We start from the raw sequence: 288,358 nt of genomic DNA, 5'->3' as shown, positions 1-288,358 counted from the left end.
ATTAAGAAAATATTAAGAACTTTCATCACCAATAAGGGTTTGTGAGCAAATACACCAAATATGGGTATGATAAAAAAAAAAAAAAAAACTTTCCTTGCATTCCCAAGTGGAGAATAACCTTAGTTCCAAGTTGAAAATGAAAATGTCCCCAACCTTCTAAATATATTGGGCTTTTTCATTTGAAAAACTGAAATCTTAAGATAGCTCAAGGCAAGAAAACATTCTAGAGAAAAGTGGAATTATATGCACTCTAAAAGTTAGTCTAGAAATCAAATGATTATTATAGATAGCAAACCCCTAATAAAAATGTTCCTTTAAAAAACTAGAAAATTAATCTGAACTATTGTTATATCTGAACCATCCAAAACAGTAGCCATCAGTCAAATGTAAGTATTCAAATAAAATTTGAAGTTGGTCTTCACTTGCACTGCCACATTCCAAGTACTTAGTAATTCCCATGTGGGCAGAACATTTCCACCAGAGTTCTACTGGACACACTGGCTTAGCTAACTCCAATACAGAAAATTGTAGCACTGCATCTTCTTCTTCCTTACTGCCCCCTCTGCAAACCCTTCCCTCCATCCACCAAAAATAACAAATCACAACATATTCTTAAACAGAGCAGGTAGCCCATATTTTGATGTTTGTGCTCCCAATAAAAATGAAGGAAATGTATCCATGGTTCCCTTCCCCCTTCAAAAGTTAATAGTTTTGCCCTGACCGGTTTGGCTCGCGGATAGAGCGTCGGCCTGCAGACTCAAGGGTCCCAGGTTCGATTCCGGTCAAGGGCATGTACCTTGGTTGTGGGCACATCCCCAGTGGGGAGTGTGCAGGAGGCAGCTGATCGATGTTTCTCTCTCATCCATGTTTTTAACTCTCTATCCCTCTCCCTTCCTCTCTGTAAAAAATCAATAAAATACATATTTTTTTAAAAAGTTAATAGTTTAGTAGCATTTGCCAACAAGAAGACAGACAGTATACATGACACAGCCTAATGAGGTGACAAAGTCTCTGGTCTCAGAGCAGAGTATCTTAGAGCTGCTGAGTTGGGGAAGAGTTCAATTTTGGATGCAAGCTGAAGCTGATGGTTTGACATCTTAGTGATATTTAAATGGCAATTAGATATATGAACAGACCATTAGTGAGCTCTTGACCGGAGTCAACAAACTGTGTACGGCTGGCACCCACATACGAAATTCTTTTATTGGGCCCTAGCTGGTTTGGCTCAGTGGATAGAGCATTGGCCTGCAGACTGAAGGGTCCCAGGTTCAATCCAGTCAAGGGCACATGCCTGGTTTGCGGGCTCAATCCGGTGTAGGGTGTGCAGGAGGCAGCCAAACAATGATTCCCTCGCATCATTTATGTTTCTATCTCTCTCTCCCTCTCCCTTCCTCTCTGAAATCAATAAAAATAAAAAAATATTCCAATTCTCTTAAAAAAAAAAAAAGAAATTGTATTGGGACACAACCTCATCATATGTTGTCCATGGTTGCTGTCAGCGACAAAAGCAGAGTTGAGACGTGACAAATCCTATGATTGCAAGCTTAAATTATCTACTAGCTAGCACTTTAAGAATTAAATGAGGAACATAAGGATAATGAGAAAAGGACTCAAACTTAACTTTTAAAGAAAGAGAACATCAACATTTAAGAAATGGGCAAAGGAAATATAAAAAGATTTGTAGGGTCATGGAAGCTAGGTAAGTGGACAGTCTTAAGGAGTGTGTAGAAAAAGCCAATTCTGTAGACTACACCACAGGAAAACTAAGAAAAAAAGACAATCTATTGCTGGGAGCAATGTCATTTAAAAAATCCCCAAATCCACTGGATTTAGTAACAAGGGTTACTGGTGAATTACTTCAATGGAAAGGCATGACAAAAGGTGAAGTAGCAGCAAAGGCAAGTGTACTTTATTTTTTTTTAATAAATTGTTGTTTTTCCCCTTTTATTTTTTTAAAATAATTTTCTTTTACTTATTTTTATTGGTTTCAGAAAGAAAGGGACAGGGAGAGAGAGATAGAAACATCAATGATGGGAGAATCATTGATCAGCTGCTTCCTGCATGCCCCACACTGGGGATCAAGCCAGCAACCTGGGCATGTGTCCTTGACCAGAATCAAACATGGGACTCTTTAGTCCACAGCCCGATACTCTATTCACTGAGCCAAACCGGCTAGGGCCAAGTGTACTTCTTCTTTTTTTTTAATTTTATTGATTTTTTTACAGAGAGGAAGGGAGAGGGATAGAGAGTTAGAAACATCAACGAGAGAGAAACAACGATCAGCTGCCTCCTACACCCCGCACTGGGGATGTGCCCGCAACCAAGGTACATGCCCTTGATTGGAATTGAACCTGGGACCCTTGAGTCCGCAGGCCAATGCTCTATCCACTGAGCCAAACTGGCTAGGGCCAAGTGTACTTCTTTAAACTCAACTGTGGAGGGGAGAGAAATAGTGTGCCCAAAAGAGGATGGCACCACCTGCCTTCGCCCTACCTCAGAGACCAGGACATGCTCACACTTTGATGGGAAAGAGGGAGGTGAGTGGGAGGGCTGACTTTAAAAAATGGGGTAGGAATTAATTTATGCTAGTCTCCAAGGAGGTAAGATGAGAGATCACAAGTGGAGACTAGTTTTAGGAAAAAATGTAGAATACCACCACCTTCATTATGGTAGAAGCAATAATATTTCATGATCTCATTTAATCCTCACAAAATTTCTCATAAGGGCACAGTAGAGGCTACTTTAAAGGTATGAACAGAGATGAAGTCCTGGATATAGGGCAGGATCTTGACTATGTCATTTCCTGGACTTCACTCTCCATTTTCCTTTGGCCACTCTAGACTTTCAGTTCCTCAAATAGGCTTGTCTCTGAAACTTTAAACATGCTGTGCATGCTGCCTGGAATATTTGAATTTATCGCTACTTCAGAAAGGCTTTCTGGTAAGGAAGGCGTCCCTTAGCTTCTTTTCTAGCACTTGCCACTCTGAAATGACTTCATGCTCTCCCCCACTTACTAGAATGAGCCATGTGAGAGCAGGGACCACACCTGTCTTATTCTCTGCAGTAGCCTTAAATCCTAGCAGGTAATAGGCATTCAAATGAGTATCTGTTGAGTGAATGGTGGGGTAGGAAGACTTGAAGGAAAAGGCAATTTGCCCAGGGAAAGCAGAATCCGTTGTAAAGTTTCACTTACTTATCAAGCATCCATGGGACTTGCATAAAACTGCTCTGATTACCTCATTCATACAAATATTTACCTGTCAAGTGTTAGTTCTGGGAACAGAGCAGTCAACAAAATGTTTGCTTTCATAAAGCTTACATCTCGGCAATCTTGCCCCTCTCTCAGCACATTAGCATCTCTTGGGACATCATTTTCTAGCTCTTTCTAGTTGAGAGATGTGATTACCTATACTTAATGAGAGAGGGCACTGGGGTATGATTATTAGTGATGCCTCCTAATGAGACTAGGAGGTGTCAATGTTAATAACAAAGGCAGGGAAAGGTAAATTGGGACGAATAAATTAGTAAAAGTACTGAAATGAAGTCCTCTAATTAGCCTTCATTAAAAGAACATCTGTGACCATGAAGACAGGAAATGTTACCCTTTGGGATAAAGAAAATTGGTCAAAATAAGATATATGCATTTTTTCCTATTTGGATATTTAGTGCTAAGAAAATTTAAAACTGAATTAAGGGGGAAAAAAGTGAGACCTCAGGCATATAACATGTGAGAAATAATTTCTCTATTCTAGAAACTTGCAGGACTGGGTAAGTCTACTTCACTGTGATGTAACCAAGTGATACTGGGCATAAGACCTGTCTCATATATACTAACAATAGTTATTGGCTTAAAATGATTTCAAATTCAATCATTTCTAATTATCCTCAAACAGGACTACAACCCAATTACTATCACAGATCTTAAATATTTTAATGGTCACCCAAGGAGTCTCCTCTCATCCAGTCCTGCCATCCTCCAGAAAACTTGAATCCTGTGAACACGCTCTTCCTCCATCCCTTTATCCATGATACTCCACAGACTGAGTCCAAGTCTTGCTTCCCTGAAAACCTGGACCAAGCCACTGCTCTGAGGCCTCATCTGCCTTTGCCCCTGAAGAGCTAACCCTTCCTACTTATGTCCTCTACATACAGTAGCCATCATAACTCTGTGTTAGGTCCTCAAACATTTCTTCAAGTGATGAGAACAATTCAATTTCCTCATTTTATAGGCAAGGAAATTATTGGCCCAGAATAAGCCATTTGCCTAGAGAGCCTGAACTGGAGAGTCAAGATCCTCATTAGGACTATCAATTATTATTATTAGGAATTAGTAACACTCACGTAATTGTCGTTCCCCGGCCTAGAGTGTTTCCTCTTGGGTCAGCAATTACAGAAAATTCATTGGAGTCAGATTCCCAGATGTGCTGGGTATCGTTGTTGTGTTTCGATGTGACAATAACCTTATCTGCTACAAGGAAGGCAGAATAGAAACCGACACCAAACTGGCCAATCAATTCAGAAGTTGATTGGCCATCTTCTTGTGCCTCAGTCATTTTGTTTAAAAACTCGCTTGTGCCAGATTTGGCAATGGTACCAAGGTTTTTAACCAACTCTTCCCTGGTCATTCCTACACCAGTGTCTGTGACATGTAGCAGGTTCTTCTCCTTGTCACACTAAAGGAAAGACAAAAACAAGATAATTATATTTGCTTAATACTCATGGTATGACAAGTAAATATTGAGCTATTATTGAAAAAACTCTCAGCTTTGGGCAACATCAATTCCAAAACAGAAAACTAAATTGAGATATTTTCCTTCATACTCCTTTATGGGCTTTTCAGAAAATGCACATGTTAAGTATAAGCATCTTTCTTTATAGAGAATAATTTTAAATTTAGTGTGTTTGCGAAAGTATCCATATAAAGAGGGCAGAGACTGATCTAATTGTCAAAGGGCAGAAACAGACTAAACAAAACAAATTATTTTTTAAGAAAATATTCAGTAATAAAATTTTATGTTTTGCCTATTTCTTTGGTAGAAAATAAAAATCCACAACTCGAATGACTTCTGGGTTTAGAATCTGTGGTGATCAATGTTTTTATTGAATATTCCCGACTCTCTGCCTTCTAGAAACATAATAGGAATATGCTCCCTCCATTTATGGCTGTGTGAGGCCATATGACTAATTCTGGCCAATAATTTGCAACCAAGAGTGTGGCTTTCAGTGTGGAGCCTCTAATTGATGGAAGACCCTCCAAGCTTTTACACCATGGCAACCAGCTACACTCCAGATGGCTGCTCTAACAGCCTATGTCAGGGAGTGATGATGATATAAAACAAAGGCCACAGGCAGCCTGTGACTGAATTAAGCCAGAGAGTAGCAAACTTTTTTTGTAAAAGGGCCAGAGAGTAAATATCTTAGGTGTTATGGGCCACATGTTCTCTGTCACAACTACTACTGAACTCGATCATGCAGCACAAAAGCAGTCACGGGTAATATACAAGCAGGCATGGAAATGTTCTGATAAAACTTTATTTATAAAAACAGGCAGCAGGTTGGACTTGGCCCATAGGCCATATTTTGCTGACCCCTGACTTAATTCCCTGAAATTTGGGGGAATATTTGTTACTGCAGCATAACCTAGTCTATCCTGACCGATTATGGGTTCTCTGTCACGAAGGTTTCTTTTTATTTTAAAAGAAAATTATTTTAAGCTTACCTTAATTTTTACTGTTAGTTCCTCATTTCCAGAAAGAGCATTTTCATCTGTCAGTGATATTAGCCTTATCTTATCTAAAGCATCAGAAGCATTTGAAATCAGTTCTCTCAGGAAAATCTAAATGGAGGCCAGATTTAATACAGTTAGGTTAGTCTCAAGATACACAAGACGTTAGATTTAATGTCAAACTCATTTTATTGCTCCTCTGTACTCTAAAAAAGCACTCTATGTAAAGAGGTGGCTTTACTCTCTTGGTAAAAGGAGGTACAGCTCTTTACACAAAAGACTGTAGCAACTAGAAGGGATATCTGAATTGGTTAAGAGCAGTAACACCACTCTACTTGTGATCTTCAGGTAAGAAATGCATGAAGCCTGGTTAGCAATGGTCTGTAAAGACTCACAACTGTCTAGCAGGCCATGAACATATTTGGAGGGGAAAGAAAAAAGAAGGGAAAATGCTTAACAACCTCCCATCCCCCATAATACCCCACCCCCACTCCACACACACTGTATCTAGTAGCAATTCTTGTATATACACTACAGGGAATTGAAATCTTACTACTTATTTAGAATCACTAAGTACATTTACTATGAAAGTGAACAAGTGTGCTACCATACAGAGAAAAATATTTATCCTAGCCACATGTTGCTTACCTCCTTATTTTTATACAATGAATTGATGATAAGTTTCATCATTCTGTTTACTTCAGCTTGGAAGGCAAACTTTTCTGATTTCTCTCTAAGTTCTCTTATTTGGGATGCATTTAATCCATCCAACTGAATAGCTTCTTCTTCCCTAAAAAGTAAATTTGACAAACAAATAAGCATTGCTTGGTTCCCTCCAAAACTGTATGATCTGTGCTGAGAGCACAGGAGTCTCTTAAGATTAAAAGGGTTAAAAGGATAAATTGGAGACCTTTATAAAATATTACTAATCTATCATCTCATTATTATTTTACCACAGCAGTAGGTTACCTTTAACACTGCATTGGAAATACTCAGTTCTTAAAAATGTCAGAAAAATAAACCCAACTCTCCTCTACTAAAAAGCAAAGTCACACTCATTTATGTTCCCTCACACGTGGAACCGCCCCTTTGCCCAGGGAAGCTTTGGCCTCTACAGGTCTACAAAACCAAGTCCTAGGAGGACATACTTTAAAGCACTGTTCAACTGACAGAAATCCTCTTTTTAAAATTACTAAGGACACCCCAAGTACAAAATCAACTAAAGGTCTTTTCTAAATTCCTAAGGTATATCGTGCTAAGTATTCTGCCATGTAGTTATCAAAATAATTTTCAAAGGCATTCATTCAAGTCGGACCATTCTTAGGGGCAGATTAGGAGATTCTTATGTGTGCACATGCTTGATACATTTTTCAGCTAATTAAATTCGGGGTGCTACACTTCATCTGGACTTTTGGAATACAAACAAAGCCACAGTTTTCCAGTGTTTAGAAGGGTTTATACATATAGTTATAAATGAACACAAACCTCTGTACTACTTCATCATCTGTCCTTGAGCCTTCTCTACTTTTACCCAGATCCTCTTCTACTGTGCCATCCACGTCGACTTCATCATCAGCTCGGACTGACCCTGAAGGAAGATTTAACACCAAAAACCTCTTAAAACATCGATGCTTCATGTAGTTCTCAGAGGGCAAATAAAAAAGGTAAGGACAGGGGATGCAAAATTCAGTTTTAAATACGGGAGATGGGTGTGGGAGAATGGATCCACTGGTTTAAATATCCAATGTAAACCCACGTCCGCATATTTCTTATTTAAGTTCAGATACTGAGGTTCCCCAGTAGAAGCTGAAATACGGAGGCTGCCATCACTTCTACGGAGCCAGCCTCGATCCTTTATAACTTAGCGGATTTGATACCAGGATCCCTCCACATTCACACGTGTTGCGCGCAGGCCAAGGCAGGGCCTCCAAACTGACCATGCCAAAAACTAGCCTTGAAATCACAGGTCAGAGTACAAACAGGATTTTGTGCAAACTCTGGCGAGGGGAACTGAAATCGGGCCCAGGGGCCTGAGAAGGGGAAGACATGTAAGGAGCTGGAGCACAAGGGAACCCAACATTGCCTCTGCGGTGATCCAGGACCTCCGCTCCCCAGACCGGACCTAAGAAAGGAAACGCGCGTTCGCGAGGAGTCGCAAAACATGGGGGGCGGGGGTCCCGGAGCTCAGGCCAAAGGTTGAGGCGTGGGCAGAAGTCCTTCCGACGGGGCCCCAGCAATGCTCTCGGGGGAGCGGGAGCTTGAGTGAGGCCCCCCTGCGAGGTGGCTGAGATCTGCCGGCACGGACATTAGGAGAGCTGCACGCGATTTAAATAACTCCGTTCTCTTTTTTTCTTTCCAGCGAAGCAAGAGTAAACGACAGTCCCTAAGCCTCTTTCGAGGAAAGGCGATGGTCCCCAAGGCGCAGCGCAGACCCGGTTATTTTGTCCCCCTCCCAGGCTCAACGCCCCTAGAATCTTCGAGAAGAGGCCGCGTTTGCGGAGGGGGGACGTCCCAGGGTGCCCGCTCCTCCGGGATCACTCACCGAAGGTCAGCAGGACGCAGCAGAGGCCCAGCACCCACAGGGCCCTCATGGTGCGCGGCCGGTGAGTCTCAAGTCTCCTTTAATCGCAGGAGCCGCCTCCGCCCCGCCACCCCAAGGCTCAGATCCTCACACCTCACGCCGCGCGGTCCGCCCACTACCCCCAAGCGGGTCCGACCGCTTTTCACCCCACTTCTCGAGGGCGGGGGACGGGAAACACGAACCCACCAATCGTGCCGCACCACGCACTCTCTATACCCAATGGGGACTTGTGGGGGGGACCGCAGTCCACCAATCGGAGCTGTCCAGGTGCGGTGCCCCATGCCCGAAGCGTGGCTCCTTCCGATTGGTCAGCCTTAGCCTCTTTTCTCCAATCAAATGGCTCCGCGGGTCCCTCTCACGCGGGACCGCCCCTTTGCCTGGGAAGCTTTGGCCTCTTTGGGAAACAGTCCGGTAAACGTCAGGTCAGAGCACATCCCTCTTTTTGCTGAGGTCGCAGAGGAACTACTTCCGGATCCTAGAGAGCGTTTATTTCGTGACCAGGGGAACGGTAGCCGTGGCGACGCGTTCTTCAGCTTTCCCCTATCTACGCGTGGGGTCACGCTGGGAGGATTCCAGTGTGACTTCCCTGTCAGCTTTCTATTTGGCAGAGCATCTCGGAAACGAGAAACACGGGAGAGGTTGAAAATCGCAAGGGTGCTTTTAGATGAAGCGTGTAGAGATGGGGGAGTTGTGAGCCTATATAGTTCCCGGCATGCAACATACTGGGGTACACTGCATTGAACACTGGGAATCGTAGTCTTTGACCAGCAGCCTAGTTTGGCCTTTTCGTCTGCATTTTTCCAGCTTGTCTTTACGTGAAGTCTGCGCTGCGTGATTTAGAATTTATATTTTGTTCTGATTGCGGTAGCTGACAGCTTTAAGAAGCGGGACTAAAAAGCCGCCATGCCTGGGCTAAGGCCACCTGGTGTTAGGCAAGTCGGCCTCTCTGGGTCTGGATTCCGCCTCTGACTCGGAGACGCACGTTTCCGAAAACTGGCTTCTCGTGAGTCACTGGGGCAGCCTGAGTCTTCACTTCCTCTGCCCGTTCCGCTGCCGGAATCCCGAAGCCTCCCTAATTTGGTTTACAGAAGAGGGTTTGTTTTGTTTGGTTTGGTTTAATGGAAATTGCGAGCAACTTTGATGCCCTCGGCTTGCTCCTAAAGTTGGCCCTAGTCTGCTGTAGGTCAGGAGAATGGTCGCGAGGTCCGGTCTAGCACAGGAAAAGAAAAAACAAAACAAAAAACTCTTAGTTTCACAGGGGCAGGAGGATACACCTGCAGGTATTTGAAAGCAAAACCTGTGGGGCTGCAAATGAGAGACGGAGTGTAACTTTGTAACTTGATAGAAATACCCAGTCAGCGTCCAGAAGGACAGACACCACCAGGTGTCTTTCCTGGGAGGGAAGTCCTCACACTCAGCTTGCGCCTTTGGACATATTTTCTGTCTCTTTAACCTAGTCTTTAGGTACCCCTCACCCACACCCTCTCTCTCCGGTTTCCGTTTCCAAGAAAAACACTCCCTTTCTTATTGCTAGGAAAATTGAACTTCGAATTTGTTTTCAGATAATCATCCAAATTCCTGAAGACAAGCTTTTCAGTGATCGTCTATCGTAATCTTTTATAACTTCCCTTATTTAGGTGTGCAGTCTTACTTCTGTGGTTGGTGTGTACACATTGTGGTGGTGCCTTATTTACATCTGCCCAAATTACCTACATTTATTATTAGTAAGCAAAAGGTAGTTTACAAAGCTTTTTAAAATGCCTCTGTGCTTGCATCTTTTTTTTTTTTATATAAAGAGGATACTACGGTGTGAATTACATTCAGAAATCTCAGAATTGCATTTTTGTATGTTTTAACTCTTGTTTATTTTTTAATGTTTTTTGAAGATTTAATTGGCTTTATTAAGCAATTCATGAATTGGGCAGCATCTCATCTTGCAATTCAAAGTGGCTCCCTCTTGTTTACTTTTTGTATTTTGAAAAAAAGATGAGTTCCTTCACTTTTCTACATTTCACAGCTCAACTTTTTTACATTTTTCTCTAGCTCTGAACAAGTAAGCAACCAGTTCTGAAACTGCAGATTCCATTGTAACCGTTCAGTGGTGGGTAGTTTGTGTTGCACCTGAAGGGAACTGAGAATGAGACGTGCCCAGATGCATTGTTTGAAGCTATACTTTTCTGCAGGTGGTGATGGGTATTTATGAGACAGACAAACACAAGACAGTAGGCTGGCAGAAGAAGATGGCCAGCTATTGTCTGGCTCAGCTCGGCCCCTTTAAGACAGGATCCCTAGCTGAACGTCCTGTAAAAGAAGTGGGAAGCTTACTCAGTTCCCAGCCTTCCTGTTTCTCACCTATTGGCTCCACCTCTTCTGACTCTTTATTTTATCGTCAGTTCCTATCTTTTTTAAAATATATTTTTATTGATTTTAGAGAGGAGAGGGGAGAGAGAGATAGAAACATCAACGATGAGAGAGAATCGTTGATCGGCTGCCTCCTGCACACCCCACACTGGGGATTGAGCCCACAACCTGGGCATACGCTCTGACTGGGAATTGAACCGTGACCTCCTGGTTCCTAGATTGATGCTCAACCACTGAGCCACGCTGGCTGGGCTCGTCAGTTCCCATCCTCGCATAGTTTCTTCAGAACTTATATTCCAGGTTGATTATTAAATTGAATACCTTTCGATCTGATTCCCTTCCTAATTTTATTTTGTCCCTTTTGACACTATATATCCATGGACATACTGGAGACAGCTCCCTTTGTTGTTTTGCTATTGTTGTTAAGCTTCTTGGAAGGAAAAACTAGCTAGGCAAAGGGGTGCCATTAGGGACGGTGGATGGTTCACCTGGTAATTACAGGTGAAATCGGCAGTGAGGAGTCAGGGAGAATGCAGGAGACCATGGCAGGAGAGAAGTTGGTATCGGAGCAAGAAGGAATGGGGCTGAGCACCAGGGTGAATTTGTTGGTTGGTTGATTGGTTCACTCATTCATTCATGCATTCATTCACTCAGTATGTGTTGGAGATCTGGTATGTGCCAGGTATTATGCAAGGTGCTGGCAGTGTAGAGGTAAGCAATATGGATATGGTCTCTATTCATACAGAGCTTGAACAAATATTAGCAGTGGAATTGCATCATAAGCACATGTATCTTATTTAAACTAAAGCAAAAGTATAAAAGAATGATTGCAAAAGAGCATGTGGGAACTATTTTGGGGTGATGGAAATGCTGTTGTTGATGTTGGTGGTTAAAACTCATCAACCTGTACATTTTAAAGAGTGAATTTTCTGATATGTAAATTATGCCTCAAGCAAGAACAACAACAACAAAACAAACAAACTAAAAGCAGCTATCATTCTAAACAACAAAACACTAAAGCCCATATTAGGAGGAATCAGGAACCAGAGATGCCTGCTGTTGCCAGTATTGTCCCATACTGCTTAAGAGCATCTAACAGTATGACAAGAAAATGAAGTGATTTTAGAAAAGTTGAAGTCTTTTATTTTGAAATTCCTTCTTACTGGTGAAATGATTGTATATCCCAGAAACCCAAGAGATTCTAGTTAGAAACACACACACACACACACACACACACACACACACACACACAGCATAAATACGAGAACCTGGTAAATTACTGATTATATGATAGATATATAAACATCAAGCCTTACTCTAATCTTGCAAAAACACATAAGTAGAAACTTTAAATAAGTTTCATTCATATTAGAGACAAAACCTATAAAATACTTATGAATAAACTTGACAAGAAAGACAGCTCCTATATGAAAAAAACAACGATAAAATCTTATTAAAGAATATAAAACAGCCCTGGCTGAGTGGATCAATTGGTTGGGGCATCATCCCATGCCCCAAAAAGTTGTGGGTTCAATTTCTGATCAGAGCACATACCTAGGTTGCGGGTTCGATCCTCAGTTGGGGTACATACAGGAGGCAACCAACTGATGTTTCTCTCTCACATCGATGTGTCTGTCTCTCTCCCTTCCTCCCTAAAAATCAATAAACATATCCTCAGATGAGGATTAAAAAATATTAAAAAGAACATAAAACAAATGGAGGACTTGGGTCAAGTACCATACCCTACATATTATCTATTGCTGTATAACAAATTACCCTAAAACTTGTAACAAATTACCCCAAAACTATGCAGGTTAAACAACATTCACTCATTACCTCACACAGTATGTGTCGGTCAGGAATCCAGGAGCACTTTGCTGACTGGTCTGGCTCAGGGGTCTCTCAGGGGCCACAGTCATCAGGGCTTGGCTGGGCTGGAGGGTGTCCTTCCATCACGGCTCACTCGGATAGCTATTGGCAGGAGGTCTCAGGTCCTTGTCACATGGCCCCCATAAGGCTGCTTGAGGGTGTGCTCATGGTATGGCAGTTGGCTTTCCCCCAAAGAGAGTGCTGATCCAAGTCAGAAACAAGGCAGGAGCTGTAGTAATCCATGACCAACCTTAGAAATCATAAAACCATCATTTCCCCCAATAACCCTACTCAGTGAGAGAAGGGATTACACAAGCATGTGAATACCAGCAGTCAGAGATCACTGGGGCCTTTTTAGAAGCTGACTGCTGCCCACACCCTCGCTTTATTTATTTTATTATTATCTTTAAATATATTTTTTATTGATTTTTATGGAGAGGGAGAGGGATAGAGTTAGAAACATCGATGAGAGAAACACGGTCTGCTGCCTTCTGCACGCCTCCTACTGGGAATCCAGCCTGCAACCAAGGTACATGCCCTTGACCGGAATAGAACCCGGCTCCCTTCAGTCCAGCGGCCAATGCTCTATCCACTGAACTAAACCAGTTAGGGTCTGACCTTCACTTTATTAAGAGAAAAGCTCTGTCATTTTCAGCTTCTTTCGTGAAGGATCGGCTCATAAGTTGGGGATAAGAAGCATAAGGTGGGAATTTCCCCAAATCCAGGAAGGGGATTCAGATGCTGCAGAGTCAAGAATAATAATAAATGTCCACTCTGTTCGAATATGCAAAGAGATCAGTGCAACCGAAGAGAGATTCAGAAATAGTTTCAATTTAATAGGCGACAAAAGTGACATTTCAATTTACAAGGGAAAGGATAGTTTGTTTCATAAATGATGCTGGCTTTGATTGGTTACCCATCTCTAGAAAAATAAAGTTGACTCCTGTCCTACTAGTACACCATATAGAAAATAAAACCAGCTTAGAAGAAAGTAAGAGAGCCTGTGAGTACACGCTAGGGGTTAGGGAGATCTTCTGAACCAAGATTCAGCATCCAGAAAACACAATGGACAGCCTTAGATTTACCAGGCCTCCTCCTTGATGGGCCTTGAACTCCAATTTTGTATTATGGGCACTAGCATTATGAGGCTGCTGAGCTTTGCTTAGCTTATCAGCCTGCCACCCTCTTCTAAGATCATTGGTTCTTTGTGGCACAAGAATCAGTAAGTACTTGTAGGCAAAAAGCAGCAGAGAATGTAGAGCTCACTTCTCTAATTTTCCTTTCTCTCTGGAATCTTGTTTGCTCAACACATGTTGCCTGGGTCTCCTCAAATCCTGGTGGCCTGGGTGGCTGTCTGATGCCTTTAAATACATTCTCAAGTATCGTATCCCGTTTCTCTAGTTATTTTGACAGGAGGGTTAGTCTGCTTCAAATTGTCCATCATAGTACAGTTGACCTTTGAACAGCATGGTGTTGGGGCACTGATCCCCTGCACAGTTAAAAATCTGTCCATACCTTTTGACTCCCCCAAAACTTAACTACTAAGAGCCTTTGCTCACCAGAAGTCTTACCAATAACATAGTCTATGAACAGATTTTGTATGTTATATGTAGTATATACTGTATTCTTACAATAAAGCAAGCTAGAGAAAATGTTAAGAAAATCTGATGCCAGAGAAATTAATGGGCCAGACTTCCCAGACACGAGTGGGAGTGAGGCTCTGGGGATATGGCTAAAAGAGGCATTTTCAAAGCCCCCATGGAGGATGGGACGTGGAAGAAGGCTTTATTGGCACAGAGTTACATGTCTCAGGTGGCCATGTCCCATTTCCCCCAAGCCAGCCCTGAAAGGGGCAGTTGGGAGTTCAGCAGAGCTAGAAAGAAGACCAGCGCCCAGAACTTCCATGCTATGCTGCAGCCAGTGTGGTCCAGCATTCAGGTGGTTACAGCTCATTAGTCCCATGTGAGGAGTCCAACAAGGCAGTGTGCTATGGGGACACAGAGGAGCATAGCGTGTGTGTGTGTGTGTGTGTGTGTGTGTGTGTGTGTGTGCGTGCGCTTATGAGAGAGAGAGAGAGAGAGAGAACACGCATTCACTTCTTTGTTTAGAAGTTTAGTTAGGTTTCACTCTCGCAGTGGCCACACCCATCCTGGCCAATTACCTGTTTCCAGGTGTGATTGACGGTCAAGTATTTTACTACGTCACTCAGACCTTACTGGTCATGCGTCCAAATTGCCTTTGTCAAGTCCCTGCCCCTGTCAATCAGCAGGAAATAAACTCGGAGAATGTAAAATGCAGCTTTTTGGCAAAGCTGTGTAAATGGTACGCCTATATCTAGTCTTTCCTTTCCTCCTTTTCTGTTAAGTAATAACCAGGTTATTACAATGGTATCATATCAAAGGAAGAGGAAATGTATCCACAGCGCTGTACCTATTTATTGAAAAAAATCTGCATATAAGTGGACCCATGCAGTTCAAACCTGTGTTGTTCAAGGGTCAACTGAAGAATGTAGATCTAGATAATAATAGGAGCCCTTGGTCCTATTTTAATGTTTCAAAAATATGAAGATTTCAGCTAAGGCATTAGACAACCACAATTATTTTCTCATGTTAACCTTTTGGTGACTTTTCATCAAGCAATTTATATGATGTTTAATGTTTCCAAACTATGGAACTTGTATTATTTTTGGCTATAAAATAACAAATGTGTTTCTTGCACCTGTACTTATAGTTTATATATATCTTCTTTTTGACTAGTTTTATCTGTAATTTTGGATTCTTTGTGATCTTTTCCTTATCCGTTGCACCAGCTCACCATATTATCCTGCCTGAGAATTGTCAAGGTAAGAAACACTCAAACCTGTAAAGAACTTTCCTGAGTTTATTTGAGTCAAACTGTTGACAATTTCCAGAAAACAAAATCTCAATGGATTGAGATAATGCTCCAGAGAATGGCAGTTTTGCACCTTATTTTATATATTACAATCAAAAGAGAAGCCCGTTACCTGAAATTCATTGGCGATGCATTAGGGAGGTGGCAGAAAGCAAACCTCTGGGATTGGATAAAAAGTAAAATGTTAGGCATGTACCTCTTTTACATTGGTGGGTACAGGATAGTTAATCGTCAACAATTAACACAATAAAAAATAACGAGAGGATTTGTAGTCTCTGTTCTGGTGCATTGGTTGTGCCCTGAGGGTTCCGGAAAAGGAAAATTACCCAGACATTCCAAAGGCACGTTATCTTAGATGCAAAAGACAATAGACAGGCTCAGTCAAGGTAAAACTTTGTCCGGGAAGGTTCTAGCTTAGGACATGAATACCTGCCCTACACTGCTTTGAGTTAAAAAGTTTTAATTTCAGACCTTCCTTTGTGGTTATTTTAGGTCTCTGAGTTTGTAATGCTGCCACACAGGCCTTCTCTGAGCTTGTCAGGTGAGCATGTGGCCCCTTCTTGTCCACAGAATTGACTTTGAATTTGTAAAATGGTTACCTGCTTTTGCTAATAAAATTCCTGGGTACTGTGATTCTCTTACACTTAGAAAAGTTTATTAAATTTTTTTCTTATTTACAGTATATTTTATTGATTTCTTACAGAGAGGAAGGGAGAGAGAGAGAGAGTCAGAAACATCGATGAGAGAGAAACATCGATCAGCTGCCTCCTGCACACCCCCCACTGGGGATGTGCCCGCAACCAAGGTACATGCCCTTGACCAGAATCAAACCTAGGACCCTTCAGTCCGCAGGCTGACGCTCTATCCACTGAGCCAAACCAGTCAGGGCGAGAAAAGTTTAAACCTGTTATAAATAAAATTCACTCCCCTAGTCTTATAGTTTACATTTTATTTTCTGTTAATTAAAAACAAACATCTCCCTAGAGTCTGCCTTAATTGAATCCTATATAATAAAAGCTTAAAATGCAAATCGACTGAACAGCAGAATGATGGGTGGAACGACTGCTATGATGCACACTGACCACCAGGAGGCAGATGCTCAATGCAGGAGCTGCCCTCAGCCCACAGATGCCAGGCCAGCCAAGGCAGGTGCCAGCGGGGCCCCCTCTATCGCCCCTCCAGTCGCCTCACTGAGGGAGGCAACTGGTGTAGTGTTGGGGAGCGGGGCAGCACTAGGCTGGCCAGGGCAGGTGCCAGTGGGCGAGGGGTGGCCCAAATCGCCCCGTGGGTTGCCCCACAGATTGGCCCTGATCACCGGCCAGGCCTAGGGACCCTACCTGTGCATGAATTTTGTGCACCAGGCCTCTAGTTTCAAATAAGGGATTTGTTAAATTTTAAATTGTGGAGATAAATTTGATATTTTGTATTTCAAATCGGCCATGTTAATGATAACTGAAAATAGGGAGTTAACAGTGTTTTAGAGCTGGAAGGGATCTTAGAAATCATGTAGTTCCACAATGCTCCCTTTTGGTTTTAAGTTAGAAAACTAATATATTTTCCCGGTTAAAAAACCAATTAGTACGGAAAACTATAAGTAAAAGTATCAGGTTCTCCTCAACCCATTCTTTAGAGGTTGCTCTTGGTAGAGGGTCCTTATGCTTCCTTCTAGAAATGTGTGTGTGTGTGTGTGTGTGTGCGCGCGCGCACGCGCGCGTGCGCGCGTGTGTATTAAAATAAAAAATGAAATGTTTAGTTTTTAAAAGATGAATGGCACAGTACTCTGCATATTGGCTCATTACATTTAATGCACCTTGGATGTCTCATTTCCTTTTATCTACTCCCCTATGTGATGGGCATTTGTCTTGTTCCCAGTTTGTTGCTATTACAGTCAGTGCTTCAGGGAATATTTTAATATGCACAAGTTGTCCTGTTTGTGTAAGTTTATGTGGAGGATAAATTTTCAGTTTTGGGATAATTAGGTCAAAGAGTATGTGTGAAAGGTTAAGGTGGGTGGTGTGTGGGCAGGCCAAATAGCCATCTCAGACGGTGGATTAAAGAAAAATTTGAATTTATTTAAGGAAAAGGGGTTGGGGGATGGAGATAGCCAAAGGGTATTGGGTCCCTGATGGCAGCAAAAATATACACTGGAGAAGGAGCACCAGGAGAGACTATGCGGGGCTGCTTTGGCTCACTGAGAAGTCAGAGAAAAGGGGCCCCCTCCATCAGGTTCAGGGGGTGAGCCCAGGACAAGCTGCAGCTGCCCATTGCTCCCCTGGTTGCAGTCTCTTGGGATCCCTTAGAGCACCGGTCACCAACCTTTCAGACCTCAGGGACCACCAGTTGGCTACTGCTGCCTTAGGGGTTGGGGAATAGGTGCCTGTGGGGGAATGGCACAGGCAGGCTCCTTGGAGGAGAGCTCGCACTGGCTTCTTTGTCCTGAGCTATTTAGCTTTCTTGCAGGTGGACATCTTAGGAGAGGTCTCCGGGAAGGGTCTTAATAGAATACTCCTCAGCTTTCCAGCTGTGCTCCTTCAGGACCGTGGTCTCCACTGGTTGGGGGGTGCCAGGGCAGGGGGTCATTAGTCAATGTAGCTGGTCCTGAGGCTACCAGGTGTCACTTGTCTGGTTCTGCTGCTTTTCTGGGCCTGGAGCTGAAATACCACCAGGCCTAGGTGTTATCTTTAGGGAGGAAAGGGTCAGGGCGTCTAGACTGCCTGACCAGCGACAGGAAAGATCCAGAGGGTAGGTTACCCTGGGGGTGCGGTTCTTTTTCCCAGTTTTGCCCCCAGTTTTGCTGGGCATCTGAGGCTTTTTGCCCTGGTGAGTTTCTGTACCTGGCCCATCGTCCTTGCTCTGGGGTCTAAGAATGTGCATTCAAAATTCCATGGATGTTTAACAATTCCTCCACAAAAAGGCTCTACCAATTTATACTCACATCATAAGCCTCCCCAGCCACACTTTCGAGAAAAGTTAAATGAAAAGCTTAGGGAAATAAATAAATAAATAAATAAATAAAAAGCTTAGGAAATTTGAGGTCCAGAGAAATTAAATGAGGTCCCAGCATTAGGTAATGGCAGAACAAAGTGGAACTCATATTTAAAAAATTTCTTATATTGTTCTAGCCACCACATGCCTCTTGACTACTTGAGTTTTAAGGCTTTTTTTTTTTTTTAAATAAAAAAGAGATGTTACCTTTTTATGATTTTAAAAGATACAAATATGTATTAGTAAAAATTAGAAATTAAAAAAGGTCAAGGGAGAAATGAAAATAACCCATATTCCTTTATTAAATATATCACTATTAGCATCTTGGTGCCTTTATTAATATTTAACATATATTTTTTTTCTATTTTTTTTTAATATATTTTTTATTGATTAAGATATTACATATGTGTCCTTGTCCCCACGTTACCCTCTACCCCCCACCCCCCCCACCCCCACTCATGCCCTCACCCCCCCGTTGTCCATGTCCATTGGTTAGGCCTATATGCTTGCATATAAGTCCTTTGGTTGATCTTTCCCCCTTACCCCCACCCTCCCCTACCTTCCCTCCAAGTCCCGACAGTCCAATCAATGCCTCTCCGTCTCTGGATCAGTCCTTGTTCATCAGCTTATGTTGTTCATTATATTCCACAAATGAGTGAGATCCTGTGGTATTTATCCGCTCTCAAGTTCCATCCATGCTGTGGCAAATGGTAAGAGTTCCTTTTTCTTCTTCCTCTTCTTAAAGAATACCTTTCAGCATTTCATATAATGCTGGTTTGGTGGTGATGAACTCCTTTAGCTTTTTCTTATCCGTGAAGCTCTTTATCTGACCTTCTATTCTGAATGATAGCTTTGCTGGATAAAGTAATCTTGGTTGCAGGTTCTTGCTATTCATCACTTTGAATATTTCTTGCCAGTCTCTTCTGGCCTGCATGGTTTCTGTTGAGAAATCAGCTGACAGTCGTATGGGTACTCCCTTGTAGGTAACTGACTTTCTTTCTCTTGCTGCTTTTAAGATTCTCTCTTTATCTTTTGCTCTTGGCATTTTAATTATGATGTGTCTTGGTGTGGTCCTCCTTGGATTCCTTTTGTTTGGGGTTCTCTGCGCTTCCTGGACTTGTAAGTCCATTTCTTTCACCAGGTAGGGGAAGTTTTCTGTCATTATTTCTTCAAAAAGGTTTTCAATATCTTGCCCTCTCTCTCCTTCTGGTACCCCTATAATTCTGATGTTGGTACGCTTGAAGTTGTCCCAGAGGTTCCTTACACTATCTTCATATTTTTGGAATCTCTTTTCTTTTTTCTTTTTCGGTTGGGTATTTTTTGTTTCTTTGTATTTCAAATCTTTGACTTGATTCTTGGGATCCTCTTTTCTGCTGCTGGATCTCTGTAAATTATTCTTTATTTCAGTCAGTGTATGCTTAATTTCTAGTTGGTCCTTTTTCATGTCCTCCATGGTCTCCCTATACTTATTGAGGGATTCATTAAATTTATCGGCGGTTTCCATCAAATTCTTGAAAAACCTTATAACCGTGGCCTTAAACTCTATATCCAATCGTTTGCTTTCCTCCATTTCTGCCATTTGTGACCTGTTTCTTTGTCTCCGCATTTTGGCAGCTTCCCTGTGTTGATAGAGTGGCCCTGTGCGCCAGGTGTCCTGTAGGGCCCAGTAGCTCAGCCTCCCCAGTTACCTGGGGTGGACACTCTTGGTGCACTCTTGGTGCCTTGGTTGTTGTAGAATCACTGGGAGGAATTGACCTCCAGGCCAATTGGCTGTGAGAATCAGCTGTGTCTAAAGTGGGAGAACTTCTGTGCTGAAGACACCCTTCTGGGGCAAGACTTGCTTCAGTGGGGCTTTGGTGCTCACTGAGTCTGCTCCCTGAGTGCGTCCCTTATGGATCTGAGGAGTTGCAGTCTGGATGGACCCCCTCTGACCACTGGGTACAGTGGCTCCTGGATCTAAGGAGGTGCTAATTCAGCCTCTGCCTGAGGCCACACAGCAGGAGCCAAGAAGAGGCTCAGCTGTGAAGCAATGCAAGCCGCTGCGGGGCCTTGGGCCTTCTCTTGGAAGTTCCAGGTCTGCCTGGTTCGGCTGCAGTTAGGTACATTCACATGCAAAAGCCTCTGCCGCAGCCTGGGTGGGGCGGGGTCTCAGGGAGTCAGAGGGCGGAGAAAGCGGCCATGGCTGATTCTCCGCCCTGAGTCGCGCGTCTCAGTGTTCCGGTAAAGGCTGCAAGCACCTCTGAGGGAAAGCCGCCCTCAAGTTCGCTCGCTGCCGGACAGACCAGCTTCTCCCCGTGTGAGACCTGGGTCCCCAGAGACTTCCCGGACCCGGAGTTCAAAGCCGTCGGGAGTTTGTGATTCAAAAAGACAGCCGCGTCCTCAGGCGCCACCCCCTTTCCTCGCGCGCACGCGCGCGCGCCGCCGTACCTCTGCACTTCACCTCCGCAGCGCCTCTGGCTCTCAGCGTGCTTTTCTTTCCTTCTAGTTGTGGAATTTACACTCAGCCAGCCTTCCTGTTGTTCTGGATGATGTTTGCTGAGTCCTTTGGGGTAATTTTCAATTGTTGTGTGAGGCAATAATTTCCCGGTGTTTACCTATGCCGCCATCTTAGTTGCTCTCCTTTAACATATATTTTTAAATTAAATTAGGATCACCCAATAATGTTGTTTATAATTATCTTTATTTGCCAATATGTGGTAAACATTATTAGAAATAAATATTTTTACAAGGTATCTTTTAATGAGTGTGCACTAATTCATCATGACAGTGTCATCATTATCCAGTTTAGTTTGTTACCTATTTTTAAGCCATTATAGATATTGCTGCAATGAAAATCCTCGGAGATAAATCCTTAGAGACAAATAGAATAAATTCTTAAAATTAGAATGCTTGGCAAAAATGTATGACTAGTTTGAAAAGGCTTTTTAAAAAATATTTTTGTTATTGATTTCAGAGAGGAAGAGAGAGAGATAGAAACATCAGTGATGAGAGAGAATCGTTGTTCGGCTGCCTCCTGAACCCCTGACCAGGAATTGAACAATGACCGCCTGGTTCATAGGTTGACACTCAACCATTGAACCACATGGTTGGGCGTTTGAAAAGGCTTTGGATATACCTTCACAAATTGCCCTCAAGGAAGGTTGTACCAATTTACATTCCCACTGACTTACATTTTAAGTATAAAAAGCGTTAAAAAGAAAAGAAAAGAAAAATAACAGTTTTGGGCTATCAGTAAAAATCACTCAAGTTAGATGCTGTGGTCATTGGGGTTGGGGGGTGGGAGGTGTGGCAGTTGAATATAGAAATTTCAAAGCCTTAAAATATTGAGAGATATTTCTGAAAAAGTTCAGAGGGACATTTGACCAGTTATTAGATATTCTCATAACTTTTAGTCATAAAGTTCTGTAATAAGTACAGTGATATCACTGAGGCTGCAAACATTTGCAGTTGATGTAATATTAACATTGACAATAACAATAGGGATTGCAAACATTTACTGAGGGCTTAGTATGTACCTTGCAGATTCTAAAATATAAATTAAACAGGGATAACTTGCTTAAGAAATCTGTTGGGAAGGATATTTCTTTTTTTTATATTTTGCCGGGGTCCAACCCCAGCGGGTCCAGGGGTCCCCAAAGGTGTGGACGGAGTCGGCGAAGAAGGAAGGACACGGAGACAGTGTTCAGTTGATCAGCAGCCTAGCCAGGATCTCTAGCCAGGATCGCCAGCCAAGTTCTGGTCTGGATCTCCAGAGAGGTTCTGCTGTTTATTGTCTTGTTACATCCGTATTTATCCCAGTTGATTTTAATCCTGTCAATTTCTATTACAAAGGTTAGGGCGTTTCTTATCTCCATTCCAGGGAGTAAAGATTATGTAGCTTAAGCATGATTGTTTGTAGTGATTAACTACCCGCCTGGCACTTAGTTAAGGAGTTTCATCCCCTCCCTGACTTCAGGGAAAAATTCCTACCTGGGGAAACAACCTTTCTAGGAGAGGCATCCCCTCCCTGACTTCAGGGAAAAATTCCTACCTGGGGAAACAACCTTTCTTGGAGAGGTGACCTTGGTTAAAACACACAGCGCTAAGGGGAGCAAACATATTAAGAACAGTATGCTATATATGCCAGGTCCCTTGAAACATATGCTGTGCAGATGTTTCTTTCCTGCAGCGACTGTGTCAAGCAGCAAGGATGGACCGGCTTCCGGCAAATTCCCCCTTTTTTATTTTTTAAATGATAGCGCATGCAAATCAGTGTCCACCTCTCAGATTGGGCCATTTAAGTCTCAGAAGAAGAGTGGCAAGCAATGATAGTGAGCATAGCTATAAACATAGTGGATGGAGCGCAGAAGGAGCCCCATTCCTGTAGAAGGTTGCCAGCCTCTTCAGTCAAGGGATTTCAGCTGTCCTCAAGTTGTTGGTTTGGTTGTCTTTGTTGGTCTGGCTAGCGGGCGGCGTCACTGGCGACAGGCTTCCCGAAGCGTCAGCAAGTTGAAGGGCTGCATCAAAGGGTCCATCAGGGCCGTGGTTGATGGTGGTGTCGATGTCCGAGGAGGAGTAAGCTGTGCCCTCTGGATCCAGCTGATATGGAAAATGGAGGGTAGTAGAAAAAGGAGAGAAAGCAAAAGAACTACAAGGCATGGAAGTGTTTAGAAAAAAGAGGGAGAAGAAAGGGAAGAATGCAGCATCCTGACACAGCCCTTTCCTTCAGCTGCCCCTTTCCCTGTGGTCCAAGGTAGAAATGGGAAACAAGTCCTGTTGCAGTGAGAGGGCAGCTGCTGTTAGCCAGTCTCTGTCTTTACCTGGGTCCCGATCTGAGCTGGGCATGGGAAGCAGGAAGCAGCCATGGGGACAGGAGACCTTCCTCAGAAGGGGCGAGTGTTCAAGCCCCTGCACCATTGGGGAGGGGGGTCTGTGCCCCACCTTTGTTGCACCCCAAGTTTTCTCCTACTGGCCCCCGACTGTGCCTGTCTTAGGTTGCCCCACCCTGTGGAGTCTTACCCGTCGTTGACTACCAGCCATCTCTGGGCCAAGTAGGGTGATGTGAGGTTCAGTTTTGTCTCCTTGATAGCCTATGTCCCTCTGGCCTCCATGCCCAGCAACTGCCTTGGGATCCCCTTGCCTGCTGGCGGGGCTCTGGCATTGATCATAGGGAACTCAGGTTTCTTCTCTAGAGAGGGCCCAGCTTACGCCATTGGGCCAGAGACAGATCCATGGTACCAGCCACCATGCGGCTTCAACCTCAGCATGAACAGAGAGCTCAGGCAACAGCTATGGGCAATTGGATTTAAAGAAGAGGGTCCCTCTTGGCACAAGGGTAAGAGGCACCAATACAGGACAAAGGAGAGTCCTGGAACAGGGCTTTCTCAGCCCAGGATGTCAGGCTCTTGGCACAAGACAACTCCATGTATGGGGCATATACCAAACACCCCTAGTCACGGCATAAAAGGGAGGTGCCCTTCCTGGAACAGTAGGGTAGGGAGATTCTAGAAAAGGCTGTGTTCAGGAAAGAAGGAGAAAGGCCAAAGAACCAGCAAACAAGTAGTTAGATTTAAAAAAAAAGGAAAAAGGAAAGGAGATGTGGGGCAAAGCTGGGACATGTGGAAAGACAAAACGGAGGCACATGTGATCCTCCCAATGGACAGATTGTTCCAGCTCAGGACTGCACATCTGCTGCAGATGGGCACTGGTCAGGTGTGCTATGATGAGGCAGAGATGGCGGGCGGTGAGACATAAGGTCGGACTAGACGGTCTGGAATCCACACAGGTGAGTCTGCGTCCTGTGGAAATATACAAGCATATCCTCTCCCCTGGGTTAAAAGTACATCAGGTCCCTTCCAGGCTCCTGTAAGCAAGTCTCTCCATTTGACGAGGGCTTTAGGTTTAGTTAAATCAGGGTTCCAATGCCTGTACATTGGGGAATTTCCCTCAGAATCTACATTTAGTATATTAATTACAAATAGAGTATGTTGTAGAACACGATGAGGAGAGGAATATTTAAACTCATTTTCTTGTAATATTTTGTAACAGGACTAAATCAAACACCGCTGGGGCTATATAATAGAACTCCCATTTGAGATAAGATATCTCTTCCCCATAATGTAAAGGGGATAGTTGTAATTACATAGGGACAGAATGTTCCTGAATGTTGATCTTCATCAGCCCAAGTTAAAATCTGAGAACTCTTTTTTACATTAGATGCCTTGCCTAGTCCTACTAGGGAAGTGGAGGTGGTGTGAGTGGGCCATGAAGAGGGCCAATCCTTCCCTGCTATGCAGGAAACATCTGCTCCTGTATCCAACAGACCTTCAATTGGTTTTCCCTGAATTTGTAAAATTTTTGTAGGTCTAGTAGCATGGATTTCTTGTATCCAAAATGCTGCATCACTAGATCCAAAGCCTCCGGCCCCTCTAGCTTCCTGGGTAACAGCTGTCCCTATTTTATGTATTGGTAACAGGATTAATTGGGCAATTCTCTGGTTGGGCTGAATCTGTATAGTTGTGGTGGGTGGGGAAAGTAAAATCTGTATTTCTCCTGTGTAGTCTGCATCAACAACTCCTGGGATGACTAAGATCCCCTGTAACGAGGTGGAGCACCGTCCTAATATTAAACCTACAGTTCCCTCAGGCAGTGGCCCAGACACTCCTGTAGGAATGGCTGCTACTGGCGAGTCTGGGGTTAGTACTGCATGGGTGGTTGAGTGGAGGTCCAATCCTGCACTGCCTGGGGTTGCCCTGAAGAGGTCACTGACTGATCGAAATTTGCAAAGGGGTTGAAGGTTGATGCCCCTATTATTGCAGGGGCCTGGGGCTGGCCCCTTCTCAAGTTTCCCGATTGAGGTGATGGGATATAACCTCCTTGGGAGCTATTTGTAGAGTTTAAAGGCCGACCATTTTTATGGTATTTTGATCTACATTCCTTTGCCCAATGGAATCCTTTCTGACATCGGGGACAAACGGTTTTTGGAGGATTAATATTATTCCGTAATGTATTTCCAGGCTGTCGAGGAGCTTGCCATCTGGCCTGAGTATTATTATTTTTATTTGGGCATTCTCTGCTAAAGTGCCCAGATAAGCCACAAGAGTAGCAGTTCATATTTCTTTTATTACCTGTAGTATTGCTGGCTTGTCCTATAGCCTGTACATATTGAGGGTATGTCTCCCCTTTGAGAGCTGCAGCTATAGCTACACCCTGTATAAATGCTGGACTTACATCAGCACACTGTTTTATAAAATCATTTATAGTTCCTGTTCTGCGAATCGGCCTTAATAAAGCCTGACAGGTATTATTAGCATTTTCAAAAGCCAGTTGTTTGATTAGGATATCGGCTGCCTCTTTGTTATTGATTACTCTCTTGACTGCCTGTATGAGGCGAGAAAGGAAATCCTGATATGGTTCCTCGACCTTCTGTTTAACCTCTGTAAGGGTGGTTGTTTCTCCTGCTGTATAAGGTAGGGATTTCCAGGCACTTACTGCACAACTGGTTACTTTGGTAAGTGCCTCTGTGGGCATATTCATTTGCTCCTCAGCCGTGTTAAAATCACCTTCTCCTAATATCATGTCTAGGGTTATTCCTTTTCTGGTTTTTTCGCGAGTGGCTACAGCTTTCTTAGCAAGATCTTCATATTCAGTTTTCCATAATAAGTAATCGCCTCCTGAGAGACAGGATTTACAAACCTGTGACCAATCATAAGGAGTCATCCATTTACTGGCTAGGGTTTCTACCAAGGTTTGTGTGTAAGGAGCTAGAGGTCCATATTCAGAGCAGGCCAATTTTAATTCTTTAAGTACTTTGTAAGGTATAGGCTCCAAGGTGGGGTTTCTATTCCCACCAGACTCATTCTCATATGTAACTGGGAAGCAGAGTGAGAATTCAAGATCTCTATTAGCTTCAGCTTCTCTTATCGCCCTTTGAAATTTAGACATGGAGCTCATAGGAGCCACAGGACCTGGTTTAGGCTTCCTTTCTAATTTGGGGAGCCTGTTTTGAATGGGAGGGCCATTCTCCTCTCTACTGACTGGAAAGGAACAATGGTCATGTTTATGATATTTATTCTCCTCCCGATCAGTAGGCATAGCTAAATTGCTTTTAGATTGAGCTGAAGACAATGATGATGTGTCCTCTCTGGGTGGAGCCGAGGGACTATTTAAATTTTGAGAAAGTTCAACCGTTTTTGCCTCTGGTGCCAAGGTGTCACAGATTGAATCCCAGAGGGAAAAGAAACATGGCAGGACCTTGTCAGATTCATGGTGTTTCTTTAATTGCTTTCCTACTTCAACCCAAGTTTTTAAATTAACAGTTCCATCCTCTGGAAGCCATTGACATACTTCTTCTATAAAACTTTCTGTCTCACTGGGAAAAACCTCAACTCCAATTCTGCTAGTAAGCATATGCGTTAAAAGATTAATACAGAGTCTTTTTTCTTTAGACTCAGTATGACCCATCTTGTCAATCTAAGTTCTGTACTAACTACCCGCTTACCCTACTTATTCTCTATGGGGGAGGGGGGTCTGCAGCACCCTACGGTGCAGTCCTATCCGTCCCAAGTACGGGGGGACTTACCTAAGGGAACACTGTTCGGGCGCCAGATGCCGGGGTCCAACCCCAGCGGGTCCAGGGGTCCCCAAAGGTGTGGACGGAGTCGGCGAAGAAGGAAGGACACGGAGACAGTGTTCAGTTGATCAGCAGCCTAGCCAGGATCTCTAGCCAGGATCGCCAGCCAAGTTCTGGTCTGGATCTCCAGAGAGGTTCTGCTGTTTATTGTCTTGTTACATCCGTATTTATCCCAGTTGATTTTAATCCTGTCAATTTCTATTACAAAGGTTAGGGCGTTTCTTATCTCCATTCCAGGGAGTAAAGATTATGTAGCTTAAGCATGATTGTTTGTAGTGATTAACTACCCGCCTGGCACTTAGTTAAGGAGTTTCATCCCCTCCCTGACTTCAGGGAAAAATTCCTACCTGGGGAAACAACCTTTCTAGGAGAGGCATCCCCTCCCTGACTTCAGGGAAAAATTCCTACCTGGGGAAACAACCTTTCTTGGAGAGGTGACCTTGGTTAAAACACACAGCGCTAAGGGGAGCAAACATATTAAGAACAGTATGCTATATATGCCAGGTCCCTTGAAACATATGCTGTGCAGATGTTTCTTTCCTGCAGCGACTGTGTCAAGCAGCAAGGATGGACCGGCTTCCGGCAATATTTTATTGATTTTTTACAGAGAGGAGGGGAGAGGGATAGAGAGTTAGAAACATCGATGAGAGAGAAACATCGATCAGCTGCCTCCTGCACACTCCCTACTGGGGATGTGCCCCCAACCAAGGTACATGCCCTTGACAGGAATCGAACCCAGGACCCTTCAGTCCGCAGGCCGATGCTCTATCCACTGAGCCAAACCGGTTAGGGCGGGAAGGATATTTCTTAATGAGAAGTTACCTTAGCAGTATTCAAAGAAAACAAATTTTTATTTAATAAGTTTATTAGGAGCCCATTATGCAAAGTCTCATTAAATCCTGCCACCACATGGGTGCAGTCATTATTTCTAGATTTCCAGCTGCAGGAAGTGTCAGACCTTGAGGCAGGGTTTATATGACTCCAAAGTCCAAGCTCAGCCGCTGGGAGTGTACCCGACAATGTGGGAGGTGCCTCTGTGATGCTACTTGCTGCAATCAGGTGGGCCAGGGATAGACTTTAATAACTTTGATTCCCTTGTGGGGAGGTTGGATCCTTTCAATTCTGTTTTAATTTTTCTAATTATGCCAAGAGTTAGTCAGTTTGGTACAAGTTTGTCTTAAATGTCTCTCTACTAAGTACATGTCAATCTGTTTTTAATAAGAGAACTGTATCTAACGAGAATTTATTCACACTGTTTGCTTTCTAATGCATTTATTTTTATATGACTGCTATCTATTTGTGGCATATAAGAAGGGTTTGCCACTTATGGTAATAATGAAAAGTTTCTAGTTAATTTTTTGACTAAAATTGTTTTAAAGAAAAATAAAAAGGCATGTCCTACTTTTCTGTATCTTCTTTCCACTCAAAAACAGCTCCTTCTTCCATTTAGGTCTGCTATGTTTTCTGTTTTTGTTTTTCCCACAGTTAATCCTCTCTTTCTTCAAAAGCTAGAAGGTTCTTTATCAGCTGTTGTGGAGCAAAGTATGACAATTATTACTTTTTAATTTAAAATTTTAATTATAAAGCAATGTAGCTATAGTTTACAGTCACTTTCAAAAACAGATGTGCCATAATCTCATCACTCTAACTCAGCTACTATATTATCATTTTTCCTTTCTGTTTTTTCCTCATGTGCATTTGTTCTAATCATGATAGTCAACATTCATTGAATGTTTAATAGGCACTGTTCTTAGGATTTTGCATCTAATAACTTATTTAACCTTGTTAAGCATTTTATGATATAGATACTGTTATCTCTGTTTTGCAGATGAGGAAACTGAGGCACTGTGAATTTAAGAAACTTACTGTAAGGACTTGAATCTTCTGACCTTGTACTTTTCACCTTTATACTCTGCTGTTTCCCATATTTAGCTGTGTTTTATTAACACTGTTGTTATTATGGCCTATATGTATTTTTTTCCTTTTCACTTAACCCTTACTTATGTTTTTCTCTTGCTATGTAGTTCTTCATTTTTTTAATAATTAACTTTATTTTGGTATAATTTTCATAAAATAAAATGCACCCATTTTAAGAGTCTCATGCTCTACCGACTAAGCTAGCCGGGCGCCCAAATGCACTCATTTAAAGTGTTCAGTTGATAAGTTTTGATGAATGCCTACGCTTCACCACCACTATAATTAAGACAGAACATCCCATCGCGCTAAAAAGTTCCCCTGTGATCCTTCCCAGTAATTTCTTCCCTCATCCTTCTGTCACTATTTTAATATTTCTTTTGACTTCCTCTTTAACCTATGAGTTACTTAGAAATGTAATGTTTAGTTTCCAAAATTTGTGAGTTTTTTGGGTATCTTTCTATAATCTGTTTCTAATTTAATTCCATTGTGGTGTATGGGACACCTTTTGGTGTATGGGACAATGCTCCAACCAACTGAGCCACACCAGCCAGGGCATTGAATATGCTTTTATATGTATTCTTGTATTGTTCTTTCTCTATTTGTATATTTTGCTTATTAGTGTACTAGGGTGTCAGTATTTTTCTTGGAATAAAGATAAAATTTATTTGTGGCAAATATTTTTTTTATGTTCGAGAACATAATTTATATGATTCCAATTTTTTTTTCAGATCTGTTGAGTTTTTGATTTATGGCCTAGAATGGAGGTTGGAAATTTATTGTTTTTTAAAGGGCTGGATGGAAACGATTTTAGGCTTTGTGGGCTATTTGATCTCTGTCAACTTTGCTGATGTAGAATGAAATTTATAATATGAATGGGAGTGGCTGTGTTCTAATAAAATATTCTGTATAAAAATAGCCGGCAGGTGGGCTTTGGCCATCAGGCTGTAGTTTGCTAACCCCTGGCCGAGACTATGGTCCTTGTTCGGTGGGCCCTTGAAAAGAATCTGTATTCTGTTGTTGTTGGGTAGAATGTTCCAGAAGTGTCAGTGAGGTAACGTTGTTTGATAGTGTTTCTCAGATCTTTTAAATACTTGATGACTATCTGTCTACTATCAATTACTGGGAGAGGAATGCTCAAATCTCTAACTATATTACTGGTGTGTTTCTCCTTTAATCTCTGCCAGTTTTTGTGTTGTATATTTTGAAGTGCTGTTGTTAGGTGCATACTCTTAGGATTGTTAAAACTTCTTGGTAGATTACTTTATGTGATGTCACTCTCTAATCTGAGTAGTACTCTTGTCCTGAAGTCCGTTTTTTTCTCATGATAATATAGCTCCTCTAGTTTACTTCTCTTGGAGATCGCTCCTGTATTGTCTAACATCTGAAAATAGCTACTTCATATACTTTGTCCAGTTTTCTAATTTTTTGAAGAGGGTAGGCAAGCGGATGGAAGCAGAAGTCCCTAACTGTCTTTGTAATAGATGCAAAACCTACCATCACAGGTGGTACTTTAATCTCTTAGTTATTCCCTTAGTGAAGACTGGTTTGCTTTCTTTCTTTTACTATTTTTTTTCTATTGTATAGAATGCCATGAATATCTTGGCTGTAGCTTTTCATTATTTTGACTGGAGTGATTCCCAGAAAGTAGGATTGTTGAGTCAAAAAGTATAAATACTCCAATATATTTTGAAGTATATTGTCATTTAATTTCCAAATATACCTTCCATAGCTTTCCAAAATTATCTGAGATATGTTCCACTAATATCTAGATGGCTGTGCTTGAAAAAATCTATAACATTGTTTATTTTTAAATTTCATTGAATTCTAGAAATGTTGAATATGCTTTAAAAATTTTTGACTTTAGAGAGAGAAACACTGATATGAGAGTGAAACATTGATTTGTTGCCTCCTGCTTTCGCTCATGACCAGGGAATGACCGGTAATTCCTTGTGTCCTGACCGGTAATCAAACACACGACCTTTTGGTGTATGGGACAATGCTCCAACCAACTGAGACACACCAGCCAGGGCATTGAATATGCTTTTATATGTATTCTTGTATTGTTCTTTCTCTATTTGTATATTTTGCTTATTAGTGTACTAGGGTGTCAGTATTTTTCTTGGAATAAAGATAAAATTTATTTGTGGCAAATATTTTTTTTATAGCCTGTTTGCCTTTTAAGTTTTTTAAAAATGCAACGATATCTGTCCATCTTTTCTTTTGTGATTTCTTCTACAGCATGTAAGTTTTGAAAGTCCTCTCCAGGTCTGATAAATATTTATTTATGCTTTTCTAATTTAAAAATTATGTTATAATTTTTCATTCAACAAATGAATGAGCCCTAACTGTTTTGGCTCAGTGGATGGAGCATCGGCCTGCGGACTGAAGGGTCCCAGGTTCGATTCCGGTTAAGGGCATGTACCTTGGTTGTGGGCACATCCCCAGTGGGGGATGTGTAGGAGGCAGCTGATCAATGTTTCTCTCTCATCAATGTTTCTGACTCTCTAGCCCTCTCCCTTCATCTCTGTAAAAAAAATCAACAAAATATATATTTTAAAAAATGAATGAGACTATTGATGTTTTTTATTATTTATTCTTCTTCCTCACTGAGCCAGAAAGAGAGGCAGGGAGAGGGAGCCTGCTTAGGGAAACAAGAAACTTCCTTTCATTAGCCAGACTAGGAGGGGAAGACGGCAAAGCAAGAAGAGAGTGTGTGCCCTGACTGGTTTGGCTCAGTGGATAGACCGTCGGCTTGCGGACTGAAGGGTCCCGGGTTCGATTCCGGTCAAGTGCATGTACCTTGGTTGCGGGCACATCCCCAGTGGGAGGTGTGCAGGAGGCAGCTGATGTTTCTCTCTCATCGATGTTTCTAACTCTCTATCCCTCTCCCCTCCTCTCTGTAAAAAAAATAATAATAATAAAATATATTTTAAAAAAAGAAGAAGAAGAAGAGAGCGTGTGTGTCACCTCAGGAGCCAGAGGAGGAAGCCACAGGGGACCTGGACAGGCTGGGCTCAGGGCCCCTGAGCACAGCTGCCTCTGCAGGGAAGCTGGCTCTCACCTGGGTGAGGTGGATGTGGGCAGCAGAGGAGGCGCTGCTCCTGAGAGCACACCTGGGCCTGAGAAGCCACGTCCTTGGAGGCAGTCAGCTTCGTTTTCTTGTGGCTGCCTCAGCTGTCTGCAGCTGCAACCCGTCTTCCCCCCAGCGGAAGCCAGGGCGCCCTGGTGGAGAGCTCACATTTTTGCTCCTTTGTCCTTACCCCTGCTTGCGTAAGGGGATCTTGCAGATGGGAGCTGCCTGTAGCCAGCATTCACCACTCCCATGCCCCTCACCTGCCTTGTGGACAGCTGGTGTCCCTTTTGCAACACACTTCACAGAAGGTCCGTAGAACAACTGACTTTTACATGCTTCCTCACCCTGTTACTCCCATACCCCGGTGGCAGCACTGAATAATGACTTCCACTTACTGAACTGGCTTTCTGGCGCCAGGTAACGTGCCAAGGGTTTTATCAGCATGTCATGTAACGCTCTCCACGCCCAGCACCACAGACCCAATGAGGGGATGGGTCACACACCTCTGCCCACACACATGAGCAGAGCAGCGAGTTTCAGCTCAGGTCTTTGCTGGGCCGGAAGCCCTGGTCCTCATTACTGCACTGACTTGCCTCCCCTGGCTCTTTTAGAGGGTTTTCACCAGGTCCTCTCCCACCATTGGCTCTCCGGAGGGCTTGCACTCAGTGATGGGGAATGGACAGAAATACTAGCGGGAATTCTTGGCAGGTTTGGGCAGGCTGACTTCTCCAGGGTCTCTCTCCCTTTGCTCCACGGCTCTGGTCTCCTCGGAGCAGCCAGTCACTTCCATTCCCCATGTCTGTCCACTAAATTCCCTTCAGGAATGCTCTTCCATTCCCTTAGATCCCTTAAGGCCCTAGTTAAAGGTCACACTCTCCATAAGAGGAGCTGATGGGTGCCTCTCTCCCTCACCCCCAACTTTGACCAGGGGCAAGGATAGGCCCAGTCACATTACATTCTAGCTTGTATGGGTGTCTCCCTCAAATACTGTGAGCTTGCCTCTGTGGTCCCTCAGGTGACTTATACATGGTCCTGTCATGCATTTTATTGTCTCCCTCTCTAGCCCTGTGAGTGCAAGGAACCATGTCTATATTATTGGCCATTGTCATACTCAGTGCCTAGCATAGAAGATTCGCAATAAATCTGTGTTGATCGGAGACAACGCTGCCAAAAAGCGAAAAAGTTGGTCAATCACTAAGTCATTTTGTTACAAAGTATCATGGAATGATATCAATGAACTGTTTTCCTCTCTCCATAAATTTACCTGTCCCAACTGGGTGTTTAAATACTTGAGAAGTTACCATGGTAATTAGGTAATAGGCCATTGTCATTCAGTAGAGACAGTTGGTCCTGCCAGAATAAAGAGAAATATTTGAGATCATTTTCCAATACTAATCATGCTGACCTTATCATCAACATAATTTTGAGGAAAAATGATTCTAATCACCCAACATATGATTTTAGAAATACTGAATGTATGTTTTCCAAGATAAAAATCCACCAGCATCATCCTTGAGTGTTTTTTTTTTTTTTGGCCCTGGATTATTTTTTGATGATGATTATGAGTGAGATTGTGCTTTAGGATTGTTAGGCTGTGTGTACTGTTTGAGATTCGTTCACATTCATTTTGCCACTTAACCTCTACACCAGCTGCGGGAAAGCTGAGCGATCCATGCCTCCCAGATGTGACTGCTGACGAACCATCAACACCAAGAAATGGTGACACACACAGCTCAAAATGCACTCTTTAAATGATTACTTGTCGTTTGAAGAAAAACCATTAGAAAAATAAGTGTCTTCAAGCTCCTGATCTGTGTGCTCAAGTCCCTTCTCTTCCCTAGGCCTCAGTTTCCTCATCTACAAAATGAGGGCTTTGGACTAGACTAGATGATGTCCAAGAACCCCTTCTGCTTTAGAATTCTGTCATTTAAGGCCTGAAATCTCAGCATTGCCCAATAAAATGCATGGCAGGACATGTGTAAGTCACCTGAGGGACCACAGAGGCAAGCTCACAGTCAGGGCACATGCCTGGGTTTTGGGCTTGATCCCCAGTGTGGCACGTGCAGGAGGCAGCTGATCAGAAATTCTCTCTCATCATTGATCTCTCTCTCTCTCTCCCTCTCTGAAATCAATATCTATATATATAAAAGCCTAAGTGACTATTACAACCAGTGGCTATAACACGCATTGACCACCAGGGGGCAGATGCTTAATGCAGGAGTTGTCCCCTGATGGTCAGTGCATTCCCACAAATAACCTCCCGCAGTCCCTCCACCTGGCCTGCTGGCCCCCATCAGCCCCTATTGAGACCAGGTGAGATGGCCCTAATCACCGGCCAGGCCAAGGGACCCCAACCATGCACGAATTCGTGCACCGGGCCTCTAGTATATATATAAAACCCGCAAAGGATGAAACATCAGGATTAAATTTTCTCTTCTTGAAACGTAGTTTTTATTGTGTGACTTTATATTTGAAGTAGTATCGGATCAATGGAACCTCTAATACTTTTTAGTACCGATCATTACTTTGTGAAGTATTTTCTCTAAAACTTTAAAATATACGTAGTTATCAATTATGTAAGTAATACACGTTTCTCATAGAAAGTATGTAAAGAAGAAGAAGACAGAAAATTAAATATATTCACAGTCTTATCACTGTTATTCTTGTACAGCGCTCTTTTTCCTATGGCTGCATACACATGCATATATATATATATATATATATATATATATATATATATATATATATATGCGCTTAGGTAAATGAAGTTACACACCACATTGTTTTGTAATTTGCTTATTTAAAAAAATCCTTACCTAAGGATATGCTTATTGATTTTAGAGAGAGGGGAAGTAAGTGGGTGAGTTAGTGAGAGAGAGAGAGAGAGAGAGAGAGAGAGAGAGAGAGAGAGAGAGAGAACATCAACGGGAATCAAACCCACAGCCGCCTTGTGCATGAGACGATGCTGTAACCACTGTGCAGCACCGGCCAGGGCTATAATTTGCTTTATAATTAAATACATGGCAACTACCATACATTCCACCAATAATTGCTGACCACTTACTATGGGAAAGGCACTCTAAGCAGAGAGGGACATGGTCCCAGCAAAGCAATGGAGCTTTTGTTCTGGAAGGGAATGGCAGATGTTAATATCTTCACACACATAAGCATACAATTACAACTGACACAAGTGCTGCCAAAGATCAGCATGCAGTGTCCTGAGAGCCTCTGATGAAGGGACTTGACCTTTGGGGACGGCTTCCTGAAGGAAGAGTGACCAGAGCTCTGCAGGAGGAGGGGCTGTCCAGGCAGTCACCTGGGCAGTGTGGTGCAGTGATTAGGAGCCTGCCTCTGGAGCCAGACCCTCAGCCTAAATACCAGCTCTGCTTATTGTCTGAAAGAATCAGGTAAGACATTTAGTACTTATTTTTATTTTTATTTTATTGAATGTATTGGGGTGACATTGGTTAATAAAATTATAGAGGTTTCCGGTGTACGATTCTCTGATACATCATCTGTATATTATGGTGAGTGTTTACCACCCCAAGTCAAGCCTCCTTCCGTCACCATTGATCCGCGCTGAGAGGACAGTTAGCCTCTCTGTGCTTCAGTTTCCTCCTCTGCTCTCAAGGGGTTGTTAGGAGGCCTGGATGAGTTAGTGTACTAAATGTGTACCCGGGATTTAATCTATAGAGGAGGGACCGAGTGGTGGTATGAAGAAGCCAAATGTCAAGGAAATGATTGATTTACTTTTCCTGTGAGAAGGAGACATGCTACTCCACACAGGGCCCCACGGGAAGCATCGGGGTGGTCAGGAGGCAGGAGACAGGAGCCAGAGAAAAGCCAAGGCCAAAGCCTTTACTGGGGTTTCCATCAGAAAAGCAGGCGGAGCAGAGTAAGCAGTTCAGGGTTGGACAGTTTGAATAATTCTGATGGGCTTTGTGGCATAGAGGCTGTCCCTCTGTGGCTGTCTGGTACCCGGCCCTGGGATGCTATCCCTCTGCGGCTGTCTGGTACCCGGCCCTGGGATGCTATCCCTCTGCGGCTGTCTGGTACCCGGCCCTGGGATGCTATCCCTCTGCGGCTGTCTGGTACCCGGCCCTGAGATGCTATCCCTCTGCGGCTGTCTGGTACCCGGCCCTGGGATGCTATCCCTCTGTGGCTGTCTGGTACCAGGCCCTGGGATGCTATCACTCTGTGGCTGTCTGGTACCCGGCCCTGGGATGCTATCCCTCTGTGGCTGTCTGGTACCCGGCCCTGGGATGCTATCCCTCTGTGGCTGTCTGGTACCCGGCCCTGGGATGCTATCCCTCTGTGGCTGTCTGGTACCCGGCCCTGAGATGCTATCCCTCTGTGGCTGTCTGGTACCCGGCCCTGGGATGCTATCCCTCTGTGGCTGTCTGGTACCCGGCCCTGGGATGCTATCCCTCTGTGGCTGTCTGGTACCCGGCCCTGGGATGCTATCTCTCTGTGGCTGTCTGGTACCTGGGATGCCCTCTCTCTGTGGCTGTCTGGTACCAGGCCCAGGGATGCCCTTTCTCTGTGGCTGTCTGGTACCCGGCCCTGGGATGCTATCCCTCTGTGGCTGTCTGGTACCAGGCCCAGGGATGCCCTCTCTCTGTGGCTGTCTGGTACCTGGGATGCTATCTCTCTGTGGCTGTCTGGTACCTGGCCCTGGGATGCCCTCTCTCTGTGGTTGTCTGGTACCTGGGATGCTATCCCTCTGTGGCTGTCTGGTACCTGGCCCTGGGATGCTATCCCTCTGTGGCTGTCTGGTACCTGGGATGCCCTCTCTCTGTGGCTGTCTGGTACCTGGGATGCTATCTCTCTGTGGTTGTCTGGTACCCGGCCCTGGGATGAAATTCTGGCCTGGTGAGTGAGAGTTAGATAAGAAGGTGGGTCAGGGTGTGGCCTTGGATTGGCTGGTCTGCACATGAAAGGCCTGATCCAGGCAAGCTGTCCACCAGCCCTAGGAATTAGCCAGCCTTGGGAGGAGCCATCTTTCTCTGGACTATTAGACCCCCAACAGATGTCAAAACATCATGAGATAGAGAAGATAAAAAACCATACCTAATACAGTTAGTACCTGTGGACATAGGCAACACAAAGCGTGGCTCAGAGCAAGCAGTTAGTATACGATAGTTGCTATTATTAGACCAAGAGGGGTGAGAAAGGATGCGAAAGGAATTTAGAAAGATCTCATTAGGTTTTTATTTTATTGCAAAGTAAAACCATTAACTTAAGGTAGCATCGCTGAACAAAGTGACAATTCCCTTTTCTGGGAATCAAACCTGAGACCCTTCGGTGCACTTGCCAATGCTCTAACCATTGGGAACACTGACCTGAGCTAAAATGTTTTGCACTCTTTCAGCATCATGTTTAACACTCCAAATCTTGGACTCAAGGTAATATTTGTCGCAGCTCTCTTTCTCTCTCTCATTCCCCACTTCACTTTCCCAATTTATGCCCCACAAAAATGCCTGAGCTACACACATTGGGGGAGGGGAGTTTTCTTTTCTGTCTGTGGGTTTCCTAAGCACTGCACCTGCCGCCTGGGCAGATTGCGCACCTCAGACCAGCTAGCACAGAGTCTTTCCAAATGGGTAGATAACATGGAAATCACGTCATCAGAAACGAATGATGGGTATTTGAACAATGGGCTCCCCTTTTGCTGTAGGTCTTTTTTTAAAAAGAATATTTTTATTGATTTCAGAGAGGAAGGGGAGGGGGAGAGAGAAACATCAATGATGAGAGAGAATCATTGCTTGGCTGCCTCCTGCACGCCCCCTACTGGGGATGGAACCCGCAACCTGGGCATATGCCCTTGACCGGAATAGAACCTAGGACCTTTTAGTCTGCAGGCTGATGCTCTAGCCACTGAGCTAGGGCTCACTGTACATCTTATAAAGAGCTGGGCTTGGTCTGCTATCCAGCTGTGTGACCCATTCATCTTCTAAGAAAAAGTGTCAAGCAGAAACTTAAAATGGATCTGTTGGAACCACTTCCTTTTGGAAATGAAGAGATAATCGTCTTGACTCCAACATTCAACTTGCTGTTAGTTTGCTCAGCACCCCTTGGCCTATATGAGATCCAGGCAGCGGATTAACTTCTCATAAATGCATGCCCTCAAATATGTGGAAGTGCTTATTTACACGGTAACTATGGTGTATATTTAAAATAGAAAAGTAGGTCACGAATATTTCCTTGGGGGGGGGGGGAGACAATATGAAAATCAGCATGCCCACACGCTTCTCAGATTCTAGCTCAGGGATCATAACGGTAACTAATTTTTTTGCAAATTCAGACTGATTTATAAGGAGATACATTTTAATATTTTAGTGTTTTTTTCAAACTACCTTGTTTTCTCTAATTATGGCGACAGAGCTGTTAATCTGTTGACTATGATGTTTTCATTTGCTAAAAAGTCAGATGCATCTCTAATAATAAAAGCATAATATGCAAATTGACAGAATGGGTGTCCGGATATCCTTCTGGATGAAGCCAGGGCTGCAGCCGCGAGATCAAGGCCTACTCTTGCATGAATTTCATGCATCGGCCTCTAGTTAGACTATAATTCATATTTCAAATAGGTGTAATCACCCCTGTCCGAGAAAGCAGTCCATATGCCTTTCAGAATCCAGCGAATCATAAGAAAACACATTTTCAGCGAATCTTGGTCAGAAGCTTCCAAGAGCAAATCGCTTACAGAGCTGGCCAGGCATTTAAAAATGAGTGGCTCCTGGGGGCATTTGTGCAGCTTTCTCCCAAGTCCTAGGTTAGTTGCATCATTTTTATACCGTGTTTGGCATATTTAGCATTTAGTGACTCATAGTTCCCATTCATGCATTCATTCATGCATTCGTTCATTCTGGAGGGACCATCATATGGCATCACATTAGTGGCTGATGGATCCCCAGGGTTGCTCCATTTGATCATCTGGCTCTGCAGAATGTCCTATTCCCTTCTTGACTACCCGTGGATTCCTCTCAAACATTAGAGTATACAGATGTTTTTAAATGTGAACCCAGTTGACTCTGATGTCCGAGCATGTGGTAATAAATGTCTTGTCAAAAAAAAAAAAAAAAAAAAAAAAAAGGCATTCTGGAGAGAGGAGGATTTGTAGTTGGGCAGGGATACAGGATTGGCCATGTTCTTCTGCTGGACCCTCCTCCCTTCCTACCTTCCCTTCCTTTTCTCCACCTCATCTCTGCCCCGTCCCCTCCTTCCCTTCCCTTCCCTTCCCTTCCCTTCCCTTCCCTTCCCTTCCCTTCCCTTCCCTTCCCTTCCCTTCCCTTCCCTTCCCTTCCCTTCCCTTCCCTTCCCTTCCCTTCCCTTCCCTTCCCTTCCCTTCCCTTCCCTTCCCTTCCCTTCCCTTCCCTTCCCTTCCCTTCCCTTCCCCTTCCTTCTTGTCCTCTTACGCATTCCTTCTGCAAACATCTATCATTACCCCCTGTCTCCCACGCTGTGGTAGGCTCTGGGGGATGCATGAGTGACTGGGATACAGCCCCAAGTCCTTATCTGCTTTCCACGCGCACAGTGGGGGAAGATGTGCAGCCAGAGAACTGCTCCACGCGTGGGAAGTGGATGTGCGGCCTCGCCAGGGCAACCACCAGAGCTGTGCAAGTTCAGAAGAGGGCGGGGCTGGCTCTGCCTGACAGTTCCAGGAGCCCTCTCAGAGGAGGGGTCCCCTGGGCAGATGGGTGGCATTGGTCTGACTGCTGAAGGTGACAGGCTCCTATTTACCTGTGGACCCACCCTAGTCATAACATTAGTTGAGACCTCGATGAATAGGCTTATGGAATGCAAATGGAAGACCAGCTCCCTTCAACGCGTGAAATACTCAAATGACTTAATACATTGTGTTACAAGGGTCAGACTTTCCAGCAGAGACCCGAGGCCCGAGCTTCTGGACAAGGCTGCCCCTCCTTCCCTCGGGGCATGTATCATGGGCAGCCGGGGAAGACCCTGCCAGGGCCCACTTATGCTCAGTGGCCAAGAGTGAGGAAGGCAAGTGCTGGGTGGAAACGCTCCTCTGATACCCCTACGTTTTTAGTAAAAGTCTGCTACAAATTGTTTGGGGGGCCCTAACCAGTTTGGCTCTGTGGATAGAGCATCGGCCTGCGGACTGAAGGGTCCCAGGTTCGATTCCGGTCAAGGGGCATGTACCTGCGTTGCGGGCACATCCCCAGTGGGAGGTGTGCAGGAGGCAGCTGATTGATGTTTCTCTCTCATCGGTGTTTCTAACTCTCTATCCCTCTCCCTTCCTCTCTGTAAAAAATCAATAAAATATATTTTAAAAAAACACACACAAAAAACAAAATAGTTTGGGGGCACGAGGAAGAACCCACAGTTGTTCCACATGTAAGGAGGTGTGGATCAGAGAGGGGCAGCAAGCAGCCCCAGGAAGGCAGCGCTGGAAACGCAAGCCCTGGTGGGTGGAGGGTTCCAGGCGGAATGAGGGCCCAGGTGGGGCGAGGGGCCCAGGTGTGAGCAGGAGTTAGGGTGGACAGGTGCCCGGCACAGGTGAGCCAGGCATCATCGGAAGCAGGACTGGCCTGCGGGAAGTGGATATAGGACAGATTCCTTCCCCAACTCCACCAGCGCGAAGAAGATTGAGGACGCGAGGGCCAGGCCTGTTCTAAGGACAGCAGAGCATCCTCTTTCCAACCATAGTGCCTCGCCTCCCTCCCCACACGGGAGATAGTCGGAATTCCCTTTTCCAGGCTCATTCTTCATTATCTCCATTTTGTTCCGAAAGGTAAATAGGCTACTTACACTCCTGACCCCCGCCTGCTTCTGGAAAGGCAGTGAGTTTCCAAGGGTGGCCAGTCTGTTCAGTTTGATGGTGGAGGGATGTGGCTCCAGGGGCAGGAGGCTGTAGGTACCGTACGCAGGGAGCGCGCGGCGCCCCCTCGTGGCTGCAAGGAGAACAAGCCGCTTAATTTAGACGCCAAGTTCAGAACCTAAAGCTGCTTCTTCCGGCTGCCTGTTGGCGCCTGAGCTTGCCCCTCCTGCCTGAGGCACCCGGGGAAGCTGCCGCTCTGATGGATGGCCAGTCGAGAGGGCTTAGAGCAGTGGTTCTCAACCTTCCTAATGCCGCGACCCTTTAATACAGTTCCTCATGTTGTGGTGACCCCCAATTTCATTGTTACAAATTGAACCTAATTAAAGCATAGTGATTAATCACAAAAACAATATGTAATGATATATGTGTTTTCCCATGGTCTTAGGCGACCCCTGTGAAAGGGATGTTCGACCCCCAAAGGGGTCGCGACCCACAGGTTGAGAACCGCTGTCTTAGAGCCTTGAGGACACCTCGTATGGTCGAATCAGCTTTTATAGATGATCTGAGACATGATACTCTTGTTTTGGGCTGGAGCTCAGAGCCACATAAAAGTGAAGAAAACCCATTTCGGGCTGCAGTCACATTTTTTGGACAATGTTAAAGATGAGAAGAGAGAGAATAAGAGTAGATGTGGCAGAGGATGGGTCCCCAGCGTGGTTCCATCTTGACAGATGGCTGGCAGGTGTGGTGGGATAGGGAAAACCATTTTGTCTTTGAGGGGAGGCTTTCTTATGGGGCAAAGGGTAAATGCATTACATTACAGGACCTGGCTGGAAGGATGTAGTAAATGGGACATGAGCAGCTTTTCATGATAATGTACTTTACAAATATTTTGTCTTAGTCTGCTTTCTTTCCATTCTAACATGACTTTCACAAAGCAGAAGTTTTTTAATTTTAATAAAGTCTAACTTAATATTTTCTTTCATGGATTATGCTTTTGATGTTTTATTTAACACGTCATTGCCCAGTCAAAGGTCACACAGATTTTCTTCTGTGTTTCTTCTAGAAGCTTTGTAGTATTTCATTTTATATTTGGGTTAGGTTTCATTTTGAGTAATTTTTGTGTGAAAGGTATAATATCTGTGTCTAGATTATTTTTTTGGCATATGGATGTCTAATTGTTACAGGACTATCTCCATTGAATTGTCTTTGCTACTTTCTCAAAGATCAACTGGACATCTACAGAAGATTTTTATTGAGATTGCAATGAATCTGTAGGCCAAGCATATTTTTTTTTAAATATATCTTTATTGATTTCAGAGAGGAAGGGAAAGGTAAAGAGAGATAGAAAGATCAATGATAAGAGAGAATCATCGATTGGCTGCCTCCTGCAAGACCCCCACTGGGGTCAAGACCACAACCCAGGCATGTGCCCTTGACTGGAATCGAACCTGGGACCCTTCAGTCCGTGGGCCAACGCTCTATCCACTGAGCCAAACCAGCCAGGATGAGGCCAAGCATTTTAACAATGTTGAGTTTTCCAATCCATCAAAATGGAACATTTCTCTATTTATTTAAATCTTCTTTGATATCTTTCACCACAGTTTTGTAGATTTTGCATATAGCCCATGCACATATTTTGTTAGATTCATACCTGAGTATTTTATTTTTGGGGTGCTACGATAAATGATGTTGTGTTTTAAATTTCTAATTCTAATGTGCATTGCTAGTACCTAGAGCAATTGGCTTTTGTATATTAACCTTGAATCCTTTAACCTTGTTGATTTTTTTTGGATTTTCTACATAGACAATCATATCACTTGTGAACAGACTGTTGTATTTTTTTCTTTCCCAGTATATCTTTTTAAAATATATTTTTACTGACTTCAGAGAGGAAGGGAGAGGAAGAGAGAGATAGAAACATCAATGATGAGAGACAATCATTGATCGGCTGCCTCCTTTACACCCCTTACTGGGGATTGATCCCATAACCCGGGCATGTGCCCTGACCAGAAATTGAATTATGACCTGCTGACTGATAGGTCGATGCTAAATCACTGAGCAACACCAACTGGGCCCAATATAACTTTATTTCCTTTTTCTGTCTTATTGCACCAGCTAGGACTCCTAGTAGGATGATGAATAAGAGTGACGAGAGGGGATATCCTGACTTCAGCTTTTCACTGGCATCTCTCTAGTGAGCCCAAGTGTCCAAACTGGTCTTGCTACTTTCATTTTCCCCCCTATCAATTCTATTGTTTGCTAAATAGCCAGGATAAGCTTTTAAGAATGTAACCCAGATCATGTCACTTCCCAGATTAAGACCACTCTAGTGGCTTTGCTATTGCACTTATTCTAAAATCGAAATTCCTCAGTTTCGCCTGCAGTGCCTTCCATGACATCCGCATGTCTGGGTAGCATCATTTCGTCAGATTCTTCCTCTTGACCTCAAGATGCCAGCTACCTTGGTCTACTTTCTGTCCTTCAAGTACATTCTTCCTGTGGGCCTTGACACCAGCTGCTCCCTCTGCCAGGAAGGCTCTTCCTACTCGTTTATCATTCCAGTTCTTCCTGGTTATGTATCTAGATCTCAGCTGACGTGTCACTTTCTCAGAGTGGCCTCTCAAGCTGTGTTATACGTAGTCATTCTATATCTTGTTAGCGCGCTTTAGCCCTTGGCATAGCTTTTGCTGCTACCTGACTTTGTCTTCCTTCCTTCCTTCCTTCCTTCCTTCCTTCCTTCCTTCCTTCCTTCCTCCCTCCTCCCTCCCTCCCTCCCTCCCTCCCTCCCTCCCTCCCTCCCTCCCTCCCTCCTCCTTCCTTCCTTCCTTCCTTCCTTCCTTCCTTCCTTTCTTTCTTTCTAATTATCTATCTTGCCCCTCTCACCCCTGCCCACTACCCTCCCAGCCACTGGAAGGTAAGCTGCTTGAGAGCAGGACTCTGCCCCTCATGTCCATACCGCCTCCCCAGTGCTGGGAGCAGCACCAGGCATGTGGGTGCCGAGTGGCCCCTTCCTGTGTCTCCGTCCTGACCTTGAACCAAACGCCTTGTTCTCTCTGCTCTTCGGTCTCCACCTTCCAGTTCTCTAAGTGCCACGCTTTTTCCTGTCCTACCACCTCCGGAGGGGCTCTTTACTCTGTCCAGACTGTCCCACACCCTCCCTCCCTCATTTTGCCTTCTACTCTCTCTCTCTCTCTCTCTCTCTTTTTAACTGTCAGATCAATTTCTAATACATGGAAAACTTTCTCCAGTTCACATCACCATCTCTTTCATGGTTCTTTCCATAGTTTGAATTCATACTCACTTTTATGATCATATGATGGTCAGCGACCCCCCCCCCCCCCCCCGCCACTTGCTTTTGACAGCCCAGCTGCAGGGCCAGGTCTGTTTGGGTTCATCCTTTACTGCATCCAGGACAGTGCCTGGCCCATAGCAGGTACTCACGGTGCTCAGTGAATGGTGTTGGAAGAATTAATTCACTAAAGAATAAATACCGGATTTCACTGGTTCTAAGAAGCAGGCTTTCTTAAAGCTTAACATTTCTGAAATAGGGATGCATGTGCATTTAATGGCATTTAGAGTCGAAGAAGAACATATAAATTGTTTTTTTAAATATGTTTTTATTGATTTCAGAGAGGAAGGGAGAAGGAGAGAGAGAAACATCAATGATGAGAGAGAATCATTGATTGGCTGCCTCCTTCATGCCACACACTGGGGATCAAGCCCGCAGCCCGGGTATGTGCCCTTAACTAGAATTGAACCCGGGACCCTTCAGTCTGCAAGCTGACACTCTATCCACTGAGCCAAACCTGCTAGGGTAAGCTGCTATTTTTTTTTAAAATAAATCATTAATAAAGACAATATTCTGTTTCACTAGTAATCAAAGAAATGTAAATTAAGACAAGTTGCTATTTTTCAGGTACCAAACTGACAATGATTTTTTTTTATAATGAATTTTAAAAACAATAATAATATTGGTAAAGGTGTGAGGAAATATGTAGTTTTCCATGCTACAGGGAGAGTTTATATTGGGACAGGCATTATGGACAGCAATTTGGCTACATATATACAAAGTCTTAAAAATATTAATATTTCTAACAGTTGCTCTAAGAAAGTACTTAGGGAGGTTTAAAACAACTTCTGTTGCCCAGCCAGCATGGCTCAGTGGTTGAATGTTGACCTGTGAACCAGGAGGTCATGGTTCAATCTCTTCCTTCCTCTCTGAAATCAATGAAAATATATTTTAAAAAAGATTTCTGACAATAATTCTCACTAGATGAATTTTATAATACTGAAACATTGACTAATGCTAATCTGTAAAATGGAATAAAATTCAGTCATAAATATGTGTGTTCCCAATTTTAAGGATATGGAAAAATATTTACAATATAATATGTTTTCCTAATAGCTTATAAGCTACATGAGGGCAAGAACCATGGATATTATGTTCAATATATATTCAACATCCAGCATAGTACTGACTTATCAATATTTGTTGAATATGGAAGTGAAAAGTTAGGCATTAAACATTATATATAGGACTAGAGGCCTGGTGCACAAAAATTTGTGCACTCGGAGGGGGGGTCCCTCAACCAGGCCTGTGTCCTCTCGCAGTCTGGGACCCCTTGGGGGATGACCACCTGCTGGCTTAGGCCCGCTCCCTGGGGGATCGGGTCCAAGCTGGCAGTCAGACATCCCGGGAGCCCTCGGGGGATGTCCACTTGCCAGCAGGGAGCAGGCCTAAGCTGCAGTCTGACATCCTTAGTGCTGCTGAGGAGGCGGGAGAGGCTCACACCACCACTGCTGTACTGGCAGCCGCCAGCCTGGCTTGTGGCTGAGCAGAGCTCCCCCTGTGGGAGAGCACTGACCACCAGGGGGCAGCTCCTGCATTGAGTGTCTGCCCCCTGGTGGTCAGTGTGTGTCATAGTGACCAGTCATTTCCAGTTGTTCTGCTGTTAGGGTCAGTTTGCACATTGCCCTTTTATTATATAGGATAGAGGCCTGGTGCATGGGTGGGGGCCGGCTGGTTTGCCCTGAAGGGTGTCCCAGATCAGGGTGGGTGTCCCGCTTGGGTGCCTGGCCAGCCTGGGTGAGGGGCTGATGGGTGTTTGCAGCTGGTCACACCCCCTTCAGGGTGGGGGTCCCCGCTGGGGTTCCTGGCCAGCCTGGGTGAGGGGCTGATGACTGTTTGCAGCTGGTCACACCCCCTTCAGGGTGGGGGTCCCCACTGGGGTGCCTGCCCAGCCTGGGTGAGGGGGGGCTGATGGCTGTTTGCAGGCTGGCCACACCCCCTTTAGGGTGAGGGTTCCCCTCTGGGGTGCCTGGCCAGTCTGGGTGAGGGGCTGAGGGCTGTTTTCAGGCTGGCCAAGCACCCCAGTGATGGAAGCTCCCAGCCTCTCCTTTTTTTCTTTTTTTAATTCTGGGATTTATTTACCTTCTATAATTGAAACTTTGTAGCCTTGAGAGGAGCTCAGAGCTGGCCAGGATGGTTGGGAGGGAAGCCTCCTGCTCGCTCCAGCTCCTTGGCCACAGCTGGCTGAAAGCAGGTATCTGGGGTTTATTTACCTTCTATAATTGAGACTTTGTTGCTTTGAGTGGAGCTCTGAGCCCGCTCTGGCAGGCGGGAAGCCTGGCTTCCTCCATCATTGGGGCAACCAAGCCTCCTGCTTGCTTCAGCTCCGTGACTGCTGGCAGCCATCTTGGTTGGGTTAATTTGCATATAGTCACTCTAATTGGCTGGTGGGCATGTCTTAAGGCATAGCAAAGGTATGGTCAATTTGCATGTTTATCTTTTATTAGTGTAGATGAGCCCAACTTTAATTTTAAAAAATGAGTGTGGGTACACACAAAAGATCAAAAATGCATATAGCAGTTATGTTGACAGAGATTATCTTTGAATGATGCAGTTATGAGGAGTTTTTCTTATACTTTTTTATATTTTTCAATTTTCTATAATGTACACATACTTAGCTCTTAAAAAATATATTTTTATTGTGTGTGTGTGTGTGTGTGTGTGTGTGTGTTTTAGAGAGAGAGGAAGAAAGAGGGACTAGAGAGATGGAAACATTGATGAGAAAGAGACATTAGTTGCTGCCTTCTGCACACCCCCGACTAGGGTTCAGGCCCTCAACCCGGGCATGTGCCCTAACTAGGAATCAAGCCGAGGACCTCTTAGTTCATGGGTCAACCACTGAGCCACACCAGGTGGGCCACGTATTATAATGAGTTTTATAATGAGGAAAATTACTTGCTTATCTGTTCCAACCACATTTTGGTGCTAAGTGACTGCACGTGAGGATGTGGTCAGTGGGAGGCAGGGTTCATGAAGGCATATTTCTTTGAGCACATAGATTGCTGAAGTGAGTATGAAACAGAGTGGCGGACATGGTCCATTCCAACCTGAGCCCTGACAGGAGTCTGGACCCAATACTCCTTCTGGAATGGGCAAAAGCCCCGCCCGGGCAGGCGCCCATTCCTCGGCTGTTTGTCTAGCCCACCCTTGTCTGCCTGCTCTGAGCAGCTGCTTATAGTTCTTAGGGTCCCTGTCACTTAGGGTCCCCGTCATACCCACCTCAGGCCCCTTTGCTCGGACAGCCATGGTGGACAAACGTCTCGGACCCTCAGCGCTCTCTCTCTCTCCGTTGGCTCGGATTTCATTTTTGCTCTCCAACTTGAGGCACCGTAGCTCTGGTTCAAAGCCTCCCAGCCTCCCTGCAGGCAGAGGGCTGCAGCCTCATCTGCTGTCCTGATGAGCCTGGAATGCTGTCTCACACATAGATGCTCAGTAAATATTTACTCCGTGGGGGAATGGTGATCCACAGCACAGTTGGCAGACAGAAAGCAGGAGGGCACTCAGGTCTGGGTAGCCTACAGCATGTGCAAAGGCACGGATGAGGAACAAGGAGCATATTTGTGTCAAACACATTCAGTGCAGTAATTTGAAATGCAACAGGTGGAAAATGTAGAGGTTTAGATACTGGAACATTTGGAAGGAGACATTCTGAAAATGATGACTTTGGGGTACCATGTATTAAATAGGGTCCTCAAGTTACAAATTCTATATGTTTTCATTTGTGTGGAGTAGAATATAACCATACGCACGTGCACATACACATACTCACACATGGTATGCTCCTTATTTTGTTTTGTAGCATCTGTTCTTTCTGTTAAAGTCTGTCATTCAAGAGAGTTGCAACAGAGGGCAGAATTGTGCAAGAAATTGAAACACTTTTTTTTTCTTCTTGCCTGAAAGTCCTCCCCCCCACCCCCCCAAATACAAATTACAGCAATATGCAGATTGGACTATAGAAATCCTCTTCTTTGACCCTCTGGTTTTCAAAATATATAGGTTATTTAAAGCCATGAGAGTTATTTTTTATGTCATTGTTTAAAATACTTGGTAATGTATAGAAATCTTTTTTTTTTTAAATATATTTTATTGATTTTTTACAGAGAGGAAGGGAGAGAGATAGAGAGTTAGAAACATCGATGAGAGAGAAACATCGATCAGCTGCCTCCTGCACATCTCCCACCGGGGATGTGCCCGCAACCCAGGTACATGCCCTTGACCGGAATCGAACCTGGGATCTTTCAGTCTGCAGGCCGACGCTCTATCCACTGAGCCAAACCGGTTTCGGCATGTATATAAATCTTAATAAAAGCAAAGTGCTGATCCCTCAAGAAGGAACACTAAAATATGGACAATGCACTTAACTCCGGTATCAAGTTCAGTGATGGGGATTCTTTGTGCCTTTTCTAAGTACGATTTAGATTATTTGCTCTTCTTTCCATTCCAGTGCTGGGATGCTGGCCCCTTGAGGTTACTGTCCCTGACAAATGCTGGTTCATGTTCTTCATCGAGAGATTTTTGAAGCTTCTGGGCAAGACCGAAGAAGCAGAAGTGTCATTCTTAAGTGCTGAGGACAGGTTAGTGCAGGTAACGTGGGACAGAATTGGAAATCCTTCAAGCATTATTCCTTTCATTATTTTGTTAGATGTCTTTGGATATTGTTCACCTTTGTTCCTTGACAATTTAGTCCAAAAATGGAGAAATCGATTAATTATGTTCATCAATGAGGAAGCAATGATTTTAATTCATGCCCCAAACTGTATATTAATGACAAGAAGCAGTAAATAGATGGGAGTCGATATGGAATGAATGAGTACTAATAGGTGTCATTTTTGGAGGGGGAAGGAAGGTTCATAAAGCAAAAAGGGAAGCTGAGTAATGGATTGAAGTGAACTAATAAAAGGCTGGTTACAGTCTTGGTCATACTTTCCATCAAGATGTCTGGGAAGGTTAGTTGATGATCTTGTCTGTACTGATTTACTTCTTCTGAAATACGAACTGTGGCTTTGTTGAACACAATGAAAGTTTCACTCATAACATATAACTGTTAGCCATGCTTAGGATGCCATTTAACTGCCCTTTAAGAAAATGATAAACTTTCACTGATTTCAGTATAAGTTGTCGACCAAAGATAGTCTAACCCAGCTGTGGGCAAACTACGGCCCGCGGGCCAGATCCAGCCCGTTTGAAATGAATAAAACTAAAAAAAAAAAAAAAAAAAAAAAAAAGATCGTACCCTTTTATGTAATGTTTACTTTGAATTTATATTAGTTCACACAAACACTCCATCCATGCTTTTGTTCCGGCCCTCCAGTCCAGTTTAAGAACCCATTGTGGCCCTCGAGTCAAAAAGTTTGCCCACCCCTGGACCAAGCTGACTTTATTTTAAAGCAAACATCTTCAGATTTTCATGAAAGACTGCCTCTAACCCATTGACACACATCTCTCTAGAAGGAATTCTATCTAAAGAGATTTTTAAGATTCAACATCCCAAGTCCCTTTATGGCAGAGACCATTGTCATCCACCAATATTTGTGTCCTCCATGGCGTAGTGCAATCTTTGGGTGCTTAGGAAACGTGATAAGTGAATCAGTGACTCAACGTGCATCTGCAAGGACTCTGTGCCCTTAGAAGGCAGCGTGGAGCAGTGAGCAGAGCAGGGCTGTTTGCAAGCTGACCCAATGGAAAGTTCTGTGGCACTCACTGCTGTGACCTCGGCAAGAATGCTCACCTCTGACTCATCGCATTTGAGGACTCTCTCTGCCTCTTGGAGCCATTTCCAGGCTTAACGGAGACAGCGCACAAAGCACTTCACCCACCGTGTGGCACACAGTGAGATCGTCAGAACTGGTAGCTGCTTTGTTATTACCGTCTATGGGCTATAAAGTGATTGAGGCCTCGGTTATAAATAATGAGAGAGCTTGATTTAAGCTATGTTGCCCACTCTTTCATCTTTCAGAGTAGACCCCGATGTTTCTCTGGTGTCTTTTCATGACTGTGGGATTTTATCCTGTACGAGGTGATTTTTTTTTTCTGCGAGGTGCAGATTTCCATCACTGACGTGCCTGTCTGGAAAGCACGTTGTTCGTTAGGTAATCATTGAGTGTCTGGTGTAGCTTCATTCATTCATTCATTCATTCATTCACTCACTCATTCACTCAGCCGATGTTCCCGGAGGACTTTGCCTGGCCAGCGCACTGTGCCAGGAGTTGGGGGAATAGCTACGAGCCCACAGGCTCAGCGTCTGCCCTGTGAGTCTCCCAGTCTCGCTGGGAGCCCCTGCCAACATCGAATCAGTGTTGGAGCACGACCTGTGAAACACATTGGTTGTGAAGGGATGAGGCCGGCTTCATGGGAGGCGTGCCAAAGCTTAGGCCTTCAAAAAGGACGTCCGCTTGAGTCCTTTGTAGTCAAGACTGAATTCATAGCACAGAGAGCTAAATCTGCCTTTTATTTTTTATTTTTTTTTACTATTAGCAATGCCCAGTAACAACACCTCTGAGAACATTATTATGGTTTTTCCCTCTTCTGAACAAAACATGGCTTCAAAAATACTTCATACTTTTTAGAAGTCTGTATTATTGTCAGAATATATAGCTCTCAATAAGGGAGCAAAATGTTGGGCCCTTGCAGAGGGACATTCTCAAGGTGGTGTGTATCCAGGCAGAGCCCGTTCCTGACAAATTGGATTGATGGGGCTTAGGCATGTGCCTGTTATTTCAAGGCTGTATCATTTATTGTTTCTTATTACATTGGCCTCCTCTTAGGACTCGGTTACCACAGTGACATCTCTACTCTCACTCCGTGTCTGACCCGTTCCTTTGTAAAACAGACCCAGAATTTGGTTTCAATCTATTTTCTTAGATCTGTGGCCCAATAATGGCTGTGCATATACAAATATGTTGTATGAAACCAAGCCTCATGCAGGGTGGGTCTGTCATTGATTTATTAAGAAAAAACAAAACAAAACACAGCTATTGGTTGTGATGAAGAAATGGTATTAAATACTCTGCCTATTGTCTCCTTACTTCTTTTGTGGAAAAGAAAACCTTAAATATCACTTCTTGGCCAACATTCCTTCCCTGCAGCCAGAGGCCTGAACAACCTGGCCACGTCAGCGTCCGAGGAGTACTTTAAAGGAAGCCACAGTTTGGAATGTGCTACGGGAACGTCCAGCTCACTGGCCAGCCACCCCTGTGGCCAAGCTGCCATGAAATACACCGAAGGTGTTCCGATGTAAACGTGTCGTTTCTTGACACATGTTGGTCTTCTGTACTAGCTTTTACTGTGAGGATTAATACGCTTAACCCACACTCGTGAATCCATCTCCCACCTCTGATTATTGGGGTAAGAAATGCTGAACCTAAGTATTCCCATCCTCTGGCCCAGTGGTTCTCGACCAGGGGCAATCTTGCCCCCCAGGGGACCTTTGCCCATGTCTGGAGACATTTTTGGCTGTCATGAGGTATGTGTGTGTGTGCGTGTGTGTGTGTGTGTGTGTGTGCGCGCGCGTGCTATTGGCATCTAGTGGGTAGAGGCCAAGGATGTCACTGAACATGCTACCGTGCACAGGACAGGCCCTACAACAAATTATCCAGCCCGAATGTCAGTAGTGCTGGGGGTGAGAACAGCGCCCTAGTTTCTTATAAAGATGCACAAACCTCTTATACACCACGTGGAAGGCCTTGAAGCTCTGCGATTATGAACCCTCTGCTGTCTTGTGTGTCCCTATACAAGATGCAGAGTGTTTAGGAGAATTATTTTTGGTAGCACAACGAATGCAGCCAACGTTGATCGTGCCCAGTAAACAACACACGCGTGTTTTATTTTCAGATTTGCTGCTGGAAACAATTCTCTTGCAAACACAAAATTTCGAGACTGCTTAACTCCCAGGAGAAGTGTTTGGGGGAGAAAAACATCCTTGTTGGAGAAATTATGGAATTTTTAGCAGATTTACTGATTATTCATTAAGAGATAGTGAAAGGTAAGTTTTAATGAAATGTTTCAAGTAGTGTATCTCCTTCTCCTCCGAAAACCCCCCACGATGGCAGGGAGGTCTGGGGCCTCCCATCGGGGGTGACTCACCTCTCTGGCTGCAGCCTCAGAGGGACTCACTATGTCTGAGAGTTAAGTTCCGACCATAACGTGTTTGCAAGGAGCTCTTAGCCCACAAACGTGCAGAGGTTTCGGCAGTAGGAAAAGTACAAAGGAGTCCGATGTTTCCCTGCCTCACTCACAGGCCTTGTGAGGACAATGTACCCACCCCAGGCCTCAGCCCGTGTTCTACGGGTACCCACAGCCCGCCGGTCTGTCTTCTGCAGGACCTAGGCCAGAGCCTGCAGGATCTCTGGCCATGCTTTCCTGCGACCTCTCCTGGCTGGGGAAGTCCTCTTGCTCCCTTGCGACATGTGGGGCTTTCCTACGCTCCCCACACAAACATCATTAAAGCTGCTAGAGACAAGATTATTCGTGACCCATGTTACAGAAAGGCAAGGCAGCCATTGTCCAAACCCTTCGTGACAGGTGTGGGGCCACTGTCACGGGGTTTTGCAGAGGGGAAGAGAAATTGGACTCAACTCTGAATACAAGGAAAAGTGGGGTGGGAAGAGGAAACATCAGGGTAAACAGGGGGACCCTGGCTAAACCGATGAACAGGATTCTTGCTGAAGGCAGGCCAGGCTGCCTGACACGCCCTGGGGCGAGGGGATGAGGAACAGGACTATGTGTGTGATGGGGATCAGGTAGCGAGGATGGCTTCACTGATCCAGCAGAATTCTTTATATATATTGATTTCAGAGAGGCAGGGAGAGGGAGAGAGAGATAGAAACATCAACGATGAGAGAGAATCATTGATCGGCTGCCTCCTGCACGCCCCACACTGGGAATGGAACCCACAACCCGGGCATGTGCCCTGACCAGGAATCGAAACTTGACCTCCTGGTTCATAGGTTGACGTTCAACCACTGACCCACATAGAGGAATTCTTACTCAAAGTGGACAATGCAGAGATGATCATGGAAGTCGAAAGTTGAGGCCTAGTTGAGAAAAAGCTCAGACAAGCCCGAGTAGAGTTTGGTCAGGGGGAGAAACTCCTCGTCAGCATCTGTGCTTATAAGAGGGTGTAGGTATTACCCTCCGGATCCAATCCCTGCTGGCATCTGCTGGGCCTGACCACTTCCCTTGACAGGTTGGCATGGGAGAAGGTTCTTTGTGAGTCCACAGAGAGACATACACCCACACCCTGCCTGTGGCCTGGCTTATACCTTTCATAGCTAATTCAGCTGAGCCAATGGCCAGGGATGCTCAAGGTTAAACTGTGAGGTCGTGAAGGCTGGCTATTGTAGCCTCTCCCCCCCTCTCCCCCCTCTCCCCTCTCCCCTCTCTCCCCCCTCTCGCTGCTCCCTAGCTTGCTTTTCAGTTGACCTTTCCACTTTTCTCGAGATAGTTCTCCTCTCACCAGAAAACTGACCTCTTCCAGCTTTTGCTCCCAGGAAGAATGGGATGTTGGTAATCTCTAACACTGACTACTCTTCCTAAGAGTATTGACCTTTAAACAAACGGCCCGAATAAGCATATCTAAGTGTAAAATTACGGGTGCTGTGTTGCAGTAGTGAGCAGTGGGGTCCGATTGCCTGGGTGCAAATGAGCATCACTGAGAGCTTGGGCACGCACTGCTTACCATGTGGGTATCTCATCCACTTCCTCGCTGGTGAAACGAGAGTGGTCACCGGATCTTCCTCACAGGCTGCTTGTGAGGACGCAGAGATCCTGCATGGAAAGAGCTCAGCAGAGCGCCTGGCACTCACCGGGAGAGCCCATGACTGAAGTCGGATTGCAGAGCCTCTGAGCCTAGCCACCGTGTCACTACCAGGCCTGCCGGACTTTAGTTCCCGCGCCTAGCCGTGTCATTCTACTGCACGTGTGGATACCCCAGGACCACAATATCCAATGTGACCCCAAGCCTTAGCAGGTCTCCTTTCACCTCTGTGGCCACTGCCTTAGCTCAGACCCTCATCATTCTTCCTCTAGAGCAGTGGTTCTCAACCTTCTGGCCCTTTAAATACAGTTCCTCATGTTGTGACCCAACCATAAAATTATTTTCGTTGCTACTTCATAACTGTAATGTTGCTACTGTTATGAATCGTAATGTAAATATCTGATATGCAGGCTGGTTTTAGGCGACCCCTGTGAAAGGGTCATTCGACCGCCAAAGGGGTCGCGACCCACAGGTTGAGAACCGCTGCTCTAGAGTCTAGAGCAGGGGTCCTCAAGCTTTTTAAACAGGGGGCCAGTTCACTGTCCCTCAGACCGTTGGAGGGCCGGACTATAGTTTAAAAAAAAACTATGAACAAATTCCTATGCACACTGCACATATCTTATTTTGAAGTAAAAAAATAAAATGGGAACAAATACAGTATTTGTATTTGCATGTGGCCCGCGGGCCGTAGTTTGAGGACCCCTGGTCTAGAGTCTAGACCAGGGGTGGGCAACCTTTTTGTGAGTGTGTGTCAAAACCAGCAAAATCTCTGACTCAAAATTCTTCGGCGTGCCAACCCTAATTTTTTGAGAACATGTTACACTTACTTGATATCTCTTAAGGTGTACATATGTGAAGAACCTTCCTTGAAGAAATAATAAAATTCATTCGAGCGACAAAAACACAGTATATGATGATGAAAAATACATTTATTTTTTAATGTATACATGTACACTGGTAGTCCGACAGAAAACTTTATGACTCCGTTTGATATGATCAGTGGGACTTTTGCTGCTGCATCACTGGTGACAGAGATTTTACATCAGGTTTATATTTCGTGACCTTCAGAGATATGCACGAGCTACTACTTTCATCCGTCAGGTTACTCCTATTGCGAGACTTAACAAAATTCATCACTGAGAACAAAGATTCACAAGCGTATGTGGATGAAACCAAAACACTGGTCGGATCTAGGAAGGCAGGGAGAGTTAAGGGAGAGGCATAGAAATTGCTCTTCCCCTCTCTCGTCAGTCCATGTCTGTGGTCTTTAAGATAATTTGTTATGTAAAATTGTTTATTTATCTAAGATGCACCTACACTGAATTTATCTGAAAAATAAAAAAGTCGATATTAAGGAAAAAATTGTAAATGGAAGATTATAAGAGAGGGTTTCACGTGCCAGCAAAAGTTATTGGTGTGCCCACCCCTGATCTAGACTAACTGGTCTCCCTGCCTATAGCCTCGCTTGCTGCAGTTTATCCTCCATACATCCACCCAAATGAGTTTTCTAAAATGCAAATCAGATCACGTCATTCTCTTAATGAAAACTCTTCAATATTAAAGTCCCAAAACCTTAGGTGTGTACCAGGGGTGGGCAAACTTTTTGACTTGAGGGCCACAATGGGTTCTTAAACTGGACCAGAGGGCCGGAACAAAAGCATGGATGGAGTGTTTGTGTGAACTAATATAAATTCAAAGTAAACATCATTACATAAAAGGGTACGGTCTTTTTTTTATTTTTTAATTTTTATTCATTTCAAACGTGCCGGATCCGGCCCGCGGGCCGTAGTTTGCCCATGGCTGGGTGTGTACTCAGTGCTCTTCCTGAGTGGCCAGCCCTCTGTTTCACTCTCCAGTCTCTCCTCCTACCTTGGGAAATTGCCTGAGGCAAGAATTAATTAGTCTTAGGTTTGCACTCCAGCCCCAGCGCCAGCATTCCTTGAATGTTTGTTTAGTGAATGAATGACTGCAATGCTCCTTTGATGCAAAACTTTAATTAAATTTATCTTTTCTAGACTCCAAAGGAAGAAAGCAATTGAATATTATAAACAAGTGATAAAAATAAAGGGACATGCAAGCCCTCTGGCCAACTCTTCACACGTCAGGAAGCAGCTGAGCATCAACCTAAGTGATGCCTATTGTAAGTTAGGTAATTGCTCTGATCCTACTCTGTCAGAAGCATAGTTTGCTTATTTAAAATACTAGAGGCCCGGTGCATGACAATCATGCACTTGTGAGGCGCGTCTCCCAGCCTGGCCTGTGCCCTCTCACAGTGTGGGAGTCCCGCAACCGATCTCTCCAAAGAGGTAGGCCCCGCCCACCCATGGGGGCTCCTTGATGGATTGTCCCAAAGAGGTAGGCTGGAGCCGGGTGTCCCGCCCCTGGAGTCCCTGTGTGGACCTGCCGCCTCCAGGGTCACCACTTGGAGCTGCTGGGACCCGCCTCCATGCCACAAGGAGTCTCGGGACCCCTGGTGTTGCCTCCCCGCTGCACAGGCAGCATCAAGTCCCCGCCCACCCACATGCGCCCTCTGCGCTCGCAGCCTCCTGGTGATGGATTGTTAAGGCGTGAGGGTGTGAGGGCGTGATGACCACATAGGCTTTTATTAGTATAGATGTCTTCAGCCTGGCCCGAGTGGCTCAGTGGTTGAACCTCGACCTATGAACCAGGAGGTCACGGTTGGAGCATATGCCTCAGCTGTGGGCTGGATCCCCAGTGTGGGCTGTGCAGGAGGCAGCCGATCAATGATTCCCTCTCATCATTGATGTTTCTATCTCTCTCTCCCTCTTCCTTCCTCTCTGGAAAAAAAAGTCTTCCTTTTTGAAGTAAGCAACTGTTTCACATACAGTGGGGCCTTGACTTACAAGTGTCCCGACTAACGAGTTTTTCAAGATACGAGCCGTCTCTTGGCCGATTTTTTGCTTTGAGTTGCGAGCTAAAATTCGGGTTACGAGCCAGCTTCAGATACCCCACAGCTAGTTGGCGCAGCGAACGTCACAGTGAACGCCACAACATCAGCCCAGCATCACGTGTCTCACTCATTCACTTTTTTATTTGACATACGAGTAATTTGAGTTACGAGCTCCGTCACGGAACGAATTAAACTCATAAGTCAAGGCCCCACTGTACTCTCAATTTTTTTTGCTACCTATTTACCTTCCCTCATTAGGAACGTGTCTTCATTTGCTCGGGCTGCTCCAACAGAACACCATAGACTGGGTGGCTTAAGCTACAAAAATTTATTTCTCATAGTTTTGTAGGCTGGGAAGTCCAAGATCAAGGCACCAGCAGATTCAGTACCAGGTGGAAGCCCAGTTCCTGGTTCATAGATTGTTATTTTCTCGCTGTGTTCTCGCATGGTGGAAGAAAAAGGCTGAGAGTAATTTGGGGGCCTCTTTTATAAGTGCACTAATCCCATTCAGGAAGGCCCCACCCTCCCAATCTAATCACCTCCCAAAGGCCACACCTCCTATCATCGCAGGTGTTAAGATTTCAACATAAGAATTTTAGGGGGGAAACAAACATTCAGTCCATCACAGAAAGGTACCTTTTACAAGTCTTTTCCACCCCATTTCTCATTCTTTTGTAGGCAGAGCACCATGCTCAACCACATTTCTCTCGTCAGTGTGTTCCATCTTTCTTCAAATTCTGTTTAAGACACTTTGTATAGGAATAGGCTTTTCACGAATAACCATGACACGAAGTAACACGTGATCTGAAGTGACAAATGGCTCTTCACATGGGCCCACCTTGGATTTTACTTATGGAATGTAGGACTTAGTGCCTCAGACCCGGCCCAGAGATCCGAAGGTACTTTCTGATTAAAGATAAAAACTTAAAAACTTAAAAATGAAATTAAAGTTAAACACTGAATTTAAAGATGTGGTCTCCAATCTCACTAGGAGGGGAAGCTGGGTCCGTCCACTCCTCTTGGTACTTGTTGGTTCTGTTATGACTGTTTTGCTCCCCTTCCTGGTAGGAGTTCCCATGGCTTCTCTGGAGTTTTTTTTCCACCGGAATGTTGATATTATCACCCGTGGTTTATAGTGAAGGTTCGGTTCCTTCTTCGCTGGTACTAGTTCAGTTCGGTGGATTTATTCACACTGTAAGGGTGGTTTTCCAAGGTCACTGTTAAAGAACTCCTCAGCGGCCTCACGGGAGACAGGGCTATGCTCCAGGCTCTGCTACTGCCAGGGCCAGAGTGGCTGGGCCTTATCATGTATGACCTCCGTTCTCATTTGGCCCAGCAGGCCATTAGCTTATTCTGCAGGTAGTGGCTACTCAGTGCCTGGAATGTTGCTGCCAAACTTGGGAACTGAGGAGAATGGAGAGTTGAATTGGAGGCTGCAAATAATGTTGGGACAGTAAGCTGGAGACAGGCCACAGCTGGAGAATGAGGTGGGGGTAGTCAGAGGTGTGGCAGTGCCTCCCAACCCTCTGAGGGTGGGTTACTGGTGTGCCAAACAGAGACCTCTGAGCCCTTGGGCGGCTTTGTTTATTTATTCTAGTGGGCTATACAAGAAATATTGTTTTCTGTAAGTACCTTGGGGCTTCAAAGGGGAAGAAGGTTATTGCAGGATGATAAGAAGAGCAGCTGGCCTGCCCTATAGAGAGCTCAAAAGGTTATCTCTGATAATCTCTTATTATGGGCAAGGCTCCTAATTTAAATTTTTCTAGGCAGTTAAGGGTGTGTGTGTGTGTGTGGGGGGGGGGGGGCACAGAACGCAGAAGCCTCTCTTGAGTCTGAAAGGTCTCAATTGCCTTGAGCTGTAAATAACCTACATACCTCAGAGGCGCATCTACAGTCGTCACAGAAGATTTCTAAAATACAGGGTGTCCTCCAAAAGTGTATAAACACTTTAACAGCTGATAGCTCAGTTTTGAAAATGAAATGTATTTTAATAGCCCTAGCTGGTTGGCTCAGTGGATAGAGCGTCGACCTGTGGACTGAAGGGTCCTGGGTTCGATTCTTGCCAAGGGCACATGCCCGAGTTTTGGGCTTGATCCCCAGTAGGGAGCGTGCAGGAGGCAGCAGATTGATGATTCTCTCTCATCATTGGTGTTTCTATCTCTCTCTCCCTCACCCTTCCTCTCTGAAATCAATAAAGAAATATATTTAAAAAAAGAAATGTATTTTAATAAATACTGCCTTTATAATTATTCAAAGTGTGTGTATACATATTTTTGGGACACACTCTGGATTAAGGATCCAGAGTCACGAAGAAGCTCGAAAGACCCTTTTATGACACTCATTTTCTATTTCCAATGTGGGCATCTTGATCTCTCAAACAAACTGAACAGGGGCCTTGTAATTCATTCTTCATTTCTTCAAAGCATCGGAAATGGTGTTCCATTAATGCAGGAAGCGGGAGGGAATGGATAAACAGGTTCTTTCTAGGTATTTACAGCATGTGCCTGGGTATTCAACAGAAGTGTTGGCTGTGCCCAGCCTAATAGCATTGAAAGAAATGGCCTAAGCTGTATTTTAGTAAGCACATGTTAAAATGATGGAATTGTGAGAGGGTGTTAAATCCTAAATTTTGTTTCTAGTATATATACACTAGAGGCCCAGTGCATGAAATTGTGCACTGGTAGGGTCCCTAGTGGCTCAATGATGAGAGATAACCGTAGATTGGCTGCCTCTTCCACGCCCCATACTGGGATGAAGTCTGCAACCTGGGCACATACCCTGATTGGGAATCAAACCATGACCTCTTGTTTCATAGGTCAACGCTCAATCACTGAGTTACACTGGCCGGGTTTGTTTCTTCTTCTGATCGCAGTTTTGTGATGCACTTATTCAGAAATGAAATCTTCCTGTTTAATAGATCCTTTATAGCTCATCTCATCTCCACTTCGATTTGGTTTCAAGAACAAATCTTAACTTAATAAAGCTCTTAATTCTAGAGATTTCAGTACTAATCCCAACTATGAAAGAGGCTATGTGCTTTATGTTCCAAGCTACCTCTGACACAGAGAGGTCCTATTATTCTCCTTCTCTGAAATTTGATTTAAATCTGCCTATTGAGAAACCATTTCAGTGGGAGAAAAAAACCAGAACTGCAGGTTTCATATTCTATTACATCAAGCCCGGGGTTCTGTATTGAATTGCTTATTTTGGGTGAAGTATGGTAGATGAACATTATGTGACTTCCCTCTCCCTGGGGTTCTTGTAAAAAAAAGAAATGCCAAGCACCTCAGTCCATGTAGAGGAAGACATTAAACAAAGGCTCTCTAGTGGGTGACTCAGAAACCTCTTCTCTATGGCAGGAGGTCCCTTAATCCAAAAAGTCAGGTAAGTGATATAGACAAAATTTGCATTTTAATTTTTTAACTGAAACACATAAGTGTAATTATTTCCCCCCAATTTTAAATTTAGAAGCAGTCTTTTTTTTTTTTTTTTTTTTTTTTAAATGGGTCCTCTGGTTGGTATTAGATGCCATCTGTCTCAAAATGCCTCACCCACAATTTCTAATTCTGGCTTCTGTAGATTAAGAATTTAGACACACGAGCGTTATTCCCTGACTTTACCCAGCCCTGCCCAACAGGGACCACAGTGATAGCTTGGGAAGTCCTCGCCGTTCAGTGGTTCTCGGTCAGTCTTTCCTACAGGAGCCAAGACTGACTCAGGCCCACAGAAATGTCGCGTGGGAGCAGTTCCTGTTTATTTGACTTGGGTGGAACCACAATGCACAGAACAGGTGCAGCCTGAAAGTTCTGAGAGAAGACAGGTGCACCGTGCAGGTGAATGTGGGCAGGAGCAGGATAAGGGGCAGTGTCCGGTGGGCCTCCCTAGGGAGGCAGACATCGCTTGTGGGGCAATGGCCTTCTGGGCTGTGCCGTGGGGAGCGTCCCTCCAGCACATCAGCCCAGGTGTGGGGGCTCGGCCCAGCTGCCCTCTCCCGGGCAGCACTGGGAGGATCCGGGGGCGTTCTAGGCTCACCCCCGCAATCCAGGGGAGATCCAGAACTCAGAGGCCATTCATGTGGAGAGAGGTCTCCTCCTGCAAGTGGGGACCAGAGGCACTGTCAGTGCAGCCAGAGTGCGGGATCAGGTCGGCGCCGGGGACACGGTTAGTAGGGCGGCCAGAAGTCATCCCTTTCCTCGTGATCCCGGTCTGAACCTGCTTGCGCCCATCTGAACCGCCACTTCGGGGCGGCGCCGGGTCAAGAAGTGACTGCGGTCTACCTGGCTCTTGGCCCCTGATGCCCAGGCCCCGCCCCTCCCCGCCCCGCCCCGCCCCCTGAGGATGGGCCAGGCCCCGCCCACCACACGCACAGGCCCGCCCCACAGGCTCCGCCCCCACCACGGCCGCGGGGCTGGGCCGCGCCGCCACGCGCTCAGACGCAGGGTGCTGCCCGCCCGCAGGGCTGAGCGCGGGCGGAGCTCTCGTCCCGCGGTGCGGGTCGTAGCCCAGCGGCTGCCGGCATGGCCACCGCGGCGGCGGCGGCGGCGGCGGCAGGGATGGCCCACGGGGCCCGGGCGAGGACGGCGGCAGCAGCCCTGCGGAGCGTTTGCGGGACGGCGGCCCGGGGGCGGCTGCGCGCGGGCCACGCACGGCCCTTGTGCACGGCCCCTGGAACCGCTCCCGACATGAAGCGCTACCTGTGGGAGCGCTACCGGGAGGCGAAGAGGAGCACGGAGGGTGAGTGCGACCGCCCTCCCACCCCGGGGGGCCCCTGTACCTGTGGGGGCCCTCTCCGCGGGGCTGGGGCGCCGGGTCTCCTCCCGCGCGGTCAGCCGGGAAGCGTGTATCCTCGGACCCGTGCAGGACCCGCTGCTGACCTACCGGATCCCCAATCGTGACCCTCAGCCGCCCCGGTCACCCCCGGCTGCAGGCAGCATCGCCTCCTCATTACTGTTCTGGGAAACGCGGAAAAATGCGCCTGCAGAAACTTTACAACTCTTGCCTTCCTCCCATTTGGAAAGCTGTTTTATAAATTCTTGGGATTTTTAGTCGGAAATCTGCATCGGGAGCCCTCTGGGCTCCCCCGGGGGTTTCACCGACCTCGCCTGGGAGACGGCCACCCCCGCGCACCGTTAGGTATTGTTAGGGACAAACACTAATAATAGTAACAGCCGGAATCCGACGGACTGCAGATCACTTTGGAGCGCGACTGCGGGGCAGGTGACAGTGTCCGGAGGCTAACCTGGCTTCCTTCTTTGTTTTAGGGGACAGGGTGGATTTGCGGTGTTTGAAAAAGGAGGGGATGCAGGTTGGGGATGTTCGGGGCTATCTAACCTCGGCGAGGAGGGGCTCCCAGGAAGCGACTGCGTTGTGGTCTCCTGACCTTAAAATTAGCCTGGTTCCGCTGTTACTAAGGGAAATGGGAGAGAGAGAAAGAGGAGGAGGAAATATTAGTGCCAGCCACATAGACTGTCTCCCTGAATTCTTCCCGCACCTACCCGGGGGAGATGCCACATCCCCATTCTATAGATGGGAAGGGTGAGACTCAAATTTAAGGAACCTGGCCGCCGTCACACCTTGCCTGGGATCCGCCTCAGCGCCTCACCCACTGTCTTATTTCCTGCGTTGCTCTGCCTTGCAGGAGTAGCTGACCATTTGGGAACCGGCGCCAAGGGCCAGTGATACTGGTGCTGCTTCTTTCAAGGGAGGTTTAGAGTGGAAAGTTTAACAGATTTTTTGAGGAGGGGGGTAGAAAGGGCACACGGAGATAAACATCCTGTAGAATCATGTTTTCCACTTTTTGGCTAGAAGTCACGGTAATGAAAGAAAGCAATTGGGATACTTTTCCGAGGGAACTCAAAGTGGCCAGCAATGCAGAATGCTGTGTAACGGGGCACATTTTCTTAGTGTTCCTTTGCTCAGAGTTAGTTTTGCGTTGGTTTTTGAAGTGGTTGTGTGCCATGGTGGAAAAAGGACTGGCTTTGGAGACATTGGAAATTGCAGCTTTTCAGCGAAGGAAATGTAGACCATGTAGCCCAGTTTTGGGGCAGGGAAGACTTTAAAATGGAAACTCTTAATTGAAGGAATTGTATATTTACAATATACAGATGTAAGAATTAATACAGTGAATTTGGCATATTCTTTGCCTTGTTTCTCCTAATAGTAACATTTTGCAAAGCAATAAATAGTACATTATCACAACCAGTATATGGGTATTGATACATTTCTCAGCTCTTGTTCAGAGTCCTCTAGTTTTACTTGTACTTATGTGTGTATTTAGTTCTATACAGTCTTAGCACTTGTAGGTTCTTATGTCTTGCACCACAGTCAAGATAAAGAACAGTTTACTACCAGCATCCCTCATATTATCTTTATAACTATAGCCACTCCTTCCTTATGCTCTCTCTAATTCCTGGGGCATTCTCCATTTCTAAGATTTTATAATTTCAAAAATGTTCTATAGATGGGATTATACAGTATGTAATCTTTTGGAATTGGCTTTTTTCCCACTAAGCATAATTCCGTGGAGTTTCATCCAAGTTGTGTGGAATAGCTGAGAAGCATTCCATGGTATGGATGTAACTCAGCTTAACCCTGTTTAACCACAGTCCACTCACTGAAGAACATCTGGGTTGCTCCCAGTTTTTTACTGTTACAGTAAAGCTGCTGTAAAATTTGGGTCCAAGTTTTTTTTGTGAAAGAACATATGTGTTCATTTCTCGAAATGCTATGTCATTGCTTGGTTGAATGGTAATTCTATATTTAGTTTTGTAAGAAACTGGGCAAACATTTTGTCTTCCTTATTTTGTGGGTGAGGTTTGCCACTTGCTTGTACGCAGTGAGACCCTGGGGATGCCACGAAGCCTCCATTTCCTCATCTGTAAAATGGGATGCTGGCAGTAGCACTAACGTCATAGGGTTGTGTCCAGGAATGAGTGAGTCCAACCATGAAAGGTGAGTGCTGGTCACATTGTAGAATGCCCCTCATTTGGAATTTCTTCTTTTTTTTTTAACTTGAGATTTTTAGAAGTGTAATATTTATGCACCCTGTATACAATTCAGCTCAAGAAAAGGTTCTTTGTATTTTTAGGAAAAGAAACTTTGGTTTATAACGTTTAGCAGAAATTTCCTGTAGCCCTATGGTTCTCAACTAGCGTTGAAGGTGGGGGGCATTTTGCCCTCCCAGGACATTTGGCAATGTTTGAAGACCTTTCCTGGGAGAACAGGGAGGCTGCCGGCCTCTAGTGGGTGGAGGCCAAGGGTGCCGCTATCCCAGCGGTTCTCAACCTGTGGGTCGCGACCCCTTTGGGGGCCGAACGACCCTTTCACAGGGGTCGCCAAAGACCATGGGAAAACACATATATAATTACATATTGTTTTTGTGATTAATCACTATGCTTTAATTATGTTCAATTTGTAACAATGAAATTGGGGGTCACCACAACATGAGGAACTGTATTAAAAGGTCGCAGCAATAGCAAGGTTGAGAACCACTGCGCTATCCTATAGCCACCCACAGCAAATATTGTACAGCCCCAAATGTCAGTTGTGCCAAGACTGAGAAAACTTATTCTAAAATGATGAATTCTGCGAAATCACGTGCAATCATCATTTAAAGGGATGGATGTATTTGCATGTGGCCTGTTATTTCCTGTCACGTCGCATGCTGTGTGCATCTTTCAACCTCCTCCCTGGCCTGCCCTGTGTGTGTTCACCTCATGGAATTTCTGGGACATTAACTGAGATAACGAGTGAGAAGTGTCCTGTGCGTGGCACGTGGGAGGCACTGATATCTCTTCTATGTCCTCTACACCTCAATGACAAATTCTTGATAGTTTGCCTACTGTTTGATCTTTTGGAAGGCAGCTATGCTCACCACTATACCACCAACGCCTTCTGTTTGATCTTTTGATAGGGCTATTTCTAAGTTTTCCTTTTGAGCAGTTAAGGTTTTTAATTTTAATTTTTTTTTATTAGATGGCTATTCTTAAGATTAAGTTATCATTAAACCATTACTATATATAATTTTATGTCAAATGTAGTTGCATGTAGTTTTATATTGCGAACTTTGGGAAGCATAATGAATTTCTACAGAGCAGTCAATTACAGGTATTACTTACAGAGTAGTAAGGGTTATAATTTTAACTTTTGGTGGGAGTAGTATAACTGTCATATGCATTATTCATTATTCAGATAAGTAATTCTTTTTGTCGTGGATTGATTTCCCCTGGAGATGATGCAAAAATATCTAAGCTAGTGAAAAAAAGGCAGGCCTCTTTTTAGATTAATAAATGCAATAAGTACAGCTTTTGAATTGCCACCTTCTCTGGGGGCACGCCCAGCCCTGTGTTAGTTCCACTTATTTCCACCTGTCAGAGTGCCATATCCTGGTCTCTCTCACTGCCTGTGATGTGATATTGCTCATTATAGTTTATGCTTTGCCATTATTTTTATTTATAATCTCTGCACTGTGCCCCATACAGTGTCTGGCACACAGTAGCTGTGCAGTAAGGCTTATTGCAAAAATTCCTGAGAGTTTAGTAAGTGGGAAAACCAATTTATCAAAATAGTACATGCTATATGGTTTCATTTATATAAAATCCTAGAAAATGCAAATCTGATAAAATGAACAGCAGTTGCCTGGGGATGGGCAGGGGTGCAGGAGAGACGGAGGGGTGGAATTCCAAGGGGTGCAAGGAAATGTTTGGGGCCATTAGATATGCTCATTATCTTCATTGGGATGATGGCTTCACCGGTGTATACATATGTCAAACCCCATCTAAGTTTATACTCTATTAGAAGCCCAGCACGTGAAATCACGCGAGACCCAGACCTGGCGCGGTGTGGGACCCAGAGTCAAGTCCCTCCTGGTGACCGGTCTTTGGTCGTTATGGCGTTACGACCACCGGGTTTTTATTATATAGATGTGTGATTTGTTATGCATCATTGGTACCTCCATAAAGTTATAAAGGAGAGACACAGAAATAATGGATGGACTCTGGTTTAGCCTGGATTAAGGCAGTACCCAGGAGGTAGGACCCTAGGAGTGGTCCAGCATGAGTCACGTGTTCTGTTCTGGACCAAGGACTAGGGATGGAGGGGCGGGGTAGGGTCCCAGAAGAGCTCAGAATTTGTGTTTTCAGAGGTGGCAAAGGGTCATTTCTTGTCTAAGGGTTGGGGTGTGTTGGGCAGATGACCACATATGTTCACCCTCATAGTGAAAAGGACACCTTGGACATCTGGAGATCTGTTATGGGACTGTTGCAGAAGTAAAAGTGATTTACAATGGAATGGCTATTGGAGATGCTGGAGAAAACAGTTTCTGGCTAAGAATATCAGTAGTTGTATTTAAATCTCTAAGGTCTGGGGGATAAATGGTGATGGAAGGAGACTTGACGTGGGGGGAGGTGCTGAACACATAATACAGTGTACAGATGCTGTGTTGTGGAATTGTGCACCTGAAAACTATATACTTTCGTTAACCAATGCTACTCCAATAAATACAACAAAAAGAGAAAAAAAAAACCCAAACCCCCAAATAAATCTCTAAGGTCTTATAGTAGCACACCTTATGAGTTGTCTGTATCTCAAGCCACACTTTCTGCTTGTCTTGATTTCCTTTCCTATAACTAATTAGCAGAAAGGATATTAAATGGACACAACCATACCAAACAACATTGGTTGGCAGGAAATGTAGCATTCTAAATATAAACGTGAAATTTGTGTTATGGTCAGACTGTTCCCTAACATATCAATTGCATCAGAACAAACCCACACTTTTCAGGCAAGTGGCAGTAGCAAAACTGTCTGGCCTTTGCCCAAGCCTTTCTCAACAGAAGGAAGTTGAATGTGTGATGTTTTCTAAGAGAAAATCACCTAAAGTGGGGTTGTCTTTTCCTTGGCAGGTACAGATGAGAAGTAGAAAGGTTTCAAATTTGGATATTGAACCTTGAGTTTACTTGTCACAGAGACAGTCGTTGAAATGTAGATACTGCTTCACCTTAGGAACCAAAGTTCCTATACTTTTTTTCCTCATATATTTTCAACCTATATACTTTTAAAACCTTATTTTCAATCTACATGAGGACTTTTTTTTTTTTTTTTTAAACATATTTTATTGATTTTTTACAGAGAGGAAGGGAGAGAGATAGAGAGTTAGAAACATCGAAGAGAGAGAAACATCGATCAGCTGCCTCCTGCACACTCCCCACTGGGTATGTGCCCGCAACCAAGGTACATGCCCTTGACCGGAATCGAACCTGGGACCCTTCAGTCCGCAGGCCGACGCTCTGTCCACTGAGCCAAACCGGTTCCGGCCTATACTTTTTTTCCTCATATATTTTCAACCTATATACTTTTAAAACCTTATTTTCAATCTACATGGGGACTTTTAAAAGAGAATTTGAAGCATCTTTAGTAAATATAAACTAATTCATAAACTTTTTTGAATACTTATGAATATTCATGAAATAGGTCTCTTGGGATTGTGGTTTGCCTTACCAAAAAAATTGAACTTCAGCCTGGCCTGCGTGGCTCAGTGGTTGAGTGTTGACCTATGAACCAGGAGGTCACAGTTTGATTTCCGGCTGGGGCACATGCCTGGGTTTCCGGCTTGATCTTCAGTAGGCTGTGTGCAGGAGGCAGCTGATGGATGGTTCTCTCTCATCATTGATGTTTCTGTCTCTCCCTCTCTCTCTGAAATCAATAAAAATGTATTTTAAAAAATTACTGTATGATCCAGCAATTCCACTTTGGGTATATACTCTGAAGAAGTGAAAGCAGGGGCTCAAAGAGATATGTGTGCACAGCAGCATCATTCACAGTAGCCAAGAGGTAGAAGTAACCCAAGTGCCCATCATTGATGGATGAATAGACAAACAAAATATGGCATATGCATACAATGGAATATTATTCAGCCTTCAAAAGGAAAGAATTCTGACACATGCTATGACATGGATTAACCTTGAGGACATTATGCTAAGTAAAATAGGCCAGAAAAAAAATATATGATGATTCCCTTGATGTACCTGGAGCAGTCACATTCATAGAGAGTAGAGTGGTGGTTACCAGGGGCTGAAGTTGTGGGGGGATGGGGAGTTGTAATTTAATGGGTGTGGAGTTTCAATTTTGCAGGATGAAAAGAGTTCCTGGAGACCAGTGTGCTGATGGTTGCACGGCAATAGGAATGAACTTAATTAAGGTCTGAACCGTATACTTAAAACTGGTTATTTTATTTATGCAATTTTACTACAATAAAAATGAGTAAACAAACCCCCCCAGACAGCTTATGTGTTTTGCTATAGTTTGGTCACCACATTGCCCAGCGTTCCGTGGGATGAGCAGATGAAAAACTGGAAGCTGACGGGCGTGTGCCAGTGGGTGTCCCACCTGCTACACTGCCCCCTGAAAGGCTCTCGGCTTCCAGCTCAGGGTGGCTGTGTGGGAGCCTGGCTCTGGCTAGAGTAACAGAGCTGTCTCTCCATTTCTTTGTACAGTTGTATAGTCTTGCTGTCATCACCCATTAGGTGCAAAAGGAACTCACATTCTAAATTCTTACCCAGTCCTGTTTCCTCTTTGGGAAAGTGCATAACTGACTAGTCAAGAGCCTTCCGTTTATATTTTAGAGTCTGTAGTTTAGTCTGCTCATTCTCTTTATGAGTGATTGGCCTTCTTTTCTCTTGCCTTGTAAGTATTGGTCTTATTCTTAGCACTTCTTTAAGGGGTTGCAGGGCGTGTTGCCATCCCTTTTAAGCCTCTGATGTTCCTCTGTTTATTTTGAGTGATGATAAATTAAACGTCCAAGTTTTCTGGTGATGATGTTCATGTGAGTAATACACTTTCAGTCCAGCAGGGGGGTGGCGGAGGGCGGGGGTGGGGGGTGGGTGGGTGGTGGCGGGGCGGGCGGGGGGAGGGAGGGGTGAGGAATTCCAGAGCAGCTTTCGGAGATGTGCTGGCTATTAGTGATTTTCCATCTTGGTCGTGTTTCCTTGAGAGCTTTACATATTCTTTTCTCAGGTAGTAGAAAGGGAGAGGGGCTTCATTGCCAAGGCCATTTCTAAATATAAACTTCTTATTTAAACAGGCTGTTAGAACTTCCCTTGGAAAGTTGATTTGCCAAGGTAGAGCTTTTAGGCACACTGTAAGTGATCCCTGCTTTACTAACTTCGTGCGGACAGTGTCACGTGGCCATATTCAGAAAATAGCATCATCTGATTATGTAAGGCCAGAAAGTCTTGGGTGTTAGATGCCCAAGAGTGTGGAACTGTTGGCTTCTCCCTTCCTCAGGACTAATTCATGTCAACGGGCTACCCTCAGGTTTCTAAAATGTTACTGTTTCCTGTCCTCACATTGGTTTTATTTGCAAAAGAAAAAAACCACACTAAGGTTATTGTCTCATTCATTTCTTTATCAAAATTAATGAAGAAATGGAATTAGTTAATCATGACTGTTTGGGTTTTCAGTAGAGTGAGCCACATCTAGATTGTCAATGGGCAATTCATTCACTTGTTCCTTCATTCGTTTGTTCATTCATTCATTCACTCACTCATTCATACACTTGCCTTCATTAGCCTGGAAATTCTGTGTGAGGATGTAAAGGCTTAGTTTGAAGTTAGTGTAATGTGACAGCTTAATTGGAGACCATGAATAGGCTTCAGGGGTCAATCTCCCTGAAAATTTCTGCAAAATCTGCGTGCATTTTTCTGGGGAGAGGATTCTATAGCTTCTGTTAGGTTTTCTAAGGGATCCAAGCCGCGAAGCTGCGAGGGACCTTCTGGGATGCTCGGAATTGCTGCTGGACTGTCCCGAGTGGAGTGGTCACCCTGCTAGATTAGTACCTTTGGAGTATTTCAGGTGACCCTTGGAACGCAAGTGAGTAAGGTGGGCTATTCCTAGTCAGAAAGAAGTGAGCAAAAGGGAAAAGGGAAGCACCATGGACTCTAAAGCATTGAAATTATGAAGACTTGAATTTATTTTATTTTTGGAAAAAAAAAAAAAAGCACTGTTCTCCATTGCAAAGATGGTATCTTCAGACTTCCTGAAGATGATGCAATACTTAGGGTCATGCCGAGGAAAATGAAGACTGATGTTGCAATGGGATTTATTTCACTATTGTACCATCTCAGACAACCACCTGTCATTCTCCTTTCTTAATGTAGTTATTTTAAAATCATAGGTGGGGATGATCGATGGGTAATGATGAATAACTTCTGCAGTGATAAAATAGCAACTGTTTTAAGATTTTGGTAAAATAAGATCACTAAACATCCCATAATGCATTTTTGCTTTTTAAAGGGGTCTAGTGGACTCGTGGAAATTGTAAGGTAAAATGACTTTTTTGGAAAAGCTCCAAGAAAGTGTACAAGTCATGAAATAACTACCCTTACTGAGATAGACCTGCTTAAAAAATGAACTCTAAACTATTGTTGGATGCAGGGGACTCTGGGGCTAACCACATTTCTAATTAGCCATATGAAGGAACTAATCTGAATGGTAAAGATTAATATATGAAGATTCTTACTCCAGTGTTATTTTCTTAAAATAGAAAAAACCTAATGTGTAACATAGAATAATAGGTTGATTTGGCACAGTATACTCAAATCTTTTGTAATGATTTAACGTTATATTCTCAGAAAGTCTGTAATATAGGAGAGTATAGTCATCACAGAACATTACATTTAGAGAGCAGAATACAGAGCTGTATACACAGTGTGAGGTCAACTATGTAAAGTATATACTTACAACCATATTGGCAGCAAATACAAAGGTTGGTAGTAGTTTTTTTTCTGGGTGATGACATGATTTGTGATATTTAAATTTAATTATCTGTCTGTTTATCTTTCAAAATCTGTATCTGACCTGTATTATTTTATAAACAAAACAAATCTTTTTATGACATTGAAGCTAATATTCTGTTTTAAGAGCAGTTTTGTTAAGATAGTATTTACATACCATACAATTCACCCACTTACTGTCTCCCATTCAGGTTTCTAGTATATTCACAACTACTCTTCAACCATCACCATAATCAATTTTAGAACATTTTCATCACTCCAGAAAGGAACTCTGTACACCCATTAGCACTCACTGTATTTCTCCCCATCCCACAGTCCTAGGCATCCACCAATCTCTCTATGGATTTGCCTGTGCCAGGCATTTCCTGTGAATGGAATCACACACACGTGGTCCTTTGTGACCAGCTTCTTTCACTCAGCGTCATGTCTTCGAGGTGAAGCCGGATCACTCTGTTCGCTCGTTTCATTTAGAAACTAACCCTTATTTATCACGTGGCGTAATGCATTTCTTTTTTCTTTACTTCCAGAATTGGTGCCTTCAATCATGAGCAATTTGCTGAATCCGGATGCCATTTTCTCAAACAATGAGATGAGCCTGTCGGACATTGAGATCTATGGCTTTGATTATGACTACACCTTGGTGTTTTATTCAAAGCACCTCCACACGCTGATATTCAACGCTGCTCGGGACCTTCTCATCAATGAACACCGGGTAAGAGCAAGGGACATGTCGCTCTTCCTCCCCAGCCCTCTTGTGTGAAGAACAGCCGTGGCTGACCTGACCTGGTGCCTGGCACACAGGTGCCACTTAAAAAATTGCGGCTGAATGAATGAACAGATTTTGTTCTGTTCCATTAACCACTTTATTGAGTTGTGATTGACATGTTAAACAACTGTACATATTCAATGTATACGTTTCCATGAGTTTGGGGATAAATATACAACTGTGAAACCCGTACCCCCATCAAGGCCATAAACTCCATCACCTCCCCGAGTCTCCTCCTGCCCCTTTTATTATTATTATTATTGTTGTTATTTGTGAGTGTGTGGTAGGGACACTTCACATAAGGTCTGCCCTCTTAGCAGTTCTTAAGTATATAGTACAATATTGTTTGCTATGGGTATCATGCTGCATAGTAGATTTTTGGAACTTATCTTGCATAATTGAAACTTTGTATACTCGAACTTTTACGTGTCTGCAATTGGAGACTCACCTGCAGGTGTTTGAGCTCTCACTTCTCGCAGAGCAGTGACATAGCTTCTCCTGAGGTCTGAGGATGTGGCAGCCTGCTGAGTTCTGATTAGAAGGAATTCTTCAAAGGAGAGGCATTGCGCTTTGTTCTGGTCCCAGCCTGTCCACAACCAGCGTTGTGACTGAACCAGCCTTATGGTTATCACGCTTGCAAGACACCCTTTAGCAATAGCCATTAGGAAACTTCTAAAAGATACAGCTTTATTATTTAAAGACCTGGAAATTATACCACACACCTGGGGTCCCACAGCGGGGTGGGAGGCAGAGAGAGGGCATGTGTGCATGGGCCTGGGTTCCGCTTTTATTTGGGTCGAGGGTAGGGGGGCCGAGAGTGTCCTGGGCTCACTTTTTAGTGGTGAATCTAAAATATAAGAGCCGGTTTTAAAGCACGGGAAGAGAACACAAGCAAGTAACCCAAATGGTCATTTATTGAAATTGGCCATGATCTCTAAAACAAAGGAACTGCTATAAGGGGAGGCAGCCTGGCTCTCGATCCTGTGGCTGGTGGTGTGTTTATTCCAGATTTGAAGAGGATGCCTCTTTGAAATGGGTGACTTGGAAGTCAAACCTTAAGTCAGGCACTTGCATTACAAAAAAGAAAGAAAACTGTCAGGGCTTATACAACACAATTTTTTACCCTCATCACTGACTGAATTGTGTTCTTTTATAAAGAATATTTGAATGTCTTCTGGTGCGTAGTATTGTTGAGACCTTAGAATAAGGAAGGAAAAAACCCCACACTCAAAACCTAGGATGTGTTTCTCTGGTCTGGGTTGAGTACACATTTCAGGAACCATGATGAGAAGACTCCTCAGAGGTCATCTGGGCTCGTGTCATTGGAGAACCCCCATGGCATCCCATGAAGTACCGCTTGTATCTCTGTTACTCAGGGAGACAGTTCTGATTTGGGGGAGATTCTTCCATGGGTTCTTTTTATCATCTTGGTCACCCTCCTTTGTGTGTGCTCTGTTTTATTTATCTCAGATGTGATGCCCTGAACTGGAGATGTTACTGCAGGTGGGGTCTGATAGTGTGGAATAGAGGGAGACCATCACCTCCCTGATTGTGGATACCATACCTTTATTAATACTGCCAAAGTTTCTATCAGCTTTGACTCCTCACCATTTGATGCAGTTTATTCCCTTCAGCTTTTGGTTATCAGTGGATTTAATAAGCAACTCATCTTGTCCTATTTTAAAATGCAGAAATGGTATTTGCCAAAAATAACTTGACCTCTGCCACTAAGCCACCGGCCATCTTTCTTTAGTTATGTCCCCCTTACCAGATGTCAGCCCATCCAGCCACTTGCCATTCAATAACATTTCTCTACCCCACTGGGAGATTGAGCTGAAGGGGTGTGGCTGGGTGCTGGCGTTCTACTCCCAGGCCATATGCTGTGACTGTGTTACCACTCACAAAACCTAAGTCGTTGCTAACAGCACCGTCTGCTGCTTGTCTGCTGGGTACCAAAAGCCCAGGTTCTAGAACAGATCCTGCCTTTATCACTTCTCATCTGCATGACAGCCCTGCATATAGATACTGTCTCTGTTTTACGGTTGAGGAAACTGAGGCTGATGGAGTTAAGCCAGTAGGTCAAGGCCACGAGACCAGTAGGGGGCAGAACCAGGATTTGGGCTTAGATCTGTCCATTTCCAAGGCGCAAATGTCTTCTCCTTTAGGTCATGTTGCCCCTTGTGGGATTAATAACCCCACATTTCTACCCCATGGGTTTATTGTTCACAGGAAAATAAAATATTCAGGAAAATTAAGAATTGAGGAAAATAAAAAATTTATGAAACTTGTGGGGAAAGAGAGTTGAAATGATAGATGGGAAAAAAAGTTGCAATGATTATGATTAGAAAAGCTTCTAGATTTAAGGTCATGAAATTTCACTTCTATTATGTATGTTTGTTGCTTGGATAAAAGAAATATAACACTAATTATACAGGCATATTAATAGAGTCAGTTATGCTTGTACAGCTTTTTCTTTTGCTTTGGATTTGAAAATGATTCTTCTAAGATGCTGTTAGAAGCACTGACTTTGGTGCTGTTGTTCCTGCCAAAAGACTATGTGTGCTTATAGAGTTGGAAAGACATCTGCGCTTGAGTGCACAGTAATAGAACAGGAAGTGGGCAATTTAGCATCTTCCCAAAAAGCAAATGTAAAAGTTTCAGCTCCTTAATTTCTTTCTTTCTTTCTTTCTTTCTTTCTTTCTTTCTTTCTTTCTTTCTTTCTTTCTTTCTTTCTTTCTTCCTTCCTTCCTTCCTTCCTTCCTTCCTTCCTTCCTTCCTTCCTTCCTTCCTTCCTTCCTTCCTTCCTTCCTCTCTCTCTCTCTCTCTCTCTCTCTCTCTCTCTCTCTCTCTCTCTCTCTCTCTCTCTTAAACACAAAGATAGAAGTAGAAAAGATTGGGTAATAATTGTACCCTCATTTCATATGTCCATGAGGGAGAGATAGGAGGGGAGTGTCAGAAGAGTTCTTGATTTCATCTCCTAAATTTGCACCCTCATCTGTGTTTTTCAATCAGTAATTGGCAGTGATGTTCACCTAGTTTTTCAGTCTAAAGCCTAACATTGGCCGTGACCCCTGGCATTCTGTATTTCACCTCTGATTTCTGCAGCAAATGTTGCGGGCCCTCGCTCTCTCCCTCTCTCTCTCTCTTTCTTGTTTTTTTAAATAATCTTTTAATTTTAGAAGAGTCTTAGGTTTACAGAAAAGTTGCAAAGGTAATACAGAGAGCTCCTGACTGTATACCCCATATCTGGTTTCCCTTAATATTAACGTGTTACATTTCCATGGTACATTTGTCACAAGCGAAGACCCAGTGTTAATAAATGATTATTTCTAGCTTCTCAAATCATTTATTTTAAATTTTTTCTCTCTTCTAATATTCGTAGGTAAAGCTCTAAACTTCCCTCTCAGCACTGCTTTAGCTTGTTGAGTTTAAGCCTTCATGTGATTTTTATTTTTTATTATTTATTTATTTATTTATTGTGTAAAGTATTACAAAGAGTATTACATATGTCTCCTCCACCCCCCCCCCCCCCGCCCTTGACAATCCCCTGGCCTCCCCTATCCCCCAGTGTCTTATGTCCATTGGTTATGCTTATATGCATGCATACAAGTCCTTCGGTTGATCTCTTTGAGAAGCTAGAAAAAGAAGAGGAAATTAAAGCCAAAATATATGGGAATAAAAATAATATTAATTAATAAAATAGAAAAGAAAATCATTGGTTCTTTGAGAAAGATTAATAAAATGAATATATTCTTTGGGTAGAATGATCAAATGATCAAATGATCAAATGATCAAAATTACAAATTAACAACACAAAGAACGAAAGAGGGGCATCACTACAGATCTTTCAGACGTTAAAAGGATAATAAAAGATTATTATGAACAACTTTATGCAATAAATTTAAAATTTTAGTTGAAATAGAATTTGTGTCCTAGATAGTTAGAAGAAGAAATTGAAAATCCAAATAACCCTATAATCTCTACCTATGTGGGAAGAATTAAAAAATCTTCCCCAAAGAAAACTCCAGGCTGAAATCGTTTCACTGGTGAATTCTACCCATTATTTTAAAAATGTAATAATACCAATCTTATATAAATTCTTTCAGAAAACAGAGGAAGAGGGACTATTTCCCAGTTAACTTTATGAAGCTAGCATAACCCTGATACTAGCCAAGGACATTATAAGAAAAGAAAATTATAATAACTCTCTTGAACATAGACAAAAACATTTAACAAAATATTAGCAAACTAAATCAACAATAAATAAAAAATATATTAGGACCAAATATAGCTTATTCCTGGAGTGTAATATTGGTCTTACATTTGAAAATCAATGTAATTCCTTACATTTACAAAATAAAGGAAAACAGCATGATCATTTCAATATATGCAGAAAAAGAACTTAACAAAATGCAATGATCATAAGAATAAAAAACAACAACCAGTTTTAGTAAACTAGGAATGAATGGACTTCCTTAACCTGATTAATAGCATTTATGAGTAACCTACAACTAATCTCCCACACTGCACTAAGTTTTAGGGCCAGGCAAGAATGTCTGTTTTCACCATTTCTCAACATTGTACTGAATGTCCTAGTCAGGGCAATAAAGAAAAAAAATAAAAGAATCAAAAGCCACAAAGTTTAAGGGGAAAAAAAGAAGCAAACTTTTTATTTATGGATGACATCCGTACAAGAAACAAGGTCCAGACCCAGTCATATTATTCACCATGTCGTCGGTCACCAAACCACATAACCATGTGGACAACTCTCAGGGAATCCCTCAAATATTGTGAGCCTGACGTTTCCAGATTTAGGCCAAAGCCAGGGCAAAGGACATTACTATTAAAGAATTGTTTTCGCAGTGGTAAGAACCCTGGGCTAGAAACACCCTATTGCTGGATTTCCAGTAAGAAACTCTGTGATGCCCTGGCCGGCTTGGCTCGGTGCGTAGAGCGTTGGCCTGCAGACTGAAGGGTCCCAGGTTCGATTCGGCCGAGGGCACATGCCTGGGTTTCGGGCTCGATCCCCAGTGGGGGGTGTGCAGGAGGCAGGCGATCAATGATTCTCTCTCATCATTGATGTTTCTATCTCTCTTTCCTTCTCCCTTCCTCTCTGAAATCAATAAATAAATATATTTTAAAAAAATGATTATTATTAACTGAAGTCCCTACTTGATTCAGATTTCCTTAGTTGCTCCCTAGTGTCCTTCTGCTCCAGGATCCCATCCAGGACCCACGTCACAGTTAGTTCTCATGGCTCCCTAGGCTCCTCTTGGCCTTGACGGTTAGCCTCTCCTTGTTTTTTGATGACTTGCACAGTTTTGAAGAGTACTAGTTGGGTAATTTTTAGGATGCCCTTCTCTTGGGATTTATCTGATGTTTTTCTTGGGATTTGTCTGATGTTTTTCTTATGGTTAGATGGGGTTAGGGGTTTGGGGCGGGTAGACCACAGAGGTAAAGTGCCATTATCATCACCACATCTTATCCAGGGTGCAGGCCAGCAACATGACTTACCTGTGATGTTGACCTTGACCGCCTGATGGAGGTTGTGCTTCCATGTCCCTGCCCTGTTTCCCTGTCCCATCCTTCCCATGCTGTGCTCTTTGGGAGGCTGTCACTCTGTGCAGCTGAGAGCTCTCTTTTCACTCGTTCAGAAGATACTCATTCATCGTGTGTCCTGACTGCATCCACTTCTCACCTCTCCCACGGCCACCACTCTCACCTCCACCCCACGGCGCAGTGGCCTTCTGGCTGGTCTCCCTGCTTCTCTGTTCTTGCTCCTGAGACTGCTCTCCATTTGGGAGCAAGAATGAGCCCTTAAATATTAATCACGTCTTTCCTGGGCTCAACCCCACCTTGGAATGACACAGAAGGCCTCCTCACCAGCCTCTCCTGCCATCTGCCCTCACTCTGCTCTAGTCACACCCGCTGCTTGCTGCTCCTCGAACTCTCAGACATGTTCCTGCCTTGAGGCCTTTGTCCTTGCCATTGCCTCTGCTTTGGAAGTCAGTCCTGGCCCAGGCAGCCTGAGCCTTTGCTTCTCATCTTTTTTTTTCCTTCTTCTTAGATTTCTGAACCCTTGAACTGCCTTTTCTTTGTAGTATTTATCACCACCAGGCCAGGAATTGTATGTGTTTGCTTATCTGGAAACTTCTTCATGGCAGAGACTGTGTTGGTTGGTTCATGGCTGTATTCCCAGGCCCTGGCACAAAGTACGTGCTCAGTAAATACTTGACGTCATTGTGGAATCCCTCAATGTGGAACTCGCTCGGTGTGGAACTGCCCTTCTGATGCCGGTCATTTGCCCTCACCTGGTTTGTGTGGATTTTGGAGAGCTTTGCTCTTATGCCCTTCTGCCCTGCCTCTAATTAGACTCAGAATTTAGGCTCCTTTAAACAGCAAACTGAGACCTCCGAAAGGTGGATGTACTTACAGGCACCTGGCCCTCAGGAACTCACAGGCGCGTTGTGGCGTCGCGGTCACTGGCTGCACCCAGAGCTCTGTGATTAGCCAGGAAGGGCACGCGGCCCAGCTGCAGATTCGTAGGAATGGCACATGCGGGCACTCCTGGGTCCTCCGCAGGGTTTTAGTCTTAACTCTCCTCAAAGCTGGAGGGGACATTTCTGTAGCATTTTCAGGGGGAAACCTTGACCTTTCTCTGTCTGCACACACCACCCTGCCCAGATTGCACCCGAAATCGGAACAAATCCAGGCACTGAAGGAAACCAGACTGGGCCTAAGAAAGATGTTTTAATGAAAAACCCAAGTGACAGTCTTCTATCTTTTATTTTTCTTCCTGCTTTTAGGGATACCAGTAGTCTTCGTGACAGGTTGGGGGAGTCATGTTTTTCAGGATGATGGAAAGTTTCTAACCTGAAGGGTCCAGAAAATCTAGCCATGGGCCATTGGAGAGAATGTGGCCTTCCAGCTCATGTGAGCGGCTTTGGCTTCCCTTGACCGGATATTGCTGTGACCGGCTATTCCTAGAGATGCTGCCTATGTGTGTGCGTGCGTGTGTGCATGTGTGTGAGACTGCGTGTGTGTGCGGTGTGTGCTTATGTGCATGTGGTGTGTCTGTATGTGTGCATGTGTGTGTTAGAAAGGAGCCCATCATGGGGACACTGGGGACTTGGCTGCTTGTGTGGGGAATTACAGTTTAGGGGCAGGAGTGGAATCATCCCGTCCCACCATTTCATTTTCCATCTGAAGGAAAAGGCCTGGAGAGGTTGTGACTCACCTAGAGTCCTCCAGGAGAGCTGCAGAGGCTAATGGAGTGGGTGGGCCTCAACGCCCAGGCCTCCTGGTTCCCCATCCTGTGAAACAAGTCCGTTTTCTTGAGCACTTACTATGTGTGGGAGGAGGCTGTCCTGACCCCCCACAGGCATCTTTTGACCTAGTCCTCTCTGCTTTCCTGTGGGTAAGACTCTTGTTATCCTTACCTTAGAAATGAGAAAAATCGAAGCTTAGAGACAGATGACCTTGCCCAAGGTCACACAGATAGCAGACCGTAGGACTAGAATTTGACACCTGGTCCCGCAGCCCAGGGGCCTCTATTCTTCATCGGATGTTGTCCTGTGGAGACTCCTTCAGCTGCTTCTGTCAGTTCTCCAGCCATTGACTGTGGTCTATCACAAGTGGCTCCAGAAACAGCGAAAGTGACAGATAGGCCCAGGTGAGTGAGCGACCGAGGGAGCCCAGCTCAGCCTTGTTTCAGAAAGGAGCCGCCAGACTTTTGAGCAGTCCATGTACAGACTTTACACTCTCTCATTCACGCACCTCTCAGCTAAAACAGACAGCACCACCTCGTCACCGCATGTCCTCTCAGCAAACTCACTGCGCCTCTGAGGTGGCAGGTCTGCTGTCACCAGCGTCTAGGGGTTGGCTCAGAACTGATGGTGAGGTAGTTGGGGTGGACCTGGCCTGACCTCTGTTGATCTGTGTGAGCCTGGGCAGGCTCATCAGATTATTCAACAGGAAAACGGACATGAGGTGCCCTTCTTCCGGGGGAGTAAATAAAATCAGGTCGCAGAAAGTGCCTAGAACAGTGTGGCACATGGCTCAGTAAAAGCCCTGTCTTAGTAACAAGTTAAATACCTCCCTCCTGTCCCTTATTTGTCCCTCCCGAGTTAAAGGAAGACTGCAGCGGCGTAGATTGCTGCTGCCTCTCTTGGGTTTAGCAGGACTATGATGTGTGTGCTGGGTGCTGGGTGCTGGGTGTGTGTGTGTATGAACTGTGCACAGTGTTCTGAATTCTTGGGAACGCCCATGAGTGGAACTATCACGTAGTGATTTCTTGGCATGCGAGGTAGGTGTTAGATAAATGAGCCTAAATGTGATATTTGAGTCAGCGCTTTTTGCAGCTTGAATTGAAAACTTGCTGAATGTGGTTCAGCCTGGTGGGACCGGGAAATGTTCTCACGCCAATGTGACTTTGGCCCTGAAAAGTTAGCAGTGCAGCCTTGCAAAGCGGTTTCTTGATCACTGCCTAGTTTTTTTGTGTGTTTTGTTTGAGAGGCAACAAGCATTTATTTGAGAAGAAAGAATTGATTCAGGCAGAAACCCAAATAGTGTTTCTATTGTGATGTGAAGGCAAGGGGATTTGTGAGAAAGGAAGGGAAATAATTACATGAATAGAGAAAAAAAGTTCTATTGGTGATAATAAGCTGTTATTCTTTGTTTTTTTCTTTAATTTTATTGTTGACTTTATTATGGATGTCCCCATCTTCCCCCCTTAGCCCACCTCCACCTATTCACCCTCCCCCCCTTCCTTCTGGTCATCACCATACTGCTATGTGTGTCTATGGGTTATGCATATATCTTGTTGATGGTTTCTTTTGCTGTGCAGAGCTTTTTGTTGTTATTGTGTTTTAAATACCTTTTTATTGATTTCAGCGAGGAAGGGAGTGGGAGAGAGAGATAGAAACATCAATGATGAGAGAGAATCATCTATCAGCTGCCTTCTGCACGCCCCCTACTGGGGATTGAGCCAGCAATCCACAGGCATGTGCACTTGACTGGAATCGAACCTGGGATCCTTTAGTCCGCAGGCCGATACTCTATCTACTTAGCCAAAACAGCCAGGGCTGGGATAGTTTTCTTAGTTTCTCTTTCTGATAGTTCATTATTGTATAGAAATGCCACTAATTTCTGAATATTAACTTTGTATCCTGCTACTTTGCGAAATTCATTTATTAGATCTAGTAGCTTTTTGGTGGAGTTTTTAGGGTTTTCTATATACAGTATGTCATCTGAGAATGACAGTTTTACTTCCTCCTCTCCAATTTGGGTGCCTTTTATTTCTTCTTCTTGTCTGATTGCTGTGGCTAGGACTTCCAGTACTATGTTGAATCAGAGTGGTGAAAGTGGGCATCCCTGTCTTCCTGATCTTAAGGGAAATGCTTTTAGTTTTTGCCCATTGAGTTTGATGTTGGCTGTGAGTCTGTCATATATGGCCTTTATTATATTGAGATATGTACTTTTTCTTCCCACTTTGCTGAGAGATTTTATCATAAATGGGTGCTGGATTTTATCAAATGCTTTTTCTCTGCACCTGTTTATAAGATGGTGTGTTTTTAAAAAAAATATATTTTATTGATTTTTTGCAGAGAGGAAGGGAGAGGGATAGAGAATTAGAAACATCAATCAGCTGCCTCCTGCACGCTCCCTACTGGGTATGTGCCCACAACCAAGGTAAATGCCCTTGACCGGAATCGAACCTGGGACCCTTCAGTCCGCAGGCCGACGCTCTTTCCACTGAGCCAAACCAGTTAGGGCAGATTGTGTGGTTTTTATTCTTCATTTTGTTTATGTGGTGTATCCCATTGATTGATTTGCAGATATTGTACCAACCTTGCATTCCTGGAATAAATTCCACTTGATCATGGTGTATGATCTTTTTAATGTATTGTTTGATCTGGTTTGCTAATGAACAGCATCCCTATGTTTATCAGGGAATATTGTCCTGTAATTTTCTTTCCTTGTAGTGTCTTGATCTGGTTTTGGAATTAGAATATTGTAAAATGAGCTTGGGTGTTTTTCCTCCTCTTGGTTTTTGGGGAATAGTTTGAGAAGGATAGGTGTTCGTTCCTCTTTGAATGCTTGGTAAAATTCACCTATGAAGCCCTCTGGTCGAGGACTTTTCTTGGTTGGGAGTTTATTGATTACTGCTTCAATTTCACTAGTTGTATTAAGCTGTTTTTCTTGAGCTATACACAGTACTGATTCTAAAGAATGTCTGTGACTCTGTTATTGTGTCAGGTTTGCTTTCCTGTCAGTTGTATAGAAGACAGTGTTGGTTTGGCCTGGTCCAAAGGTTATCTTGCCCAAGTCAAATATTCCAGATGTTTAAGGAGCAAGACATGCAAGGTAGTTCCTCTGGGATGGTGGCCCCAACTACATTAGAAATGGCTCTGTTTATGCCATTTTTCACAAGTTCCGTGTAGTTGAAGAAATGTTTGTGCCAGACAGGCGTGTCAGTGGCACTCAGTCCGCCAGAGCTCTGCTTTATTTTGAGACATTTTGGCTCCAGAATGACGTGTCTATGGATCATTTTTCTCCTCCAGGATTCTGGAAATTTTAATGCCTGTACTCGGTGTAATGAACCCACATTTTGCCCAGGGAGAGGGACTGTTTGTAGTCTTTGTTGCCCTAAGGCATTGTGGGAAGTGTAGTTTGGAGGTGTTCCCTGTGGCCACAAGCATTCTTAAAACTGCAGGAATTAGGCGCCTGGGTTTTTTTTTTTTTTTTTTTTTTTTTTTAATATATTTTATTGATTTTTTACAGAGAGGAAGGGAGAGAGAGAGTCAGAGACATCGATGAGAGAGAAACATCGATCAGCTGCCTCCTGCACATCTCCCACCGGGGATGTGCCCACAACCCAGGTATATGCCCTTGACCGGAATCGAACCCGGGACCTTTCAGTCCGCAAGCTGACACTCTATCCACTGAGCCAAACCGGCTTTGGCATAGGCGCCTGGGTTTTTACTTAAGCAGTTTACATAGGGATTGGAAGATCCTGGTGACACAGCCTCTCTAGACTCAAGAATACCTATTCTATCCTGCAGGTCTGTGCTCTGAGGGAGGAGAGTGTGGGGGGTCAGAGGCCGAGCCTGACTCCCCGCCCACCACTCCCCAGCTGTGTGGCCCAGGCCCGGTGGTTTCATCTGGTGTCTCTGATGCCCCATCTGTGAAATGGGAATGGCAGGGCCTGCGGTGCCCGGTACATTGGTGCTGTCAGTGGGGTAGCTGGTGTTCCAATGCTGAGACTGGGCAGGAGGGAAAGACTTGGATGAGGAGGGAGCTGGGAGGAACAGTTTAATAACCAGGAAATACCAGGGGGACCTGAGCTACCTCCAAAAGCCACATTTGTTCTGAGTCAGAGCATTGGAGTGGTAACTGGCTGAGAAGTGCCCCTCTGAGCCTGAGCGGGGAGGACGCTGCACTGACACTGCGGTCCCTCCAGCCCATGGAAGGTGAGCAAGCGAGTGACCTGCTGACCAGATGAGAGATGCAGTGGAAGCTACGTGGAGGGGCCCCTCTGAAAAGTTTTCAGCTGGGGTCTCTTCACAAAACCTGGTAATGGGCCATCCGAGGGCTGTGACATGGAGGTGCTCCAATCTGAGCAGAATGGATGGTTGACAGTGTGTTAAGGGAGGTAGAAGCAGGGGTCTCAGGGGTCTGGGAGTCTAGGGGCAGAGGGAAGGAGGGGAGGGGCAGTAAAGACGAGAGAAGTTGGAGGGATGAGACTCTGCCTGTGGAGGGCTCTGGGGCCGGAAGTGCTGCCTCCAGAAGCAGAGGGATGCGTGCGATTCGTCCCCTCTGATCCTACCTTTCCACCAGAGTGTGTCAGCCACCTCGGCCTTTGTACAAGGACCAAAATGGACACTACCTTGAACCCACTAGTGCCTTGTTAGCTAAAACTGGTTTCTTTCTTTTTTCTTAGTATCCCGCGGAAATCAGGAAGTATGAATATGACCCAAATTTTGCAATTCGTGGACTTCATTATGATGTGCAGCGGGTAGGTTTAATCCTCATGTTTTTCTCATTTAACGGTGTTTGGATACAATATACTCCTGGTGCTTTTCTTTGCTCAAACACATACATTGATTTTAAATTCATGTCCTTTGGTGCCACAGAATTGGATTCTTCAAAACGTCTTTGGATAAAGGCTTTTTCAAGAGACCATGTATTAGAAAAGCACGAATGCATTCAGCAATTTGGGACATACTGTTTATTTCCAGTAGTCCTTGTTGGTGCGAGGAGGAGCCAGTTGCCATACCTTTCTTTGCAGATTGGCCATGTCTTTCTTTCTTTTTTATAATACTTTTAAAATTTATTTCAGAGAGGAAGGGAGAGGGAGAGATAGAAGCATCAATGATGAGAGAGAATCATTGATTGGCTGCCTCCTGCACACCTCCTACTGGGGATCGAGCCCACAACCCAGGCATGTGCCCTGACCAGGAATCAAACCTTGATCTCCTGGTTCATAGGTTGACGTTCAACCACTGAGCCACACCAGCTGGGCTAGGCCATTTCTTTAGTGAGTTGCACACTGCTTTAACCAGTAAGCAACGCTTTCAGAAACATACAGCTGCTTCCTTGTTGTAACAACAACTGTCGATAGAATTTATAACGGCACCCGGAGTTCTCATTCAGTGTGCAAATTGTTGTGCATTATTTACCTGTGTTTATGTTTTTGAAGGCAGTCTTGATGAAGATTGATGCTTTTCATTACATCCAGCTGGGGACTGTCTACAGGTAAGAGTAAGCCCCCTGGCTCCGACACTCGTCATCCCTTCTCTCCTGGGCCCTGAGTTTTCTGCAGAGGAGTCCATCCTGGACTTTGTTGCTCAACTGATGTACGTACAGCACTTTCCTCAGCCACCCCTCCTCTCTTCTAAAATCCAGAGGCCTCCCACACCTCTTCGGTTTTCTATCACCTCTAAACGCTTAGCTTCCCCTTTTTGCACGCATAGCTTCTTAACTTACTGGCTTGGTTAAGACTCTGATTGCAAGTGACTGGAACCCAACTCAAACTGGCTTAGACGAAAACACAGCACTGGCTCACTGACTGAGAGGCCAGTTGCAGGTGTGGCTGGTTCTGGGGCCCAAATTGATGTTGTCAGAACTCTTTCCATTCCTTGGCTCTCTTGCCCTCTGGGTAAGTTCTCTCTGGGCAGGCCCTCCGTGTGGGGACCCCTGGAATTACCAGGCTTCCATGCCCCCAGCTTGAGAGAAGGGCAATTTCTCTTTCCTAGAGTTTCAATCAGTCTTAGAGGGAGCGGATGCTGGGCAGGGACAAACAACAGGGGTATTCCTCTCCTCTGAGTTCTCTTCTCTCCCTGCAACATCTATTCATGCTGGCGGCCATCCTACCAGGATAGTTTTCCTTCCTTTCTGCTCCTTAAAATTCCAGCCCTCCTCCAGGCCTCTCCTCACCCTTCAGCCTGAAATGGTCTTTGTCTTTGCTCTTGGCTTCTAATAGTCTTGTTTCTTCTGTAGATAAATAAGCCATTGTGTTAAGGTGTATGGGTGGGGCCAGGCAGGAGAAGCCAGCTGAGGGGCAGGAGTCCACCTTTAGATCCTGGGAAGGTCTCTGTGGCCTTAGTGCTGAGAGGGATATGGCTGAACCAGCAGGGGCCCATGTGTGGGCTCTGGAGTCACGCTTCCTGAGTGGAAACTCAGACCCCACCACTTAGGTGTGTGGCTTTGAGCAAGCTCTCGACTGTCTTAAAGCCTTGGTTTGCTCCTCTGTCAAATGGGCATGGCCCCAGTGCCCTCCTTAGGGGCAGCTTGTCATGCAGACTAAAGCATGCTTGAACGGTGCCCAAAGCACTATAGGCACAGATACCACTTCTCTTCCCTTTCCCCTCAGAAGGGGTCGTGAATGAGTGAGTGGCTGGGAGGAATGCTTCCGGTTTCTGCGGCCTGAGGCCAGACACCTGCCGAGGGGACCCAGTTGCTGCATCATGTTGAATTTTATTGCCGGAAGCCGGTCCATCCTTGCTGCTTGACACAGTCGCTGCAGGAAAGAAACATCTGCACAGCATATGTTTCAAGGGACCTGGCGTATATAGCATACTGTTCTTAATATGTTTGCTCCCCTTAGCGCTGTGTGTTTTAACCAAGGTCACCTCTCCAAGAAAGGTTGTTTCCCCAGGTAGGAATTTTTCCCTGAAGTCAGGGAGGGGATGCCTCTCCTAGAAAGGTTGTTTCCCCAGGTAGGAATTTTTCCCTGAAGTTAGGGAGGGGATGAAACTCCTTAACTAAGTGCCAGGCGGGTAGTTAATCACTTTAACTACAAACAATCATGCTTAAGCTACATAATCTTTACTCCCTGGAATGGAGATAAGAAACGCCCTAACCTTTGTAATAGAAATTGACAAGATTAAAATCAACTGGGATAAATATGGATGTAACAAGACAATAAACGGCAGAACTTCGCTGGAGATCCAGACCAGATCCTGGCTGGAGATCCTGGCTAGGCTGCTGATCAACTGAACGCTGCCTCCACGTCATTCCTTCTTCGCCGACTCCGTCCACACCTTTGGGGACCCCTGGACCCGCTGGGGCAGGACTCCGGCATATGGCGCCCGAACAGGGACCCCTAGGTAAGCGCCCCACACTCGGGACGGATCAGACTTCACCGTAGGAATAGGGTGGATAGTCTTCGCCGACTCCGTCCACACCTTTGGGAACCCCTGGAACAGGATTCCCTTAGGTAAGCCCCCCCATTGAGAACCCCCACACTCAGGACGGATAGGACTCCACCAGGGTACTGCAGACCCCCCTATAGAGGATAAGTAGGGTAAGAAGGTGGATAGTACAGAACTTAGATTGAGAAGATGTGCCATACTGAGTCCAAAGAAAGAAGACTCTGTATTGATCTTTACATTAAGAAGATGTGCCATACTGAGTCTAAAGAAAAAAGACTCCGTATTGATCTTTTAACACATATGCTTGCTAGCAGAGGAGTTAAGGTTACTCCCAGTCAGATGGAACATTTTATACAAGAAATATGTCCATGCTTTTCTGAGGAAGGAAAGGTGCCAGAAAGGTAAATGTAGAGGCATGGGAGAAGGTAGGCCCAAGGAGCCTTATCCTTAACCCCACTGCAGCCTTTCCACCCCAGGAAAGTGCAGGATTGGCAAGCTCTCCCTGGGGTGATAGATCAGGACTCAGGTAATAGCGGAAAGCGCCATTCCACTCTTAAAATGGATACAAGAGAGCATTTCGGGTTTTTCTTTTTAATGCCTGCTTTTAAAAAATAAAAAAGGGGGAATTTGCCGGGAGCGGGTCCATCCTTGCTGTTTCAAGGGACCTGGCATATATGGCATACTGTTCTTAATATGTTTGCTCACCTTCTTGGCACTATGTGTTTTAACCAAGGTCTCTGAGAAAGGTTGTTTCCCCAGGTAGGGATTTTCCCCTGAAGTTAGGGAGGGAATAAAACCTCTTAACTAAGTGCCAGGCGGGTAATTAATCACTTTAACTATGAACAATCATGCTTAAGCTACATAATCTTTACTCCCTGGAATGGAGATAAGAAACGCCCTAACCTTTGTAATAGAGATTGATAGGATTGAATCAACTGGTATAAATACAGATGTAACTAGACAGCAAGAGACAGAACTTAGAACACAGAACTTAGAACACAGAACTTAGAACACAGAACTTAGAATACAGAACCAAGAGAGACAGAACCTAGGCACAGAACCTACACAGAACGTTCTCTAGAGACAGAAGAACTTCGCTGGAGAGAACATGGCAAAAGATCCTGGACAGAAACTGGCCTCAGAACCTAGAGACAGAACCTAGCGAGAGAACATGGCAAAAGATCCTGGACTGAACCTGACTATAGAATATGGCAAGAGAACCTGACTAGAACCTGGTGACTGAACCTGGCTGGAGAACCTGGACAGAACCTGGCTGGAGATCTGAAGCAGAACCTCTCTGGAGATCCAGACCAGAACTTGGCTGGAGATCCTGGCTGGAGATCCTGGCTAGGCTGCTGATCAACTGAACGCTGCCTCCACGTCATTCCTTCTTCGCCGACTCCGTCCACACCTTTGGGGACCCCTGGACCCGCTGGGGCTGGACCCCGGCATTTTATGTCGTGGGCTGTGGGAGTGAGTGCCGCTGGGCAGGGGAGGCGGCACACTGCTCTCCACTGCAGTCCAATTTTGCACCCAACGTTTCACTTCTTAACTGGAACCTTTGTGAAAAGCTAGGGTTGTTCCCATCACAGGCCCTTATCATGTACCAATTACTGTTCATATACAGTAACTCGTTTAGTCTTCTCAGTAACACTAGGACAGTGATGGCGAACCTATGACACTCGAACTCATTTGTTTTGGTTGATTTTTCTTTGTTAAATGGCATTTAAATATCTAAAATAAATATCAAAAATATAAATCTTTGTTTTACTATGGTTGCAAATATCAAAAAATTTCTATATGTGACACGGCACCAGAGTAAAGTTAGGGTTTTTCAAAATGCTGACATGCCGAGCTCAAAAGGTTCGCCATCACTGCACTAGGAGGTAGGTACTATTATTGTTTCAGTTTTAAAATGACACTGAGACCCAAAGTGTTAAATTCCTTGTCTAGGTAGTAAATACCCCTAGTAATTAAGGGAGGTGGTATTTGAACCCCAGGCAGACTGGTTCGGATCTGTGCTCCTAACCCTTGTATTTCTCATAACCACATGGGTGTGTAAAGTAGTTTTCAGTGCTGGTTTACACACCCTGGAGCAGGCTGATTCCTTGGCTGCTTTTGAGCTGGCATTTAGTTACGTACGCCTTAAGGATGCAGCTGTGTGCCCAGGTTCCTGTGTCCGTGCTCAGAGGCAGCAGTGGCTTCGGAAGGACGCGGTCGGGCCCAGTGTGGAGGCTGAGAACCCACCCCGCAGAATTCTTTTACTTTTTGTACAGTGGGGCCTTGACTTACCAGTGTCCCGACTAACGGGTTTTTTGAGATACCAGCTGTCTCTTGGCCGATTTTTTGCATTGAGTTGATAGAGTAATTTGAGTTAACGAGCTCCTTAATGAGCTTAACGAGCTCGGTCTGGGAAAGTATTAAACTCCTAAGTCAAGGCCCCACTGTATTTTCTTTCCAATTGTTCAAGCCGTACAGGTGTGCACACTTGACTGCTGCTACCTTAGCAAGCGCTGTTTTCCAAGGTCACTGTCTGGAGTGATCTGGCTTCGTACCAGCGTCTTATCTGATTTCTGGAGCGGAGATAAACGGAAGTCCATGGCCCCTTTTGTTTTCAAAGCTAGTACTTGTAACAGGTTAATCAAGATCGGAGGCAAACTATTAATGAATCCACTCGGCTATTTTTAGAAGTCATTCGGGGGTGGGTAATGGAGGAAAGACGCTGAAATTAAACTTTCTTTAATAGTATATCAAACGTAAATTATTTTTGTATGTATTTTAATATTGGCCAAGTGACTCGGCATTTTAAGCAACCTGTGTGTATCCGTAACTAACATCCTTATTGAATCACATACTACCCCTGCTGCAGCGCCGTGTGGTGCTCCCACCACTCCTTCTCTGGTCCCTCCTCATGGTGTCTGCTTCTCGAGCACCTTCTCTTGGAAGAAGGGGGTAGAGGAGCTGACATTTCCCCCGGTTACTCTCTAGAGTGGGACATTCCAGGTGAGGAAACTTGAGACCACCGAGCCCTGGGTGCAGGCATCTGCTCCCAGCGGCGCTGGCAGAGGCAGGGCTGACACCCAGCCGCTCTGACTCCAGAACTTATTTTTTCCGGCGAGCGGAGGAGCCGGATTCATTTGCAGATTCCCCCGCAGCTCCGGAGGCAGGCGGGTGTTACCTTGGCATGTCCCGATGCGGAAACGCCTTCACTGTCACGTAGCGTTGGGTCACCCCTCCTGGAGGTGGTGCCCGGGCGCCTGCCTTGTGTCACGGGGTTTAGTCCCCTGAGCCTTGTGCATGCCTTTTTCCATCTCGGCACTGACCTTAGGGTGGAGTCTCAGAGGGCACAGGGATGATGGAGACGGAGCCAGCCTTTCTCTCCCGGATGCATTAAAAACATTTTTTAAAAAATGGAAAACTCACCTCAAAGGAAGGCATTAGAAAGCCTTGGACCTTGTTGAGGGAGGCAGTGTGGCGGAGAGGTTGAAGACCCACAAAGCCCTTGGACCCAGTCCTGACCCACCTCTTCCTACTTTACTGACCGGGGGGAAGGTATGTGAGCTCTCTGTGCCTCAGTTGCCTCTGGGGGCAAAAGGGAGGCATGACAGTGCCTTTCGCCTGGGATTGCAGAGAACTAAGTGAAGGACTATGTGGAACTCAGATCTGGCGTATAGTAGGTGCCATGTGATCTGAGCTCTTATCTTTCTGCTCTTCTTACCTGTAGTGTGGCAGCAGGAGTAACCGTAGTAGCACTTTGCCTGTCATTGGCAGCAGTTACTAGTGGCACATCGTGCCTCCTTGTGACGCCTCACACCTTGCTTGAAAATTCCCAGCACTTGCTAGGGGTGTGACAGTCCTTGCTCTCGCTGGCCAAGCTCTTGAACTGCGCTGCCTGTCTTTCCCCAGAGGCCTCAGTGTGGTCCCTGATGAAGAAGTCATTGAAATGTACGAGGGATCCCACGTGCCTCTGGAACAGATGAGCGACTTTTATGGCAAGGTAATGAGAAAGGCTGTATTTAGGTAAAGCAGCCTGTCTTTTTCCTCCTGAAGACATGGCCTGGGACATGGAGGAGCTTGGATCCCTAGGCTCTGGGACTGCTCATAGGGAACTGACGAGGAACGTTGGGATTGTTTTGAGAGACCCAAGGTTTGAGAGATTAGTATGGAACAGGCTCCGTAGGTTCTTTCGTGATTCTCCTTTCTCAGGCCTTTCCTCCTTACCTGATGAAGGCTCCTTACGCCTTCCTGGTACCTGCCCGTTTGCCACCACCCCCCGAGGTGTCCCACGTTCTGGATGAAGTCCTTGGGGGCTGTCAGTGCAGCGGCTGTCGCCTCCCCTGAGACTGAGGGCAGCAGGTCACCCTGTGCCTGAAGGGAAACCTGTTTTTCTAACTTTTGTGGTTCTCCTGGCCCCCCGCATTTTTGCTTCTTATTAGATGCGTTGCCTTGCTTGCATTGTCCAAGTGCAATGGCAGATGTCTCACTAGCTGGTAAACTTAAAAAAGTTGGCAGCCATTCAGAGAAAGGCTCTTTTTCAAGCTCACACACAGGCTTGGGAGGTGCTCAAACTCAGGAAAGTCAAGTGGCCTTTTCTGCCTTTCCAAGGGTTTAACTTCCCTGCTCTCCTCGGAGCTCGATGGGACTGTGAGCTGGGAGTTGGACACAGCACAGAGGAGAGTGAAAGGGGAGGGCGGTTAGACTTTGGGGAATTTCCTTGCATGTGCCCCTTATGCTCAAAGCGAGATGTCAGCTCCGCCTGGCTGAGAGGAACAAGGTGAGCCTTTTTAAGTCTGTATTGTTAGAGTTTTGCTTTTCTCGTGGAGAGGGATCAGGTTGACCAGCCCCCCACCCCCGCCCCCGCCCTCAGGAAAGACCGAGTCTGGCCCTGCTGGGTGTGGGCCTCGGATTCTCACTGCGCTCCCTGCCCGCAGAGCTCCCACGGGAACACCATGAAGCAGTTCATGGACATCTTCTCCCTGCCCGAGATGAGCCTGCTGTCCTGCGTGAACGAATACTTTCTGAAGAACAACATCGACTATGAGCCTGTCCACCTGTACAAAGACGTCAAGGTTGTGTGGGCGGGGGGAGGTCCCGGGTTCCCACCCCTGGCGCTTTTCCACGGAACTAGCAGAATCCTGAGGCTCCTGTGTAGGTTAGGTGCCTGACATAGCCTTTGCCTGGGAGCGCTTGTATTTGTGGTTTGTCCCTGAAAATTGTAAGATGTTTCGTTAGGAGAACTGGAAATCAGTCAAATTTGTTGTTAAAAGAAGAGGGCGCTCATATTGTTACCTGGATTTCTTAATTCTTTCTGAGGCCAGAGGGGTGAGTGGTGACTGTGGTCTAGCTGTACCCGGCTCATCCCTGAGCCTGGCCAGCGGCTGGGTGGCTCTACAAAAAGACCGGCATTTGAGTCTTAGGCTGTGACCCAGGGACGCAGCTGCCAACAGGAGGCGCCATTGTCTCTGGCACACGGAGGTGCCATGCAGGCTCCTGGAGGCCCTGCAGCAGCTGTGGAAATCTATTCGAAAGGGGAGAAAGATCAACATAAATATTTTATGCATATACACACCTCATTTATATAACTCTGTACTTATATGCTTTCATTCATAGTCACATGTTTAATATTCTTTAAACTGAACTTTTTCAGTACTTAAAAATGTTTATGTTATTTAATATGGTTTTCTTATATATTTCTAAGCATGTGATAGAAATATATTTATATGAAATACTAGAGGCCCGATGCACAAAATTCGTGAGTAGGCCTGCCTTCCCCTGGCTGCCGGCACTGGCTTCCCTCTGGCACCTGGGACCTGGGCTTCCCTTGCAGTCCCAGGTTTGTCTGGAAGGTCGTCCAGAAGGATGCCTGGTCTAATTAGCATATTATGCTTTTATTAATATAGATAATTTGTATATAATACATATTTATTGAAATATATGTATTTTAAAAGGTCCATATTCATTCCTACAGTATTTTTTATTATATGTTTATGACTAATTTAAAATTTTGACTGCCCTGAATCCTAGGTTTTAGGCAGATAAAAGATGAATTATAGTTTCTCAATATCAATTTGGTGTTCTGTGAACTGAAATAGTTTCTAATTTCCTTTTCGTGCACACAAATACTTCATTTGTAAGAATCTTTAAGAATCACTTATAGTTATATAACCCCTTGTACTTGTGAGGAGAGATGTTTATTTAAAAGTTCAGTTTTTACTATTAGTGTGACAACCACCAACAGTGAACACATATGCCGAGTTTTCTGTGTTCTGGGCACTGTTCTTCTTAGTGCTTTACGCACATTAACTAACTAAACCCTCAGAATAATGCCTTGAAGTAGAAACTGTTATTATCACCCTCATTTTATAGATAAATTGAGGCACAGAGAGGTTGAGTAACTTGCCCATGGTCACACAGCTAGTAAATAGTAGAGTCTAGATTTTAAGCCGGGAAGTTTGGTTCTGGCTTGCTCTTAGCCATTGCCTTCTGCCGATGTGATGTCGAAATAAGCCTGTACTGGAAGGGGATTGAGGTTGAATTTACAGTCCAGAGTGCTCACGCTTGACAGAAATCTGTGATTTTCTAAGGCTTATGGCCCAGTTTGTCCACAGTCAAGTCCCCTGTCACCGGCTCTGAAAGTTTCCAGGTGCCACCTGTGTAGAGGACCTTCTCGGTGCCACCGGAGAGTGGGGCTGTGCTCTGACACCTGCCAGGCATCAGGCTGCCACACTCCTGGGCCTGCCAAAGGGTTAGCTGCTTCCTCCTCCTCGTGTCCAAGGGCTGGACCACATCTCTGCCGGAGTCAGCATCCCCACTGGCAGTTCTCCCTCATTGGCAGCACTGAAGAGAGGCAGGTCCATTCTCTTGTTGTCTCTGCCTCTTTCCTAGATGACTGAACCTGCTGTTGGGGTCTAGGGGAGGGTGCAGAGATGAAAAGAACAATAATGCCCTTTGCCCGGATGGCCTGGAATCATTTGTTCACGATCCTGCATATAAATTATGTTTTATCATGTGAGGCTTTTTTTTTCAGAATTATCCACACAAATTACCTGCTCCCAGTGACCCTCTTGCAGATTGCATGGAGAACTGCCACTGTCACCATGGAAACTTACGTTTTCCCCACAGGGGCCACCTCTGACAAATGGGCCAAGATTTAGATTTCATTTAGTGCTTGGATTGCAGGCTCCTCATGACAGAGTGCCATTTCACTTGTATTGCTACTCAGGCCAGTGTGCTCACGGATTAAAAACGTATCTTTTGACAGGATGCAATTCGAGATGTGCACATCAAAGGAATCATGTACCGAGCCGTCGAAGCAGACATTGGTACGTGTTTGGCATTGCCACGAAGCCGGTCCAGGCTGCCCCTTCCCCATGGCCCGCTGCAGGCATCATACTTTCACTGCAGGTGCTGAGCAGACTGTAGCACCTTTCTGAGTGCCAGGCAAGGGCCCTGCATCCCCACCTCTCAGCCGTCTCCCTCCCCTTTGACATAATCCTGACTCAGAAGGAGAGGCGCTGGCAGCTGCAGTCCCTTCGTTTTTCCCCTTAGACCGAGGAGGCGGGGGTCTTGGCTACTGATGCACCGGACACTGATAGACCACCCTGACCCAGGCTCCCGTAAAACCGCTTTCTCTTCCCCCATGTGCCCTGGACAGCGCCGGGCCCGCAGGCCCCATTCAGCAAGCACTGGCAGACTGAGCGGGCATCGTGCTGAATCTGTGTGTGCATTTTTCTCTCGCTCTTAGATAAGTACATCTGCTATGCTGAGCAGACCCGCGCGGTGCTGGCCAAACTGGCTGATCACGGCAAGAAGATGTTCCTCATCACCAACAGCCCCAGCAGCTTTGTGTAAGTCCTGAGTTTCCTGGCTGGCTTCCGCCTCACTTCTTGGATTGCATGTCACAGTGGAAATTTGCAAGAAAAAGTTGCAAAAACAGTTAACCCCTTCAGTGCTAGACTAACCTGGCCGGCGTGTTGTTTAGGGACAAAGGGATGAGCTATATCGTTGGAAAGGACTGGCGGGACCTGTTTGACGTGGTCATCGTGCAGGCCGAGAAGCCGAGCTTCTTTAACGATAAGCGGAGGTGAGTGCCTGCCTCTCCAGGGGACTAGGTTTTCCTCATTTGCTGCTGTGAATGCTTACGATGGAGCGTGTCTTGGTGAAATCCGGTTGGAAATCACAAGCATCTGCCGTCAACACCTTTGATTTTAAAGTCGTCTAGCAAGTGCTTGTGAGGAGAGTGAGATTTGTGCAGAGCAGACATCTTACACAAATCAAAATGGATCTCAGTTCAACTCGGGCTGCTTCAGTCCTCTTGGTCAGGCTTTCAGAAATTGATTGATAACAATGAAAAATGCAAACTTACTCTGACAGAGTATGTTAGATCTCTTGATGCAGATGCATTGTGAAGTATAACAAAACAGCGGCAACAAACCACCTGGTGGGTAGCTCTTTTGAGCTGCAAACGGTACCTTTAAAATTGCAGTTGGAATTTGCAAAACTCTCTGCAACACAGGTTTTGCATCAGGTGGAGTAAATTTCTACCAAGACTTATAGAGTGTCTTTCTGCCCCAGTAGTCTTGGGAAACGGGAGCCATTGTATATCTGACCCTGGGGTTCTTTCTCTACTATAAGTCCTTGGACCCAGGGATGGGGTGTGGGCGGTGGGGGTGGAGCCACAGTTTGGGAGACCTTGCCCTGGGAGGGGGAATGCCGGAGTTGTTTTCAGGGATTTCTCAGGTTCAGGCAGCCCCCTTCTGTTCCCAGTGGGTAACCATGTGGTGTTTCACACAGCAGGCGGCCTGCACAACCACCACCCTCATAACGACTCCCGTTTCTGTTCTTAGACCTTTCCGAAAGGTGAATGAGAAAGGTGTCTTACTCTGGGATAAAATCTACAAGTTGCAGAAGGGCCAGATTTACAAGCAGGTACCTCACGACCAGTTTATCCCTTTGGCTGCTTGGCTGCGCGTGGTCAGTAATGATGACAGTTCACCGAGGCTCACTTGGGGCTGGCAGTGCCCAGTGCTCTGCCCTGTGGACTGTTTATGACTTAGTGGCAGAATTTAAGCTTAAGTCAGTATCTACATCAACTCAGAATTGAACAGTTTCTTAAAACAAAATGGAAAGCATTACTTTTCATAGTAAATAACAATTAAGATATAGGTAGCAAAGCTTGGAAATGTCTCCATAAAAGGATTTAATCACATGGCACATTATTTGCGAAAATTAGTAATTATTTCGTGACAAACTGTGTCTTAATCTACAGTTTTAATATATTTTGATATTACATAAGGCTTGCAAATATTTGAATAAACGATTGACTTGCTATTATTGTGTTGTTTTTTTTTAATGTATTGATACGTTCCTAGTGGGTACACGGGTGGGCAAACTTTTTGACTCGAGGGCCACAATGGGTTCTTAAACTGGACCGGAGGGCCGGAACAAAAGCATGGATGGAGTGTTTGTGTGAACTAATACATGTTAACACTGCTGCTGGTGAAGGAGCGGAGGGGAGAGTAAGAGAACCCTCCGCTCTTTCGGCTCTGCGGGCCGGATAGAACAGCCGAACGGGCCGGATCCGGCCCGCGGGCCGTAGTTTGCCCACGGCTGGTTTAGAACAACCTTGACATTAAGTATATGTAGTAGGCCTTGAAAACTTAGCTTTGAAAAGCCATTCCACTTCTAGGAAGTTAGCCCAAGAGAATGATTTAAGATGTAGCTAAAACCCTACTATAAGAATGAAATTACTTACAAAATAGATAACAAAGTAAATGATAACAGGGAATTTGTAAAATGGATTATGGTACTTCTCAGGAATGGAATTACATGGCAGGTTAATATTTTACCTGGGAATACAGCCATCGCCTGCTAAGTGTGAACAGATTGTCACAAAGAGGCATATACAATATGAACCCTTTTTGAAAAGTACATCTGACGTAGAAGAAAGGCCTGAAAGGTTTCAGACTAAGATGTTTTTGTCTTTATATTTTGTTATTTAAAATAAGTTATAAAAGCAAAATAATTTTTTTGAAGTTTAAAAAAGGTATTTTGGGCCATGGGTTATATAAGAGCTTCTACCTGTCACAGGAGATAATATCTGTATTTTCCTTATTGCAGGGCAATTTATATGAATTTTTGAAGCTTACTGGATGGAGAGGATCCAAAGTGTTATATTTTGGTGACCATATATACAGCGACCTGGCGGTGAGAGGAGCCTTTTTTTTTCTATTTCTTCATTGGGGGACAGACGTGTTAGTCCCACTTACTAAGGAATTTCTCTTTTGGTTAAGACCATTTTTATGCTTTCATAAAGCGAGGAGTAGGTCACATTTTTAATGCCTTATATTTTATAGAACAGGATGGATCAGTTATGAAAAAGACACATTTTTTGGGGAGAAATGATGGAAGTTAGCAGTTGACTCAGAGTTTAATCAGAAAAATCTTTCCATTTAAGTAATGGTAAGAAATAAATGCCAGTGCTCTTTTCTTTTCAATTTATCAATGTGTCAGAACCACACAACTGCCGCATAAAGACTTGAGGCATCAGTCAGGGCCCCGTTGCCAGCCTGTCGCTTTGGATGCGTTAAAAACTCACTTTTCCCAGAAACAGCCCTTAAGTGAAAACGAGGCTTTTCATGCCATTGGAATGACTAGAGGGGATTGCAGGCCTCGAATTATGCTTGAACCTGTAGTTGGAACAATATGTCATTGGAGCTAGACGGGTCAGTCCCAGCGCCTGTGTGTAGTGAAATCTCCCCAGGTGACTCCTGTGCACACCTTTGTCGTCCCGTCTGTCTATGGGTAGAGGTCTAGTGGAAGGAACCATGGGCTCAGATTAGAAGACCGTAGTTTTTACCGCAGTTCTACTGTTTACTAGCTGTGTGACCTTGAACATTTCCCTCAAGCTCTGATGTCCTCATTTGTAAGAAGTGTGAAATAAGATAATGTATATAACAGTGCTTCATAAACTAGAAATATAAAGTGTCACTGTCAGGATGTCGGCACTCCCAGAATGTCTAGCCACGGGACGTGGCATCACCGTGGGTGTTTGCCTCTTGCTAGGTGGGGTCTTCGGCCTGATGAGATGCTGTGCACTGCCCTTAGGTCATGTGGTACGTGGCCCTGTGAGGTGTCTCTCTCTCTCTCTCTCTCTCTCTCTCTCTATATATATATATATATATATATATATATCTCACACACACACACACACACACACACACACACACACACACACGTCTGGGTGTGGTCTTGTGGCATGAGCTCCACTGGGACCTTGTAAGAAATGCAGATTCTCAGCCTCGCCCCAGACCTACAGAGTTAGCAACTCTGGGGGGGCGCCTGGCCATCTGTGTTTTAACCAGCTTTCCACACTAGAATTTGCTATCGGTAGTGCTGACCTCAGAGTGAGTTAGGAAGGACCCCCTCCTCTTTGATTGTGGGAAGAGTTTGAGAGGGATTGATGCTAACTCCTCTTTCAGTGTTTGGTAGAATTCACCAGGGAAGCCATCTGGTTCTGGGCTTGGCTTGGTTGGAAGTGTTTGGATTACTAATCCAATCTCCTTACTAGTTAGAGGTCTGTCAGATTTCCCGTTGCCTAGTGATTCAGTCTTCGCAGGTGTGTGTCTCTAGGAATGTCCGTTCATCTAGGTCAGTGGTCCGCAAACTGCGGCTCGGCAAACCACGGCTAGCCAGCCACATGCGGCTCTTTGGCCCCTTGAGTGTGGCTCTTCTACAAAATACCGGCTCTTCCACAAAATACCGACTTCTGCGCATGGGCCACGAAGTTTCAATCGTATTTTGTGGAAGAGCCACACTCAAGGGGCCAAAGAGCCGCATGTGGCTCTCGAGCCGTGGTTTGCCGACCACGGATCTAGGTTATCCAGAAGGTGATGGCATACAGAAGCTCAGAGTACTCTTTTTAAACGTGTTTATTTCTGTAGAATCGGTAATAATGGCACCACTTAAATTTCTGATTTTACTAAGTTGAGTTCCTCTCTTTTTTCTTAGTTATGCTAAAGGTTTGTCAATTTTGTTGATCTTTTTGAAGAACCAACTCTTGGTTTTGTTGATTTTTTTTGTTTTGTCTTCTATTTCTGATCTAATCTTTATTTTTTCCTTCTGCTAACTTTTAGTTTACTTTTTCTAGTTCCCTAAGGTACAAAGTTAGGTGATTTGAGGCCTTCTTTAATGTCGGTGTTTATAGCTCTAGATCTCATCCTCAGCATGGCTTTTGCGGCACCCGTAGGTAGGTCTGGGTATGTTGTGTTTGCATTTTGATTTGCCTCGAGGTATTTTCTAATCTCCCTTGTGATCTCTTCTTTGACCCATTAAGAGTGTTGTTCAATTTCCACATAGTTGTGAATTTTCCAGTTCTTTCTTCTGCTGTTGAGTTCTAGTTTCATTCCTTCTAAGTAGAAAAGGTGCTTTTTTTTTTTTTACGATTTCAACCTTTTAAAATTTGTTAAGACCACTTGGCTTTGTGCATTTACTTACTTATTTGTCATTTGTATTTCCCATGAGGGCAGGGATGTGTCGGTTTTTGTTTATTGTTTTATCCTCAGTTTGTAGAAATGGGCCTGGCAAATAGGACTTGATAAATATTTGCCAAATGAGAAAATGAATGACCTTTTAGTACAGTGATTGCGTATCTTAGATTTTCTGGGACATAACTGACATCAGGTCGCTTGGCCTATTGTCAGCTCATAGGGTTATAATATTGGAATGAAAACTGTGATCATGTGTGTGTATGTTGTGTGATCATTCCAAGTCTGATATTCCACGGTTCCCCATGACCCGCGAGGCCTGGCGCCCAGTGGGTGTTCCCTGCCGTCTGTGGATGAATAGTATCGTGGTCCATCCTCTTTCTGCCCCTGACCTAATTGTTGTTTTACAGGCCGTGGATAATGATTCCAGACCTGAGTGTCTGCAAGGGCTGTGACTTACAGCAGTTATTTCCCGAACAAATTTACTTGGGGTGAAATGATCAAAGCCCTAGGCTAACTTGGGTTTAATGGCATGTAATTCATTGAATTCGTCTTGGTTAATAACTAACCATTACAATTAAAAAGTAATTCAATGAGTGCCTGTTGTGTCTGGGACAGGTCATGCAATGACTTAAAGTCCATTGAGATTAATGTTGACTCTCTGTGATCTTTGTGAGCAGGACTTGACCCTGAAGCATGGCTGGAGGACTGGTGCCATCATCCCAGAGTTACGGTCTGAGCTCAGAATCATGAACACAGAACAGTACATCCAGACCATGACCTGGCTGCAGACGCTGACCGGGTTACTGGAGCGAATGCAGGTTTGAGATTTTTTTCTCTCCTCCTTTTTCTGTAAGCCTCAAGTTAGTGCACTGGCCAGTGTTAGATATTCTCTATTTAATTGTGGTTACAAAGTATGAGGCATAAGTCATCCTGCAGAATAATTACGGGGGTTATTTTGCCCCTAAGAGTTTTGCCAATTTCCCTGAAGAGACCTTTCTCAACGCCCCCAAAGCCATTTGGAGAAAAAGGCTTTTGTTTACGTTTCTCTGTCTGGAATTCCAGTGGCCTCACTCCCACCGCAGCCCCTTAGGGAGATGTCCTGTGGGGGTGGGATTCGAGAGCCTCTGCCTTCGTTTGGGTCTAGTCCTGCTTCTGCCATTAGCCTGCAGTGGTCTTCTCCGTCTGGGCCTCAGTTTCCCCTTCTGTAAAATGAAGGGTCCTGTGGAATGAACACTTAGGCTAGGCACCACAGCTTCCTGGAAAGTCTCCAAGCAAGAGTCAGGGCCCCTGGGTGCAGTCTCCACTTGCTTTTGAAGATAATACCTACAATTGGCTGGCTCACTAGAGAGCAGTGGTGGGTTTTTCTTCCCATAAGTCACATATTCAATTTTGTTGTTTTTTTGTGGTGATTTCCTGGCCTGTGAGGATGTCCCTCTGTGGCAGCTGTGACCCCTTTTCCAAGCTCATGAGGCACCTTGCTTTCTCGCTTGGTTCCGCTGGCCAGGCCTTCAGCCCTCTCGGCGTGAGGGCCGACTCTTTCAGGATAAGGGGCACGGATGCGCTCTCTTGGCTAACGCACCCGCAGCCTCTGCCCACGGCCTGCCAGCCCGCTTTGGAAATGGCCAGGGAACTGCCTTGCCTGGCCCAGCTGGCAGCCTGTGTGAGCTCAGGCAGAGCTGCGCGGGGTGGCAGGCCAGGCCCACACTCCAGGGTGCCCACACTGCAGAGCACGGGGCCCGCACTGCCTGGTCTTTCTTCTTCGTGCTCCGGCTCCCTTGGTTCTCGACTCTTCTCTGACAAGGACTCGTTCTGTTTCCTGCCCGTGCTCGTCTGTGAGATGGTTTTCTAAAAACAAAAGGCATCGATTCTGGGTTAATGTAGCCTCAAGTCTGTGCTAGGGTCATACAGTAATATGCATGTGTATGTATACATATGGGTATATATGCACAAGAGTACATGTGTATGTATACATATATGTATATATATATATGCATGTGTATATACATATATATGTCTAAGTAAATTACTTGTGACACTCTACAGATTTTTGATCTAGTCACGTACATTGTAGAGTTTAAATTCTATAGTGAGTAATTTGTTAATTGAAATGTCAGAGCTATTTAAACTAGGCTCACAAAACCATCAACACCCCCAGAAGTGCCGGGCCAGCCATCCGGTCTCCAGTGACACGGCCATGGTCATTCAGTGTAGCTGCTGCCTGCTGGTGTAGTCAGTGGTGTTGGGCAAGAAACCCAAATTGCAAGCTCAGGGTTTTATCTGAGTGGCAGAGACCCTGAGCGCGTGCCTGTTGGCCAAGCTGGTGAGCTGGGCAGACGTGGTAAACAGAAGGGCCTTGGCTCTCACGTCAGAGGCAGATGGTTTGTTTGGTCTTTTCCTCCGGGCCCTGAGGCTGCCCCGTGACTGTGAAGGGCAGGGAGCCACCTGTCCCCTGCGGTCACACGCGCCTCTGATTCTGGCTGAGCCTCCTGTTCGGCCACGGGAGCCTCTCAGAGAGACTTGTGAGATTCCATTGTTAGGTTGTGGGCAGTTGCCATGTTCTTGGTGCCTTTGCTCTTATTTCAGCCCAACCAGAGAATTCTCTGCTTTTCCATCTGGTTGAGGTGCTACACCTTTTTGCCTTTTACAGAAACATTTTTTCCCCTTAAACGTTTTAAAAGATAATACAATATTAAGGAAGACAGTGTAAAACAAATTATAATTCTACTACCCTTGCATAAATTAAAGAAATTTTTTGTTGTTAATTTCTTAATATATGCACATATTTTCAGGTGCTTCCAATTAGTGGATGTACCTATTCTTTCCACTTACCTTCCATTTTTATGTTGATGTATATGCATAATATATACATCATGTGATAGATAGTATGTAGTAAGTATATATTCCTATAGGTAATACTATGTGTAATGGCCCTGGCTGGTTTTGGCTTAGTGTTTAGACCGTCAGCCTGCAGACTGAAGGGTCATGGGTTCAATTCCCAGTCAAGAGCGTGTACCTCGATTGCAGGCTGATCCCTGGCCCTGGTTGGGGTGCGTGTGGCAGGCAGCCAATTGATGTGTCTCACATTGATGTTACTCTCTCTCCCCCTTTTCCCCTCCACTTTCTCTAAAAAGTAAAACAAAACAAAACAAAACAAAAAACAATGGAAAAAATATCCTCGGGGAAGGATTAAAAAACAATATGTGTAATGGATACATTACACATATGTACAGTATACACATATGTACAGTATATACATAGACTTTATGTAGTTACATATGCACATGTTCATTAATAACCTTTAACAATACTTTATTATCTACTTTAATAGAGGCCGTGTTTAATATCTTCATAATATCCAGTTTCATTTGTTAAACCATGTTTCTGTTGTTGGACATTCAAAACTATTTTGGTAAAGAAGGGAGGGTTGCAACTGGGAAGTCTGAAAATGTATTATTTCATGCAAGTGCCCATCTCTCAGATTTGAATAAAATTTGTTCACGAGGAAAGCTGCTCATTAAAAATTCTTATTACCTACTGAGTTTATTTGTATCCAGAACATTCTCAGTAATTGGCTTGTGTCCTGCAGGTGCACAGAGATGCCGAGTCCCAGCTGGTTTTGCAGGAGTGGAAAAGGGAGAGGAAGGAGATGAGGTAAGAGCACCCCGTCCTGAACATAGGGCGTCTGCCACCCTGACATGCACACCCCTGGCCTAGGCATACTTCCAGATGCCCTTTTTAGCTCCCAGGCATGACTGACTGCCTGTGGCCAGAACCACCCACCCCTCTGCTGTCAGTGAGGGATGCGTGACGGCTCTCTGAGGCAGCAGTGACCTCCCGCACACCTCCTGCCCTTGCATTTGTTTGTTTCTTTTTTAAAAACCAAACAAACGTGCTCTTACGGCTCTCACCTAAACAGACATGCCTATCTTGATTCCACATTCCCTGCCAGGCCCCATCCAATGTGAAGGCCAGGGGAGGAGGAGCCTGCCTTCCCCCCGCCTGCTTGGCTTTCCCATTTGGGCAGCCGGGGGCCCACGTGTTAGTGATGCTGGCCGCACAGCGTGGCTCCCGGGACAGTGTTGGAGGCGGGCCCTGCACCACAGTGAATTCCTGGGGCCCGTCCAGCCCTGGTACTCATCCGTAACCACGGCTGTTTCAGGAATGTGCCCGCACTCAGTGTGGTGGTGTTGACCGGTGAATGCCCGCCTGCTCCCCAAAAAGTTGGGCGGGTGTGCGTCTTAAGGGGGTGGTTATTCAAGTGGCCCCTGGACAGCTCTGCTTCCCTGAGAGGATGTGCTGTGTGGATACTGGTTACAGGATCACTTCTGCTCTTGTGCGTAGCCGCCCCTGCCCTGGGCGCAGCTGTCTCTAAGGCTGGAAGGAGCACCCCCTGTCTGGGCACGGAAAGGGACAGAGCCCCTCCCTCGGGGCTACAGAGGCCTTACTGTACTGACTCATCCCTCTCAGGTCTTGGCGTATTCGAATTTAATTATCACTCTAACTTTGGTGGGAAAATGTTGGGCAAGAGGGTGATGGGCAAGTTCTGTGATTTGATTCTGGGCCCCTCGTCCCCTGCACTGCAGGGACCTGATTATTAGATAATGGAACCGCCAGGGATTTTTGCTTTGATTTAGAGTTTCTAACACCTTTACATCTCAGTAAGATTTTAAAAACAGATATATATTTTTATTGATTTCAGAGAGGCAGGGAAAGGGAGAGAGAGAGAAAGAAACATCAATGATGAGAGAGGATCATCGATCAGCTGCCCTCTGCACGCCCCCCTCCTGGAGCCTGCAACCAGGCATATGCCCTTGATGGGAATCGAGCCTGGGACCCTTCAGTCTGCAGGCCGACGCTCTTTCCACTGAGCCAAACTGGCTAGGGCACATTGAGATTATTTTAAGTAAACGTTTAAATATTTATGTCACTCCACCCATAGACCTAGTTGAGTTCTTTTAATTTTCTGCTTTTTGGTTATCAACCTCTGTCACCATTTGAGGACAGACCGCTATGACCAGCCAGTGGCCTTTATCACACCGTTGTGTAAATGATTATTATTATTTTTGCTGTTTCTGCAACTGATTAACAGTCGAATGGTATTTAGCCATTTTGCTGGAATATTCTGTGTCCAGGGGTCCCAGCCATCAGATAGTGTGCTTATTCTGCGGACGTGTGATGGGTGTTGACTTACACACACATGCACATGTGTCCACCTGCAGGGGCTTAGAGCCTGGGGTGGGGCGAACAACCTTGCAAAATGCTTATCACCTAGCCAGTGGTCAGCAAACTCATTAGTCAACAGAGCCAAATATCAACAGTACAACTATTGAAATTTCTTTTGAGAGCCAAATTTTTTTTTTAAAATATATTTTTATTGATTAAGATATTACATATGTGTCCTTGTCCCCACGTTACCCTCTACCCCCCCCCCCCCCCCCGTTGTCCGTGTCCATTGGTTAGGCCTATATGCCTGCATGTAAGTCCTTTGGTTGATCTTTCCCCCTTACCCCCACCCTCCCCTACCCTCCCTCCAAAGCCCCACAGTCCAATCAATGCCTCTCCGTCTCTGGATCAGTCCTTGTTCATCAGTTTATGTTGTTCATTATATTCCACAAATGAGTGAGATCATGTGGTATTTATCCGCTCTCCAGTTCCATCCATGCTGTGGCAAATGGTAAGAGTTCCTTTTTCTTCTTCCTCTTCTTAAAGAATACCTTTCAGCATTTCATATAATGCTGGTTTGGTGGTGATGAACTCCTTTAGCTTTTTCTTATCCGTGAAGCTCTTTCTCTGACCTTCTATTCTGAATGATAGCTTTGCTGGATAAAGTAATCTTGGTTGCAGGTTCATGCTATTCATCACTTTGAATATTTCTTGCCACTCCCTTCTGGCCTGCATGGTTTCTGTTGAGAAATCAGCTGACAGTTGTATGGGTACTCCCTTGTAGGTAACTGACTGTCTTTCTCTTGCTGCTTTTAAGATTCTCTCTTTGTCTTTTGCTCTTGGCATTTTAATTATGATGTGTCTTGGTGTGGTCCTCTTTGGATTCCTTTTGTTTGGGGTTCTCTGCGCTTCCTGGACTTGGAAGTCTATTTCTTTCACCAGGTGGGGGAAGTTTTCTGTCATTATTTCTTCAAAAAGGTTTTCAATATCTTGCCCTCTCTCTTCTTCTGGTACCCCTATAATTCTGATGTTGGTACGCTTGAAATTGTCCCAGAGGCTCCTTACACTATCTTCATATTTTTGGAATCTCTTTTCTTTTTTCTTTTTCAGTTGGGTATTTTTTGTTTCTTTGTATTTCAAATCTTTGACTTGATTTTTGGGATCCTCTTGTCTGCTGTTGGATCTCCGTAGATTATTCTTTATTTCAGTCAGTGTATGCTTAATTTCTAGTTGGTCCTTTTTCATGTCCTCCATGGTCTCACTATACTTATTGAGGGACTCATTAAATTTATCGGCAGTTTCCATAAAATTCTTGAAAAACCTTATAAACGTGGCCTTGAACTCTATATCCAGTCGTTTGCTTTCCTCCCTTTCTGCCATTTGTGACCTGTTTCTTTGTCTCCGCATTTTGGCTGCTTCCCTGTGTTGATAGAGTGGCTTTGTGTGCTAGGTGTCCTGTAGGGCCCAGTGGCTCAGCCTCCCCAGTTACCTGAGGTGGACACTCTTGGTGCACCCCCTCGTGGGCTTTGTGCACAGTCTTGTTGTAGCTATGCCTTGGTTGTTGTAGGATCACTGGGAGGAATTGACCTCCAGGGCAATTGGCAGCGAGAATCAGCTGTGTCTGCAGTGGGAGAACTTCTGTGCTGGAGACACCCTTCTGGGGCAAGACTTGCTTCAGTGGGGCTTTGGTGCTCACTGAGACTGCACCCAGAGTGTGTCCCTTATGGATCTGAGGAGTTGTGATCTGGAAGGTTCCCCTCTGACCACTGGGTACAGTGGCTCTTGGATCTAAGGAGGTGCTAATTTAGCCTCTGCCTGAGGTTACACAGCAGGAACTACGAAGAGAACTGCAGATTCCCCTTCCTTTTTTTTGGAGTTTGAAAGTGCCCTGATGATGCTCAGCTGTGTAGCAATGCAAGCCGCTGTGGGGCCTTGGGCCTTCTCTTGGAAGCTCTGGGTCTATCTGGCCCGGCTGCGGTTAGGTAATTACAGGTTGCAAATGGCCGGGGCATTCATATGCAAAAGCCTCTGCTGAAGCCTGGGTGGGGCGGGGTCTCAAGAAATCAAAGGGCGGAGAAAGCAGCTATGGCGGAGCCTCAGCCCCGCCCTAAGGAGTCGCGAGTCCCAGTGTCCCGGCAATGGCTGCAAGCACCTCTGAGGGAAAGCCGCTCTCAAGCTCGTCCGCTGCCAGACAGTCCAGTTTCTCCCCGTGTGAGTCCTGGGTCCCCAGAGACTTCCCGGAACCGGATTTCAGAGCCGTCGGGAGCTTGTGTCTCCCTCCGGATTCAAAAAGACAGCCTTGTCCTCAGGTGCCAGGCCCTTTCCGCGCGCGCGAGCCCCCGTACGTCTGCACGCCACCTCCGCAGCTCCTCCCGCTCGCAGTGTGCTTTTCTTTCCTTCTAGTTGTAGAATTTACACTCAGCCAGCCCTCCTGTAGTTCTGGATGGTGTCCACCTTGTGTTCTTGATGCATTTATCGATTGTTGTGGGAAGCAGCAATTTCCCGGTGTTTATCTATGCCGCCATCTTAGTTTCTCCCGAGAGCCAAATTTTTTAAACTTAAACTATATAGGTAGGTACATTGTTATTAACTTAATTAGGGTCCTCCTAAGGCTTAGGAAGAGCCACACTCAAGGGGCCAAAGAGCCGCATGTGGCTCGCGAGCTGCAGTTTGCCGACCACGGGGCTAGGCTTCCAGGAGGCAGTGAGGTGTTTGGAGCTGAGCAAGGGATGGTGGAGACTGACTTGCATCACTACACAAAAATTCTTCATTTCCCAAGAATCAAAAGTACTTGAGTTTACAGTACGCTTTTCTTTTTCAATCCTCACCCGAGGACATTTTTCCATTGATTTTTTTTTTTTTAAGGGAGAGTGGAAGAGAGAGGGAAAGACAGAGAGAAACATCGATGTGAGAGAAACACATTGATTGGTTGCCTCCTGCACGAGCCCTGACCAGGGCCTGGGCTGGGAGAAGCCTGTAACCAAGGTATGTGTCCTTGACTGGGATCGAACCCGGGACCCTTCGGTCCACAGGCTGACGCTCTGTCCCAGGGGTGGGCAAACTTTTTGAGTCGAGGGCCACAATGGGTTCTTAAACTGGACCGGAGGGCCGGAACAAAAGCATGGATGGAGTGTTTGTGTGAAATAATATAAATTCAAAGTAAACATCATTGCATAAAAGGGTACGGTCTTTTTTTTTTTTAGTTTTATTTATTTCAAACGGGCCGAATCCGGCCCGCGGGCCGTAGTTTGCCCACGGCTGCACTATCCACTGAGCCAAACCAGATAGAGCTATTTTTCTTACCTTACTCAGTTTTTGCTGTAAACTTGTAAAAAGGGGGGGTCTTGATCCCATTCTGTAGATGAGGGAGTTTTGGAGACTGGAACATTCACATCTCTCTGTGTAGTTTTAGAAGCAGTTCCTGCTTTTCTCCTTCTGTCTGAGAGTGTGGTGTGTAGGTGTGGAGGGGCAGACACATGAACACTGGAGCCTCAAACAGTACTCCCGGGGGGGTCCCAGGGGGAGGTGTGATCATCATTTGGGTGGATGGGTGGACAGACGGTTTTCCTCCCAGATGAGCCCTATGAAACTGTTTTGGTTTCAATAACTTGAAACTTATCTGAATCATTGTCCGCCGCTCCCCTCTTTTCTTGCTCCTTCAGAGAAATGAACAAAAGTTTCTTCAACGCCCACTTTGGAAGCTTGTTCCGCACAGACCAGAACCCCACCTACTTCCTGAGGCGTCTGTCGCGGTTTGCCGACATCTACATGGCGTCCCTGAGCTGCCTGCTGAACTACGACGTCAGCCACACGTTCTACCCCAGGAGGACTCCGCTGCAGCACGAGCTTCCCGCCTGGGCGGACGGGCCCCCCACCTGCAGGCTGCCCCTCCTGCAGGCGGCCCAGGCCAAGTAGCCGTGCCCTCCTGTGGACAAGGCCAGAAACTGCCCCGGCCCCGACCCGGGGGACACCACGGGGCTGGCCTTGTGTGGATAGGAGTGTTGCTTTTGGAAAAGACACAGAATCGCCTCTTGATATTTATTTCGGACCTTCTGGAGGATACTCCCCAGGTGGTTGAGATGGAAGCCAGCGCGTACCGGTCCCGCCTTCCTGCTCTCCTCGGGCTGAGTGGCAGGCTTCATGGGGAACTGATCAGTCCTCTTGTTGACCGAGGTGCTGCTACTGGTGTCGGCTTTCCTGGGCCTGGGAAGACTTCCTGATGCCACTTCCTGATGCCACCTCCGTATTCCAGCAGCAGAAACTCCTGCCTCCTCCATGGAAAACAGGGAGCATTCACGGTGCATCGGGAACGAAGGGCGCCGTGGTGTGCAGCGACACTGCTCCCAGCAAGCGGACGGTGCAGTGAGCTCTGTAGCAGCATAACATGCAGTAAGCGGCGGAGATGACCCCCAAACAGCGGGACCCCCCAGCCGTTTGGTCCCAGGGCTTTGGCGTTCCAGTGCATCAGTGGGAAGAAAAGAGAAAGAGCAAGGGAAGGTCCAAGTCCTTCGCCCTGGATGGTCCTCAGTCTCGCTTCCTGTGCCCCACCCCATCCTGGGGAAGGACGGGCGCCACAGGTGATGGGGGGGCTCGCTCCTTTCCCCAGAGAAGGAGAGAGGGCGCCTGGTCACATGTCCAGCTGGCAGAACAGCCTGTGGGATAAGGCTGTGAGCAACAAGCGCTCAGAGCCAATGCTTGGGGGTGGGTCCCCTGAAAATGCCACCCGACTGTTGGTTTGATGTGCTCATTGGAGGACAGAAAAACAAAACAAAAAAAAACAAAGTCCTTGCAGTGAAATGCCGTTCCCCTCCCTGGGTTGTGTGGCTAAAATGTAGGCATTATCAGAAGCCATCCCTTCCTGGAGGCAACAGACAGGCTGCCTCCCCCCGGATTATCGGGGAAGTGGGAGCAGTAGCCTCACCGCCTGGCTGGCTCCACCCTCTGCTCCCTTTAGCTCTCTCCCTTTCCTGCTGCACGCGTGTGCGTGTGTGCGTGTGTGTGTGTGTGTGTGTGTGTGTATGTGTGTGTGTGGGACTTGGGGGGGGTTCTTTAGGTGCCTGTATTTAAGGTGGGAGAGCGTAAAGGGCATTGAAACTAAGAGAAAGGGGGTTGGAAATGACTTAGGTAACTGAGTATTTCTCACGTCTTTCTAAGGACAATGCACGTGACATACGTTTTAAACCTGATGCCTGGCAGGTGCAGGGAGGGGCTTGCGGAGAGTGTTGCTAACTGAGCATTTTTACGGCAGTGAGTGGCTTGGCATGCCACAGCTCCCTGCCAGAGTGCAGGGAGTGAAGGAGCTCGAGTATGCTTGGCAATGCTGCTTGTGACAGTGCGATTTTCCTGGGCATTTCCGTGTATTTTTGATAGTGATGGTGACCCTGTAGAACCAGGAGGCCCGTCAGTTACGGCCCCTTTTTTCTGGTTAAATTTTATCATAAACACAGTGGTCCGTTTCTTTTGGGGGTGGGGTAGGCCTTTTGTTTACTGTTTGTTAGCTCCCAGGTGCTGTTAGCATCAGAGGTGCTGGCATTTGGGGGTGCAGGTGGAGGCCCGGAGCTGCTCGTGTGGGGGCCTCGAAGGGCACGCTGGTGCTTTCGGCTTCACTTCGGGGAAGCCGCGTGAGGAAGTAGTTATTACTGTTTTTAAAAATCTCTTAGTGTTTATCCAATCAGGTGTTCATTGGATGTCTCCTAGTGCCAGTCACAGGGTGTTTGTTTACTCAAGAATGAAGTAGACTTGTTTTAAATCCTGCTTTCGTGGATGTGTAGGTTGGGTGAGCCAAGCCTCAGGGGAGACACACATTTTCTGGGTATGAATTATGAGTGTCACAATTTATTACCAATTAAGGTTTCGGTCTGTGGGGCATCAAACATGGCCGTGCTGAGATCTGCCACGTGGCGGAGGCCTGGCATTTGTCTCAGCAGGGCCCCCGAGCATGTGCCTGGCAGACCCGTGCGCTCCCAGGCCAGCAGCAGGGGTAGGGCAGCCGTCGCCACGTGAAGGACCGGGGCAGCCTCCTGGTCTGCGCTCAGCCGTTGTCATGACGCAGCTGGGCCTGGGCACACTGCACGGGGCATTCTGTCCTTTCCATTTTGTTCTCTGGGGCTCACACTGGTGAAAGCCTGTTGGTCCAAGGGAAGTGAGTCTGCTTTCCACCCTTCAAAAGTAGCAATTTGGAAAGCAAACAATAAAATTAGCTTGTACCTTTAAACAATATTCTCACGTGCAGCATGGGTTAGACTGATTTTCTAAGAATGATGTGCACAAAAGTCATAGTCCAGGGGCAGCCCATGCCAGCGGAACGCGGGCGCATGGAACCCGCAGCAGGTCGCCCTGGCGGGGACCTGCACAGTTGCTTTTCCAGAGTTGCTTCTATAAGGAAACCTAGCTTTTAAAGTATTTTAGGAGTTTGGCTCAGAGCTCCCACTTTCCTCCTAACATAGTCTCTCTCTCTCTCTCTCTCTCTCTCTCTCTCTCTCTCTCTCTCTCTCTCTCTCTCTCATGCTCTTCAGCTTCATCTCCTGCTGTGGCCATTAGTGCCGCGGAACATAAACCACCTGTTACTGACTTGGGCTGTCTCTGAGTAAATTACTAGTTGCTTTGACTGCATCGGCCCTCTTCGTTATTGCGGAGGAGAAATGGAAAGTAATCTTTCCTCCTACTAATTTAGCTTTGGATGAACTAAATGGCTTTTCCTCTCTCTTCCTCCCCAAAGGCCCTTGACAGTCGAGAGCTGTGCTCAGTATCGCATTGAGCTCCACTGTGCCCAGTGCTCATTTGCTGCCAAAGACCCACTGGGGGGCCCTCGTCTAGAATGCTCTGAGACTGTGGCCAGAGGCAGCGGCCCTTGATTGCCCTATTCACCTACTGGGGAGCCTGTGTTTTGCCCTCTTATCAGTTTCCCTGTGTACCGATTTCCTTCTTTTCTCTTTTATTTTCCTTAGCATTTGGGAGCCTAGCTCCAAGGCCAGCTAACCTCTAACACCCTAGTACAGTGGTTCTCAACCTTGGCTGCACATTAGAATCACCTGGGAATCTTTTTAAAATCCTGATTCCTGGGCCTCATCCTCCGGAAATTCCGTTTCTTTGTTATGGGGTGGGGCCACAACATTAGTAACAAAGAAACGGAATTTCCGGAGGATGAGGCCCAGGAATCAGGATTTTAAAAAGATTCGCAGGTGATTCTAATGTGCAGCCAAGGTTGAGAACCACTGCCCTAGTGGGTAAAGGGAAGGAAAGGGAGTGAAGATTCGTTAATGCGGGGTCAGCTTTGCGGGCCATTTTCTGTTGCCATTACTCCAGGAATGGACACAGCTCTGTCCTATTACAACGTGGTTTATAAAATCAGCTGCAGGCTGCCTTGGCCGTAGTTCCCAAGCCCTGCTCTAACTCAGAAAGCGTGCAGACGAACAGCCCGGCAGTGGAACAGGCAGCAGGGACGTGCGCCCCGTTCCCCTAGGAGCTGGCGAGGGCATATTTACTTCTGTGGCCAGTGGTGACATGCCGTGTTCCCAGCACTCGGCCTCGTGGTGTGTAACTGAGCTGCCGGTCGGGCACGAGCACTAGTTCAGTGTACCTCTTCTCGTAGTGCTTTGTGACTGTGCTCGTCTTGGGGGATGGCATGGCTTCACACGTAACCCTTCAGGACCGAGTCCCCCCACCCCTGGGTGTTCAGCAGCTGTCGGCCCTGCTGAGAAGCCCTGTCTCAGATGGGCGAGGTCACACCCCTCTGAGCAGCTCCCTTCCTTCACCTCCCTCCCCTCCCCAGGCGTGGACCCCAGAGCACACCCTGTAAACTCCCTGCACGTGAATCTCCGTCTGCTTCCGGGGAGCCCGCCCGCAGCAGCCCTCTGCACTTTCCCAGCTCTGTGGCTTGCACCTGACGTCGGAAACTGTTTTCTAATCATGTAGTAGAATGACTAATTGTGCCTGTACGATAGCAGGCACAGTAAATGCAAACTAGGTTCACCTACTATTTATTCTGAATGTGTATTTGCTATTTATTCTGAATGTTGATTTTATGTTACCAGATACTGAATTTATTGCCAAATAAAAAGAATTGTATCATCCAGTTTATTGCAAGTCGTCGGTTTTTGTGTGCTTAAGTTAGTGGCTGGTAGCATCAGCGGGTGCTACCAGCCCTGATTGCCCCTCAGGGCTTCACCTCCCCCTGATCCTGAGGGGCGATCGGGCCTACAGCTGCCTCTCGCACCCACTGCTGGCGACAGACCCACTCACACCCAGTGCCGGTGTCAAAGCTGCCACTCGCATCCACTGCTGGCGCCAGAGCTGCTGCTTGCACCTGCTGACAGCACCAGTCCTGCTCGCGCCCGCTACTGGCACCGGCCCTAATCGCTCTGCGCCATCAGTGGGTGTGAGTGGGGTCGGCACTGTCATTGCATGGGAGCTGCAGCAGCAGGGGGAGCGGGGCTGCAGGCAGAGAAGGGACCAGGGCCGTGGCGGGAGGGGCTGGGCTGGGGTGTGGAGGATGGGCCGAGACCTGCCCCTGTGCCCATCGCAGCCTCGTGGCCCACAGTTCCTTTCAAGGTGCATGCATTCGTGCACTGGGCTCCTAGTTCTAATATAACCAAATAAGAATATCCTTGTGAGAGGGGAGGGTGAGAGATTTAGGGTTCATTTCTCACCACCCACATCCCATCACGCCCAGCAAAGCACGCGTGCTTGTTTTCAGAGCAAAAATTGGTGTGAACTTAGCTGTAGGTGGGCAGCAGGCAAACCCACCTGGAATTCTTTTCTCCCACAGACAGTTCCCTCCCTGAGGCATCTTACACTCTGTGGCCCTTTGCGTCTGCCTTCTTTCACTCAGCATGTGTCTAGGGTCCATCCGTGCTGTTGCCTGCTTCAGTGCGTAGGCCCCTTGTAGGGTGGAATGACATGTCATTATATGGAGATACCACAGTTTGATGGGCATTTGGGTTGCTTCTATTTTTGGGCTATTATGAATAATGCTCTGTGAACATGCACACGTACGTTTTTGTGTGGACATGTTTTCATCTCTCTTGGTATAGTATATGCCTGGGGTGAAGTTTCTGGTTCTTATGGTAACTCGGTGTTGAACTTTTTAAGGATCTGCCAAACTTGTCCACCGTGGCTGCATGCTTTTGCAATCCCAGCAGCAATGTATGAGGGTTCCAATCTCTCCACATCCTCGCCAGCACTTGCTATTATCAGTCTCTTGGGGTATAGCCATCCTAGTGATTGGGAAGTGATATCTCATTGTGGTTATCATGTCTTCTTAACATATACACACACACAAAACAGAATTGAGAAATAATTCTAGGCAGATGTTGGCTACTGAAAAGGCCCTGGTTAGGTCTAATAAGTGGATTTTACCTTCAAAGCTTGACCCCTTCTGTGGCGAACAGTATTTTTGGTTCTCAGAACACTAGATTGTTCCACTGACTTTATTTCTGTTCCATAAACATTTATTGAGCCCCTTTCATGTTCCAGACACTGTGCTAAGTGCTCAGATACAAGACGAACGAGGCGAGTCTCTGCCTGTGGGAGCTTACAATCTAGTAGGAAAATAAGAGGAGGTCACAGTTACTGTCGAGTTGGGTAGGATGTAGTAAGTGCCATCTAAGGACTAAAGGTGACACACAGGAAGGACAGCCAAAGGTCAGAGGTGGGGGAAGTCCCCTGAGTTGATGGGTAGAGTTCACATCATTCCTCACCCACAGAAACAAAAGAACCCCCCAGATGAACCAAGGAGATGAGGTACGACTTGGGTGCTTCAGACATAATTCCACATGTTCAAGGACCTCTGGGGCCAAGGATTCACAGTTTGCAGCCTTCGTGAGGAGGCTGGGGGCCCAGGTGGCTGTGGGGCTCGCTGGCTGCAGTGGGTCTGGCCCTCACAGCGCCCCCAGGGGGTCACTGCCCTCCAGCAGCTGGTCCTCAGAGTCCTGGAAAAGAAGAGTTGGTCTGTGAGCGCGTGGAGAGAGCCCAGCACCTGCCGCTTATCGAACTTTCCAGCTTGAGTGTGTCTTTTGGCCGCTTGTCTGAGGTCTAGATGGGGTTCAGGACACACTACCCCAAAATGTGACATATTGGCATATTACATATCTTAAGCTGAAGGAATAAGAAATCCCACAGAAAAAACGGCAGAAGCAGGAAGGTCACTCTGACCTCCTCCCCCTTCCCACCTCCCCTGAAACAGGTCAGAACCCCCAGGTGAAGGTCCCTCCATGTAGCAGGAGGAAGGAAGACACTCACCAGCAGAGATGAGGAATTTGGGGCCACGAAACGTGTACAGACAAACCCAGTTAAACTGACCTTATCTCCCCACTTAACTTCTTCACCATTCACTACCCAGCCCAGACCTCTGTCTCGACAATTCTTCCCAAGTGTACTGTTTCTATGTCTACAGGAGTGGTTCTCAACCTTCTGGCCCTTTAAATACAGTTCCTCATGTTGTGACCTAACCATAAAATTATTTTCGTTGCTACTTCATAACTGTAATGTTGCTACTGTTATGAATGATAATGTAAATATCTGATATTCAGGATGGTCTTAGGCGACCCCTGTGAAAGGGTCGTTCCACCGCCAAAGGGGTCGTGACCCACAGGTTGAGAACCGCTGGTCTATAGGGTATAAGACAGGGGTGGGCAAACTTTTTGACTCGAGGGCCACAATGGGTTCTTAAACTGGACTGGAGGGCCGGAACAAAAGCATGGATGGAGTGTTTGTGTGAACTAATATAAATTCAAAGTAAACATCATTACATAAAAGGGTACGGTCTTTTTTTTCAATAGTTTTATTCATTTCAAACAGGCCGGATCCGGCCTGCGGGCCGGAGTTTGCCCACGGCTGGTATAAGAGCTTCCTGTGCTGGTCACTTCTTCGGTCTTCATTCTCCTGTGAAACCTCCCATGGACATATAAACATTCAATACCATGTATATGCTTTTCTCTCTTGTGAACTCGCCTTTGTGGTTTTGTCAGACCAGCTAGGAACCCGGAGAAGGTTGCTGAAAACTGTTCCCTCCCCTGCAGCCTGAAATGCGATTCTTCCCCAAGTTCCCTGTGGACACACGTGTTGGGAACATTCCTGCACATGGCTGTCTCCTGTCTCGTGTTGGGAGGCAGGATGTGTGGTGGTTAGGGCCCCATTCTGGGGATAGTTGCTGCTGTTTGATGCTTGTGTGCCCTGGACAAATCATTTAAGCTCTGTGGTAGTTTCCTCATCTATAAAGAGTCCTAACAGGTGTGAGGATTAAGTCAGCTGCCACGTGAAAGAAGGTATAAGCACCCCACAGATGGTGGCTATTCATATGGTGACCACAAAACTCCTTTTAGGTGGAAAGTGCATCGTCTGAGCCCTGGCCAGTTGCTCAGTGGTTAGAGCATCAGCCTGCAGACTGAAGGGCCGAAGGTTCAATTCTGATCAAGAGCACATACCTCGGTCGTAGGCTCGATTCAGAACCTGGTCAGGGCATATGAGGGAGGCAACCAATCGATGTGTCTCTCTCAATCTCTACCCTTTCCTTCCACTTTCTCTAAAAATCAATGGAAATAATATCCTCGGGTGAGGATTAATAACAACAACAAAAAGATATCATCTGAGAGAGTCAATCAGAAGCCATACTCAAGAAGCTTCTCACCGTCTCTAGCCCTGACTAGCACTCAAATTGTTAATTAGCATAATGGATATGGTCAAAATGTGTGGGTTGGCTACAGGTATTCAATAGGTTATCCTCTCCCCTCCCCTCCCAATATAAAAGGCATGAGATTCCAGCACGTCACATTTGGGATGGCACCCTCGGCTTAGGATTCCTGGTACTGGAACGTTTTTTGCTCCCCTGGCCTGATGAGACGGTTTAGCTCAGCGGTTCTCAACCTGTGGGTCACGACCCCTTTGGTGGTCAAACGACCCTTTCATAGGGGTCGCCTAAGACCATCCTGCATATCAGATATTTACATTACGATTCATAACAGTAGCAACATTACAGTTATGAAGTAGCAACGAAAATAATTTTATGGTTGGGTCACAACATGAGGAACTGTATTTAAAGGGTCAGAAGGTTGAGAACCACTGGTTTAGCTGAATCCTGTCTCTAGGATGCTCTCACCTGCCTCAGGTGCCTCTCAGGCACTGCTGAGGGAGCTCTCAGCTGAGAAGGCATGGAGTACATTGAACAGGATTGATTACTTTTTTGCTCTGCTTTTTAAATGAGGTTGATTTCAACATAATGTTGGCAGAAATAAAATATTAATAAATGCAATCTAGCTGTTACCCTTGCAGTTTGGACTAGAAACCCTTACATGGGTTTGATTAAAAAACAAAATAAGGCCTGGCCAGTGTGGTTCATTGGTTGAGTGTCCACCTGTGGACAGGAGGTCACAGTTCCATTCCTAGTCAGGGCACATGCCCTGGTTGCTGACACGATCCCCAGTAGGGGGTGTGCAGGAGGCAGCTGATTAATGATTCTCTCTCAGGATATTTTTCAATCTATCGCAACTACAGTACATCTGCTGCCACAGGCACTCAGAACCACATGGCATTTACATTGGGTTCACGGCAGAAGAATAACATCTGTTGCACTGTACACGCTTCGAATGGTGCAATAAAATATTTTTGTAATGTTTCAGTGCAATTTACAAAAATTCAACAATCATAACATATATAGTCTTGGGAGAAGGGACAGCATATGTCCATGCAAGAAACAAAGACAGCAGCTGGCTTTGGTTATGATTGCAGGAGGGTTCTAGACCCACACAAGCCAAGATTCAAGTATTTCCTTGGACCCGAGTAAGGCCATCAGCTCAGACTGCCGAGGTACAAAAGGTCTTTCATCCAGCAGACCGCTGGCAGTTTTTCTTATCTTTATACTAGAGGCCCGGTGCATGGATTTGTGCACCGGTGGGGTCCCTCGGCCTGGCCTGCATCCTCTCCCAATCTGGGACCCCCCAGGGGATGTTGGAGGCCCAGTGCATGGATTTGGCCCAATCCCTGCAGGCCAGGCTGAGGGACCCGACCAGTGTACAAATCCATGTACTAGGCCTCTAGTATGCATATAAGATCTATGGCTAATCTCTGCTGGGGTCCAACCCCAGCAGGTCCAGGGGTTCCCAAAGGCATAGACGGAGTCAGCGATGAAGGAAGGACACGGAGACAGCGTACAGTTGATCAGCAGCCTAGCCAGGATCTCCAGTCAAGATCTCCAGCCAAGTTCTGGTCTGGATCTCCAGAGAGGTTCTGCTTAGGATCTCCAGCCAGGTTCTGTCCAGTTCTCCAGCCAGGTTCTAGTCAGGTTCTCTTGCCATGTTCTATAGTCAGGTTCAGTCCAGGATCTTTTGCCATGTTCTCTCGCTAGGTTCTGTCTCTAGGTTCTGTTGCCAGTTTCTGTCCAGGATCTTTTGCCATGTTCTCTCCAGCGAAGTTCTTCTGTCTCTAGGTTCTGTGTAGGTTCTGTGTCTAGGTTCTGTCTTCCAAGTTCTGTGTGTAGGTTCTGTCTTCTAAGTTCTGTATTCTAAGTTCTGTCTCTTGCTGTCTAGTTACATCTGTATTTATACCAGTTGATTCAATCCTATCAATCTCTATTACAAAGGTTAGGGCGTTTCTTATCTCCATTCCAGGGAGTAAAGATTATGTAGCTTAAGCATGATTGTTCATAGTTAAAGTGATTAATTACCCACCTGGCACTTAGTTGAGGGGTTTTATTCCCTCCCTAACTTCAGGGGAAAATCCCTACCTGGGGAAACAACCTTTCTCAGAGAGGAGACCTTGGTTAAAACACATAGTGCCAAGAAGGTGAGCAAACATATTAAGAACAGTATGCCATATATGCCAGGTCCTTTGAAACAGCAAGGATGGACCAGCTCCCGGCAAATCTCTTCCCCTTCTCCCCCCTCCCCACTTCCTTCTGAGATTCATCGGTTTGTTCTGTGTTTCAATGCCTGTGCATTGAGCATCTGCTACCTGATGGTCAGTGTGTGTCATAGCCACCAGTTGAACAGTTGAATGGTTGAACAGTTGAATGGTTGCTTAGGCTTTTATATATATAGATAAAAGGAGGAATTAGGTGTTATCCCAGTTTCTCAATCCAGACCTGGTAACACAGGGAGGGTGTACCTTCCACCTTCAGTGTGTGTGTGGTCCCCTGCCACAGGGTCCCCCTGGTAGAGGTTAGTGGAGGCCCCAGTGAGATCAAGGATCACCAACTCCAGAAACAAATGGAAACCCAGAGCAGAGCAAACTCCCCTAAATACAAAAGACCCCATCGAAGGAAGGAAGCCCACAAGCCAGAAGCACCTGACAACTGGCAGAACAATCTCGGACAACAACATACACACATACCTTTTAAAGGCTTCAAGCAGCGGTCGCCAACTGGTGGTCTGTGGACCACTGGTGGTCCGTGAGGTCTGAAAGGTTGGCAACCGCTGCTTTAAAGGCTTTATGTCTTATTTTGCAGCAGCAACCTCAGAAATGTTTGTGGAAGAATTTAGCCCATTTCTTCCCCTTGTCACCTGATCATGAGGCTGGTGTGGGCCAACTCTGGCCCTTCCTACTTCTAACTGTCGGGGCTTCTGCAACTCACCCAGAGGCACCCTGGGACACTGAGCACCACATGGCTTCCCTCCGCCCGCAAGGCCGGCTTTTAGGCCAGCTGCCCCAGATGCGCTGCGGAGGCTAACTTTTCTCTGTGGGAAGCGTTCCCCTGAGACTTGCTGGAAGACATCATTCCCCCGCATCCTCGTGGAACCTGTTCCCCTAGAAATCATGCCAACTCACCATGAAGGGGTCGTAGGAAGGTTCTGGGGGAGCCGAGGTGGCGCTCTCGTACATGGGGTTCGAGATATTCTCAGGCAGCTGCTTGCCAAGAGCTGTGACATCGAAATCCTCTTCACACTACTCGGAAAGACCAGTCCCGGGGCTGAGGCAGATGTCCCAGGGCCGGAGCATCTCCTCCCAGCAGGCAGGTAAAGCAAGCCCTGTCCCTACCTCCACCTGCGGGCCTTTTCCTTTGTAACGGTGTTTCATAGATATCTGGTGCACACACGGTAACATGCACTGATCTTAAGTGTTCAGCTCAGACTTCTTAATATGTCCATCCAGGTGGGACCACCCCCAAATCAGCAGAAAGGGCATGTCCATCCCCCCAGAAAGTGCTCTCAGGCCTCTTGCCCCCCACACCCCCAGTATGAAATCCCCCCAGCATAACTTCTGTTCTGATCTCCATCACCCTGGAGTGGTATTGTCTGCCCTTGAACTGAGTTTAAAAGGATTCTCACAGCCTGTACACTTGTGGTAGAGATGATGTTTTTAAACTTTGCCCCTAGAGCTCCTACAGAGGCAGGTGATCTGCTAGAACAGTGGTTCTCAACCTTGGCTGCACATTAGAATCACCTGGGAATCTTTTTAAAATCCTGATCTGGGCCTCCTTCGGACGATTCTAATGTGCAGCCAAGGTTGAGAACCACTGTGCTAGAAGGAGGTGAACTGCTCGGGGACACTATAGGCTTCACCTGGCACCTCTGGAGGAGGCAGTAGGGGAGGGGAGGACAGGCCAGGAGGGGTAGGAAGCTCAGAAGGGAGGGTGCTCTGCTGCTGGGCTGCTGCCGAACCCAGGGTCAGCCCAAGGTCAGCCAAGATCCGCTGACAAGTTAAAATAGGGTGAAATGTGGCTCAGTGGTTGAGTGTTGACTCATGAATCAGGAGATCACAGTTTGATTCCTGGTCAGGGCACATGCCTGAGTTGTGGGCTCAATCCTTAGTGTGGGGTGTGTGTGTGTGTGTGTGTGTGTGTGTGTGTGTGTGTGTATATATATATATATATATATATATATATACATTTTTATTTATTTCAGAGAGGGAGAGGGAGGAAGAGAGAGATAGAAACATTAATGATGAGAGAGAATCATTGATCGGCTGCCTCCTGCATGCCCCACGCTGGGGGTGGAGCCTACAACCTGGGCATGTGCCCGGACCGGGAATCGACCCGTGACCTTCTGGTTAATGGGTTGATGCTCAACCACTGAGCTATGCCGGCCGGGCTAAAAAAAAAATTTAAAAAAAAAATAGGGTGAAATGTGTTTCACTGGCTGCAGTAAGAGGCCCCACCATGCGGGTCACCAGCCCTGTCTCCCACTTCAGACTCAGCCTTGAAGCCCAAGCCAAGCCTGGCGGGTGCCTATGTCGTCCTCCAAGGGGAGCGTGCCTCCTGGGCCCTGATGAATTTGCTTCCACGCCAGAGCCCTGGCTAGAAGCTCGAAGTGTCTGTGCTATTGGCGGCCCATCACCCTCTCACCAAACCCGGTCTCAGCCAGGAAGAGGGGCTGGGCGCTCCGGCTGCTGCTGCTCTTGGGGGCGGAGACCCTAGCCTGGCGGCAGGAAGTGTGTGCCAAGCACCCACCTGCTGGGAGCTCTGGGAAGCAGCCAGTCAGCTGAAGTAGCCCAGAGCCAGGGGCTGGGCTGCAGAGGGGACCCCATCCCCGTGTTCCCATTTTTCTCCTTCTTACCTCGAAATGCTGGAAGCCAATTGTTCTCCGGTTTAGTCGGAAGTAGGAATATGCAGCCAAAGCGATGGCGCCGAGGACCAGGGTGACGGCAAAGAATATCCCTGTTCCCAAGCCAGTGTGGGCTGCAGTCTGAACACAGAAAGGGGAGGGTTGGTATGAAATCTGGTGACTTCCCAAAAGAGGTGTGTTCTTGGAGCAAGTTGGAATAGAATTAGTGATAAAATGGTTAACACGGATCTGCCCTTGCTGCTGCCAGAGTCTAAGTCCCTTATGTGAGAAACCCATTTAAATGTATAGTAGCCCAGAGAAATAGAGATAATCATTCTTGTTTCCATTTTTTAAATAACATCTTTATTTATTTTTTTGTTACTCCTCACCCGAGGAGATTCTTTCCATTGATTTTTAGAGAGAGTGGAAGGGAGGGGGAGAGAGAGAGAGAAACATCCATGTGAGAGAGACACATCGATTGTCTGCCTCCCCTATGTGCCCTGGCCAGGGCTGGGATCAAGCCTGCAACTGAGGTACGTGCCCTTGTTCAGAATAAAACCTGGGACCCTTCAGTTCGAGGGCCGATGCTCTATTCTCTGAGCTAAGCCAGCTAGGGCCTTGTTTCCATTTTTACTAGGGGGAACTGAGGCACAGAGAGGTTAAGCACTTGCCCCTAATATCAGACAGTCAATGAGTGGTAGTGTTATCTTTGTAATTAGCTAGTTTATTAATAAAAGCAAGCAAGCAAAGGGGAGTCAGACATGGTAAGCATGATCACCTGGGACGCGTCCCCAGGAAGCTGTAGCTTCACACAGCATTGCTCCCCCAAGGGGACTAACCCTCTCCTTCCCCCATCCGGTACTGGATTGTTGCAGGGAGAAAGGGGAGATAGGCACATGCGCAGAAGTTGGGGGTGGGGCAGGGAGGTGCGTGCCTGTCAGTCTAGCCTGGGGAACAATGGATGGGCGAGGGGGTGGACCCCATCGGAAGTGCACAACATCACGGAAAGCTAATTGGTTAGTTGTATAAACTCCTGGTTAAAATCCCCAAAGAGTTCCCGCCTCTTGTTCTCTCTGGCTCTGTGACCCGAATTTGCCTATTCTCTCTCCATAGCTGCATGGCCGTAGCAGCCAGATGGCCCATGGCCATGCCGATGCCACAGCAGGATGTTGGACTGTACCTTATGTATGTATGCATGTATGTATGTATGTATGTATGTATGTATGTACTTTAATATGGAGCAGAAACTATGGGCAGTGGTCTTGATCCTGGCCCTGCTGAAGACAAGATTGAACTTCTTTCCATAGCGAGATGGACAGAGATGGGACCTTGGAGGGGAACCCCCTTAAGTTGACATTATCAATAAAGCTTTCCATGCAGCCCTATCCTCCCCTAGGGGCCTCAGGAATTCTTTTCGTCGAGGCCCCAAGAACTCTACTTCCACTGATAACAATAGAGCTGGGATTTGGAGCTCATGCCCTTAACTGCTGTGCTATGGAACTTCCTAGCATCCAGCTGTGCTCACCCTTCCTCACACTTTTGAACAAAGTTAGGATACGAACACCAGCCACCAGACTGTTCCATAATATGTACTATGTGACAGGGGCTAGCCTCATTATTTTACATCAACTCATAGTCCTCCCAGGAGCCCAGGGAGGAAGGCGTTATAACCCCATTTTGCAGGTAAGAAAAATGGGGTTCAGAGGTGTTCTGGAACATGTCCAAGGTCACACAACTAAGAAGTGGAAGGGCTTAGGATTTCTCACTCTCCTCCCAGTCGTTTCTCCATTGGCCCATCCTGTCCCTTTCATTCAACAGATATTAATGGTGACAGGTGTGTTTCTAATGCACCGGAGTGGGGGTGGGATAACCGAGGGCCAGGCATCCCTAAGGCCAGCTGCCATGATTGGGGGAGACTCCTCCAGTCTCCAGGGGAGGGGGATGTGTGGGCTTCCAGCAACACTTTGCCTCTTGGAGAGTGGACATTGGGCTCCTCCTGGCCCCTCTCTAGGAACCCTGGGTACTCACCACTGGGGCAGGAGGTGCTTTTAAAGGCCTGGAAATGACATGAATGATCCCATTGGAGGCAAAGATGTCCCACTGTAGAATGGCTCTTCCATCGACAAACCTGGTCTCCTAGGGAAATGAGAAGAGGGTTGATGGAGATCGGTGGTCACCTGACTGGTTCTCCTCACATGGTGGCCCTTCTAAGGAAGGAAGTTGTTCATTTTGCCTGAGATCTGGAAGCCTAGGTTTCAGGTGTATCTTCATCAATAGGCAGCACAGGACTCCGCTCACCACCTGGCCAGCCCAGAACAATTACTTGCCTTTGTGCAAACAACTTGATCCAAGAGCTGCAGAGAACCCGAGAAATCATCTGTCCAGCCCCCTTGTCTGATAGGTGAGGGTGCAGGAGGAAAATGGTATGCCCAAGATCACCCAGCTAGTCAGTGGCAAACCTCATGCCTCTGGTCTCCAGAGCCATTGCTCTGAGCATCACACCACACTGTGGAGAAGAAATGTTTAAGTGATCTTATCCCTTGCTGATCAAAGTGTGATCCATTGGCTTGTGGTGTGGGCAATCACCCTAGAGTTCACTGGAAATGCAGAAGCTGAGGCCCACACTCCACCTGTTGGATTCCACCCTGCATTTTAATAAACCCGCAAGTAGTTTACATGCCCATTAAAATGTGAGAAGCACTGGTCTGAACTACTGATCTTCAATAATAGAAATATTTTATTAGGTGACAATTAAAAATCATACTTATTTCACATTTGCTACATGTCAGGCACTATTCTCACACATCACAAGCCTTGAATCACTGAATCCCCACAAAAACCTATGATTTGACATCATGGGTATCCTGGTCATTATTACCACCAGCACCAGCACCAGCACTTTTAATATCAGGACCACCACTACCACCATCACCATCACCTCTACCACCACTACCATCATCACTATCATCAACATAACCATCTACATCACCATTAATATCATCACCACCACCATCACATTACCACCACCATCATCACCACCATCACCATCATCAACATAGCTATCACCATTACCATTAATATCATCACCACCACCATCATCATCAACAGCAATACCATCACCTCAGAACTATCACAATGATCACCATTGACAAAATAATATCACCATCACCAGCACATCCAATCACCCCTATTTTTCTTTCTTTTTTTAAATGTCTCCAGATGTTTTTCTTTTTAAAAAAAATATATTTTATTGAGTTTTTACAGAGAGGAAGGGAGAGGGATAGAGAGTTAGAAACATTGATGAGAGAGAAACATCGATCAGCTGCATACTGCACACCCCCTACTGGGGATGTACCCGCAACCAAGGTACATGCCCTTGACCAGAATCGAACCTGGGACCCTCCAGTCCGCAGGCTGATGCTCTATCCACTAAGCCAAACTGGTTAGGGCACCCCCATTTTTCATATGAGGAGATTAGGACACAGAGAAGTTGGATGACTTGTCTAAGTTCCTACAGCTAGCAAGTGGCAGAAGTAGTTTTCATAGTAGACTCTCATTTGACTTTAATGCCTGGGATAGGCTGACAATTGGACAGAAACAAAGGTGTTGCATCAGACAGCATTTAAAGTGGTTTCATTTATAGTTCCTCATTACCTGCTTCTGTGGCCAGTGGTCACCAATGGCTTGTTTCCCAGGGGGTAGGGGTGGCCGACCAGTCAGTGTGGTGTGCTATGGTGTGCAACTAATACCATCCCCTCACTGCAGATTTAGGGTATACTTTCACATTAGGATAGTTGCCATCTATTAAGCACATTATGTATGCTAGGAGCTTTGCATGTATTATCTCCAGTTCTTCTAATAAGCCCAGAAGACGTTTCATACCGGTTGGTGCTGGTCCTGGCTGGAGGTGATGAGCAGCTGGCTTCCCAGCCTTGTCCGCAGGATGGTACCGTTGACAAGGTCATTGTAAAACAGCATGCTGACATTGGCGAAGTGGTGCTCGATGTCCCGCCCAGACAGAGTCTGAGAGAAAGAAGAAATGCAAAAATGGTCTTTAAAGGCCAAGCAATATTTTTCCTTTTTAATGACAATGACACAGAAAAAAATATCACTTCTCATGGCCTTGGGTTTTCTGCCTCACGTGGTGATCAGGAAAAGTCGTTTTTCACAGGCTGGGCTCTGCCAGAGGTTGCCCTCTAGCAAGGATGTGGCATTGAGAGCCATCTTTATGATCTACTAAGTGGAGCTTCCCAATGGCATCCTGGGAATAGTGGGTCTTGAGTGGGTAACAAGTGGGTACAGGAGTTACCCCACTCAGCCCTGGGGGTGGGAAGGGCCTGGGGCTGTCAGAGCCTGCAGGACAGCCGACTGTGGGAGGGCTGAATGAACACTGCCAGTCCCTCTGTGTGTCATGGGGTGATGAGGTTTGGTGTGGTGGATTGGTTGCACAAGTGGTCCTGGTTCTTCACCCCTCCCTGTATCCTTGCACTTTGTCATGCATATAAATGTGAGGGCCTCCCACTCCGACTTTGGGCTCAGCTGTGTGATTTAATTGTGGCATGTTAGATAAGTGATCAGACGGGGGCTTGAAAAGTGCTAACAGGACCAGGCTTGCTCTCACCACATCCGGCTGTCCCCAGGAAAGCATGCCCGGCTAGCCAGCTGGAGGGTGAGAGCCCTGAGCAGCTGAGCCGCAGATAGCAAGCCTAGATCATCCACCAGCCAGCCCATCTCAGACACATGAGCAGGCCTGGCCAAGACCAGTTCTGCCAGCTGATCTGCAGATGTGAGAGCTGAATAAACGTGTAGCTACTGAGTTTTGGGGTCATCTGTGCCTAGCTGTATCGTGTGGATGAAGAACTGAAAGTGTCTAGAAGAATTAGTCTCCAGCACAGACACCAGGGACCCGACTCACCTCGTTTTCCCCCAGCCCGCTGTTCTGTGGCACGAAGAGGGTGCCACGGATCGCCAGGTCAGTCAGGTGGTGCAGGAATGCCCGGCCTCTGGCCGAGCTGTTGGAGTAGGCCAGCACTTCCTGGGGAGGGGAAGGGAGTGATCAGAAGGAGAGGATCACATCGCCATCTGGGAATATTCCCGATGTGAGCCCAACTCAGGCTGCCGCTTGGTCTGCCTGCACCTTGGCGGAGTTTCAGAAGCACTTGACTCTTCTTCAGTGAATGCTCTGGTCCTAAATCACAGCCACACCACAGACCATTCTCAACGGGGCGGACTGCACAGTCCTTGGAAACGTTAAGTCAAATCTTGAGTCTTCTGTTGTCAAAACCCTGCAACGGTCCCCACTTCACTCAGAGGAAACGTCAAAGTCCTTACAATGCCCCATGAAGGCCAAACCTGGACACTGGCTCCTCGGACCCCATACCCAGCCTCCTCTTGCTCACTCTGCTCCAGCCACACTGGCTTTCCTGCTGCTCCGACCTGTTGGCATACTCCTGCTTTTATCCTGTGCCTGGCTGTTCCTTCTTCATGGAACAGTCTCCCCCAAATCTGCATGTCTCAAATGTCACCTTCTCTCTAAGGCCTTCTCTCATCTCTCTCTATGCAAAATGGAAACCCTGTGGTTCCCCTCTCCACCCCACCTCCCTGCTCTACTCTCCCCCCCCATATCACCTTCTAGCATTCAATAGGATTTACTTGTTTACTCTGTTTATTATGTTTGTGTATTTTCTTCACTAATATAACTCAAGCACATAGTAAGTGCTCAATAAATACTCACTGAACAAATTATGAGCAATCACACTACCCAGTTCAACTTAGCCTCTGTGCAGACGGGACTACTACTACCCAGAGAAATTAGTTTGCTGTAGGGTACATAGCCAGTGGGTTTTATTTTGACACTGTCTTTTCTCTGAAATGCTGTCATGAGACAAGCTCCCAGATAGCAGAAATGTTGGATTGGGTGATTATCTTTAGAGTACTTACGGTAACCCTGATTTTTAGACCAGTTAGATAGGTACCGTTGGTCTGTGGACAAAGATTCACCATTTAGGGGTCCTTGGCTTAACTTCTGCCCTTATTCTGCAAGCCCCATATTTATGCCTAGTCTACTCTCCTTGGCTGTGTCCATGAACTTGCTCAGCCTCAGTTTCTTTGTCTACAAAGTGGGGATAATAGCAGAAGTGAGCTCATAAAGTTGTGTGAAGATTTATTGAGCACCTGCTCCACGCAAGCCATAAGGCAGAGGAAACCTTCCCCTTACGGAGCTTACACTCTGCACAATTGGTGAACGGGCTCAGTGCAGAGTAAATTCTCAGGAAATATTAGCTTTCCTGGGATTGTTGTTGTTATTATTAATTAGCTCAGATCTTTGATCAGTCAACCTCAAACCCTTCTCCAGTGGGGGCTTTCTCGTCATTGGACATAACTTGTAGGCCATTGAAATGACTTTAAGTGCAGTGCGAAAGACAAGTGGCACCATGTGGATAGTCTGGCTCACTGTGTGATCACCAGGCAGGCCTAGCTCACTATGCCCCACCCTTTCCCTGAAGATCAGACTCTCAAGACGGCTCTAGATGCACACAGAGATAGTAATACCAGCTCACACCAAGACAGCACTTCCCATGTGATGGCCTCAGGTCTAAGTGCTTTACAAACATGAACTCATTTAATTATCACAATGACCTTATGAAGTTGGTGCTATCATTATCTTCATTTTACAGATGAGAAAACTGAGGCCCAGAGAAGAAAGTAACTTGAAGGTGACGCTACAAGTGGCAAACCCAAGCTTCAAATTCAGGCAATGTGGTCCAGTGCCCATGCTCCTAACCTTTGCCTTCTGCTTTGAGGCAACCCCTCCTTCCCTGAGTGAAAACGAGCAGGCACTGTACTTACCGTCAGGAAGTTTGTGAGTGAAGGGAAGGACATCAGGACCTGCAGTAGATTTCCACTGCACGAGAAGCCATCTCCCACGAAGCCCACCTTGCAGGTGCAGTTCACATCTGGAAGGCAGGAGCACATGGCAGGGACCTCAGCTGCCAACCTCACCCTTGAAAATTGGTTGGCCAGGCTGAGGATGGCTCACCAGCTATGTGGCCTGAAATCGGAAGTGCAGCTGGGAGAATTACCTTTCATTCGGTAGCAGAAGACATCCCACATTTCACTCTTGTTGTTTCTCAGTCCATAGTCCACTATCCCAACAACACCAGAGCCACAGTTCTGGGAGGCGTAAGCTGTGGGGTAGGCAACCCGCCCACTCTCAAGCCAGCCTGCCGAACAGATGTGGTACTTGGCCTGTAGGGACACAGATGTGGCTATGGGTCAGCTGCAACTTCATATTTGTTGTGGAGTCCTTTGGTTAATGCCTGATCCCCCCCATCAGACTGTAAACTCTAGGGAGTCAGGGTTTATGGCTCATTTTGCCACTTGTACCCCTCTGCCTGTAATGCAGTAGATGCTCATTAAGTTTCTGTTGATGGACCCATTGTATAGATAAAAGTGGTGCCCTCTCTTATAGGCTTCTGAGTCCTTCAGACTCATTTTCCTTTTCTCTGCTCTTGAGAAAGGATTTTCTCTTAGCCATTTACTCCTGGTGAAAATTCTTCTGCTTACGGATTGGCAGAACTCTAACTGATCATCACCACTATCATTACTATCATCATCATCATCCTTACCATGTTCAACATCACCATTACCACCTTCATCATCACCATCATTAACACCATCATCATCATCACCATCACCATCTTCATCATCTTAACACAATGGGAGCTTATTCTGGGCCAGGTTCTGTTGCAAGGGCTTTTCATGCATCAACACCTTTAACCCTCACATCAACCGTTTGAGGTGAGAACTTTAAAAAATTCCCATATTTCCCAGCCAGTGTGGCTCAGTGCTTGAGCATTGGCCTATGAACCAGGAGGTCATGGCTTGATTTCTGGTCAGGGCACATGCCTGGGTTATGGACACAGTCCCCCATGTGGGGCAAGCAGCTGATCAGAAGGCAGCTGATCAATGATTCTCTCTCATCATTGATATTTCTATCTATCTCCCTCTATCTTCTTCTCTGAGATCAATAAAAAATATATTTTTTAAAAAGTTCCCTATCACATAACTGAGAAAATGGAGGCAAAAAGGAATTAAGTGACTTGCTCCAAGTCCTACAGCCAGCAAATAGCAGAGCTGAGCTGCACACCCAGGCAGCCTCCTCCAGAGCTCTTAATTCTAAAAGCTGAGTTCCTACTGTATGCCAGTCACTGTGCCATTTCACCTTGAATCCTTATACAAACATGCCAAGTAGGACAGAGGTTTCAATGGCTTGATCCAAGGCCACACAACCAGCAAGCAGGAGAGCAGAAATTCAGACCCTCCAAGATGCTGGGTCCTGGCATTAAAGGCTTTGTCAGGTCTGAGGAAAGGTAGAGAGACTGGGTAGTGATGGAGGTTGGAGGAAGAGTTCTAATATTATACCGTGTAGGCCGTCACCGCCTTTGCTCCCACTGAGCAATCACTAGGTAATTCTGAGGTGCTGGCCTTTCCAAATATACAGGCTTCTGGTTTTTAAGGCCAGGGCTCCACTTCCCACCTGGCTGTGGCAGAGAGCTAAGCCATCCTCATTTACCCGCTTCTCGGCCCCTTCAGACACAGGGAAATCCAGCTCATCTAGAGAAATTGGACTGCTTTGTGGATTCAGGGAGATGCCAGGCTTGTGGTCATTGATGTCTTCCTGGGCTCCAGCTGTGAGGTACACACTCCCAGGCTGTGCCGTTGCTGGGCAGTTGAATGTCATGGTCAAGAACAGACTTTTGGCCCTAACCGGTTTGACTCAGTGGATAGAGTGTCGGCCTGTGGACTGAGGGGTTCCAGGTTCGGTTCCGGTCAAGGGCATGTGCCTTGGTTGCAGGCACAACCCCAGTGGGGGTTGTGCAGGAGGCAGCTGATGGATGTTTCTCTTTCATCGATGTTTCCAACTCTCTATCCCTCTCCCTTCCTCTCTGTAAAAAATCAATAAAATATATTAAAAAAAAAAGAACAGACTTTTAGAGTCAAGTCTACATTTGACCACTGGATCTTCCACTTCCTGGCTAGGTGACACTGGACACCTTACTTAACCTTTCAGGAACTCACTTGCCCAATCTGTGCCTCCAGGCATGTTGTAAGGATGGACAGTAATGTCAATGAACCACCCCTCACAGTGCCTGACACATAGTAGACCCCCAGTGGCTGTGACACATTGTTATTGTAGCTCCAGGAGCTTCCTGCACTCCCCTCCAAGAAGGCAACAGCCAGTGTCCCCATGGCAAGAAGAGCCTGTAGCTCCTCCCCAGCAGACCCTGCTGGCATGGTACCCACCCACTGGGGACCCACCTTCTGAGCATAGGAGAGCTGGTTGTAGGTCGCCATGGTGGCAGCTTCATTGGCACAGGCCTCTTTGGCTTTGTCAAAGGTCAGCTTATACTGGCCCAGAGGGGAGCGGAGATGGAACACCCCAACGGTGGTATCTAGATAGGGAAGGAGAGGAACCGCCCAGGTCAGTATTTCCGGCAAAGAACTTTGAAGAACGTTCAAAGCAGAAGGCCAGCTCCCGAGTCTCTGTATGTGGAACCACCCATTTGTCCCTTTGTGTCTGGCTTATTTCATGTAGCATGTTTTTCAAGGTGTGATCATGTTGTAGCACGAGTCAGAGTTCCATTCCTTTTCAAAGCTGAATACTCTCCCAGTGTAGGGATAGACTGCATTTTGTTTACCCATTCATTTGGGGATGGGCATTTGGGTTTTTTCCACCTTTTGGCTATTGTGAATAATGCTACTGTGAACATGGGTGGACAGATATCTGTCTGAGTCTCTGGCTTCAGTTTTTCTCTATTCTTCTCTCTCATTTCAATTGGATCATGAGCATGAGATAAATTACTGTCGTCTATCTTATTAGTTTTTTTTTCCTGGTCTTATGAATTAAAAATTTTTTTCAAAAATTTTTAGAAATTTTTGAATTTCTCACTTAGAATGTTCTTCTAAGTAGACAATGTCATTATCCTATATGTTTTCCCTGCTTATATGCACCCTCTAGATCAGCCGTGGGCAAACTATGGTCCACAGACCGGATCCAGCCCATTTGAAATGAATAAAACTAAAAAAATAAAAGACCGTACCCTTTTATGTAATGATGTTTACTTTGAATTTATATTAGTTCACACAAACACTCTATCCATGCTTTTGTTCCGGCCCTCCGGTCCAGTTTAAGAACCCATTGTGGCCCTCGAGTCAAAAAGTTTGCCCACCCCTGCTCTAGATCATCCCCAAATGATGTCGTAGGATGGACAGTAATGTTAACAAACCACCTCTCACAGTGCCTGACGCATAGTAGACCCCCACTGGTGTCTTAGGGCTTAATTTATGTTATGGACTGAATGTTTGTGTCCTCCTCAAATTCCTATGTTGAAATCTTAACCTCAATGTGATGCTATTAGAAGGCGGGGCCTTTGGGAGGTAAGTAGGTCACGGGCGTGGAGCCCGCATGAATGGGCAGAGCCTTTAAGAAAAGGACCCCAGAGAGCTCCATTGTCCTTTCTGCCCTGTGAGGACACAACGAGCAGTTGGCCGTCTGCAGCCCGGAAGAGGGTCCTTACGAGAACCCACTGTGCTGGCTGGCACCCTGACCTTGGACTTCCTCCTCTAGAACTGGGAGGAATCAATTTCTGTTGTTAATGAGCCACCCAGTTCGGTACTTTGTTGTAGCAGCTCGAATGGACTAAGACAGCACATAACAGGCCTTACGTCGGTAGTTATTATTGAGATGCTAAGAACTGCCTCGCTAAAGCAAACCCAACCCCGTCAGAGGCGTCCGTTGGTCATAGGTGCAGTGGCCTGAATCACTTTCTGAGACCGAGCCCTCCTTGCCCTGGCTCAGAACTCGTTTGTGGGCTCTTCATGGCTTTCCTCCATCAGGTTTCAAGATGCCCTGTCAGCTGCGCCTCTGTACTTCGTTTTATGGTACCTGTGGGGTTATTATAAGCCATCCACATCGTCCTTGGAAGTAGGTGAGCCTATGCCACTCAATGTGCTACTATCCAAACGACTGCGAGGAAATTGATTCTGCTCCTGGCAGCCACTTCCTCTTTGTTATTTAAACCCTTAATTATGCTCTTTTCCAATAAGGGTTGCAGGGATTGCTAAGCAACTCGAGGAAAGCAAGTATCAGGAAAATTCATGGTAGAGGACCTTTGAGCTCCCAGCTCATTCTCAAGGCTCAGGGTACAATTCTGAGTTTACTTGCCCCTCCACTCAGGGGTCCCCAGCCCCCATTTTTTTTATATTTTAAAAGGTTCATTAACTTGCCAATTTTTAAAAATCCTTCCCAGAGGATATTTTCTCTATTGATTTCTAGAGAGAGTGGAAGGGAAGGAGGGAGGGAGGGCGAGAGAGGGATATCACCAGGAGAGAAACGCATCAACTGGCTGCCTCCTGCGCACATCTGGGGATGGAACCTGCAACCGGGGTATGCGCCCTTGATTGGGAATTGAACCCGTGACCCTTTGGTCTACGGGCTGACACTCAAACCACTGAGGCAAACCGGCCAGGGCAAGTTGTAAAATTTAATGCAGTTAAAATTTTTACTTTTTTTTTTAAAGGTTTTTTTAAAAAAATATATTTTATTGATTTTTTACAGAGAGGAGGGGAGAGGGATAGAGAGTTAGAAACATCAATTAGAAACATCGATCAGCTGCCTCTTGCACGCCCCCTATTGGGGATGTGCCAGCAACCAAGGTACATGCCCTTGACCAGAATCGAACCTGGGACCCTTGAGTCCGCAGGCTGATGCTCTATCCACTGAGCCAAACTGGTTAGGGCAAAATTTTTACTTTTTAAAAGTTAAATTGTTTTTCTTTTCCTCTTGCACAGACCCTCTTCCCACCCTTCATCCCCTCCCACTGCCTAAAGACCAGGTGCTTTGGGCCCGCAGCCCCTCGCCACACTGACCCTGGAAGTGGAGGTCGGCACAGTGGGCATCGGCATGGCACTGCCCGTTGTCCTGCAGGCAGCGGTCGATGGGCAGCTGCTCCGGCTCACAGTTCACCCCGTCTCCTACGTAATGACTTTTACACTCACACTTGTGCCTGCCCTGTGGGGAGAACGGAAAGGTGAAAAAGCCCCCTGGCTGGGACCCAGGACCCCGAGTGCTCGGCGGCCCACCATCCAGCATAGGAAATGTTCAGAAGGATCGAGAACATATGCCTCTCCTGTCCAGTGGGAAAGAAGTAACTGCCACGTCGTCTTTGTCCAGGATCATGATGAAATGCCGTCCTTTACATCTCAGCTCAGGGGAGCCTCCCTGACCCCTCAATAAGGCAACTCCCCATGCCTCTGCCGCACTGGCCGGGTCACATTCTTCCTGACCCTCGAGGCGCCCTGAGAGTGTCTTGTGCATGAGTTCTGCACTGAGCATCGCCCCTCCCTCTGCTCGAATGCAAGTGCTTTATTGCAACATCCCTGGCACCTGCAACAGCACACAGTAGGTGCTTGATGACCATTTGTTGAATCAGTGAATGATCTCATTTGATCCCACAACAATCCTATGGGATCTGCATTATTATGAGGCCCACCTTGCAAATGAGGAAACAAAGGCTCAGCGAGGTTACGTAGCCAGCCCCAGGCCGGACGGCGTGTAAGTCCGGGAGCTGAGACTCAAAGGCTGTCTGACTCTGAGTTCACGTTATAACCACTGTGGACATTATCCCCCACCATCTTCTCTTCCCACCAGATAAATAGGGCTCCAGGTGCTGGTTCCATTCTAAAAAGACTTGAGGGCCTACCCGGTTTGGCTCAGTGGATAGAGCATCGGCCTTTGGACCAAAGGGTCCCAGGTTTGATTCCGGTCAAGGGCACATGCCTGGATCGATCCCTGATAGGGGGTGTGTAGGAGGCAGCCAATCAGTGATTCTCTTTCATTATTGATATTTCTATCTCTCTCTCCCTCTCCCTTCCTCTCTGAAATCAATAAAAATATATTTAAAAAAAGAGAAAAAAAAACACAGAAGGTGGCCTGTTGTGCCTTTTTAAAAAAAATAAAATAAAAATAAAAATATAAATAAATTAATTAAAAGGCTCGAGGGAGTGCCCAAACCTACACTTTCCTGCCACCTCTTACCACCTCTTTCTGTTTTAATAAATGTTTGAGTTTGGATAATTTTAGATGTACAGGAAAGTTGCAAAGATAGCAGAGAGAGTTCGTCCGATCTGCCCTCCACCAGCCTCCCCTAATGTTAACATCTTATGTCACCATAGTACACGGGTCAAAGCTAAGAAATCAGTGCTGGTCCATTACTATTAACCAAACAATAGACTGTGGAGTTCACCAGTTTTTCCACGAAGGTCCTTTTCTGGCTTAGGAAGCCTCCTTGCCCTTGGCTCGCCGACTTCAGGAGAAGTAGACCCAGGTGGGAAGAAAGCATAGGAAGAGGCCGAACAGGAAGCAGAGGGGAGAAGAGGCCGAGTGAGGCCCCAGAAGCTGATCTCGGGGAGACAGACTCACCGGGCCGGTCATCCTGCAGGTGGCATGCTCATGACACCCCCCGTTGAGGCCATCCGCACAGGGGTCTACCTCCAAGCAGCTGCGACCATCCCCCTGGTAACCCTTCGGGCAGCTGCAGGAGACCTTGGTGCCCTTCTGGGAGCACTTGGCGACCTTCGCACAGCCCCCGTTGTTCTGTTTGCAGAAATCCACCACTGCAAGAGCAGGGAGAGAGGGCTCATGAGCCACTGTCTGTGCAACGGGCTTCAGATTGGGCTGTGGGTCACCTCAGGGCCAGTGGCCCCAACATGTTAGCGCCCTCTCTCCCGGGGCCCTGTGGCCTCTGTGTTAGCCTTTGCAAACCCTACTATCCTGCGGCTAGTCCTCTCATAGATCAGGCCTGACAACATCAGCCCACCTCTGCCCCTTGTCACATACTGCTAGCCTCCACTTGGGTAGCACTTTTCTGTGTGAGTTTGGGTGTTTAATGTTAGGACAGTTATGCGTGTATTTGTGTGTGTAGAGTTAGCCCACGACAGAGGACGTGTGAGATAGACCCCATTCTACAGATGAGCAAACTGAAACTCAGAGACCTTCACTGATCTGGTGAAGGCAAAAGAGCTAGAACGTGGCGGGGCTGGGATGTAAACCCAGGTTGGTTTGACTCCGAAGCCTGTGCTGTCCCCACTGTTGTGCTGCCTCTTAGCACCTTTGTTTTCACAATCCCCTCCAACACAGTCATAGATGTACTCTAGCCTCAGGAGTAGCTGGAAAGCCATCTGATTTCTCTCACCTGCTTTTTGGCCTAGAGTTGTTGCAGCCACTTGAGACCCCGAGAGAATGGACATTAGGACAAAAGGCCTCCCCCTAAGGATGGTGGGGTAGAAAGACAGACCTGGGACTCTGCTGCCATTGTTGAGTGCTGAGCCATTCTGGACTGCCTTGGGGCAGATTACAAAACAGCAGGCACAGTGAGATCTCATTTTTGTAAGGAAAGTCTATAGCTCTGTGAATAATTATTCATGAAAAAAGAAAGTATTTGTGGCCACGATTGTTTGCTTCCCCTAGTACCTATTGTCTCCTTTATCTATAGATTTTTAGCTGGGCTCATGGTTGCCCAATGAAAGACTGCATTTCCCAGGATTCCTTCCTGCTACATGTGATAGATATGAGGGTCCAACCAATGGGATAGGAGCAGACAGGATTTTAGCAACTACTAGGTGTGCCCTTAAATCTCCTTCCTCTCCCTCTCCCTCCTGCTGCCTGGGATGTGTTTATGGTGGTGGCTATCTCAGATCAGGCAACTGAGTGATGGCAGAGCAACAAGATAGAAGGAGTCTGGGTTCCCAGACGACCTTTCAGAGTGATACCTCATGTTAGCCCTGGATGCCTCCATCCAAACTGTTCTATGAGATAAAAATAAACACCTAAACATCAGCCATATTTAGGCCACTGTTCCTTTGGGTCTCTGTGTGGCTGAACCCATATCCTCACTACTAGATACAGACATTGCAATGTTCAGAGTGGTTCTTACTAAATAGTGAGAGTATGTGTAGTTTTAACTATTTTTTTTTTAATACTGTAGTGTATCTTCTGAATTTTTTGAAGACTGGAATACTCATAGAGTTAGAAAAGCACTATAAAATAAAGCACAACACAGTTTGCAAAGCAATTTCAAACCATGACCTGGGGGGTGGGCAGGTCAGGTGTAAGCAAACCGATTAAGGAAACTGAGTCAGAGAGGGGGTAGGTATTGCCAAGTGGCCCAGGTAGGAGGTAGAAGGGCCAGGATGGAGCCCGGACACTATGACTGCTTCCCACGTGCACAAAGGGGACCCACCTGTGCACGTTATTCCGTCGCCTTCATAATTCAGGTTACACTCACAGGTGTTGTTCTCCTTACAGGTAGCGTGAGCAGAACAAGGAGGTGTGCACACTGCGGGCAAAGCTGCAAAGAAGAAGGTCACCGTTCATCCTGTGTCATGGTGAGAAGAGGTGAGGCCCACTTAAGCTGTCTCCCCAAGACTCCCCTCTGGCTCGCCACTGTGTTTCACAAGTGTCCCCTCACAGCCGAGGAATGGGGTGATTTGCTAAGGTCCCTTCTAGCCTGGAGATCCCGAGATTCTGGAATTACTCCTTTATATGAAAACATTATCTCTGCAGTGTTAATCAGAGGGATGAAATGGCAGTGATTCACGTGAGATAATTTAACCTTTATATCTCAGACCTTCTGCCAGCAATAGGGCTCTGGGCACAAGGAGGCTCAGAAAACTGCTCAGTAAGGATCAAGATAATGATGACTTGATAATGATGACAATGATAATGGCAGCTACTGTTTTTAAGAGCCTGCGTATACCGGGTCCTTCAAAACCATGATCTCCAGCCCTCACAACAGCCCTCTCCCCTCCGCAAAATGTGTAACACACACTTCTTTTCAAAGGATGAGCGCATCAAGGCTCAGAGCGGGCCGCTGGTCTGGGAAGTAGCAGAATCTGGAATCATATCTGGGATTCCTGACTGTATTTCCTATGAAAGCACTCAGCCTCGGGGCCCGGGACCACGATCCCGGGGCCCGTCCCTGCCCGAGCCTGTGTTCTTTGCCTGAGGTGGGTCCTCTGTGACTGCACAGGACTGCATTCTAGTTTCATGGGTTTGCATGAAATATTTTCATCTACGTTTCTTTCAAGTCGCCACACCTCCTGAGGCCTGGGGCCACACATCCAAGTCAGCTTTTCATGTGGCGAAGGGAGCACCTGTTGTGCTGCTTTTTTTTTTTTTTTTTAGATGGTGCTCAGACCCAACCTGACTTGGACGCTCAGGGCAGGGTTCCTGGCCCCTGGTGCTGCCGGTGGCTGCTCACACCCATGACAGACCTGCCTGCGTGTCACAGAAGCGGCCGGTCCACCCAGCTTCACAGAGGCACTGTCCGGAGCCTGTGATCCCCTCATCACACTGTCCGTGGTCCGAGCAGCCACAGGCTGTGAAGCAAATTGTAATCAGTGATCAGTGATCAGGGATTGAAATCCAATCAACCAGCTCACTCACCACCTGTTGGCTGCATTGTTGGTGTGGGAGGCAGCCTGCTTGTGCCATAGTCACTCACTCATTCACTCATCCCCCCAGACATTCAAAAAACAACTGATTCAGTGGCTATCATGGGGCAGACATGGCTGGGCAATGAGGTTATACCAGAAAACAGAACAGAAGAGGGAGAGAACCTTATCTGGGGCCCCCTAACAGAGAAATCTATTTAACAGTAAAATCTTCAAGATATGTACCAATTCTTCCACTTCTTGCCACCCCCAGCACCACCACAGCCCCAGACAATACCAGCTCTCACCTAGGTTGCATTAGCTTCCCTAACGGTGAACCTGCTTCTGTGCTTCCCTCTGGCAGTGTCTGCTCCACAGGGCAGCTGAGCCATCCTTTCTAATCTGCTCCTGACGCTCCTCCCTTCATAACCTTCCACTGGCCACCATCACGCCCAGAGCAGATGCCATAGGTCTTTCTCAGGCTGAGATGCCTCCATGTGACCTGACCCCTGGCGACCTGCAGATTTCATGTTTTCCTTTCTTCTTCCTCTGTGCTCGCTCTGCTCAGCTGCTCGGGCCTCTTTGCCACTTGCTTCATGGCAAACCTGCTCCTGCTCGTCTCGCACTTGCTCACTCTCTTTTGCCATCCCCCTTCCCTGCGTCTTTATATTTATACCTTTATAACTATTGTTTCTGCAGTTTTTATCTGTTTTCTCCCTTTGAATACACACCCTCTGAGAGTTGGGGCTTTGCCCCCTCCTACACCACTGTGTCCTTACAACTTAGAACGATTCCTGGCTGTTAAGCCTCTGAGTGCCTCGGTTTCCTCTTCTGCTAAGTGGGAATAACAACAGTACCTGCCTCAAAGTGTTGCTGTGAGGTTTAAATGGTAAAACATATCTGCCTGGCACATAGTAGGCACTTCATAAGCTACTAGCTATCAGTATTCATAAGGACTGAATAATACATGTTGGTTGAATAACTGAATGAATGAATGTTGCTCAGCCACAGCTTGTCTTGGTGGCTGCAGGGGATGTGAGCTCACTTTCAGAGATGCAGCTCTTTCCGTGGATGGAAATGTGCACACATCCAAGGGGGAAGAGCATGTAAGGCAGTGGTTCACAACCTGTGGGTCGCGACCCCTTTGGGGGTCGAACGACCCTTTCACAGGGGTCGCCTAAATACATCCTGCATATCAGATATTTACATGACGATTCATAACAGTAGCAACATTACAGTTATGAAGTAGCAACGAAAATAATTTTATGGTTGGGGGTCACCACAACATGAGGAACTGTATTAAAGGGTCATGGCATGAGGAAGGTTGAGAACCACGGATGTAAGGGGAGGCAGCTGGGGGTGGGGGGTGGGAGAGGGGAAGACGCATGCTTCCAGGGCAGGAGACTGGTGTGGATCAGGGCAGGGAGCACTCAGCTGAACAAGAGGCTGAGCAGGGGCGGGGGTGCCACCTACGCTGACAGTCAGGCCCGAATCTCCCTGGCCAGCACAGCTCGCACGCCGTCCCGTTGAAGCCAGTGTTGCATTTACACTCTCCCGTGTACGAGTAGTGGTCATGGCAGACACCCCGGTTATTGCACGGGGTATCTGGTCCTCCGGGGCAGGCTGGAAGAGACAAAATTACAGGGACTCGACAGCCTCCCCAGCATTTGTAAATGCGCTGCTAACCCGTCCGCAGCTGTGGGGTCTGAGCTCTATTAGCCCAGAGGGACTGTGGCCCTGGGGACATACCCACACGATGTCTCAATGTGTAGGGCAAACCGCTGAACTTAAATGTATCTGATGGGGTTCTACCATGGCAGGGTAATACCCGGAACTGTGTACTGTATTTGGGCATGAATAGATCTGGGCTGAATAATGACCATGCTCTGAGGTTCAGATCTCTTAGCTCTAGATGATGATGAGATGATGATGATATGCCCTACCACATTGTGACATGAAGATCCAACGAGGCACTATAACTTAGAACATTTTAAAACTATAAAGCACTGAGCAAATGGAACGGTCCACACTTTAGTGATGGAGAGTGGAGGCTGGGTGAATGCGTGGACTCCCAGCCCAGAATTCTCTCAACTGAACTGGAATAAATGGACCTTGGACTTGCTTCTCATTCTCTCTGTGCCTCCATGTTCTCACCTGTAAAATTGGGATGGCAGTGTTATCTACTTCTTAGGGGTTTTGAGGTTTAAATATGAAGATGTACATGGGAAGTAGTACCCATGTGTGGCCGATAGGAAGTGCCTTGCGTTTGCTATGCTGCTGTATTATGGTATCTAGACCCAGGGGTTTCAGGATGGGCCCAAATGCCCTTTGACAAGGAGCCCTTTCCTGGTGAAGAAAGGGAGGACGATGCTGTATATCCAGTAACAGGGGGGTTTTCACTTAAAGAATGGCCTAAACATGTCATGTTAGTCTAGCACCCTGCCAGGGTAGAATTCTATTAGGTGCATTTAAACTCAGGCACTTGTCAGGATCACGGACTAGAGTAAAAAGTGAAACATGGTATGTCTAGCGCCATGGGAAATGCCTTATGCCACTCTAGTAAGCAAAAATGCACGATACACAATCACAATCCATGCACTAGACTCTCAGCTCTGTCAGAACCAAAATGTGACAAGAGAAGAAGTCGAAGGAAAGCTATACAGCTCTGCAGCACGATTGCGTTGGGATCTTTTCTTAGTAGAGTCATGAGGAGGATGGACTCCCTCCCCCAAGACACGCCCTTTATAATCTCAGTACTTTCAAATGCAGCACAGCAATTGTGCAATCCTTTTGGAACCTCACGGCCATCCGAGGTGCCCTCACCCCGGCAGTCTATCCCGACGTAGCCCTTGCAGCACGCGGGCAATGGGATCACCACGGTGCACTGTTGCCGGCAGCCCTCCAGGTTCTTCTTGAAGGACAGGTTGTACAGACACTTCTGCTTCACGCCCTGAAGGAAGAGAGTGAACAGCCCTCTGCTGTCTGCTGCCCGGCTTGGCCTTTAGGCTCTAGCCCGCTCCCATTTGGGGAGCCTGGTACCGCCCAAGTCGAAAATGGACATGGACAACAGGGGGATGGGAGCATGAGTTTGTGTGTGTGGGGGAGGTTGGGGGTTAATGGGGGGGATGAGGACACATTTGTAATACCTTAACTAATAATAATAAAAAAAAAGTTAAAGTCAAAAAAAGAAAAAAAAAGAAAGAAAATGGGACTCAATGGCCTTTACAGGGAATTCTTTTCTTGGGGGCGTAGATAGGCAAATGAATGGGGGAGAGCCCAGTGCTAGAAAGATCTCTCTCCAGCTTTGTTTGCAAAGGGTGCCCGGTGAAAGGTGGGGAAGAGGTAGCTTTCTATCAGGGCAAGGCCCCAAATCATCGGAAGGAAGGGTCTGAGTTACATTTCCATTTTGCAGGGATGTCTTTGTTAAGAGGGTTTCCTAGTAGAATAGAAAGAACTTGGCTTTGGAATAAGTAATAAAACTAATATTTAATGAACGCTTACTATGCGTAGGCTCTGTAACCTGCATTTTAAAACTTACACCCTAACAGCCACACACTGAATAGTTATTAGCTCCTTTTTACAGAGTCAAAAAATGCATAGACTATGTGATTTGCCAAGGATTGCCCACTGGAATTTGACCCCCTATCTAGGAACTCCAAATTTCATTGACTTAACCACTACTTTTACATGACTTTCTTTGTTCCTTACTAGTTGTGTGATCATGTTTGATTGCTTACCCTTTCTGCCACTCACATTTTTCACCAGCGGAGGTAATAATAGCTTCTTATGAGTGTTATAATGAGGAATAGGGATAATGTCTAAGAACCCAGTGTAGCTCCAGGGACATGAACAATAGCCAATAAAATCCAGCTATTATTTTTTATCATTATAATGATCTAGGTCTACACTCCCATGACTTTTCTAGACAGTTCCTAGAAGTTGGGCAGTGAGTTACAGATTGCCTTGGTTAAAAATGTTCATTTTTCACCCAATTGGCCTGGCTGTTGAAAGAATGGCTTAAACTACAGTTATATAACACACCCACTGATGCACAGACATGCACGCTTACTTACACTAACCAGCAGATTAGGGTCTGATAATGAAACAAACCTATTGCTCTCTGAATGTTATTGTTGCATTCATCCTTACCATTGGTTTCGCCCACCTCGGGCAGCTGGGAGTGAAGGTACAGCTCCCACAATCCCCCTAGTAGTCAAGAAAAGAAACACTTAAAAATCAAGAATATTAGGAAGCACAAGGAAACGCCCCTAGTGAATGTTTTGATGAGTTGACTAAGAACTGAATCTTGATTACAATTCTGACTATGATCAAGAATATAACAGCAAACACAGGTCAGCTTTGCCACAGAGAATTCTGAAGGTCTGTCTTGGACCTCAGCTCCTTGGTTGAGTTCTCAGCGACGAACAGTTCCCTGTTCCACAGAGGTGGACCAGCGTAGCATCACGCAGGCATATGGTATACTAGTGGGAAACGTGGATGCAGGTGTCAATAACATTACAAATCAGCTGGGATATTTCGGCCAGTCACCTTTTTTGGTGCTTAGTTTTCTGATCTATAAGGTAGGCATAATAATTCTTGTATTTCAGGGGGTTGGTGAGGAAAAAATGATTAGCTGAAAAAATGTGTGTGAATATACTTTGGAAATTAAGAAGGCCACCACCTCTGTAGCAGAAAGGATAACTGGATTTTCATCTCCTACTTTGGCTGATAGGTATTCTAATAATTTGGGATATTTATCAAATGCCTCCAGGTTGCCAGATCCCCAAATCAAATGGTGACAGACTTTTCCATGTAAGTCACTTCACCTCTTTAAGACTCAGTTTCCAAGTCTATATAATAGAATTGATGATAACTACTTCTATTATTGGATTATAGTAGGGATAAGATGAGTATCGAACCAAACTCAGTGAGTGGTAGTGGGTAGATGGTTAAGTGGGAAGTAGGAAAATGCCTCATACAGTGAAGGGCCTAGGATGGAAGCTTAACCCATGTTCTTAATAAAGAACAAATGAGTGGAGGTGCGGGTAGCATAAAATATTAGATTCAACCATGTGAAATTGCCATGCTTGTAGTCACAGCCTGTCAGGTATGGCAATTTCATATGGTTTAAAATAGCAGAAGCTCAAACATGCTTGTTGAATGAATGAGGGAACGACTGAATGGATGGGTGGGTTTGAAAATGACTGGCAGGGCACACGATTGGTCCCAACAACCATTTCCCTGATGGTGAGGGAATGAACAGACAGATGGGCAGGTGGATAACTGAACATGTGCAAGGCCTGTGCAGGTGTAGGTAGATGCTTGTTCTTTGCGAATCTGAAGAGAACAGCCCTCAGTAGTTTGACATCTGAGCCCATGCAGGGTCATGAGACCATTCTTTGGCTCAAGGTTCTCTTACCACAATAAGAGTAGTGTTTTTAGGACTGACCGAGACATTGAAGGCAGTAAAGATGTCACAGCGGCCCCCCAGGGTGGGGTCAATGAGTAGACAGTCAATGCCGTAGGCCACACCCAGATCAAATAAGAGCTCCCGTTGTATAATCCTGCACGTTGGGCTGTTCAGGAAGAGTTCACCCTGAGAGAGAGAGAGAGAGAGAGAGAGAGAGAGAGAGAGAGAGAGAGAGAAACAATCCTTCTTAGACTTCCTAGGCCATATAATGCAGCCAGCACTTGCAAGACTCAGAAAGAACTGAGATACATATAAACACTTAGCATGTATTAAGTGCCAAGTAATGTTCTACGTGCTTTACCTGTGCCAGTTTTTTTTTATTCCTCACAACTCTAGGGTGTAGCTATTATTGCTAGTGTTCCCATTTACAGCCGGGGAAACTGAGGCAGCGAGAGGTTAAACAGCTTGCCCAAGGTCACTCAGCCAGTCAGTGGTGGTGCCAGCATTCACACCAGGCAGCCAGCCAGCCTTGGAGCCCGCACTGCTGGCCACTCTGCAACACCATCTCTGCCAAAGCAGAACAGTGGCGGCAGGGGTAGCAGGATGGCGCAGGGCGGCCTGGCTGACGTTCAGGATAAACTTTGTTGACACGGCCACGTCATGTGCAGTAACCCAGATTCCTTACTTAGTGCCAGCACCCAGCAAAGTGCCTGACACAACTGTCTTCCTAGGACATACAAGGGATGGCTTTTCCTTTACAGTAATAATAACCACTTCTGTTTTCACATGTATTAGGCATTGGGTAATTTGTGCTCTAGATACGTTTTGTTTTATGCTACAACAATCCTAGCACTTTTCTTTTCTTTTCCTTTTTTTGTTAGTACTTACCCGAGGATATTTTTCCATTGATATTTTTAGGGAGAGTGGATGAGAGAGGGAAAGACAGAGAGAAACATCCATGTGAAAGAAACACATTGATTGGTTGCCTCCTGCATGAGCCCTGATCAGGGCCCGGGCCAGGGAGGAGCCTGCAGCCAAGGTATGTGACCTTGACTGGAATCGAACTCGGGACCCTTTGATCTGCAGGCTGATGCTCTATCCACTTAGCCAAACAGGCCAGGGCAATCCTAGCACTTTGCTTTGCTAAGGTCCACCCAGCAAAGTTGATAGATACATCCCATTCCCCGCCCCCCGCCCCCAGGAAGCAAAATATTTTTAGAAAATTCTGTGAAAAGAAAAAAAGAAATTTCAGTATTTATGATGAGATGGACACAATGTGATTCAGTGGGAAGAACACTGGAAAACTGTGATTAAATCCCTCCACTTCTACTTGTCAGCGGACTTCTTTGAGGTTTAATTTTCCTCACCAGGTAAGTAGGGTTAATGATTCCATTGCATAGGGTTGTTATAGAGATCAGACTAAACAATACATTACCAAATTCTCTGAAAGCTGTATCAGCACAGAGAATGAGCAGTGGGCATTCTTATTATATTTCTTTGATGGGTGTCCAGTTTGGTCTATGGAGATAGTACAGCTCATCTCGAGTGTAACTTTCTGGAAGTTGGATTGTAAAGGTGCTCACATTCCCCATATTCAGTTATAAAGTCAATGCAATTCCAATCCAAATACCAAAGGGATTCTGGTTGATCATCCCTTGTAAACAGAAAGTTGTATGGGACTTCTCAGAAGATTCCTAAATGGAATCTACTCATCTGGGAGTTGCACCCCTTTGCCATTTGTCCTTCCTATTGCCTGGAAAGTGGACGTGATGCTGGAGCTCCAGCAGCCATGTTGGACCTTGAGGTCACTTTAAGGCTGGACGCATGTGCTGAAGAGCAGAAAGACAGGAGGAGCTCCCTCACGGAGCCATTATACTAGCTCTGGAGGAGCCACCTTCCGATTTCCTTTATAAGAGTGAGAAACCTTTGTATATTTAAGTCACTGTCATTTTGGGTTTACCTTTATGTACAGGTGATATCATATCCATTCCTATCATATCCATTCATCATATGGAGTTACAGGAAGGTAAGTTTGTTCAGGAACTAGCCAGGGAAGGTGAAAATGGCAAACTTTCTCTCTGTTGGATCCAGAGCTGGTTCTGATCACTAAGAGAGGCCTAGAGATGAGGTCACCTAGGGGCTAGGAAGGAGGGAAAGGAATGACAGCATGCTTTCCTGCTCCAGGGTAGTGTCTCACACTGGAAAATAAATCCTCCACCACTAGCTAACTAACTAACTAACTAACTAACTAACTAACTTAAAAGCTGCTCCACACATGAAAGAGGAAGGGGGCTCCCTGACACCTGCTCCCCGGGCTTAGGTGACCCAGGATTGATCAGGTTCTTCATACCCGCTTATTTACTCTCGGGGAGATACCCCTCAAGGCGGCGAGGAAAAGAGCTTGCTGTCAGTGACAGGAAAGTATGAACGTCTCTTTGAAAGGGCGGTGGTTGGGGAATGCTGCTAATGTGCTGCCAACCCCCACCTGTGCAAGGGTACTCACAATGTCACTGTCATCGCCGCACTGCACACTCAGCTTGGAGCCTTGCAGGGTCTTCCAGGCAGCCAATCTGGGCAGATCCACCGACAGAACCTGTAGCAGCCAGGATGCCACATGAATGCCCCAAATTTGGGCTGAGGAAGGGGCCAAAGGAGCTTTGCCAACAAGCCAAATTCGGACGCAAGTTTTTTCAAGAGTTCTAGTAATTCCAGCTTTAAAGTGATAGTAGGTATAATCAAAAGGACGAATACATTACAGACCCTCTAGGAGCCTGGACGTTCTTTCTGTAGGGAAGGTCCCGCCAGTGGGACTGGGTTCAGTCACCCTCCCGTTTCCCGTCTATGTGTGGGAGTTTATGGAAGATGCGTGTGGGTGTATGAAGCCAATGGCAGGAGGAGTAGGTTGGGGAAATGGTGCTGTTATGGGTTGAATTTTGTCCCCTCCCCAAAGTCAGAGTCCTGACCCCCATTGCCTTAGAATGTGGCCTTACTTAGAAACAAGTTCCTTGCTAATGTAATTAGCTTAGATGAAGTCATACTGGAGTAGAGCGGGGCTCTAAGCCAATATGACTGGAGTCCTTATAAGAAGAAGAGAGGAGAGAATGCCGCGTGAAGACCTAGAAACACTCAGGGAGGAGACAGCTTTGTGACAACAGAGGCAGAGATGTGCAGGATGCGCCCACAAGCCAAGGAATGCCAAGATGTGCAAGGAATGCCAGCAACCACCAGAAGCCAGGAGAAAAGCATGGGCCAAGTTCTTCCTTAGAGCTTGGAAGAGGAACTTCCGGACTTGATTCTGGACTTCCAGCCTCCAGAACTCTGAGAAAATACGTTTCTGTCATTTCAAGCTCTCCCCCCACCCCCCATCAGTGGTAACTTGTTATGTCAGCCCCAGGAAACAAACAGATCCTATGAATTAACCATAGTTTGGACATTTGGTTTGTTTGGATTGGACAGGTTTACTCCTGGAGAGAAACATGGGTCCTGGTCGAGGGTTTTAGCAAGATCTCCATTCCCTGAGCACAGTGGACTGGTTCAGGAATGAGGAACTGATCACAGCTGAATGAACCAGTCCTTTGTCTAGAAACTTTAGAATCAGGAGAGAAAGAGTCATCTGGAGAGACTTGGGGACTGCCGTCCGCAGCCATCTTACCACGTGAATGATGGAGGCAAAAAAGCTGATCTGCTGTACAAGACAGGAAGGCTGCCTCTGGGTATCGGTGAAAGTTAGAAAATAGAAGGTAGGTTGGAGCAACAGGATGAGGTGTGCTAAACCGCAGGGCCAGTTAATGACCAGTCAGAGGACACAATGGGGCAGGGGCTGCTCACGATTCCTGGGTCGCATCCCTCCCAGGGCTGCCCTGCACTCATGTCTGCGTGAAAACAAAATACCTTGGCGTCTCGGATCACATGGAACTTCAGATACTCCTTCAGCTTGTCCTGGTTGCCTTGGTTGAACAGGAAGTTCTGCTGCTCCCGGGGTAGGGCTTGGAGGGCTTGGTCGGAGGGCCAGAAGAGAGTGACCGGGGTGTGGATGGGATCCATGATGAGGCTCAGCAAACCAGCATCCTGAAACACAGGGCCAGTCACATGCTCAGCCAAACCCAGCGGTGCGGCCTAAAGGCAGCTGGGGTCCCCTCCTGCCCACCCCGTGGCCCAGCCAGACACTAGAGGCCCACACTCCAGCCATTTGGACCTTCATTTTCTTTTCTTTCTTTCTTTTTTCTTCTTTTTCTTTTATTGGACCCTCATTTTCTTAGAAAGCAAAACAGGAAGTCAAACTCTGGGCTTGTGTTAATAGAAAATAAACTTTAGTGAGTATCTTTAAAAAATTTATTTTTGCTTCTCTTGCCCAAATATTTTATTTTCCGGAAAACCCATTTAGCACTTGTCTCATATCTCATTTAAAAAAAATGAACCCTATCCAATACTGATATACTTCTGTATATTTATAAGATTTCTAGATCACATAGATAAAAAAGAATAAATTTCCAGATGAATGGGGAGAGGTCGTTTTGAGAGCCTTCTAGAACCTCTGCAATATTTGTTTGAACAAGAAGTTTTTCTACTCAATTCATGGGAACAGTCTCTGAAGTCAGAAGGTTATAGTTTGAAATGCAATTTCTACCTGTCTCATGGGCATCGATGCCCCGACTCCACCTCAGCTTCTCCATCACTACACAGCAGGTGATCATTCCAGATGTGAAGCACCTGGGTCAGGGGCTGGTGCACCCTCATTCCCTTCCTTGCTCAGCCTCATACCCTCCAATTTCTAACACGGCCCATGTACACCGTGTAGATGAACAAACCATACAGCGTTTGGGGATGGAGTGGCAGAGAAAGACGTTGTTCTCTGGAAAATTATGACTTCCCTATACAGATCCCAGGACAGCTGGGTGTGGGCCAAACAAACAAAACAACAGAAAACCAAACCAACAGCAATCACCTCCCCACAACACACACACACACACACACACACACACACACACACACGCCCTCCAAAAACCAAACCTCTTCGGTCCGGTTACTCCCTGGGTAACTTTTGTCCTAGGTGTTTACCTGTATTAAGTTGCTAAATTTGCTGTAGCCGTGGTTCCTTGCCAGTGTCGTAAGATTTTGCTGCAAAGATGATTAGAACGGGAATGATACCTTTTCTCATGCAGTTCACAAAGCACTTTAACAAAAACTCAACAGGATGCAATGAGGGTAAGATAATACGGCAGGTTCCGTGGATTGGCTCATGGCATCCACCCCAGCTCCGGTCTGCCCTTGACTTCCTGCATTACAGAGGCTAGAAGGCTAAGCACTGCATTTCCCAGACTGCCTTGCAGCTAGAGCCCCATGTGACATAGGGTTCTCCGAGGAGAAGCGCTTGTACAAGACTTATTGGTGGAAAGAAACAACAGGAGGTGGCAGTGGCTGCTGGCAGGGAGACCAGCTGTTCTGACAAACACCCGGTGAAGGCCTCTGGTGCCAGACTCCTGTGCCCTAGGTGGTGAGGCTGGGACAGATGGCACTGGCAAGGCTGTTACAGGGCAAGTCAGGGGCCCTCCCTCTGCGGGTATCCTGGGCTGTGGTGTGCCCAGCTGTGCAGCATCTGCATTAGGCTCCCTGGCTTTCCAGAGATTTGGGGATGTCAATTTCGTAAGAAACTCCTTTTTGTTTAAGTTAGGCATAGTGGATCCTGTTGTCTGCAATGAAGAACGCTGGCCAAAATGAATAAATAACAATAAAAACTAAAATTATCTTTTCTGTCAATTGAGGGGTCTTACTCCAGGTCTAGTTTAGTGATATCTATCTATCTATCTATCTATCTATCAATCAAACATCCATCTATGTAATTTCTCCACCTTCAGTATCTATGCAAGACCACCTGCCCTTGTGGACACTAAAGAAAACTAATAAAATCCATTTATTTATTTAAAATAGACTCACTTATTTGCCTCTTACTAAGAATAATATTTACTAGGCTTTTAATACGTGCTTGAGATTGAAGCAGTAAAATTAAAATGTCTCAAAATGATGCCTCTCAATGAGAATGGAGAGAGTAAATTACTAGCACACCGAGCCTCTGTGCGGAGAGCATGACAGTGAGTTCACCCACCAGAACCCTTCCAGCGGCATCTCTGGGGGTGACAAGCAAGTTTTTGGGAGACAGCACTTTGTCTATGATGTGGATGACTCCATTGGTGCTGATGATATCACTGGATATGATCTTAGCTTTATTATTTATAGTCACCGTGTCCTGAAATCAACCAAAAGAGAGAAAAGAAATGAGCACAAATAGAAACAGACACAAACATTGCTTCTTTCTGAATGCTCACCGGGTTAAATTGTCATACAAGTGAATGTTCAAGGAGATCTGTGGGCAAAATCTGAAGATGCAAGTTTAGCACGTTTTTTATTATGATTATAAAGAGGAAACGGAGATAAGAATGTATTTTTCACCTGAAGGAGTGAATGGCAAATAATCAACCCAAACAGTCATTTCACTGTGATTCTCAAATATGAAGTAACAAGTGGATCAAAATTGACATCTGGTTCACATGGGCTCTCTATATCACCAACCCTTCCCTCTGCCCACTACACACTTTCCCCCCTTTTGCAATGAATTTGACAGCCACCATTTGTGTGTGGTGTGTGTGTGGGGTGTGTGTGTGTGTGTGTGTGTGTGTGTGTGTGTGTGTGTGGTGGGGGGAGTGGCCCAGCATGGTCAAGTGGCTTCCATCAAAAGCTTTCATCCCTCTCCAGCTTCTGGGTAATGCTCCCAAAAGCAGTTCTGTTGACCACCTGAATCTGCCTTGCCTCTGAGTTGGAATTCCAGCTCTCCTATTTACTTACTGTGTGACCTTGGACAAGTTACTTAACTTCTCTGAGTTCAGTTTCTTAATTTATAAATTGAGAAAAATAATATCTATATTATGGGATTATTTTGAGGATTCTATGGGTTCATACACACGGAACACTTAGTATCTGGCATATAGAAATCACGATATGAGTTCGTTGTTGTTATTATTTTTATTATTCCTGGTATTAACATAAGAAAGAGGAGAAGAAAGAAGGCTCAAGGAAAATGGGCACCTTGCTGAGGTGGCCTTTCTTACCTGAGAGACGGAGATGACAATGGACTCCCCTTGCAGAGAAGTAACATTTGGGGTCAATTTCAGGTTTTCTAGGAGCAGCTGGTAGCAGGCGACCACATGATACCGAAGAACCTGGGGCATGAGGCCCTGTATGGCCCAGTCTTCAATCTGTAATGGAAAGTCAGAGGGTTTTCCTGTCAGAGCCAGGAGCCTTCGCCCCCACTTTCCCTGTCGCTGTTCTGTACTCCAGGGGCTCCCCCACATCTTTCTCCCCACCCGGGCCCTGGGAAGTGGGAGTCAGGGTTGGCGTGTGCTCAGGTCAGAGACTGTGCAGGCAAGAGGGAGAACGTGGCCCTGATTCTTGTCCTGCTTCCATTTGGGATCTCAGGGTGGAAGGGAACTCGGGGTTCCTTTGGTCCAGCATTTTACAACACGTGGCAAGGACCCCAAGTTCTGTGAGATGCTACTTAAAGAAGAGTTTTCTTGAGGAAGGTACTGGGAAACACTGCATCCGTTCCCCGTCTCGGAGAGGTGCCCGGGCCAGATTTAAACCTTTAAGATGGGAGAGATCACAATGCTTCTCCATTCGTGAATCAAAATGCAAACAAAATGAGCCATAAAGTAGGTGTAATATAAGCCCACATGGTTCTCACTGTTTTATGATGATAACTCCTCTGGTGCTTTAAAAAAAATCTATCAGATGTCCATTTTTTTTGGAAGTTATTTTTTGTGTCCTTGCGTTGCTGGTGTCTAAAATATATGCACAGAGAGGCCATGTGTGTGGTGGTTAATAACACAGACTCTGGGACATGTTTGAGCCCTTGTACCACCATTGTCTAGTCAGGTGACCTTGGGAAAGTTACTCCTCTCAGTGCCCTGGACTGTAAAATGGGGATAATAATAGCACATCATCACAGGGTTGTCATGAGGACTAAATGAATTAATCTACATAAGGCACTGGAAACAGTGGTACACTCAATAAATGTTTGCTACATTATAATATATTAATGGGCAACCCAGTATGAAGAGTCTTAGTGAGTGTTAGAACATTCTGATAAGTCCTGCAAAAAAACCCAACCCTATTTAAATCCCTTTAATTCAACATTCCTTTTATTTATTTATTTTTTGGCTGATGGGAAGTTTGGATCATTTAAGAATTGTTGATCTTTTCCAACCTTCTAATGTATTCAGGAATGTCCTTTAGACAGTCTCTAGCCAGTGAATACTCCAAATCCCCTTGAATGCTTCCCCTGATAGGGGTCCTAATGCTGAGAGGCAGCCCCTTCCATTATTGGTCAACTCCAGCTGATCTTAAATCTCCCTCCCACAAATGTATCCATTGTTGGTTCTGGGGTGACACCCAAAGACTGTGTTCTAGTCCCAGGCCTCTTCCATCTGCCTAAGCTCCACGCTTACCCGAAGTTCCTCATCAAAGGCTGCCGACAAAGGTGCAAAAACGGTGAAGGGGCCTGGACCAGCCAGGTCTCGCACAGAGTGCTCCTGTGGGAAGCAAGGTGGGGGCGACATGCGTACAGAACGTAAATACAGGCAGGGCTCCAAGGGCAGAGGGAGCAGATGGGGGTGGCAGGCGGGGGTGGGGGTGGGGTGGTGGTGGTGGTGGTGGTGGTGGTGGTGGTGGTGTGTGTGGATACTGATGGGGAGATCTGTGCTTCATTCAGTCTCAGATTCAAGTTCATTCAGCTCCCTTGTCAATGAAATAATGCTTATTTTTATCTGGTTATCCAAATAACATATGCTTATTGTATTAAATATTTGAAAATACAGTATAAAGAAGAAAATAGCTACCCAGAATCCCCTGCTATTTTCAGGTATTCTTTTCCAGTGTCTCTTCCACATGTAAATGTTTTACATATTTGGGACATAATACAAATGTAGGTCATAGGATGAACGGTTCTAATGGTCTTGTTGCCAATACTAACATCCTATGGTTATATTTTCTTCTAGATTTTATGATTTTATTTCTCTGGATTTTTATCTTTTATTATTAATCCTACCAGACCTGAGGCCCTGAACCTAACTGTCCACTATACCTGGGCTCCTGAGCATTAAAGAGAAAAACCAACATGATATAGAAAAATGTTACTTACATGCAAACAAGTGGTTAGAATAAGATGGAACTTGGAGACATTGTAGAAAATAGGTCTACCTTTCATCTACCTTTCATCTAGCGCCAATATTCCACCTTTGTGTGGAAATTACTGAAAAATCGGTACAGCGGTCTGGTAGGGTTAACATATCTAGAACTTATTCAGATGTATAATGTGCAGAAAGATCTACCATAATATGTTCACCCAAAGAGTTAACCAGTTGCCCCAGCAATGCTTCTTTTCTCCACAGTATGATGGCAATTTTTTCATATACCTCATTTTTATGTGTAGAACGGGCCAGTGTGACAGTTTTTCACTCTTTCATGCTGCCCACCTGAGGCATGAAAAGTTCATAAATGACCAACACAGAGTCCCCTCCAGAAATCCAGGTTTCCAGACTTTCTTCTACCTGCACCCACTCCAGAGGCTATAGGCTTATCCTGTATCTGGCCTGAGACTCAGCTCTTACAGCCATACACACACACAAACACACACACACACACACACACACACACACACACACACACACACTCTTACCAGCAGCTGGAAGAAATACTGGGAAGTTTTGGGGTTCCTGGGAAGCTCCTGGAAACAGAAAGAGGGCAGTTCACTTAGTGTCTGTGAACTGTACACAAGAACAACACAGGGTTATTGCAGGGCGGTTTCTCTAAGATCGAGAACGTCTACCATCCTTTCAGCTGGGACTGTGCTACCATGGGCCCTTTTCCAGCTCCACCTACAGCTGATGTTCAGAATGACTATGTGGACACACTGTTGAGTTCCAAGACCTTTCTGGAGTCTCCACCTGATTCAGCCATTTCCAGAAACATCTGAGCTTTAGGAGTATTTTTTAAAAGTTCAAATATTTTTATTACTTTTTCAACAACAGACATTTATTTTTTCACAGTTCTGGAGGCTGGAAGTCCAAGATCAAGGTGTCAGTAGGTCTGGCTTCTTCTGAGGCCTCCCTCCTTGGCTTGCAGATCACTGTGGCCTTCTTACTGTGCCCTCACATGGCCTTTCTTCTGTGTGTATGTCCCTGGGGTCTCTTTTTGTGTGTTAAAGCTCAAGTATCTTTAAAAAATGAGTTCTAGATTTATGGCAGATTAAGTTTCTCAATTGACATGAATTTTGGATCAGATGGAATGCTCTAGCCCAGTGGTCGGCAAACCGCGGCTTGCGAGGCACATGCGGCTCTTTGGCCCCTTCAGCGTGGCTCTTCCACAAAATACCGGCTCTTCCACAAAATACCGACTTCTGTGCATGGGCCACGAAGTTTCAATCGTACTGTACGTGCTCGCCCGCACGTGGTATTTTGTGGAAGAGCCACACTCAAGGGGCCAAAGAGCCGCATGTGGCTCGCGATCCGCCGACCACGGCTCTAGCCTGTCTTTAAATCAAATAACAGATGTTCACATTATAACAGGTAGAAATCTACAAATGTCCTACGGCCTCATCTTCATACCCTGTGCAGCATGCTCCTGCCTCCGAGTCACTGTTCTCCGTGCCCGTTGCACACATCATCTCATTTAATACGACAACCTGATGCAGCCGGTACCATTATTTTCTTTTCCACATTAGAAAATGAATGCACGGAGAGGTGATGTAATCTGCCCAAAGTCACATTACCAACTGGCAGAGCTGAATCCAAACCCAGATGCTTCTGACTCTAGAACCATCCATCTGAATCACTACATTCCAGGTCAAATGAGTTCCCATGGGCAGATCGCCTTTGTTTTCACTGCCAATTAATGTCAAGACAGTCATTCCCGTGGTTCGAAAGCTTCCCACATTATACAACTCCTGCATGTCCCTTAGCAACCGGGACCTCGGCGCAGGGAGGGAAGCAGAGTTGACTTCATGGAACATGCCTTGCGTTACCTGATGGATGTTGCCGCGGCAGGTGAACCCGTCCCCAATGTAGTTTGGCTTGCAAGTACAGGTCCTCTCTTCTTCTCCCGTGTGGCTGCAGATGGCAAATTCACTACAGCCGCCATTTCTCTGGTAAAATTTCCAAGGGGTGAGGGATCAGAGTCAGACCAGGAAGTCTGTCAGCTGTGCCAGTGTTCACAGAGCACTTCTGTATTGAAGTTTATTTTTTGCCTCCTCCCTGACTGGTTTGCAATATCTGCCCCTTTCCTGACCTTGCCTTCCAATCCCCTACAGTTGTAGGGGCTGCCTTCCTCCCCAGCCTTGTATCCCAAAGCGCCAGGTCCATCTGAGCAGGCCTCCAGCTCTATATTGATAAGCCCCCAATTGCCCAGGGGGAATTTCTCGGCACCTGGGGCTTAACTAGAAAGGCCCCGATCTTGGTTGACTCCTCCCATCTTTAGGTTAAACTCCGATGCCCTCATAGCAAAGGTAGCAGACACCAGCCAGAAGGAAGTAGGTATAAAATGATGCCAAACATTGTCCTTGTTGGCAAAGAGCTTATAAACTGAGGAGAATGGGGCAGAGACCTAAGATATGGACAAAGCAAAGTGCAGTCCAAAGCTGACATCCATGGGAACACCAAGAAGGGCTCTGAGAGACTAAGCAGAGTTTCCAAGAGGGGGAAAAATGGAAAGCTCCAGAGAAACAAATCCAGAGACGGTCACCAGTCTTCAAGGCCAGCTGCAAAATCTTCCCTTCCAATCCACATTCCAAAAGTATTTGTGGACATGATATTTCTGCCCAGGAGTGACCTACCACCCAGATTCCTGCCTCACGGACACAGCTCAGTGAGCTGCTTAAGAAAACTGACTCCTGCCTGGACAGTGTGGCTCAGTGGTTGAGTGTGAACCTATGAACCAGGAGTCATGGTTCAAATCCCGGTCAGGGCACATGCCCAGGTTGCAGGCTCAATCCCCAGTATGGGGTGTGCAGGAGGCAGCCAGTCCATGATTCTCTTTCATCATTGATGTTTCTGTGTCTCCCTCTCCCTCTCCCTTCCTCTCTCTGAAATTCTGTGGTTCACCACCTGCCTGAGCCTGAACTCACAGTGACTTCCCAGTGCCTAACTGGTGCCTGGTGTCTAGGGAATGCTCATTGACCAAATGTCCATCGTGCTGAAACCAGAGTTTCCCCAACAAACCAGTGGAACATGAGGGAGAAAAGAGCCTCAAGCCCAAAGCAGCTCAGATGAGATCACCCCAACACCCATCTCCTAGAAGCAGGGTAGGAGGCACCCCCGCCTAACCTTGGAGGGCCTGGGCCCCAGAGCTAGACTCACAGTTAAGCAGGTGTTGATGAGCGTGCAGACCTTCCCATCCCCAGTGTATTTCGGCAAACAGTTGCAGACGGCCTGTACAGGAGGAGAAGGACATGGGCCATTTCTCAGAGGGACTCTGCTGGCTCTCACACTGGGACCCCATAGAGGTAATGGCAATGGGTAATGGTAATGTTAGAAGATTCTATCTTGGTGAGACTTGTTCTATAATGATAACTGTCATTGTCCATTTTAGCACCTTTGACACACTTCTCTCTAGCACTGGGATCGCCTACCCATCTTATCTTTGCTACCAAGAGACATTATTATTTTTTAAAAAAACTTTGTTATATTATTTGGTCCCTTGTTCTGGGCACTCAGCTCTTTTCTCTCTCTGGTGGGTAAAGGCTCAGTTGCAAGGAAGCTAAGCCCTCGCCCACTCCCATTCATACTCAGTACTTGCTCATCTCCCTCCGGGCTCGGCCATCCGGGCACCAGCACTAGGAGGTGCCAGGGGATGGCTCTGCAGTCAAATCAGTTGCACACGGGGAAATAATCAGTCACTCCTACTGTTTGACCAATGAAGTCAGTTGGGCACTTTAAGATAAGGGAGGGGACACTGTCTACGGGAAGTTGGGGACTGTCTAGTTCACCCCTATATCCCAAGTGCCTTGCTCAGGAGCTCCCGGGCACACGGGTGAGTGAGGCTGAAACCCAGCTCCATTCTATTTACCAACCTGTGTGTCCAGAAGAAGGGGTACCTGCCCCTGGTGGGTCTCCCCCCAAGGGATGGCTTTTCTAATTCACATGAAAGCCTCCTACACAGGAGAGGTGGCTCTGGTCTGGTGTTTACTTGTTAGAACTTGAACTCATTGGTCGGCCAGCCAGGACCAAAGGGCTGGTTTTCACTGCTCCTCCTCCTCAACTTCATTACAGGCCCTGACATGGGCTCCAACCTTTACCAAGACGCCTACCAGCCAGCCCTCCTGTTTCAGAGATCAACCCTGCATCTAGGTCAGAGGAGGGGCTTTAGAGGCCCAGAGCATCAAAAAGTTATAGGTTTCCCCATTCCATATATAGAAATAAGAGCTCTATCAAATCCAAAAAGATGTATAAGGTGGACCAATATTGACTGTTCTGGTTTTCCCAGTGACTATACATAGAAACACACACAGAGATGACTCTTTCAAAATAAATAGTATTTTTCTCATTTTGGGGTGCTTTAGGCACTTGCTTGATCTGCCCATGGGTAAACCTGGCACAGAGTTCTTCAAACGGCTCAACAAGGTCAGTAGATCATTCCCCGGGGAACCTGACCTCATCATCCAGCTTCTGATGTATGTAATCCCCTGCTGACCACTGGGCTGTTCCTAATGTGACAGAGACTGAGGGAGGTGGAGCTTGGGTTCCTGAGCACTGTGTTAGGGAACAGAAGGCTGACATATGGCCTAAAAATGTTAGCTTTTGCTGTGGTGCATACATTCCAGAGCCTCAAGCCAAAGAAAAACTGTGGGACTCTGGGAATCAGAAAGCTGAAAGAAAGGGAGACATTGTTGGAGACCTTCTAGATCAGCCGTGGGCAAACTACGGCCCGCGGGCCGGATCCGGCCCGTTTGAAATGAATAAAACTAAAAAAAAAAAAGAACGTACCCTTTTATGTAATGATGTTTACTTTGAATTTATATTAGTTCACACAAACACTCCATCCATGCTTTTGTTCCAGCCCTCCAGTCCAGTTAAAGAACCCATTGTGGCCCTTGAGTCAAAAAGTTTGCCCACCCCTGTTCTAGATGCTTCTGGAACCACACAGTATATGGAGAAGCTGACTTCCCCCACTCTAGGAAAGCCTCTCTCCTAAGTACCCTTTGTCTCCCCTCCCCTTACTCCTCCTTCCCCAAGAATGGCCTCTTTTGAATGCTTTCAGAATTTCTCCTAAAGTATTTGTTTTCTGCTGAGGTCTCTGCTCAGCCCCCTTCTCTCAGTCTTGGGTCTTAAAGACCCCTAGTCCCTCTGGTAGGCGGGAGCTCACCTGGTTGGGTCCCGTCTGCGTGCACTCTGCGTGCCTGTGACAGCCACCGTGGTTCTCCAAACATGGGTTGATCTCTTTAAAACAAAAAGCCGACACCTGACATGGGAACTGAACCTGATTCTCAAGGAAAGGCATCTTGGGCCAGCCAGGATGGCTAATTGACCGAATCAAAATGTGATTCAGTTTTCTGACAACTCTGAGGCAGCAGTGACTGGACAGGGAGCCTACCAAACACAGGTTCTCAAAGCGACTCTCTGGGGTGGGGCCGTGGGAGCACAGGCATAGTCTGTGGGCGGTGATCTCCCCTCTGCTGAATGAATCTAAGCATTTTCAGCCAAAGACTTGAAATAATAGGATCCTAGAGTCCAGTGCAACAGGCTATGAACGATTTAGGGATTAAAAAAATCACTGCAATCATCCTATATAATAAATAGGTAATATGCAAATTGACTGTCATGCCCTTGAACAAGATGGCTGCCCCCATGTGGTCACAAGATGGCCACCACAAGATGGCTGGCAGGGGAGGGCAGTTGTGGGCAACCAGGCCAGCAGGGGAAGGCAGTTGGGGGGGACCGGGCCGGCAGGGGAGGGCAGAGGGGGTGACCAGGCCTGCAGGGGAGGGCAGTTGGGGGCAACTGGGCCTGCAGGGGAAGGCAGTTGGGGGTGACTGGGCCAGCAGGGGAGGGCAGTTGGGGGTGACCAGGCCTGCAGGGGAGAGCAGTTAGGGGTGATCAGGCCTGCAGGGGAGGGCAGTTGTGGGGGCCAGGACTGCAGGGGAGGGCAGTTGGGGGCAACTGGGCCTGCAGGGGAGGGCAGTTGGGGGTGACCAGGCATGCAGGGGAGGGCAGTTGGGGGCAATTGGGCTGGCAGGGGAGCAGTTAGGTGTCGATCAGGCTGGCAGGGGAGTGGTTAGGGGGTGATCGGGCTCTCAGCAGAAGCGTTTAGGGGCAATCAGGAAGGCAGGCAGGTGAGCGGTTGGGAGCCAGCAGTCCCGGATTGTGAGAGGGATGTTTGACTCCCTGTGGGATTGGGCCTAAACCGGCAGTTGGACATCTCCTGAGGGGTCTCATATGGGAGAGGGTGCAGGCTGGGCTGAGGGACACCCCTCCCCCAGTGCATGAATTTCATGCACAGGGCCTCTAGTCATAATATAATTGCTTCAGGAGAGAGTCTTCAGTAGATGCTAATTTTAGGTTATATTTCCATGAGGAGCAGGGGATTTCCTTGGTGTTAAAGCATCTCCCCACTGATTGCTTATTAGCAGCAAAGGGGAAAAGGTAGCTGCACCAGTGGAGACGTCAGGCAGCACCTTGACCAGTGGCCAAAATTAACACCACAAACAAGAGGCAGTTGGAAATCACAAGCTTCCAGTGTGATACTCTGAGAAGGATGCAATGTCGCTAGTGTGACAGTGAGCCTGGATTGCAGAATCTGTATGTAATTATGAAAAATCAGCAGACAAACCCCAAAGGAAGGACATGCTAGGGAATAAAAAGGTTGAGTGGTGAACGATATTCCAAAATGTCAATGTCATCAAAGACAAATCAAGGCTGAGGAACCATTCCAGGTCAAAGGAGACTAGCAACATGATAACTACATGCAGTTCCCAACTTTAGTCTGGATCCTGCAGTAAGAGGAAAAAGTGTCAGAAAAGGACATTATTGGGTTAATTAATAAACTTAGAATACAAATGGTAATTAGACAAAAGTATATATATATATATATATATATATAAGCTGATAATTGCTGTAGTTATGTAAGAGTCGATCCTTATTCCCAAATACACTCAAGTATTTAAGGATAAAGGCAATAGAATATATATATCGCTTATTCTCAATGGTCACATTTCCTCATCTTCAGACCTTCCTGCCCAGAGAAACTGAAAGATGGTCCAACATCGTCCACACATCAGGATCCTATCACAGGGCTCTGACTCTTAAACCACTGCGCCTGGATGGATGAGGGATGTACGTACCTAGGCACACAATGCCATCGCCCACGTAGCCTGCCTTGCACACGCACAGTCGTCTTCCTGGGGTGGTTCTTTTACAGACAGCCTTGGCAGAGCAACCTCCATTGCTGATCTCACAGGCATTGATTGCTGTGGAAGCGAGAGATGACACAGAGCAGAGAATGGTGGGGAGAGGGGAAAAAAAACCATTGATGCACTTTTACTTGTCATTGAGAAATGGAAATACTTCAGAACGGCAGACATTGGATCAAATATGGATAATTCAAAAGGATGCAAAGCATCAAATATCTTCACTGGTGAAGTCTACCAAACAATAAAAGAAGAATAAATACCAAATTTTCACAAACTCTTCCAAAAACTAGAAGAGAAGGGAAGACTTCCCAATTCATTTTTTATGAGGCCAGATAAAGCCATCACAAGAAAACGAAAAAACAATATTCTTTATAAGTATAAACACAAAAAATCCTCAAGAACATACCCACAAGTCAAATCCAGCAATGCTTAAAAAGGATTATACAACAGTCCCCTTTACTCATGGGGATATGTTCGAAGACTCGCAGTGGATGGCTGAAACTGTGGGTAATATCAAACCCTATGAGTATTCTTTTTTCCTATACATACACACCTATGATACAGTTTAATTTAGTAAGAGATTAACAACAATAACTAATAAAATAGAGCAATTATAACAATGTACTGTAATAAAAGTTATGTGAATGTGATCTCTCTCTCTCCCCCCAAATACCTGGAATTTCCCATTTACTATTTTCAGACTGTGGCTGACCACAAGGAACTGAAACTGGGAAGTAAAACTGTGAATAAAGGGGGGAGGGCTACTCTACACCATAAGCAAGTGGGAGTTACATAGGAAACACAATGTGGCTTAACGTCCAAAAATCCATTAATGTAATGCAGCATTTCAGAAGAATTAAAGACAAAAACTACATGAGCATCTCAATAGGAGGAGCAAAAAGGATTTGACAAAATTCAACACCTTTCATGATAGAAATACTCAACAGACTAGGAATAGAGGGGACTTTCTAGAGTAGAGCTGCATCATTCTGTCATTGTACACAGACAGGTCATTTCATCCCCAAACCAACTCTGCAAGAGAGACAGTTTTGTTTCCTTTACAATGAGCTAAGGGGGCTCAGAGCAGGGAAGACACCCACCCAAGGCCACACAGGAGTAGGAGGAAGAACCAGGTGGGGCCCAGACCCTTTCTGCCCCACTCCTGAGTCCCGCCACCCGCCACACCCTAGGCCTGTGGTCGGCAAACTGCGGCTCGTGAGCCACATGCGGCTCTTTGGCCCCTTGAGTGTGGCTCTTCCTAAGCCTTAGGAGTACCCTAATTAAGTTAATAACAATGTACCTACCTATATAGTTTAAGTTTAAAAAATTTGGCTCTCAAAAGAAATTTCAATCGTTGTACTGTTGATATTTGGCTCTGTTGACTGATGAGTTTGCTGACCACTGCCCTAGGTCAATCAGATCAGTGGCTCTGAAAGCTCTCCAATTGCCATCTAGACTGTTAACCACAGTTTGGAGGAAATGGGTGGCAATCCCTCAACAGTGGTTTCCTGCTCCCAGGAAGTCAGCTGCCCTGTTCCACCCTGTTCACCAGCAATGGCTGGTGGCAGCTGCCCATTCAGCCTGCAGGAGCAGAGAGCTCTCCAAGGCTCTTGCTGGTCTTATCTCCCCGGAGCAAATTCTTCCTTCTTCACTTGCCTGTGCAGACTGTCCCATTTCCCTGGAATCCTGCCGCGCATTTGCATGAGGCTGTGCCATCTGGATTGGGAAGGCAGCTGCCAGGAGAAAGGGCAAAGGCTGTTTGTAGAAAAACACATAACACCCACCCCCTATGTGGCCAGCAAGCTCCCCCCGCCCCCCTCCCCCCCCCCACCCCCAGGAGGCCCTCAGAGGTCCTGCCTAAGGGCTCAAGGACAAAGTCCCTTCCTAGGCTTGGCCACAGGCAACTAAAATTGCTATTATTATTAGGCAAACCAGAATGTGTATGTGGGCATGGGCCCTGGGATGGGGGATGGGCTGCCCATCTTCAGAGAGTTTCCTGTGTGTGAGGGGCTGTGCTTCACCCATGACTTCATGTCACTTACACAATATCCAGTAGCCCCGACGAGTAGGTGTTATTATTCCATTTACAGATGAAGAAACTGAGGCTTAGAGGCATCAAATCATTGAGTCAAGGTCAGTGACAGAGGCTGATTTGAATTCATGCCTAACTCCAGCTACCAGGCTCAGGCTCGTCATTCATTAACCCATTAAGTCCCGGTGGGAGTTAGGAGCATGAAGTCTAAGCGGGAAGAAGCAGATCTTGGCTGTGGGTTGGGAATAAGCTTTGATGAAAGCGAGAGGCCCACTGGGCTACCCCCGGCCTCTGTGAAGGTGTCCCTGCGGCTTGAACTGGGGGCAACGATGGGCATTTTGCCAATGTGCCAGGTAACTCAGCTGGCAGCTTGTTTCAAAGGCTGGCTCTGGCAAGTGGATGGCGACCTCTTCAGAAATACTTGTAGCTTCATACTAAATGTGTCCTAAATTCTCAGAAACGGTCTCAGGAAAATCCTCCCCTGAGGATAGGGCCTGGGATGTAAACTCTTAAGAAAGAATCTCCTTGGCAACATCCCCAGGGGAGGCCCAGAGGGTACCTACTTGGCGCTGGTGTGGCAGGTCCCGTTGCAGTTGTCCTTTGTGATCTCTGAAAAACACACACACACAAACAAAAAACCAAACTCAGACAATTGCTTTGCCAGCCCTCTTTTATTAAACCTCCCTCAAGACCTTTCAGTTAGTGCTTGGCACTAGGAAAAGATTTACTCTCCTGTTGTCAATGATACACATCATGTTTCCTATGTAAAAACTGCGGGACCATGCAGACTGAGTGCTTGTGCCTCCCCCAGTCTCATGTTGAGACTGATCCCCAGGGTGATGGTACGTGGAGGTGGGGTCCCTGGGAGATGATTAGGTCATGAGGATTAGTCCCTCATGAAAGAGCCCCCAGAGAGCTCCCTTGCCTCTCTTGCCACAACACGAGAAATGGCGGTCTGCAACCCAGGAGAGGGCCTTCATCAGGACCCGGCCGTGAACTTGAACTTCCAGCATCCAGAGCTGGGCGATATCAATGTCTGTTTATAAGCTGCCCCATCTCTGAGACTTCGCTGTAGCAGCCTGAACAGCCTGAGACATCTATGTTTCAGATAGTTCTCTCTGGCAGCAATGTGGAGTGTGGAGTGGAGGGAAATATTACAGGAGGCGACAAGTCATATGACAAGACTACTGGTGAGAGGAGGAGCAGGAGGGAGGGAGAAGACAAATGCAAAAAGATGTACTGGTATGTAGGAGATGCTCATTGCAGCATTGTTTATGATAGCAGAAAATTGGTTTTGAAAAAGCTTGGTACAATCGTATAATAGTATATCATAAGAGTTAAGAAAATAATGATATTTACTACATTTATTCACATGGGAAGATATCTATTATACACTGGGAAGTGAAAATGTAGACCACAAAACAGTGTGTAGAGTACGGCGCTATACACACAATTTCCGTGCCTAAAAGAATGTTGGAAAGATAATACAAAATGTCAATGATAGCTTTTTCCTGCCTTGGGAGTATGAGTAAGTTTTATTTTCTTCTTTCTGTTTTTCTTTATTTTATAAACATTTTGCTACAAGGAGGAATTACTTTTATTGCTCAAGGAAGAAATAAAGATGTCCCTCCCGTTTTGGAAAGAAAAAACAAACACGTAGCTGCTGAGAAGGGAGGCGGAGAAGGGATGGTAAGTAGGGAGGGGCCGGCACTTACCAAAGTCACATTTCACTCCTCGCCAGCCAACGTCGCATTCGCAGGAGCCGTCGCCCGCGGGCCCTTGGCTGCATCTCCCATGCACACAAGCGCACACTAGGTGAGAAACGCCCGCACATGCACATCGTCAGACCGCCGAGCTGTGCTCAGTAACTCACTGGCCACTTACTGCAAAGGCTCACGACAGTGCACTGCGCCTGCACCCGGTTTTAGAGAACCGCCGTCTTTAACGGAGGCTGCACGCACAGGAAGGGCAGGTAGAACTGAGCGGGCGAACAGGTGCATCAGGTCAGGCCTCAGCACGAACCACAATTTGGGGACTGCGGAGCATGTGGGGCAGCCACCCAAGCAGGGGGAGTGTCCTCAGCTGAGGTTATCTGAGGATCCAAGGTTATGGGGGGGGGGCCCTGGGGGTCCCTGAGAGTGGGCTTTAAAAGAAGCCCATTTGATATGGAGTTTATATAAACCTGGTGAGGCACTGCCCTCTTCAACACCATGGAAAGGCCGATCCCTTTGTCACACGGCAGCATCATGAGTCTCTTTGAGAACTGGATGAAGGCTAGGGATGCCCTCCCCAGGAAAAAGCACTCAGCCCATGAGGGTCACTATGGGTCCCAGGTTGGGAACTCCTGCACAAACCCAAGCAGACAATCTTCCACATACCATAGAAAAAAGCAGCACTGTGATGCCAATTCTATATTATATGGTCCAGTCATAATGAGGCAGCCACATATTGGTTTTGCCTTGCTTGGACCAGCTGATGATAAAACAGTGTTAGGCCAAATTTGTGTTTTCTAGTACAAGGGGAAAGAAGTGCTTTGTGTTCTCATCATGATTAGGAAACCTCTCCTCCCAAGTCAATCAAGTGTGTGACGCTGGGCACAAGAATGTCAGGGTCAGAGAATGCAGATGACTTGGTTCAAAGGGGCACATTTGTGTGTGTGTGAAAACAAATGAAAGCAAGTGGCTTCCTGAGGGTGAATCAACAGCGTGATCTTCATATAAAGACAACATCATCCAAGAGCAGAGCCTTGGAGTCAAGTACTGTGCATTCAAGTCTCAGTTCTGCCTCTTTCAGGTGTGACCTTGAAGGAAGTCATTCAACCTCTTTGCCTTAATATCCTCATCTGTGAAATGGGCATGGCCATACCTAAGTATATAAGGTTCCTGTGTGGATTAAATGAGAATGTGCACAAATCTGCCTTTCAAACTATCAAGCACTGTCCAAAACTGAGTGTGTGACTATGAAGACTGTGAGGATGGGGAGTGCCAATGAACAGATAGGGGTGGGGTGGGTTGGTAGGTCTAGGTTAGTGACTGAAAATGTTGGGGAACACTGGCCTATGCAAACTACACAACACAAAGGACCTTATAATCACAGGATCTGAGAGGTAGGATCCAGCCTGCCTGGGAGACAGCTGAAGTCCCGTCCTCTGGCATTTGGACCTGGAGGAGAGGGGTGCGCACCTTGGTCACAGTGGATGCCGTACTTGCCCTCCGTGCAGGTCTCGCAGGCTGTGCCGTTGAAGCCCTCTCCACACTCGCACACGCCCGTGCCGTTCATCCCATCCAGGCAGATGCCGTTTCCAAAGCAGACGTTCTCGGCTTTACCGGGGCAGGGCTGGCACTGGGGGCCGAAGAAGCCCGCACAGCATTCTCTGGTCTGAAATGAGAGACCGAGGCTGGGTCTCCACGTCCATCTCCTGGTTTTGTCCAGCGACAGTGCAGAATCCCGTGGTCGGGCTGGCTGAGTGTCCTGAGCTTGGACCCCACCACGAGGGGTTGCAGGAGCCCCTGAGAACTAGGGAGCTTAAGACATTTCCAGGGGTGCCAGGAACAGACAGAGACCTCTGCCAAGAAGGGAGGAAAGAGGGAAAGGAAACGGGCATAAGAGAAGAGGAAGGAGCAAAGTGAGAGAGAAGGAGGGCAGCAGGGACTAAGTAAAGAATAATGTTGCCTGGCCGGTGTGGCTCAGTGGTTGAATGTCAACCTATGAACCAGGAGGTCATGGGTTGGGTTCGATTCCCGGTCAGGGCAGTTGACCCTCCAGTGTGGGGAGTGCAGGATTCAGCCGATCAAAGACTCTCTCTCATCATTGATGGTTATATCTCTCTCTCCCTCCCACTTCCTCTCTGAAATCAATAAAAATGTATTTAAAAAATAAAGAAAAATATAACATGATTAAATTTCCCAATGCTACCACTATAATTAGAAGAATGGTTAAACCGTGATACTCACAATGACAGTTTTCACACATTTTGGCTGGCACCCAATGAACACAGATCGCTTGCCCATGAAATAAATGGTATAGAGACATTTCCTTGTCTCGCTGCCCTATGAAATAGCAATGATTATATCAGCATGTTAGTTAGGAAAATGTTTTCCAGCCTTTGAAAGAAGAAGGTGGGTGACACGTGGCTGTCTCTGTGACTGAAATGCTCTGGGAAGGGACAGGATGGGTGCTCAGAGCTGCTTCACAAGAAAGAAGGCACTCAAACAATGTTGGCTGCCACAACACCAGGTGGCAAAACCCAAGGAGTTACACTGCTGGGTAGTACTCTGTGAAAAGAACTAACGCAAGCTAGCAAGAATCATAGAGTAAGCCAGACAAAAATGTCCTACCAGCACTACACATCGGTTGATCTGAGCCTTGATTTCTATCTACTTATTGATTTCTATGCTTCCTTGGTCTGAGAATGGATTCAGGCTTCTTACTAAGAGCTATCATACACAAAGATTACATTAAGACTCAAGTGAGAGAATCAGCATTGTGTCCGTTATAAATGATTATTATCGTGCCCTGGAAGGTGCATGGGTGTCCATTCTTTCTAATGGTTGGAGCATGATCAAAATTCGCTTTTACGCCCTAACTGGTTTGGCTCAGTGGATAGAGCGTCGGCCTGCGGACTGAAGGGTCCCAGGTTCGATTCTGGTCAAGGACATGTACCTTGGTTGCGGGCACATCCCCAGGAGGGGGTGTGCAAGAGGCAGCTGATCGATGTTTCTCTCTCATTGATGTTTCTAATTTTCTATCCCTCTCCCTTCCTCTCTGTAAAAATAAATAAATAAATAAATAAATAAATAATAAATAAATAAAATTCGTTTTACAATAAAGAGCTATGAGAAACACAGGTTGGTAGTTGATTCAAAGACAGGCCTATTTCCCCCAAGTTCGCCATCTGTTTCTTAGAGAAAATTAGTTGTATCTGCAACTGTAAAGGGAACTCTGGCAGGGGGAGCTCATCTGGGCTGGATTTGGTTTTGGATACGGAAGCTGCCTTCACGGATAAGCTGTCTTGCTCCTGGCCTCCTCTGGCTCCCGGAATACATACTAGTAGAAAGTGAGAAATCTCTCTCTCTGCGTTGTGCGTTGGTTGAGATGAACCACTGTCTCTATTTATTTATTAATTAAAATTTGGACTCAAGGCTTTAGAAAGATGCATACAGCAATGAAGGAATGAAGGAAGTGAACAATGGAGGATGCTTGGGAGTCATGTTCTAATTTGGATCTTGCTGGGATCAGAAACGACTTTATCAGAGCAGAAAAAGTACTCACTAGCGGTTTACTTCCAAGTGGGCAGATGGGTTGCTGGGGACACTTCCCACACTTTCCCTTGACAGAACACAGAGGCAAAGAGAACAGTTCATGGTTATTGCTTTTAGTGCAAAACGAGGCTGCAAATATTTCCCAGACCTAAGAGCTGAGGGTTTTAGGATATAGAATTGAAAATCTATAAAGATATGATATGAGGGAAACTCCTCTGGTCAACCTCTTTAATATTCTCAGAGACAAGCACTTGAACTACTTCAGGTCTTGGATATTTGATCATCACTTTTCCCCACCATATTCTTCTGATGCTAATAACCCTTTAAGGTGTGGAGATCTTATCTCATTTGGATCCGAATTTCTTTAACAACAACCCTCACTTATTGGTAACCCATGGTTTAGTGAATTGGGCCAGATTCCGTGCCCAGCCTTGGGAGTCCAGGTGAGGGGCCAGGGTGGAGACAATATAAAGGCGATTATGAAACAACGGGCAAAACTTAAGAATGACAGACTCCTAAGTGTGACATGTTCCTAAAACAAGAGGAGGTCAATGTGCCCAGCTCTCGCTCAGCCCCCACCGGAGAGTACAGTGTGCAGTCCGGGCTCTGGGGCCACACTGCCTGGATTTGAACATCTTCTCTGCCACCTGTTATTTCTGTGAACCTGGTGCATGACTTAGCCTCTCTGTGACTCATTTTCCCCATCAGTAAAACGGCGACAGCAATAGCACCTACTCTGTAGGGTGCTGTGCGAATTCTGTGGGTTAATACATGTAAAATGTTTAGAGCAGGGCCTGGCACATAAGTGCCCAATAAATGTCAGCAGCTGTTACTATTATTGAAAGATGCTACACCATCCAATGGACTGGAGTGAGAAGTCTCCAATACTGAAATAATCCACTTCCATATTTTCTCTCTTTGTAGACCAGGTCTGGCCAGTACCTGCCAAGTACCACAGTCTCTTCCCTGTGCCTATGGCAGGCATGACACATTTTCCCCTTGAGGAAGGCCATGGCTTCAAAATCCTGCTCAACACAACCCTCCAGGTAACCTCTCCCAGGCATCCAAGGTACAACTCACTGCACTAGATTGTGAGCCCATCGAGGGCAGAGGTCATGACTTACTAATCTTTGTAGAACCGCAGCTGAGTACGTTCCTATGTACATCAGAGAGGCTCACCCAGTGTGTTTTGAACTGAACTGAGATATCCTAATAGACGAATCTTATGCTTAAAAACCCCCCACAACACTCTTTAGCTGCATCGTTAGCCTTGCATATAACTTACTCGTAAAATAGTGGTGTCGTTATTATCACATCGATTCTTCTGAATTTCCAGAACTTTCCCCAAGCCATGGATCACTCCCTTGTCAGTGGCTACATTGGTGTAGTTTATTGGAGCATCATTTACATAGAGCTGTGAACAAGAGGGTCAAATGTAAATTTCTTATTGTAGTGACTTTAAGGGGAGTAAGGGAGATGGGGATTGGAGGATATTAATTTGACATCAGCTTAAAAGGTATTCCAATATTCACCCCAAAGGCAGCACGCTGGAGTGGGAAGAGCTGTGGCCTAGGAGTCTGAGAAGAGTCCTGCATCTGGTCACCGAGCCGTGTGACCTTGGGCCAGTTGCGTTTCCTCTCTGAATCTCAATGTTCTATTTTGTAAAAAGCATCATTTCCCAGTGTGTGGAGACTGCTCAGAGGTCAGCATTACCCAGTGTTTCCCTTGGGGTTTCTTTGGAGTTTATGGAATGTTTGCATACATCTTTGCCTAGTGTGTTCATAAGCATCCAAACATGGGTACTAAGTCAGTACCTATATGTTGCCAACTCAAATTCAACTTGAGCTTGAAATTTGTTTTCTTCTGATTTTTTTAAAGGAGAGGATCTCTTAATGATTGATTAACAAAAATAAGTGAATCTATTAATTCATTCATTAAAATAAGTAATATAATTGGAAACAAATGGTTCTTTGAAAAATTGGGGTGGTGTGTGTATGTGTCTGTGTGTGTGTAGATGTGGTAGATCTGAGGTTGGGAAAAGGGGGAATTCTTTATTGTATTAAGCAAATGTCAAGTTCATATCCAATAAGAGCTTACAAATGCTTAATAACATCGCCCAAACTCCTCGTAGCAGCAATATTAAAATGACTACGAAGTGCTTACATTTGAACTTCCACTGACTCATAATTTTCATTGTGAGATATCCAGGGAATTTTGTGTTACATTCAAATTTTGATTTGGACACAACTTTACTCATGTAGAGAACATTTTTCTGCATCTACATTGTCCTAAGAGAAAGTGAGTTACCAATAAAAGTAAAATCTTGATTATAAGATAGAACCAGTTGTTTATTGTGAGATAAAACCTCTGTTTTAAGATCTGAATAAATGGGAAATAAACATGACATAATTGAAATTGATTCAATTAATGGTGCTAGAAGTCATTCTACACAATGAAGTAAAAGATGAAATAAAAAAGTAGGTTCTTTAATTATAAAAATTGTTTTTCCTGAAAAAAATAAGAAAATGTATTTAAAAGGATCTCCTCAAAGTTATTACACAATAGGCGAGATGTTTGTAGGAGTCAGAGGAAAATATTTGAAGATCGATTATTCCCTAAGTAATAATGAGTCAGAAAAATTCTCTATACCCAAGCAGATTAAAAAATATGTACACAAAATTCACTTGTGATTCAATGATGATACCTCTGAGAAGATTGTTTGTAAGACTGCCCTTTTTAAAGAGAAGCAAATAATACTATTGATTGACCCCTTTCACCTCTGACTCCTCCAGGCTTCACCACACTGTTGTCTATGTCCATGGGCTATGCATATTATTCACTTTTCAATGTCAAATCAACAGTATCATAGCATCAGGAGTTCTGCCATTTTGATATTTTAAAATAGCTCGGCATCTTGGAGTTTTAGAAATGTGTTGTAATCACAATTTGACACCATCAGTAAGGTTTCCCATTGCTTTTTCCAGTTTACACAGGCCCTGGAATACCTCTGTGGAGCTTGGCCAATGATTAACCTTCATTTTAATTTAGTGCTTAATAAAATAAATTGTCATAACAATTTTGTTTTTTTATTTTTTTCTCATGAGAGTCTGTACTTGAGTAACATTGTGAGTTTCTTGTTGACTTTTCTTACTTTGGTACTTGATTGATCTTACTTGATGTTTGAAATATGTGAATGAGATTTTTATACTTGAAATATATTAGTTAGTCTCACTAATTCTTTTTTAAAATGAATTCTAAACACTTAAATATTTAGGAGTTGTGTGAGATAAATACTGAAATACCGGTGTGGAGGTCAATTAGTCCTAGGACCACAGTCTCTATAGTCAAACAATGATAATGTTAACTCATCTGGCTCCTGGATCCTGCTTATGTCATTAGGCTCCTTATGTCCAGGAGCCAGTGCCACCTGCTGGGAGTTAGGTTTTTCTGGCAGGTTCCCTTCTACCTGGGAGATTGCCTGGGGAGTGTCTGCTGGGTTTGATAGGAGTCAGTACTGCAGGGCACCTGTGACTGCTGGGATTCCAGGACCATGATTAGTCAGCCACACTGGTTATCTGAAGGCTGGGGGCAGGCACAGTGAGTGGGAGCCTGACAGTCTGGCATAGTCATTCCTTTATGGGGAAACACAGACCAATGCCTTTTGTTGATAAGGTTTAGGAAGCTCTGTGAGTGCCCTAGCCAGTTTGGCTGAATGGATAGAGCGTTGGCCTGTGGACTGGCCTAGGTTCAATTCTGGTCTAGGGCACCTGCCTGGCTTGCAGGCTTGATCCCCAGTGGGAGGTGTACAGAAGGAAGCTAATCATTTTTTCTCTCTCATCATTGATGTTTCTCTCCCTCTCTTTCCCTCTCCAGTCCTCTCTGAAATCAATCTTTTTAAAAAAGGAAGCCCTGGTGAGTCCAGTATGGAAGGGATGACAGGTGACAGGAGCTAAGACACCCACTCCAGGGTCTGGAGGGAAAGGCCCTCACCTGGTCGTTGCGGAGAAAGAAGCCGAGGAGGTAGGAGAAGCCCAGCATGGATTCCCGGTGCATGCCGTTGTGCAGGTCATTCTTCAGCAGTTTCTCCTCCAAGACCACGTGGTACCTGAGAATGTCTTCCGCCTGGTCAACAACAGAATTGCAATAGGCCAGACAGTCCCCAGTCACTTACCACGTCGTCTACGCCAATGTGTCGGGCACTGTGGGCATTGCAGGGGCAACAGCTTGTTGAACCGGAGGTTTTGACCCAGGCAACAGGGCACAATAGACATTAAATATTAAATCTGAGACAGATTGCCTTGGAGAAAGTGCAAGTTTTCCACCTGCGATGCTCAACAACTCATCAGGTGATTCTAAAACCCAGAATGAGGGTATGGAAGGTTGGGAGAGGATTTTAAAGATGATTTTTTTTTTTAAAGAACTGCTGGGAAGAGAGGGTCTCCACCCCCCAACCTACCTTTCACGTCAGGGGTCATGAGAGGAAGTCTGATGGGATGTTTTAAAGAGCTTTATCTGCTCAGCTGTCAGGGCTCAGTGGTTGAGTATTGACCTCTTAATCAGGAGGTCATGGTTTGATTCCCAGTCAGGGCACATGCCCTGGTTGCAGGCTCGATCCCCAGTGTGGGGTGTGCAGGAGGCAGCCGATCAATGATTCTGTCTCATCATTGATGTTTCTCTCTCTCTCTCTCTCTCTCTGAAATAAATCCTATCTAATAAAAGAGAATCATGGTAATTAGCGTACATCCGCTACCCTTCCCATTGGCTAATCAGCGAGATATGCAAATTAACTGCCAGCAAAGATGGTGGCCGGCAGACAGGCAGCTTGAAGCGAACATGAGGCTTGCTTGCTTCGGTGACGGAGAAAACCAACGTTCCCCGCCTGCCTTGCTGGCCTCTGAGCTTGCAGTTTGAAACATTGTTACAAATATAGAAGCTAAACAAAACCCCAAAAACCTGCTTTCAGCCAGTCGGGATCTCAGAGCTGGAGTTGCTACAGTGTTTCAATTATAGAACCCAAACAAACCAGATACCTGCTTTCAGCAGCAGAGGCCTCAGAGCTGGAGCCAGAGCTAAAGCTGGCCCAGAATAAAAAAAATGAAAAAAAGGAGCAGTTGGGAGCTTCAGTCACCCATCAGCCTGAAAACAGCCCTCAGCCCCTCATCCAGACTGGCCAGGCACCCCAGTGGGGACACCCGCCCTGATCCAGGACACCCTTCAGGGCAAACCAGCCGGCCCCCACCCATGCACCAGGCCTCTATCCTATATAGTAAAAGGGTAATATGCCTCCCAGCACCGGGATCAGCGGAGCTGAGAGGCCTCCCGGCACCGGGATCAGTGTGACAGGGGGCAGCGCCCAAACCCCCTGATCAGCCCTGCTCTGTGCCTGATAGGGGGGAGCTCTCCAACCCCTTGATCGCCCTGCGGCTCTGTGTGTGACAGGGTGTGGCGCCCCAACTGCCCCCTCCCCCCCAAGGGCCCTGCTCTGTGTGTGACCGGGTAGAGCCATAACCTCCCATTGGCCCTGCCCTGAGTGTGACAGTGGCGGCGCCCCAACCCCCTGATTGGCCCTGCTCTGTGGGTGATAGAGGGCGGCGCCCCAAGCCCCTGATCCACCCTGCTCTGTGCGTGACAGGGGGTGGCGCCGCAACCTCCCCATCGACCCTGCATTGAGTGTGACAGGGGGCAGTGCCCCAACCCCCCAATTGGCCCTACCCTGAGCGTGACTGAGGGTGGCATTGCAACCTCTCAATCCGCCCTGCTCTGTGCACGACAGGGGGCGGCGCCCCAACTCCCCAATCGGCCCTGCTCTGAGCCCGACCAGGGGCTGCACCTAGGGATTGGGCCTGCCCTCTGCCACCTGGGAGCAGGCCTAAGCCAGCAGGTCGTTATCTCCCGAGGGGTCCCAGACTGCGAGAGGGCACAGGCCGGGCTGAGGAAACCCCCTCCCCCCTGAGTGCACAAATTTTTGTGCACCGGGCCTCTAGTAGAAATATATTTAAAAAAATGAAAGAGCTTGATCTGTGTCCCCTGCAGAGAGAGTGGCCTGTCACTGGAGTCTCACTCAGGCCTGAGCAATTGCCTGTCAGGGACTGTTGGCAGCTGGCTGATCCCGTGGAGTGAGGAAGTGTCCCTGCACTGGGCCCCCTATATTCCCGGTACTGGCTTGGGACACGTGAACACTTGTGTCCTGTGGACATACATCCAGGTCCTGGGGCCCAAATGTGTGCTTCCAGGGGTGGAAACTAAGTACAGCAAGTGGGCAGCTCCGCATGCATATGGGGGAGGAGTGTATCAGCGTCTCCTCAGGACTTTCTATTAAGTATCTGGCTATGGAAAGGGAGTTTATCAAATGTCGAGCGTCTGAATTTCCAGAAACTGATTTCCCTGCTTCTCGTTCCCAATACCTACTAGAGTGGTGACCTTCTTTTGCCGGATGTAATTCTCAATGGCGTCGTTGTTTGGAGCAAACACTGTGTAAGCATCGGCAGCCTCGATTGCGTTCACCAGGTTATATTGCTGTGATGGAAAGAGACAGGCGTGCGTGAGGGATTTCTGTTCCCTGGTCACCTGAGCAAGGGAGTCATGTGGAGAATGTGGTACTTGCAATGAGGTAGCCCCGGAAGATGGAGTAGTCAGGCATCTGGTCCAGCCGGGTGAGCAGGTTTGGTAAGGAGCCAGTTAGACCTCTTTGGGGAACCAGAACCTGAGAAAGGAAGCCCCAGAATTCTGTTAGCAGGTGCTGGCATGATTTGCTACGCTGTGACACATGCGTTCATGCCACATACATTTGCCATTGTCAGGGCTACTACCAGTCCTGAGAGTGCCTCTGCAGATTAAAAAAAAAAGGCCAAGGTTCTGTGTGCCTTGTGAGATGTTCCCATAAGTAAGAAATATGCTCTATGTGGCCACACTTTGTATAGGGCCCACTGTAGAACAGGGGCTGAGTAGATAGTAACTGAGTCTGATTGAATGAGTAGAGCCTCTAAGTAGTTTTAAAAGAAAAGTAATGAAGCAAAATACAGGCTACTTTTATGTTAAGGCTAAGTATTTACCCCCTGCCCCCTCCCCCCCTCAAAAAATAAAAAAAAAAGAGAAATACTGTCCAGGACGGTAAATGAGAGAAGAGAAGCTGCCTGGGCGGGAGGAGGGACTTGTACCTTGTTGATGATGTGTATCACTCCGTTTGTGGCTGCATTGTCACCATCAACAATGGACGCCCCTTCAATTGTGATGTTCTGCAAATGCAAACCACAGTGGGAAGGTGAGTCTCCTTTGCGTACACCTAGGGATCGACGTTATTTCTGCTGTTTTCCACTTTCTGAGAATCAGTGACCTTCAACCTTTTGGATCATGACCCACAGTTAGAAACACCTTTAAATTGTGCTCCATTAGATGTCACACACACACACACACACACACACACACACACACACACACACACTCAATCAGAATGAAATAGTATTTTCCTCTACTATGTGGGAGGCAGCTGGGCATTGATTTTTACTCTACTCCATTCTATTTCATTAAAAAAGTGTTGGCTGCCCAGCCGGTGTGACTCAGGGTTGACCATCAACCTATGAAATAGGAGGTCAGGGTACGATTCCCAGTCAGGGCACATGCCTGGGTTGTGGGCTCCATCCCCAGCGTAGGGCATTCAGGAGGCAGCTGATCCATGATTCTCTCTCATTATTGATGTTTCTATCTCTTTCTCCTTCTCTGAAATCAAGAAAAAAATATTTTTTAAAAGTTCTGGCTGAGAACACTAAAGTGACCTTGCTATTTGAAAAACACTGTAGACCAGTGATGGCAAACCTATGACACGCATGTCACCTCTGAACTCATTTTTTTGGTTGATTTTTCTTTGTTAAATGGCATTCAAATATCTAAAATAAATATCAAAAATATAAATCTTTGTTTTACTATGATTGCAAATATCAAAAAATTTCTATATGTGACACGGCACCAGAGTTAAGTTAGGGTTTTTCAAAATGCTGACACACCGAGCTCAAAAGGTTTGCCATCACTGCTGTAGACAATGTTGTGGGTTGAATTGTCTTCCCTCCCTCCCCCAAAATTCATAAGTTGGAGTCGTAACCCCCAGTACGTCAGAATATGACCTTATTTGGAGCTAAGATCTTTACAGAGATAATTGGGTTAAAAAAAACAAGGTCATTAGAATGGACCCTAATCTAACATAGCTGGTGTCCTTATAAAAAGAGGGGATTTGAATGTAGCGATGCGGGGGATGCCATGTGAACACGAGGACAGTCATCTACCTGACAGCCTGGAGCAGCTCCTTCCCCAGCTCTCAGAAGGAGTCAGTTCTCCCCTCCCCTTGATCTTGGACTTCTAGCCTCCAGAAATGTGAGACAAAACATTTCCATTGCTTGAGCCACCCAGTCTGTTGTAGCAGCTCTAGCAAACTCATACAGACAGCAACTGACTTTCCTGGTCAGCATCCAGCTGTTTTTCAAGAAGAATAATTACAAGGGGAATGGGGTTAAGTAAAAACTAATCTAGCCACCCATGTGGCCACCAACCAACCATGACAACGGGGCCCCACCCTCTCTGGTTTCTCTGTGTCCTCTCCTCATCTCCACCATCACCCTTCATGTGAAATTCCTCCTGGGCACTTTGGGTACAGAGGGGACTGGTGTCACCCTGAGCACCCCCAAAGTCACATTGGCAGAGGCCCTGAAGAAAACATTCCTGGCCACCTCACATATCTCTTTTGGTTAAATCAGACATAGGAATAAACTCATTAAAAATGTGTCTTTGATGGTTGGATCCTCTCAATCAGAGCTCTTGGTTGACTTATCTTTGAATCTATAGAGCCCAGGACAAGCATGACCAGGCTGGGTGTCCCTTAATGCTTGCCAAGAGAATCAGTGATTTAAAACACTGATAGAAAAGGACCCACAAATTTGATATATGCATGTAATACATTAGAATTAGAATTATACTAGAGGCCCGGGGCATGAAATTCATGCATGGATGGGGTCCGTAGGCCTGGCCGGCGATCATGGCCTATTGGGGCCAGGTTGGCCAGGGCCTGTGGGCCTGCCAGCTGCCGGACAGGGTCAGGGACCTTGGGAGGTTTGCTGGCCAGGGGGAGAAACTAGGTGAGGTTGGCTGGCCATGGGAAGTTGGCTGTGGGAATGCACTGACCACCAGGGGGCAGCTCCTGCATTGAGCATCTTCCCCCTGGTGGTCAGTGTGCATTATAGCAACTGGTCAACTGGTTGTTCCAGTCGTTTGGTCATAACGGTCGCTTAGGCTTCTATATATATACACTAGAGGCCCGGTGCACAAAAATTTGTGCACTCGGGGGAGAGGGGGGTCCCTCAGCCTGGCCTGTGCCCTCTTGCAGTCTGGGGCACCTCAGGGGATGACCATCTGCTGGCTTAGGCCCACTCCTTGGGGGATTGGGCCTAAGATGGCAATAAGACATCCCTCTGGCAGCCTGGTAGCCCTTGGGGGATGTCCACTTGCCAGCGGGGAGCAGGCCTAAACTGCAGTCGGACATCCTTAGTGCTGCTGAGGAGGCAGGAGAGGCTCCCACCACCACCACTGCTGTACTGGCAGCCATCAGCCTGGCTTGTGGCTGAGCAGAGCTCCTCCCATGTGAGAGCGTCCTGACCACCAGCTGGCAGCTCCTGCATTGAGTGTCTGCCCCCTGGTGGTCAGTGTGTGTCATAGTGACCAGTCATTCCCAGTCGTTCTGCTGTTAGGGTCAGTTTGCATATTACCCTTTTATTATATAGGATAGAGGCCTGGTGCACTGGTGAGGGCCAGCTGGTTTGCCCTGAAGGGTATCCGGATCAGGGTGGGGGTCCCGCTTGGGTGCCTGGCCAGCCTGGGTGAGGGGCTGATGGGTGTTTGCAGCTGGTCACACCCCCTTCAGGGTGGGGGTCCCCACTGGGGTGCCTGGCCAGTCTGGGTGAGGGGCTGAGGGCCGTTTTCAGGCTGGCGGGTGACTGAAGCTCCCAACCTCTCCTTTTTTCTTTTCTTTTTTTTTTATTCTGGGATTTATTTACTTTCTATGGCTGTCACTGGAGCTGAGAGCCAGCTTTAGCTCTGAGGCTCGGCTCCAGCTCTGAGACCTCGGCTGCTGAAAGCAGGTCTCTGGGATTTATTTACCTTCTATAATTGAAACACTGTTGCAACTCCAGCTTGGCCAGCTGGCTGAAAGCATGGGGATTGTTTAGCTTCTATAATTGCAACATTGTTTCTTAGACTGCAGCTCAGAGGCCAGCAGCGGCAGGTGGGGAATGTTGGCTTCCTCCATCACTGGAGCAAGCAAGCCTCCTGTTCACTTCAGCTGCCTGGCTGCCGGCCGCCATCTTGGTTGGAAGTTAATTTGCATATCTCACTGATTAGTCAATGGGAAGGGTAGCAAAGTTACGGTTAATTACCATGTTTCTCTATTATTAGATAGGATGTAAAGGATCCATGGGATCATATGTAACTCTTTTCTGCTGCCTAAAAGGAATTATCTGATGAAGCCCATACAGCTAAGTAATACTAGTCATAGAGCCTTTTCACTGGGCTCATACTGATAAATAGAATGTAGAGTTGCCTTAGAGCACTTCTCACTCTCCAGTAGAACCTTCATTCTCATCTTGTGAGACTCATAGAAAGAGTTTTAAGGCTCCACCACATGCAGTAGGGCAGCCAGACATCTTCGGGGAAGACTAAATCCAAGTCCTTGACATATTGTGGCCAGAAGGTGGGCATCGATAGGGCTTGGTTCTTCCTTGGGCACTGCCCTAACTCCAGCACTTTGACCAGTTCCTGGAGAATAGCAGGTGCTCAATAAATATTTGTTGTCTGACTGACCCTCACTCAATATAAAATTTTAGTAACCTGTAATGACTGAATCAGCAGGTTACAGTAACAAGCTCTTGGTTAACCATACATATAACTCAAAGTGGTGAAACTGTACAACCTTCACCCAGAGGAATAGAAAGATCTGACTTCCTGGATGAGTCTTTTCATAGAGTTCACACAGAAAGGTAGAGAGGCGTTAGAGCAGTCATTCTGAAACATTTTGACCATGGCCCATGGTCCACGGATGTAGCAGCTCTCACTCTCCTGTACAATCTTCATTCTCATCTGTGGTCTGTCAGGAAGTTCCTTGTGGCTAACCAGTGGGCAGAGGGCCACATTTTATAGGATCACCGCCATAGAGTAACTGTGTGTGTGTGTGTGTGTGTGTGTGTGTGTGTGTGTGTGTATCAATATATGCTGATAATTGTTGAAGCTGTGATGCCAACATGGATGTCAGAAGTTCTATTCTTGCTCTACTTTTGCTCATGTTTGGAAATTTCCACAACACAAAAAAATTAAAAGTACAATATGAATGTAATGGATATGTTTCCACTACCCAGACAAATGACAGTACTCTCTTACCCCATCTGCCTTTGCCAGGTGAAGGAAGTTGCCCTTCAAAGACGTGGCCAGCATGTCAGAAGATGACAGAGCCTGCAGATCTGCCACCCCGTACGTGCCTAGGAGCGTATGGTATCTGAAACAACAGTCCATAGGACCATAATGAATACCAGTGCACCCAGCAGTTTCACTAAGTAATTAAAAAATGGTCCTGGAGCCAGACTTCCAGATTCAAATCTACCCCTGCAATTATCAGCCATAGCACCCTTGGGTTAGTTATTTAATCACCCCCTGCCTCAGTTTCCACATCTGTAAAAGGGGATAACTATAATTCCTATCTCATAGGGTTGTTGGGAAGACGAACTGGGTTACATATAAAGCAGTTAGCCCAGAGTGGGCTGTCAATAATGTTAACTATTCCCATCATGGGGGGAGGGGAGTCCTAGAACACATTTAGCACCATGAATCTATCTGAAGGACCATGTAGCTTCCCTCCATTGCCCTTGTTCACACTAATGCCAGTAAGATATCATGAAGAATAAAATGCATAATACCTACTTTATCAGGGCTGGAATATTGCTCTTGGACAACCAAAAGGCTTTCTCATCTTGGTCCATGTCCTCGATAGCTTGTTGGGAAGGCACGAGGACAGTGAGGTTGGAGGCAGCTGACAGCATGGGATGCAGAGAGGCGTTCTGAATTACAGAAGGAAAACAAAGGGCCTGGCTCATATTAGTGGACAGACCAGGGCGGAGATGACCAGTTCCCTTGGATATAATTCCAGGGACACTGGGGTGGTTCTAGGGACCGCTTTCCCAAATCCTTCCTTTTATTTAATTGTGTGAGCCTGGTCCAAAGGCAAGTTTTCCCGATCCAGTCACACTTGGAGTCATTATCAGTCATTTACCCATTCGTCTCAGTGGTTCTCAACCTGTGGGTCGCGACCCCTGAAAATACATCCTGCATATCAGATATTTACATTACGATTCATAACAGTAGCAACACCACAGTCATGAAGTAGCAACAAAAATAATTTTATGGTTGGGGGTCACCACAACATGAGGAACTGTATTAAAGGGTCGCGGCATTAGGAAGGTTGAGAACCACTGGAAGAGTCAGAGAATAGTCTTGGCAGGATTATGCATGTGTGTGCACGTGTGTACACGTGTGTGCATGTGTATGTGCAGAGAACCTTGAGAATTCTTGGAACCTTTGGAAAGGGGGGTGGTGGGAAGATTACAGGAACAGTTTCAGCCTGAGAGAGAGACCAGAGCCTGAAGTCAAACTTGACCTACTTTTCATTCTTACCCAGAGCTAGCGGATAAAAGCAGTGGTGAGCTGATGTTTAACAATCAGCTCTCCAGGATAAACAAGCAAACAAACAAAATGCCCTGGTTCTTAGTGTTCGCTGATTTCTGTGGGGGTAAATATTCCCACCGTGGCTCAATTCAAGCTACTAACAGGACAGTGGAGCTGGGAAGGGTGTGCTCCTGTGAGCTGGGATGAGCTGCGTCCAGAGCACCCCTGGGCAAGCTTCTGCATATGGGGCTGGTCTATATGGAAATCAACATGTACCACAGGCCTCTCAGTCCTGCTTCCCCATGCGATGGGCCCGAGTCCCCAGGAAGAAGCAATGGGCAGCTGTCCTGCAGTGGGTGCTGACCACGCACGGCCTGACATTGCACGTGTCTGTTCCGAGGGGAGAAACTACTTGTGTGCTGGCTGGCTGGCTGGCTGGGCCATTCACCTTGGACCCCTCAGGCACAGATGGCAGAGATTCTTGGTAATAGAACTTTCCAGGGGGAGGGAATGCTCCCGCAGGCATGCTGGGCCGAGAGCTAAGCACACAGGAAGTTTTCCAGATTGCAACTATAAATCCCAACTCTGGCCCAGGCTGGTAGCTCAGTCAGTTAGAGCATTGTCCCAATATGCCAAGGTTGTGGGTTTGATCCCCAGTCAGGGCACATAGAAGAAACAACCAATGAATGCGTAAGTAAGTGGAACAACAAACAGAGGTGTCTTTGTCTCCTTCTGTCTGTCTTTCTCCCTCCCTCTCTCTTTCTCTCTCTCTCAAATCAATAAAATAAAAATTTAAGCCCCAGCTCTAACTTGGTGAGTTACAGTGATGAATTACATTGACTTCTTAAAAAAAGACCTCTGGGATGAATGAAGCTACACGTATATATTTGAATTGGTTGAAAAGGTGACCACCCAAGCTGAGCCTAGACCAGAAGTTCTTAGATGGTTTCATGTTAGAATCACCTGGGAGGCTTTCAGAATTCACTTATGTCCAGGGCAAACCTCTGACCAATCAAATCAGAGTGTCTGGGATTGGGGTGGGGGGTGGGGGGGCGGGGCATGGCTATTTACAAAAGGGCAGCCAGGGTTTGGAACCTCTGCTCTAGACAATGGCCCCCCCTCCTCCTACCAGCTGCATTTTCAGTGTTCCATTGTATGCATCCCACATTTCTAAAATTATACACATTCCAACAAAGGTACTCACATTTATCCACTGGTTAAATTTAGCTGCCGCGGAGAGAAACGACAATTCCTTATTCATTTCGTGCGAGGGAGGAGGGAGGGAGAGACGAGGGAGAACATGAGAGAAGGAACAATGAGAAGCACAATCCCAGCACATTTCTGGGGAGCCAGCACCACGCCTTCCCGGGCTGGGTTCCCTTTCCCTGCCAGCCTCCTTGACCTGACAGGAAGGGGCCCCAGCTAGTGGCATCTCCGTGTTGCCAGAGCTGCTCATTTCTTTCGGGCTCAGTGGTTCTGTTGTCCTCTCTATCTGAGGCAGAGAAGTAATTCTAGAAACTCCAAATGGAACAACAGCCTGAAGGTCACAGAGCTCAGTAAAGACCTCCCCACCCCCCTTTCAGAGCCAATGATGAGTAGTGGCTTGGAACATGGAGCCAAAGTTCCTTAGGCAAGTGACTTCATTTCTCTGGGCCTCAATGTTCTCATCTGTAAAATGGGGATAAGGAAAGCTCCAAGTCATAGGGCCGATGTGTGAATTGGAGCAGTTACTGTTTTTAACGTGCTTAGAATGGAGGCTGGCATGCAGGACGTGCTCCTTTGTAATGTATCCCAGGGTACTTATTAATGAACATATATATTGAATCACCACGACTGGTACCAGGATGGAATGCACGGAGGGTATGGGATACAAAAGGGAAGAGATGGCTTCTGCGTTGGTCCTGGGGGTGTGAAGAGTTGGAAAGATAGCAACAGGGCCAGCAGGTCAGTACACTGGATCATGATAGAGTGAATAAAGCTCTGGACTTAGAGTTGAAAAAGATGGGGTTCTTCCCCTGAGCCGGCCGTTTCCTAGCTGTGTGATCTTGGGCAAGCCGCTGCACTGCTCTGAAAACTCGTGTCTAATCTGAACAATGGCTGTGGTGACGGCTTGCACCTGGGATCATAAATATTATATGCACTGATGTATGGGAGAGCATTTTAAAATATCAAATGCCAGGCAAACGACAGTAACCATGATAATATGCAAATTTCAAAAAGACTACATCTCAGGGCTGTCGCAATGTCTTTTAGAAAGTAGCTGAGGCTAATAAGTTAGTAGATACCTGTTAAAAAGTAAATTAGTAAACAGACAAGTACAAGAGCTGAGATGCTCATGTCCTTCCTCAAAGGGGCTGCTTTGAGGGAGAGAAGGGCACGAGTTGGACCTGAACTGATGGCAGGAAGACCAGAGGCTGGGTCTGTGGGAGAGGGGTCAGAGCGGCATGGAGCTGAGAAAGCCGTAGCTGAGCTCGGGCTAAGCCCGGCTACTGGCAGGAAAGGTGAGTTGAGCCCGTGTGAAGCTGCCCGGGGTCCCAGGCTGAGGACTGGGACTTCATCTTGTTTTCTGCGGAAGCAGGGGGCCAGGTTTTAGACAACGTGGCCCACGGACAGTGCAGAGAAGACGCTGGGTCTATGCTCCAGGGTCTGGGTGTCAGGAGACAGCCGCTGCGCCCCACTGGGTGAGCAGAAGGAACAGTGTGAAGTGAAGGGTGGAAAGGACATGAACAGGCCAATAGGCCCAGGGTCCGATGCCTCAGCCAGCCTTGGGAACCAGGACTTGGGCCTGAGGGAGACTCTTGGTTTGAGCCAAGTGCAGGTCCAATGGTTCCAGCTGAGCAGAGGGACAGAGACCAAACTGCAGTGAATTGAACAGAAAGTAAGTGATGAGAAAATTCATCCATTTACTCCATTTCTCATTTCAACAAACCTTTATGAACAGTGGGAGTGAAGTAGGAAACAAGGCAAAGACCTGCCCCCTGAGTTTGCGGTCCAATGGAGGGAAGACAGGTACATGTATGCAGTCACAATTCCGTGTGACATGAACTACACTGAGGGAGTCCTCTCCACTGGTGGTGAAGCACTGGACAGGCACGGCTGGATTCCTCACTTAGCAGGTGAGGGGCCCGCAGCTAGTTTTCTTAGCCTCTCAGTCTCCTCCACTATAAAATGGGCATAATAATGGCAGCAACTTCAGAGGTTGCTGTGAGTTTTAAATGAGGTGCCTGCATGTTACGGACTTAGTAAGACGCCTGGTATACAGAAGGCGTTCACACACACACACACACACACACACCCCAGATGTGGTCAGCGCAGGGTGCTCTGGGTACCAACAGGGGGCACTCAAACCAGACAGGAGCACACGGAGAGCTCAGCAGAGGCCGGTTAGTTGTCCATGTGGGAAGTTTGGGGATGGCAAGAGGTAGAATGAACAGGAAAAGAAGCCAGGACTGCTTGGTACACAGCAGGGGTCAAATAAAAGCTAGCAACTGTCAGCCTGTGGGAAACGTGTGACCCGCGAGGCACCTATACTATCTGGGAGAAGCAGTTTGCATCCTCTAAGATCTCCTGGGATTTCCTATGAAATCACTCGGTTTGCACAACGCTAGGAAGGCACCCCAGCTAAGAGCCTTTACAAAGATCTGTGTCTTGATCATGCTATACCAGGGTTCATCTCAGAGGACTTACCACGGCCGCGCTTCCATAGCACAGAAAGCCGTCGCCTTCATAGCCCTCTCCACAAACACAGCTCCAGACGCCAGAGGTGAGCTGACAGGCTGCCTGATGAAACGGAGATGGGAAAAAAGGGCTGACTTTCCTAACTGAAGTGTTAGAAATGAGCTACATCCGTGAGTCATAGGCTCCAGCTAAGGTAGAACTGCAAATTTGGGTTAGAAGGATGGTGGGAGTAACTGCAGACCCTTCCATGTTGCAATGAAAGGCCCCGGTGTGCATGTCCAGTGCAGCTCTCATTTAGTCTCTCTTGACATCTCTGCCGGATTTAGCAAGTACAGGCAAGGACACATAGCTCACTGGAATTTCAGATACACAAATGTGTTTTAGTAGAAGTATGTCCCATGCTGCATTTGGGGTCAAACTTGTGATGGAAAAGGATTCATTGAGTATCTGAAACTCAGAGTTCTGTATTGCATCTGGCAATCAGATGTTAGTTCTTCCAAGCTTTGGAGTAATGAAGTATAAGTTATAATAACTACTCGCATTCTGCTTAGGGATACCCTCTGGGAGTAAGAGAGTTGTTTTTTTTAATATTTTATTAATTTTTTTACAGAGAGGAAGGGAGAGGGATAGAGAGTTAGAAACATCGATGAGAGAGAAACATGGATCAGCTGCCTCCTGCACACCCCTCCACTGGGGATGTGCCCACAACCGAGGTACACGCCCCTGAACGGAATCAAACCTGGGACCCTTCAGTCTGCAGGCCGATGCTCTATCCACTGAGCCAAACCGGCCAGGGCGGGAGTAAGAGAGATTTTGCTCATTTCTCGGCTCAGGTAAGAAATAACCTAACTTTCTTTCTCATTTTTTTTTTTTGGTAAGGATAAAAGAAATCCAGAAACTCACCAGGGGATGACATTTCCCAGTTTGTTCCAAGCAGGAAGTTATTGGTTCACATTCGATGCCATTGCCTCGAAATCCAGTCTTGCACTCACATTCATTCTGTAATTCCAAGAACAGAGGCACAGGGGGTTATGGAAAGCAGCTGCCTTCCCTGTCATGCCCTCGTGTGGTGTTGAACAATGAACTATGGGAACCAGAGCCATTGAGCTAGGGAACAGCGTTAATGGCTTTCGGTATTTTTTATACTTCAGATTGCAGAGCTGTTGGTCATCCACATTCCACACGAAATGTCTCAATCTGATAGTTCCTTGGCACTTTCATTTTGAATGTATTACCGCAGAAGGGCCACTTGGAGAGTCTCAGAGAACTCAGACTCTCAAGAGCATCCCACTAGACAAATGGGCCCCTCCGTCTCAGAGGGAAAGGTGAAATAAGCCATGAGTTTCCACTTGGCGCAGATCCATGCGCAGGGCCATTGCCAGGTTAGGAGGGAGCTGGTGTAATTTAAGATAGGCATCCCTCTGAGTAGGCGGGTTTGAACCAGGCCCCACCTCTACATGGACAACCAGTACCTCAAAATACCTGTTATGGAAAACAGCTTATTTGGAGAGAGGATTGTAATTATGTAATTAGTTCAGTTAAGAAGAGGTCATACAGGAGCAGGGTCTGTTCCTAACCCAACATGGCTGGTGTCTTTACAGAAAAGGGGAGATTTGGACACAGACATGCACACAGGGAGAATGCCATGTGCACATGAAGACAGAGGTCATGGTGATGCCTAAGCCAAGGCACACTGATGATTGCCAGCAAACCCCCCAGAACCAGGAGAGAGGCCTGGAACAGGTTCTCTGCAGCCCTTAGAAGGAACCGCACCTGCCGACACCTTGATCTTGGACCTCTAGCCTCCAGACCTGTGACACAATACAGTTTCGCTATGCATTGCCACCCAGTTAGTGACACTTTGTTATGGCAACCTCAGCAAACTAATACAGACGCGGAGAAATGGTTTTTCTTTCTCAGCTGCAGTCTGGCAACTCAGGTGAGTCCGAAACGAATGCGATTGTTTGTTAAATGCTTGGAGAGACACAAGACTGCCGTGAGCTCGCCCATGATTCGTACTTCTCCGAGGCTACCATCCTAGCACAGTTGTCATCACCTCTCCTGGATTGGATTAATTCTGAAGCAGAAGCTTTTTCTGCCTCAGTCTCCCTTCAATGAGGGTAAGTGACAGTGGTCAACAAACTGTAGTGCTACAGAAATATAAAGCGTGGTCAAGGCGGTGACTAAGAGGGCAGCTCTGGAGTCAGGCTGTCTGGATGTGAATCTCACACCATGATTTATTTTCTGGGTGATGTGAGCCAAGTATTTAGCTTCTCTGTGCCTCTTTCCTAAGATGGACTAATCATAGGACCTATGTGGCACCAAAAGCAAAAATAAACAAGTGTGACAACATCAAACTAAAAAGCTTCGATGCAGCAAAGGAAATCATCAACAAAATGAAAAGGCGACCTACTGAATAGGAGAAAATATTTTGCAAATCATATCTGATAAGGGGTTAATATAAAAAATGTAAAGAACTCATACAGCTCAATAGCAAAAACCAAACAACCTGAATAAACATGGGTAGAAGATCTGAATACACATTTTTTTTCAAAGAAGACAGATGGCCAACAGGGACATCAAAGATACTCAACATCACTGATCAGCAGGAAAATGCAAATCAAAACCACAAGGAGATACCACCTCACACCTGTTAGAATGGCTGCCATCAAAAAAACAGGAAATATTAAGTGTTGGTGAGGATGCGGAGAAAGGGGAACCCTTGTGCTCTGCTGATGGGAATGGAAATTGGTGCAGCCAGTGCGAAAAGAAGTATGGATGTTACTAAAAAATTCCAATTCTAGGTATTATCTGAAGAAAACAAAACATTAACTTGAAAAGGTATGTGCACCCTTATGTTCATTGCAGCACTATTGACAATAGCCAAGATATGCAAACAACCTAAATGTCCATTGACAGATGAACAGATAAAGAAAATGTGATAGCCCGGCCAGTGTTGTTTAGGGGTTGAATGTTAACCTATGAACCAGGAGGTCACAGTTTGATTCCCAGTCAGGGCATATGCTTGGGTTTTGGCCTCGATCCCCAGTAGGAGGCCTGCAGGAGGCAGCCCATCAATGATACTTTCTCATCATTGATGTTTCTCTCTCTCTCTCTCTCTCTCTCTCCAGTAAAAAATTACTTTTTAAAAAGGAAAATGTGATATATATGTATATACACATATAAGAAAATATTCAACCATAAAAAGGAATGAAATCTTTTTTTTTTTTAATTTTTTTTAAATTTTTTTATTGCTTAAAGTATTACAAAGGGTATTACATATGTGTCCATTTTATCCCCCCGCCCTAGACAGTCCCCTAGCCTCCCCTATCCCCCAATGTCTTATGTCCACTGGTTATGCTTCTATGCATGCATACAAGTCCTTTAGTTGATCTCTTACCCCCCTACCTCCTGCCCCGCAACCCTCCCCGGCCTTCCTGCTGCAGTTTGACAATCTGTTTGAGGCAGCTCTGCCTCTGTATCTATTATTGTTCAAAAGTTTATAATGGTCTCTATTATCCATGAATGAGTGAGATCATGTGGTATTTTTCCTTCATTGACTGGCTTATTTCACTTAGCATAATGCTCTCCAGTTCCATCCATGACGTTGCAAATGGTAAGAGTTCCTTCAACCATAAAAAGGAATGAAATCTTGACATTTGCAACAACATCATGGATGGACCTTGAGTGCTAAGTAAAATAAGTTAGAGAAAGAAAGACAAATACTGTATGATCTTACTTATATGTGAAATCGAAAAAACAAACAGGCCATCTGTGGCTCAGTGGTTGAGTGTTGACCTATGAACCAGAAGGACACGGTTTGATTCTTGGTCAGGGTACATGCCTGGACTTTGGTACCATTTCCTGATCTTGCAGGAGGCAGCTGATCAATGATCTCTCTCATCATTGATGCTTCTATCTCTCCCTCTCCCTTCTCCTCTGAAATCAATAAAAAGAAACCCATAAACAAATAAAACCCCACCCTAAACCAAGATCATAGAAACAGTAAACAGATTGGTGGTTTCCAGAGGTACTTCTATGTCTACCGCAAGCATGTCAAACTCAAAGGCTAACACGGGCCAAATAAATAAGGTTTAAGTTTATGTGGGTCGCAAAAAAACCAAAAGCTTCAATTTTCATAGAAACATAGGTTTATTTCGATAGAGACATGCTGAATACAAAGGGCTGAGTAATTGTTAACATAAAACAATAGAACACTTTAATAAAAATTAATATTTTTTCTTGAACATTACCAGACACTGAATAACTGCACAAATTCATAAGCATAACGCAAATAAACATATTTTTCTTGTTCTTCAAAAGCAAAATATTTCCTATTGCGCACACCAAACAAGTCAATCCAAGACTAATGATGTGGCAGTCGGCTGCTAAAATATTTGCTGCTAGTATTAGTGGAGAGAAATGGTGCGCCTGTGCGTAAGGCGCATAAGGGAAGTGAATGCAACACGATTACAGTAATCAGTCATGAGCGAACGTTGTAGTTTGTTATTAATAATTACAATAGGATATTGTAAAAATTAAGTTATGAAATTTTTATTAAAATGTTCCTTACATACCGTTATATTGGCTGGGCTGCAAAAATACTTGTTGTGGGCCGCGTGCAACCCGTGGGCTGTGAGTTTGACATGCTTGGTCTAGACTCGCAGTGGTTCTCAACCTTCCTCATGCTGTGACCCTTTAATACAGTTCCTCATGTTGTGGTGACCCCCAACCATAAAACTATTTTCGTTGCTACTTCATGGTTGTAATTTTGCTACTGTTATGAATCGTAATGTAAATATCTGATATGCAGGATGTATTTTCATTGTTCGTGACCCACAGGTTGAGAACCGCTGGGAGGGAAAAAAGCCATCCCAGGAGTCCTGCTTCCCCTTTGCCCTCTACCATGTCACACCTACCTGGCCGGGACCCAGGTACAGACAGGTTGCGTTGTCATGGCAGCCACCACCGCTGGGCAGCAGGCAGTTGTTGATCTCTGAGCAGTCTCTTCCGTCCCCAGTCCAGCCCTGCTGGCACACGCAGGTATGGGTCCCCACGCCAGTTTTGATGCATTCTGCCTGCAGAAGGGGAAAGAGCAAAACTTCAGAAACCTCAGTCCAGCTACTTGATTCCAAAAGCCAAAGAGGATTTTCAGAGGTACAGTCTAGAAACACATTCGCGTGGAGTTCAATGGAAGCTGGGTTAAAAAGAAACATTGCTTGGAGTTGGCCTGCTAATGGCCACCACTAACATCCCTGTTATTTTATTGTGCCGGGGACTGTTCCTAATATTTTGTAGGTGTGAGCTGCTATCCTGAGGAAGGTATTGTTATTGCAGATAAACTGAGGCTCAGAGGAGTTAAGTAACTTGCCCAAGGTAACACAGCTACAAGGAGGCACAGACCCAGGTCTATATGATGCTGAAGCCCACATTCCTAATCACTGTACTTCTTCTTAGGATGACCACACCAGGAGGTCGAGGGACATGGGGAGAGGGAGAGAGGTGCAAGGTAAGCTGTTGAGATGAGGCTGCTGAGTGGGTGGGACACATCCAAGGGGAGTCTTATGGGCTGGGCAAGGCATTTGCATCTGAGTCCATCCTCAGAGCCAGGGGGAGTCACTGAGGGGCTTTCGGCATGGGAGAAGCATGATCTGATCCACTTTGAGCCTCTCTGGCTGCGGGTGGACAAGGACTGTACTGTGGGTGGTCAAGAGAGGCACAGGGGGCCGGTTACTAAACAGTGGGTAAGGGATGAAGGTGACTGGGGCCAGATAGTGGTGAAGATATTCAAAAGGCATCGGTGAGCTTGGCCGGGGTTGCTCAGTGGTTGAGCTTTGACCTATGAACCAGGTCAGGGCACATGTCCTGGTTGTGGGCTCCATCCCCAGTAGGGGGCATGCAAGAGACAGCCAATCAATAATTCTCTCTCATCATTGATGTTTCTCTCTCTTCCTCTCCCTTCCTCTTTCTGAAATCAATAAAAACATATTAAAAAAAACTCAAACCAAAACAAAAAACAAACAAACAAAAATTACCAGTAAAAGCATTGGTGATTTTGGCATGACCTGACAATAATAGAATTTAGGGCAAGTCGCTTAACGTCCAAGCCTCAGTTTCCTAATCAGGAAGATGGGGATAACAAAATCGCTTCCTTCGGTTGGTGGGAGAGCAAGTGAAATTGCGTACCGGAAAGTTGCTAGGAAGCTGTAGCCTCTGAATCAGGAGTTTAATACGAATGATCTCAGTACCTGATTCTCAGGCTGTGTTTTTTGAGCCAATGTCCCCCACACAGGTGGATTGAGGAAGGGGGAGCCTCCCGGAGGGTCCCCGGCACCATCTTTCAAATTCAAGGTTCACACAAATGTGCTTCATGCGATGAAGAGCCATCAGACCCTGCCTGTTGGAAGGCCTTCCCTCAGGATTTCCTACAAAATCAGGCAGTTTGGGAAGAAAAACCACCACTCACGTTGCGGCTGCAGCCCCCTGCGGTTAATCCCGCGCAAGGATCCATCTCTGAACAGAGGCTTCCGTCCCCTTCATATCCTGCGTTGCAAACACAGCTGCCAAGAAGAGGAGTTCACCGATCAGCCCCAGAAATATCAGCACCCACCACCCAGAAGACGGCGGGCCAGCCAGGGGTTCAGGGCTTGACCTGTGCACCAGGTGGTCACAGGTGCTTCTGGGGTCTGTAGTCAGACAGAACTAGGTGGGAAGCCAGGCCCCACCTCTCAGCAGTCGTGTGACCCTGCAGGAGTCCCTTAACCTTTGGGAGACCTTGTTTCCTCATCTGGAAAATGGGTATAATCATACTGCTCTCCTCCTAAGGCTGCAGTGAAGATCGAATGAGCTAATGCACGTGGAGCATTTCGCAGGGCACTGGCACCTCAAAAGGCTCAACAGCTGGTAGCTTTTCTGCTCATCCTGGGCTGGAATCTGCCTCTTTACAATCCTATGTACTACCTCTGGTTTCACGGAGATCAACTCTTCCCTCTGAGTCTATTCTAGGCTATGGCCCTTTAAAAAGTTATTTTAAAAACATGTTTTTATTGATTTCAGAGAGGAAAGGGGAGATTGAGAGAGAGATAGAAACATCAATGATGAGAGAGAATCATCTATCGGCTGCCTCCTGTACGCTCCCTACTGGGGATCAAGCCCACAACCCAGGCTTGTGTCCTGACCGGAAATCAAACATTGACCTCCTGGCGCATGCATATGCAATAGCTCTCAAGCTGCATGAACATGACCGTCGCATGAAACCTCCCCTCTCTCCCTTTTCTAGTCCCTCAGGTGTTGTTTCCCCCGCCCCCCCAAACATCACATTCTCAGGTGCCTCATTCCATGAGTTGAAATAGTTTCCTGACCCTCCACCCGCTCAGACACCCCTCCCAAAATGCTCCACCGTGACACTGTTACTAGTAAACGCAGGGCCATAGGTTCACCCAATATGTATGGAGTGCCCTGTGGCAGGTGCTGGGATACCATGCGGCTCCATCACACCCCATCACACCCCCATATTCCTACTGCAAATTGTGTGCTTCACAGAAAATAATGTTTTTCACATATCAAGGCCCCTAGAGGAACTAAATGCTTTATCTGGTGCCCAAAGACAGACATAGTCTAATGTATTCCAACGCTGATTAAGTTTCTATGGTCTAGACCAGTGGTTGGCAAACTCATTAGTCAACAGAGCCAAATATCAACAGTACGATTGAAATTTCTTTTGAGAGCCAAATTTTTTAAACTTAAACTATATAGGTAGGCACATTGTTATTAACTTAATTAGGGTACTCCTAAGGCTTAGGAAGAGCCACACTCAAGGGGCCAAAGAGCTGCATGTGGCTCACGAGCCGCAGTTTGACGACCACTGGTCTAGACAGACCCACTGTAGTCCTCTGTGGGTGATGGAAGAGGTTTTAAGGGTAGGGATCACTTGTGTTTTTTGCCTTATGCACCAATGTAGACCCTAACTCCTAGGAAGATGCATTTCTGTCGTAGACTGTGGAAGAGAGAGGACAGGCTCTGGGCCCATGCTGCTTGTAGTCCAGTGGGGGAGACAGACCGTAAACAGGTAAGCATATAACCATGCAATTACAAGTGAAGAAAAGCGCTGTAAAAATAAGGCCAAGAATCTAGACATTTGACATTCTCTGCATTTCCCAGGAGGTTGTGGGGGTGGTTACTGACTTCGAACCAAATCTGCCTGGAAAGGACATTTTCTCTCCAAGCCCATGGAATATGTTAACATTAAGGAAACAAATAATGAACCAAATGACCAAAGACCCAAGGACCTGTCAGATGCCTTTAACAGCGGAGTTGTTATCAATAGCCTTAGGAAGTAAAGGTGATTTTCAGGGGTTGGAAAGCTGGTGGACAAGTCTTCATTTCCTTCACATGAGTGATGATAAGAATTATAGTTCCCGTGACTAAACATCTATCATGTACTAGCCCTGGTGCTGGGTGCATTTACAATCTCCACAACTGCCCTGCGAGGTAGGTAGCGTCACCCTTACTGTACTGATGAGGAAAGTGAGGCTCAGAGAGGCTAAGTAACTTGCCCAAGGTCACACAGCTGGTCACTTTCAAAGGAGGGAGCACCGTTATTCGAACCCAGCTTAGCCTGAGGTTTTCTCCACAAAAGCCACACTGGCTGTTGGAGAGAACAGGCCTTAGTATATGGGTTGGGTCTGTCTGCAGGTCACACAATGGCAGAGGGCCTTTAAGGGTGGTACCCCTGTCCCCCAGACCTACCTTGCTGTCCCATTGCTGTATTCACAGGTGGCGTGGATGTGACAGAACTGCACGTAGGGCCCACAGGCTGAGGTCTGCTTGTGGCAGAACCTCCCCGCAGAGCCCTCTCTGCACGTGCTGGGGAGGCAGGCCCCGTCACTGTCCACCCGGTTATCGCACGTTCCGTCAAGGCACCGGCATTCTGAGAAAGAAGGCAGAGGGACACTCAGGGCTTGGAGGACAAGCTTAGCATGGCTGGATTAAAATAAAAAAGACTTTTCATAAAATTCTAAACAAGTCAGGGTAATCTCCTCACCCCAATTGCTCCTGTCAGAGCAGAACCTGGGCTGAGCAGGGGAGCCTCTGGGAGCTGATTCTTAGGGTCCCAGGTGTTTCTCAGTGTGCCTGGGACAGCGCTGGCTGAGGCTGACTGTCCCATCAAGATGAGAACATCTGGGACTCAGGGCTCTTTTATATGTACACTAGAGGCCCAATGCACGAAATTGTGCAAGGGGCTCGCCCCTCCCGGCCCCGCCCACTCGTCCTTCCGGAAGGTCATCCGGAAGGTTGTTCCACTGTCCGGTCTAATTAGCATATTCACTCTTTATTATATAGGATGTGTGGGGTGTGGTGGGGCCCAGGGACGGTTGTGCTTGTGTGAAAGCCCCCGAGGAACTCGATGTTCATCTCCTTCATGGTTGGAGAGTTTAGTCTGGAAATGTCTCAACTTTTTGTGGAGACATTTTGGAATGAATAGAAGTGATGTCTCATGCCGGCATGGCTCCTGCTGCTAGCTTACCTATTTCTTCTTCACTAGCCTTGTTCTAGGCATTGGGCCAGCATTTAACCTGTACCGTCTCATGAACAGTCACCAGCCTCAGGAAGTAGGTTCTTTTATCATCCCCATTTTCCAGATGAGACAACTGAGGCCCAGAGAGGTGAAGCCAATGTCCTAACTTGCTGCTCAATCCCAAGCATGGACTTGAACACAGGCCTTCAAAGTCCATTTCTATTAGTGAGCAGGTGTAAACACAGGCGATTGCTATATTCACTGGCATTTCCACATGCCTGTTGTCATTTTAAACTTTAGCTGCTCACTTTGCTTTGAGTTCTAGGTATTTAAACATTGCAACGTGAGCCAGCCCATCAGACTCAGGCTCCTATGCATGTGGGAATGAATGATTCTCAAAGGCAGATGGCAAGGATCTGGGGGCTTGAAACTGATCAGAAATGAAGGAACTTGCACTTTTGCCTCAGAAGGGATTGATTGGAAATTAGTTTGGGTACTTGGAGTCAACACCCAGGAAAGAGAAGAAAATCACAGTGAGGGGGCTGGAAAAGCATGGCTGGGTTAAAATAAAAAATACTTTTCATAAAATTCTAAGCAAGTCAGGGCATAATTCGCAAGGAACAAGAGCCCAGAGAGGAGGCCCCCTGCCTGAGGCAGCCCCAGACCTGGGACAAGAGGCATTTCAGCAGGAAGCCTGGTACCGGCTGCTGCCTCAGCCCCCGCAGCCGGCCCCGCGGGCCTCATAAAAATGTCAACGTTGGCAGGCTTTGGAATCAACCCTATTTTTCTTTTCTCAGAAATCTTATTGGGCAAAAAGAACCTGGGACTAGGGTCAGCAGCCCTGCCGGTGGAGCTCTGACTTCCTGCCCACTTTAAGAGGTAGTTGTGAGGATCAGAATAAGGCAAGAGAGGGGGAGGGTTGTGCATTTTGTAACAAATGAGTGAAGGTACTAACAGTAATAAAAATGGCTTCATTTACTGGTTATTTGTTAGGTGCAAGCTCTGTGCTGAAGCCCTACATTATGATCTAACTTAATCAACAACCTGTGAAGTGGGCACCAGTACTATCTTCATTTTAGAGATGGGAAAATTGAGGCTCAATGAGAGACATTTTTTAAGGCCATATGGCTAGTAAGTAGCACAGTGGGGATTTAATTTGAGTTGGGCTGGACTTCACAGCCAGCTCTGATGCGTTCCCTTTATTCTTGTTACATTCTAATCTTAGCTCAGAAGGATGTACCTAAATATATTTGCATACCTAAATATACACATCATGCCATTTTAAAGAACAGAATGCATTTTCTAAGATTGTATAACTGCATTTTTTCATTGCCTGTTGTTGTGGAACGTTCTCCATTTTTCTCTAAGCTTCTTGACATTTATGCCATTGAACTGAGAATAGCAACAGTAGCAACAATAACAGAGAATAATAATAGCTAGCATGTTTGTAGTGCATACCCTGCGCGAGGCATTGTTCTAGGACAAGTGTTTTCCATTCACAACTTGTACCAACTGTCCAAGGTAGTTAGTAGTATTAGCCCCATTTTACAGACAAGGATACTGTGTCCTTGAGAGGAGTAGTAAGTTGCCCAAGGTCGCACATTTGGCAAAGGGAGGAGCTGATGGAAGCGGACCACTTGAAAGACAGGTAGTGAGTCTGTTTCTTGATTTGGAACCCACCATCCATCACGTTCAGGTATGTGGAGAAACCTAGAGACTGGTTTTGAAAGTGTGGTCCTTGGACTAGCAGTTGTCACCCTTCCCAGGGAATTTTTTTTGCAAATACAAATTGTCAAATACCACCCCAGGCCCACCTTCTCAGTAACTTGGTGAGTGGGGCCCAGACATCTGGCATGGGCTACAGTGTCAGGAGCAAGCTGTTAAGAAATGCCCTGTGGTGAGGGCATCCCCAAGCAGAGGGACCCAGGACGCCAGGCCCACCCACACCACCGGCTTGCAGGGCAGCAGGGAGCCTGGCTGAGGAGCGGAGGGAAGCCCTGGAGGTGCCACTTACGTTGGTCACACCGAGGTCCGTACTTGTTGGGATCCGAGCAGAACTGGCACTGGGAGCCGTGGAAGCCATCCTGGCAAATGCACGTTCCGTTGCCGCCGAGGCCGTCTGTGCACTGGGGGCAGAGGCAGGCCCGGGACCGTCAGGACGACACTCGCCCGCACCCAAAGGGGTCCCCGACTGCTTCGCTGCATGACCTGACTTCTTGGTACCAGGCAGGATAAGCTTGGGGTCCCAAACCTGGATTTAGAACTTTAAGGGAAGTCTTTCAAGGGAGGGACAGTCACAAAGGTGAACTAGGAACCTCCAGACAATGCTTGCAGGCTGGCGAGGCGAGGCATCGACCTCCAGAATGAAGGCTGGCCTTTCTCTCCAGGTTCTCGCCTGCTCAGCCCTGTGGCTTCTCCCTGCAGCGTTTCTCCGTTCAGTGTTAATATGTTTGCCTCCCACCTCCCCGGCCAGCTTGAGGCTAGATTTTCAGCGATCAACGCTCATCAGAGCTGGGCTCGGTGCCTTCCCGAACACCCGGCTACGGAAATTAATTGGTGCCATGCCACCCTCCTTTCTTCACCTGTGTGTGTCCCCACACGTGGTGGCAGAGTTTTTCCTTCCCCTTGAAAGAGCATATTGTAAATGTGGATTTCTTAAAGGCACAGATCTATGCTTTTTCCATATAAACCACAGCTACTTTTTTTTTTTTTTTAACCTTTGTTTGTTTAGCTCTGGCCTCCAAGCAGGAGTTAAGTTTTGGCCTTTATGTTTCCTTAGGTTTGGGGGTAGGTTAAAAAACAACAACAATCACTGGGCAGTGCTGTTTTTTTAAAGTCTCACAAAATCTCAGTCCTGGAAGGAATCTTAAAGATTCAGCCAACCCCACTGCCTCCTCTGGGAGGAAAGTGGGATCCAGAGAGCCTTGTTGAGTTGCCCAAGGTCATGCAGCAGAAAAGCAGAGATCCAAGGCGACATCACTATACCCACCGTCCCCTTCTGGGGCAAGAGTCCTCCCAATGCCGACACCTGTTCTTTTAGTAACCGAGCTGTCTTATTTTTACTTCCTGGGAACAGTGGCTGGCATTGCATCATTTCTGGGTTCAGTGGTTTTAAAGATAATTTTTCGACTTCAGAAAGGTCACCCTCTGCATTTATGGAAAGCATGCACTGGGGGCTGTCCTGATCACCTGTCCGTTTCCCAAGCATGGGTTCGAGAAGCCTCCTGGACACTGGTTGCAGTTGGGCCCGTAGAAGCCTTTGCAGCACTTTGGTATCTGAGAGACAAAATGTGTGTTGCCCTTTAAAACCCAAGCAGAGTGCCAGTTCCTCAAAGAAGATCTATTTTAATTTCTATTATTATTTTAAACAGCATTAGCCCCCTCCCCCATTATGGGCTCACTTTTCTTTTGCAGATGATGTCATGGCTAGTGCTCAGCCACCTGCTCGCCACAAATCTCCTGAGGGCTGACCATGGGGGCAGCCTGGCACCGTACCAGGGACAAGGCAGATGAAGGCTGTCTCATGGTCTATTTCTATCTAACTAGGAAGAGACAATACATATAAGAGGAGAGGGAGGAGGAGGGGGAAGGGAAGGAGGAGGAGAAGAAGGAGGAGGAGGAGGAGGAGAAGGAGGAGGAAGAGGAGGAGTAGTAGGAGGAGAAGAAAAAGGAGGACAAGGAGGAGGATGAGGATGAGGAGGAGAAGAAGGAGGAGAAGGGGGAGGAGCAGAAGAAGGAGGACAAGGAAGAGGAGGAGAATGAGGAAGAGGAGGAGGAGGAGGACAAGGAGGAGAAAAACAAGGGAATTTCAGAGAGTGGTCAGTGCTGGGAAGACAGAAGACCTTACTAAAGTGGCGGCAGGTGGAGGCAGAGGTGATGGAGATTGGGGAGGTCACTGTAGATTGGGTGTTGATGGAGGAGGTGACAGTTAAAGGGAGACATGAAAGATAACTCAGCTCCAAGAAAACCTGGAAGAGCATTTTGAGGCTGGGAATGGCCAGTGCCCACACTGTGAGGGAGGCATGAGGCAGGTCAGAGGCAGAGCGTGGCCTGTGTGGGGGTATTGAGAGTGTGAGCTCTATACTGAGAGCCAGAGGCCACCATGGTAAGGGTGGATGCAGGGAAGGGGGTGACCTGGCTGCCATGTGGAGAATCCACCCTTCGATTCCCCTGCAGGGAGACATGGCCAAGGCTACAAGGCAACCTGTGACTCACGGAACCTGGGGCTCAAGAGTGTGGCCGTGGTGCTGCCCAGCCCTGCTGGTTTCCATGTGAGCCCTGGTGGCCTGGATGAAGGCCCTGGCCACACACCCTCCTCACCTTCACGGTGGCATTACAGTATCTGGCACAGCCACTCTTCAAGTTCCTGGTTCTGTCGGTGTAGACACATTTGTGTGTGAAGAGTTCCTGGAAGAAAGCCAATGAGAAAAAGCACTGCTATGTGCATTTGAAGGTCCTCTTGGCATCCCCTAGCTTTTACATACACTAGATAGTCTACTACCATTTTACCATCGATGTCAGGGATGCTCTAGACCACACTGGGCACAGGGGGATCCCCGTCAGGGTGTGGTCACCCTCTTTTTTAAAAAAATATATTTTTATTGATTTCAGAGAGGAAGGGAGAGGAAGAGAGAGACAGAAACATCAATGATTTGAAAGAATTGATCGGCTACCTTCTGCATGCTCCCCACTGGAGATGGGGCCTGTGACCTCCTGGTTCATAGGTTGACGTTCAACCACTGAGCCATGCCTACTGGGTGGTCACCCTCTTTAGATACTCTGTCTCCTAATACAGGCCAGGGTTAGCACAATGCAGGCCATGTATCTTTATGCCCCTTGTAGTGCCACAGCGGACATCGATAATCAATCAGGGAACACTTTCCTGCGCATCCTGGATACAGCTTAGCCTCCCCTTCCAACCACCTGCCACCCCTAAGCTCCTCTTACATAGAAACTTTGTTATCAGTAAAGAACCTATCTCTAATTTTAGAAAGACCCCTCCCGCCCAATAGTGATAGTGTGGTTTTTCTCTTGGAGGTGGAGGCAGATTTAAATGCACCTTTCATTTTCTAACCCCATGCCCACTCATGATGATCCAGAACTACAATTTATTGAGAACGTCCTAGGGCCGGACACATTACATACACAAGGTCATCAATCCTCAACCCCACGTGGATATTTTCATCCCGTTTCGTTAGATGAGGAAGCTGAAGCCCAGATAGGTTGTCATTTTCCTAAGGAACACCGCTACGAAGTGGCAGGTCCAGAGAATGGGACCTGCCTTTCCACGTGCTAACTTTAGGATATCACAGGCAAGTCATGTAGTCTCTGTGGGCCTCAGCTGCCTGATCCTTGACATGGGACAATAATGGTGATCTCAAGTTTTGTCAGATGCATTAGTCCTTGGCTCAGATTTTATGTTCTATAAATGCTGATGGTGAGCTTGCTCCTTCCTCGTAGGCTCTTGCTCAAGAAGAAAGCATTGAGAACACCACAGACTGTAAAATCTCAAATTCTGAGACACATTTACTGAGGAAGGAATATTTAGTCCTTCAGTTGGATCTAAGGATAATTAACTAGGTGCAGATCATGGGAGCCTGGGAGGGGCAATTTGGAGACTCTTTCGGCTCCAACCCAAGTGTCTCATCTCTCTTTCTTCTCTTCCTCCTCCTCCTTTGGGCTGTGGCAATGTGGGTTCATGGTGCTGCCATGTATCAGCCGAGTGACCTTGTGCGAGGTGTTTGCTATTTCGTTGCCTTAGCTTCCTGGTGACATGATGGTTATGATAATAATATGCCTACCTCCTAGGTTTGCTGCAGAAAGCTTTGAGAACAATGGCTGGCACCAGCAGTTGCTGTGATACTGGCCAACACGGTTTCCTCTTCCCCCTCTCTCTCCATATTCCCTGGTTGACAGCATGCTGAAGGACGCAGGGCTGATGGCTTCATTAAGCAAAATAAATATCTGAACACCTGTGCCTATATAATTTTAATGTTTTGCTGTATGGGATGCTTCACAATAAGATTGCACCGAGAGCTCATCACCTTCCTTAGTGGCTTATTCTCGTGTTGAGTGAAACTTCTGGTTGGGAAGTTCTTTTTTTTAAAAAAAATTTTTGTGTGACTTCAGAGATGAAGGGAGAGATAGAAACATCAATGATGAGAGAGAATCATTGATTGGCTGCCTCCTGCACTCCCCACACTGGGGATTGAGCCCATAACTTGAGCATGTGCCCTGACCAGGCATCCAACTGTGACCTCCTGTTTACAGGTTGACACTCAACCACTGAGCCACACGGGCTGGGCAGGGAAGTTCTTTCTTTGGAGATACTTAGAGGCAGAAATTTCCCTCATCAACTTGACCTTAGAACATTTGGCTTTTGCCACCAATAGAATACATGGCATATGGATTGTGAATTGTACAGCAGTCTTTTTTCCTTTTAGATCAGAGCTCTCAAGACAAAACCAAAATAAAACAATCTTTTTCATGTTTCTGCCCCCAAAATCAGCACTATAAACCTCAGTAGATGTGTATAGAATTCAACCAAACTCGAAAAGGTTTTGATGGTTCTAGTGTCATTTTCTTGATATTTTTCTCTAGACTGATGCTTGGGAAGAGCAAATATGAATAAAGAGTGGCAGAACACGTCATCCCAAAGTATGGCACTTTGGGGTAAGGATTATTCTGAGCTAAAGGTACCTGAAAGACAGCAAATATCTCTTTTCTTTCTGGAAACTGTGGGCCTCTGTTGCCTAATCTGTGAAATGGGACAATAATGGTGATCTCAAGTTTTGTCGGAAGATAAAACTATGTGAAAGTAGCTCTCTTCATACTGGAGAAAAGAAATATCTTGTCACCATTGACAAGGAGTTGAAGCCAAGAAAAATCTGTACATACAGACCTTGTAAAAAGAACTGTTCTTCATCCTGGCTGGTTTTGCTCAGTGGTTAAAGTGTTGGCTGTGAATTGAAGGGTCTCGGGTTTGATTCCCAGTCAAGGGCACATAGCTCGGTTGCAGGTTTCATTCCCGTCCCAGTTGGGGGAGGCAACCAATTGATGTGACTCTCTCACATTGATGTTTCTCTCTCTCCCCTCCTCTCCCTCCTCACCCTTCCACTCTCTCTCTCTAAAAAAAAAAAAAAAAAAATCAATGGAAAAAATATCCTTGGGTGAGGATTAAATACAACTGTTCTTCTTTTATCCTCCCCATACATTTTAGTTGCTTTCCCCAAATTGCCATTCTTCGTTCAACCTACTGTATAAGCATTTGGGTTTTGCCACTTGTCTGGGTCTTCATTCTTCTATGGAGGCTCCCATGTAAGCGTAGAAATCTGTGTGATTTTCTCCTGTTAATCTGTTTTATGTCAGTTTAATTCTGAGGCCCAGCTGGACTCTTGGAGGGTGAAGGTAAGGTTTTGCCTTCCCAATACAAACATTGCATTTTGTTTGAGAGGGAAAAGTAGAGAAGGAATGAACCTTTACTGAATGGCTACTTGATTTAGGCATTGTGCTTGGGCTTTTAATTCATGCTAATCCCATGGTGTTTATTATTATTATTAATCATTATTATTATTTACAGATGAAGAAAATGAGAGTTAAAAAGCCTAAGCAACTTACTTCGGGTTAATGAGCAAGGATTGAAACACAGGCAGTAGGCTAAGAGCTCATCTTATATCACCCCGGTTGGAGTTAGCATCTTTCAGAGGAAGGTGGAAAGGAGAGAAACCACATCAGTGGGGTTGCCTGGGTGATGTGCGTTCCCACGAAGCTGTCACACTCACCATGGGCTCAGAGTTGGCAGGACATTTGCTCCAATAGAAAAGGGAACAGCTCATACATGTGCCCTGCAAGGAAAGTCAGCAGATCAGCACAGGTGCCCCTGCAGGAGGGAGCAGGGGACTGTCCTGTCTGGTCTCATGCTTCCTCTCTGAGAAGGGGGTTCTACTAGAGTAAGCCTCCTGGCCTCTCTCCCCACCCCCTATTGACTCCTCCCCAGAGAAAAGGAGTAAAGGTGGTGCAGGAGGATTTGGGGAGAAGGAACTGAGCCTGCACAGCCTCTTCCTCTCCTGCTTTTAGGGTCAGACAGATCAACTTTCTGTGTGTAGAGAGGCACCTGACCCACAGCGGGCACTATAGTAGGCCATCTATGCCAAGGATGAAGGATTAAGATGAAGTCCTTGTTCTCCAATGAGTTTAGCAGTAATGAGGATGAACGTTGAAACTCTGCCTTTCATTCTCCTGGGCTCCTCACTTCAGTGATTTAGGAGCAAGGAAAGGGTGTGTTCCTCCAAATCTTTCCAGGCATTCTCTGAAGTTCTCTACTGGGCTCTGTGCTCCAGCAGGTAGAACTTGAGGATGGTCTCTTAGGCTTCCTTGGCCTTTTCTGATTGGTCTTGGCCAATGGGAGGCGCCAGCAGGAGACTGATGGGTTGGAAGAGAGCGAGGTCAAGGTAATTCTTCCCTGCTCTCTGTGCTTAGGCACCATTTCTACAGCTCCTGATGGCGTCACTTCCTCTGCTCTTCCCACTCTCACTGGGTTCAGGTAACCTATTCCCCTTCTTGATACCCCCCCCCCCCCCCCCCCAGGAATCCTTGGCCTTGGAGTGGGAATGATTTCCTGCCATTGTCCATCCCTGGATGCCCCAGCATAACTTATTTCCTTAGCCCTGCCCATCTTTCTGTAGTAGCTTCTTCATTAAACTCTCTCCATTTGAACCTTTGGGATACATTCTGTTTCCTTCAGGGACCTTAGACCCTATCAAGTACACAGTGCTATTGATTAAACCTTTAAAATCCAAAATACATGTCCCCAAATCCAAATGCACATGGCCAAAGGCAGCTATGGGTTCATCCTGGTGAAAACTGAGACTTCTAGAAGGTGCCAGCAGCTTCTATTCCCTGCTAGCAATACATACTTTCCAGAGAATGCATTTGTGCTTTTAATAGATAATCAAAACCACCCTAAATTACATGGAGCAGATAGATTTGACTTTACACCCAGAGAAAATAGAAGACTCCATTCTAAGGCAGCTAATGGGAAGCTCTTTTCCCCACCACAATGCTTTAGGCTGTGGTTCAAACCCACATGTTGATTCTGTTCTTTGGGGACATGAAGAACAAACTTTTGAACAACCTGGAATTAGGCAACCTTGACCTTATGGTTGCCCTTGTTTCCTCCACAGAATTCCTTCCCTGAACTTGAACGGCAGCTGCTTGGGGTAGAGGAGCTCCGAAGGAGTCTAATTATCGATTCTGCAGAGGCCCTATTTCCCTAATATTTTTACCTTTGGGCCAGGAGATGAGACTATTTCAATCTGTCCTTTTCTGCTCTTCATCCTGGCCTAAGCCAGGTGACACACCTGCCAATATTTATTTCAAGGATTGAACCAAACACCTAAATTGCTGCCAGGGACTGGCTGGGAAAGGGACCAAGTTTCTGCCTCTCTTAAAAAGTGGTGTTCAAAGTTGAACCAAATCCCGCAGATGGCATGTGATTGGCATGGGGAACCAGTACCATCACAGTAGCTAAAACATAGTAGAGTCATTATATTAATTAAGAAATCTGGAATCAAAGGAATCAGCCACAAGTCTGTGCCAGGCACTCAACTAACTACTTCCAGCCTTCATGACAAGAAGAGGGAACAATACAATAAAACCTATAAAAACAGGTCATTATTCCTTGTTCAATGCCCATGTTCCAAGGATATTGAGGACAATCATTGAAGCATTATTGAAGTGTCCTGAAAAGAAATACCCAAACCTCTTATTGCTGTGACTTTTGGGTTGTGGTTTCCTTGGGAACTGAAAGATCACATGTAACAGCATGATAACATTTGGGGAGCTCTGATTAAAACAGCTGAGCCAAAGAAAGTTGCTATGGAAACAGGAAAGGCCATTAGAAGGTACATAAACTCATAGGCAAATAGGAAGTTTGGTATTTGAAAAGAAGTGCAGAAAGATGGTTGATTGGCTAGGCCAGAGCATACACCTGAGAAGAGATTCTATTTTAAATCCTCTTAAAGTGCCTTGAAGTGTGGTGGGTTGAGTAGTGTTCCCCCCAAAAATTGATGTTTCCCTAAATCTCTGAAGGTGATCTTATTTGGAAACTGAGTCTTCACAAATGTAACTAGTTAGGATGAGGCCATATGGATTAGGGTGGGCTCTAGATCTAATGACTTGTGTCCTTACAAGAAGAGAAGGGGACACAGTGACACAAACAGGGAAGCAGGCCAGGCAAAGATGGAGGCAGAGATTGAAATGACACAGTTACAAGCAAGGAATGCCGAGGGTCCCCAGGAGGCACCGGAAGCTGGAAGAGGCAAGGAAGACCCCCTCCCCACCCCCACAACCCCAAACCTTCAGAGGCCCTGCTAATACTTTGATGTCAGACTTCTGGCCTCCAGAGCTGTGAGAGAACACATCTCTGTTGCTTTAAGCCACCTAGTTTGTGGTAATTTGTTATGGCAGCTCTAGAAAACTAATAAACTAATACAGGCATCTTCTATCACTGTGGAAATTCCCCCAAAGGAAACTTAGTTCACGCCTGCCTTTCTATGAAGACAGAAACACTCTGGGATGAAGCTTCTCAGAACAGTGAGAGCTGGGAATGTTGTCTGTTTTGTGGGGCAGGTTAGGGGCCCTTATTTACTGTCCTAGTTTTCTTACCACTTTCATCTCGCTCTTCACTTCATCGCATCGGTGGGGCAGAATTGGGACGATGGAGGGAGGAATCAGAACTCCAGTCAGTGCGTAGATTCGGCCATTCTTGGCTGCGACCTCAAGTTCTTCCATTGCCACATCATTTGCCAGAATCTGCCCCTGGAAAGAAGCAGTGATATCTTCCATTCTGTCCTGCAGGGACACCAGTGGTCCCCTGGTAAGTCTGAATGGTGGCGACCTCATGGGAGACCTTCAACTTCACCTGACTTTTCAGTGAGTGGAAGACTGCTATTAGAAGGGCTTGGCTGACAGGGAGAGATGAATCTGTTAAATGAATTCTTGACTAATGCCCGGCAAGGATGTCCTTGCAGAAATGGTCCTTAACTGGGGAAGAGGTATAACTATTCCAGCTCTACAATGTATTTGCTATGACATCTTGGGCAAATTAATTGATTTCTCTGTGGTGATCCATTCATTCAGATGCATTTACTGACCTTGTGATATATCAGGTGAACAAATCTAGACAAGTTCCTGCTTATGTTGTAGGGAAGGGAGCAGAAAATGAACAAATTAGTGAAGAATGCTGATCTCCACTTTCCCCTACATCTGCTCCACCTGCAGTGCTCATGGCAACTTATCTTTGTGGTTGCTCAAGTCAAACCTTGGGGGTCATCCTTGGCTTCTTCTCTTTTTACTCCCAGCCAATCCAACAGCACCTTTTGCTAAGTCTACCTTTAAAATGCCTGGAGAATTTAACCACTTCTTATCACATCCCTGCTTCCTCCCTGGTCTGAGTCACCATCATGCTTCTCTGGATTATTGCAGTTGTCTCCTAACCAGTCTCCCAAAATGTATGTCTGGCGATCACATCATTCCACTGCTCAGAATCCTCCAGTGGCTTCTTATCCTCTTTTAGAGTAAGAGCCTATGTCCTCACCTTGAGAGCTTAGGCCCTGCATGTCCTGACCCGGCCTCTCCTGCTCCCTCCTTCTGCTCTGATCTCCGCTCCAACCTCTCTCCCTTCTGCTCTCTCTGATGGAGCCACACGGACCCTGTCCTTCCTCCTCAAGCCGGTTGGGCACGCTCCTTGCTTTGTGCCTTTGCACTTACTGCTCCCTCTCTCTGCAATGCTCTTTCCCAAATAGTCACACTACTTCTCCCTTCACTTCCATCAGGTCTTATGTTTGCTCATATGTTTTCTTCTCCATGAGGATTTCTTGGGCACTTTATCTAAAATGTCAGACCCATTCCTGCATTCCATCCCCCTTCCTTGATTTGCTGGTTTTTGTCTTAGCACTTCCTAGTCTCTCATACATGACTTATTTTACTTATTTGTTTATTGCACTTACTACTTACTACTTATTGTACATCCTACTTACTAGAATGAAGGTCCCACAGAACCAGGGACTTTTGTCTGTTCATTGATCTACCTTCAGGACATAAAACAGTGTCTGGCACATAGTAGGCACTCAACAGTTATCTGTTGAAAGGTTGAGTGACCATCGTCATCACCACCAGCAATGAATCACTAGGAGACATAACTCGACCAGACTTTTGCTGATATTACTACCCCAGGGAGTTAGCTGAATAATGCTGTCTTCTTTGAGTTTCTTAAATCAATCATGTTGTTTTCCACCTCAGGGCCTTTGCACATGCTCTCTCTTCTGCCTGGAACTCTCTTCTACTCATCTCTGCCCAGGTCCATTCTACTCATATTTTGAATCTTGGCCAAAGCCTCACGTCCTCACTACGGACCTCTGGGCCCCCAGACTTGCTCCGACTCCTCCTGTTGCATGCTCTCACAGTCCTCTTAACTTCCACTTGGTGGCACTGATTGCAATTGTAATTAAAATAATTAACTGGTTGCTAATTCATTGTTTAAAGTTTCTTTTCCTAGTTTGGATGGAAGCCTGTCTCTTTCCAAACTGCTTTATCCTTGGCAACTAGGTCAGACTCTCACACCTGTAGCTGCACAGCAGGTATCTGCTGACAAAGGCAACACATGAATGAAATAATCGTAAAGGTTTTAAGCCTGTGACTTAGTACAAAGGTAGGATAACCCGAAGAATGAGTAGAAGAGCAAAAATGCATGAAAGTCACCAGTGGTAGAGTTTTCACCTACATTGCTGGTTGTGTTAAACTGTATGATCTGGTTGGCCAGGCTCCTAATGCGAAGGGTTGAAATGAGGGTGGCCACTTCGAGCTGCAATGAGAACAATAGACAGAGACATTGAGAGCAACACACAGAGCCTCGCTTTCATAACGTCCTCACTGGGAAACAGCCTGCAAGTTCATGAAATAAATAATGGGAGCTCAGAAGTCATGTGTTTTTGTGGCTTTGAAGATTTCTTTGATAGCAAGCTCCTTATCCACAGCTAAGGGTACGCTTGGAACTATAGAAAAAGGACAATTGTCACATATTTTCTAGCAGCCATACTGCAAATTTAAGGTCAGATATCTTGAAAGCAAGGGAAAAGAGCTGAAAAAGTGGGGCCCACCTGGGTAAAGGGGACAATGTGGTATCTGACCAGTTCCAGAAGCTTCCAAGATCCCTGTGAAGGAATTAAAACACTTCTTTAGTCAATGAGGAAAACACAACATTCCCCACCCACCCACCCTCTTGTAGGAACCTCCTCACATGACTTTGGACACTTAGTCAAGAAAAATAAGTGACCCATAATGCCTTTAGTGGGAAGTCCAGGGTGAGAAAATCCAACCCCCGATTGTTAACATTCACCAAATTCCTACTTTAGCAGAAGCTGTTCTGAAAACACTATATGTACATCTCATTCAATCCTCCCAACGGCCCTGTGAGGTGGGGACTACTATTGACTCCTTCTGTGTGTGATAACACTGAGTTTTAAAGACGTGTCCAAGGTCACAGAGCCAACTTAGGACATAAGACGAAGAATTAGCCCAAGCTCTCAGTCGCTCGGCTCCTGACCTCTCTCAACACCCAAGGCTACCTTCTAGATTTTCTAAGACAGCCTTAGTTTATGACTCTTTTTCACTCTTCCCATAATCACATACGAGATGGTTACTGAGGACTAAGCAGTCTTTGTTTGGATTATCTGGTCAGGACACTTGCCCTTCTGAGCTCCAATGGAACATGGGCATTTCTCCTGTGAAGTCCTTCCCAAAAGTTCCCATGCTTCAGAAAACGGAAGCAACAGTGGAGATAAAAGAGGGTCTTGGGCTATAAACAGGATGAGCAGCCCCGAAGGGTGTCCTGGAGAGAGCACAGAGGTGAGGGGCTTGGGGCCCACTCTCTTTGGGGGAAGGAGGTGGTGGCAATGGAGGTAGTCTGTTGCAGAATGTCGCAATCTCTCAGCTGAGCCAGAGTTAGGGGTTACAAGTTTCACAGTCCCTGTGCTTCATGGCACAGCCATAGTCACTAGGTGAATGGTCACAAAGCGAGATCATAGTAATGCCCCCAAAGAGGCTGACCAGTCTAGGGACATGTTCCAACAGCGTGAAGTCCTAGATCACAAGAGTTCTATTCTGTCTAGTTCGGTGACGAAGCTGTAAACTGGGGCTTATCATCAGTAGCTGTGGTCTCGGTGGGGATGGGATGATTTGGGGACTGAACATTATTTTCAGGAGAAATAGAAGGATACACTGGAAAGGAAACACGGCATCCCAAATGAGAATTGGAAACCACTCTTCTGAGGAGATCAGTGTGTTTTCCATTTTATTGGTGTAGCTGATGGGACTTTCACTGCGGTTCTTCTCTGAAGATAAAACTAAAGGATGCTATTAAGATGGACGGAGACAGAAGGAGCGTCCCAGAGGTGGGGACATTTTAACCCACACGGGTGCTGCAACTGAGAAAGAGGCAGAAAGGTTGTTCTATTCCCCACCAAGAAACTTAAGCGGAAAAACAGTGTATATGACTCAGGACAAAGAGACTTTGAAATTGTATATTCTTTGCAGGAAAAAAAAAATAGTGCCTTTGAGAGAAAAGAGACTGAGAGCCAGGAGCAGTGGTGTGTTAGTAAACTGTTTCCATGGAGAAAAAAAAAATAAGCCATGATTTATAGCGTTGGCCAATTTCTATGGTGTAAACTACCTTGGGCTGATTTCAAGCTACCAATGTGATCTCAGTGGGTGGAGCTGGGAAGAGATACACATCGTCTACCCTCAAGAGCTTGAGTGAGCCAGCTTCAGATACCACTGGAAGGAGGCTTTTCTAAATCCTCATCCAAGGATATGCTTTTTTTTTTTTTTTTTGAGATGGGAAGAGAGAGAGAAACATCGCTCCATACGTGCCCCGACCAGGGATGGAACCCGCAGCCGAGTTATGTGCCCTAACTGGGAATTGAACCTGCGGCCTTTCGTTGTATGGGAAGGTGCTCCAACCGAGTCACCTGGCCAGGGCACCCCTGGACGGAGGGGCGAGAAAGAGAAGAGCTTTCTGAGCAAAGGTGCTTGACAGAAAAGCAAGAAGGTTGTTTTTGTTTTTATTTTTCCTATTCTGGTTAAAAGGTTTTGTTTTAATTGTAAGTGTACCTGATTAGGTGTCTGAGAACTCCTTTATTATTATTTTAAAACCTGTATCAGAAGCTCATGCACTCAGAGAGGCCAAATAATCTCAGGATTTTAATAATCTCCCGGGGGAGTAACATTACTTTTTTAGCTGTAACATTAGGTATCAGTGTGAGTTCTAAAGAAAGGTATAACAGTTTTTGTTTTGTTTTGTTTTTTTGCAATAGCTAAGTTTCAGAAAATTTGAGTGTGAATCATAAGTGTAAAATAACATCCTATTTTTAAGACACTGGAAATATTGCATTTTAAATGCAAACCTATAGCAAATCCTTTAATATGTTGAACATCTGTTTGCAATGTAAGGGAGATCACCTTCTGATTTATCTCCTCTAGGCATATCTTTTTCATCCAAAGTTTTCTGAAATTAAGATACCCTTATTTGCCATCCCTTGCTTAGATAAAGCCTGTATGGACACTGACTGAGGAAAGTATTCTAGAAAGGGCTGTATCCAAATGGACCTCTAAACCATACACACACGTTTCTGGGTTCCAGAAACAGCGTGGCCTGGGCTGTCTGAGTTAAAGTTGGTGCTTCCCAAAATGTCTATTTCTGGCTTCATTCCAGTACCATTCAATCAGAATGTTGGGGAAACTTCTGGAAGATTCCTACTTAACAAGCTCCATAGGTGATTTCTAACCACATTAAAGTTTGGGAATCATTAACCTAAAATATCTGGACCCCCCATCCTGTATACTCGGCACTGAACTGCATGAGGTTGTAGGCAGTCTGGCTCCATTGCCAAGACAGCGGCATGATTTCAGGACCCTGGAAGAAAGCTGTGGCCCTTCCACCAGCTGATGTTCTAATGAACAAAATTCCATAACTAGCTATTGTTCTCCTCACCTTGAGGCTGTTATCTGTGGGGAAGGAAACACTTTAAATGCTTTTAGTTATTTACACCTTAGTGTGAAGGAGTAAAGAAATCTCCTTCCTAGAGGAGAATATGAGAGAATTAAAAGTTATGGTTTATAAAGAGAGGGTAATAGTCCTGGCCAGTGTGGCTCAGTGGTTGAGTATTGACCTATAAACCAGGAGATCATGGTTAGGTCAAGGCACATGCCTGGGTTGTGGGTTTGATCTTCAGTAAGGGGCATGCAGGAGACAGCCGATCAATGATTCTCATCATTGATGTTTCTAGCTCTCTCTCCCTTCTCCTCTCTGAAATCAATAAGAAACATTAAAAAAAAGAGAGAGGGCTATAATGGAGAGAGGTTAAAGCAGCCATGGGAAAACTACGGCCCGCGGGCCGGATCCGGCCCGTTTGAAATGAATAAAACTATTGAAAAAAAAAGACCATACCCTTTTATGTAATGATGTTTACTTTGAATTTATATTAGTTCACACAAACACTCCATCCATGCTTTTGTTCTGGCCCTCCGGTCCAGTTTAAAAACCCATTGTGGCCCTTGAGTCAAAAAGTTTGCCCACCCCTGGGTTAAAGCAATAAAAAGGAAAGGCTGGAGCATCTAAAAATAACATTTATGCCTTTTAAATTTAGCCTAGACCTGGTCCAAAGTGGCCTGGATTAGACTTCATTTTCTAGATGGTTTTAGAGTTGTAGAGAACTTAAAATATTGATTTTGCTACTGAGTAATATTAGATGAGCCAGGAAAATCAAACCAACCATTTAGATCTAGGGTTGTAAATACGTAGATCTTATTTCCTATGCCCAGTCTGATAGTCAGTCAGACTACTTGGAACTCCATTGAGGAAAATTAAGAATTAAGCCACAGCAACACCAGGCTTAGTTCCAGAGGACTGTGATTGATTAATGATGTCTGCCTTGGTTGTAGGAGGGTAGGTGGTGAGATGTATGCTACTTATTTGCCATCCCTAGTTTAGAAAAAGCCTGTATGGGCACAGACTGAGGCAATGGTGCTGCCATAATACCATGAGAGTGAGTAGGGTACAATACCTCTGGAGAGAGGAGATAATCGAGAGTGCCATCCTTCATGTTACTCAATGCTTCATTACTTGGAACAAAAACGGTGTATGGTCCACCAGCTCCATCCTCATCTAAGGCATGTCCCACATTGGTTTTCTGTAATTAAGAAATAAAATTTTATAAACTAATGAACAAAAATAGATCCAGAGACATAGAAACATGGAACAGATGGTGCAATCTCAGAGGGAAGGGGAGGATGAGTGGGTGGGTGGGAAGAGATCAACCAAAGAACTTGTATTCATAACCCATGGACGCAGACAATAGGGTGGTGAAGGCCTGGGGTGGGGGATGAGGGTGAGTTAGGAGAGGTCAATGGAGGAAAAAGGGGACATATGTAATACTCTCAACAATAAAGATTCAAAAAAAATTAGAATTTTATATATGCAATTATCTCTGACAAACATTTGAGTAATTCCTAAAAAAATATTTATCATTGACACATCGGCTAATTTTACAAAGGACTGGGTGTAAAACATTTCCAGAAATCCATGAAAAGTACATACCTCTAACAAGGATCTGAACTTGCTGTACCTTGGTTGTAGCATTGTCATTATGGTTTGCTAAAAAGAGACATTTAGTTTAAAAACTAGTGGAAAAAAAAGGTGGTTTAGGAAATAAGCTCCCTATCATTAAAAGGCTGATGACAGAGTTTATGTGTAAGTGTGGGTAGATAAAAATAAAGACCTGGTCAATATTATATAAATATTTCCTGTTATTATTGAAACAGTAGTTCAGACCTGCACATTCTGCAATAGCATTTAGCCATCATCAAACAGGTCGGAGGGAATAAATATTATTGAAGGGAGGCTGTCCTCCTCCATCAAGCATGAGGGATACATTTTCAATAGTCACTGGACTGAACTGTCAGCTGTGGCCATAAGAGAAGTCGCAAAATCAAGACCTTTCCTACACCTACTGCAGGTCTTTCTTTCTCTCTTCAGAGGTATCCAGAATTCTGTTGAAAACCAAGTATCCCATCTTTCCCATGGTTGGGGTCCTAGTACAAGTGAAGGACACGTCTATACTGCTGGCATGCATTTTCCTTTTGGATGTGACTCTCCATGGAGCAAAGGAAGATGGATTGGAATTGACGTCACTTTTAGCTGAAATATCTTACCTCTGAGTTGCTCTCAAATGTGGGCGTCATCTTGTCCATGGCTCTGTCAAGGATGTGCAGGAGCCCATTGGAAGCAACTATGTTCCCCTCTATAATTTTTACCTTCTTTTTTCCTCCATCGAGTTTAAGCTTTAGTTGATTGTCCTCAAACACCAAGGGAAAATAAAATAAAGTTAGTGTGGTAGCCTTGACGGAGTGAGCACTGGACTAGAAGTCAGAAGTCCCGAGTCCTTGGGTCCTGCCATTTATTGGCTGTCTGATGGTGGATAGGCCACTTCACCTAATAGGGAGGATGGCATCTGCTTGATTGACTTCCTGGCCTTTCCATGAAGATCAAATGAGATATCTTGTGAAATCACTAATGGCTATCACATGCTACATGTGAATCAGACATTGCAAGTCTCCCCCAATAGAGTGCAAGCTCCAAAAGGGCAAAACTATTCAATGTACTATAAACACATCGTCTATTTTAGTGTCTTGTACAGAGAAGGCACACAATAAAAATATTTGTTGAGTAAATAAGGGAAGCTAATTCCTTCTTCCTCCCATGTAGCTCCTATAAGTTACTTGTTGAATGAATAAATGAATGAAGGCATGCATGTCCTTAGGAGAAAGCTATCTATCTATCTATCTATCTATCTATCTATCTATCTATCTATCTATCTTTCTTTCTTTCTATCTATCTATCTATCTATCTATCTATCTATCTATCTATCTATCTATCATCTATTCATCCATCCATTTATCTATTATCTCTCCTTCCACCCTACCTTCTCCTTCCTTCCTTCCTTCCTTCCTTCCTTCCTTCCTTCCTTCCTTCCTTCCTTCCTTCCTTCCTTCCTTCCTTCCTTCCTTCCTTCCTCCCACCTATCCTAATACACACAGTACAACATATTGGTTAAGGAATCAGGTTTTGGAACCAGGCAGACCTGCACTTGAATCCTGGCTCTGGCAAAATGTCTTTCCCAGGGTTGCTGTATATCTTACCTAGCATAAGTGAACATTGACCCTAGTTCCTTCCATAGAGTAACAGCTATCAACTATTTGGTGAACCATAACTGTATAGTCCATAACGCACACATGCACATTCTGTTGATTAATCATGTGTACCTCAGCTCAGTAAAGTCACAAAAAGAGCTGTTTATGAAAGGGGAGTAGGATGGTTTTATTTAAAAAAACAGAATAGTCTATTGGCATTAGGAAAGGTGGAATGTTATGCTGGAGAGGATGGATAAACTCCAGTAATCTAAAACAAACACAGTCCATTTCCTTTTACAAGCAGAATGCTGATCTGGCATCATGCTGATACTTCCAGAGACAGGCTGACTACAAACTTCCTCCTTCCTGCTGGCAGCTGAATGATGGTTGCCTTGAAAACTAAATCAGACCAGAGCAAAATCAATCACTTTATAACCCCCTGTTTATAACAGTCCACCCCACTCCTACCTGACCCTTTCTGGTGTTGCTCACTACTTCTTCCTATGTAGGGAAGTTCTTTGACAAACACAAAGAGAGGGCCAGCTGTGGGCACTGACTCAGTGGACAGTTTCCTCCTGGGAGTGAACATCGGAGAAACCCTTACCTTGTCACCATTGAAGATTTCCCCTGACCTCCCCGTCAAGGTGTAGAATGTGTCTGTGCTATTCATACGCTCAGTGTTCATCTGCCCAGCAATTATGTGGAGTTTCACAAAGTACTGAGTAGCCTTATTATCCATCAAAAGCTCTTTAACCTAAGAAAAGAGAGCCATTCCTTCAGTTTCCATTGTTGAAAGGAGAAAATGAGGCTTGTGATTCATTCATGGACTTGTTCAGCAAAGTCAGTGCACCCTCACTTGGGTTTGGGCTCTTTCCCTGAGTGCAGCTGCCCTGGGCCAGGCCCTAAAAAGAGTGGGAAGCTGGAGAGTGGGAGGCGATGCAGAGTATACTCTCCCACCAGGCAAGTATTCCAGCCTGGAAACCGACACAGTGGGGAGAGCGCAGCCCTGGGGCCAGGAGGAGCAAGGAGGGTGGCAGGCACCAGGAATGACTTGGAGCCCAGGAAGCAGATGGAAATGAAGTATGAAGTAGGTGAAAAGAGCAGGTAGAGTGGGCCAATGGAGCTCTTGAACAGTAAAATTAAGATGTTTAAAATCCACCAGACCTAATCTATATTTTCAGTGTATCATCAATAATCCACCAACAGAGATTTTTGAATTAACTTTGTGCAAACTAAATCTGTATATTAAACAAGAAACCACATGAAAAGTGCCCAGCCCAGAGACATGCAATATCTACCAGTTCTCCCACCAACAGGAGAGAAGGGAGGGCGCCCCTGAAGATTAATGGTAGATTCATCTCTGATGGATTAATGGTGGTGGCATAGTAGGGTAGAAAAGTCTGGAACTTACTGGGTTTTTATTCAATGCAGCAAAAATCACCACAAAATATTTTAGAGTACGATAAACCGATTTTATACAAATCAATATGTCCATTATCTACATGAAACCAAATCTAACTGTTTGATAGCATCATGATGGGACACCTCCACCAGGCACTATGAGTTTCATTCCTACCAGATGAAATTATCTCAGACAACAGCTGCTCACATGGAAGACTACCATTTTCTAGTCTCCCCTATCACTGTGACCATTTATGAAACTAAAGAAATAAATACCTAGCTAGTGCATTAACTTAATTCTTCCTGTAGGAAGTGAGCAGTTTTGCATCATGCAAATCTTATGTATCACATCACTCTAGATAAGGACCCTCAGTGATTACTTTGAAAGGATAATGATTGGAAGGGGCATCAAGGGTCTTGAAAGGAGCTGGCAATGGTCTTGCTGGATACACAAGTGCCTTCACTTTGTGACAATTCATTGAGTTATGCGCTCATAATTTGTAAACTTCCTGTCAGGATGTTATATTTCACTAGAAGTTTACCAAAACATCACCATCCTTATCACAGTAGCTTTTATTTTAATGGGGTTTCCTATTTCAGTAAAAGAAGGTATTGCCTACTAAGAATTTTTTTTACATCAGCTTCTTGGTGTAGGCTTATTTTAAATACTTACATTGAATCCTTTCAGTCCCTTGTCTGTCGTCAACAGCACAGTGAATGGTCCCAGGTTACTGAGTGGCCAGGCGTAGGCTTTGTCTTAGCAGTCGAGACACACAGAGAAAACACAAATGGGTCAGTGGCACATGCAGAGTAAAATCGGGCAATGGGCCTTGTGATCCACTTACACCCTTGACTCCAGAGCTTCTCTGTGCTAAGTGGCATGCGCAGGCCCTTTGTAAACTGGGAAGCTGTCTAAGAATGTAAGGCACCATGGTGCCATGGCCTCCAAAGGTTCCCCATAATGGTGTGATTTTTCCTGCAGCCACGGTCTTGGCATCAAGGACACCCTGGGATGAGAGGTTCTGTGAGGGTCATGTGACCAAATCCTCAGACAACCCTACTCAGCAGGCCTCTGACCCTGTGCCTGACTCTCTTAGCTGTCACCATTTCAGTGAACAAAGCCCTTGTTCCATCCGGAGCCAGCTCAGAAGAGCCTCATGTGTGGTTTACTGCTCTGCACTTGCCATCTTCAAATGGTTAACCTTTTTTAAAAAAATCAAAGGACTCTGCCTTTTCTTTTTGCAGGGAACCCTGGAAGTTCTGTGGCTGGTCCTGTTTCCATGGCCCGGGGGAAGGTGAGACTGAAGATGTGCTCTGTGCTCTCACACAGGCAGTAATGTGTGTACCCGCACTTCATACATGGGGCAGCTGAGAGGTTGACCGGATTCTGTCCAGGGAAACGTTCGAGGGCCTGGTCTGCAAAGGACATGCTATCATTCTAGTCCACTCTCATTTGATATTGTGAGTCCTTTGAGAAGGCTGTGAGAAGCCTGGCAGGTTGCCTCTAATCCCTGTGGCATGCCAGTAATGCCTCAGAAAGAACAGGGCATTTATACAGGGTGTACATTAAGATTTATGCCAAGAACACAGCGTTGACCCATGGAGGACATTTCTCTGGCTGTGCTCTTTCTGGGAAAACATTTTTGGTGACTGGAAAATTCAAGATAGGGATATTTTAAGGCTTCTGTTGATTGGCCAAGTCTTGTGTTTTATTTTCTGTCTATTGGCCAAAGTTGTGTTTTATTGAAAGTCTTGCCTGAGGCTGCAATCAGCTATTGTATTTGATTCTAAAGGTGGTTGGGGTAATAACCTAGAGGGCATTTGGAAATGCAGGAGAGTGTTCTGGGCTGTCACCCTTCCTGGGGGACCAGTGGAGAATGTGTTACTAAGGACAATTAGTGGTTGGGGGAGCCAATGGGCTAAATATTCAGCAATGTGTGAGATGGTCACACACAATTAAGAATATTCCCCCAATTCAAACAGCACCTCCATTGAGTAGTAGTCCAAACAGTAGTCCAAACAGTAGTCCATTGAGGAACATAGACTTTGCCTCAGGGGCTTAGTCACTTTCTATGCCCAGTATTACCTGCCAACCTTGTTTCATACCCATAAAGTCAAGGGAAAGAGGATGGCCTCCATAGCCATATTAGCTGTTGCCCTGTCTTCAGTTCTCTGCATCTTAATTATTGCATTGCTGGGTCTCCTGCCACTAACTCCCATCTCCTTGGAAACAGCTGCCTGTCCTTTCCTTCCCACCTGCATGACCCCTCCCAGAAGGGCTGGTCCCAACAGACAAGCCTTGCCCAGCCTGCCCACCCCTTTTTGAATGACCGTGTCTTGCAGTCGCCGTTGCCTGAAAGGTGGCTGCCCTGTATGTGGAATCTGTACCTATAGCTGCTTACCCAGAAGCGAGATGAAAGAGGTCAGCCTTCCTTGCCATTTTCCTCTGGGCTCAGTGTTTAATTCTCTGAGTCGCTCCATGATGTTTCCATAACACCTTGAGCCATCACCCACGTAACCTTTCTGGCAAGTGCATCTACAGAGAGGGTGAAAATACAGTTGCAGGGTCTTAGAGCCAATGAGAGGTGAGATCCTACCATCCAACTCCCTCATCTGATCCTTGTCTGCAACGATGGGAAAAGCGATGCCCAGGGATAGGCCAAGAGAGGAGAGGCACAAATAGAAGTGAGCACTCCTAGTGCAGTGCCTGACATAGAGTAGGCCCACAAGAAATGGATAGTTAATACATTATGCATATCTATAAACACTAGATATATTTTTATACTCGCAGTATTTTTCAAAGTGTGATCAAGAGACCATGTACATCTGAAGCACATGGGGTGCTTACTGTAAATGCAGAGTCAAGGGCCCCTCCACAGAACCACCGAATCACAATAAGCTAGTAATGTAAGCCTCAGATAAAGATGCAGAGTCACTGATCTGCTTAGAAGACTCTTCCCCTCTCCTCCCATCCTAGCTGAGATCTCCAGTCAACTGTCCCTTCCTAAGGGAAATATTCCTAGGTTATCCACCCCCTTGCTAACCCCCACTGTAGACCAGGTTCCCCTCAGTGTGTACTCTCATGGTACCATATAGCTCCTCTCTTGGCCACCAAGTCCAGTAGCAATTCTATCCTAACTGTGTGGTTATTTGGTCCCATCTAATTTGAGAAGAGAGTGAGGGCAAGGGCTATGTGTGTATTTATTCCTTCACTGTTGTAAACCCAGGATCTAGCGCAGGATGTGGCCCATAGGAGGTACTTAATTAATAGTTGTACAATAATCAGTCACTGAATTAAAATAAATACATACACAATGAAAGTCACAGACACTTTACACAATGGTTTAGTTTCATAAAAGAGTTAAAGATGCAATTAATGATGCACTAGCCGTAGTGTGCTGGTCAAAGTTCAATGACCAGGTCTCTGGGTGGGGGTGGGGGGGAAGGAGGTGGGTGGGAAGAGCCCTGATTTGCAGCATTTGCCAATTTCCACGGTTCATACTCCCACATTGGCTAATCTCAAAATACCAAGGTGATGCCAACCAGCTTGCAAAATCCTGAAAATTTAACAATCCACTCTGCTGAATCAGTAAGCCCTGAGCCTAGCACACCACTCAGCAAAGGTTGGCTGACAGCTGACTGAAGTTGGCAAGGTGCTTGGGAAGGTGACATTCACCAGGCTCCTGGAGGTAAGTGAGGAACTAAACATGAGATAGGGAAGCACATGTCAGAGAAGAGAGTTTCAGGGATGCTGTAGTCATACCATTTCACAGGTCTAACTGATGTTCAGAAGAGGATTCCAAAGAACAGTTATACACCCATCAATCCAGTTGTGTTTTTAAATATGGTCCCATGGCAAATAGGTACATTTTCAACAAGTTTGCTGAACAAACATTTCAGAGTCTTATCACCCTTTGCTTGGATTGCTGCAATGACTTCCTTATTGGTCTTTCTGCCCTTCGTTTTCCTCCCCTCAAATCAGTCCTTCATCCCTCCGCCCTGTGTGGTCTGTCCAAAAGGGAAATCTGGCATCTCTGTGCTTAAAACTCTCATCACCTCTAGGATAAGATGTAAGTGCTTAGCATGGCTGGCCAGGCCCCCTTCCTGCCATTCACTGCAAATTCCAGCTCCACCAAATTGCTTTAAAAACAAACAAACTGGGATGCCCTTCTCAGGCCACCTGCCTTCCCAGGAATGCTCTCCCAGCCTCACCTTATAGCTCAGGTGTGGCCTGCTCTAGGCAGCCTTATCTGACCTCCTGGCTCTCCCCTGGCAGGAGCATCCCCATGGCTATTTTATAGCAGAGACTCAAACCCAGGTCTTTAAACTCCAAACACTACCTTCTTCCAACCCCACAAGCTGCCCCGGCCTCAGGAATTTCCACACAAATATTTTTACTTAGAGTAAACCCCTTCTTTCCACAGTAAACCTGGAGTCCAGGAAACACCCCTTGTGTTTATTCACTTTCCCTGGCCTTGTTTTGCACTGTTAACAAGCAATATTTCACGGGTGAGGAAACAGGCATATACATTAGAGGTCAATCTCTGGAACTGCAACATTTGTTTTCCCAGTGACTATGTTTTCCTTCTCCAGCACTCTGACTACCTCATGCCACGTTAGCAGGCCGGGTCTGTGTTTCAGATTGTTCTCATGGCCATTAGAAAGGAAAAAAAAACACCTTTTGAATGAGTCATCGATTAAACAAAGTTTTATTGAGTAACTACCGTGCTCTTTGCATTGTGCTATGGGGGTGATGTGGATATAGGCGGAATAAGACATATTTCCCATCCTTCCAGACACTTACAGCATTGACTAGCCACCACGTTCACCACTTGGAAAGAAGGTGGTGGAATTGCAAAGACTTACTTGGCCTGGCCTGGTGCGATGGTGGAGCAGTTGGCGTTCCTGTGACAGGGGTTGTTAGATTTGCAGATATCGGTCATACTGCACCCCACGCCGGGTACAAAGCCGTGGTAATGTTTCTTACACTCACAGTGAGACTTCAGGAGGTTGGGGGGAGATAAAGAAATAGGGTTCTAGTTAGTCACCAAAGCCAACATTCTTCTTAAATTTGTATCTTGTGCCATAAAAACCCACTCGGGGAAGTTCCAAAGTATGGGCTTAAACTACAACTATGTCAAAGTGTCTGGAATTGGAAGCCCTGAGTCTATATCATGTCTATTTGGAAGCTCATACACCTTGTGGGTTGTTTACCTTCAGTTTCCTTGCGTGCTAACCCTGGGCCTCGCTGGCCCCATAGTGCCTGATTTTAGATTGTCTGCAGCCGAGTAGGGAGTGAGGTTCAGCCAGGAAGTGTTGTTGCTCTAGAACACTGGTTTTCAGCCACTCAACTCAAGTGACATTGGGTGTATCTGGAGATTTCTGATTTTCACAACGGGACAGGGGGCAGTGTCACTAGAGGTCAGGGATGCTCCTAAACATCCTACAATGGTCTGGACAAGCTCCCTCCCCCCAACAAAGAATTATTCAGCCCAAAGCATTATTAATCCTGAGTTTGAGGAACCCGCTCTGGAATAATGGAAATACTGAACGCACTGCTGCCCTATAAGCCATGGAGTGTTTCTAAGACTGGAAAATCTGCCTTGAGACACATTTTTAGGAGACAAAGCATATATTAAACCTCACTGCCAAGGTCCTGGGACCTCGGTTCAGGCTGTAACAGGACCTTGCCCACAGAGGACTTCATTTAGGGGAGGGAGTTCAGCCCTTTGAATTTCTTGCCAACGCGCCTTAGAAATTGACAGTAGAAATATCATGTGATATATTCTTTTTCCTAGGAGATAAGGTTGGGCAGATTCTGTGCAGAGAACACCAGGAACATTCCTGTGGGGCGCTGACTAGACAACTGGGGACCCATCACTGTGTGGGTTCCCACTCAGGCAGCAATAGCCTGTGTATGGATGGATGAATTTCCTCCATGCACACTCAAAGTTCAGTTCCGGGGGCAAGAGGCACTGCTAAATATTTGATGGATGGCCCTGGCTGGTTTGGCTCAGTGGATAATAGCGTTGGCCTGCGGACTGAAGGGTCCCAGGTTCGATTCTGGCCAAGGGCACATGCCTATGTTGCGGGCTCGATCACCAGTGGGGGGCGTGCAGGAGGCAGCGGATCAATGATTTTCTCTCATCATTGATGTCTCTATTTCTCTCTCCCTCTCCCTTCCTCTCTAAAATCAATAAAAATATATTTAAAAAAAATATTCGATGGATGGATGAGATATCAGGAAAAGGGCTCTTTCATCTGGACTCCTCAGCAAGGACCTCCTGGCCAGGCTGAATTTTCCTAGTCAAAGCCATGATGTGATTTGGGGGTAAGGTTCTCACCCCAGAATCTCCTCCCTGTTCCCTGCAATCTGTCAGTGCTGTCCCTTTGGGACAGAGTATTTTTGGTTCTAAGAGTCCTCTCTTGCGAAGAAATTACAGGGACTGGAGGATTGTTGGTAAAAGTCAATCACATAGTCACCCAACACTTGGCTCACAGTTAATCTGTTGATCGAATTTGAGTTGTGTATATATTTGTCAATGACCGTATAGGATGAGGATAGAAGAGGATGTAGGACAGTGAAGTTTTGACTGGGGAGCTTGGAAAGTGTGAGTGTAGAGGTCGGACTGGAGAGGGGACATGCTGAGCTTATCCCTGAGCACATGCAGGTCTGTCTGGAGAGGAAGCCCAATTGGACATTGAAAGGGAGCATGGGAAGGGCACAGAAGACAAATTGTAGCCATGGCCCATTTTACCTTCGGGGGGCTGTCCTACTCTACCTGCATCAGCTCCACGCATCAGCAGCTTACCTGTCCTGGCCCATCATATTTGCACACCGTGGACTTCGTAGGGCAGTTTCCGAAGTTGATTTGGCAGGGGTCGACTGGTAAGCACACTTGGCCATCCCCGTGGTAGCCTTCTCGGCAGGTACAATTGTGCCGATTTGGTCCCAGGAACGTGCAATGAGCGTGAGGGTGGCAGACATTTTGTGAACAGGGATTGATGGCTTGAGAGGCAATGACAAAATAAGAGGCAGTCACCACACCCGGGATGGAGGACAATTGAACTGTGAAGGGACTGCCAATCACAGCTCATCAAAGCTGCACAGGCAATCCAGCAGTTTTAAGAGAAGGAGTAAGAAATACCTTGTCTTACCTTACCTGATCCCCCTCACCTATCAAACAGATTTACATGTGGCCATCGAAGATTATAACTGCAAATATTGTGTTGATATATTATTACGCCATGTGATGTGTGGATTTGAATATAAAAGAACATGAAGGAAAGTACTAAGGCTTATCAAATTTATAATATGTGCTGGGTTCTGTTCTAAGCATTTACCAAACATTAACTCGGTTAATCCTTACAACCCTCTAAAGTAAGTACCATTATTATCCTCATTTGATAGATAGGAAAATAGAGGCACAGGCAGGTTACAGAATTTGTCCAGCTAGTAATAGGCAGATCTGAGATATGAACCCAGATAGTCTGGCTCCAGTTTCATGAAGAAAAATAGAAGTGGTGGTTGCATTAAAATTAGGGTGGTTGTGAGTCGCCTCCCCTTTTTCCTGTTGGATAACCTAACCTAAACATCTCAACTAATAAACTTGCAGGATCTAAATTCTACTCACGCTCGCAGTATTTGCCATCGCTTTTGTAATTGGGAAGGCATTTGCATTCTAGCTTCGTTTCATCTTCACCGGATAGTGAGCATCTGGAGTTTTCTGGGCAGAGCAAGGCTGCGCATTCAGGGATGGCTGCAAGGGAAGGTTGTTGAGGTAACTGCATCAGCAGAAAAACCAGTTATAAAAAACTTAACAAAAGCAATATTCCCCATTATTAAAAAGGATACACAGATTTGCTGTACCAATTCAAAAGTACAGAATGCATGAAGTAAAAATTAACTGTCTTCTTATTCTCACTATCCCATCCCACTCCTAAAATAACCATCATCAACAAACAATAACATATATGTTTATTTATATGATTTTTAAAACCAAATGGAATCCCTTTAAAATCTTTAGAAACTTGTTTTTTTAACAATGTACTATGGAGGTCTCGAAGGATATACTTTAATGTCTAATATCTGCATAGTATTTTACAATATTGATGGGGCCTAGAGGGTTGTTAAAAACTATAATGAGCCTGACATATTAGCGAACGTGCAAAGCTAACAAGTTGGCCAATTCAGTTTCATGGATGATGGTAGAAGATATGAGACTCCTGGGTCAGAGATAAAAGATAGTTTATTACTCATAGGAAGACCAATAGCCAGAATGTCAGCATTTTTCCATCAGGTCTTCCAAGCCCCAGTTTCCATGGGGCAATGCAAAGAGTCCAGATGCAGACCTGAATGTGCAATGGATTTTATTATAGGAGAGGAGTTCTGATCTTAGGGAACCTAAGGTGTGTGTGTGTGTGTGTGTGTGTGTGTGTGTGTGTGTGTGTGTTTAATAGTAGGAAACGTACTAGTTAGGGTCCAGGCAGGAGACAGAAAACACACAATAATTTGAACAGGGGAAATTTTAGGGTAAAGCATTATGAACAGAGAATTAAAATAATGGGAATTCCTTGTGAGCGTTAAAAACTAGAATTCTAAAGCATAAAGGAATAGCAGAAATATAAAGAACAACCACTACCCTTGGATTGAGCTAAGTGCCCAACTTAAGCCCTCCTCCCTCCTGGGCTGATCCGCAGATGTCACTGGGAAAGGCCTGGCTGTGGCCACTGGATGGGGGAGAAGGTGCTGAGATGCCTTGATGGTGAGGTTTGCTGGAAATCTTCCCTCTAGGGAAGGTCATCCACAGGGAGGTGCCAAAAGTCAGGACTCACTTGGTGTTCTGGGACCAGAAGCTAAGAGACACACTCCCAGAAGTGTAGTGGACTTCTGTGTGTGGGTCAGGCCGGGTGGCTTCACGGGTCAGCTGTGCGGGATGAAGGGGAGGTGGCCAGCCTCTAACGGCCAGTCCTGTAGAGCCCTTGGTGTGCCCAGGGCTGAGGAAAGGGTGCACAGAACAGCATTCCCCTGGGCTGGGCGCTGGCCTGCACGGTCTGAAATGCATACACCTGTGCCTCTTTGACCTGGGGTGGCACTGAGGAAATTGGTGGTGCTTACGCTTGTCGCAGTGGGGGCCGGTGTATGCAGAGTAGCACTCGCAGGTTCCATTGCCGTTGAGTCCGCTGTTGCACACTCCATGCACACAGCTGCACACTGCAGACAGGAAATGGGGGTTTTTCAGTACCTGACACAGACATCGCCCAAAGATTCTGGGTGGATAACATCTTCAGATAGTGTTTATTGAGAATCTGCATGATGACGCAGGAAAAACCATAGGTGTGAGGTCCTAGAGACCCCGGCTTAATCTGGACTTCATTTCTTTTTAATAGCTTCTATTTATTTATATATAAGATGTAGATAATGATGTCTACATCATGGGATTTCTATAGACACACCTGCTTAAAAAAACCTAACCAAAAACCTGACCAAATATTGGAAAAGCAAAGATTAACATCTACTAAGCACTAAATCCTTTGTACTGTTGTTGTGTGTCTCACCTTGATCCCCTGCTCTTATCTCCACTGGAACTGCCCTCATTTAGGGCCTTACCATATTTTGCTTGGACTATTGCAGTAGCATTTTAACTGAATTCACAGTCCAATCTCTCATCTCTCCATTCCATCCATTGTATTTGATCAATAATGATATCATGATAACTTTCTCCAATGACTCCCAATTGCTAACCAAATGAAATATAAATTCCTCTACCAAACAAGACTTTCTCCAATCTGACTTCAAACTCTTTAATTTTTCATTTTCATCTCCCATCACTTTATTTTAGACGTATCAGCACATGAGATAACTCAGTAGTTAACCTTCCTTCCTAAAAACGTGTGTTGAGTACCTATTATGTTCAGGGTGCTGTGCACAGGATGAATGACCCAAAGTCCCTGCCCTCGAAGAACTCACCATGTAAGGGCAGAACAGCCCAGCACAGTGCGGGTGGGAGGTGCTCTGACATGATAGGTCAATGGCAATGGGAGTTGCCCGGGAAGAGATGGAGGGGCGGCCTACGGAAGGTGGTGCCTAGAAGAATCAGGATCTGCATCCTGTGCCGTCCCACCTCCATGCCCCTGTCTCCAACTGTGCTCCCTCCCACATGTCCACGGAAATCCTCCTCATCCTCCAAGGCCAACCAAGGCCCCCACCTCTGCGGTGCCATCTCAGAGCTCCCCCAGCAGAATCTGTGCTCTGGGGCCAGCGGCATGTTCTTTGTGTCCACGATCGTGTCCGACTACAACTGTTAATTTTGTTTACGCTGGCGAGCCAAAGGCCACCAGGAACACGCTAGTGGTCACACCAAGTCAGCTGCAAGGGCAGCGGCCACTGGAGAGAGAGAGTGGGAGCCTCTTGCGTTGCTGGGACAGGCAGCTGCTGGATGGTTCTCCTGGCTGCCTATTGACACGGTGTCTTCTCTGTTCAGACGTGGTTACTCAGGAGCCTGGTTTCTGTCTTGTTTCACATGGAGGCAGCGAATCTCTGATGGTGATATTCTGTGGAATTGCTCATGCTCAGCAGGCGACACCACAGCCGGGCTGGGACCCAGGAGGCTGCCGAAGCTGCTTTCCTCTGTCTCCATCTGCATATTTCTCTCCCCTATTAGATTGGAGCCCCGTGGAAGACCTTCCCCTGCCTGTGCTTCCCCATGACATCTTTCCCAGAGCTCATGGCCATGCCCACAACTGCACAGCTAAAATTTCCATTGAGATAGCATCCTGCAGGGCCAGGAATGGGGTGAGGAGAGTGAGGCAGGTACAGGGTGGGGAGGGTGAGGAGGGTGAAGAGGGTGAGGCAGGTGCAGGGTGAGGAGGGTGTGCTCTGAGTGTTGTCATGTGGCATGGAGGAGGGTGAGGGGGTGGAAGGGGCAGTTAAGTGGGACTCAGCGCCTGCTTCCAATATAGATGCTCCTTTCAAGGGCTGTCCTTGTCTCTTAGTCCTCCCCTCCACCCCCCAGGGCTGGCTGGTGTGAGCCCAGGAATCTGGCACCAGGCTCTCCCTGTGTCCTGGCTTCCAGCGCATCCTCTGTCCTGGGTTAACTGGCCTGGTACAGCTTGGGGAGCTCTTGACACGCACTGCAGGGCTGCCAACCTCTGCCAAGAAAGTGTCCCAGATGCCATTTAAAGAGCTCATGGCATTTGTTGCCAAACTCTAGAGACACTCGGAGCTTGGGGTGTGTGACTTTGAAGTGGTTAAAGCCACAGCCATTTGGGTCAGAGAGACAGTGCACAAAGCCCCCCGTGCTGGGCCCCTTGGCAGAGTGAGCTGCTCCCTCTCCCGTGTTTTTGCAGCACCCACTGGTGCTGTGCACACGGGACCATAATTGTCACCCGTGTTTCCAGCTCCTTGGGGGTGGGGACCTAATCGCTCCCCTTTTTGGATCCCCATCCCCTATCAGGGGCCTAATGTTGGGTGCTTGCCAGGGGCAGAATGGTGCAGGGCTGGGCACCCACACTCTGGAGTCAGCCACCTGGGTGTTGCCTCTGGCCCTGTAATCATTGCGTGACCTTGAGAAACCTCTCTGCTTCTTCATTCATAAAAGGAGGTACCTGGCTTGAAGAGTTGCTGTGAGCATCCAAAGAGATCACGTAGGTCAGGTCTCTTCCCACGCAGCCTGGCACACAGCAGGCGCTCAGCAAATGCCAGCTACTGCCATTAACAAGACGTGATTGTGGGACTGACTTGGGGGTCACATCAGAGAAAGTGGTCTTTGCCTTCTGCCCCGGCCAGGAGTGAGGCCCTGAGTGGGCAGGGCCTTGGCAACAGAGATGAACACCCTCGCTGATGCAGCTCTAAATCACGTCTGAGTGAATCAGCGGGCGGGTAGGAGGCTGTTCCTGCAGCAGGTTAAAGCCGGCGTTAAAAATAAACAGCAGCTAATAGAACTGTCCTACTTCCAGCAGCCAGCCTCCTCTGAGAGACCAACGCCCCCTTGGATGCAACAACACTGGCACCCAGTGGATGTCCGGCTGAAGAGGTTTGCAAGTTCCCCTAGTCCTTGCCAATGGGAAGTGACTAGCCATCCCTGAGCCATTCATTCATTCATTCATTCATTCATTCATTCATTCATTCACTCATTCATTCCTAGGTGAATAAGTGTACCCTTACTGTTGTATTGCTTTTGTCCTTGCTTAATACTTGCTTCTGTTGATTGAGTGCTTATGCTATGGTGCTATGAGCGTTGCTACGTTGCCAACCTTGTGGAGTAGGTATTCTTATTCCCACTTTATAGGTGAGGAAGGCCCAGAGAGGTTAAATGGCTTGTCCCAGGTCACACAGCAGCAGATTTCAAACTCAGGCCAGTGTGATTTCAAAGCCTGTTCTGGAGCTGAGCTCTCCAATGTGGTAGCCACCAGCCACGTGTGGCTATTTAAACTTAAACTAAGTGACATGAACTAAAATGTAGGGTTCAGCATCTCAGATGCACCAGCCTCATCTCAGGTCCCCAATGGCCACCTGTGACCAGGCACGCCATGGGACAGCCCAACAGAACAGTTTCATCGCCACCTGAAGTTCTCCTGGAACCCAGGGTTTGGAATTTCTCTCCTGACTCTCAGTTTAGGTTTCCAGTTTTCTTAACTGTGGGTCCGTGGTTGTGCCCTCTCATTAGTCCAAGGCTTGAACCTGTCCAAAACACTGTAGCTACGTCCCACACTTAACAACTTAGGTTTCTAAACCAACTCTCTCCCTTTCACGTGCCCTTTCTCCATGGCACCAATAAGTGTGAAGAAATGCCCCTTTATTTAGAAATGTTTGGGAGCTCCATGCATATCTGTGCTCATTGGTAGCCAAGATAATTTCTTGGAGGCAACATGGACTCTTCTTCTTTCTGAATTTTCATCCCAGAGCAATGAGTCGGCTTTCTTGGGAAGCAAGCAATGCTAGATGCTGCCTTTCTTCCTTCCCATCTCAATATTTATTTAAAATATGTGATTTAAATTCTATTATTATGGTAGGGGAGGGCCAATTTAGGAAGTAGGTTATTTCTAAACAGTTGATTGATTATATTTTAACGATCTTTAATATAATGTATAATCTTAAAAATATACAGATGAAGGAAGTCCTAAGATCGGGGGCCACTGGAGAATAATAGGTAATAATCGCTAACATTTATCATGCACTGATTACCTCATTAAATCCTCATAATAATCTGAAAGAAGGCAATATTATTTCTGTTTTTACAGATGAAGGCATAGAGAGAATGTTCTTATAAACTTAAAGTTCCCACAATTAGTAGCGTCAGGGCCGAAACCCAGTTTGAGTCTAAAGTTGGAGCTCTATATGCTGCATCTCAAAGCCACAGTTCTGAGTCAGGACAGCATGGCTGGAGTAAATCAGGCTATTTATTCATTCACTCACTCACTCACTCACTCACTCACTCTCTCATCTAACCAACAAAAGTGGGATGTATGTCTACCATGCAGATAGCACTGTGGAAGGTACTGAAGATAAAGAGGTATAACAGTGTCTTCTTTCAAAGAACCCAGGGATTATTAGAATGAGACAGTGTCTCCGTATTGCAATAAAACTTATTCCAGAGTGTGCACACTTATGAGGGTAGGATGTCTATGTGTGTGTGTGTGTGTGTGTGTGTGTGTGTGTGTGTGTGTGTAGATTTTCTTCAAGAAAATTTGAACCAATGCAGTATCTACTGAATTTGATTTTTCCATAAAAGTCAGAACCAAGGTGGTGTTGGAGAAAGGCCACAGGATATATCCTTTTTGGGTGACTATGGATCTGGGAGACACTGTCTCTGCCATGCCCACATTCTCTAGGCCTTACCAACTGTGTGCATTCCAGCTGACTTCCAGCATCCTGCACAGGCTTCCTGGGAAGGTTTTTCCACCTGAATGCTCATTGGGGGCTGGAAGTGCAGGGAATTAACAATTCCCCCAGCCCATGACTGCATGTAATAACTTACTATTGCTGCCGCAACAAATTACCCCAAACCTAGTGTCTTAAAACAACACAAATTTATTGCCTTGCATTTCTGGAGGTCAGACATCCAAAATTACTATACTAAAGTCAAGGTGGCAGGGTTTTGCTCCTTCCTGGAGGGGGAAAAATGTTTGCTTCACTTTTCTAGCTTCTAGAGGCTGTCCGCATTGCTTGGCTCCTGGCCCCCTTCCACCTTCAAAGCCAGAAGGAGCTGGTGGAGTCTTTCTCACATCTCATCACTGTGTCCCTCCTCCACGTTTAAGACCCTATCATTGCACTGGGCCCACTTGGACAATCCAGGACATCCTCCCCTCTCAAGGTCAGCCACTTAGCAACCTTAATTCCACCTGCTACTTTAATTCCCCCCTTGCCATATAAGGTAATATAGTCTCAGGTCCAGGGGATGAGGATATGGACATATATTTTTGGCGGGGTGGGGGTGGTCTTTATTCTGCCTAGCTCACTGTGACTCCCTTTCCCCTCAGGTGAGATAACTTGGAGGTGAGTATTCAACCATGACTCCAACAGTCCCCAGTCCAGGGCATGAAGCTCTGGTCATCACACTGCTCTCTGTCTTGACAGCACACCTTTAATGCCTCTGTGTCACTTTCTTAATGTTTCTGCCGTCACCTCCTAAATATGCTACTTGTATTGGAATCCTTGTTTCAGGCTCTACTTCTGGGGAAAAGAAGGAACCAAAAATAAGAGACTAGACCCGTGGTCGGCAAACTGCGGCTCGCGAGCCACATGTGGCTCTTTGGCCCCTTGAGTGTGGCTCTTCCACAAAATACCACGTGTGGGCGTGCATGTACAATGCGATTGAAACTTCGTGGCCCATGCACAGAAGTTGGTATTTTGTGGAAGAGCCACACTCAAGGGGCCAAAGAGCCACATGTGGCTCGCGAGCCGCAGTTTGCTGACCACTGGACTAGACCAATCAATTGTCAGGTTTGTTTGTTTGTTTGTTTACCCTGCAAAGTGGAGCCAACCATCTCTGCTCACCTCGGGCATTTCTTTGTGAACTCCCGAAAGGAAGGGACCGACCAGAATGTGGTGGGATCTCTGGTGGAAGTCAAGGCCCCCGAGGAGAAGGTCAACGCTGAAACCAGGATCGGGAAAGAGCTCAGGGAGAAGCTGGACGGGCAAAGAGCAGGGGATGTCTGATCCTGGAGTCTGGAGAGATGGAGTTGTGTGCCCCCAAGTTTGCCAGACAGCATTACTGGTGAGTAGCTGACTGCAAGTGCTAAAAACCACAAGAAACTCTTTTTTTCCCCAACACTGCATTCTGTCAGATTTGTTACTAACTCTTTGCTTTGCCTTTGCAGACTTGGTTATACATAACTGTTCAGTGTTTTCCCTCCAAGGATCAGTCTTTCTGAGGTCTGTAGCTGTTTGACATTCTATGTTTCCAAATGCATTAGACTACAGAAGAATCAGACATACCTCCTGTACAGTTGGGTCCAAATAAGTTGTCATCAGCACAGGTTTCACAGGCTGTTCCACCAAACCCTTCCTGCAAAATACCCCAGGGAGATGACGTTAGACCCAACGTGATCAGCATTGCCCAGGAAGCCCTGGGCTTCTCACTGGTGGTGTGGTCTGTGCTTATTTCTCAAATATATCCCCCCTGTGCCTATTCTGAAGCTCCTTCTTTGTGTTTTTCCTTTATTCTTTGCTGTTTTTGTGTTATAAGGGTACCTCAATCCCTGCATCATTGTTTTTACAGCGAGTCCAGAAGAAAGCTGCTTTGTCAATCCAAAGATATAAATAGAGAGCAAGTGATGACAGTGCCATCATAATTTCACTCAAGGGCGAAACGAAAACTCTTTCAGTTGCATTTCTGAAGACAGCCAAGCTCAGTCATTTTCAGGATTTCTCTGTGTTTCAACCAAAGGCCTGAAACTTGCAAAAAGTCATTTTCATGGGATACCAAAGAAATTCTTCAATGGCACACCCCGTGCTTGACAATTGGTGGTGTGGACAGCACCGAGAGCTAAGAGTGGTGGCAACAACAATTTCTATAGCCCTGTACAACTTCACAAAGTTTCACATCTATGACCTTATTTCACTTTTCTTCAAATGTAATCACACAGGATTACTATCAAACCCATTTCATAGATGGGCACACTCAAGGCTGAGCAGTTAATTGATTCACTCCAAGACCCCCAGCCTCTGATAAGTCATTTTGTTGCAGATTGTCTACTTTTTTTTACTAGTATCGCTTCTTAGAGACTCCATTGTGTGTGTGCGTGTGTGTGTGTGTTTGTTAAGGAGGGACAAAAGTTAAGGAGAAGGGGCAGAGTCAGGGAGACGAACACGTTTCGGAACTTACTTGGCATGAGCAGCTTCCGTTTCCTTCCATGCCTTCGTCACAGCTGCCCCTGCCGCTGCAGGGCGACCTGGCTCCTCCCGGGCACTCTAGGGAAGCAAAGGGCTCAGGTTCATTCATTTTGATGGCGCACAGACATTCTGCAAGGATGAGTTCAGCACCTACTGTGTGCCAGTTAGTGTGCCAGTTGCCAGGGACACAGAAAGAACGGAAGACTCTGCTGGCGTCACCTGGGGTTACACAGAGGAGGCCAGCAGATCACAGTGTCATCTGGGACTGTCATAAAAGACATTCTCAGCAGCCACACTCGACAGAGAGATTAGACTTTGCTATGAGGGCACATTTCTGATGCATTGTGAGGCTCAGGAGCTGATAAGGCTATTTTAGGTCATTATCACATTTCCCTTTGCTCCCTGCTACTCTGGTGGTCCCCCATGCAGGAGGCTTACCCGTTATAAGCTGTCAGCAAATCATCAGCTGTCTGTTTCTTTAGAGGAAGATAATGAACTTCCTGCCAGTAAGAGGCCAAGGATCTCCCTGTAACTTTATCTCCCAAGGTGCCTCCTCCATGTCACTATCTTTGTTTAAAAGCTTGGCTCACAGCCCAGCCAGCATGGCTCAGTGGTTGTGCGTTGGCCTATGAACTAGGAGGTCCCAGATCGATTCCTGGTCAGGGCACATGGCTAGGTTGCGGGTCGATCCCCAGTTGCAGGGCGTGCAGGAGGCAGCTGATCAATGATTCTCTCTCATCATTGATGTTTCTATCTCTCTCTTCCTCTCCCTTCCTCTCAGAAATCAATAAAAATATATTAGAAAAAATAAAAGCTTGGCTTACAGCTAGGCAGAGAATATGTGCTGGTATTGCATTGATAGCTCTGGTTGGAACTGTCTGTATGGGAAACTGATGTAAAATAGGTTCCTCATGTAAACTCAGCATTATTTGTCACTCAAAGCCAAAAAAGGGCATGCCTAAAAGAGTGGATTCAAATCCACACAGTCTGTTATTTGCAACCTGTGCAGTGAATGGCAAAGAACATACAAAGGAAAAAAAAATGGCAAAGAACATACAACAGAAAAAAATGCAAATAATGATACAAATGGCAAAGAACATACAACAGGAAAGAAATGCAAATAATGATACAAATGGCAAAGAACATACAACAGGAAAAAAATGCAAACGACGATACAAAAAACAAATATGCATAATTCAATGACATTGACCTCAGAAAGAAGAATCAAGGTCATTGCCCTTTGAAATAGATTGTTTTGCCACATTCTTTTCCCATTACTTTGAGTTGTAGCACAAATCTGTTAACGTTGATGGTGAAATAAAGAGAACTGGCATGTTCAGATAAAAAAAAAATCTATTTTATCTCAAATAGAAATTGGTTGTTTAAGTGAATTAAGTTTCAAGGTTAAAAACATGTTTTCTGGCTAATGAGAAAAGACTTTCATATGCAGATCTGATAAATCAGTACAAGTTTCAATGAGGGAGAAGCACATGAAATATGGGTAGAAACACCTTTGTTATGTCAGGACGACATATATTTTTTTCCTCAAGTGAGAATTCATGCCTTCTTTTTCTTTCTTCTCCTTGTGGAAATGTGAAATGACAGGCAAGATCTCTTGCCATCACCACAGAATGTGGGGGAGAGGTGAAAGCCACAGCCCAGCAGAGGACTTATCTCTTTTCCGAACCAAAGGAAGGAAGCCTTCGGAGACACTGAGTATGTTCGGAAGATGAAGATAAAGGGGAACACGCTTTTGCCCCAACGAGAGGCCAGCAGAAAGAATGTCCACGCCTTGGTTTCCACAGGTTTTGCTGCAATGGCCTCGAGACCTATCAGAGGAAAATGCCCGAATGTCCAAGGAACCCCTTAAGACTCCTTCGATCCTAGGTGTGAGCTCTGCCACGTGTGCACGTAGCACGGTGTGATGGCATGAGAGATTGGAGTCCCGTTTGCCTGCTCATGCTTTATGAGTTACCCAGTGTTTAGAAAGGCTTCAGATAAAGGGTGCCATTTCATTTGCCTTTCGTTATCAGAGGCCTATTTTGACCATGATTCACCCATTCATTGATTCATACAACTTTTTAAAAGTGTCTTCGTAGTGTCGTGCACTTTGCCTAGTGCTTCCACCTGTACCGATGTTTTAAAGCCTCAACTATATTTTTGTAAAGTAGGACTTTTTACCCTCATTGACAGCTAAAAGGACTGGAGCCTATGCAGGAAATAACTTGCCCAAAGCAGTAATGACGGAATTGGATTCAAACTTAATACCCAGAGTGCCTTTGCTCTCCTGGCTATGGTCTGCCATGCATTATGTTGAACATGCTGACGTCTGTTACTGTATCTTGGACAAAGCCTTTTCTTGTCTTCGGTGTGTCTGATGAATAGCTTAGCACCAGATTAGTCTTTGTGGGTTAGAGAGAGAAAAGCAAACCTAAGAGTTCTTTCTAGGATAACAGGATGTCTATAAGGACGGGATGTGATATGACCACATTTGATACCAAAAAAGTTCTTGAAATCTGGAAGTCTGGGCTAATCGCTTGATTCCGATGTAATAATCTCTTAGAAACACACTGTGCTGACACGCTGGGGTGACACTGAGAGCAGAGCAGTTAACAGAGAGAAGGTCCGGGAGATCCTAAACCCCATCTTTCTCTCTCCCTGGCAAGTTTGGTGCCAGCAGCTCTGAACTTGAACTTGCTTGATCACCTAAAAGCCCAAAGGAAACTGGCAAGAGATCATCTTCAATATCTGATTCCTCATATGCAAAATGGAGATTAAAATGTCTAACTCCAGGATTTGTTTTAAGAATGAAATCAGATAATATCGGCCACGGATTTCTCTAGCAACTAGTGTCAGCAATGCTGAGTAAATGGAAGCTATTTTTCATTAGTTAAAAAAAGAAACCAGAGACAACGTTATGTGTAGAATAGGGCGCAACTATTTAGAAGCCATATGGAATACAAAACCAGAGAAATAAGCCAAAATATTTAGGGTCTCCTATGTGTGACATAACACAAGTTGCTGTTTTTCTTTCTTTGTTCTTTTCCTTATAAACTGTATACAATTGGCTTATATCATTATTATTAGTTTTTTTGTTGTTAATCTTCACTGGAAGATACATTTTTCCCATTGATTTTTTAAAAGAGAGAGTGGAAGGGAGGGAGGGAGGCAGAGAGAGAGAGAGTAATATCGATATGAAAAAGACACATTGACCCGACTGAGACTGGACATCCAATTGCAAGCAACCCAGGTATGTGCCCTTGACCAGGCATCAAACCTCAACCCTTTCAAGAGTGAGTGGATGCTTTAACCACTGAGCAACACCAGCCAGGTCTGTTTACATTATTTTAACCAGGAAAAGAACAACAACGAAAGAATCTCTCCCCTTATGTGTATACTTGAGGAGATGTTTTCAGTACATTTTAGAAGATGTAAAGCAAATGGTAAAGTCATGAATTAAAATGTCTTATTTTTTACTACCCAAGAAAAAAAGGGATCTCATATAGTTTGCATGTCATAGCAAGGAGGCAGTCACTACTTGAGTGTAAACATCTATAATCAGAATAGAAGTTCCATTTCAGCTCATAAGTGCTGTGCTTGACCACAGGAGAGTCTAACTGTACTATTGACTCAGATTTGGCTGGTAGTGTTTCTTACCGTGGAACATGGTCATTACAGAGTTTGCTATTCCATCCTAAAACTTAAATTTTTAGAAGACTGAATGATTAGTTTGGTTGCCAACCAATAACTATAGTCTTTGAGATGTTGTCACTAAACTTCTTACAGTAAATTTGAGATCATAAGAATCCAGCATTCTTACTTCCTCACTATGTACAGTGACCTTTTTTGGTAAGAACAGGTAGCCTTTCCCCTGTCCTTTTTGCTGAATTGTAAAGGAATTCTCTTAAAGACAGATCTCTGACTGGAGGAAAGCAGATTTCTTTAGAAAAGCTGAGAGGGCAAGAACAATTTTCTACATCCTGACAGAAATGCGCCTTTTCAGAAAAAGGTGCTGACATTCTCCTTTTACTGACATTCTCATTTTCCTTCTTCTCAATTTTCCATCGAACAGGACATCGAGAAGCAAGTATCCAAATACAAGAAGGGTGTTTGCCACTTACCCATGCAGTCTGGGCCCCAGTGGCCTGGGCAGCACTGAGGCTGGAGGTAGTCCTTCCTACAGATGTGGCGGCATCCAGGGATAGACAGCGAGTATGATCTGATCACAAAGGCATACCTTCAAGGGTAAAGAGGGACATACCCATCATCAGAGCAACTTGGAGTTGGATTGCCCTAGAATATTTTTTAGGTCTTTGGGCTTGCCTAGATTTAAAAAAGAATATATATATATAATCTCAATCACATTTTACTGTCTAGATAGAAAAAATATAATCATGGTTTATCTTTAATTGTAAGTAATGAATGAAAAACATCAGGGCCCAATGAAAATAGGGGTGAAATATCTCGCATGATGTCGGAGTGAAGTTAGTAGATGGGAAAAATGATGTTAGGTTCTAGGCACACGCTGGTAGTGGACTTCAAACTTATCACTGGGTATCCCAGCAGCCAATGAAAGAAGAGAAAGAGCATGAGTGATGTGGTGCACAGGGTCTGTGGATTTAAATCAAACCAACTGCTCAGGACACCGTAGATGTAGAAATTCCTGTGAGAGGCGGTGTAATGTAATGAGCAGCATTTGCCACAGTTTCCTCGAGGGAGATATAATGAGTTTCCTGGAACAGTTTTTGTATCGTCTGAGGTACAGTTCTGGAATAGCAATTCTATGGAGGCTAATCACCAATTTGTAGGGATCTCTGCATGGATGGCTTATTACAGGATTTGACTTGACTCTGGTGTTTAGAGGTTATCTTCCATGAACATTGTTTCTTTCACCTGCGCTGTTACTATTGCTGTGCCCGTGAGTTCTAGGTTGTTCTCCTAAACCAGTGCCGGTGATGCAGCTAATTAACCACAGAGTTACAGGCTTTAGGGGCAGTTGGGCTGGAGATAGAGTTGACAATCTCTTTGAAAGGGTGGAATACTGGCAGGGACATCTCTTTATAAAGATGGCAAAAAAGGAGAGCCAAGTGCAGAGCCAAATGGCCCCTCAAGAACCAACGTTGGGTTTGTTCCAGTATAAATGAATGACAAATCAAAATCTTCAATTCTAGCCCAGCTGGTGTGGCTCAGTGGTTGAGCATTGACCAGTCTGATTCCTGGTCAGGGCACATGCCCGGGTTGCAAGTTTGATCCCTAGTAGGGGGCGTGCAGAAGACAGCTGATAGATGATTCTCTCTTATCATTGATGTTTCTATCTCTCTCCCTCTCCCTTCCTCTCTGAAGTCAATGAGAACATATTAAAAAATATTCACTTGTAAAACGAGAGCATGAGTCCACTAACCTTATTCTCTCTCCCTCAACCCCTTCCTCTATGTGTTTGTGTGTGTTTAGGGTAGTGGAGTGGGACATAATCAAGTGCCAATCATGGCCATGAAAAAAAAGTAACCAGTATAAAAATGTTCTCACTAAAGTTGCTTTATAATTTTAACCTTGAACCCTAAGTCTTTCAGACGTACTTTCTAAAAGGATCTAATTGGAAATGTGCACCCACTTCGGTAATTGAGTAGTCAACTGCCACATATGGTTGCTAACTCAATCCAGCTAATGTTGGGAAACTTCTGTTAAAAATTATGATTTGGGTTTAGAATATAGTGCAGTCACATTAAGCAAACACAAATTTAAAATTTAACAGTTGTAAGGTTTCATTTTACCAAAAGTAAGACAGAATACTAATTTTTCATCCCTGAATTAAAAATGAAACTCACTGAGGACTGTCTAAGCTTTAAATTAGTAGACGAAGCAAATAAAAAAAAAAAGTGTTTTCATTTGAGCTGCATGGCTGCAACTATTAGCTGGTGAGTAGAACAGTTGGTTGTCCTTTGCAAGGATTAACCTTGAACGATGAGAGTTTTGAATCATAAAAGGATTTCAGGCATACAGTGCTCACATAAACACAACAAAGCTGTAATTCATTGGCCTCCCTTATTGGGGTTCTAAATAGTACCGGGATCCATAGCTAGTTAGTGAGAGAGTCAGACCCAAGGCTTTTTAACATGCTCTGACTAGAACCCTTTCCAAGTGAAACAAAACCTAGATTTTCAAACTAAAGAAGGGCAAAAGAAAGAGAGAATATTTTGTGTGCAATATAATGTAGTCAATTTAGTATTAAAATGCAATCCATTTTTTAGACTCAAGGTCATAGTTGTGAGTTACCTAAGTTTGGGCTCAATGTGGCCTTAGAGAAAGAGACAACCAGGGCAATGCTTTGGAGTGTTTGAGATGGGAGGTTTCTATTTGGATTCACAATCCCTTGCATTTCAAGACTGGAGCACAACTACTTTCTCATAATGAGTACCTGCAATCTCGAACCCCTGTGGAGCCATTGGTAACCTTGGTGTAACCATCTGGGCAGTCAATTTCAAAGTTGAGCGGGCAGGATCGGCACTCAGTCCTCATGACAAGCCGAGACTTCTTATCGCATCTTTTTGTCTGTGAGAGCATAAAAACAAAACAAAACATCAACTTCCATTAGCCGAGCCTTGCTTGGCCAATCTTCTCCATTGACTTTACATCAGTGGAATCACAAGGAGGGTTATAAGGTTGATTAGTAGTGCCTGGCAGGCTGCTTTTAATCTTATCTAGAAAGAGTGCTGGGATTGACAAGCAATGTCTGCCTGGCTGTGCAAGGGCTGCTTGTACCACGCGTTTGCCATCCCTGCTCTAAACTATGGAGTCCAGCAAGGTAAGGTAACTTCATGACATACACTTCTCCAAATGGGAAACCGGAAATATATTGTAGACTACTCTTTTCTTTAAAAAAATCCAACATTTATCTTTATTGTTGAAAGTATTACAGATGTCTTCCTTTTCCTTACATTGACCCCTACTAGCCCTCAGCGCCCCCCTCCCCCGACCCCCGGCCTTCATCACACTATTGTCTGTATCCATGGGCTATGCATATACAGTGGGGCCTTGACTTACCTGGGTCCCGACTAACGAGTTTTTTGAGATACCAGCCGATTTTTTGCATTGAGTTGACAGAGTAATTTGAGTTAACGAGCTCCTTAACGAGCTCCTTAACGAGCTCGGTCTGGGAACGAATTAAACTCGTAAGTCAAGACCCCACTGTATGCATGTAAGTTCTTCAGTGAGATCGGCAAATCTCAAGGATATCCTTTCAGCGTTAATTCCACGGGAATAGGCTCGTCTGGGTGCCAAATGCCCTGGAGCATACAGTGTCTTTTCCAAAGATATTTGTATTCTTTGGATTACAACCCAGCTAGAATGTGGGCTCCGTGAGGGCGGCAATCTTTTTCTACTTTGTCCTCTTCTGCTATGTCTGAAGCACCTAGAACAGTGTCTGGCACATAGTAATGCTCAGTAAATATTTGCCGATTGGCTTAATGAGTTGTAGGAAACCAGACAGGCATACCCAACACAGTGAGCGACACCGGGCAGCAGAGAACTGTTCTGCTGAATGATGCAGATCGACTTTGACCCTGAGGATCCCTCACTGCCCAGTGCTGGTGCTGATCCTCCCAAATGGATTTCCTCACCTGTTTCAAATTTCCTTCATTTCCCCATCAAACTTAAATAGAAACAGCTTTACATAAGGAAAAGCGACAACTTGGGAGTCAAAGACCTAAACTTGGGAATCAGGCTCAACATCTTGCCAAGTGTTCAATCTAGAATGAATTTCTTCCTCTTTGCCATCCTCTATAAGAGGAATATCTTGATAGCCACCCTCTAAGACACACAGAACTTTACTAGTAAATGATGCACCACGTACAAATTGCCTGGCCCAGTACTGGAGATCATAGGCCGTAAAGTGCTAATTCCTGTACGGCTTCTCTATCTCCACCTCTGCGTTTTGCCTGTTGCCTTTCCTGATAGGAATGTTCTTTCCCCTCTTTTTGGCTCCCCAAACCTCATTTCTTCAAGGCCCTGCTTAACACCACCACAAAATGACACTCATCTCTCTTGCTCCTCTCTATGGTTGGCCAGTAGAACTTATTTGTTGTCTTGCTCTCCATTTAAAAACCACCACTCTTACTTTTTCTTGTCATTCCAAGGGGCCCAGCTCTAGGTTAGGGGTCTTGGGAACATCATAACTACTTCTAAGTTTATTGACATCTGTAAAGGCTGCCCCAGAAGAAACCTTACATTGACAGAGCAGTTCATGGTTATGCATACTCCCAAAGGCATCATTGTCTTTGAACACGACCACCCCGAAGGTAAGTAGGGCAGGTGTCACCTTCCTTATTTTAGAGAGGAGCAAACTGAGCTGAGGGGAGGTCCAGTGACCTGTCTCAGGCCACACTGGGAGTCAGTGGCTTTCTGATTCCTCGCTTGGCCATTTCTCTTCCCTGCACACTGTATAGTGGGTGGGTAACAAAACAAAATCTCTGTTTTTGTGTGTGTGTGTGTGTGTGTGTGTTTTTTCTGGCTGGAATGGTATTTATGGAATAACAAAAGCCACTCTTAGATATACTTTCAATTAATCTCTATTAATGGTCACGATACTATTTTTTAAAGCAGAATTTTCTTTTACATTAGGGTTTTCCTTGTGGGTAAGCACATGGGGTGACATTACTTTGTCTTTTCTTTCTTAGTAGGCTAGGGTTAATATTCTCTTCTAAAAATTTAAAAAAATTTATTGATCTGAGAAAGAGAGAGAGAGAGATCGATCCATTTATTGTTCCACTTATTTATGCATTTCTTGGTTGATTCTTGTATATACCCTGACTGGGAATCCAACCTGCAACCTTGGTGTATCAGGACGATGCTCTAAACAACTCAGCACCTGACCAGGGCTGAATATTTTCTTTTCAGAAAAATCCCTTGTCCTTTTCAAATAGAATGGCTCATTCTACTTCTCATATGATCTCTTCTTGAAGAGTAAACTCAGCTTTAAGCATCAGTCAACACCTGATTTCTCCACACATTCTGATGACAGTGATGGTGATGATGGTAATTTCTGCTGTGTGGACCGCTGGCAGGGAGAACCAAAGTATTCAGGGTTGAAGAGCTAGTAAGCAGTGGAGCAGACACTGATCCTCAGAGATATTTGTTAAACTCATGAAACCACAGTTCAAACTTGGAAAACTGGAGTGAGTAACCTTTATGCCTTTTTTAATGTTTCCGTGAAAATATTATTAGAGTACAGCCAACTGAAGTAAAATTGGTGTTGATAAGAATTTTCCCAGTACAGATGCAGAATCACATTTGTGTTTTATTATTCATAGAGCGGAAGTCATAGCTTGAGAAATGCATTTCAACTAAATCACTCGGGTTGACTCCCACATCCCCTCCTTCAGGTTGGCCTTGTTGCCAACCTGACATTGAACTTGTTCTAAGGCAGTGGTTGGCAAACTCCTTAGTCAACAGAGCCAAATATCAACAGTACAACGATTGAAATTTCTTTTGAGAGCCAAATTTTTTAAACTTAAACTATATAGGTAGGTACATTGTTATTAACTTATTTAGGATACCCCTAAGGCTTAGGAAGAGCCACACTCAAGGGGCCAAAGAGCCGCATGTGGCTTGCAAGCCGCAGTTTGCCGACCACTGTTCTAAGGTGACAATGCATGGGATCTTGCTTGAGAGGCTGGCATGCTGGTGTAAAAGTGCCCTGGGTACTTTTACTACAACTTGGGAAGGTAGAGGGTGAAAACCTGATGCATTTTGTAATACTGTATTTCTCAGCCAGATATCACTCAACCGGTAATTCCCCAGAACATCTCTCCACAGCCATTGTTATGTTCTACAGTCAGTATGATGCAATGGGAAGTGAGTGATGAGACAATTAAAACAAACAAAACACACCCAGGATACCAAAATCCGCAATGAAACCAGGAATGTGAACACTGAATTCTGAGAGTCCCAACAATGGCATTTTAGCACAGAAAGAACCAACTGGGTTGATGAAAGATGATGCATCTCCACTCATATCCTATTCTCCACAGCTTCCTCTGTATTTTAGGAAGCCCCCATAGTACTCACTACCCTTGACAACATACTAAAGCAAACAGCTTTTGAACACACCCTGAAAATGAACCAATTAAAGAAATAGAAGTCTCGTCTTACCTGCTCTATAGTTCCCGGTGGGGAGCAGAAATTTTGTACAACCAATCCAAGAAGGAAGGGGATTGATTTTCGTAGCATGGCGAGAAAATATTTGCTCCTTCTCCGTGCCAGGCCCCTGTCAGAGCTGTTTACCTATTTTAACTTTGTCTGAAGAGCTCCCAGTGAATTCTTTCTCATTTCAGTGTCTGTTTTTAAATCCTTCCCTCTCCTTTCCCTGGGTTGAACCAGATGATATGAGACCCGCCTCTAGACAGGAAAAATGGCAAATCCAGGGGTTGCCGTGACATTGGCCACTCTCAACTGTATATATGCCCTGGCTGAATGACAGGATATCCTGAAGGGGCTGGAGCAGAAACACGATCCGAATCTTTGTGCCTGTGAAACTACCGGGAACAAGCTCCCGCCTCCCACTGCTCTGCCCATCCTGCCTCTGGTCCTGTCTATTGCTGGACCCAGAGACCCACCACCATTTCCACAGCCACACCATGGAAAACTGCAGGCCTTTCTGTCTGAATCCAAGCTCGCTGTCTGGCAGTGTTTGTGGGAGTGCCCATAAATGGGTAGAATATCCTGGAGGGAATGTTGCAGGAGCCCAGGTCCTTGACTTTGAAGACTAGTGGTGGCCACACCCTGTGTGGTTGACAAACTACTGCAAAGAAATGTCTCTTTGCGGATGCCAACAGTGGGTTTTGACTCATCCTTTCTCATCTTCCATGTCACTTCAGTAGCAAATGACGGAGCCTGTAGGTCTCATCTTAGTCTGCAAGGCCCTTTTTCAAGGATCTAATGCCACCTCCTCTGGGCCTGACCCTCCAATAGCATCTTGGAGACTCTCCTAGCGTTGTGCACATAATGGCATGAAAACCTAGTCACATCCATCACAGTTCATCTGTCTGTATGTCTGCCTCCCATGCCCAGGTGTGAATTCCTTGAGGACATATACCTTTGACAGCCTAGAGCAGAGACTTGCATTTGACAATAATAAAAACAAATAATAGCCAATATTTGTTAAAACCTTCATATGTGTTAGTCGTTATTCTAGACCTTTCCATGGATTAATCTGTTTAATCCTCATAAAATATTATAATTATTTTCTGCAGTTTACAGATGAGGAAACTGAGGCAGAGAGGTTAGGCAACATTCCCCAGGCCACACAGCTAGTGGGTGGGGAACCAGTTTTCAAACTGTGTAACTGTAGAGCCAATACTTTTAACCACTATCCTCTACTGTCCAATAACTATTTACACATAAAGAAGTAGCAGGTGGTGCTCCAGTTCCACTGATGTGCTGGGAAAGGGTGAGAAAGGATAAAGTCTGGGCTTATCAACAAGATGGGTTTTTGAGGGCACATTTCATGCACTGAGTTAACTGAAGGGCTCAGTTATAGAGACTAGTTTTGGTAAAACAACTTCTTCCTCTGGCAAGTCTTTCTCTTTTTGAATTTTTAAAACAACATTACATTCTATTGATCAATAATCTAAGAAACTCCCAAAACGGACAGCCTGCAGAAGCTAACCCAGAGGTGTGAATGGGAAGATGCCAGATGAAGGAGCCCTTCCTTTGTTTCAGTGGGTTTCAGCCATGACTTAGAATCCTGGAGGAGCTTAGAAAAAATTCCTCCATGTCCAAACTACTCTAGAACCATCAAATCAGAACTTCGGGGTGTGGAGAACAGGATAATTTTTCCAATCTTACTGGACAATTCCACTTGCATGGGACTACTGCTTGAGAAAAAAAATTAACTATTATCCTGGGAAGCCAATGATGGTTGGAAGTTTGTCTGTTACACAGCTGTTTCACGCTAAGGGATACACCAGGGAAAATAGTTGGAAGCTTCTTCCTGATTCTTTTCTCTTTGAGGGACCTGGATAAATATCTGGGGCTTGGAATGGTCTAGAGTTCCAGGGAAATAATAAAATGAACCCATACTTGCATTTCCTAAATTATTCTGGGAGATGCTGCAGGGATTGCTGGGGAAGGAAGAATTCCCTCATCAGATAATTTGGAAAAGCCTGCCTCTGATTCCCTTTCTTATTGACTGACCATACCCATTTGCCTATTAAGGTTCTGAGAAGTCCTGCAGTAAAACATAATGTAACAAAACCAAAGAAAAACAGTTCCACTTTGCTGAAAGCAGTATTTTTCAAATTTTTAAGAACAAGAGATGCTTTTTCTCTTTGCAAACTAGCCTCCAGATTTAGTGCTCTATTGATCAATCTTAGGGCAATACTGTCTTAGGCTTTAGCAGGTTGAATATTCTATTTTTAAGTTGCTAGGAAGATGCTAGCCTGCCAATGGCCATGGGGACTCCATAGGACTTGTTCATACACTTTATCAATTAGTTGCATTAAAAAGTACATATGCCCTGGCTGGTTTGGCTCAGTGGATAGAGCATTGACCTGCGGATTGAAGGGTCCCAGGTTTGATTCTGGTTAGGGGCATGTACCTTGGTTGCAGACTCCTCCCTGGCCCAGGCCCTGGTTGGGGCTCGTGCAGGAGGCAACCAATCGATGTGTTTCTCTCACATTGATGTTTCTCTCTGTCTTTCCCTCCCTCTTCCACTCTCTGTAAGAATCAATGGAAGAATATCCTTGATTGAAGATTTAAAAAAATTACACTTAAAAAATACATATAACTCGTGTGACTTTGTTTAGAAATTGTCCAAGTAGTTTTATTAATTTTACTAGAGGTCCGGCGCATGAAATAGTGCACGGGTATAGTCCCTAGGCCTAGCCTGCGATCAGGGCCATCTTCTCTGGCTGCCAGCAGCTGGCCCTGCCGCCACTCCCTCCCCCTCCCCCACTCCCCCCCAGTTCCCCATTCGCCATTCAGTGATGGGAGACTGACAGCCGGGGGAGAGACCGAGAGGTCAGCTATTCTTGCCTGCTTGTTGGCCCCACCCCTGCCGCAGGTCACCCTCTGTGTGTGGGGCGACCGGTGGGATGGGGGCTTTGGCCTGGCACTGCCCACATCCCCTGCCACCCACCCTGGGTCCCTGTTGGCCATCGGCGATCAGAGCCTGTTGGCTGGAGAAAGGGACCGAGAGGTGGTTAGTGCACCTCATAGTGACTGTTCGAGAGGTCGTTCTGGTCGTTCTGCCATTATGGTCGCTGGGCTTTTATTATATAGGATTTCTGTTAGGATCATTTGAACACAGGTTCTTCAAATTATGTCAAATCTGTGCCAGTGTTTTCCCCAAATGTACCTGCAATCAACAAGTAAGGTGCTTGAAATGGTACCTCGCACAAAGTGAGCACTCAGTTACTCTTAACCATTATTATTACATGATTAAAATATGCCATGTTCATAGACAACAGCTACACAAATCTCTCCCCTAGCCCAGTGTAGCTGTGACGTGGGTCTGGATTTCCTCTGTCCTGGTCACTTGCTCCAGTTCTATTTATCTGTGTGCCTCTCTTGGGGTGGGGTGTCACTTTCTTTACTGTGATTCATATTCCTTTTTGCAGATTGTTTAACCTCTGTCTCCAACCATTCAAAGGTGTTTTGGGACAAGAGTTTGTAACCAACAGTATTTCTCAGGCAGTCTGCTTCCTCCACTATCTCCTAGAAGACCTGGGAATGGCTTTCCTCCACCCAGGCTGTCCTCTGCTTTCCCACTGCTTCCTCCTATGCCCTCCTCCACTCGCACTCACCTCCTCTGCCCTGTGATCTGCCTTCAGTGGTGGTAACGTGAGAAGTGATAGCTTGCTCTTAGGTGAGAGGATTAATTTCATGATTGGAATCGGCAGAGACTTTTCCCATATTCGAAAAAGAAGGAGAAGGGCTAGGACACTTCCTGGGTAGCACTGTTGAGCATCACTTGTGGTGACAGGATTCTGGGTTGTTAGTGTTTAACTGCTCCTTTCTCTACATCATGCCAGTTAGCAAGATTTTGAATAATAAAGCATTTCATGTGGGCTAAGAGTAGCATTCCAAAAGGAGGAATCATCATCTTCACTATCATCACCACCATCTCCTTCCTCCTCCTCCTCCTCCTCCTCCTCCTCCTCCTCCTTCTCTTTCATCTGTTGCACAAACTCAGGCCACTCTTAACCTTTAACTGATTTAATTAATTTTATATTCTTAATCTTTAGCTAATTTTACTTTATTAAGCCTTGTGAAAGAGACTGGGCAAAGCCATGTATATTAACTTGGTAAATGTGAAAATTGAGGCATAAAGGAATTGAGTGATTCATACAGGTCAATAAGTTAGTACGAACTAGCCATAGATGATCATGATCAAGTAATCTTACTCTATTCACATGCTCTCCCTGTAACGGTAGACCACCATTCTGATAGCTGACGCCTAAGCTACTAAATGGATTATCTGTGGTTCATCTAATTCAGTCATTAAAATGCTGAACTGCATTGGGTGCTGTCTATTTGTTTTCACACTGAGACAAGGCCATGGACACAGAAGCCCTGAAAAATGGATATGAAGAACATGGTTGAGATTCATATAACCTCAGGCATGCTTGGGCCAGAACTGAAAGTGTTGTGTCACTGATTCCCAATGGTCCACTGCAAGGTCTACTGGTCTTGTCATCACAGCACAGTATAACATGGGCACATGGGTTAGGTTGAGGCGTCCTATTCTATGTAAAAGGAAGAAAGGGGTACCATCCCAGCTCTTCAGAGCACATGATGAAGCATATACCTTCCAGTACCACCTCTACTTAGTGACTTGTTTAGGCCTGGAACAATCTTCCCCCAAAGAGCCACTTGACTAACGAATTTCCTTCAAGTCCTTGTTCAAAGCCACCCTCTCCACGAGGCGTGTGCAGACCACTCAGCTGAAAGCAGCTGCATGTATCCCTCTCATAGCCCCTGCTTCCTCTTATCCTGATCTTTTTGTTCCTTTTCCTTGGCATCTGTCACTTTCTAAGTCACCATACAATTCACTTGCTTATTATATTTATTGTTTGTGGTCTGGTTCCCCAATCACAATATATGCTCATTAAGGACAGGGTTTTTTTTTTTTTTGTTTGTTTGTTTTTTTTTTTGCTTAGGGAACTGATATTATCTTAAATATCTGGAAGAACGCTTGAAATATAGTAAGCATTCAATACAAATGATTGACAAAATAACTCATGGACATGAAAATTTCTCAGCTATATAGATGAGCAGGTTAAATAATGCAAGTAAAATACCACTATCCTCAGAAAAAACCCATTTATTGAAACATACTCCTCTTTTTTTCCTTTAAATTCCCTGAGTCACTTAAGAAATCAGTTCATTCTGCTCTTTATGCCACTCAGTTCTGCCATAATACCCTCCTCTAAATGATCATTCTAAAATCCTCTTGTTTCTTGGTGAGTTTTCCCATATCTTATTCTGTTGGATTATTATTTGATATCTGGGAAATCAAATTCTTGTAACCTGTGTTAAATATTTTTCTATTTCTTACAAGTGAAGTGGTTTTTATCCACAAAATCCCAGACTCTTTTCATATATAATGTGTATTGGTTCAGAAAAGAGAGTTGTTTCTATACACACAAGGGTCTGGCTCCAGCTCTGCTCCAACTGCTGACCCTAACCTTGAGCAAGTCCTTGAGCTCTGTGATAAAGTAAGGGCACTGGATATTCACTCTGCTTCTCCATATTTACAGGACTGTAAAATATTTCTCCCTCTCCAAATTTGTTTAAGTCTTGAGCCTTTCAGTGGTTGGCTTCAATTTTGGGTGCATTCTGGAGGAATATAGGTAAGTTATTTTCTCCCTCAAAGTAATCTGAAATTGCTTTAATCCCTTAATATTACTTTCTCAAAAGATATAGAACACTCTATGATTTTGAGGAAAGGGTTGGAGATATATTTAATTAAGCTAAGACTCATGGCCATGGTGGTATTTATCTTAAACTATTTCACCAGGCTGCAGAGGCAGATATCATGTTGAGCTACATGAAACAGTCACTCTTTTAGGTGAAAAATGGACTAATAATGGCAACTTCTTCTAGTGTATCCTACCACGGTCCTGCTTAGCATACACATGATTAAAAAAGATTCTAAGCTTTTAATCGTCATAGAGAGGTGCCCTTTAGTCCATTTCTCAGGGAATGAATTTTCTAGGAAGATTATTATTGTGGGTATAAGATACCAGACTCAGGAGACTATCAGTTTTGGTTGAAATGTGATGTCTCCAGGTAGCATGCCCATCAGAGTCACGGCGTTGCCTCTGTAAATGCTTCCCGTCCTACAGTAGGGGCAAGGTGAACAGATGGGGAAGTGTCCTTGCCTTCACCTGGCCCCGGACACCCCTCCTGGTTCCTCTCGCCTTGCTTTGAGAGGGTAAATACACGCACCCACTTGTTGTTAGGAACTGACAGGGCAAAAGGGTTTCCTGCACACTCATCAGGCCCTGGCCCTCTCTGGAGTCAGCTTTCCTAAGAGGGGGATGTGTCCAAACACGTGTGTCCCTGTCCTCCAGGCCCTTTCCTGTTCCTTTGTTAGTTCAAATCTTCCCGTGCAGCAAACTTTCATTTGGTATGTGTGTGTAATTTTGTTTTTCCTCTTTGAGGAGACTCGTCAGCAGGTCCTGCTTTAGGCAAAACTGTGAAGTTGGCAAAGTTTCTCTTTAGCTTCCCCTTCCTCTTCCCCCTTAGCATCCTCCCTCTCCTCTCCCTTCCCTCAAGCGACATTCACTCGGTGCTCAGCACCTTCCTGGTTCGGGTGTTATTCCATGAAAACATCCCAATTCTTCATTAGGATTCAATATTAATTAATTAAGTAACCCACACTTGTTATTAATCATTTGGTATTTACTTCATGATCTTTGGTATTTACATGATTGTCATGAATGTTTATCCACCCAACTGCTCAAGAATCATCTTTGATTATTTTCCTTTCCCCACCATTGGCATCAACAATGCCTATTGATTCTAAGTTCCATAGGTGGAGTCCTGTTATGAATCTGACCCCTTCTCGTCATCCCCACCACTATCGCCTTGGTTCAGGCCACCCTCACTTCTTGTTTACATGACTCAGATAACTTCCTACTCGACCTCTCTCTTTCCTTCCTTGCTCCTCCACCCAAATCCATTTTTCAAACAGCAGCCACAGTTAACTTTTAAACACGGAAGTTAAGACCAAGTGTTCCCAGCTTAAAAAACTCTTGGATGACTTGCCATCACACCTTTAACCAAGCACCACCCATTGCTGTGGCTTTGGTCCTTCTCGATCCGGGCTGCAGTCTTCTCTCTGGCTTTATCTGGAAGCGCTCTCTAATGCCCTCTGCCACACCCACCCTGCCTTAATTCCGGTTTCTGACACCTCAGTTAGTACCCATCTTTGGCACATTCACTACTCCCCCTCTGCCTGGAATGCTCTTGCCTCTGACTTTTGCATGGTTGATGTTTTCTTGTCGTCAGGTCTCATTTCAATGTCACCTCACAGAGAAACCACTCCAGATCACCCAAGTGACAGTGGTCGTCTAGCCACTCTGTCACATGACTGCATGTTAGTCCTCCACATAGAACTTATTCCATGTGAGAGTATCTTGTTTGTCACTATCTCTCTTCCCCCCACTGGACTGTAAGCTCCATGAGACCAATGTTTGATGGGCATTTCCCAGGATCAAGAACATGGTGTCTGATACAGAGTAGACAATACCTTCTTGTTAAATGCATTTATAAGTTTTATGTGTCTGATACATATATATTATTTAATCCTCTCAAAATTCCTGTGGGAAAGGTACCATTGTTACCTTTGTCTTACAAATCAGAAAACAAAGGAAAGTAGAGATCTCTTTGGCTGGCTAATAACTTGTGGGGCCCATTGCAAAATGAATATGCAGGGTCCGTTGTTAAAAAATATTAAAACTGTCAAGACAGATTCAGCAGGGCTGAATAAAGGGGCTTTGGAGAGTAAGGAAAGGCATAGTAAATAGGACAGCCAGAGTAATCCTCACTGAAAAGGTGAAATGTGAGAAAGACTTAAAGGAGATGAGGGAATTTTCTAAGAGTATCCCAGGTGGAGGGAACAGAAAGAGCAAAGGCCTTTCGTTGGAAGTGGTAATAGGAGATAGAAGATCAAGGATGAGAATTCTGGGACACAGTGGAGGGTTTTGAGTCAAGACATAATCTGGATTTTATTAGGAAACCATCATTCCAGCTGCTGTGTTGAGAATAGATCTTGATTTTATTAGGAAACCATCAACCCAGCTGCTGTCTTAAGAACAGACTTTGGAGGAGCAGGTGAGAAGACTTCCCAACGGCCTATTGCAACCAACCAGGTGAGAGGAGATGATGGCTTGAACTACGGTGGGAGCAGTGAGGTAGTGAGAAGGGGTCAGATTCTTGATATATTTCACAAGGAAGGCCAACAAAATTTGTGGATAGTTTGGATGAGGGGGGAGGTTCAGTAAGGAAGAGAAGAGTCAAGGATGACTCCAATGTTTTTGGCCCTGCTACACCTAGCGCCAGGGTGGACTTCCGTGGAAGACCAGGACTCCACCACCTGCTCAGAACTGGGGACAGCGGGCTCCAGGGCTATGAGGACCTGCAGCATCTGCCTTTAACAGTGACCCCGTGTGGCCGCAAGGGGCAATGACAGCCTGTGTGGGAACCACAAGGATGCCCCTTACCCCTTTTGGATTATACAATCCTCCGGGGGTTTGTGAATAATCAAGAAAGGAGATGGGACAGAATTCTAGAAAGAGAGGCTAGATTTCATGACAGATAAGATTCATGGGGCCTTGAGAGGTGATTTGAGAAAATAAACAGTTGCCTCTGGTGTGTGGAACAGTTCATGGGGCTTATATTTCAGCAGAGTGAAAGTGGCATTTCGGACTCTGTACTGGGGTCCCCACCTGCCGCCTTCCAGGAGAGGATTTTCAATCACCATAGATGGAAAATGCAGCTTTGGGCCTTTGATCTTCTCGGTGTGTGTGCGTGTATCTCTAGTTGCTAATATATGACACCTCTAGGGTCCAAAAAATCCATTTCATCCAGGGTGAGCTTGCGGATCTGTTTTGGGTAGTAAAATAACTTGTTTTGTTCCGGTGGTCCATGCCAATTAAGTTAGGAAGAGAGGTGGCTGTGGAGGGAAAGACAGAGAGAGAAGGGGCACCAGGTAGCATCAAGGTTTATGGCCTCCTTGAGGCGAGGGCAGAGAGAGCAACACGGTTTGGCACAACACTATGGCAATAATGACAGTGTTTTTATGTCTTATTCATGGTTAAGCACTACTGTCAGCATTTACATAAATTGCCTCCCAAATTTTCAACAATCCTATGAGGTAGGTACTATTATTATTCCTCATTTCTCTAAGGCAGCGGTTCTCAACCTGTGGGTCACGACCCCTTTGGCGGTCGAACGACCCTTTCACAGGGGTTGCCTAAGACCATCCTGCATATCAGATATTTACATTACGTTCATAACAGTAGCAACATTACAGTTATGAAGTAGCAACGAAAATAATTTTATGGTTGGGTCACAACATGAGGAACTGTATTTAAAGGGCCAGAAGGTTGAGAACCACTGCTCTAAGGGGAAATGGAGGCATAAAGAGATAATGGGCCCAAGGGCAAGTGGCAGAGTTTGGATTCAAATCCAGACAGTTTGGCCGCAGATTCTGAATTTCTCTTTTTTTCCTTTCTACTTCTTTGCCATCACCAGATTTGAGAGGGGAGGAGAGTAGAGTTCGTTGATAACCAATGATAATGGTGTACCTCAGACAATTTAAGTAGCAAGTAAAGGAAAACCCAAGTCAAACTGGCTTAAACCAAAAGGGGACGTGCAGAGCAATGTGCTAAGCATTGTGGGTGGACACAGAGGTCAGGGCTGAGCCTGGACCTGCTCAGAGCCCGCATTCTGATGGGGAAGACCAGGCATTTTCAGTTAAGCTAGGAATTTTGACAGATGTTTTAGCAGACAATTGTGTTCACATCACATAATCTAGTCAGCCCCAACTCTAGCTATGTATACACCCAAGCGTCTTTTTGTTGTTTTAAAATGACTATGCTCCTTGTTCTCTGTGAATATGGAGGTTTGCTTTTCTTACTGCATTCTGTAGAGTTCAGCAGGAATAGGAATCAGATGCATCCTTTTCCTTTGCTAAAACTGGAGACAAATGTGCCATTTCATAGTCTGCCCTTTGCTCTCTATTCTCTGTAGTATCTCAATGTAAAGTTCATGCATTTTCTGCTATCACCAGCTTCCCTCTCTGGCTGGGCTAGGGCAGAGGATGGGACCCTTGGAGCTGACTGGCAGGAACCCAGTACCGATGTGTCTGATTTGCAAAGTGATATTTATGTCCTATTCATTCCTGACAATGGCTCACACAGTTCCCCGGGACAATAATAGAGCTGACACATCACTATGAAGTGGTCCTGACTTCATGAAGCCCTTGGTAGGTCAGGACCAACAATAAATCAGCGGCTTCCTGCCCATTCAGTTATTCGTTTCTCTCATTTTTTTTTCTCAGCCCCTATTCACTGATGACCTACTATGTGACAAATGCTGTTCTAGGCCCATTCCCTTCTTTCTAGCTCAGGGGTCAGCACACTTTCTCTGGAAAGGGCAAGAGAGTAAATATTTTAGGCCTTGTAGGTCATATGGCCTCTTTGGCAACTACTCAACCTGCCACTGCAATGTAAAAGCAACTATAGACAACATATAAACGAATGAATGGGGTTGTGTTTCAATAAAACTTTATTTACAAAAATAAAAACGGCTGGATTTTCCCTGTGGGTCGTCATTTGTTGACCCTCTCACTCTAGCCTATTTCTAACCAGAGTCCCTCTCCATCCCTTATAATAGTTCATCTCCCTTTTTCATCTCTGCAGAGCAAACAAACCCATTAGTTAGTCATTTGGTCAAGTCAATTGAGTTCTGGTGCCAAAGGTTCTGTAATAATAATAATAACAGTAATGTGATCAACAACAACAATAATGATAGCTGACAATTATATAGCACTTATCATGTGCCAGTCACTGCTCGTACTCATTTTCCAAAAAGTAACTCACTTTCTCATATGTGTGCATATATGAACACAATTACTTTTGGATGTTGTTTTTCAATATCACATATATTTTGTTAAAATAAATAATACCTAATATTTGTTGAGCTCTTATAAGATACCAGATGTCAGGCTACACATCATTTGTGTATTATCTCACGCGGCAGTCCAAAAGCCCTTTAAAGAAAGTATGCTTTTTACATCCATTTTATAGCTGAGAAACTTGGGCTCCAAGTAGTTCAAGACTTTGTTGCAGCTAACCAGTGTGGACGTGGGACTCGTTCGTGCCTCCAAATTTTGTGCTCTAACCATTCTGCCACGATAAGGCGCTCAGGCTAGAGGAGAATGAATACATTAATACATTCCAGACAGTAATGCGGGTTTTAGTGTGATTGTATTTTCTTTTTAAATTAAAAACATTTTCTTTAATGATGCAAACTTCTCAGAAGGCTGTGTCTCCGGTGTTTGGCATTTTGATGACTGTCACTTACAAACACAGTGCCCAAGAGACCTCATTAAATCAGCAGGACAATGGGACGCGTTAAAACCTGAGCGCAGCTGCTCTGCGAAGGAATCTCGCCTGTAGGACAGAGCCAGGCCTTTATCTGGCCGAGCAGGGGTGGCGCTGAGCACAGGGCACAGGCTGCTGCTCCAGCCTCCAGTGGGGCCCTGCCGTGGACAGCTGACAGCCACCCTGCCTGCCTGGGAGGTGTGGTCTTACCCATAGATTAATCCTGAAAGCTGCCTCTTTTCGTGTCTTTTTGTTGCGTGGCTAAAAAGAGTCGTTCAGCTGGCGCTGTTGCGGTCAACAAAAGGAAGGTCTGTTTGAACAGGAGCAGGGCAGGCTGCCTGGGCAGGGGCAATATGGATGCTAAGTGTGAATTTGAGAGCTCAAATTCTCCTGGACTTCCCCAATTAGGGTTGTGCTGGGTCATGCACATGTTTTGAGGAAATCTCTGGCCTCCATGTAAACAAATTATTTTGTGGATGCGATGCATTTGGTGTTTCTGGTGGAGCTTACTTCCAGTGTTATGCGGAATGAGAGGGGTTTCTCTCTCTGCTCCATGACCAGGGCGGGATTTGAACAGGTGACATCTTGGTGCATGGGTTGATGCTCAAACACTGAGCCACACAGGCCTGGCTGGAATAATCTTTATTGCTTTCAGTATTGCTACAGAGAAATCATAATGAAAGAGAAAAGAAAGCACATCTTCCTGTACCTATTAAGATCTGGGATTGAAAATAACCGTAAGTTTTAGGATTGAAGTGGGATAGAAGATAGAAGTAAAACCTGTTGTTGTTTTTTCCTTTCTTTTCTATTTTTGGTATGTGACCCATTATGCATTCTCCTTCCTTTTAAAAAAAAATATTTTTATTGATTTCAGAGAGAAAGGGAGAGGGAGAGAGAGAGAGAGACAGATAGAAACATCAATGATGAGAGAGAATCATTGATCGGCTGTCTCCTGCACGCCCCTCTCTGGGGATTGAACCTGCAACCCAGACATGTGCCCTGACCAGGAATTGAACTGTGGCCCCTTGGTTCACAGGTTGACACTCAACCATTGAGTCATGCTGGCTGGGTCTCTTTCCTTTTATTAAGAGTATTATTATTTACCTCTGGATAGGGTAGCCAGATTTAGTAAATAAAAATGCAGGACACCCAGTTAAATTTATATTTAAACAACAAGTAAATGTTTAGTATGTCCCATGCAATATTTTGGACATGCTTACATTTAAAAAGCATTGTTTTGACCTGAAATTTAACTTGAACTGGGTGTCTTATATTTTACTAGAGGCCTGGTGCATGAATTTGTGCATGGGTGGGGTCCCTTGGCTTGGCCTGCGATCAGAGCTGATCAGGGCCGGCCGGCCAGAGGGAGGGACTGTGGGAGGTTGGCCGTCTCTGGGAGGTTGGCTGTGGGAGTGCACTGACCATGAGGGGGCAGTTCCTGTGTCGAGTGCCTGCTCTCTGGTGGTCAGTGCGCATCATACCTACCGGCCGGTTGTCTGGTCATCCAGTCGTAATGGTTGCTTAGGTTTTTATATATATAGATTTGGCAACCCTGCCTCTGGAGAGCAGGACTTTCCTGTTCTGAGTCTATGTGCTTTGGGTGGCAGGTTTTCCACTAGACTTGGAGCTGTGAGGGGTGACTAGGGGGTGAGTCCCAGAGGCCACCTTGAAGAGAACCCATTGCTAAGAGAAGCCAGTGTGGAGAGAGACAGAGGAGAGAATGGGCTGTAATCATACTGTACCTTAACAAGAAGGTCTTTAATGGCTCCGCCCTTACATTTTCAGTTCATTGAGCTCAGAATTAATTTTTTACTTAAGCTGCTTTGACTCATGTTCTCTATCTCTTGCAAACAAAACTCTTCTTTACAGATCCATTCCTCTTATTTTAGAATCTTCTTCCCAGCCCCTCCTTGTGGTGAGTAGAGGGAATGGGAAGAAAGGACCCAATGTTGATGGTACATGCTGGGCACTCGCTGCACATTATATCATTTAACGTTCACAGCAGTCCTCCAAATAGGCCATCTTCCGGCTCTGAGCACAAGGGAGCTGAGGCTCAGAGCTGTGATGTGACTTGTCCCCAAGTAGCGTAACTTCTCAGTGAATCAGCCAAGAAGCTAACCAAGGACTGTTGGACTCAAAACCTGTACTTTTCCTAGCACTCAGCATTGATAAAGCGAGAAAGAGGCTTGGGGGGGAGTCATAAAGAGGGGGTATCCAAGGTGATGTCTTAGAAGGGGAAATGGACATTGAATGCACCAACGAAGACTTCTTCGGCCCACATGGCTTCCCTCTGCACAGCCCATTTGTGTTTTCCTATCATGTAGTTCTTGCAGAAAGGACAGACAGAAGTGTCCAGGACAAAAACAATGAGAGAATGTGGCACCCATCTGACGGGAGTAAGAAATCTTGAAAAATGCAAAAGGGTCTGGTTTCTTGTGTTAAGCAAATTGTTTATAACATCAACACCCAGAGATTGACCCTCATGTGATGGGATATTTTTAATGTGGAGCTGTACAGAAGCAGGTGTTATGAGGTAGAAGTCTGGAGGAGGGCCATCGTCTGGTACATGTTATTCACTTCTCCTTACATTCATGCTATTTTTCATGTGACTTTCCATCACTGCTTCATGCTAACTCTGGCCTGACTTGCTTTGGCCAATGGGATGTTAGTAGATGCAATGCAAGCAGAGGCCTGAAATTGCCTTGAGCACTGGGACTTCATCTCCTGGTCCTCTGCCATTGCCATGGCTAGTCTGCGGGAGGATGAGAGACAAGTGGAGCAGAGCTGAGTCTTCCCAACAGCCTCAGTTGAAGCCAGTCTAGATCAGCTGACAAGCAGCTGACTCCCAGATAGGTGAGTGAACACTGTAGTTATATAAGACTAGAGGTCCAGTGCACAAAAGTTGTGCACTGGGGGGGTGGGACATCCCTCAGCCCGGCCTGCGCCCTCTTGCTGTGCAGGAGCTGTCACTCAGACATCCTTAGCACTGCCTCAGAGGTGGGAGAGGCTCCTGCCACTGCCACTGCGCTCGCCAGCCGTGAGCCCAGCTCAGTGCTTCTGGCTGAGTGGTGTTCCCCCTGTGGGAGCACACTGACCACCAGGGAGCAGTTCCTGCATTGAGCATCTGCCCCTGGTGATCAGTGTGCGTCATAGTGACTGGTCATTCTGCCATTCGGTCGATTTGCATATTAGCCTTTTATTATATAGGATGCTACCACTGGGGGAAGTGAGAAGTGTGCATGGGACCTCCTTGTACAGCCCCTCCCAACTTCCTGTGAATCTACAATTATTTCAAAATAAAAAGTAAAACAAAAATTAAGAATCAACTTAATAAGAATTGTAAGAGACAGACACAGGTTAAAAATGGTTAAAGAGGACAATTTAGGTGATACCAACAAACTTTATTTAACTTTGCATGAAGCAGCCAGTCTCTGCTCCTCAGAGTCCAGAGAACTGCTAAATGGGGCAGCAGGCAAGAAGCTTTTATAAGGAAAAAAAGAAAAAGAAAAAAAGAAAAAGAAAAGAAACCAGGAAGAGAAAAATAGAAAATGAATAAGGAACAAGGAAATAAAACAGGTAATCCAGAGTTGGCTTGGCTTTGGGGATCGTCTGACTGGTTATACAGTACTTCATATATATGGTCCAGCCAGCGCAACACTGATAGGCACCTGAAAGCTATGTATGTTTGGGTTTGCTGATGTGGTACCCTGGCAAGAGCATCTCCATCCTGGGCCTAGAAGTTTATTTCAACACACGTGCACACGATGTGGTAGAGGAGGGGCTACTCTGAGACGTTACACTTCCTATGGGAGTTTGGAAGCGAGTAAAATGCAGAGTGACACTGGATGAATATCATAGACATTTCAGAACTGGAAGTGCTTTTGAAGTTCACCAAGAGTTTGAAAAGCATCAACATTTTACAGGTAAGGAAAAGGAGTCTGAAGAAGTGAGGTAACTTGCTAAGGGTATAGGACCCTGATGTGCCACTTGTTTGAGTCACCAGATTTTCCAGGTGTTGTGGCAGTGACATGCAGATTCTTTTTCCTGGGCTCTAGGATCCCCAGAAGTTAGGAGGTTACTGGTCTAAACCAGTCCTCTCCACTGCTCACCCCGACAGGCGTGTTCTTAGCATGCTCGCCACGAGGTGGCAGCAGAACATAAGCCATCTAGTCAGAGTCACTGCTGAGGGGCCGTGGTTGGCGATTAAGGGAGTCATCTACATGGTTTTGATTGTGTACCCAGTTCACCTCTGCGGTATTGACATATGCACATTATAAAATACACCAACAAATAGAATTACAAGACGATATAAAGTAATTAAGTCACTTTGATGTCTTCCTTCTATTATTAGCTAATATCTGAAAGCAGTGTAGTGTATATATTTCCAGTGAGGTTCACAGTTAAGAATAGTGGGTATATGTCCATAGTGCAAATGAGATTGATAATTTCATCTTCTTTGGGCTCACTTCCTGTCAAGTCTCACTAGATGGTCATTTTTTTTTCTTTTTTTTTGCCTTTTAATGTGGCTGATTGGCTGCTCTGAGAAATCATGCCACTTCCTTGTTGTTTGGAAGCATTCGTTTGAACCATATTAACTTGCGAATTTTCTTATGTGAAAACAGGAAATATTGGCAATTTCATGTGGTTTGCCTCTAGGTGCATTCTTTGCATTATCTTCAGTCTGCTTTTGCTTTGACAGAATTTTCTTAACCGCTTGTCCATGTTGGAAGAATTGATTATCTAATTTATATAACACATACATCTACTAACAAGGCCTCCAACTGTCATCATGCGTTCAAGGCAGAAGGGCTGTGCTCCCTCCAGGCTGTGGAGCTCTTGCTCCTCCCTCAAGGTTCCTCATGCATCTTATGTGACCACAGACCTTCTGACACAGGTGGGGCCCTGGTGTCAATTCAGATTAGTAAAACCTACTTCTTTCTCATACTCTCAGATGAAAAAAAAAAAAAAAAGAAGTCGTTCGAACATGATCTTTTTGAGATGGCAAAGGATTACCTTGTAGTCCAACTTGCTCATTTTACAAATGAGGAAATAGCCAAGACAAGTCTATTTACATTCCTTCTTCGGAGGAATGTGAAAATATAGTTTCATACAACATTCAATCCCATTAACCATGTGATGCCAACCGAATCTGCTCCATTTTATGACGGAGCAGGAGAGAAAGATTTAAAAGAATCCCAGTCTTAGGCCTGACCAGTGTTCTAAGTGGTTAGAGCATCTCCCCACACTGAAGGGTCGCAGGTTTGCGGGTCTGATGCCTGGTCAAGGGCACATACCTGGGTTGCAGGTTGGGTCCCTGTCCCTGGCTGGTGCACATGTGGGAGGCTGCTGGACCTATGCAGCCATGGTGCTGGGCAGGTTGTTGTAGCATACATCCTGGCCCTCCAGCAGGCTGCGGTAGGTGCCGCAGCTGCGTCTTGATTTCCATGAGCTGCTGGGGTCTGCTACTCAGTGAACATCACTCAGCTGGGCATCCATACTGCTAATTGGTGCTTGGATCTGTGCCGATCCAAAGTGAGCCTCCATTTCCACCAAAGTGCCAAGAAACTAAATTTTTATTGTAATGACCTCTTCTACATGGGAAAAAGGAGGAAAACTAGATTCTCAGGGAGACCAGAATTTGGGATCCAGCAAATCCGTAGAGGCTGAGTATGTAATGGTAAAATAAAAATAAAGCTGCCAATCCCCATAAATAAGGAACCGCAATGAAAATGGTCTGCCTTGAACCTTGGTACTAGATAAAAAGAGGAAAACAATCAATGATTGTTTTAATAGTAAATTAGACATAGTAAAAGAGAGAATGAATTGAAAGTAGATTTGAAGAAAATATTCAGAATGAAATACGAAGAAACAAAAAGTTGAAAAATATTTAAGGAAGGTTAGGAGACACAAGGATAGAGTGAGATGGTCTAATATTTGGAATTTCAGAAGGAGAGAAGTGATATATATCAGGTAGAGGGAATATCTGAAGAATTAATGGCTAAGTATTTTTCAGGACCAATGGAAAGCACCAATCTTCATGTTTAGGAATCTAATCTACTTCAATCAAGTAAATAATTATTTAAAAACCACACAAAAAAACCACACACACCATATTTTGAAACTTCACAGTCAAAATTTAGAATCTTTGAAGAAAGATATTATTTCAAAAGGAGCTGGAGAAAAATAAAGTATTTACTAAAGAATGGCAATTGAATGGAATTGACTTCTGAACATCAACAATAAAATCCAGAATAAAGTAGATTTTGTGATTGTACAGAAAAAATAACTGTCAACCTAAAATTTCTCAGCAAAAAATCTAATAAAGTGAAATAAAGGCATTATAAGGAATACTAAAACCTCAGGCAGTTTGCTACCAAGCTGAAGAATGTACTTGAAGAATAATAAAAGTGTTTCCAGATGGAATGTTCTTAGATGCAAGAAGAAATGATTAGTGAAAAAGTCGTAAACATACAGATAAATCTAAAACAAGCATCAATTCTATAAAACACTTATGGTAATAAGCCAAGACAGAATTCAATACACAGAACAACAACAGCATGCAAATTGGCAAGTAGCTGATTGGATTAAAGTATTTAAAGGCCTTTGTATTGCATAGGAAGAGATAAATATATGATTAACGTTAGATTTTAATAACTTAAATATGCATGCTGTAATTTATATGGGAATTTAGAATAATAGAAATGTGATTATAAATTTCAAATCAATAGAAAATGCAAATTGCAGAGGGTGCAGGCCTGGCTGAGGGACCGCCCCTTCTCATGCACGAATTTTGTGCACTTGGCCTCTAGTTTTTAATAAAATATGAAGTGAAAATTAAGTATCAGAAGACAACAATTAGCATATAATCTTTTGTTAAAATAAAGGAAAATGAGCCCCACTGGTGTGGCTCAGTGTTTGAGCACCAGCCCATGAACCAAGAGGCCATTGGTTTGATTCCTAATCAGTACACATGCCCAGATTTCGGGCTCAATCCCCAGTATGGGCATGCAGGAGGCAGCTGATCAATGATGTTTCTCTTTCATTGATATTTCTATCTCTCTATCCCTATCCCTTCCTCTCTCTAAAATCAATAAAAACATATTTTTGAAAAATTAACTTTAATATACATGTACACAAATATACCATAAGATATGTATTTAAAAAAATAAAGGTATGATGAAGACAAGATTCAGTATAATGACTATTCAGTATAATGACCATTCCTTCATGAAAGTTAAGGAACAGAATTGGGGCAGCACATAGGTAGATGTAACTTGTCACTAGTCTTTATTGTAAAAAATGGTTTGGATGGTAGGTAGATAGCGGATTTTTCTTTTTAAAATAGAAAATAAACAAGAACCAAGGGTAATATTAGTCCAAATCTATGCAGCTGAGTATCTACACTACACCTATACCAATACCTATTCCTATCTTTATGCCTATACCGATACCTATGTGTCTGGAGATGGGATGCCCAAGTTAGATGAAGTGGCTCTGCACTTCATCTCTCTGTACCTTGGTCCCCTCCTTTGTCATATGGAGGTGATAATAATTTTGCTTATCTCATCGCATCATAGTGACCATTAAATGAGCTAATACATTTAAAGTCCTTAAATCATTGTTTGACTTGTGTTAGAGGTCAATAAATGTTATTATTATTGCCTCTAAGAGAGAAAAAGCTTTGGGATGCTCTGTCCTTCTGTTTCATTCTGATTTACCCATACCCATTCTTGATTTCTTCTCTTCTGACATAATTAAGGAAGGATTCCTTCACCTCTTACGGTCCATTTCTTCACGCAAACTCTGAATCCCATCCTCATCTCTGTTACCTCCATGTTCTCATTCCATAAACTGTCCTGCTCCTGTCTGGTTTCTCCCATTTCTTTGTATCAATAAGGTTTGGACCAGAAAAACAGAAACCACTTTAGGTATTGCAAGCACTGAGAGAGATATTACAGGGAATTGGAGGTTCACAAAACTATTGGAAGGACTGGGGGTGGGCCCTTAGTACATTTCTGTTGTTTGAATTAAAGAATTAAATTCATTGAGTACTCACTATGTGCCCATGCATTGGGCACAGCAGTTATGTACTTCATTTAATTTGTACAAAAACCCTGCAAAAATAGGTACTATCGTAGCCTCATTTTGTGGAGGTTTAGAGAAATACAGGCTTGTCTATGACCACACTGTTAGTAAGTGCTGGGCCAGCTCCCAGACCTAGGCAGTGGCTCCACACAAAACATCTCTCTGCCCACAAAGTACCAGAGTTGGAGGATGACCATTTACCGAGAAGGAGGGTGGTAGAACATTAACCTCCGTCCTGCATTTTGAGTGGGTCAGTGTCTGATCCTGTGACTTGGAAATTTGTAGCTTGACAAGTATTGTGTTCTTGAACAAAATCAAATGGCTGGTCTCTGAGCCTTTTGGCCCTACAAGATCTCAGTTTCACAGTTTCAACATCAACTCTGTGCCATAGACATCACCTCAGCAACGTTGATGTCAAAAGACAGCTTCAGAAGCATGAAGTATCTTGACTTAAGGGTGTGCATTGGTTCCCCACCCCATGCCTGGCACCACAGTTTTACTATTTACCTTGGCCCTGAGGTCATCCAGAGTATTTTTTTTTTTTCATGGAAAATGGGGACCAGGGAGGGAAGGTTTCCTAACTAAGATCCACGAGGACCAAAATTACAGTGCAAGTAAACAAGGATCGAGACTCCAGCAGCTGCAGATGACACTGAACTGCACAGGCCTTCTGGAGCGTTATGGATATTAAACTTCATACTGTCAGGGCGAATTCCTGACTAGAAATCTGAAGGGACAATTTAAGAAAATTCAAGTTCCCCAAAATGAATTTGCTGTTTTCAGCAATGACACATCACCCGAGTATTCAAGAAGTCCGGCAATTACTGAGTTAGAGGACATAACCCGCATTGTTGCTCGGAGTTAATCTTCGAGGCTAAATATGCATTTACATCATTATGTTCTGAAACGCAGCCAGAAAGCGCCCAGGAGCTCGCTGTGCTGACCCAGTCAGTCTGAAAGGAACCACATCTCTTGTCAAGGGCTGAACTGCAGGCTGAGCTTCTGTTTGATTGGCATCGGTTCCCGTCCTGCCAGCAGACACACAATTCCCTGTTGTGCCCGCGGTCCGCGCTTCACCTTGCCTGTGGGGCAGGAGTGGTTTGATATGACCTCTTTGAAGACTCAATGCTGCGTCCCGCCCGGTTGTTAGAGCGGCTGGCAAGCCTAGATGCTGCCGGGACGGTGACGGCGGGCCCTCCTCCGCCTTTTGCTGCATCCTGTCACAGTTAGTAGGTCACCCATCCTAATGACAGTTTAATAAGCATATCATTCCGACGGCGATGACAACGTTTGATTCTGGCGTGGAGGTCGGAGCTCTGAAAGTCCAGAAGATTCCATGTCACCGTGTCAGGAGTTCAGAGAGAAGTGAACACAGTAAAACAGAGCGATTTTCCTTTCTTATTAAATTGCCTTTCATTTAGAACATGATTTGTGATAAGTACTGCCAATCAAATAGTTTATTATTTTTTTGAGGGAATACTATTTTGTGAATCGATTGTATGAAATGTTTTAATATGTAAAGTGAGCATAGAAAGAGTAAAATTCTCAATGTTCCGTGACAATCACGATGTTTAGTTTTATAATTCTTTTTCTCTTAAGTTTATTTTTTTGTTGTTGTTGGCGTATTACAGATGTCCCATATTTCCCCCCACTTTCCCCTTCCACCCAATCCAGGTCTTCACCATACTATTGTCTCTGTCCGTGGGCTATGCATATATGGTATGTATAGTTTTATAAGTATTTTTTGACCTGGCACATAAATAAATCTATTTATAACACAAATTATTATCTTACTATACATACTTCTAGTATCTGGTATTTTCCCACTTCATATAGTGCAACCATTTTCTACCTTAATATTCTTCTCTTCCCTTTTGTGTGTGTGTGTGTGTGTGTGTGTGTGTGTGTGTGTGTGTATGTGTGTGGTTACATGGAATTCCGTGATGTGGATGGGTGTAAAAATTGATGAGGCTTTTCATTCACAGGTAGGAAGGTGCTGGGTATTAGGGCTGGGAGATGCAGCTTTAAATTTTAGCGCTCTCAGGGCCATGGATTTCCTCACCTCATGAAAGTTAACTCATGAAAGTTAAGTGAGTTTCTGTGATACAGAGAGCAGGGTATGCCAGAAAGGGATTCTTTAAAACATTAAAAAAATTATATATTACAAAAATGTTCAATTACAGCTGGCATACAATATTTAATTAGTTTTAGGTATACAACATAGTGATTCCTGGTTCTATAACTTACAAAGTGATCCCCACAATAAGACTCTTATGTAAGGTGTCTTTATGAGGGATGTGGTAACGCTTCACAGATAGGCCGTAACACTGGAGTTTGCCTTAAAATGGTTGGTCTGAAAAGTAGAAAAACAAACCAATCAAACATCGCAATCCAAGTTGTAGCAAAACTTGATTCCCACAATGCCTCATAAAACAGCTCTTAAAGTTGAGGTTACAACCAAACTTTCAAAGACCGAGCATGCTCTTTCGGCTTTGTTTGCTCTTCGATAAGGAAGTGAAGCTCCCATTTGTAGATGTGGCCAGGGCTCTGATCATCAAACAGTATCACTGATGGGCTTTGACACTGGGTAGGAATTCAGGGGAGTCTCTCAGGTCCCAGGAAGTAATTTTTGATGAATGTTCATTGTTAACAGTTCCTGGCTGGTATGGCTCAGTGGTCCACCTATGAGCCAGGAGGTCAAGGGTTTGATTCCCCGTCAGGGCACGTGCCTGGGTTGTGGGCTCGATTCCCAGCATGGGGCGTGCAGGAAGCAGCCAATCAATGATTTTCTCTCATCGTTGATGTTTCTATCTCTTTCTCCTTCTCTCTTCCTCTCTGAAATCAATAAAAAATATGTTAAAAATAAATAAAATATCATAAGAGGGACTTGCCACTCAAACCACTGAAATCATGAGCTGGGAGTTCCCACTATCTCCAGTTCCCAAACCCAACTCCTTGCTTTCCGATGACAACTGAAAGCCCAGGTTAGACACACTGCTCGCCAGAGCAGCAGCCCTTGACCATGTCCTATTGTTCCAGGGGGTTTGCCTAATGTTCTGACCACAGGGTAGGGCTGCCAGGAAATCATGCTCTCCTTCCTCCAGGGTGCAGAGTTTTAGGTCCCGTGCTGCTCATGACGCAGGCAGAGGCAGGGCTTATCAACAGCAAAGGAGAAGACTTTAAACTCTTTACATTGCCACTCAGACTACAGTCAGCCGGTGCACCATTTTTTAATGATAACAAGAAACTCTCTTGTAAGGAATAGACATATGTTGATTTTTGTTGCAGGGAAAGACGATTTTAGGAATACGTTACAAGCCTTCCAACTTGGAGGAGATGAACTTGAAGGATTCTGCCTCTTTATGGTGACAGTGATGTTTCCCCTTTTCTTTTAGAAAGAAGTCCCCCGGAATTGTCAGGCGATGTGGGAAAATATTGTGACAACATGCCTGTTTACGCTGGGGGTGGAGGTGGGGGGCCTGGTTTTGTTTGCATAGCTTGTTGCCTCTGCCTCCTTTTCATGGTTGGTGGTTCCCCGACAGCTCAGATTCCTCTGCTGACATCTGTTATAAAGAGAGGTCTGACGGGAATAGATTTGCAAAATGATGGACTCACAATGGGACCGGAGACGGTCCCCAAACTTTCCTGGAGATAAGCAGATGGGATCTGAAAACAGAGCATCTGAACTGATTAGGTCGAGGTGAACGCATTTATTCAGGGCATACTGAAGGGCTATTCTGCTCCTACCCCACCCCACCCCAACTTGTCTCCCTGCCTCTTCCCCCCTCGCCTCCCCCAGTGCAGAAGTAGGGTTTCCGATGCTTCCTTTTGGGGGCCCCTGAGCACTTGCCTGGAGACAGGCCTTTCCAGTTCCAAAAGCAGAAGCATGCTGGGTACTTACCTTGTGCCAACTGCCCGAACAACAGAGAGAAGCCACCCCTCATGCCTCATAAAGAGACGCTGGGGCAACACATGGGGCTTTCCCACTCGCCACAAATGATGGCTGTTTGTGCTAGTTAACCTTTTCCAAGCCTGGGTCAGCTCCTGCTGGGAGGCAGGGCGATCCGGAGGGAGTGAAAGCCTGGCAGAGCCCAGAGCCGCCAGCACGCCCTGGCCCCCAGCACACGCCACTGCCTTTGCAGAATACTAAGCGACGCCGCGTCCCACTCTTCAAACGTCAGCCAAGCTCCATGTGCTGGTGACAGTTCAGATTCCAGGAGAGAATGGCCTCGGCCTCCAGGAAACTCTGCAAACACTTCCTCACTTTTCTTTCCTGATGTGGCTCACTTTCCCTTTTCAGAGGAGTCTCCGAACAAGGATTTAGTTTAGAATTTTCCACTCCAGTCTTCATTATTTTCAGTATCTCCACCAGTTCCACTAGGATAAAGAGACGTCTTTGTATTTTTAAAGCCTAAAGCCGAGTCAGTAATACATTGTAATAAATTGTGCCCTAAGCATATTGATTTGCAGCAAAACGAAGACAGGGCGATTGTAAGAAATACATCCCCGAGACTCATTCTATGGCTCTCTGGGGGCAATTTTGACAGTGTCCGAGGGGGCATGCTATCTAATGAAGTATGATGAAGGCAGGTGACCATAAAGGGAAATTTTGAAAATTGCTTTTCAAAGGGGAAAACTGAGAAGTTTAAAATGGATAGGAATTCAACACCGAAGTGAAGGACTGGTTTTGCCTCATCATTGAAATAGACACACATCACAAAAGGAATCAGATTTTTGCTTATTGCGGGTTGAAGTGATCAGGGGAAATACATTTATTACAGCTCTCAGGATCTGAGAACAGAATTCATACTCTCTCATTCACGCCAGGAAAGCCCAACACTCTGTAGAGCTCAGATTCTCAAATCTCCCATCCCTGACTATCTCCTGCTGCCAGACAGGTTTTGCGCTAACTCAGCACAGTCTATTTATAAGGAGGTATTGTTCACAATGGGGTGTTTACCTGGCAACCAACACCTGAGACTGGAGAAGGAGCTGAGGCACAGTAGATATAGTTCATGAATCATGAGAGCAGCCAGCAGTGAGGTGCTGCAACCCTGAGCCACCATAGCATTTGATGAACGGATCAACAAAACCTAACAGCTCAGCTATCACATTCTGAAGAAATCTACTCTTGCTTATCAAAAGAAATTATAGGAAATCCACTGGAACTTAATGTTTGTGGCTATTAACAGTGGTAAAGAAAAGAATGAAATAGTGGATACAAGGGTTAGAATCTTGATCTACTTTTCATTGGGATTGCTAGAACGAGATATATGTAAGGGGTAGGAATCAGCTCTTTTAGGTTGTGTCCTTCATGTAAGCACTTAGGTGCTTGGAGAAGAGGCATTTATTAGTTTTTATAAGATCACTAGAGGCCCAATGCATGAAATTTGTGCAAGGGTAGGCCTTCCTTCCCCCGGCTGCCGACACCAGCTTCCCACTGGTACCCGGGACCCAGGCTTCCCTCACAGCCCCGGCTTAATCTGGAAGGACGGTTGGTCTAATTAGCATATTATGCTTTTATTATTATAGATAGGGCAAAATATTAACTTCAGTTTGCATTGGTGCTTTTTAAAAGGTACATAGTCTCATAATCTTTAGAAAGCATTAAATGGTAGAAAGAAGATTGAGTCCCCAAAATTTGAGCTTTGGCTTTACCACTCACTGGCTGTGTGGCTTTGAACACCTTTCTTAGCTTCTTTGAGTCTTGGTGCTGTGGACTGAATGCTGTGTCCCCCTAAAATTCATATGTTAAAGACTGAACCCTCAATGTGATTCCATTAGGAAATGGGGCCTTTGTATAATAACTAGGTCATGAGGGTGGAGCCTTTATAAATTAGATTAGTGCCCCTATAAGGAGAAACATGAGAGATATGATCCCTCCTTTCACCTTGTGAGGATGCAGCAAGATGGTGGCTGTTGCAAGCAAGGAAGCCAGAGGAACTTAAATATATATATATATATATATATATATATTTTAAAGCAAACTATGTTTTATTCTGCCGGAGAATTGTATTATTTCTTCTCAAAGGTAGCTTGGTAATTTTGTTGAGGACTAAAATATGTACAATTGAAAGTTCTGCATAGTTGAAAGATGAAGCACGCTAGGATGGCTGGTTTCTTGCAGCTAGCATAGTTGGTTGAGGGACAAGTCTCTGTGCCAGACTGCCAGGGCCACAACCCCACCTCTGCCTCTTACTGGCTGTATAATTTTGAGAAATTACTTAATTACTTGATGTTTGTTTCCTCATTTGTAAAGTGGCAACAAAAATAACACTTACCTGATAGATTTGCCATGAAGATAAACTGAGTTGGTATACACAAAGTCCATAGGCCAGTGCCAAGCTTGATCTGTCACCACCATCGTCTTCACACTGGGATGAACATCCTTGGTGCCAATCTCTGCATGCATTAAGATGAGTTCCTAGAGGAGTGGAATTGCTGGGTCAAAGAGCATTTGCTACACTGCTTCTTTATGACTTGAGAATTCCATCGAACGCATAGAATAGTTAATTTTGCATCTGGTTCAGGTGTAGTTTGTGATTAGCATCCCTTGGACTCAGGAGAAGGCAATCCTGATCAAAACCAGATCCAGGTACTGTGATGCTGAGCTTCCCTTGAGACTGTGGCATCCCAGGTGCCACTGAAAATATTTCCTGGAGATGTACCGTGACTGTCTTGGCACTATGTTCACCCACGTCCTGTCTGTTGATGGATCTGGAAACAATTTCTGTTCTTTCTTTCCCCCGAACAGCTGTTCATCACGAGACACCCTGTCAGGGAATAGCCTGGGCCGTTGTGACAGATAAAGGTATTTAGCAAAGCATACATTTCAAATAAATACAAATTGACCTGGTTCAGTCTTAGTGTGTTATTGGGCTGACAGTCATTCTGATAAGTGGCAGGGTTGATGGCTGCCTGGGTTTTCTGGGTTTGTTCACTGGTAGTGTTTTAAGGGAGGACTTGCCCAGGTTTAGCTGTCACTTAGTGTGAATGCATGAGGGAAGCATGCCTCCCTGGGTTTGGAACAAAAGGGACACACTTGGAAGATGCAACCATCCAATTCTCTCTTGCTTCTACTTTGTGCCTCAAACAAACATGATGGGGCCCTGGTTTTGATTCCACTCTGTAGACCTAAGCTCTTCTTCCAGGCAAAAGGAAGAAATTGGGGTGGCTGGAGAGATGCCAATCATGGGGCTTATTTCTGCTTTCATCTTTCTTTGTAGGTGAGCAAAAGGCCAGAGAACAAACAGATGATAAAAAAGCAACAAGAAATCCTTGAAAAAGGATAGTCAGGATGGTTCCTAGGGGCTGCAAAAAAAAAATAAATAAATAAACTAAGAGAGAAGGTCAGATTCTGTTACACTTTAAACCTACTTAAGCTGAACAGAAAGACAGAATAATGGAATTAAATTGGCAGAGGGAAAATGTTTTGAGGAGCAGGGGTTAGGTAACGACATTATTTACCTGAAGTATACGGCACAGGCCATGTCCCCAAACATGCCTATTCAGTGAGTGGACGAATGAATGAATGATGGTGGCAATGAGGTCTCATAGGCCTGGATTTTGATCTTAGCCTTGTCACTTATTACTTTGGGGGTTTAGGCAATTCCCTTACACAATCTGAATGAGGTACCCAGCTAGTGAGATAAAGCATAACAAAGAGGGAAATAGAACCAAGCACGGGACTGGTCCCTTCATCAGCGTCTGTTGAGTACAGTCTCTGTACCAGGTATTGTGTTTGCTGCTGAAGCTAGAAGGTTTAACCCTTTGCAGTCCAATTTTATTTTTGGAATTCAAACAGTCTGGTCCAAATTAATTGATGGTATTGAATGTTGAACCGGTTTGCGGTGTCGACCTCAGCCTCGACGTTGGACCTGCTCCTAGTGCCTGGTCTGTCGAGTCAGCCTCGACGTTGAACCTGCTCCTAGTGCCTGGTCTGTCGAGTCAGCCTCGACGTTGGACCTTCTCCTAGTGCCTGGTCTGTCGAGTCAGCCTCAACGTTGAACCTGCTCCTAGTGCCTGGTCTGTCGAGTCAGCCTCGATGTTGGACCGAAAAGGGTTAATGGAGCACTGTGTGTGCCATAGCCTACAACCTATAGCACATTGAAAAGCATGACATGACAAATAAAGTAGGAGTTTACTGCCTGGTAGGGAAGACAGGTGAGCACTGTACTAGTAGATGGAAGTATACAATCTTTTCTCTGGGAAGGGAGTGACTTATTCTGTCTTTAGTCCTGGGAGGAAGGCTTCACAGAAAAGGCGATCAATCATTAAACTGGGTCTTGAGAAAGAATAGGAGTCCACCAAGTAGTGCCAGGGATAAAGGGCATTCACACAGGACAGAGAAAGATGAAAAGCGTTTGCCCAAACTTTCTCCTTCTGTTAACATGTCATCACTGTGTAGGGAATGGACTGATTGGACAGCCCGGTCCGGGCAGCCTTGTCTGACTGCTGTCCTGGTCTTCCTTGGTGGCTCTTCTAATGGTCCTGTCGCTGGTTGGTTCTCTTCCCAGGGTCTCCTACATGGATTGTGCCTGTGGACATGCAAGAACATGTCCTCTCTATTGAATCTTGCAGTTATCAGTTGGCGTTAAACTGATAAGTATGTTTTCTCAATGCTTTTGTCATTTGTTTACCCGCCCATTGTAGAGCCCTCTTTTTCTTCAGACCTTTAAAGCCTATCTACTTATAAAAATGCTACTTGAACTTGAACATGTATTGGATGGTCAATTTTGCTCCCCATCAGGCTTCCCTCTTACATTCTTTGTATGTGGAATATTTGTTTTAGTTTCTCTTTGAGAAAATGTCAATTTGTATAGAAACAAAAACAAATTTCCATCTCTTCTAACTTTCTGTTTGTTCTTAAACATCAAGAGAAAAACATCAAAAGGTAGCGGCTTCTTTGAATGATTGCCTATCCACAGGATGGTTATATTATGTCTTTTATTATGATAATAAAATATTAAATAGCCCATCAAGTTATAAATTTCTTATGTTTTCAGGTCTTCTATTAAGGTTTTATTGCAGTATTTTTTTTTAAGTTTCACTGGCTTTTGTTAAAACAAGTTTCCAAGGGTCAATTGTACTATATTGTATCTCTATAAGCGAAAAGCTCAATCCAACACACATATATACTTCCACATATCTTATACATGATGTTAACTAGAGCACAAATGTAAAATATTATTTAATCTTTCTCTAAGTGAAATCATCAGTGAGCTAAAAATCCAAAAAGCATTTTTATTTTCTAAATAAAATGGAAACAGCTCTTTTCTCTTAAAAAAATTATGATTCCATTATGCATAACATATCACATATGATAATTTGCTTTCTTATTCCAAGGCTACATTTCTTTTTACTAAATACAGTTTGCATATACAACTTAGTATATCATTAGAAAACAGGCAGTTTGAAAACATAATATGTGTAGTTCACACTTTTTTTTTTTTGGAACCACCCTCTCTGTAGCAGTTAAAGGCCTTGATTTGCACTTCACTGATGAGGGGCCAAAGCACTGAGGGATTTAGCTTTTCAAGCTCAGATTCAACTCCAATGTGCTGGAATGGAATACAAAGTACAGCTCTGCATTCATTATCACTTAATTATACAACTAGTTGGGTTTTCAAAGGCATTTTCCTCCCCAAAGCAAAATCTGTGCCAGGTACTTCTGTTTCCCTGGAATGACATTTTCATATTAAAAAAATTAAGTCTTCTTCCATTGTAAATTTAGGAATATTTTTATGTCAATCCTCCTCCCCCCACAATGCTCCATTTGAGAGCATAGGACACTATTCATTTCCCCCCCAAAAAAAGTTGTTCTGAAATGTAAAACAGCATCCTTAGTCTTTGCCTTTCAAAGAATTAGCCGAAGAGGAAAATAATCAAACTCAGTTTGTGCTTTTCTGATTTCATATTTATGGCAAGTTTAAGTGTCATTAACACAGAAACTAAGAACAATGAATCTTTACATTCTCTAGACTAAGGATTTTCAACCTCGGCATGTTGATATTTGGGGCTGGATAGTTCTTTGTTATGGGGCTGTCTTGTGCATTATAGATGTTTAGCAGCCTCCCTGGCCTCCATCCACAGATGCTGGTAGCACTTTATCCCCTTCTTCTTTCTTGCCAGTTGTGAAAACCCAAAAGCTCTCCAGACATTGCCAAATGTCTCCTGTGGGGGCAAAATGGCCCCTGATTGAGAATCCCTGGTCTACATGTATGAGGGATGAAAATAATAACTATTTACGTGCTGCGGTTTTGAACTCTGTCTCTCCATGCGTATTTGGGAATTGTTTTTCAATACCCAGTTCTGCACTTTGGAGCATATGGTAGACTTCTATCACACTATTTGCATTTAGAGATGTTCTATTACTTCTAAAAGCGTGTGTAGAATTGCCCAGGGACACTATCTCTCAGCTCTGGTTTTTGTTCCCCCAATTTCTACCTATTTTCCATACAGCAACTAGAATGGACCTTGAAGTGATGCCAGATCACATCTCTACTCTTTTCAAAATCCTCCAGTGGCCACCACCTCACTCAGAGTCAAGGTCAAGTCCTTACAATTCCTAGTGGGCCCTGTAGGATCTGGCCTCCCTCTTAGCTCAGACTCGGCCTCATTTTAGCCCAGCCACACTGGCTCCTTGGCTGTTCCTTGGCCCTGCCCTGAGCACTCTCCCACCCTGAGCTTTGGCGTTTGTCCTGCTGCTCTGCTGGGAACACCTTTCCCTCAGAGCTGCTCGCACCCCGGCTCTCACACCTTCTGCTTCCTGCTCAGATGAGAGGCCTCTATCAACACATCCTCTACTTTTTATGCCCTCGCCCTGCTTTATTTTTCTCCAAAACACATGTCACCACGTAGCACAGGACTTGTTTATTTTCTGCTTCCCTCCCCTGGAAAGTGAGCATCCAAGGCAGACACTGCCTCTTGCTCAGGGTGTGTCCCTGTGCGTGGCACATTGACTCGTAGGGCATGCATTTGATGCTCAATAAATACCTGTTAAAGAATTGAATACTCTTTCTGATAATAAATTTAATTCAAATGGGTTTTAATTTCTTCCAAAATTAGAGTGTTTCAGATCCAGAGATGGACCGTAATCCATCCTTAGAGAAAGACCCCCATTTCCTAATCTCAGAATAAAACCTTTCCTTTTATTTTTGTTTGTTATTGTTATTGAGGGGAAAGCTGATCACAGAACCTGTTTTCATTAATCAGGACTTTTTCTGTTGTAAGAAGCAGAAAACTCAACATAGGTGGGCTTAAGCAAAGAGGGGAAGGTACTTGCTTATATAACTGTCCTCATGGAGGGGAACTGGTACAGCTTTTCAGATTGACCAGGTCATGTCTTTCGCTGTCTAGCTTGGGAACACCCAACAGCGTGTGGTCTCTTGGTAGAAGCGAGGCTTAAAGAGGATACAAGAGAGAATTGCAGTGTGTGCAACCTGGGATTAAGGATGCACCAAGAACCAGATTGCCACCATTAAAGAAGGGGCAAAATAAAATATTATTGATTTCAAGTCCAAGTTTTCTGTTCTTGAATGCCTGTGATCTGGCCTCTCTTGAGCCTACAGCACAAAAGAAAAGAACCCAGGGAGGAAGTGTGATACTGTAATTTTATCACAAATAAAATGATTGCTTCAGGGGGATTTAAGAAAATTGTATGTCCATGTCAGAACTCCCTGGGTTCAGAAAGTCTAAAGGTCGAAGATGAAATGGGACTTGGAAATTGTTATTATGTGTTTAGGGAAAAAAAGAGAAAGCTTCTCTGTTGGTATTTCTTATATCCTTATATGGGTGTGACCTCTGTAAGCTCGCTGGGCCGCACTGCTCAAAACAGAAATTCAGAATAAAAATGGGAAATGGGTCAGTGTAGCTGAGAATTGATGCTAAATTGGTTCAGGCTTGGAAACTCACATGGATTTACCACTTTCTTTTCTTTGGCAGTGTCCTCAGTATTTAACACGTAGAAGCTATTTTGGTTGTTGTTTAAATTACATTTTCAAGGCTGTTTATGGGTGTTCAAGCTTGGCTCTGGGGCTGAAATTGATTTTTTTTTCCCCTTTGAAGATGGCAGATTTGGAAATGTTCCAGGAAAATGGTGTTTCCTTGAGGCTCTCAGTTGGATGGTGATTAACCAGAAAAAATAAGGTGCCTTATGGGTTATCCTTGTATCTTTCCCCCCTTCCTTGATTTTTCAGCAAACAACAACAACAACAAAACACCAAAAAACAAAACAAAACAAAACAAAGCAAAACATTGCATGATTGGAATATAGGTAGGTAAGGGTTGAAAACTGCTGAATGGCATAGGTGGAAAGATGGCATGAGGACTCCCTGGTGTGAAAAGATCATTAGGCATATACTGCTTTGCTGAGCGCTTTACAAGCATCATCTCTTTCTGACAACAGATGGGCTGGGTGTGAATAGAATCCCAATCATCTATTGGCTGTGTGATCTTGAGCAAGTTAATATCATTATGCCTCAGTTTGCCTAATCTATAAAACAGGGAAAATAACAATAGCTACCTCAAAGAATTCTTGTGAAGGTTGACTAAACTTTTGCATGTAAAACATTCAGAACACTTAGTACCTACCTGGCACATAAAGATTTATAAATATTTGCTATTATTATTTCTTTTTTTTAAAATATATTTTTTATTGATTAAGATATTACATATGTGTTCTTATCCCCACGTTACCTCCTACCCCCCCTCCCCCCACTCATGCCCTCACCCGCCCCCCCCCCCCCCCCGTTGTCCGTGTCCATTGGTTAGGCCTATATGCTTGCATATAAGTCCTTTGGTTGATCTTTCCCCCTTACCCCCACCCTCCCCTACCTTCCCTCCAAAGCCCGACAGTCCAATCAATGCCTCTCCATCTCTGGATCAGTCCTTGTTCATCAGTTTATGTTGTTCATTATATTCCACAAATGAGTGAGATCATGTGGTATTTATCCGCTCTCCAGTTCCATCCATGCTGTGGCAAATGGTAAGAGTTCCTTTTTCTTCTTCCTCTTCTTAAAGAATACCTTTCAACATTTCATATAATGCTGGTTTGGTGGTAATGAACTCCTTTAGCTTTTTCTTATCTGTGAAGCTCTTTATCTGACCTTCTATTCTGAATGATAGCTTTGCTGGATAAAGTAATCTTGGTTGTAGGTTCTTGCTATTCATCACTTTGAATATTTCTTGCCACTCTCTTCTGGCCTGCATGGTTTCTGTTGAGAAATCAGCTGACAGTCGTATGGGTACTCCCTTGTAGGTAACTGACTTTCTTTCTCTTGCTGCTTTTAAGATTCTCTCTTTGTCTTTTGCTCTTGGCATTTTAATTATGATGTGTCTTGGTGTGGTCCTCTTTGCGTTCCTTTTGTTTGGGGTTCTCTGCGCTTCCTGGACTTGTAAGTCCATTTCTTTCACCAGGTAGGGGAAGTTTTCTGTCATTATTTCTTCAAATAGGTTTTCAATATCTTGCCCTCTCTCTTCTTCTGGTATCCCTATAATTCTGATGTTGGTACGCTTGAAGTTGTCCCAGAGGCTCCTTACACTATCTTCATATTTTTGGAATCTTTTTTCTTTTTCGGTTGTGTATTTTTTGTTTCTTTGTATTTCAAATCTTTGACTTGATTCTTGGGATCCTCTTGTCTGCTGTTGGATCTCTGTATATTATTCCTTATTTCAGTCAGTGTATGCTTAATTTCTAGTTGGTCCTTTTTCATATCCTCGAGGGGCTCACTCGATTTCTTGAGGGTCTCACTAAATTTATCAGCGGTTTCCATAAAATTCTTGAAAAACCTTATAAATATAGGTTTTGAACTCTATATCCAGTCGTTTGCTTTCCTCCATTTCTGTCATTTGTGACCTGTTTCTTTGTCTCCGCATTTTTTATGCTTCCCTGTGTTGGTAGAGTGGTTTTGTGTGCTAGGTGTCCTGTAGGGCCCAGTGGCTCAGCCTCCCCCGTTACCTGAGGTGGACACTCTTGGTGCACCCCCTTGTGGGCTTTGTGCACAGTCTTGTTGTAGTTATGCCTTGATTGTTGTAGGATCACTGGGAGGAGTTGACCTCCAGGCCAATTGGCAGTGAGAATCGGCTGTGTCTGCAGTGGGAGAACTTCTGTGCTGAAGACACCCTTCTGGGGCAAGACTTGCTTCAGTGGGGCTTTGGTGCTCACTGAGTCTGCCCCCTGGGTGTGTCCCTTATGGATCTGAGGAGTTGTAATCCGGATGGTCCCCCTCTGACCACTGGGTACACTGGCTCTTGGAGGTTACCCAGCAGGAGCTATGAAGAGAACTGCAGATTCCCCTTCCTTTTTTGGAGTTTGGAGGTGCCCTGATGAGACCCAGCTGTGAAGCAATACAAGCTGCTGTGGGGCCTTGGGCCTTCTCTTGGAAGTTCTGGGTCTGTGGCCCAGCTGCAGTTTGTTAGGTAATTTTCAGGTTGCAAAGGGCCAGGGCATTCATATTCAAAAGCCTCTGCCGCAGCCTGGGCGGGGCGGGGTCTCAGGGAATCAAAGGGCGGAGCAAGGAACTATGGCGGATTCTCAGCCCTGCCCTAAGGGGCCGAGTCTGTCTCAGTGTCCTGATAATTTAATTGCTGCAAGCACCTCTGAGGGAAAGCCGCCCTCGAGTTCCGAGTTCTGCCTGCTGCCAGACAGTCCAGTTTCTCCCCGTATGAGTCCTGGGTCCCCAGAGACTTCCCGGAACTGGAGTTCAGAGCAGTCGGGAGCTTGTGACTCCCTCCCGATTCAAAAAGACAGCCGCGTCCTCAGGTACCAGACCCTTTCCATGCACTCTCAAGCCTCCGTACCTTTGCACTTTACTTCCGTAGCTCCTGACCCTCAATGTGCTTTTCTCTTTCCTTCTAGTTGTAGACTTTCCACTCCGCCAGCCTTCCTGTAAGTTCTGGATGATGTCCGTTTTGTCTTTTTATTGTGTTTTGAAGTTGTTGTAGGAGGCAGCAATTTCAGTGTTTCCCTATGCTGCCATCTTAGTTTCTCCTGCTATTATTATTTCTTAAATGATCATCTTTTTATAGATGAAGGAATCGACACTTAGAGAGGTCATATAATTTACAGAAGGTCATGCAGTGGGCAAGTGGCCAAGCCAGGACTTGACACCAGCTGTCTCTGTCTCCAATGCTTAGGTTATTGGCCCTTTTGAATTATGTTGCCTGAAAAATACTTACAGTGCAGAAGGGAAGATACATATTTTTATAAGTAATTATAATTTCCAGTGACAAGAAAGGACCTAGGAGAGATCCTCTTTAGATCAAGACATGAAGGACATTTCAGAGAAAGAGTAACATTTCTTCCCAGTAGTTGTGGATTATTGCAATATTGTCAGTATTATATTGATTGAATTGTATTTCCAGTTATTGGATGTGGTCTTTCAAATTGGCTTGGGACATTTTTTTTTCCTATTGAAGTGTGAAATTTGGAAACATACCATGGAAAAATGACATCACCAATGGTTTCAATTTTGCTATGACAAACTCAAAAGCTTGCAAAGCTTCTGGGAAATCATTTCTCCATGATTCCCATGTTCACCCTGGTAGGAAAGCAATCCTTCCACTCACAGAACTTATTAAATTTTGCTGATCTATGGCAACTTTCCATTTCTTTTCTTTTAGTCTTTGTTTTTCATAAGCATTAAGATTTTAATCTTACAATTTTTTACGACATTAGTCATTTTTCCAATGATTCCTTAAGCACCCACCGATTATCCAGCTTTCTTTTAAACTTGTGTCTGTATATCTTTTTTCATCCCATTACTTGTTGAGTTCACCTCTAGGTGTCCAGCCTTCACTTCATCCTTTCACTAGTATGACCCTAACTGTTTTTTAAGGGGGTTGGGGGAACTTTTGGTTTGTTTCTAATAGGTTTTCTGGCATTTTGTTGATTGAGGCTTTAGGTGTCACTATTAAACAGGCAAGGGAATGATAGTAATTTATTGCTGCAAAATTGTGCTGGGAATTTGTTGCTGCAAAATTATGCTGGTTTGTGGTGTTGTACTCTCCCTGCAATACTGAACTATAAAAACTCAGAAGGAACAAAACAATAACCATGAGCCACAGCATTCCTGAACATGCATACTATTCTTTCCTCAGCCATTATAGCGTAGACTGGATGTTCCCAAATGGCACACATCAGAATCACCAGGGAATGCGCAGTTGATTTATGCTGAGATCAGAATGATACGAAGGTGTGGGCCCTATGAAGAAGACCGGGGAAAGAACAATTCAGGTAGAAGGATCAGCAAGAACACGAGTGTGGTGTGTTTGTGAAGGAGAAAGGAAAACAGTGTGATTGAAGAATGAGGAGCATGTCCAAATCACAAGTCCTTCAAAGGCCGTGGTAAGGAGTTGGTGCATCCTTCCGATTGCACTGTGCCATGATCTGATTTACACTCTGCATGCTCTGTGGTGCATGGCCCAGGCAGGAGCAGGTTGAAGGCTCTTTGGGATTCTTGTTGAGAACTGATGGTGGAGATTATGTATAAGTTGGCATGGAAAGATGAGAAGAGTTGGCCAAGCGAAGGGGGTGCAGAATGGAGTATTTCAGGAAGGAGAATGGCAGGTGCAAGGTCCTGAGGCAGAAAGACAGTTCCAGAAACTGAGAAAAGATGAGTGAGGAGCTGCAGGTGACATGGATTCTAGGATATCACGATAAAATGGCAAGAATAAAATATCAGCCAAGGTGGGCTGAAGGTACTGATGTCTTTTGAGTGACTGCTTTGTTGTAGGCATAGGCACTTTCCGTATGCTAATAGTGCAGGCTGCTCTGATTTTTCTGAGATGATCTAGAAATTTGGATTTTGGTTTTCTTTTAAATGCTGACAAGCTGGTTTTAAAAAGGGCAAACTTTTTTTTTTAACCTAAGTCTGAGCTAAAGAAAAGATGTCTGTGGGCTGGGTTTTCACTTGTGACCCAGTATGTGGTCTTGGAGCAGCACAATAACCCAATGATGCTTGTGCACATTAAGGAAGGTCTCCTTCTCTGTATACTTCACAGCCATCTGAAGGAAAACTGTCATATGTACATATTCACGACGACTGTGATGAACATGGCACCATTAGAGTTGTACAATGTACAGTTTGCACAAGTTAGCCTACCTCTCTTTGGGCAAGAATACAGAGTGGGGAGAAATGAGAGGAAAAAATGAAATAGACAAAGCCAGTGGTGTTCTGGAGCCAATTTGCACTGGCTCCTCAGAATTGATTGTGCACATCTTTTCCCAACTCTTCACTCACTGTTGTCACATTGGAAGCTTAAAATAAATCACGGCAGAGTATTTACACCAGGGAAATTGACAACTGCTAAAAATCAGGGCCTTATTCTCCCAGAGAGCTGGTTGTTAAACATTTACTAGAGCAACCCTGGACAAGATCATATCATGGAGGCTTCCACAACGTTTAAGGATCTGGATTTTAGACTGTAGGCCAGGGAGAGTCGAGAGAGTGACTTACTCATAACTCCTCTACATTCTTGGTCTCTTCATTCAAAGGTCCCTCAACTTCTGACCTACCTAAAATATTATTTTCCTTTGAAGAGATAACTTCTTTTGAACCCTCCTAGAGTGGAATCTGGTCATTCTCTCTCATCCATGACCAGGCAAGGCACAGAGGAAAAAAGGGAGCAGCATGCTTTCATACCCCTTTGCCTCTTTCCAGCATTACTTCTCTGATCTCCAGTAAGCCCTTCTCCTTGGACATTCTTGGTACGTTGCTCAAGCATCCTTTGCCTGACCACGGAATAGAGTTACTGATGAATTACCCAAATTAGAGGGTTGGCACCTCCTTCCCAGCTTTCCTATCCACTCCAAGGGTCATCAGCTTCCTGGGAGACTCAGTGGTCTGGATAATCCATTAATCACGCTAATCTCATGATCTTGTAACTTCACCATCAGGCACATCTCACCTCTGCTCCACGTCAAGCCACACCCTGGACTGCAAAGCCAACTTTGGAATGTGGTTATGATGACACCTTTTCTGAAGGTTTGAGGTAGGGGATAAGTGACATGATGTGTGGAAAGTATCTAGTGAATGTGTGGCACATGATAGGTGTCCAACAAATGTTTTTCCTTGCCTTTTCTTTTAAAGATGGAAACAATTTTGAACCCTGGGATTTCTTCCCCCTTTATTTCAAAGTAACATTTGAATTTGCCATATATGGCTGATGCTTATGTAGTAAACTTTCTGCTGGGTGACATCGTTAAGAATCTCTCCAGCACTTGGGAGCTGCTGGCATCCAATATTATTGGCGGCAATTGAACTAACATGCACAACATAATACATACCCTTTTAATTACAGAATATTTTTGCAGTAGAGTGACACTGATTCTCATCTGATTAATATTTATAGTTTTCACTTTTGGCTAAATGCCAACTATCTTCATCATGTGAATTTCCTCGGCTTCCCAGCTCTCCTTTGCTGGCTCTCTTCCATTAGCTTATTTTGTGTAAGCATATATCTTTGTTTTACCCAGTCCAGAAGTGTCAAGGATTCCTTAAATCACAAACTTTCTATGCAGGAGGAACTTTTAATGAGCAATTGTGTCTAAATGTAAGTGAGCAATGACCAATTTTATGTGACCTTTAAGTAAAATACTTCAATGCTTACATTTGAGAGGGTCAGGGGAAGAATCACCATTCACTATAACTCTGATCACTGCCCCAAAATTAGTCACCTGTTTAGTAAATTAAAGAAATATTAGATATCACTCATCTATGCTCTCCTTTTACTTACCTTTATAAATCTTTTATTTGCCCATCTCAGGATCCCAAAATCTATATTTTGACATATGCACCATTTTAAGCTATTCCTACAAAGGAATTTGTATTTCCCCTCCCCCACGCAAACTTTGGCAAGTGTGGGAATGTGTTGACTATGGTAACAGTTATCATGCACAATTTATTTAAAAATATACAAATTCAGATGTACCAGAGAGGAAATTATCTTCCTAGAAGCATAAAGACCATAGATTTTAAGGACTGCATCTTCAAAATCTCTTTGCCTTCCATTTCACTCCCTATATCACTGATCTAATTTAAGTCATCATTATTTTGTGCTTAGACAATTTGCATAGCATTCCAACTGCTCTCCTTGACTTCTTCCCATCAGTGATGACCCATTGCTCATAGCACTGGTTTCCAAACAGTGTTCCAAGGGACATACTAGGGCTCCCCAGCAGTGCCTAGATAGTGAGAGTGTGGCCAGGGGCAGAATATCAGGTCCTATCCTTGTTTCAACTAGGACGGCTCTACTTTGATCAATTTTATTGTAGTTTGGATTTCTTGTAAGAAGCTGTGTAAAACAAGTGTTCTGCCGTTGAAAAATTATTGGTCCTCAAGACAAGCTCCATATTCCTGGCATGATGTTCAAGTTCCTTCTCCATATGCCTCCACACCAGCATTTCATCTTCTTTATTCCTCTTGTATTGTTTTGCTCACAATGAATTGTTCACTCATCATTCCTTCAACACTATGTCCTGGAGCCTTGGTTTATACGGTAATATCTTCACCTGATCGCTTCCCTTTGTTTACTTGGAAAATACATCATTCATTCATTGAACAACACTTTATTGAGCATCTGTTATGTGCTCGGTTTTACGTGCTAGGGACTCCTACTTCAGGGCCCAGTTTATGACACCTCTACAGCACTGTCCAGGCAAAATTGTCGGATGCCTCCTCTAGACCTCCATGATACTTTTCCATACTGATATTATTTTCTAATTAATTGCATTATGCTCTGATGTTTTTATTTTGTGTGTTTTCTCTTTTTGAGGGAAATAGTTATATCTTACTTAGATATATTTTCCCTCTTATCATAGTAGTTGATTAGGTACTCAGGAAACATTTGTTGGGTAAATGAATGGTTTCTTTAAAACATTCTATGTATCTCTATTAAACAGTGAGCTCCATAAAGATGAGGATCTATGTCTAGTTTGCCTGACATGTGGCAGGTGTTCGATGATTATTTGTTGAATTGATGAAGAATTCTCCTCTCTGCTATGGATCCAGCAGCTGTAGCAGTGGGAATAGAGTGAGTAAAGGGCAGGTTGAGGTGGTCTCAAAAGATGCTCCTCTGAGGTTAGTGGGGTTGAAAGTGCCCCGGGCACGCACAGCCATTATCTGTAACAGTGTTGGGCTGATAACTTATCTTTCTGTTTCAATGACCTTGTCATAGATAAAATGGTTTCGACTCAAACTCATCCTTTTTTAAGTGGGAATGATACCATGATTCTTCTTGGAATTACCTTGTGAGTCAAAAAGCATACCTTCTTAGAACTCTCAACTTTAACTCATGAAAGTCACAATTGAAAGCAATTTTGAATGGGTAGAATTTTTTTTTTGAGCAAATTTATACATTGTACACATGTTCTTTTCCCTTTATCTATTATGTCAAAGCATTTAGATATAGTTGACCTCTTCCTTTTGCATTTAATGATAGCAAAAGCAAACAAAAGTGGTAACAGTAGATTTTGAAAAGTTTAATCATAAAATTAGTCTAATTCCAGGTGTTCATATCTAGAAATCAGAAAAGTATGGGAGAAATTGTACTTGATGATGATGATATTTTAGTTGGAGAAGACACATAGGTCAATACTACAAACTTGTATTTGGTGTAACTTTGAATAAGGGTTTTGTTAAAGAAAAGAAAAATGAATGGAGTAAAAGTAGAAAATTTGAGAAGGTTAATAGACAGTTTAATATCTTCAACACATAGGTTTGATTTGAAAAGAGGTCAGTTTCTCTGTTTCTTCAGAAAGCAGAACTGTAGGAAATGGATGTGAGTTACTAAACTAATCAAAGAAAGACTGTTGGTTCCTCAAGAGTTATCAGACCCTGGAATGAGACCTAACAAGAAAGATTTGGGGCTTTTTAGACTCAGAGATCTTTAGAAAGAAGCCTGTGTTTTACCTGGCTGTAAATGTTTTAGTTGGAGGGGGGCAGGGGGGTGGTGGAGGGGTATGGTCCAGCCTGAGACTTTGGGAATCTCAATGTCCTGCTGCTTCTGTTATTCTATATCGAGGAATTCAGTAATTAGCCAGCCAAGAAAGAAGGAGAGAAAGAAAGAAAGAAAGAGAGAGAAAGAAAGAAAGAAAGAAAGAAAGAAAGAAAGAGAGAGAGAGAGAGAAAGAAAGAAAGAAAGAAAGAAAGAGAGAAAGAAAGAAAGGAAAAGACATATTATGAGTTGTGGTTAAAGCTTAACAACTCCTTGGTTCTGTGGAAACCTTAGCTGGGGGAGTTAACTGGTTCCTCTTTGTGTGGGGGAATGGAATCCTCAAGCATATATGACCCACCTTCATTGATGCAACTAGTGTTCTTGAGCAGTTGGGGTGGAGATGGGGAAAGGCAGGGGGCACATTTTCCTGGAAGTTTCTAAACCAGAGAGCATGACTGGATCAAATGTAATCCCACAGTGGACACTGCTCCCATCTACAGCCTAGCTCTGCCCCCTCTTGGCTCATCACTTATGGCACTTCTCTTGTTTTCAAAATTATTTATAATGTGAGGAAGAGGAGTGGGTGGGAGGGGGATTTCAGGTTTTCTGAGGATTTTTATCTCCAGAGCTACTCCCTCCGTGGAAAATCAACACGTTTTGATAAACTCAGGACCCCCCTCCCACAAAGGACAGGGCACTCATATTCTGATGTGAAGGCTCCCCAAAGTCTTGACGTCCGGGAATGCCAGATGAGAGGTGTGGAAGTTATCTGTGACTTGTGTGGCTGGAGCCTGGTAAGTTCTACCCGAGATGCTGGCCCCATTGTGGTTGCCCAGCGACTGCTGGGCGCTCAGAATCATGCTGCTCTGCACCCCCAGGGACTGGGCTGGGCAGCCCAGCTCCCCAGGAGGAGGCTGCCAGGGGAGGTGCACCTGGTGCTTGGCCCTTGCAGCTCCAGGTAGACGGAGGGGGTTGCAGTTCTCCCCCTCTGGGAGGTTCGTAGGGCCAGACCTTTTGCTTTCTGATCCTTCTCTGGACTCCAGCTACCTCCTAGAGTGGAGGTAGTGGTAGACCATAGAGCCCAGCCTGCCCCAGCCTCCACCGCCCGGGTGGAGACACGCTTGCTCCTTAATCTCCTCCCCCCTCCCTGTTGCCCAGGCAACGGCCCAGACGAGCAGGTGATGCATTGACAGCGAGCAGATGGTCCCCCACGGAGGCGAGCTCAGCCCACAATGCGCCTGGCCCTGCGATCCCAAAGCCTCCCTCCCCCGCCCTGTGGCCCTCTGCAGCCCGCATGCTAATAGGGGGCCAGCCAGGAGGGGGAGTGGGTAGGGTGCCGCGGGGGCGGGGCCACAGGGGCAGCAAAGGGCACGCCCTGCCTTGCTCTTTGCAGTCCCTCCTTGCTCCGTGCAGTCCCGCTCACCTCATTTTTCTGAATGTCCTCCCCAAATCCTCTCACCAGAAGAGTGTCTCTCTTTAAATGCACTGAGACCTTCTCCACACTCCGCCCCCGCCCAGCCCGTTCCAGCTCTCTCCTAATTTCTTCCCAAGTGGTTAATTTCTATTGAGATAAATGCTTAACCCCCTAGGCCCAGGCCTTTTACCCCCATTCTGCAGCCCCTACCCACATCTGCTCCCTGCTGGCATTTAATATTCGATCTTGGAAGACCAGAGGAATGGATTTGCCACTGCATCCCCCCCCGCCCCCCCACCCCGTGCACTTACCCCTGCAGACCCATCCTTGCTTCTAGAGTTGGCATTGACACTTGCTAAATGTGTAGGGACATATTTATCTCTCTCTCTCCGCCCCCCCACCCCCACCCCCACCCCCAAGCTCCAGGATCTTTTACGCAGCTTCTCTTGGTCTTTTTTTTCTGGAATTTCAAAAATAAATCACTCTTCTGCCCTGACTACCATGCTGCTCCCTCCAGGGGAACCCTCCCATTCACACACCCTCCTCCTCCCCCCATTCATTGGACACCCCCCTTCACCCTATTCACCGCTGTGTGGCAAATTGAGGTGATCTTATAGTAAGGGCATGAAAACTGCTAGGCACTATTCACAATTTTAATACTCACTTCATAGCTGTCACATAAATTCACTCCCCAGCCTACTCTCTAATGGCCAAGAAGGAACTTTAAGGGAAGGAGAGAAAAAAAAAATCTGAAGACACTGCTGTGGTGTCTTTTTTTTTGCTTTGCAGGTGTTTTTTGAAACCATTGCTACAGTAACTGCAGAGTTGTTGTGTGTTTTTTTTTAGCTGCCACATAGAGCGCTTTTAAAAAAACACCCATCCTCTTTTGCTTTTTATTTTACAGTAGATAAAAAATGCCAATAAAGGTTTTAAAAAAGGAGTGGAGAGAGAAAGAAAAAGAAACCAGTGAATAAAGTTGGGACAATACAGGGTCACAGAGCTGTCGAAACTAATGTCATAGAGCGGCTGTTGGGCAGGAGTACAGAAAACTTCTTGTTTTTTTATTTTTATTTTTATGGAGATTTGGTCTAAGGCCGGGAACACTCTCTGAACAGGTTTAGAACAAGCGGCAAAGAAAGAACTCTTTACAATAAACTCCCTTCTGATGGGCTTTATGCCCACAAACACCTGTGATTTACAAAGAGGCATTGCAGAGGACAGAGAGAGGCGAGAGGGCCAGGCTATTGTGGGGAAATGATGCCTCATGTACCCGTGGCCGTAAGAGAGGGTTGTTTTATTTTAAAACTTGTCTTGGATGCTTGTTATGTGAATCTACAATGAGAAAAGAAGCATTAGACTCTTCTAGTGACTCATAATGAGTTTTTCAAATGCCTGCAACTTGTTTTGAGCCTTATTCTGAAAAGATCTCAAACTAGAGAATATTGTAGTTGCCAGAATTCAAGGAAAATCGACATGTATAAATCTTGAAGACGGGAAAGGTAGAAATCATTACATAAGACTTAGAGATAAGTGGTTAGAATGTTCACTTGAAGGGTATACACCATTTATTTAAAAAATCATGAATTTTTTTTTTACTCCAATAAGGTTAATAATTTTGTTCCTATTTCCTTTCAATTTATTGCTTTTTCCTCTTTTTTTTTTCTTATCTTTTGAAGTTTTTCTTTCTCTCTTTTTGGCTTTCTCCTCTTTTTGGCTTTTGATAAATTTCTCTGTTCTTTGTAGTTTCTTTCCCAATAATTTAGGGAGAAAGACAGAAGTGTGAAAACATGAGGGAATAAAATAAAGAATTATAAGTTATGGGGAATTCCCTTTGGATAGGGTGGTCAAAGAGAGACTTTCAGAGAAGATCACGTATGTAAAGCAAATTAAGAAGCAGAGAGGGAATAGGAAGCAAGCAGAGGTGCGTGCAGAGGCTCTGAGGCAGAATAGAGCTTGAAGGGTCCCGAGTCCCTGAGAGGCGGTATGGCTGGGACATTGTGAGTGCGGAAGCATATTGTGAGATGAGGTGGAGAGATTAGCCAGGACCGGATAATAGAAAGCCGTGTCAGGCATGCAAAAAAACTGGATTTATTCTAGAAAAAATAGGGACCTACCTACTCAGAGGATTTTAATTGAAGGAGCTACATAACTCAGTTTATCTTTTAACAAGATTATTACTGCTGCCGTGTGGAGTATGGATGGAATGATGGAAAGAATCAGAGGTGCAATGACTAGTTAGGGAGGGTTGGGAGGCTGTTGTAAAAATCTAGATAAGAAATAATGGTGGCCTGGCCCTGGCCAGGTGGCTCAGTTGGTTGGAGCATTGTCCTGTACACTGAAAGGTTGTGGCTTCAATTGCTGGTCAGGGCACATACATGGGTTGAGGGTTTGATTTGTGGTCGGGGCACAGATGGGAGGCAACCAATTGCTGTTTCTCTCTCACATCGATGTTTCTCTCTCTTTCTCTCTAAATCAATAAACATATTCCCAGGTAATGATTTTTTTATAAAAAGAAAGAAATAGTGGTGGTCTGGTTTAAGGTGATGTTAAGAAAATGAAGAGAATGGGTGAATTTGGGATCTATTTTAAAGGAGGAATGGATGACACTTGATGAGTGGTAGTGTAGGAGTGAGGTATTGAGAGAAAGGAGGAATCAAGAAGAGCTTACGGAGATGGGGGAAGAGAACAGAGATGGGAGGACAGCCTTCTATTTTGGTTTGACATGCTAATTTTGAGCTATTATCAAGGAGGCCAAAAGGAGATAGTGGGTTTAAGGACAGACCTGTGACCTGCCGTAGGCTGGTCACTCCTTAGGCTTCTTGGAATCTGTAATGTGGCTTAGTATGAAGGTATGAGCTTGGCTAGTAAGATTGCCTACCTCCTGGATCTGAACTGAAAATATTAAGACAACCCAGCAGTTCGAATCAGAGGAGGAGCTGAAAAGTGGAGAAAGAAACATTAAGGATCATGACCAATAGGTGACATGAATAAGCAGAAGCGATGAAGCAGTCGATGGGGAGGAAATTACTAGAGGAAAGAGAAAGAGGCTGAGAGAAACAAGTTCATGTAAAGAAACTGTGCTATGTGACTAGAGTACCATTAGAGTGAAGATCTATAAAGCCATATAGAAGAAGTCTTTAGAGCTGTTTTTAGCTCAGATTGAATCTCTTATTTTAGACTGTGAAACAATAAAAATATAAAAATTGCTGGGATGCCAATTTGAAAAGAAAAATAAACTACTAATACATAAAATTGAAGAGGTCTCTAATAAGAGTTATGTTTAGGAAGTGAATAATTCTTTCTTCCCTGTCAGAGTCCTGCTTCATAAAGGCCTGTTTTGCATCGATTTCTTAGCTGTACTAATGTAGGCCAAATGCCTCACCAAGTAAAGGGGTCCCTGGTAAAGTGAGTTGGGATTGAGGCTTGACTTTTAAGCCAGGATGGGTTTCTCCCTCTCTCCAGTCTGAATTGACTGAAGATAACTCATAATTCACAGTGGAGAAGCTGAATAGATAAATAGTGACTGGCAGGCCTATGTGCCAAGGTTGTGAGGTCTGCTTACCGTATAGGAACCAGAAGCTTTGCACATGGAAACCAGGCCTGCTGTTTGGCAGCACAGGAAGGCAGAAGAGGAAGCAGGGTAAAAACAGAGAGTGAGAGCTATGCCCTTATTACTTTTTAATAGTGTAATGCCTGGTAAATTTGGCCTAAGAGTTCTCCAATCTCACCAATTATCTCTTGAGGGGAGGGGTATTTGTTTCTATATTTCCTCTTAAGGAGTAGAACAGAAAGTAGAACAATTCCAAAGAAATGGTACAGATGAATCATTTTCCTGTTGCTATGGTATATACAGAGCTTTAAAATATAAGAAATCACCATGTAGAATTTTGTGATATATTTTAAAGACAACAAAATTATTATATTATGAGCAAAACAATTAAAATTAAAAAAGAAATGGAAGACCTCATTAGAATAGAAGTCATGGCACTGATGAAAAATGCTTTCAAATGAACTTCTAACAAGTGAGGTTTTTTAATGTGTTTTAAGGAAACACAAGTTCCACATTATAGAAATTATTATATGACACAAAAACTGGTGAAATTTTCCTATTGCCAAACTGGACAAAGGTAATGTAATTTAACAAGTCAACAAACTGTTTTACTTGTGAATATGGATGCCAATGTCCTAAAAACCCCATGAACACATTGAAGTCCTTAGTGTACATGAAATACATTATCTTATATAAATATAAAGTTAATATAAATATGTTATATTTTATGTCCCCAGTAGATATTATTTCAGGATAGTTTAAAATTAGGAATTATAGAAAAGAAATATATTACAATAGTTGGATAAACAATAAAAAATGTATGAGAGTGCTATCAAATAAGCATTTTGATAACATACAATAACTATTCCTTATGAAAATTTGTTAAAATTAGAAATAGGTAGATACTTATTTAAATAAAATAAAGAATCTATCTTAATGTAAGAGCCATTGTCATATTAATGAAAAACATGTATTTTAAATTACAACTACAACAAGGATACCTACAGTGTCACTATTACTTAGATTATTCTGAAAATTCTAAGAAATTAAATAAGGCATAATGAAGAGATAAGTAGTACAGCCACTGAAAAAAAAGTAAAGAATCACTAATTCCTAGTAACATATTGCTCAGCAATAAAATCTGAGAAAATAAAAAAAATGATCATGTTGAATAAGCTAATTGGACACCAAATAAAAGTGCAAGATTTAATGATTTAAAAATATTAATAAAGATAAGTTACAAAATGCAGCAGGGTTTTTCTATTTCTAAGGGAATTGCAGACTAATTATCCTAAGTAACTCTCTAAACTGACAAAACAAATGCTGGATAAAAAAATTTAAAAACTGAGTATCAATGAGATAAGAACAGCAGAAAAAATTTGCAAAAAGTATAAGAAAACTAATAATTAAAAAACAATAAAACCCAATTTATCATAAATAAGCATATAAAAGGATCAATAGAAGAAAAAGTTGATTCTTTAAAAAGACTAATAAGATTGATATGCCTCTGGCAAGATTTGTTAAGAAGAGAGAAATGTAATACAAATAATATTAATAATTAGAACAGGAATATATAGTCATATTGAATAGATTAAAAACATAAGTGGATAGCACATACACTTTAATGTCAAACTTGGAAACCTAGAAAATAAAAGAGTAAATCCCTGGAAAAATACAACTTACCAAAACTGACCCAAAATAAATAGAAACCATAAATAGTCCTATGACTATTAAATAAATTGAATTAGTAGTTTAAAATTTTTCCATTTAAGAAAACATCAAATAAGATACTTTTACTAATCCAGTCATTTAGATATTTAAGGGATAGGTGATTTCTTTTTTTAAAATATATTTTTATTGATTTCAGAGAGAAGGGAAAGGGAGAGAGAGATAGGAACATCAATGATGAGAAAGAATCATTGGTCAGCTGCCTCCTGCATGCCCCACACTGGGGATCGATCCTGCAACCTGCATATGTGTCCTGACTGGGAATTGAATCCTGTCCTCCTGATTCACAGGTCAATGTTCAACCACTGGGCAGGAATTTCAATTTTATTCAAATTCTGTCAACAATTAGAAAAAGATGATATTCTCCAAGTCATTTTATGAGACTTCATAACTTGGTATCAAAGCAAAGCAAGGACATTATAAAAGGGAAAAAGCCATTTTCACTCATGATCAATGAAAAAATAAAACTAAACATAATATTAGCAAACAAGACCCAGCAATATACAAGTTATGACCAAGTTGTTTTCATTCCATGTATGTCCAGTTGGTTTAATATAGGAAATTTAATTAATGTAGCATCACTTTAACAGATTAAAAGGAAATATATGATTATCTTAATAGATGCAGAGAAGACATTCAATAGAATTCACCATCTCTTCTTAATTAAAAACAACATCCCCCACAACATCCCCAAACTAAAAACTGTTGCAGACTAGTAATAGAAGGGAATTTGTTTAACCTGACAAAACAGTCTACAAAGAATAAATGAATGAATGAATGAATAATAAATAAAAATGCAGCAAACATTGTACTTGGTGGGGAAATGTATAAATTCCTGTTAATATCAGAAACCACCTGTGAAGGCTGAAATCTATATACTATTTAGGGTACTTTGTTACATGAATGTTAGCACTTTGTGATTTGTATCACCTTCTCTTATTTTTTAAAAGTCTATGCCTCTCCTTTCCTTTTCCTTTCCTTTTCCTTTCCTTTCCTTTCCTTTCCTTTCCTTTCCTTTCCTTTCCTTTCCTTTCCTTTCCTTTCCTTTTCCTTTCCTTTTCCTTTTCCTTTTCCTTTTCCTTTTCCTTTTCCTTTTCCTTTCCTTTCCTTTCCTTTCCTTTCCTTTCCTTTCCTTTCTTTCCCAACACCTTTGTAAGCAGTTTCCTGTGTTAGCTTCATTATGATTGAAATATATTATAACTCAAGTGTCAATTCTATAATTAAAAATTATTTATCAAAATTAATCCAAAAAAGAAAAACAAAAATATTGGAGACTTAGAGATTTAGGTCATTTTATTCTGAGACTTTTTAAAAAAAGACATTTTTTGGAGCAAATTTATGTCTTTAGCAAAACTGAGGTAGGTACAGAGATATTCCATATACCCCAACCCCACACATGCATAGCCTCCCACATTATCAATATTTCCCACCAGAGTAGTACCTGTGTTTGAATTGATGAACCTACATTGTCACATCATTATCACACAAAGTCCATAGTTCACTTTAGGGCTCACATGATGTACATTCTGTGGGTTTGGACAAATGCATACAGTCATGTATTTATTTTTATGGCATCGTATAGAGCATTTTTGCTGCCCCCCAAATTCTCTGTGTTCGACCTGTTCCATCCCTTCTCCCCTACCCCCATCAACCCCTGGCAATTACTAATCTTTTTACTGTTCTCTATAGTTTTACCTTTTCCAAAATGTGTATATATAGTGCATATAGTTGGAATCATACAGTATGAAGCTTTATTAGGTCGGCTTCTTTCTCTTAGTAATATGTATTTAAGGTTCCATCATGTTTTTTCATGGCTTGATAGTTTATTGCTGAATAACATTTTATAGTCTCTATGTACCGTAGTTTATCCATTCACATAAAGAAAGACATCTTGGTTGCTTCTAAATTTCAACAATTATGAATAAATTGAATATAAAAGGATAAAGTTGCTATAAACATACATGCATGTGCAGGTTTTTGTATGAATGTAAGTTTTCAACTCTTTTGGATAAATACCAAGGAGAGTGAGTTCTGGATCACATAGTAAGAGAAGGCTTAACTTCATCATTTTGAGGCCTTTTAGTACAGTTTATCACAAGTGCTTCTCAATTTTACTGGGTTTCCCTTCTCTACCTTGTAGAATACCCTGAAAACCCTAATAATCCCTAGAACTCCAGAGGTCTGTGCAAGCTAGCTTTATTTGCCTCAGTAAACAAACCGTAAATCTGTTTTTGGGAAAAAAACAGATTCCCGCTACCACCACAACTGTTCAACACTCCTTTAGAGATATAAGCTAGTACAACAAGACAAGAAATTTAAAGCATAAAAAAATGGAAAAAAAACAAAGCTATCACTATTATCAGGTGATATAAT

The 288,358-nt window shown here is 45.2% G+C and overlaps 3 protein-coding genes across 5 annotated transcripts in view; 1 reads left to right on the top strand and 2 right to left on the bottom strand.

Moving 5' to 3' along the window:
* The window catches only part of HSP90B1 (heat shock protein 90 beta family member 1), an 18,753-nt gene extending 10,312 nt beyond the window's left edge, over positions 1 to 8,441 (bottom strand). The window contains exons 1-5 of one of the 2 annotated variants that reach the window (XM_036298605.1): positions 8,268 to 8,441; positions 7,211 to 7,313; positions 6,374 to 6,515; positions 5,720 to 5,836; positions 4,342 to 4,673 (exon numbers count right to left, since the gene is read on the bottom strand). In XM_036298605.1, coding sequence (XP_036154498.1) covers positions 4,342 to 4,673; positions 5,720 to 5,836; positions 6,374 to 6,515; positions 7,211 to 7,313; positions 8,268 to 8,316 — 743 coding nt within the window. In that variant the 5' untranslated portion in view covers positions 8,317 to 8,441. Of the gene's footprint in view, positions 1 to 4,341; positions 4,674 to 5,719; positions 5,837 to 6,373; positions 6,516 to 7,210; positions 7,314 to 8,267 lie in introns of those variants that run through there. The other variant, XM_036298606.1, reaches the window with a different exon arrangement.
* Positions 8,442 to 61,229: 52,788 nt separating this feature from the next.
* NT5DC3 (5'-nucleotidase domain containing 3) lies at positions 61,230 to 110,781 on the top strand. 2 transcript variants are annotated; one of them, XM_036298628.1, is made up of 14 exons: positions 61,232 to 61,550; positions 71,134 to 71,318; positions 83,314 to 83,388; positions 84,073 to 84,128; positions 89,933 to 90,023; positions 90,958 to 91,095; positions 93,288 to 93,348; positions 93,771 to 93,873; positions 94,008 to 94,109; positions 94,873 to 94,954; positions 96,146 to 96,232; positions 99,192 to 99,332; positions 102,101 to 102,165; positions 107,340 to 107,731. In XM_036298628.1, the coding sequence occupies exons 1-14, from the start codon at positions 61,334 to 61,336 to the stop codon at positions 107,590 to 107,592; spliced, it is 1,656 nt and encodes a 551-aa protein (XP_036154521.1). In that variant the 5' UTR covers positions 61,232 to 61,333; the 3' UTR covers positions 107,593 to 107,731. The 2 variants fall into 2 exon arrangements, with proteins under 2 accessions (XP_036154520.1, XP_036154521.1); XM_036298627.1 differs by lacking the exon at positions 102,101 to 102,165 and having other exon boundaries at positions 61,230 to 61,550; positions 107,340 to 110,781.
* A 2,318-nt stretch (positions 110,782 to 113,099) lies between these two features.
* On the bottom strand, positions 113,100 to 239,076 carry STAB2 (stabilin 2). The gene is made up of 69 exons (XM_036301187.1): positions 238,810 to 239,076; positions 235,079 to 235,212; positions 232,785 to 232,900; positions 228,656 to 228,741; positions 227,767 to 227,836; positions 221,446 to 221,541; positions 219,962 to 220,087; positions 219,140 to 219,336; positions 217,194 to 217,327; positions 214,730 to 214,863; positions 213,001 to 213,083; positions 211,531 to 211,680; positions 209,949 to 210,092; positions 209,335 to 209,391; positions 208,802 to 208,927; positions 204,839 to 204,892; positions 204,463 to 204,543; positions 202,347 to 202,499; positions 199,463 to 199,525; positions 196,002 to 196,088; positions 194,871 to 194,957; positions 193,696 to 193,807; positions 190,913 to 191,093; positions 188,631 to 188,724; positions 187,084 to 187,242; positions 183,068 to 183,163; positions 182,174 to 182,266; positions 179,691 to 179,738; positions 177,746 to 177,882; positions 177,209 to 177,323; positions 172,954 to 173,031; positions 172,401 to 172,499; positions 172,205 to 172,312; positions 169,787 to 169,918; positions 167,082 to 167,210; positions 165,807 to 165,863; positions 164,489 to 164,584; positions 163,718 to 163,913; positions 162,251 to 162,346; positions 161,099 to 161,144; positions 160,160 to 160,236; positions 158,435 to 158,560; positions 156,460 to 156,533; positions 154,455 to 154,526; positions 153,125 to 153,244; positions 151,781 to 151,828; positions 150,552 to 150,635; positions 149,157 to 149,303; positions 148,157 to 148,297; positions 147,112 to 147,171; positions 145,945 to 146,121; positions 144,557 to 144,646; positions 142,093 to 142,239; positions 140,793 to 140,849; positions 139,467 to 139,593; positions 138,117 to 138,266; positions 136,485 to 136,589; positions 135,452 to 135,559; positions 133,633 to 133,826; positions 132,081 to 132,222; positions 129,471 to 129,604; positions 127,232 to 127,397; positions 126,999 to 127,105; positions 125,065 to 125,184; positions 124,032 to 124,172; positions 122,178 to 122,285; positions 120,162 to 120,290; positions 118,435 to 118,551; positions 113,100 to 113,606 (listed from the first exon to the last, which is right to left on the bottom strand). The coding sequence occupies exons 1-69, from the start codon at positions 238,885 to 238,887 to the stop codon at positions 113,556 to 113,558; spliced, it is 7,647 nt and encodes a 2,548-aa protein (XP_036157080.1). The 5' UTR covers positions 238,888 to 239,076; the 3' UTR covers positions 113,100 to 113,555.
* Between the last annotated feature and the right edge of the window lie 49,282 nt (positions 239,077 to 288,358).

Source organism: Myotis myotis, unplaced genomic scaffold (assembly GCF_014108235.1).
Source record: "Myotis myotis isolate mMyoMyo1 unplaced genomic scaffold, mMyoMyo1.p scaffold_m19_p_3, whole genome shotgun sequence".
NCBI lineage: Eukaryota > Metazoa > Chordata > Mammalia > Chiroptera > Vespertilionidae > Myotis > Myotis myotis.
Note: the sequence above shows the minus strand (reverse complement) of the source record. Positions and strands in the feature narration are given on the sequence as shown.

Coding starts and splice junctions, on each gene's coding strand:
- NT5DC3 (XM_036298627.1), top strand. CDS start 61,334: ATGGCCACCGCGGCGGCGGCGGCGGCGGCGGCAGGGATGGCCCACGGG. Junction 93,349..93,770: donor AGCCGTCGAAGCAGACATTG/GTACGTGTTTGG, acceptor TCTCGCTCTTAG/ATAAGTACATCTGCTATGCT. Junction 94,110..94,872: donor TTCTTTAACGATAAGCGGAG/GTGAGTGCCTGC, acceptor TTCTGTTCTTAG/ACCTTTCCGAAAGGTGAATG.
- STAB2 (XM_036301187.1), bottom strand. CDS start 238,887: ATGCTACGAAAATCAATCCCCTTCCTTCTTGGATTGGTTGTACAAAAT. Junction 217,328..219,139: donor AATATGATGGGCCAGGACAG/GTAAGCTGCTGA, acceptor AACCTCCTGAAG/TCTCACTGTGAGTGTAAGAA. Junction 151,829..153,124: donor GCCGCGGCAACATCCATCAG/GTAACGCAAGGC, acceptor TTCTGTTTCCAG/GAGCTTCCCAGGAACCCCAA.